General features: G+C 42.9%; 1 protein-coding gene across 3 annotated transcripts; it reads right to left on the bottom strand.

The window, feature by feature from the left end:
* Positions 1-68,009: 68,009 nt before the first annotated feature.
* Positions 68,010-238,409, bottom strand: PIP4K2A (phosphatidylinositol-5-phosphate 4-kinase type 2 alpha). 3 transcript variants are annotated; one of them, XM_021696687.2, is made up of 10 exons: positions 238,036-238,409; positions 132,574-132,671; positions 131,173-131,269; positions 115,800-115,952; positions 102,964-103,110; positions 97,315-97,353; positions 83,078-83,191; positions 74,055-74,298; positions 71,885-71,988; positions 68,010-69,339 (listed from the first exon to the last, which is right to left on the bottom strand). In XM_021696687.2, exons 1-10 carry the CDS (start codon positions 238,177-238,179, stop codon positions 69,259-69,261), a joined length of 1,221 nt encoding a protein of 406 aa, XP_021552362.1. In that variant the 5' UTR covers positions 238,180-238,409; the 3' UTR covers positions 68,010-69,258. The 3 variants fall into 3 exon arrangements, with proteins under 3 accessions (XP_021552362.1, XP_044770921.1, XP_044770922.1); XM_044914986.1 differs by having other exon boundaries at positions 131,173-131,238; positions 132,597-132,671; XM_044914987.1 differs by lacking the exon at positions 115,800-115,952.
* Positions 238,410-250,411: the final 12,002 nt, after the last annotated feature.

Genomic DNA, 250,411 nt, shown 5'->3' with positions numbered 1-250,411 from the left:
GGGGGGGGGGGGGAATGTGCTAAATGGGGGATGGGCATTAAGGAGGGCACTTGTGATGAGCACTGGGTGTTATACGTAAGTGATGAATTACTAAATTCTACTCCTGAAACTAATACTACACTATATGTTAACTAACTTGAATTTAAATAAAATCCTAGAAGAAAAAAATAATTTAAAAAATGAAAATAAATAAAATGATGAGAAAAAAATAAATAAGTGTCAGGTGGTCCAGCAAGGGTTGAGGATGGGGGAGCCTATGTGGTTAGCACAGGAATGGGGGTGGGGATTGACACCATGTCAGAGAGGGCACCCTGGGATCATCAGGAACATTGTGCCAGGAAGGCTGCCCTGGGAGCTTCTGCTTCTCTCACCCCTACCCCCTACATTTGCCTCCAGTTCTTTCTCTCCCAGGCATCTTCTCAAATTGGCAGAATCAGACTCTGCCCTTATATTAATGGGGGCAGGGGTGAAGGAGGGAGCAGGGGGAGATGAGAGAGATGAGAGGAGATGAGAACAGAGTGCTAAGGGGGCTGAGGAAATGACAAGAATAAACTTCACTCTCGTGACCCTCTTCCCAAAGGCTTCCTTAGAATACTTGTGTAAAATATCATGCCCATCACTGAACCAGCCAAAGGCCCCAGCCACAGGCCAGACTAGCTGGGCACTGCCCAGAGTTTGTCACAAGTGCTCAGATCTCCTGACCTCTTATCTCCTCTTACTCCTTCTCTGCTGCTCTTGGAACTTTCTCCATACACTGCTCCTTCTCCCCTGGGGAAAGACCATCAACTCTGTAAAAGCCACAAACTTCTCTAGACACTGAGAAGGAAGGAACTAGCAGCTGGTTTTCCTGAAGTAGAAATAGGGGAGAGTGAGTTAAAGATATTTTATGTAGTTCAGGAACACTGCCATCAGTGTTCCTACCTTGGAGGGTAGATTTTTGAGCTGTACTTATTTTCTTATACAATCTTCTGCCTTCACCTGTGCTGATCTCTTAGATTAGAAATTGCCTCTGCTTCCTCTCTTCCTATGTTCTTATCTGGAAAACTCCTACTCCTCTTTCAAAACCTAGTTCAAAAGTCACCTCCTCAGAGAAGCCTCCCTAGGTAAGCTAGTTGCTACCTCTTCGGGGCTTCTTTAGCAGCTATTTTACACTTTTTAAAAACGCTGAACACATTGATTAAAATTCTGTTTGCATGCATTTCCTTCACTCTTATCTGAATTCCTGAGGCATCTTTGTTTCCATAGCAGCCCCCAATGGCAGACACGTAGTAGGTATTCAGTAATACTTGAATGAATAAAAGGGGATGAAAGCCAAAGAAAACACTTAAAAAATTATACTTATGGATCAAGCTCCCAACTACCAATTACAGAAAACAGAGTACGAAAAAAGATGCTAAATGCCACCTGAGGATACCATCAGCAAAATCCTGAGAGAGGAAACTTTAGGACAAACGACCCAATTTTTTGAAAAATAAGTTGCAAGGGTGGGGGCGGGAAGAGAGATGGAGGAGGACCGATAATTTAAAAGAGACTTAGAAGATCTGTCAGTCAATTGCAAAGCATGGACTTTATTTGGATCTTGATTTTTTAAAATATTAAATTATGACATGTATGAGACTTTGGAAATTTGATCATTGACTAGATATTTGATGACTTTAAGGGCTGATTATTAATTGTTTTAGATGTGAGAATAGTGTTGTGTTTATTTGGAAAGAGAGTAGACTATACTTTAGAGATAAGTACTGAAATGTTTATAGGTGAGATTATATAACGTCTGGAATTGCTTCAAAATATTATAGGTGGGAGAAAGTGGATGACAGTGTGAATGGGGCAGGGCTGGCCATGGGGTTGGTGGTTGCGGAGGCTGAGCAATGGGCACAGAAAGAATCACCATATACATATTTTTATGTATGCTTGAAATTTTTATTGCATTGTTTACAAATAATAGAAAGTTTTTTATTTTTTATTTATTTATTTTTAAAGATTTTATTTATTTGACACAGAGAGAGTGACAGCGAGAGAGGGAACACAAGCAGGGGGAGTGGAAGAGGGAGAAGCAGGCTTCCTGCATAACAGGGAGCCCGACGCGGGGCTCAATCCCAGGACCCTGGGATCATGATCTGAGCCGAAGGCAGACGCTTAATGACTGAGCCACCCAGGCGCCCCTAATAGAAAGTTTTTTAAAACCTTATGTTTCACATTCACATTTTATGGTACAATAACTATTTTATTTATTTATTTATTTTAAAAGATTTTATTTATTTATTTATTTGTTTGTTTATTTAGAGAGCCAGGCGAGGGGCAGAGAGAATCTCAAGTGGACTCAGCGCTAAGCATGGAGGGAGGAGCCCCTAACCTGAGCTGAAATCAAGAGTCAGATGCTTAACCGACTGAGCCACAGAATTAAAATGATTATTTCTCATCTCTATGTGACAAGTTTTAAAATTTAATGTGTGCACATGTGTGGCTTTATTATTTATTTGTGCTAGAATATTTTCCAAAGGAACTTCTTTATTTAACAAAATATAAGGGGCACCTGGGTATCTCAGTCAGTTAAGCATCTGATCCTTGGTTTTGGCTTAGGTCCTGATCTCGTGGGTTGTAAGATTGAGCCCTACATCGGGCTCTGTGCTCAGCGGGAGTCTGCTTAAGATTCTCGCTCCCTCTTCCTCTTCCCCTTCCCTACCCCTTTCAAATAAATAAACAAATCTTTAAAAAATTAAAAAATATGTAAAACCAATTAGAAAATAGAGTCTTTATATTTAGAAATTCACTCTTCTAGCCAATTTGTAGAAACACACATTTTTTCAAAGGGCTATCTACAGTGGTAATTAGCCAAATCTATCAACTAATAAGCTAAAGTATTTTAATATTATTACCAGTTGCAGACAGTTTTTAGTTGCCAAGCAAATTTGGAAAATGTTTTCCAAGCAGAGTCACCAACAACATTAGCAATAAGTAGATTTTGAAGTTTGTTCACTTCCACAAAGTCCAAAGTTCCATGAGTTAAACAGTGAGTTTCCAAGGGTGCTTATCGCTGTGGTTAAACAAGGCGTGGTGACACTCATATGAGCAGCGCTTTTGAAAAAACATAAACTTCATTTAATCAGTTTGTACAATATTGGTTACTTAGAATATTTTATCATCTGTATCTTCAACTTAACATTGCCTTAGATTTTTTTATGATAAATATCTTCTAAAATTTATTTATTTATTTTTAAAGATTTTTTTATTTATTTGACAGAGAGACAGCGGGAGAGGGAACACAAGCAGGGGGAGTGGGAGAGGGAGAAGCAGGCTTCCTGCGGAGCAGGGAGCCCGATGCGGGGCTCGATCCCAGGGCCCTGGGATCATGACCTGAGCCGAAGGCAGACGCTTAACGACTGAGCCACCCAGGTGCCCCGATATCTTCTAAAATTTAAAGATTATGTATCAAAACTTGTATTTTCTTTTGTCAGACTTGCCCAACGTAATCTGAGGATGAGGGGTCATTGAATGTGTACATTTAATTGATAATAGCAATGTTATATATAAAAATTTAATTAAAATATTTCTGTTTAATTAAAAATATGTATCTTGAGATATTTTTAAAGGTGTGTCTGAGTATTGCTGAATAACTGGAAGTAGGGATGGAGCGTAAGAACCAACCTTTATTGAAAGTCTACTATGACAGCTAACATGCTAAGTACTTTTTTCAGATGTGGTTTCATTTACTCCTCCCAATCAACAGTCAAGAAAAATTTTACTATTTCCACTTTACAGATGAGGTAAGTAGGGCTCAGAGAAGATAAGAAACTTGTCCAAGATCACAGAACTTGTAAGCAGCGGAGCAGGGAGATGAGTATTGGTTACCCTGGTTTATATCTTTCCCCTTGTGCTCTCTTTATTTATTTTCTCCTCAAGATTGTGAGCCTCTCAAGAATAGTCTTTCATTAGTCTTTGGGGCCTTCATGATTTCTTGACCCAAGTGGATGTTTAATAAATATTTCTTAGATAATCTCAGCAAATCATTCAAGTGTCAGAGTTGTATAGCCATAACCTCCTTAGGCCCGGAGCTGAAGTTTCTTTGCCCACATTTCCCAAGCTTACCTTTGGGCTTGACTATGTACGATTATCCAATAACCACTTAAGAAAAATATTTGAGAACACAGCTGGAGGTATAAAACTACACAAAGAAAAAGTGGGGAAAGGAATGATGCCAAAGACCAAGGTCAAGCTTGAGAAAAAGTGATCTAAATTTGGAAAATGACAAACCAACCAGAAAGGTTGATGCAGCTTGGGCTTCACTATTCATTCAGTCTTGCTTCAGGACAAGTGGAGAAATTAACAACCCATGGATGAAAATTTCTGGAACACTGAGATTAAGTCAAAACACCTGAGCTTCTGGAAGACAGAATTTTCAGAGCTAAAAGTACAACCAGACCACTCCTTGAACTCCCTGCCCCCAGACCACGGCTGTCTGCCTGACTTTCTTTGGCCATAAAGGAGTATTTCCCTGATGTGGCCTCATCCATGGTATCAGTGCAACCTCATCAGAAATGAGGCATCTAATTCAAACTGCCTTATGATTTGATAAGTATGATGGTTAATTTTATGTATCAACTTGACTGGGCCATGGGGTGCCCAGATATTTGGTTAAACATTAGTTTGCGTGTGTCTATGAGGGTGTTTCTAGATTAGCATTTGAATCTGTAGACTGAGTAAAGCAAATGGCCTTCCCCAGTGTGAGTGGGCCTCATCCAATCCACTGAAGGCCTGAATAGAACAAAAAGGCAGGGGAAGAAAGAATGTATGACAGACATTGACTGACTGTCCTTGAGCTGGGACATTGGGCTTTTCCTGCCTTCAGATTTGGAATCAGACTGGAACTACACCATTGGCTCTCCTGGGCACCCTGCTTGCAGACTGCGGATCTTGGGACTTTTCAACCTTCATAATTGTGTGAGCCAATTAGTTATGACGAATCTCCATGCTCCTCCCCCCACCCCGCCATCTCTCCACCTCTGTCTCTGTCTCTCTCTCTGTATATATCCTATTGGTTCTATTTTTTGGATAACCCAGATTAATACAACAGGTGAGATGTTAAATAATAGCTAATGATATTTATCTATCACTTATTGTATGTATGTCCAATGTTTGCCAGGCCCAGGACTAAATATTTTACACAAGTTATCTAATTTAATCCTTAGAGAACCAATTGATGACACTAAAGCTCAGGGAGCTGTGATTTTGCAGATAGAAGTTTCAAAAATTTAGTCTGTTAAACTCTAAAACCCATGTTCTCATAGGTGTTATACCAGGTAAGGATGGCCAGGAGTGTCAGGAATGTAGATTTGTGTTTAATGAGTTCTTGTGGCAAAAGTCTATAAGCATTCAGAGTTACTGAGGAGCAGTACCCTAGAAATGTAGAGAAAACCATGAAGGCAACAGATAGGTCCAGCAACGTAGGGCTGGCCCAAGACCCCCAAGGAAGTCTTCAGCAGAAACTTAGTATTTAGCATTCACAATACAAAGCCAAAAAGTAAACTCACTTTAAGTGAGAGTCTGAATTTTCAAAGAAAGGAAACTCACTTTTAAGGAGGTGGAAAGTGAGTAGGTGAAACCATTGGAAAGTTCACCGCACTGTTTCTGGCACCTGCGCCTCTAGGCCTAGACACGTAGCACCGCCCTGTTTCACTTCCTCCCTGATCCAGTTGGCTGTGCCCAGCCCGGCCGGCTGCCAAAGACGCCCTTCCAAGGCATCAAGGTTACTTACTGTAAACTGTGTGAGGGCAGGTCCGGGGTTCCTGACAAGGCTCCAACATGGGAGCCGCTAAGCACGTATTTGTGAACTATTCCAGGGATTAGAGTGCATGACACCAAGGGAGCATCCTCAGTGAGAACTAGGGCCCTTCCCATAATCTTCTCTTCTTCTCATTGCCAGAGGAGCTCAGCCAGGAATGCGTGGGGCCTGTGGTGGCTACTATGCCATGCTAGTTCCTCTCTCACTTCTACTGCAGACTGACCGACCTGGCCCCGGGTGAGGAGAGGCTTAGCCCTCCCCAATGTCATCATTCATAAGATCCCTTATTTTTTCCTTTCTTAAAATGTTCAGTGGGAGAATGGCTAAAATGAGAAAGGTATATAATATCAAGAGCTGGTGAGCATGCGGAGCCGCTGGAATGACCATACTTTATACTCCTCCTCTTTATACTCTGGTAGGAGTATAAAGTAGTACAGCCACTTTGGAAAACTGGGAATACCTACTAAAGCTAAACACATATAAGCCCTATACCCTGAGGCCCAGCAATTCCACTCCTAGGCATATAGGCAACACAAAGGTGTCGGCATGTACTAGAATCCTCATAGCACTACTACTCTATTAGCTTCAAACTAGAAGTGATCACAATGTCTACCTACAGGAGAATGGCTAAGAACCCTGTGGCATATTTATACAAGGGGATACTACACAGCAACAACGGGAAACCGTAGCTGTGTGCACCAGGATACATGAATGTCGTGGCGTGGGCAAAGGAGTCGGGCAGAAGAGAAGCCACACCATAGGATTCCATTTCTATGAAAGTAGATGTTTATATTAAAATATAAGAACATTCTCTAAAGGTGAACTAGCCTGTGGTACTAAAAATCAAGATTGGAGTTATGGGGCGCCTGGGTGGCTCAGTTGGTTAAGCGACTGCCTTCGGCTCAGGTCATGATCCCAGGGTCCTGGGATTGAGTCCCGCATCGGGCTCCCTGCTCTGCGGGAAGCCTGCTTCTCCCTCTCCCACTCCCCCTGCTTGTGTTCCCTCTCTCGCTGTGTCTCTCTCTGTCAAATAAATAAATAAAATCTTTAAAAAAAAAAAAAGATTGGAGTTATGTGGGGGCCGTACTGGGCGTGGTGGAGCCCTGTGGTACTGGTAACATTCTGCTTCTCAGTAAAGCTGTTCATTACACGGGGTTGTATTCTTTGTGCAAATTCATCAGGCTGTGCATTCACAACTGGTCTGCTTTTCTGTATGTACGTTACACATGAATACAATTTACCAAAAAAATGCAGGGAGTGAAACTTCTCTATCAAAGAAAGTCTTTGAAATCATGAGTTAACTCTGACATTGTCTCTTTACCAGGAGAAGTGAACTAAATTCCGAAATCTTGTAGCACTAATACAAATATCATGATGCTTTTCTGTGTTATTAGAAATGATCAGTCTCAAAACTTTTCTGTAGAATAGTAGTTTTTGGTTTAGAGAGGAACCTATTTGCTAGCATTTTTGTAAGCAGCATTTAGTGAGAAGCATGTGAGTTTCATCAGCCTGAAACTGCTTTTACAGTTTTACTTCCTTAGAACAAAACTGATTGTCACTCTGTTAAGAAACAGTAAATAGGGGCTCCTGGGTGGCTCAGTCTTTAAGCTTCTGCCTTCGGCTCAGGTCATGATCCCAGGGTTCTGGGATCGAGCCCTGCATCGGGCTCCCTGCTCCGTGGGAAGCCTGCTTCTCCCTCTCCCACTCCCCCTGCTTGTGTTCTCTCTTTCACTGTCTCTCTCTCTGTCAAATAAATAAATAAAATCTTAAAAAAAAAAAGAAACAGTAAATAGCCGATTTCTAAAGGCAAATAACTGATAATTTTTATTCTTTCAGTTTGCTAATAAAACATGGGAAATTGAAAAATTCCTGGCATCAGAGTGAAATTATAACACACAACTTCTTAAAACCACAAGTAAACTGATACCAAAAGTGTTCCCTGACCCTGTAGGCCTCGGGAAGCAAACACACATTTTGACATTCATACCAATATAAGGTGCATCCCAGATGCTCAAAGAGATCCGTGACTGTAATGCAATAGGATCAGTAACGCTTTAAATTCAGACTCTGACCATACACTGTTGCATGCTAAGTGCAAATCAATACGCTAAGTGTTAAGTGAAAATGGCCAACTGCTCTAGTAACTGGAACACAGAGATAGCACTGAAATCCAGCCCATTTCAATGCTCTTCTTTTCCCACCCAGTTGAACAGTAAATCTGTTTTCAGAAGCTGATTTCTTTCTTCCCTACACTTAGTCTCCTCCTTGGATATTTTGTGGACTAGAGAAATCAACTTAAAACTCAAGATTCCAAGTCAGCTTTTTATTTTATTTTTTTTTAAGTTTTTTATTTATTAATTTGAGACACAGAAATACAGAAAGAGAGCGCGAACATGAGCAGGGAGAGAAGCAGAGGGAGAGGGAGAAGCAGGCTCCCTGCTGATCCAGGAGCCTGACGTGGGGCTCTTTCCCAGGACCCTGGGACCATGACCTGAGCCGAAGGCAGACGCTTAACGACCGAGTCACCCAGGCGCCCCCCAAGTCAACTTTTTAAAAGGGGTTTCCTTTTAGCTCGTTTCCAGAACCTTTAGCATGTTCCTTCTTTGGGGCCTTATAAAATAGTACTAGTAGGGATAGTAACCACCACAACAATAAAAATAACAGCTGACATTCACAGGATGTTTTTCTATGTACTTGATTAGGAAATTGGTTTAGTCAGTTTGGGCTGCTGTAACTGAATAAGTACCATAGACTGGGCAGCTTACACAGCTAACATTTAGTTCTCACAGTTCTGGAGCCTGGCAAGTCAAGATCCAGGTGCTGACAGATCTGGTATCTGGTGAGGTCCCTTCCTGGTATGTAGATGGCTGACTTCTCGTTGTATTCTCACATGACAAAGAGCAGAGAGAGAAAACAAAATCTCTATGTCTGTTTTTTATAAGGGCACTAATCCCATTCACGCGGGCTCCACACTCATGACCTAATTATCTCCCCAAAGCCCCACCTCCAAATACTATCCTATCGGAGGTTAGGATTTCAACATATGAACTTTGGGGGGATACCAACTTTCAGTCTGTAACAGAACTGTGGTAGGTAATTTCTATATAGTAAACCATTTAATCCTGCCAACAAATCAGTCAGGCAACTATTAAATTATCATCCTCATTGTTCCATTTTTTTTTAAAGATTTTATTTATTTGACAGAGAGACACAGCAAGAGAGGGAACACAAGCAGGGGGAGTGGGAGAGGGAGAAGCAGGCTTCCTGCTGAGCAGGGAGCCCAATGCTGGGCTCGATCCCAGGACCCTGGGATCATGACCTGGGCAGAAGGCAGACGCTTAACAACAGAGCCACCCAGGTGCCCCCTCATTGTTCCATTTTATAGGGGAGAAAACTGAGGCACAGATTGGTGAGAAGATTTTTCTGAGGTTATGTAGCTAGTAAGGGAGGGAGTAAGGATCCTGGCTCTGGGCAGTGATCCTCAACCTGGATTATATTTTGGATTCACCTGGAGAGCTTTTAAAACTCTGATGCTCGGTTTTCACCTGAAGTGCGCCTCACCCCACCCCTTGCCCCAATTCCAGATTCCAGTTTAATTGGTCAGAGGTTTTTTTAAATGTTCCTTGGGCAATTCTAAAGAGCTGCCAGGGTTTGGGGCCTCTGGTCTGGGGCCTAGCATCTTAGCTTCATGCTATGCAGTCCATGAGAAGTTCCTATGACTTTCCCTGCTGGGCAACAAACCGGTTAAAGGAACAGTCAGTGGACAGAGAAGTCTTGTGAATGAAATAATGACAACCCGTGGGCATTTAGCTAGCCACAGGGTTTTAGACAAATGCTTCAGGACTTAGTTTTTTCCTCTGCAAAGCAAAGGGTTTGAATTGGATGATTTCCTGGTTCCTTCCAGTGCTGTGAGTCTATGAAATCAATATATTAAACCCTTGATTATCCATGAGTGGATGATCCACAGAAAATGTTTAATCCGAGGATGAGCTTCCTCCAGTCAACCTTCTTATCAGTTGGTGTATGCCTAAGGAAAGCACATCAATTTTATTTTTGGCCCATGCAGAACATAATGAGGAAGGGAAGAATCACGTGTGTTTGCATATGTGTACATGTGAAAACCATTCAAAAGATAAATTAAATGATTTGGGGGGATTATCTGCTGTTTTGGATTATCCACATCACTGCCACCTCCAATAGCGTTGATAATTGAAAGTTGCCTGTAGTCTGATTGCTGACAGCTGAAGGATCCATGTTGCCAAGGAAGCTATGGCTGTATGCCAAGTAACGACCTGATTAATTATCCTTTTCTTTGTGTGGCCCCAGCTCTCCATACTCTTCCCTCTCCAGAGTAGTGTCCAGTTTCAGGAGCATGGAAGAGAACAAGTCCCCTAAATGAACAGTCCCTATGTCCTGAGGCAGAAAATACATTAGAGTGACTTTTCCTACCTCCTCAGGTCCTTTGCTCATGCCCCACTTGTTGATTATACCAAAGACAATAACTGAATCAAAGAGAGTTTGTCTAGTCACAATGGCTTTCCACAAGAAGGGTTTTGGCAGAAACGTTCTTACTCCTTTAATCTGATGCACTGGTGGCCCAAAAGAGCATGTCAGAGGCTCCAAGATAAGAAAAACTACCATGGCCAAGAGGCTAAACCTTATCCCCAATGGCTTTACGCTGACTGGACCTAAAGGGATCATTCTCTTCAGTGTTTTAGTTTGGAGTGCCGTATAGAGTCCTGACAGCCTTTTCTAAAGCCAGTTTTAAACAAGTGGCTTCTGCAAGGTATTAAATAGACGCTGGGCTTAGGACAGCAGGGCACACACATTGATGGTGGGGGCTGTGGCCCCTGCGTTGCACCCCCCCCCCGAAGGAATGGCAACAATGGACAAGAGCCCACTCAGATTTCTCCACATGCATTTCTCCTTGGCCTGGGCTAACCTCAGGGCTGAGGGGTACTTCGTGCTGTGGCCATTTGTGGACTCCAAAGGCTTTCCCTGTCCACGACTCAGTCAGTGCTGTCAGCAAAGAGGCCTCCCGTCCCTGAGAGGCCATGTCTGGGGTTTTCCAGGGTGTGCTGCCAGGGGCCAGCTCTGCTCTGGTCTGTTGGGGCTTTCAGGGCTGGGGCTCTAGGGCTGGCCTCTGGGGTGTGTCCACTTAACGGTGGGAAACAACCCCAGGAAGAGGGTGGTTCTACTCCCCACCAGAACCATTCTCAGCCCACAGGCTTTCCGTGGGATAGCCAGACCTCAGGCATCTGCACCATCTGAGGCCTGGCTTTGGCTCCATGGTGGTAATTAGTTCATGGAGAACCAGTCCAATTTTATATACATTTCAAACAAATCTTTTAAAAGCAGGGTCCTATCCTGGAGGCAGCTGGAGGGGGAGAAATTCCCTCTTAGAACTTGAGCTTTGAAGTGGATTCCGCCAGCTATCTTGCTCTTGAGCTTGTCATGAATACAGATGTAAACTGATTTGGGAGTTTGTCCTAATGGGCTGGAAAACACAGCTTTCCTGTGTGCGGTGGCTCGATGAAGCCACTATTTCAAAATCATTGGCTTATATGTCAGTTATGTCTCAATTTTTAAAAATGGTTAAAATAGTAAAAAATAGTAATAGCAATAATAAATAAAACCATCGGAGTTTCCCACAGAACCCCCTTCCAATGAGATCTTTGTAGACACATCCAGCGTCAAAAAAATATGTTTCTATTAATAGAAAAGGAAAGTTCTTAGATACCTGGACACTGATTTAGGCATAGATTTGTGCCTAGACCACATAAACAGATTCCTCTGGTATCTAAGTCATATGGATACTCACTTTCACTATCTGTACATGTCTACAGATAGAATTTATTAGCTTGTCTTAAAACCTTTCTTCCAAAGAAGAATTTAGCCTTTAAAAAACACACTGCTTTTTAAACAATAATATAGCTTTAAAAAGAAATTTAGCCTAGCCTAGAATTGTTTTGCTGGTCTGTGCATTCCACAGATTTACTGGGAAGTGAGATACCGAACTGATGTTCTCTTTATCTACTCAGTAAATTACTTTATGACTTTACCTATCGCTCTGAGAATACTTGTTGAAAAACACGGAGACCTATTAAGTTTCCCAAGTCATCAAAGGAATGTAAGCTGAAACTAGAAAATCGTGATTTTTCACCCATCAAGTAAATAGTCACATTAGCAAGGAAATTAATATTGCCACATACTGCTGGTGTGACTTCTAGGAACATATCCCAACACAGAATTACTTTTAAATAGGAGGAAACGCTTTATGCACAGAGTTACTCAGCACTACTCCAATTTATAATAATAAAAAAATCTTGAAAAAACTCTAACTATCTAATTACAAGGGAATGGTCGAATGGCCATCTTGCATTTTAAAATGGCTCTAATGAAAAACATTGAAAATGTTTATGATATACAGCCAAGCGAAAAAGCAGGCTATACGGAAGACCACACCTATGTTTGTTTGTTTTTGTTTTTTTAAAACAAGACAACCTAAGTATAAAATGTGTTTCTGGAGATAATCTCTACTCCCCTCCTTAGACAAAAGCCTGAAATTTAAGGCAATTCCCAGCTAGGTCCAGCGTCCCCTCCAGCCCCACACTGTTCACCATTGTCAGACCAGCCTGCTCTCCAATGCATCCTGCCTCCAGGTCTTTGCACTTTCTGCTCATTTGCCCAGAAAATGCTTCTCTCTCCCCCCATCTCGGTGCACCCCCAAGTCCTCCTTGACAAGTGTTTTCTGCACTATATAACTAATCAGTTAAGGTCTTGCATTCTGCCCTAATTTTTCGTGGTCTTTCATTTTTCTTCATACTCATCTGGGACAGAAGATGAAATCTAAGAGGCATATGATTATTTTAACATGTTTACAAAACATATTCTGAAATGGATTTCATGAACAGATCAAAGAGTTATAGGTACCCAGCTCCCTTGCCCAGGTCCCAGGGAACCTTGCAATCAGTGCTTCACGATCTGGCCAAAAGTGGAATAAAGTCGTATTCAGGGATGCCTGGGTGGCTCAGCTGGCTAAGTGACTGCCTTCAGCTCAGGTCATGATCCTGGAATCCCTGGATCGAGCCCCACATCTGGAAATGACGCAGCTGCCTCATGAGCCTGCACTTGGGACACTGCCCCTCCACCCTCCATCTCCCCAGCTTCTGCCCTGGGCTTGGTGCCCTGCGTTTATCCCCAAACTGGACCCTGGCTCACATTAAACAGACAAACCCAAGGTTGGTGGAAAACAAAGTATGGCAAGTGTCTTTCAGGCAGTCAAGATAACATACGAAAATAAAAATGCTGTCTGAATCTCCCGTGATTAGAAACATAAAGGTCAGGAGCTGGGGTAGGAGGCATGATAGTGACTACAGAATGTCCCTCAGTATTATTTCTGACAATACAAAATCAATTTACATTTAATACATTTTACAATAATCAACCCACCCATATTAGTTGATATTACTAACGAGAGCTGAAATTGAATCTTAATGTGGTTCATGAGCATATTCAGCAGAGGTTTTATTATTTCTAAAAATGCTTCGTGTAATCACAGTACTTTATCCTTAAAAATGCCAGGTTTTGTGATACAAATATATTAGATTCATAATTAATATGCTGTTGTCTATTAATGCTACCACAGCATTTTCCCCAAGCAGACGCTTAAAGAAAAAAAGCCTTTCAAGGATGAGTGAGTTCCTTTTTTAGGAGAAATTCCTCCCTACACAGGCTTTATTTATTAATATGATCAATTCAGAGAACAATAAACTATAAGAATGAGTGTTAATGAGGCCGAAGAGCACAAACTGGAAATACTCATCACCTTGCCCAAACTGCGAAATAGTCCCTGCAGGCTATCCCCTCTCTTCTGTGGGTTTAAAGTGGTATGGATTCCGAAGTCTCATTAAACGATGTGGTCAGAGTCATCACAGGAAAAATATAAAGATAGAATGAAAGTTCCTTTAAAAAGATGGTCAGAATAGCTTATTCTATGCCTTACTCTATGGTTTAGGGAGGACTGAAGAGTCTAGTCCCCACCTGGTACCCACAAGGCTCTGGGGGCAGGAGGGGATTTCCACTCATTCGCCATAACTGGCCAAGCATAGGGAAGCCTGCAGACAGGAGTGAGGCAGGAGTGGGTCTACGTAGGAAGGGCAGTGGAAAAGGGCCAGATATTCCTCCAGGTATCTCTGCCTTTTTACCTAGTAGGTGTTCATAAAATTAAAAAGTGTTTTCGGGTACAGTGCTCTTGAAAAGCAACAGTGCATTTCCCTCCTGAAGCTGAGCATGGCTGTCTATGTGCCTCCAGCCTAAAAGAAGCCAGACTTTGGGTTTCAGGGAAACCAGGCCCTTAAAGGCTCATAATATCCTTACATTCTTGTATAACCTGTTTTGCCCCCGTTTGGTTTAATTTTCATAAAAATTTTGTTTTTGGTAAAATAGAATTGACTAGGGAAGAGGCCTCCAGGCTGTTACCACCATGAACTCTTTCTATTACCCGCCATCATGGAGAAAAGAAGTTATCATTTATTGGTTTTCTGCTTTTTAAGTTCAGAGCATCCGATCAGCAGGAGGGACCCATACCGCCTCACACTGCTGACGTACTTCTTGCCCACTGCCACGGCTCACGGCATTTTGATCAGACATGGGGTTGTTTGCAGGAGGCCCATATGAGACTATTGTTAGAGTTTATGCTATATTTATTGATTTATTATTATTATTTTTTAAAGATTTTATTTACTTATTTGACAGAGAGAGAGAGTGAGAGCAGGAACACAAGCAGGGGGAGTGGGAGAGGGAGAAGCAGGCTTCCTGCTGAGCAGGGAGCCCGATGCGGGGCTCGATCCCAGGACCCTGGGATCATGACCTGAGCCAAAGGCAGACGCTTAATGACTGAGCCACCCAGGTGTTCAGGCTTTATGAAATATTTAAAATAGTCTAGGGGCACCTGGTTGGCTCAGTCGGTAGAGCATGTGACTCTTGATCTCGGGATCATGAGTTCGAGCCCCATGCTGGGTATAGCGTTTCCTTAAAACAGTCTCAGGACTCCTTCACGGTCAGGAAGACTTGACAAGCCAAGGCTTATTGTGTTGAGCAGAACAGAATCTGGGGAGGAGGAGAGTCTGGAGCAGCCGATGTCCGTGCTGTGGGGGCTGAAGACTTGACACACTTCCTGACAGTGGTGGAGCCGAAAGGTGGGGACTTCCCCAGTGCCGAGCGGGTCTGTGTCCAGGAGTGGGAGGAGTTTTCCAACAGGTGGGACGGGAAACAAGCTAGGTGCTCCAGGGGACACAAAGGTTAACAACACCAACACTAAGATATATATATTTCCAATCTCTCCAAAAAGCTCAAAAATGATAAAAAGAAAACCCCAAGGACAGAAGTGTGCCCTTCAGAGTACAAGCAACAAACATGTGCTTAAAGAAGGGAAGGACTATTTCAACAGGGGAAGGCCACATTATTGAGCAGGTGCCATGTGCCAGACATTGTGTTAGGTACTTTATGGGGCCGGATTTTCTTACCATAGCATTGTGTGGATCACGCAGATTGCTCTCTTGCCCTGTCCGCACCGACTCATGGCTGAATGCCAGCAAGAAGGGGTGGTAGGCAGAACAGCAACAGTGACAAGGTAGCAACAAGGATGGAAACACGTCACGTGTACTGAGTGCCTGACCAAGATCAGGCACCAGGATTGGCCTTTTACATGAATCAATTAGTTCAGTCTTGAGGACGCCCCCTTTACAGAGGCACTATTATGATCGTTCCCATTTTATAGCTGGGAAAACAGAGACTCAGTGACTTGCCCTAGGCTACAAAGCCAGAGAGAAGAGTATCTGAGACCCAAATCCTAAGTGGGTCTGACTTCAGAGCTCTTGCTTCTAATAATCAGACTTGGGTAAATGGGAAGGGGAAAAACGAAGAGCTGCCTTCCCTAATATTTCCACGGAACACAGAGAACGAAAAAGGCAGTCCCAGGGGCCAGGAGGTGGAGACATACTCATACTTAACATGGAGCCGTCAGCCCCGTGGGGACTGAGGCCGGTCCTGCTTCTCCCACTCTTGGCCATCCATGACAGCCTGCCGCAGGCTGGGGCAGGAGAAGAGGAATATTGCACAACAGACATGGACACCAAGCTAGACAGCTTGCGCTCTCTCCAACCATCCCTTCCTCCCCAAGTCCTGGAAGGAATCTGGGAATCTGAGGGGAGGGCTGGAGCTCCCGCCCAGTGCGGAACACCGTGTCCTGAAAAATATGAGATGGTGACTGTTGATTGGACACTGTTTTTACTCCTAAGCTGGTGGGCCTGGGACTGTGACTGACATTTACAGTATATGAATAATCTGTGTGTTTGATGGATGGGTCTTGCATCTTTTATGGAGGTATTTTCTGGGTTGGAGTTTAAGCTTCTTTTATGGGAACCCTTTACCTGTTTCTTCATGTAGGATTTTGCAACGTGTTGCATGAATCTCAACATCTGTTTTTTATGATCATGCAAATACTGCTATGAGATAGGGATCTTCTTCACAAAGCTCTGTAATTCCAAAGGAAGCTCTTCGTAACAAATCCTTGGCATATTTTTCTTAGAAATGAGGAAGGTGTTCCACTGCTATTTCTAAATCTTTGGGTTGAGTATGCTCACAGTGTGTTCGTGCCTCTGTCTAATACTGACACATCTTAGATTTAGTGGGTTTGGACCCCATCTAGACCATTCCCTGTCATTTGACTGCTTGGCCATCAAGTAGATTGCTTTATGATCTGATCTGATTGTTATAGACCAGCAGAGTAACCAGAGGAGACCACAAGCCAGATGGTTCTTAACAGGTTTCATTGTGTCACTGCTCTAGGACTTACTGTGGCTCCCCATTGCCCTTTGGGTTCACCGAGACTTTGGCCTACACTTTTATTCCTCTCCCTTATGCAGGCTCCTCCCTACGTGCGCTGCATTTCATGCCTCCAGCCCCTGTCTGCTGTGGGGCCTCCACACCGTAGGGAGCCCGTGAGGAGAAATGTGCTTCACTTCCCACAGGCAGCACGCTGTGGCAACTAAATGGAGACATGTTCAATCAATCTGTAATTAACATACCATTCAATGGCCTGACGGGCATCAGGCATTCTAAAAACCAAAGACAGGATTTGGAATGACCCATTTTCAAGGGTGAAAAAAAAAAAAAAAAAAAAAAAGCTTTAAATAAGGACTGTTTACATTTGTCAGCGTTTCTACCTGAAATAAAAAACAGAGCAGAAGCAGCCTCATGAAAAACAGCCTGTTCAAAACCACTGAGATATATTAAAATACACACCAGCACAGACGTTCTGTCACTTTAAAAATGTTTTGAATCCCTGATGCCAAGCAGGATGCTGGGGGCTTCTTGCAGCCAGCACCAAGTGTTGGGAAAACATAAAAAAACAAAAAACAAAAAAACCTCCCCGTGTTGACTCAGCCAAAATAAACATTTCATTACTCCCATAATAAAGGCAACTTCTTGTTTGAGTAGATGAAATCCCAGGTAGCTAGCTTCCCAGGTTGTACTGTGTAGGCAATTTTCAGAGACACCTCACAGTCGTGTGCATAATAAAGAATTGAATTCAATTGGCTGGAGGGAGGTTGAAGGGGAAAGATAGCACTGGGGATTAGTATAACAGGTACTCTCAGGGAATGTGATGGACAACGAAACCAAGGACGAGGGTGCAATGGACTAGGTGCTTACTGATGATGCCCAGACGCTTAAAATTAAACTAATTGCTGAAAATGTGAGAGGGCTGTGTCCAGAGGACATGCTAAAAAAATACATCTCAGGCTGGTTTGTAGAATTTTTTAAAAAGAAGAAAGGAAGGAAGGAAGGAGGGAAGGAGGAAGAGAGGAAGGGAGAGAGAGGAAAAGAGAGAAAGAAGGGGAGGAAGGAAGAGGAAAGAAGAGATGGAAGGAGGGAGGAAAACAGGGAAAAGCAAGGAGGAAAGTGGCTTTGTATTCCCTACCTTCCCCCTTCATGAGAATAGCAAGCACCCATGCATTCCTCAGATTCTATCTTGTTTCATCCTTGTCAGAACCTTCGGATCTATTTTTTTTTTTTAAGCTAGGAAATGAACACACAGAGGTCGAATGACTTGCCCAGGATGATCCAGCAAACAAGTCAAGGAGTGGGGACCACAGCCAATTCCTCTAATGATCAAAGCCAAGAGGGCCTGTTGTGTATCACGGAATGGACCCACATGCCTCTTGCCTGGGATCCCTCCCTTCTCATGTTGCTGTTCAAGTCCCCATATGGGATGTTTAGAGATCTTTCTGAAGGCAAAGGCATTGACTTAATGATGCCCAGAGATCCTTGACCACATCACGGTTTACTTATGATTCTAAAAACGCATAGTGAGCCTCCCTGGAAACAGTCACCTGTGCAGGAAGTTGGGATTGGGCTCGTTTCTTGTCCTTGACCAATTGTCATGCCCCAAAGTTGGGAAATGGCATAAAGAAAAGTAACAGATGTTCACTAATGGTCTGTCTTCCTAGGGAGATCTCACTGCTTGACAACCAGGGGCCCTTCCCCAGGCTGTGCGGACTCCACGTGAAGTGCAGTCACGGAGAGAGAGCTCTGAATGTAGGTGACTTCTTCCAGGAGTCTGTACCAGGGGCTCTCCATCCCCTAATCTTCTGGGCTCCAAACTCGGTTAGCGTCTACCCCCTTCAGTCCCTTATGGTAAGCAGGGAATGGAGGCTCTTTGAGGGTGTGGGATGGCTGGGAGGGGTCTTTGGGGTGGGTTTCTCTCTCTGATACCTCGATCATCTCCTAAAGGAAACCTGCTGCCATTTTGACTCTACAATAATTTAATGTGGTGAAGAGTTGCCGTAGCAACATGATTTCTGCATCAGGTTGACATAAATTCATGCTTGCCTGGTTTGAAAAGAAAAATTGGACATTCAATCTCCACCAGAGAATTTATACATAGGAACAGACAGTAACTATGAATCCTGACCTTACTATTATTTTCTAACTTTTTTGGTATGGGTTCGAACATACGCACAAATAAAGGCAGGTCTAACTAAGCTTCACGTGCCTGTTACCAGCTTCAGCAATAATCAACACATGGCTAATCGTGCCTTGTCTCTATACTCCTTCCTTCTCCAGCCCCCACCCACTGTATTGTTTTTACATAAATCCCAGCTACCACATAATTTCATCCACAAATATTTCAGTATGAATCTCTAAAAGATAAGGGTGCTATTTTTAACAAATTCTCACATGAATAATAAATAAAAGAACAAAGGAACATTTCAGGATATAAATTCTGCCTTTCTCCCAAACCAAATCATTTAAACTGTATCTATTCCCTTTCACTGATATCTCTACTTCAGACACTACTTATATTTTGGCTTGAAATATAATAGAACTATAGGGGTGCCTGGGTGGCTCAGTCGGTTAAGTGGTGGACTCCTGGTTTCGGCTCAGGTCATGATCTTGGGGTCCTGGGATTGAGCCCCTCATGGGGCTCCCCACTCAGTGGGGAGTCTGTTTCTCTGCCTCTCTCTCTCCCGCTATCTCTCCCTGTGCATGCTCACACTCTCTCTCTCTATATATAAAATGAATAACTACATCTTTAAAAAATATATACATATAATAGAATGATATAGCAGGCAAAATTCCAAGTACTTTACATGAATTATCTCATTTAATCCTCACAACAACCCTGAGAGGTAGATGCTAATATTATCCCATTTTATAGATGAGGAAGTTGAAGCACAGTGAAGTTAGTAACTTGGCCAATATCAAACTCTTAGAACGTGTAAATGAGCAAATACGTTGTTGTTAGTTCCTAATCAGGGCTAATCTGACCATCGAAATGATTGTGTATCAAGCTTACAATTTGCAGTTTATCAAGCAGTGCCTGCCTTCCCGAGCTTTGCATTTTTGTATCTACTCTTAAGACTGGATTTTAAGCAGAAACAGATCACTATAAGCAGCATGCTAGGTGATTTAAGACTTATCCTCAAGACTTATCCACCTATCTTTATCCCCATGAGTATATTTTCTATACATTCTGTGAAATCCGGAGCCCTCTGTTTCAATGGAAACTATCCAAGAGACAGTGCCATGAGGTATCCACTATGTTGGATGATGTCATCCAACCGCTCATTGGCTGTGTGACGGAGGGCAAGTAGCTGTCCTTCAGTTCCTGGTGTGAACTCTTGCCCCATCAAAACCTTGCCACATTGTATTGCAATTATCCCCATATTGGTCTGTTTCCTTAGAGGCTCCTTGAGGCCAGAAGCCAATTGGCCATATGTTGGCTTGGCTGTTTGTTCTTTTTCTGTATCTGAGCTTTGACATTAGTGGATAGTAAGTACTCAGTAAGTTTTTCCAGCTATTAGAATTCTCTGAGTTCTTTTTATTTTTCTTTCAGATCAAGCAAATAACGGTATCTCTGGCAGTGACTAAAAATCAGAATAAATAAAAGCAGCTCTGTAATTCAGAGAAAATACAGATTTTTAAGTCAAGGGGAAAGATGTTCTTGTTTGATTTTCTACTCCGTCTGTCCACATTGACATTATTCAATGTACCGTTTTCCGGTGCCTTTATAGACGTAGTCTTTGGAGTTTATTGTGGGGAAAACTAACAGTATATTATCTGAAGTTTAACATCTAATAATTTAATATTTAAGACTCTTAAGTTGAATTGTCATTACTAATAGTTATTCTAGGTTTGTAAGGGGTAGGCAAATATGCAGAACAAGAACTGAAAAGGTACAATGAAAAACATTAGTCGAATGTTCATGTATTTCCAAGTTATCCCAAAATATTTTCCTCACATTTAATAACACAGTAAGAAGATCATCCAAATTTTATGAGACTGTTCTGGTTTTAAATATTTGCCATATTGTTCCCACATGTATTTTCCAGATCAGTGCCAGATTTTGGTTTAGAAAATATAATTACTGTACACAATTAGCTATTAACAATATTAAACTTGTGCATTGGCTTGACACTTGTCCTTCTTACACAAGCTTGTGCTTCTTTCTGTATCTTATTCCAGGTGACAACAAATACTGGAAGTGTCTCCTATGATGTGTGCTGGAATTAGACCGAAAATGAATTTTTTAAGAACACAACCATATAGTTAATGCAGTTCAAGCTGTTTCCTGAGAAACAGAAATAATCCTAAGCAAATGCTATGTCAAAAAAATCAGGATTCTGGTAATGTGCTCTGCCCTTTTTGTTTAATATAAAAATACAGGAAACAATTTAACACAACATATATGTCACTCATCCTTATTTTCTGCGTTTTTGTCAAGGAAGGTTCTATAAATGGTATTTGTAATACTGGAAGGTGTGTGTGTGTTGGTGCAGCTCAAAATGAAGGGATCTGAAATTCTAGTTCCGCTAACTGACTTCTTTGCTGCCATTAAGAAATTATTTAATTTGGTGTGGCTCACTTTAGCCTGTCAAAAATGGGATAATATAGGAGTGTTCCTTACGGGAAAAGGTGATGAAGCATCACTTAAGTAAATGATTAGGAATACAGACATGTGTCTATGCCATGATTTGGCATTCAACAAATATTTCATAAATATTTACTCTTCTGCCTAAGAAATAGCCATGGATGTGATTCCAGGTTTTGGGGCCCTTCACTTCCTAATCCCATACCCCTTGATTCACTCTGGAGTCCTTTTTTAACTCAAGGGAAGAAACCAGGCAACTGAAAAATACTGAGTGCACAAGAAGGTTTGGGAATGGCAGAAGTCACAGTGATGGCCTCATGAGTGAATAGGAGGGGAAGCCCATCTGCTTCCCCCTCAGAGGCCTGTAGGATGTATTGATGCCAAAAAGCTGGAGAACAAAATGCAACATTCTCCCTGGACCTCCTGCACCCCCAAAGTGCTCTCCTGAGCTCTCCCCATGCTGGAGAGTTTCTGGCTCTCAATGCGGACCAGCAGCTTTCCCACAAGGCACACCTCCCACCAGCCTTTGGCCCCAGACCTCTTCTCAGCTGGATGAGGAACTGGAAGGGATGTGGGCCAAAGGTAGCTTTCTGCTCAATTCAAAGTGACCCGTTGTCAGAAACAACATTTAAACTTAGGCTCCCTCTTGCCGTGGAGTGTTCCTGTGCTAGTTTCCGAGCCCTCAGAGAAGCAGCTCTTGACGTTAGAGCAGGTCATTGACACGGGGCCGGTCTCATGTTCCGGTCTGCAGTGTTCACCCTGCAGGCCTCTTTCAGAAGCATTTGGAGAGCTGCGGAAAAACCGCAAGTCAGAAAGTGTTGCCTTCGTCAGAGAGGAAAAATGCCTTTTGTTACTCCTGCTATTATAGGTGAGGAGAAGCATAGAGGCAAATCTCAATTTTACCTAAAACTTTATGTTGGTTTTTATTGATGCAAAATTACGGTTCTTGAAATAAGGGCCATTCCTTCTGGTATCATTTATTTTAAACGCAGGCATAATTCTCTGGACAATAGCATATTCTGGGATGGCTTGTTGGAAGAACTTGACATTGAGAAGTAAAGTAACCCAAGAGAGACCAACTTATCTAAAGAAAACTTGGCCCCAAAGAATTAAGTGAGTTATCAGTAATAGCTAAATGTATTGAGACGGTTACATTGCAGGTACTATGCTAAGGACATTACATAAGTTACCTGATTGAATCTTCATAACAAGTAGGAAAAGTACTAGTGTGGTATCCAATTGGAGGTATGACCTTGCCAAGGTTAAGCAGCTAGCAAGAGGGAAAGCCTGGCAGGATTAAAATTCCCCCTGTCACCCTAATGCCCAGGCCGTGCCACACTATCTCTTGGAAGCTACGAATTAGTCTCTCCCTCAACACCCACTCCAATTAGGCCATTTGAATCAGTGCGAATGATTTCTTTGTTCATAGTATTATGTTCGTATTTTGGTTTATAGTGTGCCAAGAAGAATAAACAAAGGAATTGGCAGGAGTGAAATGTACTTATTATAATCCATTTTCACGATTCTTAAAACTCCTTGAGAAATTTTCTAATAGTTAAACATTTTAAGCTAAATAAGGGAACTAACTATAATTCTGTACATCCTCTATTTTAGGACTGGAATATGTGTTCGATTTAGTCCTAAAGTGACTTTCTACAGAGTGAATGCTATTTTCCCATTGAAAACTGTAAGTCTATTTTTCACAGGAAATTATCCCAACCTAAAAAGATTAAGATTATAGGAATGATCATAAAGAACACCCTAGAATATCTTGTAGCAGTCTTTCGTGTTTCCAAGTCAGGTATCACCTCTCCACTCCATTCTCCTATTGTTACATGTTCTCTCTTCCTAGACCATAGGGATTTCACTCAGGAGATTGGTTGACTTCTCAAATTCTTATTTTCCTTTGGATTGAACATTAATTGGACCTTGTAGAGCTGGGAATTGCATATGGTGACAGTGACACCCATTAGCCTGTCTTCTGCTCCAATCCCTTCTTTGGGTACATTGCCCCTCATTTGTAAGACCACAGGGATGCGCTCTCAGCACCCCACATATACATGTTACTGCCCCTCCCACCACCCTCCCACCTTCAGAACCTTATAACCATCTGTAGACTGGACATCTCCATTTGCATGTCCCCTGAATAGCTCAAGTTCTTGTATATGAGATCAAATTAGACATCTTCCTCTCTAAACCTGCCCTTTCTCCAGGATTCCCTCTCAGTCAATGGCGCCGCCAACCATCCAGTCCCCCAAATGGAAACCTGGGATCTTCCTTCACTCTCTCCTCTCCCTTATTCCTCATAGCCAGTTGGTAGCCAGTCTTTGCCTCTTCTTCGTCTGGAACCAAATCTCTTCTCTCCATCCACAGTCCTTTCTCAGCTTGGCTCTCACGTTCCTCACCTGGATCAACGCCACAGTTTTTCCTTGACACCCACATTAGGCATCTTCTCTGGGGGATTTTTCTTGCTTATCTGCACCCCTCAGTGTGCTAGATGTCCCATCTGTTCACACAGCATCTCCTGCATCTCTATCACAACACTTATCCTGGGAACCCTAATCTATATTTAATTTTGTATCTTGCCCAGTGCACCATAAGCATCTTGAGGGTGGGGATCGTATCTTATTTATGAATAATAGCCAGCTCCAAACAGCGTCTGGCACTTGCTTGCTACTCGCTAATGTCTGTTGGGTAAATGGAGCAGACTTTAGAGTTGGTCCAGTCTTCACTGTTCCTGGGGGAATCTTATCGGGATCTGTGTGTGATTACACAGCTTACCCACCCGGGGCTTGGATAGGCTGTCTAAGAGTTACGTTTCCTTTTCGTTTGTAACTCTTTTGTGACAATGAACAAGAACACAGCAACATCAACAGCATTTATTGGCCAGAAATAAGTGCTTCTTAAATTAAAATAGACGGGACAAAAGGGGCACAAATTTAGGGATTGTTTTTAGGCTCCATGTGGTAACACATCTGTTTACTCCATTACTGAAAACCCAGCGTATAATCTACAGTAGCTAGTCAAAACTTAGTAACAATGAAAACAATGATATTTATCATTTACCCAATGCTTCTTACATGCTTCCCATTCTAAGTGTTACGTCTCATTTAATCTTCACAACAATTTTATAAATTTAGGTATTATCCCCATTTTGCAGTTGAGGGCACAGAGTTAAGTGACATGCTTAAGGTCACCTGCAAGCCCCTGGTGGCACCAGATATGGTCCCAGCTAATTTCAGGGGCCACATTCAAGGGCCACACACGTGTGTGCCCTGAACCAAGGCAACACGGCTCTGTCAGGCTTTACTCAGCTGAGCCCTCAGCCGGTGAGTGACAACGGCTAAAATATGATGCGTAAGCACGTCGAAAAACACAGATTTTTGTTTCTGACATCCTTTTCCATAGGCATGGCGTATCTAAATTCAGGAAAATAATTTAAAATGCACACGCTAAGTTCTTTAACCATTTTGTCTTTTCTCAGCTATAATTAAAGGTAGATTTCATTAGAAAGGCATTACTCCTCAAAAAATTCATATTCTCCCCCTCAGAGTTATCTTTCTGGATGATATTTGTTCATATTATGTGGCTTGAGTAGGGATTGAGATTTTCTTAATAATGTGTGGAAAATGTATTTAAATAATTACACAGATTTTTAAATTTTCTTTTGTTGTGGTAAAAGAATGAAAATCATCTGCTTGCTGCTACCCACACTTTTTGAACAGTCTTCTACCTTCATTGGCTTGGTTTTTACTTGTGGACTGGGAAAGATAATGTGAATTGTGTTGGCACAAAATGGCCTGACCTTAAAAAGCTATGTTAGCCAAAAATTTCTTCCGAGAGGCAGGGCCTGGAATTACTGACAGAAGTGTCCTCGCACATGATCAGCTTCAACTGAATGTGGTCAGAAGTTCACTCCACTGGGCAAGTTTGTGGGTTTCTTAAAAATAGTTGTGCATGAATGGTGAATGACAAAGAGGAGAAATAGGACTTTAAATTTTACATTTTTCTCTCTGATGTCCGCTACTCTGTATTACTAACCATAAAAATGTGATCCACTGAGCCTGCTAGCATGAAACACCACAGAAATGAGGGGAAATTAGATTCTATTAATTGAGTACTTTACTCATTGATTTAAAATGTATGTGTCTGTATCAAGTTCTAGGTTATAGAATCCATGTTCACAATGTTGTAAGGCCTTTCTTTTTTCCAATTTGCTAACATCACTTAAAAATATGCCTTTGGGGGTTATATCATATGTCAAATTCTCAAGGACCTAAGAAAACGTGGAACAATTTTTTTTACAATTAGGAGAATCAGCGATCTATGACAAAATTGCTGAAAAACAACTCCCCCAAGAGCTGTGCATGAGTGAGTGCATTAATTATTGCTTTAATATTAAGAGCTTCAAAATGAAGAAACTGTTTTTAAAATTGCTAAGCCACCCCAGTAAGCTTTCCAGACTGACTCATCCCCCAATTTGTCTGATTTCTTAAGGAGCATGCCTGGACTATACTCTCCACAGAGAGAAAATGTTCTCGAGTAGGGAACAATCAGTAGCTTAAATTGTGTCCAAAAGAAGATTAGTGAGCTAAATGATCAACAACACATTAAAATAACATTAGGCTAATAGCTCTTTAACATGCTTTGGAACTGAAAATTTTAAAGTATTAAGTTAGAGATGAAAGGTTGTAGGAAAATTTTTAGTAAATTGTGTACATATGTGGGAGAAGCTACACAAATACATCTGCAATATTTGTGTGACAATATTTCCAATATAAGATTTGATGTTTTTACTATGCAAAGGTGGATTGTAATAGGTGTATGCAATTGTTGAAACACATAAAACCATAATGTGAGGTCTCTGCTTTCACTATAGGTAAATTGTACCTCAATTTCAACAAATCTTCCAACTTTCAAGGTCACCGAAACAAGTCTGAGAAACCGTCACTGCCTAAGGAGACATGAGGACTAAATGTAAAGTGATATCCTGGATGGGATCTAAGAACAGAAAAAGGAAAATTTTAAAAATGAATAAAATCCAAATGAAATATGGCATTTAGTTAATAATAATATATCAGTATTGGCTCATTAGTTGTGACAAATGTACCACACTAACGTGAGATGTTAACAATAGGAGAAACTGGGGGCCGAGTATAGGAAAACTCTGCCACTTTTCCGCAAGCCTAAAACTATTCTAAAATTTTAAAAGCATATTTTAAAAAATAGAAACAAGCAGGATAAGGAGGTGGGGAATGGATAACCTGGCAGTTACCCAAGACACTACTGGAAGTCAAGAAAAGGAAAAAGAAAATGTCCCTATACATTATCTGTTTCAAGCGATAAGTGTAAACAAGCCACAAAGAGCAAGTGTTTTATCTACTGGAAATGAGCATGGAATAGATTACCCTTCTATCAGATCGACTTTCCCCTGATAAAACTGAAGGTTGTCATCATCACCACATTGTTTTTAAAGCTGGGCTCACATTCAAAAGGGCTATACACACACATACATGGCAGTGGACTGAATAAACCATAGAGCTTTTATTTCTGAGGCAGCATATTGCTCATGGTGAATTACCTAATGCCACCGTTCCCCCCTGTTTCACTCCGCCATCCATGAATGACACCCGTTCTTTATATGGATAAATAGAAAAAATCATTTCGTGCCTGACAAAAACGTTTCCTTCTCAGGTGCGAGTGTGTGCATAGAGAGAGATGTGTACAGAGAACTCGCTTCCAATGCCAACTCTGTCTCTTTGTTAAATATGCCTTTATGCTATAATCCATAATCATCATAATTAAATCCTGTCGATACCCCTTTTCATAAGCAGGGAGTCTTCCTCGTCGTTTATTGGTGTCAGTGCTCACCAGCCCTCGGAGCGGCTCGGAGGGGCCTTGCACAACCGTGGTGCAATGTCTGGTGCCGCCACCTCTGGGCCTGGGTGCCAGAGGCAGGGTACCCACAGGATGGAGCAGGATCCTTGGGGGCGCGCAGCTCCATCGGGAACACGCCGTGCGACGACAAATTCCTCTTCCTTCAGTTAACAGTTCTGGGGCAGAGGCTGGTGGAGAGGCCCCGAGCCCACATAGACCGAGATGAAGATGAGGAAGACCAGGAGTAAGAAGAGGCTGGCTGCCGCGGCGGCCACAGCGAAAAGCTCCATTCGCAGCGCAGCCTCCCGCCGCCGGGACTCGCCGGCTGCCTCGAGGCGCCGCGTTGCCATGGGAACCGCGGCGGCGCCCCGGCCGAACCCCGCGTTTATGACGTGAGAATCGACCGGCTCCGCAGCCGCCCCTACGCCCGGGACGCGGGGGGGCGGAGGGACGCGCTTCCCCCACCCCCAGCACTCGTGCGGGAAAGCAGGACTCAGACAACGGCGTATACACGTGGCAAACCCTCGGTAAGCGATGCCGGGGGGCCGGGAGCCGGCCGCTGGGAGCCCCGAGGTCGGGTGCGCCGCCCGGGGTGGAGGCCGGTACCGGGCCGGCCCGCGCGGCCCCTTCTTCCCCGCCGCTCCCACGAGGACCCCCCGGCCGGGGACGCGACGCGGGGCGCTGAGAGGGCCTCCCGCCGGTCCCCGGCTTCGCCGACGCCCTCGGACCCAGCTGGGACCCTCGCACGCAGGAAGTTGGGAGGTCCGACGCGCGCGCTTTTGCAGAACCTCCCCGAAGCGAGGGCTCTGCTTTTAACCCCGCGCCCCTGCCCAGCAGGCTCTCAAAGGGGAGGTAGGGAGCATAAACGGCATCTACCCCGAGTCCTAATTATTGGAACATTTCCTAACACGCCGTCTGTCCTGGGAGCTCGAAACATATTGCAGGAAGGCAATATTTGGGTAATTAATAAAGAGACGATAACGGGGCTTCCGAAACGCTAGCCGCCCGGGGCCGGGCGGGCGGCCCTGAGAGGTGCTCGGCCCCGCTCAGCCGCCTTCGGGGCGCACGCACCGCGGCAGTTCCCGCAGGGCTCACCCGCGTCCCGGCCTTTCACCGCTCACGTAACTAGCAGAAACGCAAAAGGCGGACGATTCCCATTTTACCCACTAAACTTTCTCCTCTCGGGTCACTGGTGAAGCCCCAGGCTCGGAGACACCGGGGCTCCGCTCCTGGGCCTGAAAAGTCCGCCCCCAGGGAGCGAAGTCCTGTCGCTCCCAGCTATAAATATTAATAAGCTGAGAGGCTCGGCATAATTATCTCCTTTTAATTGCAACTCAACCAAAAATCCAGCCCGCTGCCACTCAGGCCCCCCTAAATCGGGATTGCTGGGTTTCGATGTCAAGAGATTCCCTTGGCTCCAAGCAATTCTTTGTATCCGCCGCCCAACATGGAAACCATATGCTGCGCCTCTCCGCGAGTTACAATCACCCTCTGAGAGATTCGAGCTGACGCCCTTCGGCTTTTCATCGGTAGCCTTTAGCCCCTGGCCGCCTCGTGTCCCCTAGGTCTCTCCCCGCCACCAGGGGACCCCGCCTCTATTCGTTCCAGACCCCCTGTTACTAAAGCAATCGTCTGAGGAGCTCGGCACAGAGGGGTGGCCCCTGGAGGGGGTGGGATTCACCCCGTCTTTGATCCGAAGGCACCTGTGGCCGCCCGGCCGGGGGTGAGGCCTCCCGGTCGCAGAAGGCTTCTTCCCCGCCGCGCCCGGGCAAGCAGCCCTAGGGGCTCCACTGCGGCCGGGGCGCTCCGGTCCGCAGGTCTGGCCTAGCCGGTGCCCCTCCATGTTGGGGTCCCTCTGCCCCACCACTCCGCCAGCCTGCTACTTCCCCGAGGGCTGCTCCCTATGTCCCCCCGCCCCTCCCCGAGCACAGAAGGACGCCAGTTCCGAGGAGACAGCTGCTCAGGACCTCGGTGCGCTCTCCCGGGATTGGAGGCTGAGGTGGGGGGTCGTGGGCGGGTGCCATTCGCTGCGCTTTCTCGCCACGCGCCCCAAAAGCTGAGAGCCGAGGGGCGGCGGGACGCCTGGGCGCCCAACACCGCGCAGGCCGCGCCCAGTGACTAGGCCTTCCTCGCCCGAGGCTCGCGGGCGGGCGGGCGCGGAGAGTCACCTGGAAAGGGCCCGGGCGCGGGCTCCGGCCTCCCGATCCGCAGGCTGCAGTAGCACAGGCCCAGACCCCCCCCCCCCCCCCCGCCCCGGGCTTTTTTCGGGGCCGAGAGGAAGTCCCCCGTCGCTCCCTGGAGGAGGCTTTGCGGAGCCCAGGCACCCGAGACGCAGGAGGAGGCTCAGCTGAGCTCATCCTGGGAAAGCAGCGGAGGCTAACAGCCCTTTAGGGAGGACACACTGCCCGTGGGCTCCTTGAGAAGGCCTTGCTTTCTGCGCGCGAATCTGGTCGCTCTTACTAAGGCAACATCGTGGGCCAAGAGGAGCTGCCGAATTATTTCTTGCCCACTTACTTCTGTTGGAGTTTTGTGCCAACAAGCAGCTGTTCCACGCAGAGAGGGGCTGGCTGTCCACTCTCCAGGGATTATGACGATCATTTAAAAATATTAATGTCCATTTACTTGATACATTTCCATTTAAAGTGCATCAGGAGGAAAATTCAAAATGCAAAATAAGGATTTATTTAAAACACCCACAGCAGTTAAATTAGTACCCATTATATTTCAGTTAAAAATACAGATCCATCAGGAAGGCCCAATTAAAAGAAACTCTGTGCTCTGGAAGCTGAAGTGTCAGTTATCAGACTATGGTGGTGAATGAGTTTGGTGAATGTTAACTGTCCATTGAAAAGACAAAAAGAAATACCACCTCTGAGTCGGATGCTTGGATTGTAGCTATGAGAATTGTAGGCAGTTCCCGCAAGTCACTCCAGAGGCAAGATCAACTCTTTTGCTGACCAAATGAGTTTCCTGTAAGATTAGCATTGGTTCCACACTCCGGCAGCAAATGGTTAAGTGGGTCTCAGAGCTGGGGCGACCCAATTTAGTGTTCAGGGCAAGAGGTCAGTGCTCCCACCATCCAGCACCCAGGTCACCTGTGTGGGAAAGCAAGCTATAGTCAGTGGCCCAGGAGGAGGGGATGGTGAAGGCATGGGCAGCAAGACGGGTGGGGGTGGCAGCAGTGGGCATTTGGACAGGTATGGGTTTTATTTGTTGCAATTCCTGCACCCAGCAGGTGTTGTGTAAATGTTAAAAGACCCAGAACTACATGAAGATGAGTGGGATCGGCCTTCTCTAAAGGGAGATTCAACTTGAGCCGCCTGGTTTGTAACCAGGCCTAGAGCCCACATGGAGTAATGTGTGCCCTATTCCCCTTTTCTTTCTGCTGTGGTGGGTGGAGGCAGGCAGTGGTGGGAATGTGGGCAGATACAAAGGCCTCCTGTCCCTTGGAGCACAGGAAGACATCTGGAAATCTGTTAGTGGGAGTATTTCTCCGATTGTCTTAGGAACTCTTTCATCTCGACCAAGAAGGGTTTCACAAGGCTGGGACAGGCATTTGGAAATTGTTCTTTGCTAGTGACAGTGTTGGGATCTCGCTCCCTCTCTCACCCACCCCCTTCACACACACACACACACACAAATCTGCCCTTTTTGTATTTTGTGTGAAGCTTTTTCGCCTGATAAAGATCAAAGCCATGTACCCACTTGTCTCTCTGAAACCCCACACATGGCTCTACGTCCTCCTGGCAGTAAAAGTCTGGAAGCTGTTTTTGGATTCTGCTCGCTCAGCCTCACCCTGCCCTGCCCCAAATGATGCAATGCTAGGACAGGACCCAGAAAGCTGCTGGGTCTGTCACTGGCCGGCTGAGGCTGGCCTCGAGGTGCCAGACCGGACCAGACAAGAGCTTTGTTGAGTGAGCTTCCCTCAAGTCCCGGAGCTCTGACAGGAATCACAACATGACGCCTTCCACTTTTGTCGGACTTTAGAGCTGACAAAATTATGGCTAGTTTCTTCCAACAACTTATTATCTGCATTTATAGATGAGGAAACTGATGTCTAGAGAGGTTAAGTGAAGGCCACAAGGAGAGAGTGGGGCACCTTGTGAGTCTTGTCCTCGGGCTCCTGCCACCACACCTGTCACTTTAAGGTCAGCAGTAGACAGGATGAGCTCTAATTGGTATTTACCCTGGAATTCACATTGCTTCTCCGCTCCATTGGGCAGGAGGTGGGTGCAACACATCTCTCAGTGGCAGACAGACGAGTGGGTGCCTAACAAGAAACCGGGGACAGTCCAGGCAACAGAGCCAAAGACACAAGTGGGAGCCAGGCCTTTCCACAGGACAAAGCCTTCCCGCTGGTGGGTGTTATGAAAGTAAGTGAAGCCTCTCTTTACAAAGATGAAGGCAGGACAAGGGATGTCCCCCCATGGTGATCAGTCCCCATGTTTCTCCTCTTCCCTCTCTTCCACTCTTGCTTGACTCACTGGCCCAGGCAGCCAGCCATGGTCTGGGACAGGTTTTTTCCCTCCTCAGAAGCTGCAGGGTGTGACTTTTATTAGCACTGGACACTCAACAGCCTCAGGCCGTCATGCCTCCTGAATTTGCTGTAGCATAGACGCCCAGACACACCCGTCACTCATGGCCATGATGACCGATCTAAGCTACACCTCTCACCTGGTGAGGTCTTGAGGAAATGAGCAAGAATTGAAGGTATTCTTTCTCTCTTTTGCTTGGATTTTCATATTTGCTACTTTGAGCTGTTTGTGTCCTCAGCCTGGTGGCCTGGAAAATGCTGGAGTGAGGTGGGAAGGAGTATCAGAGGAGAAAGGACGGCATCTTTGATGAGTTGGGCTGGGGCTAACAAGCGTTTGAGGATTTAAAGATTTTTGTAAACTGGTTATGAAAACGAGTACTCAACTACTATTCACCAAAGCGGTGAGTCTGAATGGTAATGATAGCTGAGCGTTATGAGCACTTACTGTGTATCTAGCCCTGTGCCAAGTACTTGATAAGTAGGGACTCGTTCCATCTTCGAGGCAACACTGTGGGGCAGTGCCTGTGACTATCCGCACTTTACAGGTAAGGGTGCTGAGACCTAGAGGTGTTCTGTGACAGTGCTGACCAGTAGCAGTCAGGATTCCACTAAACTGTGTTCACCTGTGACCTAGCACCAGCCAGCATCAACCCTACAGGTGAAGCTGGTTTCACCAAGGTTGTGCGCACTAATGCCAAGCGGCTTCTCTCGGAAAGTAAGTCTTCACTGTCTTGGCAAGAACACACATTTCAAGTTGTTTTCTCCTCTCCGTTTCCTTCTCCAACCACCCCCCCGCCGCCCCACCCCATGTTAGAGCTGAGATTCCTGCGGCTGAGCCTGGAGGAAGGCGGCAAGTGGTTAGAAATGGAAAGATCGTTGCCTTGAGTTCCCCCTTGTAACCTGACTGTGTCCCACAGTGCTCCGAATCTGGCTGGGTTGAAGTGTACAAAGAAAATGGCTGTTATTAGTCACTGGACATTCCACGTGGCTTACGTCAGTGACAATAGTGCTTTTTACACGGATCACACTTATTTACAGTACGAAGCATCTTCACTCATGGTGTCTCGTTTTCGACATTCCCTCTTTGCGCCTGGGGCCTTATCTCTAACTGTGGAATGAAAGGCTGGGTCCCTTGTTAAAAAGATTCCAGGCTGGGCCAGCCTGGCCTGCGTAGAACCACGTGACTCACTGTGCCCTCTGAAGGAGGAAAATGTCAGTGTGCAGCCTTCAGGATCAGAAGGAGGCGGTTTTACCCAGACATTTCAGCCTGCACCGTTGGCTCACATTTCAGCTTGGTCTGCCTCCATTGTTTCTATCCTGTCCCCCAAATCAGAGTTTGGAAACCCAACTATCCACTGGCGCAGAGCTACTTTCCAGCCTTCTCTGTCCTGACAGTTCATTGTGACATTCAGACGTGACACCCAATCCAGGATGTCGGAGTAATTTCTCCAGAAAGGCGATGTGTGTTACAGGCATTCCAGCCATCTTTATTCTCTTCCTCCTTTTTTCCCCTTTGGCAAGATAGAAAGTGGGATGGTCACACGTAAGTTTCTTCATGTAAGTAGAAGAATCAAATTAGAGTCACGTGTGCATACACCCTTTGTGGTCGCTTCCCTCCCATCATCTCTATTAGGAATACTTCTAGATGTGAGATATATATATATATAATGGAATATTACTCAGCCATCAAAAAAAAGATATCTTTCCATTTGCAACAACATGGAAGGAGCTAGAGTGTGTTATGCTTCTTTCCATTTGCAACAACATGGAAGGAGCTAGAGTGTGTTATGCTAAGTGAAAGAAGTCAGTCAGGAAAAACAAATACCACATGATCTCACTCATATGTGAAATTTAAGGCAGAAAACAGATGAACATAAGGGAAGGGGGAAAAGAAAAAGGAGAGAGGGAAACAAACCATAAGAGACTCTTAATGATCGAGAACAAACTGAGGGGTGAAGGAGGGAGATGGGTGGGGGATGGGCTAGATGGGGGATGTGTATTAAGGAGGGCACTTGGGTGTTGTATGTAAGTGATGAATCACTGAATTCTATTCCAGAAACGAATATTGCACTATATGTTAACTACCTAAAATTTAAATTAAAAAAAAAAAAGGACTCCTTCTAGCTTTGTGATCTCCTCTTTTGTACAGGGCTGGGACTAGGGTGAGGTGAATAAGGTATTTGCCTTGTGCATAAGATTAAAGAGGGTGCCAAAAAACTCAGTAATCAAGAGAAATATTTTAGTGTAATATTTTTAAAAATCAAAGTTAACACCAAAAAATTAATGATGACTACATAATCAAAATTTTAAATAAAAAACAGTATTACTGACATTTGCCTCAAGCTGCAGTATGGCTGGCTTGTCACTGCTTTCTTATTTATCTTTCTCTTAAATCGGAGGAAACGAGAGAGGCAGCAGGAATAAAGCCAACTGAAATAGATGTAATGAACCAGAGAAAGTAGACATGAACAAAATGAAACCAAAAGTAAAATCATGCGTTGAAAATATGAAAGAGAGAATGAGAGGAGTGGCTAAATTAATATCTAAATAGCTTTTTATCAATGGCAATTAGAGCTTATCATAGAGAACTGTTTGACTCTTAAGTTATTATTTTATTTTCAGTAATTATTAAAAACTTTGCTGTAGTTCAAAGTGTCTTTAGACATGTTTTTGTTTCCCCTAACACTCTGTTTTTGTTTTTGCTTTTGTAACAGTACTCTGTGTCTTTAGAGTGCTTCTTTATTTTTCAAAGCATTTTGGTGTTGCATATTTATTTCATTTATTCTTCTCACATGGAAGGAGTTAGATAGGGTATGTTAGCCTTTCTCAGAAAATGAATCGGTGGGATTGTGGAAGAAAAGGAAAAGTTATTTTCTGAGTGCCAAGCACTGAACTAAGTGCTTTGCATGTTTCATTTATTTCCCAAATAATTCTGAGTTATGGATATGATCAGCTCCTTTTTATAGGTCAGGAAACTGAAATCCAGGAGGAATGATTAGTTAGCTAGTAAAAATCTCAGAATATTTCCTTAAAAGAATTGTATCATTATTCTCATGCCTTGCGTTGTTAGTAAAACTAAGAAGGAAAAGGCCTATTAGACTAAGAAGTTATATTCTAGCTCCAAAAAATGTTTTATGCCTCCATATCTGGTCAAAGCAACTCCAAGATTTTCTCTTTGCTTTTTCTGAATAGTCTATATGTACCTATGCCAGAATGAGTCAACTTTGAAAGGGCTAGTTTGATAGAAGTGGAGTGTCTTTTAATGTAGAAATATTTTGAATTAAGTAGATGTAAATGAGGAAAGTAACTTAGTCTTTTTTCTTCACTACACAGTGCATTTATTTGGTTTTTTTAAGTACGCTGACTGCATGTTCAAGTGTGGAATCATTCTCGTGTGGCCTAATTTTAGTACGTTATTTAATTTTATAGCTAGAAGTATAAAAACATTAAAATAATGTTTAATGGACCACAATCCCCCCACCCTTGTACAACTGTTTTTATTTTTGAATAATTTTTATTTTTATTTTGAGTAATAGTTTCAGTAAAAGAAAGCATATTATTTTATACTTTACCTAACATATTATTGTATAAACATCTCATGATTTCAACAGACTTCGTACTAAGAAGATGGCTGTGCAGATTGTTTTACTGATTTACTGCAATATATTAAACCATGTATCTGAAAGTGAAAAATTAATTTGTTTCAATTTTATGTTTTGCACTGTAATTGATAATGATAATGAAGTCTCCTTATTAAGTCTGCTTATTAAGCACTTACTCTGTGCCAGGAACTACACTAGACACTTTAAAAGTGTATATGATTTCATGGAGCGCCTGGGTGGCTCAGTCGGTTAAGCGTCTGCCTTAGGCTCAGGTCATGATCCCAGAGTCCTGGGATCGAGCCCCATCGAGCCCCGTCTCTTGGGCTCTCTGCTCAGCAGGGAGTCTCCTTCTCCCTCTCCCCTCTGTGCTCTTTCGCTCTCTCTCTCAAATAAATAAATAGTCTTTTTTAAAAAAAAGTGTACATGATTTCACTTAAGCCTTATCCAGAAGCCCTAGCAGGTAGATTTTAATAATCTCATTTTACAGACTTAGAAACTGAGGCATGTCTCAGGGTGGCAGAGACAGGAAGGTGCCGGTTGCCCTCCCCCTATGTGCTTTCAGTCACTGGAACAGTGAATGCTACCATGCACCTACCTTTAGCCTTTATTATTCAATTTCCAGGGAAGAAAAAATCTTTAGGATTCTTCCTGTGCCCAGCCATATTGCTTTCTGGAGGGGTTGCAGTTGTGTCTAGTCTTTCTAGCAGTGGAGAAGAGAACCAGTCTTGTTTTCACCTTAGTAACATTGGATGTTGTTACTTTAAAGAACTGACACTTGAGCAGGTATGAAAGTGACAGCCGCGGAGGGAGTGCTCTAATGTCTATTTCTTTGATTACAAGTAAGGACAGATATATTTCTGAGATGTTTGCGAATTTGTCTTTCCTCTTACATGTGAATTGTGGTTAATATACTTTGCCCATGTATCTATTGGTGTCAACGTTTGTCTTATGAATTTGAATGATCTCTATATTTTAGACATAGAAATTCTTGTCTTTCGGGGCACCTGGGTGGCTCAGTCGTTAAGCGTCTGCCTTCGGCTCAGGTCATGATCCCAGGGTCCTGGGATCGAGCCCCACATCAGGCTCTTTGCTCAACGGGAAGCCTGCTTCTCCCTCTCCCACTCCCTCTGCTTGTGTTCCCTCTCTCGCTGTGTCTCTCTCTGTCAAATAAATAAAATCTTTAAAAAAAAAAAAAAGAAATTCTTGTCTTTCATGGCTGATTCAAATATCGTCCTGGTCTGTGGTGGACTTTGAAATGTTTTATAGGCTACATTAAAAACAAATAGTTTCACATTTTAGATGATTTTGCAGCATTGCCAGATGACTCGGTGGTAATTTGATTATACAGTATTATTTATCAAAACTAATTGAAGTTGATCATTTGACATTAATTAGGGGAGAATTTCCTCAGCTCTAACAAGGCAAGCTCAAGCCTGGGTGGAATAAGGAACATATTTCTGCCATTTTCTATCATTGAAGTCAGAGACACAAATAGAATCATGTAACTAAAGTAAGCTTATGCAGCCTTTATGTTTTTCTTGAAAAATAGTAACTTACATACATTTTAACAGAAACCGGCACAGGGAGCTCTGATTTTTTTAGGTTTTTAGCTGTAAAAACATTTTAAAGCAAAGAATAGAAACAGTATTTCATTCAGGTCAACATGAGTAACCCGGAAAGGTAGATTATGTTGTTAACTCAGACTTACTCTTCACTTTTCTCTTCCTGTACTTTCCCAAAAGGGAAAAGAAAAATTTTTTGTAATCTTCCTAGGTAGTCTGCCAGATAGCCTCTGGGGACTGTGCATGACTGTTCTCCCCGTAATTATAAGGGTTTTCTGAGGTGGAAATACCATGTACGTCTGAATTGTTTTTTCCTAACTTAAGGTGTAATCTCTGACTCTATACCTTAAAGTTACGCATTTTAGCATGTACACTACACACACACACACACACACACACGTGTTAAATCCTTCAAAACTCACTCACAGAGTTTTTTGTTTTTTGTTTTTATCTGTCCACAGCTAGTTACCAAAGCCCAGAAAACACACCCATTAGGGGGACAGAAGTGGCATGATCAGAAGGTAGTACTCTCCCCTATTAAATTTCCACTCCTTCCCTGTCCCACGTGCAATGTCCCTGTTGTGGGCAGGGCCCGCCCCTAGATTGTTCTGATTTCTCCCATGTCCCCAAGAGCAACACGGGTGGCTGGACTGTAGCCATGGCAAATCAGTGTTTTGTGTGGGGTCAGACAACGCCTCACTTTTTCCTTTTGGTTGTAGGAGAATATGTGTGTGTCTTTGTCCATCTTGAAAGTTCCTTTGCTGCAAATATGCAGGGAACAAATCTAAGTAGAAAAAGAAGTCAGGAAAAGAAAACGTTTCCAAGGCAGCTCCTCTCTGCTCTTATGAAGTGCTGGGCGCTCACGGCCTTGTGGTCCCAATGGCCGCTGTGAATGTTTGCCCGACGACTCTGCCTTTCCAGAAAAGTGGCCGGAAGCAGAGGCCTCTTGTTTCTCTTGGAGATCATCAACTTTTATCAAAGCTCTGCCACCAACAGCGGGTTAGGTAGAATTCGTCTGAAGGGCTGGCTGAGGCGAAGTTCAAAAAATACAAGTGAGTTGGAACAGGTTATAGTTTACTTCCAACCAATGCTCCAAAACTGTTCGAAGCACAGTAGCTTCAGAAAAGAGGCTATCCTTAAACCATGAAGTGAATTTGATCCAAGTGGTGTCCAGAATTCCAAGGAGTCAGTCCTGAGACAGGTTTGCTGCCAATGTTTGCGTTCCCTCTGTGTGTGTGTGTGTGTGTGTGTCTCTCTCTCATATTCTGATATGTTGCACTATATAATCTATTTATCCGTTGGCCTTACTGCTTCCTTCTTTTGACATCTTTACAGATACTTTTCTTCCCAAACTGTGCCAATGAGGGGACTGCATGCCGAGGGCTTGAAATATCTCTGTAAAACTCTCAACATTCACATAGAAAAGCAACTTTGAGAAGAGTCAGAAACTATGTCTTCTGTCGGGTGATGCATCATCCTTTTCGAGAAAGCAAATTTATTTTAAACATATTTATTGTTTACATTTTAAAAAATTCACCTGATGTTCTCCCTACACGAAGGGAGAGAGACTCACTTATTGTAAAGACCCAGAAAAACCCTACTGGAGGAAAAAAGGGAGATAACTCATAACTCTTCATGTTGGAATTCAGCAGCCACTGTTTGTTCTATCAAAATAGTTGCACTCTCTCTCTCTCTCTTTTTTTTTTTTAAATAGTTGCACTCTCTTGATTACATTTTAGCTTTCCACATTTATGGGAGAACCTTACCAGCAGTTCTTGTTAGTTTTTGTAGAAGACCAGAACTACTCACTCATCCTCTCTGAGGTCAAGTAGAAAAGAGCATTTCCTCTCACAGGTTTTCTTCAAAACAATCAAGCTTCAGTGTCACTGGAATATAAAATGAATGCCATATTGATTTAATAGTAGCTTTTAAATGAAATGGAAGGATCCTTGTTTAATTAATTCAGTCATTCATTCAGTAAACATTTATCGCATGCCCGTCGCATGCCCCCGCTGGAGAAAACCTCTGTCTGTCACTGATGTTACTGCTAAACCAGCGGACTCACACGGTGCCATCATGGCTGCCGTTTTTTGAGCAGATGTGGAGCTCTGTGCCAGGGACTCTACACATGTAATTTTACTTAATCCTCTGAGCACTCTGCCCATTACCCACATTTTAAATATCAGGACGCCGAGCCTTACATGGTTTATCACTCTCGAGCTAGTAACAGTGGAGCTGGGGTTGGCCCCCTTTGGCCTAACTCCAAGTTTGGGCCTAGAATCACTTGAGATCCCCGACAAGTTCTCCTTCAAAAGAATATTGAGAATGGAATAAAGATAAGAGGGTTGAAACTGAGGAATTCGGAGAAGGGTGAACTTAAGTCACTTTATGACCTTTACTATCAGTTTGATTTGGGCTACTAGTTTATTTTTAGATCATATGGTACCCTGTTGTTGTCTATTTACAAAGCCATCACTCCTTAATTTAAAATTGTATTGAATCTATTGTCTTAGGCCTCTAGTCGTCAGTCCCTACTGGTTTCTCATACCTCACAACTGCCCAGGACTTAAGTAAATCTGATGCACCTCCTCCAAGGAGCCCTCCCGGATCACTAAAGCCATGCTACTCTTTCTCATCTTGGGACTTCCAAGCACAACCACCTATACTTTTCACTGCATGCTGCTCCTGAACTACGTTCCTCTTTATGCCCAGGACAGGGCCTCTCTCCACACTTCTTTTGAATCCTCTCTGGTGCCTTGCTTGTGGTATGTTCCTAATAAATATTCATTAAATGTAGGAACACCACTTACTGCTTTTGAGCAATCACAGAGGTGAAAAGGCCTGGATAGTTTCATGATGTGTTAAGTTCTCTAAGAATTGCAAGACCTTGGCAGGTGGGAAAACTCTACAGAAAATCACTGTCAGTTTGTTAATCCCCCAAAGAGGCCAGCCTGAAAGAAATGAAGTCCACGGTTCATAAAGAGTAGATAAATGTTTTATATGGAAAATAAATTAGCAAATTCACTGTCAAATTCCTAATGGCATGGAAGCATGGAAAGTCACAGTTTAACTTCCTTAACAAACCTGTCACTGACAGCCAGATGACAGAGTCTGTCAAAGAAACCATATGTCACTTGGGAGACAGATTGCTGTCTGACAAACAGCGTTCATTCCTGGGCCTATCCCCATGGACTGGAAGAAGAGTGAAATCTCGTAAAAAGCATTTGCCATTTGACTGTACAGAAGTTTCCCTTCAATTCTGAGGGTATTTTGAAGCTGTGTACATTCCCACCCATGAAAGGAGTGCTTGTCATGGGAGTCTTTTATGGGAAGTAAAATAATTTTGAAAATCTACTTCAGTTACATCATGTCATATAGTTTGGGGTTTTGCTCATGGTGAACACGTTATGAGTCAGATGAGGCAGACCCAACCCATTTCTTTGTCATAAAGACTTATCAAATCTGGCCTTGGCCAAAGTGTATTACTGTTTGGTCAGTGTAATGGGGAAGTGAGAATTGCCATGCCAACATATTCCCAGAGGCTGATGGAGCAATGACAAGGGAAGGAAAGCAGGATGTTTGTGGATGGAAGTGCTGAGTGGGGTAAAGGAGCTCACGCACAACCCGTCTGTTGAACAAGCATTTATTGGGCCCCTACTGTTTGCCAGGTGCTGTGTTAGGTGTTGGAGAAGTACTGTGAGGTTGATGTAGCTGCTGTTCCCAAGGAGATTGTGGTGGAGGAGGCCACGTCCCGTGTGGTGAGGAGCCATGATGGACTCCGGTGTCCCACAGTCCTTGAAGGGTTCTGGGAGTTCACTTCTGGAAACTCATCTTTACTGATTCATGACCTCTCCCACTTAAAAAGTCACATGCTAATAGAATATCGATCCTTTTATTGCTGAAGAACCGGCTGCTGGTGTCCCCGAGCAGCCCTATTTACTAAATAGAGCCCTCCATTTTGTTTTTCTTACTCAAATGAAACACCAGGCTACCACGACTCATGGGTGAAAATTAAGTGAGACAAAACGGCCCCTCAGAAATGAAACCTTGCTAAGACAAAAAAAAAGCATGGCATCAAGAGGAACAGAGGTATTCAAGGCAGGCAGATCTAGGCTGCAACCCTTGCCTCAGCTGTGTGACGTAGGATGCATTTCTCAGCTTGGCACATAGTCATTGGTAACTAATACTATCGATGACTGTGGTATTGACAATGGAAGCCCTTAATTCATAAGAGCACCTGCCCCCGAAAGGAAGAGACTGGAACTGCTCTGACGGTGCATCTGGGAGCTCTCAGCGAAGCAGCAACACTAGAGTGATTTGCAATGAAGGATTTAGCGTAGGGATGACATGGTGGCTTACGACTGTTGCCTCTGAGCCTGGGGCCATCCTAAAGTCACTTTAGGTTGGCAGGCTGGCATTTGGGAAGAAAATCTGGATGCAAATGGGAGAGAGTGAGAACACACTGGAACCTATGGGACAAACTGGAATCTGCATTTCTCTCATGAACCCAACCTTAAGTCACGGGAGACCTTTGCCTGGGAGCTGCGTGCACACCTCGTCCCAGCCTCAGAGAAGTTGAAGCAGGAGATCCCATGGGGGCTGCCGGAGCTGCGGGCCAGGTGCTGCTCCCCTCAGACTAGGCGAGCCAGCGGATCACCGGCAGGAGCTGTGGTGGCCCCTGGTGTCCCATACTGACCTTCAGTGTGGCGTGTCTGCGGCTTTGCTTCTGCCTTCTGAACCCGGTACAGATTTCTCCCGGCCAGGTCTGACTTGGAACCATGCTGGGAAGGCAACTCTGGGGAACAGTTTTAGCTTCGCTAAGTTGACACAGAACAAACTGCCGCCGAGGAGGACCGTCCATTGCTGCAGAACAGGCTCTTCCTCCTGTCTCCAGTTTCCTGTCTCACCTCACTCTGCACTTCCCCCCTCCCCACGCCCCTTCACACTTTCACCAAATCTCTGTAGAGTACTTACTATGTTCCAGGTACTGTATTAGGTTCAGGGGGAAAAAATTGTGAGACGTGGCGCCCACCCTCATGACTCTTGCAGTCTAATGGGTGGGAGACATTAAATAACCACACACAGAGATGTAAAACTTCAACCATGGCTAGGGCCATGACGGAGAGGGTACGTGATCCCGTTGAGAGTACACAGAAAGAGGATTTCACCTAATCTAATAAAAACACCTGAAACTCAAGTATCAACTTCTCTAAAATTCCAGATTTCTCTAGCGGCACCGATGATGCTGTTTATGCTCATTGACTCCTAAGGTCAATCATTACGACAGCTATCATTATGGATATACAACCATCATAGTGGACCAGAGTAAGGAGAGGTGAAAATTAAATCAAGAACTGGAGAGACTTTTTTATAGTTGTGTTATTAACAATTCAGGGAATTAGAAATGCTGAGTTACAGACAAGGGAGACTGGAGTGGAAGGTTCAAGCAGCAGCACTCCTATTGCTTACCCAATGCCCCAATGGGACAGCCCATCAATCGAATCATTTTTCAACTGTAAGACCTGGTACAACGCAAATTACTGTATAGATGTGGCACCTCAGTCGCTAAATGGACAATTCCAATATGCGCCAATTTTTTGTAAATGATGAACTACTTTTTCCAAGGTAGCGTTCAAATCATGATAGAATGCTGCTACACGAAGGATAACAGCTAATTTTACTTGTGCCCTATCTGAAGCACCCGGCCCAATCCCTGCCATAGGTATTCAGTAAGTGTCCTGCTATAATGTAATGCCACATTACATTATATGGGTGGCTCATAAATGACAGAAATTCCTCACAATTCTAGAGGCTGGCAAGTCCAAGATCAAGGCATTGGCAGATTAAGTGTCTGGTGAGGACATAGATGCTTCTTGGTTCCTAGACGGCTGTCTCCTCGCTGCGTCCTCACATGGAGGAAAGGATGAGGGGTCCCTTGGGGGTCTCTTTGGTAAGGCTCCACCCTCATGACCTAATCACCGTCCACAGGCCTCACCTCCTAATACCATCGCATTGGGGGTTAGGTTTCAACATATGAATTTTAGGGGAACAGAAACATTCAGGCTATAGCAGTAAGCATTAGTTGAATGAATAAATCCATCCAAATGACTGGTTGGATGTCAGGATCTGTCTCCTACGGCAGGTTGCTATACTGTAGCAAATGTTCTTCTTCCAACAGCAGGAAATGATTAAGAGGTTTCACCCTTGAGTTAGGCTCTGCCCAAACCCGGGTCTTCCAGTGGGGTCTCCCATTGCCCTGACTGCGAACTTGCCTTTCACCCTCAGCTCTGTAGTGACCTCTGGGTTCTCCATACTTGGGTGGGGGCAGTTGTCCAGTGTTACCCACCCCTCAGTCACCACCTGTAACTTGTATGCCTCCAGACCCAATGTGCCTCTTTGGTTTCCCTGGACGGTCAGTTTCCAGAGATTCAGCTTTCTGTTTCTTTGCTCTTTGTTCTATCTCTGATCTTACTCCCATGGCCCACTCCCAATATGACTACAGTTGTCAAACCTCCAGCAGGTGAGGGCCAGTGTGTTAGCTGAGGGCCAGCAGGTGGAAACAACACATGGGCAAGTTACATGACGCCTACAAGGCGGTTACCAGCATCATGGGTGCTGCAGAATTGTGCCATCATAGACGTCCCAGGAGTGATTTTGTGGAGCTACATTGACTAGACAGATGCATAGTGAAGGAGCTAGTCTTGTTTCTTAAAATTCTTTTGAGATTCGATGCTCGCTTAATTTTTTAATAATACTTTTGTTTTAAAAGAAAATAACTTTTTTGATTATGAAAGTAAAACACATGCTTACTATAGATAATTTGGAAAATATAAGATGTTATAAAGAAGGCACATTATCTATGACTTACTATCCAGAGAGAATCACTGTTAACCCTTTGACCCTGTTTAGATGGCATAAGGTGGGAGACATGACTTAAGGTCTATGTGTCATATGAGCCACAGAGCCCACCATGTCTCCTTCTGACAGCCCCAGGGCTGGGCATGAAAATCCAGTTTCCCTATCCTCCCTGCTGTGGTCAGAGCATCTTCTTAGAGCACAAATCATCCTGTGAGATCCACCCTGCTTAGGCCATTTTTCCATGGACTCCCTGTGCCTTCCACATAAAGTCTATGTATGACTTTGTATGACACACAGCTTTTTTCTTTTCTTTTCTTCTTTTCCTTCCTTTCCTTTCCTTTTTGCAATCAGCGTTATTGAAGTATAATTTATGTACAATAAAATTCACTGATGTTATGCGTATAGTTCAGTGAGTTTTGATAAAACGTGTTATCCAGGGAACCACCGCCACCACTTTTAGAACATAGAACAATTTGCTTATGTCCCTTTGATATCGCCCTCCCCTTATCTCTGGAAACTATTGACTCTCTTTGTGTCACTGTAATTTTGCCTTTTTAAAGGAATTTCATATAAAAGAAATCATAGAGAATGTAGTATTTTGTACCCGGCTTCTTTTCACATAATGCTTTTTATATTTGTCCATGATGTTGTGTGTATCAGATGTTTGTTCTTTTTGATGGGTGACTAGTATTGCATTGTGTGGACATATCACAACTAGTTTGTTTATTTACAGTTGGTGGGCAACTGGGTTATTTCCAGTTCTTCACTATCCTGAGTAAATCTGTTAGGAACATTTGTGTACATGTCTTTGTGTGAGTGCGTGTTTGAATTTCTCGCAGGTAAATCCCCAGGAGTGGGATTGCTGCATTGTGTGGTAAATGTGTGTGTCACTTTTTAAGAATATCGCAATCTGGTTTCCACATGGCTGGACCAGTTGGCATGCCCTCACTAGTGTCTGAGAGTTGCAGTCATTCCAAATGCTCACCAACTCCTGGACCGTGGGATTGGCCATCTTCTTTGTGTTAGTCCTTGTAGTGGGTTAGACGAGGCTTTTTCAGCCCGCCCTCCAGGACTCCAGGCGGCCCCCTCCTGCTCCACTCACAGATTCACACTCAGTTGTGGGTGCCGCTGCTCCCCGTGCTGCTGCTGCCTCAAGTGCCCAACTTTCTGTGGGAGCCCCCTGCCCTTCTCAAGGCTGAACCAGGGTTCTTGCTCTGGCACCCACGGTATCTGGGGCACATCCAACCTTACTGGGTTTGTGGGTTTTTTCCTGCCTTGTCCTCTCAACTCAGTGTTCAGTGGCAGGAGTGAAGAGGGGGAAGAGGTTTCCACAGCTTTGCGTCCCAGTGTCTCCCCCAGAAGCAAGAATTCTGTGTTGAGTGAAAGAACGAAGAAATGAATCTTAAGACTTTAGTACATTTTCTAATTGACAGGACTTACTCCCATCAAAACATGCACTCAGACATTCTTCAAAGAATGGATTTCTGCACATCTTCTCTCCATGGGCACCTAGGAATAAAGACATTTTCAAGACAACTAGTGATGCGTCTAGCCCCAGACTATGAGATGTGAAACTGAGTGGGCCTTAGTAGGACTGGAGCTCTGACTTTGCCCACTCTGTGCCCATCAGAGCCACTCACTTCTTCAAAAGTATTTAGAACGTACTAACCATGTGCAGGTACTTCGGTTACGTTCTAAGGGCACCATAGCAGGGAAGGGGGAAACGTGTGTGGAACCATCAGGCAAAGCTGTGAAGAATAGGTATAACTGGGTAGATGGAGAGGCAAAGGAAAGTCCTTTCTGGTCACGAGTTCCTGCTCACAAAACTGAAATGTGGACCTAGGTCGAGCCTGTCCAGGTAGTTAGGCCCTGGCTAGAGCATGGTTAGAACAGAGGGTCCCTTTGAGAACTGCAGCGCATGTAATCAGAGGGGTCCATGAACAATTGGGGGAAGTTCTAGAATGCATGGAGAGGAGTGGGAGGGATTGAATTTTATCTTACAGGCAGGGGGCTGGAGGGCAGGTGGGAACAGATTTTGTTTGTTTGTAACAGGGTAGTAAAGGGATGAGGTCAGTGTTTTAGAAAAAGATTGATAAGTATATGAGGGAAAGGGCAGGGAGCTTGAGCCACCTTTGACATTTGTGCTAACCAGTGCTCATTTTCTGGGCTCCTAGGTCTCCCAGAAATCTTTGACCCCTTTAGCAGCTGACCTGGTGTCCACCCCTCAAGTCTGTTTCCTCAAGACATGCCTGATACCCTAACTTTATTTCTGAGGATATATGGTCTTGCGGGTTGGGTGCCTTTCTTTCTGTCCTGGCCCCATCACCAATGGATCCGAGCTATGGTGTAACAAGGCTAGTTTTATTTGATCATACTAGTCATCCATCAGACAAGACGAAGTAACATTGGCACAGTGATTTGGAGTTTACTGGACACCTGGACATGTGACTCCCAGTGGGCATCTTGTAGAAGTATGAGTATGGCGACCCGAGACACTTTGAGGGGCCCTTAAGGAGAGGACCTGTGCAAAGTTCTGCTCAGTGGCTCATAGACACATTGCCCTGAGAGGTGGGAGCCCCTGGGGCTAGCTACCTGGCCTGGGACGAGGGTCATTCCAACCGAGAGGAGAAGTGGTGCCCTCTGCACCATCCAAGTTTTAATCTGTCCTCAAAGGGCACAGGCTTCCTCTCCAAACCCGCCATATTCTCAGGGGATAACCATCCTCACGTATCGCACTCGGAAGCCCCCACTCGAGGGTCCCATGTGTAGAAGACCCTGCGCCCCTAAGGCCATGTGGGGGTTACTGCCGGCTCAGACAGCGGGCAACAGCACGCAGCTGGTGTGCGTGAGGGCCGCGCTGTGCTCTCTTACTTCGACTGTCTGCACCATCGCCTTCCGTATCTAAACCGTTAGAGCGAATAGCAAATGCCGTAAATTCAAATAAACTTGCGAGGATGCCTAGTCCAGGCAGGGATCCGGAGTTCCTGCACAGAACCCTGCGTCTGGAGGGGACTCACCTGACCCTTGTGGTGGAGACGGGTGAGGCCCCCAAGCGAAGTGGTGCAACCTCAGTCCTGGACCCGCGTTCCTGGCAAGTCGGTCATCTCAACGTGACTACCGTGATTTGTTTCTTTCTCTTCTGTCCTCACTCAGAATGGAAAACAGCTGGGCATCCTCCTTCCTCCTTGAAGGTGGTTGCTGAGTCCTGCCCTTGTGCATCGTCCCTCGGTAGCTGGGAGCCCTGCGTCACTCGCTGGGCGTCTCAGACACCGCATCCTCATGAAAACTCATTATGTGCCTGCCTGGTTCTGCGGCCTCAACTGCTTCTTGGAAGCAGGGCGGCCGATCCATTATGAATACATTAAAAAGGGGGGGGGGGGAAGAAGAAGAAAACCTTCCTGGTTTGTTGTTAGACCAGCTTCTTATGAGAGGCACTGTCCCCGTCCTAGTTTAGCCTAAGCCAGATGAAGCAGCTTCACGTGTGGAGTCATTCTGTCTTCAACATTTGTCAGAGGCAGCAACTGAAAACGTGTAAGTTGCCGGGTAAATGAATCAGCCAGCTAAGGGAGCTATAAATCCTGCTTAGGTGTGCATACGGAAAGGTGTTTGCTCTCCCCGGAGTGGAAAAGTCCCGGATGGTGGAGGTAGGGGTGCAGGCAGCGGCACCGAAGGGCCCCGGCCCCGCCCCGGCTCGGGCAGATGGGCCGGCAGAGGTGCGCTGATCTGGGGAGCGGGTGTGTGTGGAGCAGCGACAACTAGCCGGCTCGGGAGGGAGTTAGTGTGTGAGTGTGAACACCAACACGCTCGGGCCCGGCGCAGAGGTGTGAGGAGAGGGCTCCAGGGCGAAGCAGGAGCCTTTCCAAATGTGGTTTCCAAGTGAAAACATTCCTTTCAGTGACCTTGGATTCATTAGTATCCTTTCCCTCGGGTTCCTCCCAAGTTTGGACAGAAAGCATCGAGAATCAGAAAGGAGAAGTAAGGAGATGTGAAGAGAGAGGGATAACAGGAAGGAGTCAGCCGTTTGTTAGGGAAATGAAAATCGCTTGGTGACATGTGACCCGGGGTCCGCAAGGTCCCAGACTGCGGGAAAATGGCAGTTCGTAGCAGCCGCTTCGGTTGTTAAACCGATTGTCATTGGATAGTAAACAAAGAGCTGTTTGAATTTTGGCAGCTTGATAGACTTTTTGAAAACCTCTTTGCAAGGTTGATTTTAACATAAATCTCCAGCAAGCATGACACGTAAAACGCCACCCAGGGCCATTACAGTTATGTTATGGGTTTTATCTTCTCCTGCCAGTGGGATTCCTCTCTCCGCTGGTATTATATGTGCCTGCCAAAACCATATAAAAAACATTCATGGAGAGAAGTTTCCAATGCCAGGAGCCAATCCAGTTCTTTCCCGAATCTGAAGGCTAGAAGGCAGGGCCTGGAGACTGGCAGGGTACAGACGTCAGGTAAGATGCTGAGTGAGGCTCGCCTGCAGGCAGGACGAAGGCACTGGGTGTCCTGGGCCCCTGCGCTTCAGTTCATCACAGCTAAAGCGGGAAAGAGACAGAAGTTGGTGGTGTTTCTCAGTGACGTTGATCTTCTCATCTGTCAGTTATTTTCTGTCAACAAGGAGAAGCTGCTAAAAACCCAAACCAAACCAAACCAAACCAAACCCACGGTTCACAATAATCAATGTACAAATCAGCATTTTGTACACACACGTATGCCAACACAAGTCATCCTGTTTCCCCTCCTGCTTCTAAAACGAGGAATTACAGAGAGGGTCATGGGGGGAAAAATTATTGTGTAGAGTAATAGCCTTGATGAAACACACACGCACACACACACACACACACACCCTTCCTGTGGCATTTATAATATCCAAAACTGTCCTGAGCCGACAGTCATATTTTTATACTGTCACATGGGCCATATATTCAGGACCATCAAGATAGATAAGATTCTGAAGTCCCCTGTGATTCCACTGTGTGAGGAAGCCTTTGTTTAGCCGGCGGCAGTGTTCACAGGACAATGGACTTCGAGCGATATATGCAAATGTGTCCTTTCCCCATTACTGAAAGGGACCTTTATGATTAGATTGGAATAGCAGCATCAATCCCTGGGTTAATATGACTTATTGGCCTAAAGGGAGGGAGCATGTTCTGCTAGCAAGATTTAAAAACTAGGCATTAGACACGTCAAATTGGAACCTTCGCTGGAGCCACGGGAGCCTCGTGTAATGCTAGAGAAACCTTTCAGCCTCGCGTGTCTCCTCTGCTGTCTTTGGAAATCAGCGGAAACCACCTTTCCAGGAGTGTTAAGAGCCTCTATGAAGAGTTCACATAAAAGTCAGGAGAGACGCCTTAAATAGTAGCAAGATCTATGAGGTCCCCATCCAGGACCTCTTCAGATTATTCTAAGCCCCAGGGCCATGGGCTGATCCACGCCAGATTCAGAGACATGCATGTCAATAAAAATCACTATTAAATGGAGTTAAGAGTTATTGTTTATTGGCAAAACAGTCCCCTGGCAGCCACATACAGAAAACACACAGAAGGTGATGTTTCTGGAAGAGAGGTATGGCCTCAGCAAACTGCTCCCTCCAGCGGCCCCCACCTCAGGGGTGATGTTACTCGCTCTTTCCATACTCATCTTTGTTATTTATTTGCCCTATGATAACACTTAACATTTTTCAAATGCCTTAAAATAACTTGACCAGGATCTTGAAGTCAACATGTATTAAGAGCTGGGGGAGAAAGAGCGGCTCAAAGACACAGAGCGAACCCAGTGTGTGCCGAGGAGTGCCTTGCAGTCACTGACAAAGCGAGCGGAGATGAATGTGGATACATTTTTCAGGGAGGCCAAGGTTTCAAAGGAAAAATCGGGGTATCACTTAAAGGAAGAAAGCATCCACTGCTGTTAGAGGGACTCCACACACTTTTGGTTGATTAAAAAAAAAAAAAGTTGAGACAACCTTTGCAACCACACGAACATTTTATACGGGTTACACTTAGTGTTTGCAAATAAAGAGCCATTTTAAAACTCCATGAAAGTGTGTCTTCATCAGAAGAAGTTGACATCGCCTTGTTAAAATATTGTTCTATGTGAAAGAGGCATTTGGCTGGGTTTGCCATCTGTGCGGTTAGAATGGTTAAGTATTTAATTGCTGAGAAGGTAATCCTATTATTTCAGATTTCATGCGTAATGAATTCTTTTTCCGAATTTGAGGAACTATGAAGGGAAAGTGAGATTCTCTGGGAAGTTTATTTTTGAAAAAGCACTTGACAGACGTTGTAACATCTGAGCAGCCTCGGTCTGGGAGAGGATCTTAGCAGCAGATTGGGGAGCAGGTACCAGAGGGTGAATATGTGAAACCCACGTGACCATCAAATGAGGTGATGTCTGCCTTTGGTTCCCAGCATGAAATCACCGTAAAAACATGACTTTTTAGAAACAGGGCATAAATGAGTACTTTGTTTCATTAAAGTCCCTAACATTTCTCCTAGGCAGTTGTGCATTTGTGGAAACATCTCAGCCCCGAGCATTTAATAGTAAATTTTTGCATACCTCTGGGAAGTTTGGCGGAAACAGAGCATGCCTTTATTTCCCAATTTCTGTCACAAATGACTAGACAAGGAAGTGATTAGAAGCAGAGGGGGAGAAAAGGACAGTTGGGTCAGAGGAGGTATTCGGTGAATAGAAGAATTGCAAGCACCACAGAGCTCCCAGCACGAAACACAGGCGTCAATAAAGATCTGTTGTTTGGATGGATGACTGGATGGACCGAGTGAAAGGTTTTGTGATCACAAAAAAAGGTCAGTCAGTGCTTTTTCTTGTAGAACCCACCCACGCCCCCAAATGATTGGGAAATGGGGACTCCTGATTAAGTTGATTAATATGCCCTAAATGAACCACTTAATTTCAAAAAAGTGTTCAAAAGCCTTAATAACATTCACACTGCACAGACCAACCCCACCATGATTTATGTGATTCTCGGTGAGTCATAAAGCCCTTTAGGATATTGCCCTGCCCGGACATCATTTATCATTGTGCGGTTCAGCAAAAGCATTCTGTGAACTCTTGTTTTCAGATAACTTTGATTCTTGATAAATAGGAATGTATTTTACCTACGTTTTTATTCTTGCTTTTATTATGAAACATGCTATTATCCAATCTTTGCCTGAAATTTTGACAAGAGAACTTTACAGCAGGGGGGCCACCAGCATTGACCTTTGTTGATGGGTTTGACCTTTGCTAAGTGGGATTCTCAGTGGGCTGCTGGGGCCTCTGAGAAAGGGACCCTCTGGAAGTGAGAAGAATCGGTTGATTTAAGCCACAAGCAAAAAACCCTGAGGTTTTGGAATTTGTGTCATGGTTTCTCTTTGTGACCTGGACTATATTTACAACTTAATGGGATCGATGGATTTTTTTCCTTATGTGTTTTAAACTTTTTCATTGCTCTACAGAAGTATTTTGGAAGTTTTCATTATTATTTTTGTAATTTAGTAAAACAGCTAAGGATCACTTATTCACAACATCCAAGAATCTGGGAATTACTCTCCCTTAACCTCCAGTCCTCTTTCTGCCCCAAGACAGCACCCTTATCAACATGTTTTCCCTGAATTTCTTGCCCAGGAAAGCTTTCCCCCCCTCCCCCCGGGTTGCATCAAAGATCTGCTAAAGAATACTTCAACAGAGGGGCCTGCACACATTTTACCTGTAGAGAAAAATTAGGATGGAAGCCACCAGGCAGAGGAAGGTTTCAGGAAGATGTTGAGCAATGAACTAGATGGTAATGAGGGAGGGTAAAGGAGAAGAAAAATATCTCTAACGTGTTGTTAAGACAGCTTTAGAAAACATTCTGGTCCCAATAGGAAACCTGTCAGAGCTATGTGTCTACCAGTTACTGCAAAGCCATTTTCTGTCATTGGAGGTGAGAGTCGGCCACATCCTCTGTCTGGGAGAAAATTGTCATTGGAAGGTTGGTGTGTGGAGTGAATGGTCAGCTAGAACTCCTTACCCACCCATGTTTTCTCTCCCTTTCCTGCAGAGCCTGGGCTCCTGAGGGAGGCCCGCTGGTTCTGTGAAGTCATAACCTTCTCCTCATTGTATTTTATTCTATAACAGTCTGAAAAGACACCACCTCATCTAGTGCACAGTCTGTCCCTTCTGGTGACCCATTTGTTCCTACTACCTTGTAATCTACTTTATCATACGTACACATCAAATCCCAACCCTAAAACATTGGCCCTGCACTGACATATTAAAGCAGACATGGCTGACCTTGCTCTGAGACATCTATAAATATATAAGAAAGGGAATTTGAATGGAAGAAGGAATGAGAGGGAAGGGCAATTTTCGGACAATTTGGTTCATTAATGGAAACCATTAGGGAAGAGTGACAATATGGTTGAAGCCAGAACATTGACCTATCTCTTGCAGCTACACAGCATCTGTAATATTATACCCATCTATCATCTTAGATGGTTGCATGGAAATGGATCTAATGATTCCTTCTAATTAATAAATTAGAATATCTGATGAATACGTACAGTCCTAAGTGATCTGGGGGACTTAAGCACCTACTGTGTGCTAAGTCCTAAACTAGTGCACAATGACATGTATTATTTTAGCCGACCACTAAAACAGCCACGTGAGCTGCATCATATCTCCTTTCTATAAATGTGGCAACAGAAACTCAGATGCCTGCCTAGGGTCATCATGCTGCAGAGCTGGGATTCAACCTCAGATCTGGATGATTTTCGAGTCTCTGCTCTTCTCATGCTGGCACATGAAAGAAGACACTTGAGGCTTTCCACTCAGAAGTGCAGACTGTGCTAGGAAGACATAAAATACCCACAGTCAGCAAGTAAGCAGAGAACAGGGGCCCAGACCTGCAGCACCATGGTCCGTGGGGGAGGGGCCCCTAGTCCTCAGTGCTCCATAATGTCACAGTCGCCTTCCATGCTCGCCTGGAAGTTCCTTTAATTCACTTACGTTCACACCCTCAGCGGCTCACACAAAGCTTAACACATACTAGGAGTTCAATACAATCCGTTACGTGAGAGATTGCGATGTAAATTCTGTACAGTCGAATCCTAGAGGTCTGCCTTTTCCATTTATCTAAGGCGCTTGTTTCTTGGCAGCATTTTTTCTGTCTCAGGGCTGGTTTCACGGGTGTCTGGGACACCTACTCTTAAGAGCAGCTCTCTCCGTTCCTTTGCTCATTGTTGTGGTTGCTTCCTGTGCAAACATCAGGGCTGCTGGTGACATGCGACTCACACGTTTCAATTGTTTTTGCCCCTGTGAGAATTCTGGTTGGGGAATAATAAATAAATGAAAATGAGTGAGGAAATAAAAATGAGAAAGCGGGCGTGGGTGGGGAGTTCAACATCCTATTTTTTACAAGGAAAGTTATAAATGCTGAATCAACATTCACTCAAAGTATAACGAGGAGGTGAGTGTACATCTGGTCCCATCACTGACCCCTGTGATTCAGTTCAGCCGTAAGAAGGCCCAGCCCATCAGCACAGAGAGGTTACCAAACATACAGTCTGCACAAGCAAGCTGAGAACGTGGAGGTGAGAATTTAGCTCAAGGTGAACTTACAACTTTCTCTGTAAACGCACAGGCTTTAAAAGCTGCCATGCATTACCCTGCTGCTTAATACTTGGGTAGCAATATCTAGGGGCACAGACACCATAAGAAAGGAGAAAAGGAGAAAGACATTTCCGTTCCCACTGTTTTCTGGGAGTGCCATTTGGAGCCTAGACACCTGCCCACTTCCCCGACTCCAGAGGAGGCTCAGGGAAACCAAATCTTTAACCAGTCTAAGAACAAGTTTTCTATGCCCCCCTCAGAGGAGATTGTAGTGAATGTAGGTACAAGTGGCCAATCTAGGTAACTTCCCCACTCCCCTACCTTGGGGCCTCACTCTGCTGCTTTATTTTATTTTATTTTATTTTATTTTATTTACTTATTTTTAAAAATATTTTATTTATTTGACAGAGAAAGACAGTGAGAGAGGGAACACAAGCAGGGGGAGTGGGAGAGGTAGAAGCAGGCTTCCTGCGGAGCAGGGAGCCCGATGCGGGGCTTGATCCCGGGACCCTGAGATCATGACCTGAGCGGAAGGCGGACACTTAATGACTGAGCCATCCAGGTGCCCCTCTGCTGCTTTATTTTAATGGGAGTGAATTCCCAGAACGAGAGAGATGTAGTGAGTATGCCAAGTGATGACCAAGAAAATTCTAAGCGTCAAAAGCCTTTCCCTCAATTTCAATACCAGCACTCTTTTAAAGAGTTATAATTTAATTTGTATTTTGTATTTGCAAAAGGTAGAAAAGGGTATATCATGTAAAATAAGTATCTCTCCCATCTGTCTTGAAGTCATATATTTCCCCTTACTTCCAGGGGAAAGGCAAGACGGGGTCAATCAAGATCAGAAATAACACTAAAGTTGGATTATTGATTTCCATGTAAATCCGGAGCAGAGGACGCGGCGAGTGAGAGTGATTTCTGTTTATTTTCTGAAACTGAAACTGGTTTCTTGTGTTTTCTCCCAGAGATACTCTATGTATCTACATGCATATATATTTATTTAAAACAAATGGAATTGTCCTCTATACGCTGTTGGGTGCCATGTTTTGTTTTGTTTTGTTCATTTGTCAGTATCTCTTGGATACATCATTCCAGAATCAGCACATTTAGAGCATCCACATTCTTTTCAAGCGGTTTTCTCTTTTTTGGATAAATGTCTACGGGATATTTGTTTTCCATTTTTGCCAGTACAAACAGAGCTTCAATGTGCCGACATTATTATTTCATACATGTTTGAGTATTTCTGTAGGATAAATTCCTATCAGAGGGATTGGTGTGTCAAAGGAGTAAGTTCTAAATACCACCATTTTCATGTATATGTGTACAGTATATGCCGCCCATTCTGTCCATCCTCCTGTCTGCTCTTGGCCTCTAACTCTATCCCTAGCCACATGAAACCATTCGAAAGTGCCGTGTTGTCTCAGTCCTCTCTATCTACTGTTCACTCAGTCAAAACAGTCCCCTCTTACTCACCATCCCACCTCCTCTTTTGGCACATGATCCTTTGGGTCTCAAATTAGAAAGCACCGCTTACTCTTGGCAGCTTTCTGTCTCCTCAAGGAACGGCCTAATTATCTTTCTATGGGCCCCCACGACACCTGTGTGTAGCAGAGGACAGCACACCAGCACACGTGAAAAAATGACAGGCTGTAAGATGGATTATAACGTCAATGAACAGAGTATTATGATTAAGAGGGAATTATGGAAGAATCTTCATTTCATAGGATTTTCAGTATGAGAAGGAACAAGCCAGAGAAGGACCTTGCAGGATATGGGAAGCGTGAGCACAAAGACTTTTAAGTTGGGAAGAACTTGACTTGTTCGAGAAACAGACACAAATCAGGTATAGTTGGAGGAGCACAGGAAGTCGCCGAGAAAGGAGTAGGTAAGATCTAAGGAACAGGCAGGGGCAAGATGAACTAAAGGCTGGCAGGCCGGGTGAGGAGTGTGAGTATTCTAAGTACGATGAGAAGCCATTGAAGGGTTTCATATATGTGAGTGACGAGTGACATGTTTTGATTTACCTTTTAGGAACCGGAGAATATACCTTGTAGCAAGTGGGCACTCAGTGAGAGATGATGGTGGGTCTGGACCAGAGTGGTAGCAGTGGAAATAGGGGAAAGTTGATGGAATGGGATATTTTGAAAGAAGAGCCAGCAGGATCTGCTGACTGACTGACTGTGGTGGCGAGGGAAAGAAATGAGTAATGGAAGTTCCCAGGTTTTTTGTTTGAGTAACTGAATGGACTCTGAAAGCTTTTTCTTTTTTTTTTTTTTTTTTAAGATTTTATTTATTTATTTGAGAGAGAAAGAGGGAGCACAAGCAGTGGGGAGGGGCAGAGGGAGAGGGAGAAGAAGACTCCCCCCTGAGCAGGGAGCCCGATGTGGGGCTCGATGTGGGGCTTGACGCTGGGACCTTGGGATCGTGACCTGAGCGGAAGGCAGCCGCTTAACTGACTGAGCCACCCAGATGCCCCTGGACTCTGAAAGCTTAAACAAGGTGGTAGACATGGAGAAAAGTGGATGAATTTGAGGGATACTTGACAGGAGAATTAGGAGGATGTGATATTATTGGATATGGGGGAGAGGTGGTGGAATTGAGGGTGGAGAGAAATGACTCCCAAGATTTTGGCTTATACACCTAAATGGATGGGAGTAAGATAGAAAAACTGGAGGAGGCCTAGGTTTGGGGGGAGAGAATAGCACGAATTTAGTTTGGTATATGCAGGATCTGTGGCTTAAGGGCCTTTGAAACATCCAAGTGAAGAGGATGAATTGGTTGAAGTTTTGGATCTCAAAGGAGAGATATGAGTAGGAGATACATATGTAGTGGCTAATGATGTATCATTGATAACTGGAGTCATGAAAATCATTGAGATTGGCTAGAAACAGTTACATACAGCGAGCAGAGAACCCAGGTCCAAACCCTAAGGAACTCTGACATTTAAAGCTTGGTTGGAACTTTCAGGTTTGGAGGTCACTGGTGGCTGCCTAATTCTGAATCTTCCCTCTCACCCTCCACAAGTATCCATAAATCCAACAAGGAGAACAAATAAAGCCATGTCCCACACCTTCTGCAGTACTAAGAGACAGAATACTCAAATTATGCCGAAGTAGAAACAAACCAGAATTCAAAAGCTCCTGCCACCTACTCATCACACATGCCAGTGGGTGTGGAAAGCAGGGGAGAGGAAGCTAAAGAGACTCAATAAAAAAGAGTAGAGGGGTGCAGAAGACAAAAAAAATGTCACCTCCAGAAAAAGAAAGTCCAATACAAAATACTGAAACGCAAGTCAGGCATTGGTAACTCATAGCACTGGAGAAAGGAAAGGAGTTTGAAAGTGAGCAGAACGGAAGCACTTTGGAGAAGCATTGCTTCAGAGGATGGGGGCGACTCAGCTATTATAGGGAAAGGGAGGTACCTCTTGGAGATACGGCAGTGAAGGAAAAGAAGGAAAGAAGAGGAAAAAATTAGGGATCCTGCAGAAACAAAAAACATGCCCATGCTTCCCTCCACACTATTGTGGAAATGAATGAAAATACCACAGAGCGGACTACATCCACATAAAACTATTGTAATAATTATTCACAATAGCCAGAAGGTGGAAGCAATCCAAGTGTCCAGAATGCATAAACAAAATGTGGGATATCTGTATAATGGAGTAGTTTTTAGGCTTAAAAGGAAGGACATTCTGGCACACACTACAGTATGGATGAACCTTGAGGACATTATGCTAAGTGAAACAAGCCAGTCACAAAAGGACACATACTTTATGATTCCACTTACATGAAGAACCCAGAGTAGTCAAGTTCATAGAAAGAGAAAGTGAAATGGTGGTTGCCAGGCGTTGGGAGAGGTGGGATGGGGGTGTTGTTTTGTAGTACAGTGTTTCAGTTTTGCAGGAGGAAGAGAGTTCTGGAGATCTGTTGCACAACAATGCACGTGTACTTAACACCCCTGAATTGTACACTTAAACATGGTTAAGATAGGAAAGTTTATGTTATGTGTATTTTACCACAATTTTTTTAAAAAGGAAATGGGCACCCTCACAATGAGCCTGGGATGATCTTTGAGTTATTCTGGTATATTGTTATCTATTGTGTTATCTATTATCTGTTAGCTGCTTAAAATGGCAAACAATTCTTATCCGACAGTTTCTGTGGCTCAGGAATCCAGGAGCAGCTCAGCTTAGTGTCTCTGCCTAAAGGTCTCTTGTGAAGCTGTGGTGAAGTTCTCAGCCCTGGGTCTCACCTGAAGGCTCAGGTGAGGGAGGACCTACATGGTTTCTGGCAGGCTGAAAGAAAGTCCTCATTGGCTGCTGGGAAGCGATATCAGTTCCTTGCCAAGTGGGCCTCTGCTCACAACATGACAGCTGGATTCCATCAGAGGGTGCAAGCAGGAGAGCAAGAGAGGGTGAGGAAGATGGAAGCCAGAGTCTTTTTGTAACCTAATCTTGGAAGTGACATTTCATCATTTTTGCCATATTCTGTTAGAAGTGAGTCACTGTTCCAGCCTACACTTGAGGGGACAGGATTAAACAAAGGCATGAATACTGGGAAGAGAGGATCACTGGAAGCTGCCTTGTAGGCCCGGTAAAATGACTAGACTTCACAGGTAAAGAAGAAAATTATTCAGCCAAGCTACCCTTCAAATATCAAAGCTATCGAGAAACAGTCCTGAGTGCAAGAACTCAGGGACTACCATACACAGGTGTTTTTCCAAAGGAATTTATTAGAAGCAGGCGTATTAGGGTTCTCTAGAGAAGCAGAACCAATAGGATGGTATATACAGGAAGAGATTTATGTAAGGAATTGGTTCATACAATTATGGAGCCTGAGAAGTGCCATGATTTGCCATTTGCAAGCTGGAGACCCAGGAAAGCCAGTATGAGTTTAAAGGGCTGAGAACCACGAGTGCCTTGGGCAGGAGATTAATGTCCCAACCCAAGTGATCAGGCAGGAAGGGCTGAATTCTTCCTTCCTCTCCTGTTTTGTTTTAATCAGGCCCTCAACATAGGATGGTGCTCCCCTACATTGGGGGCTGGGGGGAGGCAAACTGCTTTCCTGAATCTACAAATTCAAGTGGTAATTTCATACAGAAACACCCTCACAGACACACCTAGAAATAATGCTTAGCTAAGTATCTGGCCATCCTGTGATCCAGTCAAATTGACATGTAAAATTAACTAACACAGCAGGGCTCAGCAAACTGGCCATCCTTTTTTTGAAAATAAAATTTTATTGGAACAGAGCCACATCCGTCCCTTTATGTATTGTCCACGGCTGCTTTTGCACTACAACAGCAGACTGAGTAATATTGACAGATTGCCACCGAGCCCAAAATATTGACTGTCAGGTTCCTCAGTCAGAAAGCTTGTCTGCTCTTGTGCTACAGGATGAACCTTACCCAGTACGAGATGACGGGAGAAACTGGCGAAAGGACTGATGGTGAACATTTCCTATAATTACAGCGCCAAGGCTAAAATAAGGGTGGAGTTATGGGTAAAAGAATAATACATAAAGATGATATGATCTGAAAAAGTAGAAAAAATGTAACTCAAAATAGTAAGAGAAAGGAGCGAGAGAGGAAAGTAGCCTAAGACCGTGTAAGTTGGGCATTCATGATGGGAGTCAGGATGCCTAGTAAGATAGTAAAAGTGCGCCTGCGCCGTGGGCCCTCGGCGCAGCAGCGCGCAGGGTCAAGGGTCAGCCACGCCAGATGGCGGCGAGGACCGGCTGCGGGCTGTTGGGTTAGAGTGACGCCGAGGCGGCTCAGTACCCCGGGCTCCCGGGTGTTTCGCGGTGTGGTATTCGTTCACCGGCGGTGAGATCACGCAGACTGGCCGGGTGTTTGATGTTAAAGACTACAGGAAAATTTCGATTTGTAGGTCATCCGAAAGAGGTGAGTGAAAACTTGGATACTGATTTGACAGCAGAGCAACCCTAGAGTGAAGTCGAGAGTCAGGTCACGGCGTGTGACTGCGGTGAGCAGGCTCTTGGCCGCCGGAAAGTGTATATGAACTTGAACAGGGAAACAGAAACTGGGGCATGCAGTTGCTGTGGAGCCCAGGCAACGCCATCACTGGGGTGAATTGTGCACCCTCAGCCTTAGGATCCTTTGGCTCAAACACAGCTCCCTGATAGTAGGGAATATACCTTCTTTTATTTTATTTTATTTTTTTAAAAAGATTTTATTTATTCATTTGACAGAGAGACAGAGAGAGAGAGGGAACACAAGCAGGGGGAGTGGGAGAGGGAGAAGCAGGCCTCCTGCTGAGCAGGGAGCCCGATGCGGGGCTCGATCCCAGGACCCCGGGATCATGACCTGAGCCGAAGGCAGATGCTTAACGACTGAGCCACCCAGGCGTCCCTGTACCTTCTTTTAAAGACCATGTGAGCATTCCGGAAAACGGGTCATATATTAGGGCACAAGGAAACCATTGACAGGTTTCATGAAAGTGAAATATTACTAAAAGTTTCCAAACACAATATAAGTTAGAAATTAAAAACAAAACTAAAAACAAAAAAGCACTTCCACCTGGAAATTTTTTAAAAATTTCTTTTAAACTCTTGGGCTAGGAGGGAAATATACACAAAAATTACAGAATCTGAAAAATGATAATGAAAAGGCTATAAATCAAGAATATATACATAAAACTTTTATATAGTTGCATATTTAAAATGTCTCTATATAAGAAGCAGTGATCATTTAAAAGCTCATAGCCCTAAACACCTGTATCAATTAAAATTAAAAACTGAAAATAAATTAATTAGATCCCCAATTCAAAAATCTAGAAAAAAGAACAATAAAACCAAAAGAAAGCACACAAAGATAATGAAGGTAAATGCAGAAATTAATGGGATTGAAAACAAAGAGTAGATGAAATCCATTAATCAAAATTCTGGTGCTTTGGAAAACATGTACAAATAGACCACTAGCTAATTTGATCAAAAAGGAGATGTGATGAGAGAAGCAGAGTTGGAGAGAGAAATTTGAAGATTCTACACTGCTGGCTTTGGTGATGAAAGAAGGTGTCACAAGCCCATAATATAGGCAGACTCTAGGTGCTGGAAAAGGCAAGAGAATGGATTCTCCCCTCGGGCTTCCAGAAGAAATGCAGCCCTTCTCTTGGGTATATACCTATGAGTGTTATTCCTGAGTCCTATGGTAACCTATGTTTAACCAGTTGAGATACTGCCAGACTGCTTTCCAAAGTGGTCGTACTTTGTGAAATGTGAAACATTTCCACCAGCATTCTGAGGGTTCCAGTTCTTTCACATCTTCACCGATACTCGCTATTGTCTGTCTGTTTGATTCTTTCTATTCTAGTGGACGTGAAGTGATTTATGGCTTTCATTTGCATTTCCCTAATAACTAATGCTGAGCATCTTTCCATGTACTTATTAACTATTGGTATGTCTTCTTTGGAGAGACATCTGTTCAAATTCTTTCATTTTAAAATTTGTCTCTTTGTGGGGGCGCCTGGGTGGCTCAGTCCTTAAGCATCTGCCTTCGGCTCAGGTCATGATCCCGCTGTCCTGGAATCGAGCCCCACATCAGGCTCCCTGCTCCGCAGGAAGCCTGCTTCTCCCTCCCCTGCTCCCCCCTGCTTGTGTTCTCTCTTTCACTATGTCTCTCTGTCAAATAAATAAATAAAATATTAAAAAAAAATTTGTCTCTTTTGTCGAGTTGTAAAAGTTCTTTGTGAATTCTGGATATAAGTCTTGTTCCTTTGTTTGGCACATCTTTTCCTGATTGTTCATCATCCTTGACTCTGTTGGTATCCATGCATTAGGAAAAGCAGGCACCTCTCCTGCTTCGTGGACTGGCTTTGTACAGAAGACCCTTGTCATTCAGTCCAGTTAGAGATTGTGGGGACCTCTACCAACTCTTTCCCTCCTCAGGGAGAAGCAGGCGGCTGTCATTTTTGTCTCCTTCTCTGTGCTGAGCAGGGGCATGGGGGGCTATGGCGTCTATCAGTTCAGTCCACCATTTCTGTTCTTCGCAAGGCAACCAGACTGTGCTGACTAGTCAAGAGATTCAGAACTGACCGTTGCTAGCTCTTTGGGCAGCCCTGGAGAAATTGGGGTGGTGGGCATAAAAATCAACTCTTTTCCTCCCTAGAGGCAGCTGACAACTGACAGGGATTTTTCATCCACTCGCTCTGTACCAGGCAGGGGGAGGATCTATGGCATCGACCGGCCCACGCTGCTGTGTCCGTTTTTCCCCAGGCGGCTAACTGTGCCAGGCCTGTCGCAGCTCCAAGACTGGCAAGATAAAAGCTAGTCTTCTGGGGAGACCTCTTGGAAAAGTTGGGGTGCTGGATGTGTAAACCAACCTCTGCCTTCCCCTGGGTTAAGCAGGGAGGTAGGAGGGCTCTTCCTGATCATGGGGTGCTCTGCCAGGTGCAGGGACTCCCGTGAGAGGCTGTCCTGGATCTGCTTACTGACTTCAGTGAGTCTGGTTTTGTGTTCTCTCGGGTGCAGGAGCCTTTCGGTTTTTGGATTTCTCAGAAAGAGACTGTCTCTGAATTGTTGCTGAATTGGTGTGTTTGTCAGGGAAAGGAGGGGCCAGGGCTTTACTCCACTATCTTGCTGACATCATGTTCATTTCAGCTTGAAGGACTTCATTCAGTGTTTATATAGGGAGGATCTGCTAGTGACAAATTTTCGGTTTTTGTGTATCTGGGAATAAGGTAAAAGATAAAACATGAAAAGCTCACTTCTTCCCAAGATCCAGTTGTTTTCTTGAATAAAAGCTCCTCAGATTGCTGCAGGTTTTTGGCTAATATCCAGAGTTCTGAAAAAGTTGATGACAATTTTTGCAAGTGTTCTGATTACTTTCATGGAGAAGCGGATTTTCAGAGGGTTTTATTCCACCATTCCCTTTCCCCTTATTGGAAAAGCTCTGGAAGATCAGTATGAGTCAGAGTTCTGCCAGAAAAACACAACCAGTCAAAGCTGTTTATTAAGTGATTTATTGCAAGGCATTGGTTTATATGATTGTGAGGGCTTATTAGGTTAAGTTGAAAAACCAGAGGGCAGGCTGTTGGTTGGGAAGGGTGGGCTGGAATTCTCAGGCATGAGCTGAGCTACTGTCCACTTGTAGAATTTCTTCTTCTTCTGAAAAACCCCAGTTCGGCTCTTAAGGCCTTATTGAATCAGGCCCACCCAGATCATCTACACTAATCTTTCTTTGTTAACGTAAATTGGTCATAGGCGTGAATCGCATCTACAAAATACCTTCCCAGCGACACCTGGACTAGTATTTGATCAAATATTTTCATGGGGTCTCTGGGGGAAACCAAGCCAACCGTGACTGTCCAAATCAGATGCAGTACAAAGTTTTAGTTGACAGTTTGACTCCACATGCATTAAATGGAAGGAAATTGAGGGCATTTAATATTTTGGGAAACTTCGTGATGTGATACAGTGCAAAGAACACTTGATTCAGTACAAGGAACACTAAGACGGCCTGGCTCAAGAGCTGGCCCTGTGACTTACTGCCTCAGAGGGTTTACCAACCTGTCTGCGCCTCAGTCTTCTCACTGTGAAAGGAGGATAAAAATAAAATTTTTTATTTAAAAATAAAACCATGTGTATGACATTTAAGTGAGAGAATGTGAAGGAAAACGCTTTAGCACAACACAGACCCCTGAGTCAATAGTTTTTTTTTTTTTGACAAATTTTAATTAGTCAAAATTAAATCTCATCACACTGATGACTTAAAAACCTTTTTATACAACAGCATTTAGAGGACCAAAAGCCAAGAGCATCTATACATCCATGGCACATGTATCCTACCCCCACCCCACATGGGAACAGTGGATGTGTGTCCAGTCAGCAAATCCCAAATGTCCCTTAGTCTATCCGGTTCCCTAGAGCTGTGATCAATACATACAGTTCATTTGTATATTTTGGCATTTTTGCTGATGCTTATTTTTGGTAAAAAGAGGCAATGCCCTATGACACTTTGTTTAATTAAAAGCTAAATTCCTAAGCCCATGTAGGACGATATTAAAAGAAAAAAATGTATGGCTTCATAGTTAAACATTCAGTGTTTGGTTTGGGGAGCCTTGTGCTTGACAATGTGAAGATTCTCTGCTTTGCACGCCCTGCAGTGCATCTGCATTCATTGCAATAACACGGTCTATTCATTCTGTGATTATTTACTTATTTTTGGAAACTTAGACCTGCTAATTTTCAGAAATCAACTTTACAATCTGGACAAAAAGTGGGAGTGGAGTGGGGTGGAAGGATGAGTTCTCAGAATTTAAATGGCAAATTCCCTCATTTTGCCTGGTCAAACTTTGGTTTGGAGATGTGTAAGTACAACCAAAGCAGGAAGAAGCTCCCTTCTGGAACTTTGGGGGAAAATATCTGAGGCCATCTAAGGCACCAAATCCACAGGCTAATAAGCTACTCATCCCCAGACTACCAGGAAGCTTGAGGGGGAAGAAAATTTTAGGTAAACACAGTCTGACCAAATTCTTATATTTTAGTACTATCATCTTTGGTAAAACTAGGTAAAAGTAGCACATATTTGTTGCCGCAGACTCCTTAACTAATACTATCTGTGACCAAAAAAAGGTTTTTTAAAGTGTATATGAATATCTTAAATTTGTTAAGAAAATGTCACATGTTGAAGAACTCAGTCATCTGTTTTTATAGGACTTTAACAAAGTGATTGAATGACTTAAAGTTATGCCCCTTTTGTAAGTGGATTTCTCAGATAGTCAATTCCACTGGTGACTGCGATCATACTTTAAGATGACCATAGCAATTTTACTCAAACAAACTCAAATGGCATTAAATAACTTCAATAAAAACTGAGGGCAGCCATGAAGTTGCAACAACTTTAGTAAAAGAATGAAAAAAATCCCAACAACTCCAGGTGGGAGGAGGAAGATCTCTGTGGATAATATAGCAATTGTAGCTGAAGTCCGTGGTTTTGCAGAAACGACTCTGTGGTACTAAAATGAGGCTCTGTTTCAGGGGTCGGCAGACTTTCTCTGCAAAGGTCTATAGTAAATGTTTTAAGCTTTTATGGGTGTCAGGTCTCAGTCACAACTCAGTCTGCCACTGTGGCTTGAAAGCAGCAATAGAAAATATGCGAATGGATGTAGCTGTTTCAGTAAAACTACAAAAATCATGTGGCGGACTGGATTTGGCACTCAGGCTGTGGTTCGCTGCTCTAATCAGTAAGAAGCTACCTTGTTTGTATATTTTAAGTATAGAAAAGGGAGGCAGGAAGAGAGAGAGAAAGGAGAGAGAGACAGAAAGAAGCATATTGCAAAAAGTATTTAAAATCAGTGATTCATTTAGTGGGAGGGATTAGCCACTTAAGACCGTATTTTCCAAACTGGCCATTCATCAGAAGTGAGACCCCTTGATTTAAATTGTCAAGTGACAGTAATAAAAAGCTGTTGGACTAAGAGAAAATGATAGAAGTGGAATAATATAGATTAACTCTCATAAAATGAACTGTGTAGAACATTTGTCATAAAATGCAGGCGACTGCAGGCCAGGGAGGGCTCTCAAAACACAGCAGAAGGGATTAGGGAAAGAGGAGTGCTCACCCAGGAAGGGTGGTGGTGAGGTCTTGGAGTCGCCAGAGGGCACGAGGTCCATCATTCAAGCCTTCAACTCTCAGTCTCGAGCTGCAGCAGAGCGCCAGCCCGGGCTTTGCTGTGAACTGTCCTGTGACCTCGGGCGAGTCACTGAGCTTCTGCGGGCCAGGCTTTCCTTATCTCTGACACCTCTTCCAGCACGAGGTGTGGGATTCTGTAACACACATCTGTCATACTGGATTCTGAGAAATCCTAACCTCTTGTCCCTTCTCTTAAGAAGTTAAACTAAACACAAGTGTTTAAGAGTGAGAGAAAATTATAGACTCTGGCATTTAACTGCCCTTTGGCAGAATTTTCACCAAATCACAAAAACAGGACTAAAACTTCTGAAGGGCATTCAGCTTAGATGAAAAGGTACCCAACTGTAGTCTTTTTTTTTTTTTTTTTTTTAAAGATTTTATTTATTTGACAGAGAGAGACACAGCGAGAGAGGGAACACAAGCAGGGGGAGTGGGAGAGGGAGAAGCAGGCTTCCCGCGGAGCAGGGAGCCCGATGCGGGGCTCGATCCCAGGACCCTGGGATCATGACCTGAGCTGAAGGCAGACGCTTAACGACTGAGCCACCCAGGCACCCCCAACTGTAGTCTTTAGGGCTGCCTTTTATGAAAGAACTTTCGGTAATTGCTCTAAGTAACTGATCAACTCTGCTCTCCCAGAGACACTTCCCTGGTCTTCGGGGCCACTTTACCAGGAGTGCCTCTTTGATAGGCCAACTGTTTAAAGACAGCAGTTCGGTCGGCATGTGAGCAGGCAGACTGCGCGCATGTCACTCCTGTGCGTGGGGATCCACAAGGCCCAGCAAGTTTCTGCCCTTTAGGGAGAGAGACTTTTGTATTTTTAACATAGCAGCTCCAGATAATGTGGCTGGAGCTGAATCAAGTGCTGTTTAAGAAGATGGGGAGGGAGGAAGAGATGGGGGTGTTATTTTGCAAACTGGAAGGCTTTTATGTGCAGTAGAGACCATGACCGCTGATTTTGTGCTAATTAAACAGTCCATGTACAGTGGTGGCTGGGGGCTTGCCGAGTCCACTGATGTTAAGAACTCCCGGGTTTAATTCCATCTTCCACCTCTTCGCCTTGCCTTCTCTTCACTACGCCACTTCATAATATACATGTATACATTATATACATTACCACTTAATTATCCACAGTTCTTAGTCCCTTTGCATTTAACCCTTAATCGCTTATTTCCACAAGCGCTGCATCAAGGATTAATGCTTCCTATCAGCTTTTGTCCTTCTATGAATTAGCAGTAACCAATTTTCTGGGACCAAGGTGAATTCAGTCCAGGAGATTAAATCATTGCTCTGTGCACAATAAAACCCACAGAGCTCATGGGAATACTGGGGTGCAGGGGCACAACACCCCAAAACGTCATCACTGATACAGTTAAAAAAAAAAGAGGAATGTAATAAAAACAGTAGTACAGTTTTCAGCATTGCTAAATGGTCAGGAAACATATAAATACCCCAATAAATGTGGCAGGTTATCTTGAAAAGGACCTGCAGGGTACCTGTGGGAGAGAGTCTCGGAAGGGCTGCATCTCTGGACTGCTGTAAAGCAGAGGTGGGAGGGACCCCAAGTCGGACCAGCGTAACTGCGCACAGGGGGAGGCACCGGGGGAGCTGGTGACGTTGGAGGGGGGCGTGTGATTTCCTGTGTTCATCTCATGTTCCTGGTGGACCGAAGTGCACACAAGTAAATGGGAAAAGCACGTTATGCTCAAATCATTCCCTCATAGATCAATTGCATTAGAACAAATAGGCATTTTCCAAACAAGTGCTTTAGCCCAACGGACTGTGTTTGCTCACCTGGCGCCAGCGACAGTGGGATGCTGTCAGACAGCCTTCCGTCCACCAGGGGCAGCCCAAGAAAATTTTGAAAAATGCTGACACAGAACTGTGGTTGGTAAAAATTACAAATAAAACAGTATGCTTTATAGGGGTATTCACTAAAGAGATTTCTTTTCTCTGCCTGTCCATCTTGCAGTAAGTCCATTTTGGTGGGGAAGTTTCTATTATTTACTAATAAAATAGTTAACAGGTTGAAGGCAAAGCTCTAAAGAGATTTGATTCAATTTCACTTTTACTTCTTCCAGGATCAGCTAAAGGTAGTCTTAGTACCGAGTACTTAAAATTTATTTGCAATAGAGAGAAACACAATCGAGAGAGAGGAACAAAGGATCCACCTTGTGAGTCATCAAAGTGCTTTATTTTGTAAAGCCTGGCTCATGACTGGAGTGTATTGTTAGCACTAGGAGATACAAGGCAAACTTCCTCACTCTGTCCAAATAGTTTATCGACAGAAATGAACGACAGAGACTGTTACAGACAAAAAATAAAGCATTTTGTGAACTTCTAAAAGCATACACAGACTGGCCACAAAGGAAATAGTTACTCAAATAATGTATGTGTACCTTATCTTTACTTCAGGGTCTCACTTTTGTAGTCTTGGGTCAAAGAAACCACCGTAGAACTTCAGAACACTGAAAGGGACTCGATGCCAGGATGAATGGTGGGGGAGTGGGGGCCCAGATCACAGTCTCAACTAATTTGAATGCATGAAATACAGATTTGGATGACCATGGCCCAGTGGTGATAGCATTATCCACCGTGGCTAACAAACCTGGGTGAAGTCAGTAACTAGTCATAGAATGGCGTTGCTGCTGGCTTCCAGAGATCCTGATTTGCTATTACTGTGTTCTCCGAAGTAAACCCACACCCAGTGGGCACAGTCGCAGTCTTGATAAGCCCTGAAGTAAAGTTCCTGGAAGAGGCAGTATGGCAGGGGCGGTTTGCGGAGTTATAACTAATCACTGAAAGGTGGATTTTTTTTTTTTTCTTTTCTGAAACTGCCTACAAAAATCATCTCATGTTTTAAAAACAAAGAATTTCAAAGGCACAGCTTTAGCACAGTGTATAAGTTGATAACCTACTCTAAGCAAGTCTAATATTTTAGCTTGACGCCTTTCAGAAAATGCCAGAAAGTTGGTAAATACATGATCGATGTTGGAAATTTATAAACTGATTAAAACACAGCACAGTTTAGGGCAATGAACTTACATAACCAGATTTGGGTTAAACATTTAGAAGAAAATCATCAGGTTGATAAATGTACATCTGGAGGAAACAAAACCACCCTTTTCCTTTTATTGTATAAGACTGCCTACCATGTACTTGAATAAATCATTCACCCAAAAACATGACTGCAGGATACGTTTCAAAATATGACAAACATTATTTCACCTACACTGTAAAATGACTTTACATGTAAACTTCAAAAAATCACATGCTGTACATTAAATTTTTAGATTCAAAAATATCCCTGTTTTCCTAATAATGTAAACAGTAAAATTGAGGGTTTCAGTTAAAGGGATAATTGATAACAAAATACCACTGTTTAACCAATGGTGAAACATAAACATCTTAGAATTCAGATTTGCCTTCGTTAACAGAATTCAGAGTTCTAATGCTCTGCTCACCTTCCCACTGTAGGAGATGTAGATACCATTGCCCAAAACTATGCACTTTGCAGGGAAGCTTTATTTTTATTTTGTAGCATTATTTCCTATATTGCAACATAAGAGTGTAAGAGTGAAGAAGCTCCAGGCAAGAAAAGAGAAGTAAGCAGTTTTCCTGGACATACTTACTGAGGTGAAAATGTACAGACAAGAGTCACTAGGGGCATCAGCTTCTTGCTAGAGGAGGGGCCTTTGTCCCTGGACGCCAGGAGCCCCGACACTGTGGAGGCAGAACCCTGAGCCAGGGCGTGCTGGAGATGCCAGCGACCCCCCGCCCAGCGCCAGGGGCTTGGGGGGCAACTATTAAGGAGTGTCCGCGTGCGTGGTAGAAATGTAACATTCGCAGTAAGTTTTTTTCTTTTAATCACCATCATTATTATCATTATTATTATCTTCATTATTATGAATACTGTCACATCTTTCAACTCCAAAAAATAAACTGATCCACAGTTTATCGCGTGATGCCAACATGGTTGGTCTGACATGCATTTCCTTCGCCCCCTCCCCCCACATGTGCTCATCCATCCATCCATCCATCCACAGCTGGAATCAGAGGGTTGTTGCCCAAATGCACTCTGACTGAAGCTGACTGGTTTGCATTAATTAATTAATTAATTATTTTTTTAAGATACACGCATACACACGCGCACAGGCACACACACACGCACGCACGCACACGTGTCAGAAATAGCTAGAACGATGCTGGGAAATATCAGGTAGCTGTTAAAGCGAGTAGCCTCCAAATCAGTCATCTTGGCCTGAAGATGTAAACGAGGAGGTGTGCTTCACTGAGTTTGGTTTTCATTTTTCCTACACCGAAGCCACCTCTTTCCTTCCCGTGCTCATGTCCGTCCAAGGCCATGTGGGAGGTTACGTCAAGATGTGGCCAATAAAGTCCAAAAAGCGCTTTGAATACTGTTCTGGGTTCACGGTCGAGATCTCTGCACCAGCCTAGGCAGTTGTAAAGGAGAAGAATATCCATATAATTACTACTTAGTCTCTATAGCAATTTCCAATTGCAGCTAAATACAAAGCTAATATTTTTCCAATCTCAGCCTCTGTTCTTAAAACATAGAATATCTTGGATATGGTGTCTGAATAATCAACGTTCTTAGGAATCTGTGAAAGTGAGGCGAAGAGTCAGAGTAACAACAGATGCTGTTACCACATTGTGACTGTGGCAACTTACAAAAAAAATCGAACTAGCCATGTTGGGGATGTTCCTGTCACATGGTGGAGTCTGTGTGGCCTACGTAACAATCTTGCTGTTTTTCAGGAGAGCAGGTTGGAGATCCCTTGAGAATGACACCAACAGCAACATCTGGCTAAAGGGAAACAACAGGGACATAGGATCGGGTTTCTTTTTCAGGACCCAGGTAAGTGGCGGCACGCTCAAAAGAGGGGTGACAGCCACAGCAGTGGGATCCATGTCAGCTGGACCCACAGCTGGGCGAGACATCAGGCTGCTGACGGCGCCTCCGCCCGAGGGGCCGGGGCGGGCTTCCCTCAGCGCTGGGCACAGGGGTGCCAGTGTTCCCCTTCACAGAGACCTGTGTGGGGCAAGGAAGTGGGGGCCCCTCACGCAGGCTTGGCGGGGGATCGCCCCTTATGGGAGGCAGTGCTGGTGACCAGACTCAACGTCTGTGGTTACCGGCCAGTTTCCTGAGCTGCAGAGGGCAAGACCAGCTTTACGAAGTCACCACGTGCTCTTTTTGGACACCCATACTCTCCGGGGAACCTGTAATTTCCTAGCCTGGCCCGGGCCACGGGGATCTCCATGGAGGAGCCCAGGCCTTGAAGGCAGAGAAGAGTGCCCAGAGCATTCCTTTGCCAAGAGTAATTTCTTGCTCCTGCAAACTGTGCAGTCTTAGGCCATGTGGTGTCTCGTGAAACTTAGTTGGGGTTGCATAGTGGAGACTAAGATGGAGCCATGCTTGGTCTGGTCGATTTCCAGTTCCACATGGTGTGTGATACAGCGCCATGTGTGAGGAGGGGTGGGCACAGACACATGGCACCTGCTCACCTCGGGTGTCCTCCACTAAACCCCGTCAGCAAGGGGTTAGGACTCCTTTGTTGTTGGGGCCCTTAAGCTCCAAAGCGTTTTCTCAAGGTTATACAACTGGGAAAGCTAAAATAGGGATTACAGTTCCGTCTCTGCAGTATACCCGTGGTTCTCGATCAGAGGTGAGCATCGGAATTACCACAGAGCCTTTTCAAGACCTCCCCCACCCTCATGGACTGGACTCAGAATCCGGGAAGGGGGATGGTGCCTCGGGCACATGCGTAGTTCACAAACACTACTCTGAAGGTGGAGATGCCAGCCGCCGGGGACCCTCCTTTCCGACCGACCCGGGGTTTCGGACACTGGCAGTGAGCTGGGTGAGGGCTCAGGCCCTGCTTTGCACACAGTAGGAAGCCATAAATAGTTGCTGATGATGTAACTAAAATGTTTCTTTGGCAAATAGAGTATGGCTTTAGGCTGGTTCCCTTGCTGGGAGGACAGCCTGTTTGATTTTAAAATACAGAAAAAGAGCCTTTAATCGAGGCTGATGTTCTGGTGTTCCTCAGTTGGCTGTACACACTACTGGGGAGGCGCCTCTCCTTCCCACGTGAACAAGCCAAGGCACAAGTTCATATCTATGGGATGGGGTCTCTGGCTTTTTTAACAATGCCTGGAAAGCCAAAACGAATCTCTGCAATACGAGCATAATGGGTATTTACTTGTGAAGTTCAACCAGGCAGGTGCGATTTGCTGGTAGGGCAGGGGGATGGGACTAGCATAGAGCAGGGGGCTGGGCTAGGTTCTGGGAGCAGTCCCATTTCTACCACTTTCTAGTGCCGTGGTCCTGACAAGCTTAGGCTTTCTTCCTCAGTTTCTTCAACTGATAAGCAGGGCTACACTAGTGTCCGCCATAGGCTTGTCATAGGGAATTCAACAGGTCACCATATGTGTAGAATGGTGATAATTTAGAGCAAGCACAATAACAGTGAAGAATTCATGTTATTAAACTTGGATCTGGCACCCAAAAGATTTCCGTAGTAGAAAAAATACAGTTCACTGTACAAAAAGAAAGATAATACTGCATGTTCGGGAAGTGTCTGAGGCACAGAATAGTGCTTCAGGTCTGACGGGTCAGTTTTGAGGATTCATGTGAAAACATGAATAGCTGTCTTCACTTTTATCTTTGAAGCATTTGCCCAACAAAACCGAATTTGTACAGTATTCTAGAGATGCACGTGTCTGTGAATATCCCCAGCATGTAAAAAGGCTAGCCGCTGAGTTTAAGTGACTTGCCCCGAGCGTGAGCTGTTGGCACTTGCCGCCTCTAATCTCGCACTCTGACCATGACTGAACATGACCCCCCCCCCAGACAACAAGAACCACCGAGGGGCTCCGGCCAGCTTGGTGGCAAGGGGACAGCCAGAGCCGGTGCCCGCGCCACAGACCGCAGCAAGGGCCCCGGAGCAGAGAAGGAAACAAAGTGGAGATACTTACGCCATGCTTAACAGTTTTTGCGGCGTGGGCAGCTTTCTTTTTTGCATCATAATGAGTCAAAATGTCAATAATTGCCATAAAGTACACCTCTTTCCTGGGCGAGTCTGTAAAGGGACGAGAGCAATGATTGTGGGACCAATGACGCGGCTGGGAAGAGCCCCGCTGGAGGGTCAGGGATTCGGGACGGGGACCGCGGGCTCTGACAACGGAGGCGGGGTACACTGTGGTGCAAAACACGTTTGTTCTAAAAACAACCACTAGTTTTTACTCCCTCCTCTGTGTTTTGTGGGGTGGAGAGAGAGGCAAAATGGGGGAGGGGGTTGGGGGCCACAGGCTTCCAGTCACAGAAGGAAGAGGTCGGGGGGGAGTGAGGACAAAGGCACAGCGAAAGGAATACAAGCAGTGAGCCGGTAACGGTGTCGTGTGGTGACAGACGGTAGCCGCGCTGCGGTGAGCACCGCATCACGGATGGGCTTGTCCCATCCCTGTGGTGGACCTGGAACTAACGTAACGTGGTGAGTCAGCTCTCCTCAAATACAAAAAAAAAGAAAGTGATAAAAAAATAAAATAGTAATTTGGAAAAAAAAAAGTCCATGTAACTCCTGCATATCCCTGTTAAATAGCTTAACTCTGTCCCCAATTCTCTTCTCAATTTAAAAAGTAAAAGAAGTATAACCCCAGAATATTACCAGTAGAGGTCCAAGGGCAAGACTGTTTTCATTTTTTTGTTAATCTGCATTTTCCTTAATCATTATGTATTGCCTTGGTGTAAAGAAAAGTGCTATTTTTAAAATGCAACCAGTAGAGGTAATTTTGCTCCTTAATCCTCTTCTACCATCACAGTCTTACTGCTTCGCAGACGCTGCCTCCTTTACCCACAGCCCTGCGTCCAGCGAGTCTGTCAGCACCATTTTTCCAAAAGCACTTGCTCACCTCACATTCTGGTAATCCTAGCAATATTTTAAACTTCGTCATTATTATATTTTTATGATCAGTGATTACAACTCACTGAAAGCTCAGATGATGGTTAGTATATTTCAGCAATAAAGTATTTTATAAAAAAGCTATGTATGTTGTTTTTTTACAGACACAGTGCTAATGCACACGTGACAGACTGCAGTATAGCGTAGACATAACTTTTATATGCACTGGGAAATCAGCAAAGTCATGTGACTCGCCTTATTGTGGTGCTCTAGAACCCACTTAGAGGCACGCCTGTTCATGATTCTCACTGAGTCTAGCATCAGAACTGGATAAAGGCACATATCATCTGTAAGATCGGTCTTCTGCATATTTCCACAAATATAATGCTGTCTTAATTGTAAACAATAAGAAAAGTACATTTGACTACATCTGATTTTCTGTGTTGAAGAAAATTTTGGTGAGCAAAATAAAAAACACAAACTCATTTGGCTGATATGCCTCATGAGATTTTTTTTTTAAATAATGATGAACCATCATTTTTATTACTCAAAAAATAAGAGGCCAGCATTTATCATCTCTCTAAATTATTTTGGTTTTCTCATGTGTAAGTAGCTAAGGTAGAAGGTAATACTCCTTCAAATACTCAGTCATACAGATTTTGAGGATTAAGATTACGCTCACTCTAGATAAGAGATCCACAGACCCTTTAATGGGGGTGGAGTGGGGGGGTGACTCAGCAGAGGACAGACACGACAGCAAATCAGACATTGTCATCCCACATCCTGGGCCAGCTTGAGCGCTCCTAAACAGGAAAGGGCTGGTAGTGAGTGTGCCCTTCAGGGTATCCGAGCGAGGTTCAGAGGGGACCGCATGTGTACCTAGTGCTGGAGAGATTCCTGACCCTTTAGAGCCACAGAAGAGATAGCTAAGAAAAAAACATTTACAAACATTTCTTCTATATGTTAGCTACCTTTACATGTGTGTGCACATGTGTGTTGTATACATAAAATAGTTTGTGGCTCACTATTCCCTCAACATCAAAAACCTCAAGGACCTTATCACATTATGTTTCAAAACCAGAGATTACAGTTCCTCTTAACATACTCTTGTCCCTGAATCAATTACTGGGACTCTGGAGAATAAGTCTTGGAGGGCAGCATACTTTTAACTGGGATTACAGTTACTGGTAGGAAACAAGGCAAAAATCAAACCATTTCGTAGATAAAAAGGGTTGATAATAGCTTACTTTCATGGCATTTAATTCCATAAACATCAATGTTTGGATCAAACTCCCCTGGAGCCAAGGGCGGTGAGCTGTTCAGTGTATTTCCAGGACTGTCCGGAGGGGTCCCGACAGGGTGGGTACCATCGCTCTCCCCATCCTCTTCCCCGTCATTCTCTTCACACTCCACCTCTTCCTGTTCGGCTCTTTCCACATCATGGATTCCCACCAGGAGGCTGTAGTCCATGAGCTTTAACTGGGCAAGAAACTGAGGGTGGGAGGCAACAGGGTCAGTCATGGCCTTAAACAAAACCCCATATTTGAAGGAAACGAACTCAGGAAAACGCCTGTGGGGGAACGCTGTCAGGGAAGGGGCAGCAGAAACGAGGAGAGGGTCTCCCTAAGAGGCGGCCAGCCAGGAGCCTCCATTATGATGCTCTCACAGTCCCAGGCAGCTCCTCTGGCCAAAAATGTAGCCCCACACTTGGGGCTGGCTCAGCGCTAGTATTATTTTCCCTGAAACGCAAAGCTGGATGCTGAGAGGCATGCATTTATCACATGGAGGTTGGGTTACACCAAAGAGCAGAGAGCATGACTGGCAAGAAGGAGGGAAGAGAGCTGTTCTCCCGACAATTAAGACTGGCTGATGGGAAAAACCAGGGACCTCCCAAGTAGCTTCCAGCAGAGTCTCTTGTGAAAGCACTTTGAAATTCAGCACACTGGGCTGAGAGGAGATTATTATGCTGTCCATCACGAAGAAGTAAAAGCCCAAATGTCCCAATCAACCAGCAAATGCGTGTGTCAGTACTCTGGTGAATAACACAGTCCTTCTGTCCTGCTCAGGTTTCCTTATGATGGAAGCGAGGGCACGGAGAAGCTGAAGGTGGCTCACTTCCCGTGCAGCAGCTCGGGCCCGGGATTCCTGTTCTCCCTCCTCCTGTAACGTGCGGCCGACCTCGCTCTGCGGCTCAGTCTACCCCTGCCTGCCAAGTTCTCGTTTTGACTTTGCAGGTCATTTTTCTTTTCTTCTTAGTAGATGTACCCAGACACATGATCGGAAGCACATGGTTCTACTAATCGATCAAATAAAACGTGGCTTGTATTATGGAGGACAAAATGGGGTGGCCCGTCTGCTGGCTAACACCAAACAGCTCCCTGACTCCCCAGCTGGCTGGCTCGGCACAGGGTCCACGAATGCTCTGACCCTGGGCTTGTGGCCCAAGAAGACGACGCATGACCCCGACTCTTGGAGGACTTGGTGCCACCCCCACTCAGTGATGCGGAGCTGCTGACGGGCCTCGGGCGACTTGGACAGAATTTAGGAAATGAACTTCCTTACGCAAAGGGTAAGCATATGAAATTATAGGTCCTGCGGTTCTGGCAGAAAATGAAATGAAATCAATTTGTGGAGACCCGCTGGGCCATTTTCCTCCCGAGCCTGTTGGGAAGCAGCCCGGTCTCCGAGCTGAAGAGAAAGCCATGCTCCCTTAAAGACAAGGAGAGGACCTGCCCCTGCTGTTCCCTGATGCCTTCAATTCCTCACCGGCCCAGGCCTCCTCCTGTCTGCTCTCCTCTTCCTTAGCTCCCATTTCCTTGTCTTCCCACCATGAATCCCCTCGGGCCACGCTGACTCTTCCTCATTTAAGCTCAGGGGAAAAGAAAATCACACAAATCTTTATTTAGATATGTAAGCAAGGTAAGAGAAACCTAATACTTAAAAGTTGATACATGCAGACCCTTTGGCAAAAAAGAGTGTTGAATGGCCAACAGGTACACAGAGAGATGCTCCACATCACTCATCAGCAGGGAAATGCATATCAGAACCTCAGTGAGCTATCCCCTCACACCTGTCAGGATGGCTAGTACCAAAAAGACGAGAGGACAAGTGTTGGCGAGGATGTGGAGAAAAGAGAACCTTGTGCACTCTTGGTGGGAATGCAAACTGGTGCAGCCGCTGTGGAAAACAGTATGAAAATTCCTCAAGGAAATAAAAATAGAACTACCATACGATCCAGCAATCCCAGTTCTGGTTATAGCTCCAAAGGAAACAAAATCATTATCTCGAAAAGATCTCTGTACTCCCATGTTCACGGCAGCATTATTCATAATAGCCAGGGTAGGGAAACAAGCTAAGTGTCTGTCAATGGATGACTGGATCAAGAAAATGTGATATATATATATATACAGTGGAATGTTGTTTAGCCTTAAGAAAGAAAGAAATTCTGTCATTTGTGACAACGTGGATGAACCTGGAGGGCATTATGCTAAGTGAGGTAAGCCAGACAGGGAAAGACAAATACTGTATGATGTCGTGTGTGTGTGTGTGTGTGTGATTTGAACTCCTAGAAACAGCAGAAAAGCAGTTGCCAGGGGCTGAAGGGGCTGGAAAAATAGGGAGAGTTGGTAAAAGGGTACAAAGCTCCAGCTATCAGATGAATAGGGTCTGAGGATCTAATGTATAACATGGTGACTAGAGTTGGTAACGCTGTATTGTATCACTGAAATTTGCTAAGAGAGTAGAACTGAAATGTTCTCACCAAAAGAAAAACAAAAAAGGTCAATATGTGAGGTGATGGTTGTGTTCATAACTTGATGGGGAAATCCTTTCACAATGGATACATACTCAATCATCACCATGTATACATTAAATATCTTATAATACTGTGTGTCAGCTATACCTCAATAAAGCTGGGTAAAGAAAGATGTTACTTAGTCTAGTAAAAAAAAAAAAGCCAACAACAAACAAAACAGAGTGCTGGTTCTCTCATGCCTTCGATCAGTTTACAGAGGAAGCTGTTGTTCCTCCCATGGGCTTTCCCAAACTCCCCTTTTCAAGTCCTCACAGAACAACTTTCCACCTCCCTCAGCCAGTGGCCAGAGACTGCTCGTCCTGCCATATCCTCCTGGCAACTGCTGGGTGTCAGGGTGCATCTGGCCAGATGGCTGGGCAGCCTTCCCCGTCTTGAGGGAGTAACAACTCCATGAAGTGCTTGACTCTTTTACCCAGAGCCAGCCACCCGGCCACGTAGCCTGACCTCGGGTACATGGTGTGCTCCCCACAAGCGCACGGATGTGGAAGAGAGCTGGGCACTGCGGGGTACAGAGATGGCTGGCCTCGCCTGAGATAGGCATTCGGATCCCCATGCAAGACAGCAAACAGGCTCAGAGAGATTAAAAGAGTTTGCCCAAGGAATCAAAGCTAAGGAGGAGTGAATTCAGGATCCTATGCTCAAAGCTCTTGTTCTTTATACTGCATTAGGCTGCTTCTGGAAACTGCATTAAGGCAGCTTTTCCCAAGTCCTGTTCTTTGCAACACTAGTAGGGGAAAGAATGAGTCAATCAAATCAAATGGTTTCTGAGGAGGACGGCCTCCCACCGTTACTAAGGACTGTGAGTCTCTGCGAGGGGTATCCGCCAGCAGCAGGCCTCACACTGACGGCATCACCAAGCCTGCTTTTTGCCCCCCTTCAGAATGCCCCGGGGGCCTAGTGATTTGGAAACAGAAGACATTCGGGAAACACTGCATCAGAAATCCCGTCATACCCTCTGCCCACCCCCCACCCCCCCAAGCAGGTATGACAGGCAGGGTGCTCACTGGTGGCCCTGGGTCCCAGAGAGCTGTGCTTGGGACTGAGCTCAGCCTCTGAGCTCCCAGAGAACGGGGTCAGCGCCTCCTTTGTCCCCTCCCACACCTAGCACAGCGCCGGCCCCGACCCCTCTGTCTATCTGGCCTGCCCCCTCTGCCCACCCCGGACACCCTCCAGAGGTCTGGGTACCGCTGCAGACACGGGTTACCAGCACCTGCCCGCAGAGAGAGAGAGAGAGTGTGTGTGTATGCATGATCGCGCGCACTGGGTGCAGGGTTAGGTGGGGCTTGGCTGGGGCAGGACAAAGGCCCCCTTCTCTCTGTCCCTGCTCTTCCCGGGCCCTTGGAAGCTCCCTGGGAAGTGGTAAAAATCGATGCTGTGCGAACTGACCCCCTCTGGGAAGGGAAGATCTTTTCCAAATGCAAATTTGATCTTGCCCAGTCCCTGCCTAAGGCCTTCCCGTGGTATCCCACATCCTGCCGGGCAGAAGCAAGCTCTAACATGGCCCAGTGGGCCAGGATAGTCTGGCGCCAGTACCTCTTGGGCCACTTTGAACCCTGTTCTGGCCCACCCTCTGGCCCTCTTACCAGCACCCAGTTCCCTGCCACCTGACTGCAGATCTCAGCTGCAGAGACACTTGCTTATGGGAAGCCTTTCCCGATTCCTGCCTAGGCCACGTCCCCAAAGCGCGGGCACGGGTGGACCAGTGCACTTTGCCCTAATGACGCTTGGCTCGGTTGCACGTGTATCTTGTCGGATTATGTGAGTCGAGCATAATCTTCCCCGAACGTGGCAGCCCCGAGAGGGCAGGAGCTCGCCGTTTCTGCCCTCACCGCGTTCCTGACCGCCGGGAAGTGCTGGTAGCTCTTGGTATTTACTGAACAAGTGAATGAGACGCCTGCTGCTTAACTCACCCTAATTTCCCTAACCCCTGTCTCAAAGAAATAATCACCCCAGCCAAGTGAAAACATAGAACAAAGCAACAAAGAAACCTCTGCCCGAGGCACAATGAGACCATTTACCACGCGTCTGCGCTCTGCGGTACGGAGTAGGTCTGTAACGGGTAAGTCCACCGTTCCACCTTCACGTGGCCGGCTTTCAAGTGTGCTTTATTACAAAAGCAAGGGGGCTGCCCGTAATGAACTTGCAAAGGTCAGCTGGGCATGGATGACAGCCGGGGCTGGACCGCCTCACTGAGAGAGAGAGAGAGAGAGAGAGAGAGAGAGAGAGAGAGAGAGAGTGTGTGTGTGTGTGTGTGTGCGCGCGTCTCAAGGCCCGAGTGTCCCCTCTTGCATCAGTGCTGCTCACAATGGCCGGCCCCTTCCCAGGCCTGAGCTCTGCAGTCAGACCACTGCCCAGGCTCCTTCCCAGTAAGGCAGATCTGCATCCCAAACCTCACCATCGGTGACATGTAAAATGCATCTCTAGGTAAGCAGCTGCTCTGACCCACCCAAGATCAAGGACCCTGACTGTGGTCCCAAGTGGGTGCTACGTGCGTTTTCAGATCGAGGACACAGAGAGGGAAACGGAAGACCAAGGACAGCAGAGTGGGGAAGAGCATAGGTTTTGCTGATAAGGGTGACCCCTTTATTCTTTAATTAAAGTACCAGATAATCTTTAAAAGAAAAAGAGTATAGGTTTGGGAGTCAGACGGGAGACTAAATCTTATTTCTCTCACTAGCTTTGAGCCTCAGTTATTCTAACTATAAAATGGGATAATACCACTCAGCTCATGGGGGAGGGGAGAGAGGAGAGGGAGAGAGGAGAGGGAGAGAGAATGTAGCTTAGGCAATGAAAACAGTGCCTTGCAGGTAACAATGGAGGCTGTGACCTAATTGCCCATGTTGTTGCTACGGTAGAAGGCCTTTTTCATCAAATACGCACTTGAAGCCCGGAGACGGGCTCAAGTGAGGTGGGCCAAGAGGAGAAACGTGGAAAAGCCCAGAGATTCACTAGCTCTTATCTTCACAAACTTAATTTTAAATCTCTTCGGAAGTAGAGCGGAATGAAATGTGGCAATAAACTGAGATTCTTGTTAGAGAAAATTCCTGCTGGGTATCACAAAACGACCGAGGCCTGGAAGACTCCACGTTGAGGGGGGAAGGAAAGGAGGGAAGGGGTTAAGGGCTGCACTGCTGGGGTTTGCCTCCAGCTGACATTAAGGAACTTAATACATATTTGCTCTGTTTTCTGTTCATTCCTTTAAGCTTCTGACTCAAATTTATTGATTTTTTTTAAGTACATAAGATTTCAAAGCATGACAATTTTTAAATCTTTATAATCTTTAGGTCCCTCGCCTTTCCTCCTTTCCAACTTCTTAATAATTATCTGCCAGACCTTTGGTCGGCTTCTTTTTTCCTCAGAATATCCCACCTAATCTGATTCCTTCATAATTAATTCCTCTTTATGCCAAATCTTTGAGCTAGAATCTTCTTCAAGATCTTTAATGAGCCCTGTCACAAACCCTTCTAGAAGACTATGTGGTAAGAGAGCCATTAATAAACTCTCCTTCACAACATTTAAATTCGTTTTATTTGCTAACTTTATTAACACATTTGTTCTACTGAATTACCACCTCCTAACACACCTGCAATGCAGAATTAAAATTCCAACCAGCCCTATTTAACAGTTATCCCGTATCACTTGTTAAAAGTTATAATGATCCTCCTTTGGGGCGTTGTCAGGGAACAAAGTCTCAACTGTGTTCTCACAAACATTTTTAATTTGCGTTTTAGAGCAGAGCAGTTTAGGAGGGTGGCCTCTGACAGCCTCAAATCCCATTCTGAATTTAGTAGCTGTGCGTCTTTGAGCAAATCACATAGAGTCTCTGGGCTCAGTTTCCTCATCCATAGACTGGGATAATGTCAGCACTCATCCTCCGGAGTTGTTATGAATGAAAGAGAGAATGACTGCCTGGGACGGAGTTTAGGCTCTACCAGTGGGTCCGTCAATGTTGGTGGCCCACCATCCCCGCCCCCACCTCCACCCTCCCACCCATTTCCAAGGTTGTGGGCCCATAAACATGACAGCTGAGATGCCCTGTGGTAGGGGCTCCCCGACACCCCCAGGCTTCCAGCATGAGCCAATGAGAGGAGATGGGTGCCAACTCTCCACCATCCACCGTCTACCGTCATGATTGGAGCTGACAACATGCAGCCCAGAAGGCCAAAGTGATTTTCACTCTCCACAGAGCACTGTCTTTTGGAGAAAAGGGCTCACCAATACATAGTTATGTGCAAAGCTTTCTGAATTGAAATATTTTCAGGGTATATGAACAGAGCAGGATTTCGGTTGCAAAAAGAAAAAAAAAGCAGCTAGATTCTCATGACAATTCTTTTCTTTTTGCTACAAAAATACATTACTTCTTGAGCTATAATAAACTCATCTTTTACCTTAAGCATTAAGTAAAAAACAAAGAGTCATCCCCACCCCCCACCAAAAAACTACTCAAACAGGCCAGTCAGCTAAATAAGAAAGCACAGTGTTAATGAAAAAACAAAACTAAATTCTAGTCTCATTTATCAAGATCAGATGTCAAGCCACTTCACCATAATTACCTGCTTAAAAATTTAATGATGCTTCTGCATGAATTTCAAAACTAAAGATACTTGTATCAGCCATTGAGAATTTTTTTTTTTTAATGAAAAGAATGCTTTATGCCCTGCTTCAATTTCAACAAAACAGCTAAGTGCAAGAGCCCTGCATGGGATTAAACTATCCAAATCCTCTAATCAATGACATTATTAGAGACAACAAAAGGGCTAAGAGGATCCTTATGTAATTCAACTGTAAATTTGAACTGCTTCAGTTACATTATATCTGGAGTCTAAATATCCTAGTGGTACACAGCCAACAGAAAAAGGGATGGAAACAAAATTTTTTTTTTTTTTTTGGCAGATTGCACATAACCCTAAAGGATATTTACCATAATTGCTCAATTGGTATTATTCTCAAAATTAAAGATTTGCTGATTGATCAATAAAAACCCAAAAGTGAGTAGGTCTACCTAGAGTACTTAGTTATCAGATCAAGTTGACACCAAAGTATGGGAAATGTTTAATGTTTAACTAATACGTACTGTAACAATAATCACTGGCAACATTGGAAAAAAATGCTTGTTAATGAAAGACTGGAGAAAAAAATGTTACATGATAAAAGCAAACACTTTCTTCTACTTTTCTTTTTAAGTAGACACTTGTATCCTTCAGAAATAAACACTACTTAGGTTCTAATTGAAGTATATACCCAGGTAGGTTTAAAAAAAAAGTAAACATTTTTTTATGAAAATGATTCATGACCTAAAAATAGTTATGAACTCACTCGGTCAATCTGGGTGTCTTACAATGAAAGAGACGTCAGAACAGGAAAAAGGAAACAAACTGCTCTGCCCTCACGGGGGATACATTCAAATGCAAGACACTCATTCTTTGGCTCGAACCATTCTAATTATTTTTATTTAATGACATGAAAAGGAAAACTTTCCCCTAAAGCCTGTAAGTAGCAGAGCTGTACTGGTGTGGGGGGAACTGTATTTCAAAGTAAAAAACTTTTTAAAAAGTATACCATACTCACACATACAGATGAAGGAAAGTAACAGCTCAGAAAAACTTTGTTCAGTAACTGTCTACATTAGAATTCTCTTTGCAGGGTCTTGTAAACCTAACGAATCTCAAGAAAATCTTTTTTTCCCCCCGAATTAATTTCCAAAGGACTCACAAAAGGAAGTCCAACAAGGCTGCGATGCCTTTAAAATCAACAAAAGGAAAGGGAAGAGTATATTTTTAATTCTTAAAAGAACAGTTAAGCAAAACAGCCTCCCTCACGAGAGACGAAAAGCCCACTGTCACACAGTATTTTGTGTCACAAATCTTTAGGTCCCCATGATGCTGGGGTGGCGACCAGCCTTGGTGCTGCCCCCACCACGCGTAAGGCTTGGTGGCCTGATGACACCACTTTCACAGAGGCTGGTGGAAATGTTAAAGCACCAGGTGACCGGGGCTCTGTTTACTAACACCGAGATGTGGTTTAGATGAAGAAAACCCCAAATTCAGATAGTTACTAAACATTTGTTTTTGAAACGCTTTGCTGTGTGACAGAATGTCATCGCTCGGCGTCACCCTCCGTCTGGTTGCTGCGGGCAGTCCGTGAGCAGGTTGCCACCGCACAGGCTCCCCACCGACCAAGAACGTGGCAAGCCGAGGGTGGGGACGCCCCGCAGATGACATCAGGTGCTTTCCTTGGTCTGTCATCTAGAGGAAGGAGCTGCCTGCCGAAGCAGCACACTTCTTTCCTAAACCAGGTCACACAGGAGATGCACCTGTTTAGATGTGATTTTCATAAGGTACAATACGTATTTTTGCCTTGGTTGCAGATTTAAATGGACCGTTGAAGAAGCTTCTAAAAATCAAGAGTGGTGACATTTCTACGATGGGGCTGTCCTTGATGTTGATTTTTTCTTACCTCAACATCCTTTTTCAGTTTTTCCAGGAACACCTTTTTGTTGTTGTCATCAATATAAATCTTTTGGCCCTCATTGATGAAATCATTATCCTTTAAAGTCGGCAGTTCTTTGGCCTAAAGCAGACGACAAAGGGAATGAAAGAAGTTTGAATAAAATCTAAGAAATACATGCCTTCCAACCCCGGAGGTTAAGTTTCCACCCCCGGAAATGGAGTGTGCCTCCCTCACCGCAGGCTTCTTACCCGAGGCAACAAAATGTGAGGTGGCTTGAATACCGCAAGGGGGCACCAGTGAGCTACGACCACTAGGAAGCATTCGCACCAGGAATGGAGGGTCACCCGTACTCCATATTTATGCAGTTTTGTAACAGATTTCATGGCGTAAACCTGACTGCTTTCTGAGATCCACTCTCTTACAAGAAGTCTTCTAAGTATAGAATTTGTATTCTTGGAATTCTTTGTCAGGAACCTTCAATTTTCTTACTGGTACAACCCAACTCCACACCCCTGGCACTTTTTGGATAGCCTTTGCTGGCTTCATGTTACAAATAACAAGGTCAGCTTGCCTCAGAAAAGCACCATCCATAATCCTATCTAATTTCTCAGTCAGGGAGAATATGCAGCCAGAGGTTGGCCATCTGTCCCTTCTAAGCCTTCCTGGTCACCACCCCACCAAGAAGAAAATTCTGTTGGCATTTGGACCAGGCCAAAGGAAAATGTCTTAACATAAAACATATTAAGATGAACAGTTCTATCCTTTACAAATAAACAAGAAGGTGGTGAGCTGGCAACTACACTGTCCTTACGGTGACCGTCACAATGCAAAGTCATGCGTGATGATCGAAACATGGGTCACAAGTAGTAAAAAACTTGAGCTTATGCTATAAGATAATATGGGCATATAATTTTGAAAGTGTGCATTATTCTATTTAACTTCGTGCAACCTGCATTCTGGGAGAGTTCAAGACTAATCAAAACTCCTCCCCACTCCTGTCAGCTAATCACAGCTTATTTCTTCCAGCTGAAAGGAATTCAACATAAGACACCATCTTAGTACACCAATGAATGTCTGAATAGCTCTTTCCCATAAGTATGAGCTAAATGAAAAAAAAAGAAAATCCAAGGAAGACATATTCTCCTTACTGCTCTCCACACTACCCCCCCCCTCCCGTTACTCAGAGCAATAAAAGAAAACCCACTGCATAGATCTACTGAACCACCTTTCAGATGCTTGAACTGCTCACTTTTTCTTCTACGTGAACTATTCACATCTGTCTGTACACACACGTATATGCACATATATTACGCAATTCCAAATTTGTAGCTCTGCCACTCATTTTAACTTTGCAAAAATTTGAAGTCTTACAATTTTTAAAAAAGATTTTATTTGAGAGAGAGAGAGAGTGCACACACAAATGGGGGGAGAGGGAGAAGCAGACTCCCGCGGAGCAGGGAGCCCCACGCGAGGCTCGATCCCAGGACCCTGGGATCGTGACCTGAGCCAAAGGCAGACACTTAACTGACTAAGCCACCCAGGTGCCCCAGGAGTTTTGCAATTTTTAATTTGATAAAACTACTGCCAAAATAATTATCTTTACATAGCAGTTATAGCAAAGATCAGAAATCCAAAGATTTGATTCAATTAGCAGTTACCGAATGACAGTCATGTACAGAAATGCAGAAATGAATAGGTCAACATTTCTATTCTAAAGGAGTCTGTGATCTAGCTTGAAAGACAGGAGAGCAAGTAGGTAAAAAAAAAAAAAAAACAAGGCAGCATGAGAATGCAAAACAGACGGATAAATAATACCATTCTTGGGGGAGACTGATCTACTTTCAAATACTTTCATGCTGAGTCAAGAGTTTTGAGGAAATAAAAACACAATGCCGTTCTTCACAAAAACTATGGAGGCGCCTGGTAGACTGACTCCCTCAATTTGTCATTAATAATTTAAAAATGTCATAAACGTGACATAAAAACCCGTACGTGTGAAGATAGCACATTAACGTGAAATGTTTGAGTCAACCACACTCAACCCTCAGGTCCGCTTCCAGCACAATTATAAACGTAATGCAGTTTCACAGCGAATGAAATGCAAGGATCTGAAGTTTCACAAACCCAGAAGGCAGTGAGAAACACCACCCAAAATACAAAATTGGAAGTGCCTTAGAAGAAAGGGTTGAAGCCAGATCTCCCCCCTCCCACACACACACACGGAGAAGGAGGGGATTCTCCAAGGGGACACCCTGGCTGTTGGTGTCTAACTGTGTGTGGGGGGTGACGGCGGCATGTGTGGGTGGCGGTGGTAGGGATTAAGGTATTGGCCTCAACTCCACAACTCGCTTCATACGTGTAAGAGAAGAAGGGCAGAGGGATTTGGGGTTCTGTGGGAGCAAGGGAAACCTGAAGCTGGGGCTGTCAGAGCAGAGCCAAGGCAGTAAATGACACAGTGGAGAGGCACTTGTAATTCCAGGCACATTCACGAAGACGCACGCCACTTCGGGTTCACCCCAGCAGGATTACCGCATGTGACAGGGAAAACTTAATCCTCGCTCATAAACCTCTGGGCACCTTCTACTCTATTACTGAGCTCACTTGTGAATTTCACAGGCACTAGGGACGCATTTAGATTGGATCAAGTTTTAAAAGGGGCAACCAGATTGGTTAAAAGACCTAAGGGCTTACCGAAAGGCTCAAGAGGCAAAGGCAGATCCTTAGCAGGGCAGCTGCTGTAGGAATCCAACACTGGTCTACGCATACCCACCGCCCAGTGTCTATGGTGGGGCAGAGCGCGTGGGAGCACCACCAGGGTGTTGGAGACGCGAATCCCGACGTTCCAGAGCCTGGCTCCGTGCCCTACTTGCCAGGGCCCAGGCGAGGCTTCTGGACCTCTCCGGGCGGGGGCCTCAAGCGCCGGACGGGAACACGCCCCGCAGCACCAGCAGCTGTAGGTACTGTGCTAATAGGCATTTCACCTGCATCCATTCATTTAAGTGCCTCGTCCCGGTTATTCTTCACAACAATCTTAACTATTACCCTTAGAGGCCACGCAAACTGAGCTCAGAGAGATTATGCCGGTTAACTAAGGTCTCACACCCTGGCAAGCTAGGTGGCCAGTTCTCACGTGGAGACGGGAACCCGGGCCGCCTGATGCTTGTCATTCGGCTGCGGTGGGTTGTTCCGAGAACTCCGCCGACACCCGTGTGACACGCTTGGCTAGCGAGCGCCGCTTGTTGTCATTGCCACCGTCGATGTGAACTTTCAACGAATTGTATGGATTTAAAATATAGGTTGAGAGACTGCATACAAAACCTTTTCTTAAAAAAAAGAACTTTGTTCTTTTCTACCAAGAGCTACGTGACACCGATAAAATCACGTGACAGTGATTCACGCTCAAGAAAACCTTATTGCTTAGCTTTTTAAAAAAATTTTTTTAATTTTAATTTCCAGTACAGTCAACAGAGTGTCATCTTAGTTTCAGGTGTACGATAGAGTGATCCAACAATTCTAGACGTCACTCAGTGCTCATCACGGTAGATGTATGCTTTCTCCCCATCACCTGTTTCCCCCATCCCCCCACCCGCCTCCCCTCCGCTAACCATCTGTTTGTTCTCTATAGTTGAGAGTCTCTTGGTGTGTCTTTTTTCTTTTTTATTGCTTAGCTTTTACAACAATTTCTATACATCCCTCTGATAATGAGAAGTATTTATATTTAACCACTTTTTTTTTTAAGTGGAGAAAACTACTAGGCTGTGAATTAATGAACTTATGCACTCTCAGGGTACACGGCCCACAAAGGTGAGGTCTGCAGAGCAGCATGGAAATAACTGTGGGTAGCAATGGAGTCCACCCTTTGCTTTGCAACACTGGATTATTTGCACTTAGGAGAGCTTTGAAAGCCTCGAAGTCACTGGTCTGGTTCTTTAATGGGTGTCTTTCATACCCTTTCTAGTTCAATGCAGAACCAGCCAGAGGGCGGAGGAAACCACCAGAGCTAAAGACATCAGCTCAGAATCGCTTCTTAACTGCGGACTCTCCAAGGCTGGCTCCCAGCCAGCGGTCAGCAACCTTTCTGAAGTGGTAGTAGGTTAAGTCTTTATTTATTCCCTCTGAATTAAGTTCTCCTGGCCAGTTTTGTGGAGACTGGGAGCCTCCGAGTGTGACGGGGGAATTGCAGTACCACACAAGGTGCTCCAAGAAAGACGAGCTCCATCACCCTCCCCCATCCCCCCTGCCCTGGGCCAGGACCCCTGCCTGGGGGCCTCTGGAGCTGCTCCCAGGCCCTAGCCAGCCGAGGGAGGCTGCGTACAACCAAACTCAGAGGAGAGTCCAGGCAAAGTTACTTTCCCTTTGGAATGAGGTAACTCTATCGGGGTGGATTGGACGCAAGATGACATTCACCTCTACTAATGCGACATATAAGTGCACCAAGGTAGCCAAAGGCACAAGCAGACACCATTCCCCTTGCAACCTACCCATCGTGTGGATAAAATTAGCAGGATGCATGTCCCTCACACTTTCCTGCGGGGTGATGCCAGACCCCAGGCCCATTCGGCAGGGCCCAGCACGGGACACAGACTCAAGTGTCAGGTTCTGAGCACAAACTGGATCCAAGCTGCCGGGGTTATAGCTCAACTCCTCCGATTATTAGCTGTGCGGCTTTGAGCCAGTCACTTGACCTCTCTGTGACTTGGTTTCCTCCTCTTTAAATGGGGATTAGCAAACAGCACCGCTGTGAGCATTACTTGAGTTCATACGCCTATAAAGCTTAGGGCAGTGCTTGCCATGTGGAGTTATATACAAACATCATCGTCAGTGTTATTTGTTGGTCATGTTCTCAAGTATGGCTTGTGTAGCCAGAGGAAAAACTCATTGCTGATAAATCCAGAGCAAGATTTTTAAAAAAGTTTGGCATATGTAACATTTTTATACTAGCTGTGATGTTCTGAACCAGCTGTTTAATCTGTCCCTCACGAGTCTATACCCTTCATTAGTAAGAAACATACTATGTAACAATATTGGTCATGGTCAGAAATGGTTTATGTGTAACTCAACACAAATGAACATGACCCTGAGAGTCAGGATATACACCCAACTGTGTCAGAGCTTGAAGACAGCCAACACATGGATATTTCACATGTATAAATGCTTCTGAATATAAGTAATTACTTATTATTTCCTCAGGTTCAATAAAAGACATAAGTGATCTCTAAGGACAGACTTGGCCAGGGCTTTGAGATTAAAAAAAAGGAAAAAGTACACAGAACTAACAATGGCGAAGTTTAGAGCTCTCAGTTTTAGAAATGAACCTGTGCTTCTGTGGCCAGAAAGTCTGGATCCCGGGAGGAACTAGGAGGCAAAGGGTAGAAAGGGGCTTAACAAAACAAAACAAGGCATTAGAACTGCCCTTCTAATATAAAAATAGTTAGCACTTTTAATAAAAACGTTAAGATTCCAAATTAGTAAAAATTTTGCAGATTCTCTGAAAACAAATCCAAAAATAAATGTTTAGCAAAAGAACTTACATCTTGTTTCAGATGGAAGTTAACCTGTTGGTTATATATATTTACCTACTTCACTAAGGGCTCTGTGATGTGATATATGACTGCTGTCATGTGCGTGGAGTTCAGTAATACTGCCTATGTTAAGGGCTCGTAAAGCCAGAGAAATGATATAGAAGTCTTATTTTATGAGAATAGAAAATCAAATTATCTCTTAGAGGATTCAGAAAGAATTTTTAAAAAAAATCACAAATATTTGAAATCTGTATTCACAGTCAAAAACGTACCTTCATATATACAGAATTCAAACGAAAATGATACTGGGTTTTATCATTGTGCTACAATTATATTAAATTATACTAACAGTCTATGGTATTTTATATTGCCACTACCAATAGGAAAGTAAAAAATACATGTATACTCAAAATGCACAGAGCCAAAACTTATATAACACAGAGCCACGTTTTATTTTCGCCTGGACGGAAACCCTAACAGGAAAATGGAACGTACTCCTGTCACACTTGTGTGTTTAATGCAAACAGGATTTTGGCACCAGAAGGTTTCAATGCAAAGGATAATGCATAGCATAGTTCTCTGTGATTAAAGGACTTGTATATACTTCAGAAAGAAATGAATTTGTGTTCGACGTGCTCATTTGGCAACCCATTTTTAAAGTCTAATTGTAAGCTTTGAAGTCAAAGATTGCCGCCTGGTGTCCCTTTGATGGGCTGTATTGTCACACTTGGAGCTGAATACACAACATAAAAAAATACGTACTAATTACTGTCTCATGTTAGGGACTGCTTATTTTCCTGATTTATTTGTTATTCCAAACTCACCTAAATGAAAATTAAAAGAAAGAATAAAACCCCCTTCAGCAGACTTTCCAAAACACCTCATAAAAATCAGTCTGTGGGGCTGAAAATACACTCTCCAGAAATATTTCTGTGAGGGAGAGAATTATAGGTAATCCTTGCTTTGGAGCTAGGATAAAGATAATCTGATTGAATAACATCATATATGTGGTATCAATTTTAGGGTAATAAGAGATGTTAGAGATTTATAATAAAATCAGTTCTGCTTCTCAAAACATCCAAGCCACAAATTTGATACACGAAAAGGCAAGTTAGTGAATATGGGTAGAGTTCATACAGAAGTAGCAAAGATAACAGGTGCTTTCTCACAAAAAGTGCATGTAACAACCTTCTTTAACTAAGTGGAATGTCTATGCAAGTTCATGGCTTGGAAATTGATCCAACAGCTCATTACTACCTTGTAATTTCCACAATGAGAGTGGATACATTTGTGACCAGCATCTGCATGTGAAAGGTTCATTTTTACTTTGAACTTGTCTATGTGTAAATGTAGAAAGAGAATATACTTCAACACACTTGTGAAACCAGGCTGCAATTAAGTCGCACAAAACCGGGGAAGCCCCAGTATGATTTTGCCGCTTAGAACTCTCCTGGGGCGGGCAGTGCCCAGCTGTTGGGTATTTATTTTCCCTAAGATTTTCAAGCTAATATTTAAAATGTGAAATATATTGCTTTTCAAATATTGTCATACTTTCCAAAACGTAATGGCCCTTTAACTGTAAGTGGGCAGTATCAATGGGGACAGTTTGGTTTTCCTCCACGGGCTGTGACGTCAGTTACCCTGCATGCGGGACCCACAAAATAGGTTGTTACGATCTGACTGGACGATTCTGTTGCACGGATGTTGGTGTTGATAAGAAATCTCAAGAGTGTGAAAACTTAGGACAAGTACTCTATGGTTTCTGGTTTAATACTAACCTAGTGAACATCACTATTTTATTATTTTATTTTAGTCTTACTTCTTTTAGAAAGGGGTTGGGGTGGAGAGAGAGAATCTTTAGCAGACTTCATGCCCAGCGCAGAGCCTGATGTGGGGCTCGATCTCCCCACCCTGAGATCACGACCTGAGCTGAAATCAAGAGTCGGATGTTTAACTGACTGAGCCACCCAGGCGCCCCCACAATTTTATTATTTTAAAAAACATGCATCTGCAGCATCTTGGCTTAAATTCAGGCCCCATTCTAAATTTTGAAGTTTTCTTTCCACCACGACTCTTTCTGGAACCAACTAAATAAGAGTTGTCAGCTTAAAAAAAAAAAAAATCCCCATATCCAACAGCACTGCTCCTTGTGTGCTTGGGGTGGATACCCGGGGTTGAATTTATCCCAGACACATAAAAATGAACTGAAGGCAACTGAGGGTTTCCACGCCACTGGAAGCCACACGGGCCAAGGACTTTAATGCTGTCGCCTGGGAGGTGCTCCCAAGAGCCACTACATGTTACCCCCTCTTTTTCATGTGCCACTCTTAGCAAATTCCAAATGAGTTGAATCTTAAAAAACTCCACTTCCCAGACTAACCCCTATGGTTTACATTATAGGGTTCTTAAGGCTTGCCCCGACATCCGTTGATATGATATGACAGTTCCAAACATTCTTCCCATGAATCTTCGCAATCACCTTCACCCATACTTGGAACAGACAGGATTTGAGTGACTGTCAAGTCCAGGACTTCTCAAAGTCCAGTCCCCTGCTGATCTGCACCTCTGCAGGAGGGGAGAGCTTCGTTTGAAATAAGAGATTCTGACGCTAAAGCAGGAGAACCAGTGATACAATCATATCTTTTCATCTTACGAATGATGACAAAGTGAAATGATTTATCCCCAACCCCCGAACTTCCATTGATGCCAGAGCAGGGGCTGGGACTCTGATCCACGACTGCTGTTTGGGACCCCTCCCCGAGAAGCCCCTTTTATAAAACATCTCTGGGCCACCAGGCAGATGTTACCCGCGTTGCCTTTAACTTAAGGTCTGAGGAACAGGCCCTGCTTCTGCCCAAATGGGAAGCTATTCCTTCCCCTTTGGGGGCTGGAATTGGCGTTTCTAGCACTGGCTGGCAAAGGGAAATGATTCGCTTCCATCTGGGGAGAAAAGGGATTTTACAGAAGGTTCGAGCATGAGCTGAGTTTGGCGCGTAAAAGCTGCGATCACCTCGTTTTTAACCGATCATCAGCTGACAGCGGGAAGATTCCGGGGGGGGGGGGGACAGGACATGCCGCTGTGTTTGTGTCCCTTATTGTCCCAGCAGCTTTGTCACCTTGCCTTTAACTGCATCCCAAAGAGCCCGAGAGAGGGCGTCATTAGTTGTAATTTGTTACCATTTAAACATCACAAAAGAAATGCTGAACACTGGTTTGGGAAAGCACTTCTCGATGTAAGGGTATTAATGATCAATTCTCCCGAACCTTCACTCAGTAATAGGTAAAATGTCCGAGATGGTGACAGTCACTTAATTGCTAGTGCAATTCACAATGCCTAAGAATGGACAAGGCGGCTTTCTGCAGCTCACTAGCCACGCGTCAACAACGATCATCGCAGAGTCACACAAACGCCGATCCCGCGGCAGCTCTTTCCTGTCACGTGGCTCCCACGCGTCAACAACGATCATCGCCGACAAAGTCACACAAACGCCGATCCCGCGGCAGCTGTTTCCTGTCACGTGGCTCCCACGCGTCAACAACGATCATCGCCGCCCACAGTCACACAAACGCGGATCCCACCGCAGCTGTTTCCTGTCACGTGGCTCCCACGTGTCAACGATTATCGCCGACAGTCACACAAACGCCGATGACATGGCAGCTGTTTCCTGTCACGTGGCTCCCACACCTCAACAACGATCATCGCCGACACAGTCACACAAACGCTGATGCCGCGGCAGCTGTTTCCTGTCACGTGGCTCCCAGGGAGCAGCTTAGATGTTAAAAGGAATCTTCGTCTAGTGACCCAGTGAGTCCATTACACAGGCTCTGCTTTACCTCATAAAATCAGACACGAGTTTTGAGGAGAAGTGTGCTGAACGATGAACAAAATGCATATTTGTGTAAATCCCCAGGACTGTTTCTCTCAAGAACCTGGGCTCTTTAAAGAGTCAGGTCAAATCCCCCAGAAATCAAGTGAGTCCGGTTTGTTTTCTTTTACTTCCCCGGGCTCCCTGCTGCGTCGCTTGCTTGCTGGCGGCTTGCTAAGACCGTCCTTTGTAAAAAGCAGCCTGCTCAGCTATAATTACTAATTTGATGTCACAGTGGAATCGCCGCGCAGCTGTGGAAAGATCGACCACCAGGGAGATTCGCGTTTCTCTGTCTCATTTAGAGGTGGCTAAACTGCTAGAGCCATGAATGGAAGATGCCCTTCCATTAAAAAGGAAAGAATTAAAGAATAAAACAAGTCATAGCAGCTGTCAGAATTTGACAACGGTTTAAAAATGGAAAAAAAAAAGCACTGTTCTGCTTTTTTTAAAAAAAAATTCAAGACATCTGTACATGCGTGTTCTGGTACTTGTTGCCATGAAAGTGATGCCACTATTGTTGCGACATAACTTCTTTATTATGCTAATGCAAATCACACTAATTACGTGTCAAGCTGAAATCGAAGGGGACGGGACTCGTGTGCACCTATATAAGCACTAAATATTTGAAATGACGGTTTCAAAACTTGTCATGAACAAGTTGAAAGTATGGGAAATTAAAACAGTTGTAATGACTCAGATGAAAGGAAGACTCACAATTGAGATGACTAATTAAGCCATGTCAGTGGAGATTCTTTATGAAAATTATCCTTTGCACCATGACAATCATTTCTTAGAGAACACAGTTGCACAGGGATAGCAATGAAAAGATTCTTGGCAGATCGTGGGATTTCATTCATAAAAGGCGAAAACGTAGAAAATAAGTATTTTTAGCCTTAAGAGTGATTGTTTTGATAACATTTATGGTTTTATTTGTGAAGACAAAGAATAGCATGCTTTCTTGGAAGAGGAAAAATGTTAACTGCTCATGGAAAGAAAATCTGAAAATTGACAGAAAGAGAAAGGCAAAGATATTTTTTGGAACTTAAAAAAACCCAATGTTTTTAAGAGTTCAGCACCATTATATACATTTCATTTATTTTTACGTATTACAGTTTAGTGACTGTTACCTCAGTTGTGGCCAGATTACAAACAACCTACCTATCAGAGCCATGATGCCCTCCTACCCACACAGGCAGGCAGAGTCTCCATCGATTACACATTCTAATGACTTTTACTTCCTCATCTATAAGGTATTTCCTCTTGGCCCTGCCCCGTGAGCGCCTGTAAACTAGAAGGGCAGGTGGGTGGCCTTTTGGAGCTGCTCCTTCTGGAAGCAGAGCTATCACGAACCCTGAGCTCCGAAGGAAGCAGAGAGCACTGGATTCTTCCTTAGGGCAATGGCGTAGACGACTTTAATGTTTACCCGGTGTGAGATACAGTGACGTCGACTGTAGTTACAAACATGCCTAGTTACAAACATGCCGAAAGCCTCAAATGGAGGAAATGTGAATTGGTTGTTTTGCCAACACAGTAGGAAAAGAAACGATTTATTTCACGACTTTTGAATATTTTTAAATTAAGACTCAAAATGAACGGCTCTCGTACCATATTTAACTCCAAAACATTGTTTTTGTCAGTGCAGGGAATGCTTCATGATTCACGGTATTGCTATGAATTTTTGGTAATAGGCCCTTTAAAAAAAGGAGACTGAGAAGTGCCAGTCATTCAGAGGGTAACAGCACCGTGGTCAGAAACGTGAGCCCTGGGCTGGAAGCCTGACTCCACCACGTCCTAAGTGGGGGGTTCTGGACAGGTCACCGAACCTGTCTGTGAAGTAACCTCATTTACTCAAAAGAAGTAATAATGACTCCAACCTCGTAAGATGGTTGGAAGGATGACATGACTTGATTCACGTAAAATGTAAAACACTGGCACGTAGTATACACTCAACTAATGTCAGGTATTACTACTGACCTTTCTAAATCCCAAGACATCACAGTTAACAGTAAAAAAAAAGATAACCCCCAGATGAAGGTAAGGTTTCACCTCTGCCACTGACTATGTGAAAGAGCCCGGGAACTGAAGCTCACGGGTCTCCCATCTGTCGCGATGTGAGGTGGGGAAGGTCCTTCCATTGCTGACTTCTCTAAGCCCACCTCCAGGGGAGATATTTTGAGGAACAATTCAGTACAGGATAAAAGCATCCTCAGTAGCCTCCTCAGAAAAGTGGGTTTCTATTAGACAAATTCCGTAATTTCATTCTTTGCACAGAAACCTATACCCACAAAGGGCTCAGCACTTTAGGTGAGGCGGGCAGTGGAAATGGGGTGGATGCCATGGATTTCTGGAAAGTGTGTGGTCCTACAGGCAGAGCAGTGGAGGGAGGGATAGGCAACTGGATGGTCTGCTTCTGATGAAATAGTAAGCCTCAAGGATGTCAAATATTTGTGGTTTTCCTTCATACATGGACTCACTTTATGATTTTGGCTTCAGCAGCAACCACCCCACGGCCTCTAACTGTCTTTCTTGGCACTGTTTATTGGCAGAGTGGACCATGCCCCGGGTGATCAAACCTGAAATAATGAAAATGAACAGAGTGGGGGGGAAAAGGGTGGGGTCTGCCAGCAATAGTCTCGAGGGACTTGGGAACAAAGTAAACATAGAGCCACCAGCGTGGAGTGGTGAATGTCATCACCACCATAGTTCTCACTCAGGGGCTGGCTTCTTGTTATGATGCCGAAAAGTCTGTGTGGCTCTTCAAACAATCCAGGTATTTTCTCCTAGGAGAAAATCCCAATCCTACTAAACCTCTGAGTTTCTCATGGACTAAAACCTAAATACCCGCTAGGGTCTTGGGCACTTGGACGAAACGTTTAGTCATAGCAACATGGAAGCCAGCAGTCCATTGTTCCTGCTTTTGGCCAAAGCTGGTGCCTTCAGGGTGATTTATGTGGAGATCAGAAGTGGAAAAATATATTCACTAGTGCATAGTAAAAATACAAACGGTCAGAGAAGAATCTGCCATTTCCTTTTCCATTCCTCACTTCATCACCCACCGTGACCCGGCTTCTGCCATGGACAAGGTCACCAGAGAGTTCCCTGGTGGTAAGTCCAATGGATAATTCTCAGTCCTCATCCTACCTGGCCTTGCAAAAGTATCTGATTCTGGGACAGTTCTCTTTCTCTGGTTTCTAGGATACAACTAGAGGGCAAGTCTCCCAAGACCAGGGGCATTATTCAAGGCAGTATTTCTCACAATGCTTGGAGAAACGCTTGCTCACAAAAGATACTCCGTAAATGTCTGAACAGACCCAAACTTTCCTGGCTCGTCTGCTCATCTCCTGTCTCTTTGGCTGATCCTCTGCAGGACTCTCTCCTTTCACCCACTCCTTAAATGATGAAGTTCTTCTGGGCTGGTTCTAGACATACTTCTATTCCATACACTCATCCTGGGTGGCCTCAGCTACTTCCCTGTCTTGGCTGATCACCCTTCCTGTGAGGTCTTCCAAGCCTTTTTTTACTGACTATCTCGGTTCTAGTGCCTCCTTCCACTCTGCTCTCTCTTTCAGTGGGACCAACACACTCCCACTGTCCAAACCAGACCCATGGGAGTCCTTCTGAACCCCACCCTCCCTCCACACACACTCCCTGGCACTGTTCGCCTCCCACATCAAATCTCCGGCTTCTGTGGCTTCTTCCTAAATCTCCCTATAACCTATCCTCTTCCACCATCCCAGTTCAGGCCACCACTCTATCCGAGTTATTCCAACAGCCTTTCCAAGTGGTGCAGCTTATGTCACCCTCCAGCTAAAGCGCCAGATGCCCCTCTCTGTCCCCCTGCCCCCACCGAGTCAGGTGCTACATGCTCCCTATTAAACTGCTTATCACATGATAACTGTCATTTCCTATTTTAATGTCTGTGTCGCCTGCTAGATGTCTGTGTGGTTCCTTATTTGAGCCCCTGAAGCTAGGATGCTAGCCATGAAAAAATTCACAAATACTTCCGAATGAGTAAAGAAAAGTAGATTCCCGAAATGTAAAATTCAAATCAAGACAGGATGAGAACATTCTAAAATCGTAATTTAAAATCCTGAGCCCCGCTTTCAACGGTTTGGTCAAAAAAACTTCGCCAGGTGACAAGGAGGGGGAGTAACTGAGAGTATCGAGGTACCTTTCGTATAAGCAAATGCCGATTTGGGTCAGTTTCAGTCGCCACACAGAAAGCTACTTCCCAAACTCTTAATCAAACTGATTCAAGTTGAATCTGTCTATACTCTTGCATAATAAACCAAACATAGTTCAAATATTACCTGCTGTCCAGTGACTCAGGAAAATATAAGATATAATCTCCACATCCCTAATTCTTTAAGTCAAAAGCACTCTAATCCTATCTTAGAGCTGGAAAGGAGTCTGAAGCTCATCCGAGCCAATCTTTTCCAGGTGAAACTGAAGCTCAACACGCTCATTTTACAGGTGACCAACCAGGGCTCAGAGAGGCGTGGAAAGGACTGGAGTCCCAGCCACCAGTTAGGGAAAGAGCGGGGTTAGGACCCTGGCTACTGGGCTGTAGCTGCGTCTGGATCCTAAGTAACCACACAGATGGCTGTGCTTTCAGGACCATGTTGCATATGAACCGTTTCTTTCAACCACACTTAAAACTAACAGAACTACTATTGCCCAACAAAGAGTGTGGGGCAGCTAATCTGAGGAAGAGAGCGGAGGCAGGAGACTTCTCAGGTCAGTGACGTGCTTCTCACTGGCGTGGCAGAGGGGAGACAGAAGAATCGCAGTGGAAGGCAGGAGAGAAAGAGTGGACGTAAGGAGGGGGCCGCAGTGGGAATGTCAGGGTACTCACCTTTTCCTTGTCGCTGGCTTCTCTAGCCACGGTAGAGCCCTGAAACACAAAGACCGTCATGAAAACACGCACATGGGAGGCATCGGGCTTCACACATGTAAGCTATGCAAGTGTGCCCGGCCAGAGCGCAGAAATAAAGGAGCACCCACTTCGCTCTGGAGCCGTGCCCTGAGTGAGCTCTGTCCCCTCCCTGGCCACAACTCTGCCCCGTGGGCACTCCCCGCTCTGCAGACATTCCTGCCGGCTGGTCTCCAACCCTCTCCCTAGCTTGTCACCTGAGCTGGATTCTCCCTGGTTCTTGTCCCCCTGCTGGAGATCAGAAAACCTGACAATCACTTGAACAGTAACTTTTTTTTTTTAATGATTTTTTTTTTTTTTTTTAAAGAGAGAGAACATGAATGGGGCGGGGGAAGGGCAGAGGGAGACGGAGAGAGAGAGAGAGAATCTTAAGCAGGCTCCATGCCCAGCACAGAGCCTGAAGCAGGGGCTTGATCTCACGACCCTGAGATCACCACCTGAGCTGAAATCAAGAGTCAGATGCTTAACCGACTGAGCCACCCAGGCGCCCTTTGAATGATAACTTATTAACACCAGATCAAAACCATGCTCTGCTTCTTGCCTCGATTGCCAGAAATGGTTGGTCTTATATCTTCAAAGGTTATGTGGGCCACTCGTGGCTGCAGTAGCCACTGGGGCATTAAATGCCTCCTTCCCCACATTACGTCTTCCAGATGTGGGCCCGTCCTAGCCCTCTGCCTGCCCTTCTCCCCTGTTTCAGAGTTACTGATGGACATGTTGTCCTCACTACTCTGAGTAAGACCCTGTGGGTCCTTCCTGTCCCCCTTCACTCTGGGAATCCCTTCATACATATTTACTTGCACCCCCTTTGTGCCAGGCCCTAGGCTGAGCACAAAGGTATCAAGGGGAAGAAAAGACAGTTCTTGATCTCTGCAATTCTACTCTGCTGCACTGGTTGGCAAAGCCACGCCTCAGAGCTCTGGGGTTGTCCGAGAAGACCCAAGCCCACCCAGATGCCAAGGGGGGCGTGCGGTAGAGCTCAAGAAGAGAAACTTCCCCTTGTTTGTGGAAGATGCTAATGCAAAAGAAAAGTTGGCTTGCAGATGGCCAGTGAATTCCTAGCGATGTCAATACAACAAGAACAATTTCTTCTTCGTGCTCCTCAGGGACCGCTGCAGTATCTCACACAGCAATGCCTGGCATTCCCCGAATAAATGGTTGGAGAAGGATCACGACCACTTCACCGCTCTCCCTTCCCCCGTGGCGCTGGCCACCCAGGCAAGCCCAGGTCAGCAGTGACGCGCTTCTCCGACCACCTCTCCTATCGGCGTTTATTGGCCTGGAAGCAGCCGTGCATTAGTGGATTGTGGAGAGTCCCCCTCCCCCGCCCTGGATCAAAGCTCCATCCCCCTGGTGGTCAGCATTCCCAGGTAGGCGGACGTCAGAGAAGCTGCTATTAGCCCAGGGGAAATGCTCCGGGTTTCTGGGGGAGCATCGGAGGAGCACAAAGCTGACCCATGAAACGATGAGGGACAGTGTGAATTGTTCGTGAAGGAAAACGTGTGGTCCCGCTGCACAAACCCAGCAGCTGCCACTTGTAATGGTCCGTTTTCCTGGTTGGTTTTTTTTTTTTTTTTAGGGATTCTTGAATACAGACCACAAAGAGCTTCCTTTACACACTGATTTCTAACAAAGAATGTTCCCAAATTAAAAAAAAAAAAAAAAAAGACGGGATATTTGCAATATTTGAGCACTGTCTATGCTCCTGGTCAGAGGAGGAAACTTATTCCTCTTTGTATCTTTAGCCAAGTTTCTGGTCTCTGTGTGTGTGTGTATGTGTGTGTGTGTGTGTGTGTTTTCCCTCCTGCAGTAAAATTTACCCTGCTTCTGATTCTTGGTGAAGCTTCATCTCTATGTAAATGCAGATCATTAGCCTGGGGGAGGGGGGGGAACTCACCCAAATTTAAATGAATTCAAAATAAAAACTCAAACAGAAGTAGAAAATAAGGTTAGTAAGTCAAGGCCAAGAGTTTGAGCCATGAAATGACGCCAGATGTCCAGGTTCCATCACAACCGAAAGTACTGGCAGGAAGAGAATTTATTCTACAAGCTAAAAAAGGGAGATGAAATTAAGGAAGTCTGAGGCAAATTAAAACTATAATATCCAGTCTAGAAGTATAATTTACATCAAGATATGTTTACTAGATGCTTCCTTGAACGAGGCACTATCTTAGGGGAACAGAAAAATAAAAAGGACCAAAAATTTGCCTTTAAGGCACTTACTAGTAGGATGGATGAGTCATGACCACAATTCACTGGCCAATTTCCATATGCTACACATTATGCCAGACGTGACAGATGTGTGTGTGTGTGTGCGTGCACGCACGCACGTGTAATCGAATCCTCATAACAACCCAGCAAAGGTAGGTATAGTTATCACTGTTTTACAGATGAAGAAACGGAGGTTCAATAAAAGTTCAGCAACCCACCCACAGCTAACAAATGATAAAACCAGGACAGGAGGCTTCAGAGGTCACTCTGGCTTATTCTATAGGGGAGTCAGACCCGTGAACAAAGTCCCGTAATGCTCCACAGCGTCCATCCTCTAGGCAGCACTGCAAAGGTTGCTGAGTGAGAGAGATGATCCAAGAGCCCTGGAGAGTGGCTGGGATTTCCACCAGGGTGATTCCAGGCGACAAAATTGCCTCAACTTGAGGCAGAACAGAGCAAGGCTGTATTTGGGAAGCTTATACAGTTTATCTGAACTCCAGAGGGGAGAAGATAAGCCTAAACCATCTTCCCTCCCTTAGACTAGCATTTCTCAAAGTGTGCTCAGCATCCTGGGGTCCCAAAACCCTTGCAGGGCTCTGCAAAGTCAAAACCATCTTTCTAATAATATTGAGACATGATCGGCCTTTTTCACTGTCTTGATATTTGCATGGATGTTACAAAAACAATCGTGGGCAAAACTGTTGGCAGCTTAGCACAAATCCAGTGGCACCAAATGCTACTAATAGAGTTTGTCATAAAATATATACAAAATATACATTATATATATGTCTAAAAATGTCCTTGATGAAGCATTGAAATTAGTAAATCTTGACCACAGAGTACACATTTCTTCCATATTCTTTGTGGGAATATGTATAAAACACTTCTGTTTGTGAAGAAGGAATGTTTTAAGAACAGTCATTTTTGTGATGATTTGAGTTACGAGCTCAACTAGCCACTTTTTTCATTAAAACATTTTTACCTGAAAGAACAACTGGCAATCTCTTTACTCAGATCTGGGCGTTTGGTAGTTATCTGCTCAAAGAATAAGGCTGTGGGGCTCAGCTGTGTGCTGGGGAGCTGTGTGCTGGCGTTTCACCAAAAACAATGCACAAGGCTTGTTGGCAATGGTAAAATTTGAGCTTTCAAGTGGAAATCAGAGTTTTAAAAAACTTGTATCCACCACCGTGAGCATGACAGCTTCTCAATACTTAAAGACTTCTCTTATGAGACTTGTGATATTAATGTGACTTCTCGATATTGCATAATGAGTCAATATTTGGAAGACCCCATAACTCAGTGACTGCATCTGTTTCAAATGATCAAAGCATGCAAACAGACCAATGGGTTTTAATGAAATAAATATAGAAAGTTCACTGATGTGATTTCTGATCCCACATCGTAACTAAGCTTTGAGAAATTACCTTTTGTCAGGTTTTGGTAGAATATCAAAGAACAGTATCCACAAACTTCTGAAAAAGTTATTAAAACACCCACCCTCCCATTTTCCAACTATGTATCTGTGTTAAGGTCTAACTTTCTTCATACACGTCAATCAAGTAACATCGCAACAGACAGCACAACCAGATAGGACATTCCAACTATCTCATATTAAGTCAGATATTAGGGAGATTTGCAAAAATGTAAAGGAAAAAAAAAAAGGTCACCTGTCTCAATTTTTTGATTTGCAAGATACAGCTATTTTTCATAAAAATATGCTAACATGTAATGGTTTTTTAAATTATAAATAAAGTAAGCATTTAAAATTTCTTATTTTAATTTCTAACACTGTAAATAGCAGTATATACAACCCAAAAGCTTTTGACAGTCCTCTTTTTAAAAAATTTTAATTTCATTATAATCAGCATACAATGTCATATTAGTTTCAGGTGTACAATATAATGATTCAACAATTCTATACATTACTTAGTGCTCATCATAAGTGTACTCCTAATCCCCATCACCTATTTCAGCCATCCCCCTCCCTCCTCCCCTCTGATAACCGTCAGTTTGTCTCTACACTTAAGAGTCTGGGGTTTTTTGGGTCTCTTTTTAAATTTGTTCATTTGTTTTGTTTTTTAAATTCCACATGAGTGAAATGATACGGTATTTGTCTTTCTCTGACTGACTTACTTCACCTAGCTACCCTCTAAATCCATCCATGGCAAGATTCCGTTCCTTTTAATGGCTGCGTAATATTCCATTGTATATGTATACCACATCTTCTTTACCCATTCATCTATCAAAGGACACTTGGGTTGCTTCCATAATTTGGCTATTGTAAATAACGCTGCAATAAACATAGGGGTGCATATGTCTTTTCAAATTAGTGTCTTTGTATTCTTTGGGTAAATACCCAGTAGTGGGATTACTAGATCATATGGCAATTCTACTTTTATTTTTTGAGGAACATCCATACTGTTTTCCACAGTGGCTGTACCGGGGGTCCTCTTTGAAGAGTGAAGGAGTCTGAGATCAAAAAATTTGAGATCTACTGGCAAAGACCAAAGGGTGGCAATCTTTTTCTGAATGGGTCAGCTGGTAGATGTTTTAGGTTTTGTGGTTCCGAACAGTCTCTGTGGTACTATTCAACTCTGCCATTATAGTACAAAAGCAACCACACGTGATGCAGAAACACTGGCCACGGCAGTGTTCCAATAAAACTTTATTTACAAAAATGGCCAAGCTGGATTTGCCATGCAGGCAGGTCACAAATTGCCAGCTCCCAACTTGGACATCCTCCCCCAAAGTCAGTGATCCAAAGAGTCAGCTCACTTCACTCCCCTCAGAATTCCCGTGGTGTGCCTCTCACCCAGGGTCTTTGTAATAGCCGGTCTCGGGGCCTGTGTCTTCTGCCAGGAAGGCCCTTCCCTCAGCTCATGCCCTCTTCCTTTGGGTCTGCTGCAGTGTCATCTTTCCAGTGAAAGTTTCCCCGACACCCTGTTTAAGGGTTGTCCCCCATTCTTCCCCATCTTCACTTCTATCCATAGCACTTACCACTTCTTACTATGCTATAGGATTTACTCACTACTTTTACTTATTGTCTGTCTGCACCCACCACAATGTCAGTTCCTTGAGCGCAGGTCTGGTCCATTTTGTTCATCGCACTATTCCCAGCACCAAAACACTGCCTGGTACGTAGCTGGTGTTCAGTAAATAACTCCTTGAAAATCAGACGTGATACCTCCTAACATGTGCAAAAGTCTGGTAAAGCCAGCAAGCGATCCTTGCTTCACTTGCAGGTGAGCACTGCTAGTTTAGTTGCCTGGTGGCTTTAAGCTCTGAGCACCTCCTAAGTGTTTAGCATGATCAATTACAACATTTGTTTAATTACTTAATAAACATGAACAAAAATCTCACCTTTAAGTCGTATTTCCTATATACAGATAAACGGTGGCTGAACACATTTCTTGTAACAATCACATAGATTTCAACTCCATCAACATTAAGCCGGTACATGCCCAAGAACTGGGGAAGAAGGGTGATCCCATGACATTCTACTATATACTGCACAGGAGAGAGGAAAAGGAACACATTATGTAATCAAAACGTGCTCATTCAGATGTAAAATATAACTCTTCTGCCTTTGTGTTTAGACAACGTGAAACCCTCCAACTACTAAGGTCCTATTTACAGAAAATGACCGTGTTTATACTGCCTGACCAGGATCTGAGATCACCACGTATACATAGATAAGAAAACTCAACTTATTCTCCAAAGAGATATTTTTCCCTAACATCCCAAACTAATTTGTAAAGTCAAAAGTTGGATATAACAGTGTTAGACAAGACAGCAAGTGATTGGTCCATTTGCTAATTCCTCTAAAGGGAAATCACACCCTACCGAGGACCTCCCCCTTCCTTCCCAGAAGCCTGGGTGATGACTCTGTGAGGTTGAGGGAGAGTCACTTGGCCACTAAGATCAGCTCTTTTAACAGTGTTATGAAAGTATAGCACTGAAGCTGTGATTAAAGAGGAAACTGTGGAGAGAGCTGAGTGTTAGAAGCTGGGACAGTCATCTCTAGTCCTAGCTTTTGTTTCTCACCCATCACACTAATGCGCGGAGCTACTGCCTACCAGAGCAGCAGCGTGAAGGGAAGGTGCCACGCTACCCCAGAGTACTTGCTCCTGCTCTCCGGACAGACGGAGGTGCTCTCCGGACAGACGGAGGTACTCTGGCCCCCATGTTGGATTTCATCAAGGCCACTGGACAAGTTCCAGCTTTGACACCATTTTTTTAAAAAAGATTTTATTTATTTATTTGAGAGAGAGAGAATGAGATAGAGAGAGCATGAAAGGGGGGAGGGTCAGAGGGAGAAGCAGACTCCCCGCTGAGCAGGGAGCCCGATGCGGGACTCAATCCCGGGACTCCCGCCGAAGGCAGTCGCTTAACCAACTGAGCCACCCAGGTGCCCCTTGACACCATTTCTGATTACAGTTGCAAAAACACAACATGAGTCTCGAGGTATTGATGACCATCCTCTAAAGGGTCACAAGGGGGAGACACATCTCCTTTGAAAGCTGATCTTTATAAAATGGGTCCCACTGCACTCTCCAAAGGAAAGTTGGGTTTTCCTTTCTTTAAAATGAAAGGGGAGAGAATATTTCAAAAGAGCTCTTTTTTGTCCTTGACAGGTGTGTGAAACCTCTAGGATAATGAATAGCATGAGCAGCATGATTCCAAAATTGTAAAAATTGTTGAAATCATATACGTTGTGCATATTTATAGGGAGAGGCCTGGAAGAACGGTCACCAAGTGGTAATGGTAGAATTTGGTGTAACTTTGCTTTCTCCCCCCTTTTTTGTAAAATTATGCTGCTTGAATTTTTCCATTTTACAATGAGCATTTTATAAAAATAAAATGCCCTTTCAAACTTTTTAGTGGCAAGCACTGTCAATAATCAACTCTGATAATATTTAACCATCTTAAAGGTCAAAAAAAGCTTTTAGTTTTTGTCATTAAAGATGAAAAGCATCAGTACATGAGTTTGATATTTGTCACCCAGAGTGTTGGCAAGTTTTAAAGATGCTCTTGCTCTTTTCTATCATACTGACCATAACTGAGCTACACATTTTAAACTGATATATTTCCTGAGTAGAGTTTCACCTCAATTTGTTCTTCCTTTGAAGTCAGATCAGTGGAACATTTTCTATTTCTCTCCTTCCAAAAAACAGTAAATGAACATGAGGTTTGCAAATACAAAATGGGCAGTGAAGAGGCGTTGGTTGAAAACAAAACTTCTCACATCTGATCTAAAGAAATAAAAAGGGCTGTTGTCCCTCACCTCTGAAGAAAGATGGTTGGGTGAACCTTAAAAACATGGAGACTACAGGGGTCTACACTGTGTGAGCACGGTAGAAGGAATGTAGGTTTGTGAGTTGGAAAGAATGCATATGCATCCTGGTGCCTCCATTTACCAGCTGTGGGATCTTGGGCAAGTTACTAGATCACTCTTCATTTTAGTTTCATTTTCTGAAAAATGAGCACCATAATTCCTACCAGCAAGGAAAGTTGTTGTGAGGATTAGTATGTCAAAATACTTCACGCCATGCCTGTGTGCTGTACTACATTCTTCCTCCCTCTGCAGAGGACAGTGGTAATAGTTAACAATTATTTTCATTCAAAACTCTCATAAGAAACTTCAATGGTACGTGCATCTGCTTGGTCCTCTGAACTCAGGAACGCGGACTGGCGTCCACTCTGAGGCAGGCTCTGTGTAGGTATTTTGGAGGCTCACAGGGCATGCATATCTGTCCCCTGCCCCGGGGGTGGGGGTACACCGCTGCTCAACCCCTCTTTGTGCTCAGATTAGTCTCATCTTGGCCTATCTTTTACAAGTCCTGGCAACAGAGTAAGTCTTTTTGATCAAAATCTCTGTACCAAGCCACAAACGCCTTGGAACAGAGTAGATACTATTATTCAGGTAATGAAAATGATAAAGAAACTTTCTGCACACTGTACAGGAAATCATCGACAAGGTTTTTTCTCTCCCCACAGAAAAACACCCACGTGGATTACATTCTACAACTCCTCTATCTTTAAGACTAAATAAATGACTGCATATAAAAATGAGATCAATTTAATCTGCATCTCCAAGTTTCTACATGCGCTGCTTCTCAAAGGCCTGGCTCACTGATGAGGCTCTTAGACGAACACCTTGAAAAATACAGACTTAATAGACTTAAGCTCCTGCGTTTATAAATATGGACCAGACCACAACCTATATTCAAGCCTATCCTATTAAGATTCCAGGACTGGTGAGCAACACAGCTGGTGCTAACGGTTTAGAAAGCATTGATGGGGAAAATCCCACCCACTGACGAAATTTCTGGGCAGGGCTCCGGGAAAAGATGAGACGGTTTCATTACAGGAGAGGGACATTCCAGGGGCTCTGGCAACGCCAAGCTGGGGGACCGCTGTTCTAGCGTGGCGTGTAACTGCCTGGGGAGCTGGCACAGAGGCCCGGATGTTCATCCTCTTGGGTTCTTCACCAGCTGACCCCGGAAATGCTGCACACAAACTCTGACCCCAGTGGTCACATCTGCAAACCACACACGAACTACCAGGGTAATCCCACATCCAGGGCGACTGTAAATTCATGGCCAGAGCTTTAGCTGGGCCCTTTGCACAACTCAGCCACATCACGCAGCTAGGAGCCCTATTGGTCCAGCTCCACATTCACGAGCTGTGTATCCCTCTGCCAATTATTCAACTTCTCTGTGCCTCTGCATTTGAAGAAGAGGGGTAATGATAGTAATGAGGGCATAGGGTTTCTGTGAAGAATGTGAAGACCTGGGGAAAAAAGGACTGCAGGGGGCTGACTGCCCATGACCTGAGCTGGAACAAGATGAAACCAAGACCCTGGGCGAGGGGTGGAAAAGGAAGCGGGGAGGGAGGGAGGGAGACTTCCTAGAGCACCTGAGGTATCCCTAAAATGCTGAGAAATGAATTTTATTTTAAATGCATGATGGGAACTCTCAATTTCAATGAACCTCCACAAAGACTTTCCAAAAATGAATAGTTTTGTGAATGTATGTATCTGCTGATAAAGTGAGGTAATGTTCTTGTAAATATGAAAGAAACACTAAAAAAATTGTATTTCTCTCTCATGTTATTTTAGGATCAGAACTCTGAGCACTTTCAAGAATTTAAACATCACTGACAAATTTACAAAACAACTTGTACATAAATGCTTCCAAAATAAGAAGAAAGGGGTGTATTGCGGGCACTACAATATCATGCCATTCTTTTTTTTTAAAGATTTTTATTTATTTATTTGAGAGAGAGAATGAGATAGAGAGAGAGAGCATGAGAAGGGGGAGGGTCAGAGGGAGAAGCAGACTCCCTGCTGAGCAGGAAGCCCAATGCAGGACTCGATCCCAGGACTCCAGGATCATGACCTGAGCTGAAGGCAGTCGCTTAACCGACTGAGCCACCCAGGCGCCCCATATCATGCCATTCTTCAATAACCAATCATTTGGCAGGAGCACCCTCTTTTTTTTTGAATATTGAAAAACATCCTCAGCATCTCTTAATTTCTTTTTTAACATTGTTGATTTGATCACAAGATAATCTAAGGAATCTTTGCTTCCTCCCTTCTACATGCTTAATTTCCAGACTACAAGAATGAAGAAATAACAATTTAATCCTGAGGATAACTCCTTAAGAAAGGTCTGAGTATTTCTTTCACTTTCAACCACTGTCTTGATGTGGCTACAAGGCAGGCCTTCCCTACTGGCAAAGGACAGAGACACATGGGTGTTCCCCACCCGCTATATTAATATCTCAGTCTCCAGACTCAGCAGGTGCAGTGCCTACAAGTAGCCTGGTGGACTCCTTTCTAGAAGTCAGATGAGTTTGCAACTTCTGTCCTCTGCCACTCTGAGGTCCCAACGGAGATAAGGCCACAATTGGACCAAACACTTGGCAATGCTGAACATCCATGTGTGGCTCAGAAATTAAGAGCACACATCAGGCAAGAGAGAGGATTCTTTTATGAGAGCATGGGCTGCATATGTACAATCCTGGAGAGTGTGCCTTTCAGTGGCTTCTCGAATGTGGCATTTTCCCGACACATTCCTACCTGTGGCATAACGCCGGCTCTCTATGTCACCTGCAGCCAAGCTTTTCTCTCACACCAAAGAGAAGCTTGGTCTGGCACCTGGACTGGTGGCTTTCAAATGCTTGCAAATCCACGATGACACTGAGTTTTCATCTGAATAGGTACTGAGTATTTACTCCCCAATTTTAAAAGAGTGAACTTGATTATCATCAATTCTTATTATGCTTGTTATATGAAGCTAAAACACTCAGTTATTCTTGGGGTCAGCTTTCAGTGTTAAACTCACTGCATTACCTACATTTAAATGCATTTTTAAATATTGTTTTTATTATTTTTCACTTTTGTACTTTCTTGGCTGGATACCTCAAGTCACCTGTTACTAATCATGGAGTGGCTTCTGTTTTTTTCAAGAGTACTATCAGAAACTTTTATTTGCTTGCAATGTTTCTGTCTGAAACCTATGCTTCCAACACCAACAGTTTTTACTTCCTTCTGTCTTCTTTAAAAAAAGGTACTTGTAAACGATTCCATGGTACAATCAATAAAACCAAATTTTATCTCTTCGTAAGTCTTCCTTAGAACTTTTTCCTACATAGCCATGGGTTTGTTAGAACTATCATACCACGATAAATTAACACGGTGAAATCAGAATTTTTAAAACATATACAATGAAACAGCCATAAGATCTGTTTCCTTCGCTCTTAGGCGCTCAACAAGAATAACAAGTATTATGAATCCCCGCTTTGTTGCTCTTCTCATGCAAAATGAAATGCCATTAAAAGATTCACAGCTGACTGAAGGGTTCAGCAGAGAGGATTATAAGTGATGTACTGCAACGGATAAATATTTATATCTCCGCGTGAGAGTGTGAGCCTGGGCTCTGGCTTTTGGAAATTGCTGTTATTATCATGTTTCACTCATTTTTTTAGAGGCTTGAAGTGACAATTTAATATAGCATCAAATTAATACTTCAATGTAAAGTCTTGTTTCATTTAATGTTTTTGAAAGGTTAAATTATCTGTAATCCTTATTGTGCCTCTGGCTATGTTTATAGATCACTGACAACATGAAAGAAAAGAAAAGAAAAGAAAGAAAGACAGCCTGAAATTAAGGATTGCTTTGTTTTAGAATGACCAAACAAATAAATAAATCCAAACTTAGCTTGAATTAATGTTTTGGGAAAATGGTCTTTAAGTATCAGTTAATAGAGTTTATTTTGGTTTCAAACAGTTTTGAGGTGAAAAAAGAATGTAAGGATGACTACATTTAAGCTAATATAGACACAAAACTACGGCTTTTCTTAAAATTGATAAAATCAGATTTGAAAGGAACATTCCTCCGTAGTGTTTACAAACACTCTTAGTACTGAGATAATGCAGAAAATACAGAATATACCTGAAGGAAAACACTGATGCTCTTCTTGTTTGTTACACATAATTAAGACCCAGAAACACCATGGTTATTAAAGATGAAATGACTTTGTAAGAACTACTCTATCGTAAGTGCAGATAACATTTATTCATTGACCACAGCGAAAATGCAGAATTGCTGCTCCAACATCACCCTAAGGAGATCTGAGAGGCCTGTGGCCTCCACTAGATCTGCACCCGATGGGAGGCTTTACCTGGTCAAAGAAGGTGGGTTCCAGAACCAGCCCCTTGCCCTCCAGTCAGAAGCTGCGCCCCCTGTGGCCCGTGCCTGGGGTCGGGAGCCAAAGGTTTAAGCAGGTGTGCCAGCGAGCCAGGACAGGGGGAGGAGCTGGGGCCAGAGAAGCTGGGCTGGGTGGCAGGAGAGGCAGGGAGCTGGGAGGTGCTAGATTCTGACAGAAACACGTTGTGCTCTCCATTCATTTTCTTCAGCACAGATAAAGCTCTCGGGACAACACCTTTCCTAAAGTCAGCTTGAGGCCCGCTGGAGATGAGGCGATGAGCTCAACAAGACCATCAAACACAAGAAGGCAAGTATGGCTGCCTTTGGAGAAGACCTTCCCGCCCAGCTGTGGAGTGCAGTCCACAGCCTTGCTGGCAGCTTCTTTCAGGTCTGCCTCCCGGGCACTCTGGCCAAACGTGGGAGCTTCTGGGGTGGGTGGTGGGGAGGACTCAAGAGCACCCCACCAGTTGGCTGCAGCTTGGCTGGCCTGCATTGTGATCTGACTTCCCCTTCTGCCCAATCCTACCCTCCGTAGATAGATTTGATCCCTAGTCAACGTCTTGACCCCAGACTGTGGGGGCTTCTGCTTGGGAAGGTCACTCTGATGGAGAGGCAGCAGGCCCATGAGACAACAAATTCAGGTTCCCAGAAATTGCAGAGGTTAGGACCATGAGAAATAGAGTTTGAACAGTCATGCATAAAACATTTAAAAAATAAAGGATGCAATTTCAGAGATAAACTTAACACAAGAAACTATCAGGAATGAACTGGCAGATTTTTAAAAATGGAACTTCTACAAGGAAAAATGTAATTATTGAAATAAAAACCCACTGGACAGGTGAGACAACAGAATAGGACAGTGGAAGAGAGAACCGGGACTGGCAGAGCTGAGGAATTTCCCCAGAATCTCGCAAGCAGGGATGTCTGGAGATGGAAAATGGGAAAGAGGAGTGAAGAGCCGTGAAGACCAGAATGAGAACATTCTAGCTGTTGGAGAGATGAGAGGAGACAGACGGTGTATAAAGAGAGAAGGATGACAGAATTTCCAGAAACTGGAGGAAATCTGCTGTGGGCAGCGGGTGTTGGTGAACGGGCTGGGCAGCTCCCCAGAAGCCTGAGGATGAATGGGTAGGACGATGGGAACTGAGGGCTCCGATCACCCCATTAGCAAGTGGCCACTCCCTGCCTGCAAAGTGGAGCTCAGCAGGGCGCTCCCTGGGGACCCGAGAGATGGTAAAGGCCTTCCTGATGTTTCTACGAAGAGACGAAGAGATGCCAAGAAATGTGTCTGCAGCTTCTGAGGGCAGAGGCCCTGTTGGGAGCTCAGCTGTAGGAGCAGAGTTCCAGGGTACTCCTGGACTTGAAACTTTAACCTACTTTGCAAATCTTAATTGACCTCTACTCCAGATAGGGGATCAAAAACCCAAGAGCCGACTCAGAGTGTTTCTCTAGCTCTAGAAAGTAGATAGTGCCCTGCCATCTAACAAGCTTCATCAGTGTCACCTGGGAGCAGGTTAGAGACGCAGCATCTTGGGCCACCCCAGACCTACTGAGTGAGAATCGCGTGTTTCTGCATGGGGCTTGGGTGTTGTCTCTACAATTGAAGTATGAGAAGCACTGATGCAGTATGTAACTTTTTCTCATTCTGCACAACACCCAACTGTTTTAAGCTATTGCAGTGCCTATTTTTTGAGCTTTCTTCTACTGTGGCTCATTCTTTGAATGATGACACCAACACCACTGTCCCTCATGGGAGGATTAAAAAAATGTACTCCAAGGAGGGTCCAAAAAAGTCAAACATTCACTCTAACATCCTCTACTGAGCTGTGAGGTACTAGCTAGCTTATTTAACAAGGAATTCAGATGTTCAGGCATGACATCCAGATTTGGTTCAAGTTACTAGTTGTTTCCCAATGCAAAGGATAAAAAAGGATTTTGGGGTTACTTTATCAACCTTATCGATTTATCATTTCAGCCATTTTGAAATAAGAAAGAAGTAAATTTAAACGCTGTATTTCAAAACCTTAAAAGATATTCTTAATGATACATTCTTAGGCCTTTCTTAACGATGTATACAGTAACTTGTTCCCTCTCCTAAAACTTACAAAGTTTTACTAACACTGACCCTGAATTTCAGTTAAAGCTGAAGCTACATGATGTCAGAACTCCCAATGATTTCAGGCCAATGGGAAAAAAAAATCGGTCATTTTAAGAGAAGTAAGACATTCCAGCAGGCTCTTGACTATTGTTTCCTTTTCAAATGCTCTTCTGACACTGGTTGATAATCATCATTTACAAGACCCAAGTTTGTTCCAGCCTAACAGAAATTTAAAGAAAATGGTATTGACACCAAAACTTTAGGTTATTTTCCCAAACATAACAAAGAGAAAACCAAATAAAGTAAAAGAGACTTATAAATGTTTGCTTTGCTTAATAGAAATTCTCCATTGGTCTGAGAGATGATGCTGAGTGGAAATTAGGGCAGGATTTGGGCTGCAAGTAAAGACTAAGGCAAGACGCGGGGGCTTGGGGAAAATTCTAACTCCTCATGGTTTGAATCTTCATAATTCTGTAACAGTGCCACACGATACTAGAAACTGGGCCCCCTAGTGGATTGACAGGGTTAATGATTTCAACACTGGGAGGTAGGAAACTAAGTAGAAGAATGGGCTTTATCTTATTCAATCATTGATAGAGCACTTACCATACACCAAGCTGGGCAGGTTGTAAATATGAATTCACCTAATTAGCACAATACCCAACGAAGGAGGTACTATTATCCAAATTTTATAGACAGAGAAGCAGGCGTAGAGTGGTTAGGTAACTTGCCCAAGGTCACATAGCTGGTCAGGGGCGAACTGCAGCAGACAGCTCGAGTATGAGGTCTGAATCACCTACCACACCATGTCGCTGGTGAGATTGGCTCATCAGAATCTTAGTCCCAGAAGAATTTATTTAAACATCTAGCAATGTTCCACTTCTCCAGAGACTGGCCTCATGGTGATTTTAACCTTCCAGACTATAGCTGCAGCTCTGGATATAGTCCATCAAAACAGAAAACAATGAAAGCAAAGAGAACGGAAAAGGGAACCCAAAGGGCCACGGGATAACACAGCTGTCGGCAAGTCCAGCCATTTGCTCCTCGGGAGACACCCTCTCTGAGAGCCAGTCCCATCCACTGACAGGCAGTTGGACCAAGTCTCTCTGCTTGTCCAGACCAGGCAGTTCAGAAGCACAGCACATCAGAAGGTAAAAGCAACAAAAAGCAAGATGAAATAGAAGAACTGATAGTTGCCGCTGAAGCAGAAGACAAAAATTTGTAAGACTCCACATAAATCCTCGAATTGGCCCAGGCCTATGTAAAGTTGGAAGAAAGGCCTGATATGCATCGCAAATGCCCGTGAGCACCACTGACTAGACCAGAGAACCACAAAGCCTGGAGAGATCTCTTCTGGATCACAGATGATGAGGCCTGTGTCCAATCGCGTGCAACAGCTACACCTGGGGATGGACAAGGCTGAGCTCGCCACCATGTCACATCACCAGCACCCTGTGTGAAGGTGGCCTGTGAAAGGAGTGGCGAGAAGAACATTCAAATCCTGCCTGGAGGAAGCCAGGCTGGCAGAGGGTCAGGAAGCCCGGGCAAACTGCATCCTCCCTTGCACAACCATGGTGGCTAAGTGTAATTGTGTGTCAGTGTGGTTTCAGCAGCCTGCACTGATGAGTTTCAAGTTCTGTGAAATTCTGTGTTGCATGGGCGTTTGCAAGGATGAGACCAAGTCTTGGTCCTTAGACCAAGACAACTCTGTCTGATCTTAGGACTAAGAACAGTTCCAGTCCTCCCGATCAACCGATTCATCGGTATCTTCAGGCACAGCAGCTGTGTAATGGACTTGCTCAGGTTTCTCTTTCAACTTTGGTTCCTAGGAAACTCAAACTCCCGGCCCTCGTGCAAGCAGGCATGCTGGCATCCTGGCATGACGTTTTCAGCTCATCCCAGGCTCCATTTTGTGTCTTCACCCTCTCCTTCCCTCTCTTCCCATTTATTCTGTCTTGTGTTTCAAACTTCTTTGAAGGCCACCTGATATCCTTTCTGGAATTAGGTCAGGGTAAATCCCTGAATGAATGAATGAATGAATGAATGAATGAATGAATGAATGAAACATCGATGGGGAAACTGAGCTTCGAGATCACCTAAGCAGCCATTTCTTAAAAAGCCAGGATCTAGGTCTCCTGGCTTTCAACTTAATGCCCTTGAAATAAATTGTATTAATAGTGGCAATTCTCAATCATTAAGACACTTTAGATTAGATTTAAAATACTATTTTTAAGAAGAAAGAAAAAGCTAGATGTTGGATAACAGACTTTTCTGGGTAAAGAACATACCAAGAAAAGTAATTGTTTTCGAGCAGTGGAACGAAAGGCAATCTTTAGCACTGGGAAAGCCCCGGAAGCACGTCAATAGATTTATTTTGATCCCCAGTGTATTTCATGGAATACTGATGACATGTCAAATCTGCATGCGAGGTTACAGTGACTACCCCAGAGAAACATTTCAAACAGTGATTTCTGGGAAGTCAAAAAAATTCTGAACTCAAAGTTGTCATCAGGAAGTTGATGTTTGAATTGCATGTCACATTTTATTAGAACGGTATTGTAGCCACGTATCAGAATAATATGTTTTCATCAGTCACTGAGGTATCTTTGCTTTGAATGTTCTGAGGTACTTTAAAGAAAGAATAAAAAGAATGTCTAAGTATGACATTAAGTTCCAGAGGGGGGAGAAATGAAACAGTAGACAGTTTAAAAGGTGAATAGTTAAAAGTCCCATTTTGTAATTCGATTCATTCAGAAGACTGTGCCTTGGTGTTTTCACCCTTACCCATACTATCCTGGCATCTTAAAATGTCCTTTGTATTAGGCAACAACGTTAAGTGCTACAGAACAAATTTCAAAAGGAAGAGATGTTACAAAAGACTTTTTAGATAGTCAATAAATTGAGAGGCTGACGAATGTTTTTAGAGAATAAATTAGGAAAAGTTCCCAGTTTCCAGAAACAGAATAGAGCTCAAAGATTTTTAATAAATTTCACTGCAAGCAAAATACAATCGATCGTATTTGCAGAGACGGGAAGAAAAAGCAACTGCCAAGAAATAATCCATGATGTCAGAGCATCATGCGTGACCATAAAGTAGGGAAGCTGACTTTTAAACAGACATCTCAGAGCTCACAAATCCAAACGAGCACTGCCTGCAAAGTAGTCACTTTGAGAGGCTGAGACTTAATGTTTCAGAATCCTTCGGTTCGTACAAGTGGGGCCCTCAGCACTTTATTCTGAATATCCTCTGTGACAGCCAATCTTTACCTGTGAGGAGGATTTGGAGCTATATAGGTCAAAAAACGCAGCAGGAGTCTAAAAGCAAATGTGTGTGTGTGTGTGTATGTGTGTGTGTGTGTTGGCATGTAGCCAGACACCAGTTCTGAAGATGACTGCCATGATGTTGCAAGCAATGGCCATATTCATGCCAAAGACCACAATTTCTCAGGACACCGGGTAACCCAACGATGACAGTTGGCGTATACCGAGCCGCCAGGGCGTGGCAGACTCTGCGCTGAGCACCTGCTGTGCTCTCTCCCGCTTAACCTTCAGAACTCAGAGTCAGGTGTTGTTATTACCTCCATTGTCTAAATGAAGAAACAGAGGCTCCGAAGTCCAGAAGTCACATGGTTAGAAGGTGACAAGGGCTGGGATTTGAACCCAGGAATGTCTGACACCGGACTTCATGCTCTCACGTCACAGTAGGTAAGGCCTCTTACAGCTCCAGCTGGGACCTGGGTGCATGCGCTCTACCAGGCACACTTGGGTTGGAATTTATTGAGATTGAGAGAGAGAGAGGGAAAGGGAGAGGGAGACAGGAAGGGAGGGAAAGAGAGAGAGATCACTGCTCCCAACAGTAGTTTCATTTTATTCCCAGGGGATTATGAAAGGAGAACACTGAGGGGCGAAAAGGAGGCAGGAAGTAGACAAACCAATTTTCTAAAATTGACTAATTTTCTCAGAGTAGGGTGGATCTCTCTGGGGCCAGGACAGGATGAGACAGAGAAAGCAGGATAGGATTTGGAGGTGTAAATGGATAAATACCCAAGAGGTCAACACCTAACTTCTGGCATGGTTGAAACACTTCTGAAACATTGCTAAATCTTCAACTGAGTGACTTAAAATTCAGAATGGTAATCATCAAAATTATTATGCATAAGAGTATTTACATGAAAAGTGTTATATAAATAACTACTGACCTTCATAGTACAAGAATTCCTAAATGTTAACTATCAGTAATCTGGCCACAGGAATGTTAATAAACCCAGCTAGAGGAGATTTTTCTGTCAAACGTGTTCTCGTCATTTTCTAACTCTATCTTTGGCCTTGGTCATAATTCATAGTGAATGTTAACCTTCTCAAGAGTTTCAAATAGAGAAAAATTACCTGGTGGTATTTCTTCAGGATGTTGTGCATTTCGGCCACATCTTCACTCGTGATGGTCTTGATGATGTATCTTTTGTCGTAGGAAGTGTGGAATCGAGCCCCACTGCGCGCCTGGGAATCGTTGGGAAGGGGTGCACTCCTGGTCAAGGAATTCTTCCGGTCGGGATAAGGTGGGGGGAGGAGGGAAAAGACCGGTTAGAGTCACGGCCTTCTGATTTCCAGATCATGTGTTGTCCTCACAAGTTTTCCAAACACATTTACGTTTGGAACAAACTGGTATAAGTAGGATGACAACATTATATATTCGTCATAACTCAAATTGCTAGTCCTTCAAATGAAATGAAAACAGACTGGATATATACTATGCTTCTAATGTCCTCAGAGTAGGCTAATGCCTAGAATTACAATCAAAGTTATTTTGTTCACCTTTTTCTTTTATGAGCTAGACAAGAGCTCAAAGTTTCTTCTGAATCAAATCAATTTTTTTTACATTCCCCGAGTGGTTTCCCTATAGGACAGGTATTCTGCCAAACAGCAAGCAGGAAAGATTTCTCCTAATTCTGATACCACCCCCATGAAGTGGTTACTATTAGTATCATCATAGTTTTACAGATGAGGAGATGGGGACGAGAGAGAGTTGATCACTGGGCAAAGGTCCCACGACTAGTAAGGGGAAGCTTTGGAGTCACATCTCCGGTGTGACTGGCTCAGAGCCCCAGTTATCAACTAGTAAACCGCTCAAAACTACACTGTCCGCCGCATGCCTTGAGAGGGGCCTGAGCAGCTGTATTCTAAACTAGCTCCTCACAAGACTCGGATTTGGTCCATCCTCCACCCCCCTTCAGCCATTTTTGAGAACAACTTAGCTCCTGGAGGGTGGACGAGGAGGGGCTCTGAGCAGGGGCTCTGGTAGCATCATTTCATTTCTAGTATCTGGCTCCCGCTATCGACACTCCAGGTAGGTAAGTCCACCCTAACATCTACCCTTTTCTCATTTGTGACTCCCCTGTTTGAATCTCTCATTTTCTTAGCCTCCAAGAAACCTCTCCCCCTTCCTCCCACCTTCTTACTCTGGTCACTCAGACTACTAGGATAACCTCCAGCATCTCAGAAGTCTGGACCTCACCCCTGATGCCTCTGTTCCTCAGTACTGCCCTACCTGCCCTGCCTGGCCCCAGTGGGTTGTGTAGGAGGGATTCAAAGGCAAAGACACCTTCCCTCTCCAACTTCCTCTCTAAATGTGGGACTGGGTTGGACAAGAGCTTAAATTTTCTTCTGAATCAAATTACGTTCGAAAGCCCCACTGAATGTCCACTAAAGGGGACACAGATGTCTTCAGAGAGGCAGGTGATTATCCCTGCATCATGGATTTTCAATGAAAGAGTTCCTTTCTGTCTGGTATAGTCAAGTCTCTTTATCCTTTCCTTCCTTTCTAGATGAAATCCGACAGGAAAAGCCCTATGAAGTACAACTATGTTGCAGGGGCAGTAACTCAGGGAGGTCCTTCTGGTGCTGAGGGAGGGGCCGGCGAGCGCATTCTTAGCTCCCAGGATGCACCCCGGCACGGCTATCGCCCCCCGCCGCATCCCGCGACAGCACATCTTGATCAGAGTGCTGCCAGGCGCACCTGTCAAGTGCAGGGCCAAAGCTGCCAGTGAACTGAATTTGCTTTCCTTAGGTTATTAGGAAACTGGAGAGAAGAAAAAAAATCGATGTAACTTCCAATGAGGTTAAAGAGCAGGAACTGGCAGTGTTAAATTATTCTTGAGACAACTGAAATCCATTAGATAGACTGAGAAGGATGAAAATAATTTTCAGGACAGAAATGGCCATATTCGTGAGAGTCTAATTCTCCATGACATTGGTTTTTTTTTTTTCCCCCTCAAAAAAATTCTCCTTTGCACTACTTCCTACTAAGAAGAAAAAGGAAGAAAATCAAAGTGAATTTCCCCTCTTGGGGTTTTAAACACTAGACAAAAACAAACAAACAAACAAACAAAAACAATCATTGCCATGGGCTAATGGTCTTACATTTCCCTCCCACACATTAACCTGCAAAAAATTATTCCAAATAACTTCTTTTTGGAAGGGGGCGGGGCAGGTAATAAAGGATACCTGTGTTCAGCAAAGGACAGAATGACAGCAACATATTCATTAATATCAGATATTAAAGTCTAACATTCGATCACAGACCAACGGGAGAGAATAAAATTGAAAGCTTCACAGTAAGTGCTTCTCAAACTTTAATGAGCCACCAAACCACCCTGGGGGATGACGCTGAAATGCAGATTCTGACCCCGCAGGTGTGGGCGGGGGCATCTGAAGAAGCAGATGCTGCTGATAGAGTCACGGTGGGTCTGTCTCCCAGGTGAGAATCAAGGGTCTGCTGAACTGTGGCTATGATGTGCTTTGTCTGTGCAGTGTGTCAAGTCCAGTGCATTAAGTATGTCATAATTACACACTTACCTGCATGAACACCTTTCCCACTATATTCTGTCCAGTTCTGGTTTGGTTAAAATGGGAAACTTTATTTTATTTTTTTTAAGGATTTTATTTATTTATTTATTTGAGAGAGCGATATAGAGAGGGAAGAGCAGAGGGAGAAAGATTCCGTGCTCAGCACAGAGACCTCGAGATCATGACCCAAACAGAAACCAAGAGTTGGATGCTCAACTGACTGAGCCACACAGGTACCCCAAAATGGGAAGCTTTATAGGGAAAAAGAAGACTTTGTTGCATTCACTGTATTAATTCACTAGAGAAATGTTTAATAATGATAGGTACACGGCAATGTATGGGTTTCCAAAGGGCTAGAAATGACTCATCAAATAAGTAGTGGCTCTTTAGCTCAGATGCTACATCCTTTCAAATTCTTTGTCTTCCCCTTTAGTTTCAAATATATTGATAATCATTTATTCTAGACTCTGCATTAGCATATTGTCCGTGTCTTAATCCTGGTTATAACACTTTACAAATTCTAATCTTGGTTCTGCCTCAACTCAGTTTTTCAATAATCACATGAGTAGACCCAACAAACAGTGTCTATCTCCAGCGTGGGTAAGGATTTTTTTTAAGGCTCTTAGTTTTCAAATAATCGTGAAGTTTTGTGAAAATTAAGAAAGTTCCTTTATCACTATGAACATTAAAAGATATGAATCAAATTTACTGAAAGCCTTAGACAAGCAGAAGATCAGAAGAGTAAACGCTATTTTACACAAAATGCACAATCCTTGGAATGACCCTAAGGCCTGGAAAAATCCAACTCATTATTTCGTCTTTATTTTCACAAAATTCCTCTGAGATAGGAAAGGCCAGGTGCATTTTCCCACTTGAAGATAACCAAACTGTGGAGTACAATGGAGTCAAGTAATATGCAGGCTCCTGCCTAAAGCTTCCTCTGAGGAAACCAAAAAGGGCAGTTTTCGAAAACTTAACTTTTGCCATTACTTAACATCACAATCATAGACTTTCTGTGGTCTTTGAAATAAGGTAGAAGTGTGTGTGTGTGTGTGTGTGTAGGCAGTACTGTGTGGCAGCAGGGCACATGGTCTGCCACTCTTCAACCCTTGGATTTAGCCTCTCTGAGCCTCAGTTTCTGTGTCTGTAAAGTGATGGCGAATAAACCAGGGGAGAGGGTGAGCTGAATGAGAGCTCTACCACAGACCTTTTATAACTCGAAGAACGTGTTTGCTCGAAGGCACAGCGCACGGCTCCAGGAACTGCAGATTCACCTCAGTCTGCTTCCCGACAGAAGTTCAGTCAGAAAGATACGACCATCACCTCAGCAGAGGCATCATGATGGTTTAGGATATCTGGGCCATGGTTAAAAAGAAGATGGCAATAGTTCTTAGGGCAGCATGAAAATAACACTTTATAGATTCCAGATATTCTCAGGACAATTTCGGCAGGACAGAGAAAATGAGCTGAGGGAAGGATGTCGGGGCCATGTATTGAAAGGAGTTACCAAGTGGCCTCCATACAGTCTGCTATGTAGCAAAACTGAATACTGAAATTCTTCAGTGTGCTCTGCTCTGTCACAAAGGAAAAATGAACCATAGTATCATACAGGACAGTTGGCGAGTTTCGGAGGTCAGGAGGAGGAGGGCTTGAGAAAAGCAGAGCTTGGGAGGGATCTTCAGGAGCCCCAAAAGGGTCCCTCTATGTGTAAATAATGCTCATAATCCAAGACCATGACAGTTGAAAGCAACCTTGGAGATTATTCCAAACCATTCAATTTAAAGGTAATAAAACAGAATCCCAGAGAATGGAAATGACTTGCTTGCCTCAGTGCTTGAACACCGGGGTGGGACAATGTTCGTGGAGGGCCTTGCAGGGGTGTCACCCAGAGCAGGCAGCCTCCATCCTTCCCGCCATTCCTGCCTCCCTCCTGGGCTCAAGAGTCTGGTGGGCATTAGCGATGGGACAGCTGATACAGTCTTCTGTGGTGACAAACACCTTCTAATCACAATTTAGAGCCTGAGTGAACTTGGCACAAAACCAAAACTGTCTTTATGTTTTCACTCTTGCCAAGTAAAAATAAATCATCAGTAACAGTTTCAATGTTAATGCAGCCCAAAGTCCTCTTTTTTTTTACACTTTTAATAACATGTGTACAAATCCATTCTGACTCATTCTCGGACTGCTCATTACTTGACTTGAGGCAGGTAGGATTAGGAGCTGTCTTCTCTCAAGGCCAGAGCTGAGACTGATGTATGTTTGTGGAACAAGGCTTCAGGACAGGGAAAGTATGTGTGGTTGAGGGCTGGGCTTAGAGTCAGACAATCTGTCTGGCACAGACAGGGCTGAAAGCTGCCTAGCACTTCATTCTTCTGACAGTCCTGTGCACAGGGGTGATGGTGTCAATCCTAAGAATTCTTCACATTTCTGACCATGTGGCATAGTACGTTGTGTCCGTTTTAATTAGTTCACATGACCTGAGAATTGCTGGAGGTTTTCATTCTCTTTTGGTGACTGGCTTCTATCTTTAAAGACTGTCCTATCCTCTGTTTTTCCCTGCTTAAAACTGTAAGGGTTTTCTTGGCAAAGAAGGCCAAGGCTGAAACAAGTAATCCTTTACTCTGGGAATGTGAAATGCTGGGTTACTCTCCACAATGCTAAACTGGCAAGAGAGGAAGAAAGGAAAGAAAGGAAAGAAAGAGAAAAAGAAGTTAAGACAAAATCTGCAAGTTAGGACAAGATCTGCATGGAAGAAAGAAGGTCCAGCTGAAGGCACCATTTAAAAAAAAAATTCCTTCTCATCTTAACCATCTGATTTAAAAGACCCAGTCTGAGATGAAAATCTGATCTAACCAAAGGCCTAAAAAGCACTGCTTATAGGGACGGTTTAGTCATCTTCAAGGTGATTCCCATTTCCAAAGTAAAATATTTACTCTCAGGAATGTTCACCATTACCTACCTGTCTGTGTGTATGAGAAAGCTGCCAGGTAAAATTACCCAATGAAATCTACCTGGAGTGTGGAGCTCTACTCTCATTCCCTCATTAGAAAACAGATTCCTGAAAGAAAGAAAAGAAAAGAAAAGAAAAAAGAGAAGAGAAAAGAAAAGAAAACAGATTCTTTGTCATGGACAAAGCTATATATTCTGAAATAAGTTGCCATTTTAAAAATTCAAAATCTGGGATTCCGAACCTCTCAGTTCAAAAGTGTGAACGTGCAAAACAAAGTGCTCTCTGGATATCTGGGGTCAAAGTCACAACACAATTTAAAGGCAATCCAGGGCATTCAATATATGAAATGTCCATTGGCCTTCTGAAATGTCCTCATACATCTTCCCAAGTCTAGAAGCCATCAGAAGAGAACACACTCACAAACCCACTAAGTACACGCTCATTAGAATGTTCTGGACATCGAAACCATCTCTCTATGTTTAGACTGTTCATACTTCTATTTAGTTTACTCATATTTTCTCAGGTTCATATTGCCATAAGCAGAGGCCTGATGACCTCTCACGTTCCAAACAGGGAAGATGGTGAAGCTGGGGGACAGCATAACAGGGCATCGGACACAGGAACTTTAAAAATCAAGACTATGAATTTGGGCAAGTTAATTTAAGCTCTTTGTGCTTCAGTTTCCCTATCTATAGAAATAGTGACGAGGATAATAATAATACTAGTCAAAAGTTTGGGAGTTAAATTAGAGGAATATAAAGTTTTAAAATAGTGCCTGGAATACAGTAATACTCAATAAATGATAGCTGTTATTATAAATAGCGAATTTCAACTCGGAAGAGATTTAGAAGTGCAGATCAATATTGACAGATGATTCTGCAGGCCAGGAAGTTAAAAATGAAGAAGGACTTACAGAATAAGCTTCTTCCGGTTTGCTCTTGATTCCTCTCGTCCCCCACCCTGGCCAAGCCTCTGGTTTGTATCCACTGAAAATCGAGAGCCACACACTGTCCATTTACCTTTGCAGGTTATTTCCTATAGCCCTCCTTAACAACCACTTATATTTTTACAAAAGAACTTAAAACATTTTATAAAGAACTTTCAAGTCAAAAATTCCTAACCCACAAGGTCTTCCTTCTGTCCTTGGCCTCCCGCTTACCTCCATCAAAGGGGAAAGGCGGTGGGACAAGTCTCTAAAGAAATAAAAAGCACAGGGGAAGGCAGCTGGGAGAGATGGGTGACTCCTTTCTGAGGAGGAGGAGGATGGGGAGGAAAGTAGGCTGGATGAAGACGCCGACGAATTTGAAGGCACAGGGGAGGGAAAGTCAGGGGAGCTCAATGTGCGGGCCTCTGTTACCTCGAGGGAGAAGCAAGAATAAGGGAGGGTGAGTGGGTGCCGCCTAAAGATGAGGGCCTGAGGAGAGGGATGGACATTTGGAAAAGCAACCCTTGAACTGACGGTCTGGGAAGTCATCTGTGTAACACACTGACTGAGTTACCGTGATATCCACAATCCCATTCGATGCAGTGCTCTAAAAGACTCAATTCAACATTTAAAATATGGATGAATAGACACTGACACAGTGTCTTGCTACCTCCACTGCCCAGAAAAGTCTCTCACAGGCTCTAGGTCCCAGCATGTATGGCAGAAACAGAGCGAGTTAGAAGTTAAGGGCCCCCCCCCCACCCTGTTACCTGAGTATCTGCAAAGAAAGTTGGACTTCACGTCTCTAGGTTTCCTTCTTGCTCTACTAATTAATACTCAGTAATAGTTACTGCTGTTAGTTTGTAGAGACACAGGAAATGGACAATGATTCGCTCTTAGTTTAGGGGGAAAAAATCTAATCACAAATGTAGACTAACTGCAAAATACATGCTGTATTCATTGGCCATTCATTCATTTCGTATTATAAACTATGTAATTCCTCAAATTCATTTGTTCTAAATGGGAATACTGTTATCATACCACCCTACCCTCAAGAAAAAGGCAGCCAAAATCAATAGTGGAGGAAAATTAAAATCACATATTGAATAAAAACTAAGCTTAAACCGCATTCTTCTTCCTTAATAGCTTTACTGAGCTATAACTCACATACCATACAATTCACCTCTTTAAAGTGTGCAGTTCAATGGTTTTTAGTATATATACAGAGTTAACCATCCCCACAATGAATTTTAGAACATTTTCATCACCTCAAAAAGAAACCCGTACCCATTAGCAGTCTCTTCCATTCCGACCCCTACCCTCCAAGCAGGAAACCACTATCCACTGTCTTACAGATTTGCCTATTCTGGACATTTCTTATAAACACACTCCTACAGTACACAGGCATGTGTGACAGGACCAAACTTTCCTCTTGGAGGTCCCTAAGGCGACCAACTGTGCTAGCTGTAGACCCTGGGCTGTCTCTGGGCAAGTGAAGGGACATTATAGGCATGCTCTGCTCGGTCCAGTGCAGTGGACACCTTACAGCCAGCAAATGTTGCTTCTTAGGATGCTCCTAAGCTTGCTGGGGAGTTGGGGAAAAAAATGAACTCTCTGACAAAACCTGAAGCTCTAGGGCAAGATGGAGGACAGGTAACAGTATGACAATTTAGTCCATTTTTGCTTGGCTCTCTTGGCTCTTGGTGAGGGAACTTATTTTTACTATTTCCATTCTGCACAGCCAAATACGTGGCTGATCTTACAACACCCTGTCCTCAAACTCAACAGCAGTGTTTGCAGCTCTGGTGCCAAGTCAGCCCTCCGCAGGAATAAAGGAAGATCATGAGAGATGAAGCTCACTCTTCAGTGGCCTTCTTACGCTTCTAATTGGAAATTTATTGTCATTTCCCTTAAGAAAGGGATTAATGGTGCCATCCTTCCTCCCCACTCGTCTGAAAGTCTACACTGAAGATGCTTATTTCCGCAGCGGGAGGTCCGGGATTAGTGGGGCCTCCAGAATGGTGGAGGAAATGTAAAGGTCAATTTAATTAGCTCATTCTTGCCACCCATCCTCTAGGTCTCTCCTGAAAATGTCATGATTTAGTAACCATTACGGTCCCCTGTGCATTTTTTTTAAATACCCAAGCATTCTGAACACTTCTCAGAGTCTTATGTGTTTGGGGATTTTTTCCATCTTGATACGGGTTTGTAGTCCTGTTAAAAACCATGTATGAAAACTTGTTTTTAATCAACAGAAAGCCACTTAAGATCAATTCCGCCATACTCCAATGTATGAAAGCCGCCACCTTGCAAAGGGAACATGTCAATATTGTATACAAGAACCTCAGTGACTGTCATCTACTCGAGATGACTTAATAACAGATTCAGAGAGTTGACAGCTGGGAGGGCCTCAGCGAACATCACGTCCTTCTCCTTCATTTCACAGGTGAGAAAACGGAGACCCACCAGGAATAAGCGACTGGAGGGAGCCACAGCATCAGTCACTGAACATCCAAGACTCAGACCAGCCTCCTTGCTCCCAGGAGATGTTCTTTTCCCTAACCCACACTACCTGTATCATGGACTTGAAACCTGGAAGCCGATCGCTCCCTGCTGACAGCTCAAGATTATGATTACATGCCTCAAATCACAAGGCCGGGAGCCAGGAGCAATGGCCCGGCCGAGGCTGCTTTCTGGGTTTGCATCTGACATATCTGAGAGAGCCCAGATGGTCCTCTGACCTCGTCAGAGAGGTAAAGACCAACACGCTAACTTGAACAACATCATCAAGGATTTACTAAATGCCCACTGTGTTCAAAGCCATATGTTAAGCTCTTCAGGAATTTCAAAGAAAGTCTGAGCTGTGATCCCAGGTGTAGAGTGGCTTTCATTAAAAAGGGGAGCAAGACACACTGCAATTTAACACTTATCAATAATGAAACAACTGAGAAAAGAAGAACACAAAAATGAATGGTGATGACCAGCAGAGAAAGAAGCAGAGTTGTAGGAACTTCACAGAGCACCATGAGATCTCCTTCACAAATCTCAGGTTGGCACTTGACTGACATTAAAATACCAGAGACCTGTGCCTGGGGATCATAATAAGCAGACACCACATCTAACCTGGACAGGAGCTCCCTGTGGCAGGGATGACTGTCAGCCCTTGGTCGGAAATCACGGGTCATAACCCCACGTGGGCTCAGTGGGGAGAAAGAGAGGCCAGCAGGAAGCCTGAGTTCTTAGGTGGGGGCAGTCCGTGATGGGGACAGCCACTGGTTCAGCTCGTAAGAAGGAGCAGAGAAAGCACAAGGAAAAATCTGATGACGCTGATAGGTTGTGAGGGAGTTTTCCCAAAAGTCTGTCAGGAGATTGTCCAATGTGAGAAGAGCGCCTTTGGTTTTCGGCCCAGGAGGAGTTTCTGTCCCATAGGCACTGTGAGGCCCACGGAGGCTCAGCAGTGAGGCCAACAAGTGTGAGGAGAAGCTGTGAGCAAGCGGGCTCAAGAGACACAACAGTTACCGAGGAAAGAAAGAGCTTATGTGGTTCAAGGAGCAAGTAAATTCCAGATGGTGACAGTACAACTAGGTCCGTCGAGAGACAAGCACTCACAAGCCAATCCCTTCCCCCGAGCACCACCCAGGCCATCCCACTACACAACGACTAGCAGATCACCTCTACGTTCAAAAGCCTAAAAACGCAACTGCATCTTCTGCTCTCTCCTCACCCTTTCCCCTGCCAGTGACTGGCAGCCCTGCTCTCCCAGCCCCTCAGGCTCCAACAACTCCACTCCTGTCAGGTTTCTCTTCCCCCCACCTTGGGGAGCTCTCTGCTTAACCCTGTCAGTGCCGAGGGCTTTGGTGTCCCTGGGATAGTTCATAGCCTCCTAGCTGCATTATCTCTTTTATGCATTCTGTACATAACCACCTCAGTTATCTTTAGAAAATCCACATGTCATCACATCATTCCCCTGTGCAAATCCACAGGGCTGCTCTGGGGCTGAATAATCTGAGGGAAGTCTGCAAGCCGGTTTCTCATCTTTACCTCCACAGTCCCACCACCATCCAGTTGCTTCGCATTTCCTGAGCTCGAAGGCCACCATGCTTTGGCCTAGAAGGTTTGCTTCCCTGGATTGACCTCCCCCCCCCCCCCAAGCCCTCCCTCCTTTTCTGCCACAGATATTTCCTAAGTGCCTGCCCTGAGCCAGGCTGATGCTAAACTCTGGGCCTGCACCCCTAGACACATGACACTCAGTCCTTGCCCTCAGACAGTTTAAATGGTTTTTGGGAAATCTACACTTGAAAACACGGTGATAGGCTCTGTATTCTACAGATACCGGCAGATTTTTTCCCCCAAAGTTCCGTATACTCTCAAGGTCTTAACACTTTAACATTTAATTTTTAAACTTGAAACTAGAACATCAAAAGTTTAAAATGTTAGCTTTTAAATTTAATTATTTTAAAACTAGAATTCTCCATTACAAATACAAAGAAGAAGATGCATCAAATGCAAATAATGAGGGATTCTAATTCAGGAGACACGGTAGGGGAAAAGTAAACCTGGTATTATCCTCTAGGAAGAACAAGAGGGCTCAGTTTCAATTATGTTGTGGGTTGAGGCTTAACTGCATCATCTCCATCTCGTAGAACTTTTTGGTTTCTGGTGGGCAATCCTCTCCTGCAGCTCAGAAACTTTAAGTGACGCCTCCCTTTGACTTGCCAAGCCTGTTGTAAGAGGTTCTGATACTCTGAGAGACTGGAAAGAGGGATGCAGATTTTCTTGGAGTATGGTAAAAATCAAGATGTCTGGGTTTCTGTAAATCTCATTAGCATCTTATACAGAATCTGATATAGGATAGTTAAAACAAACAAAAACGAATTCCTTCGCCCTTTCTTCCTTTCTGCACCCCCTACAATGTCTTGCACAGAGCCTGACATGCAGTAGGTACAAATAAACAAATGCCAAGTGGTAACTGTGCATGAAATCCTCCACCGAAGGGGCACCAGCGCTTCAGGGGGCAGCGGAGGCAGAAATGGTGTCAGGAATAGTGGGGACCTCCATGGGTGCATTCATCTTAAAAGATGCCTTATCTTAAAAGTATGGTAATGCTGAGTCCCACTGGCCCGACAATGATCAGAAGAACATCAACACTGAGCCTCTTATAAACCAGTGAAGTAATTTTAAGACACACTAATAAACTGGAGAAAGTTCTGAATCTGAAAGCACTGGACATACCTACACAGAGGTTTATATGTACATATGTTAAGTGATACTATTATTAATGCTGAATATTCTAGAACCACTGCTTGCATTTGTCTTTAACAGCAAGAAAAAGAAGTTTTATTTTTAAAGGACATTCAAGAAACCAAAACCAGGGGAAAGATACAAATGTTTACAGTAGGAATGCTCTTCAATTCTTTTCAAGAAGTTGAAGTTTGCTGATAGAGGTCAATGAGGTGGGCTAATTACCATGTTCCACTTGTATCAGATTCATCAATACTTTTTTCAGATGCAGCAAAAGGACATCACACACACAAGGCAGGTAGACAGCCTTTATCCCTTTGATTCAATATGAAGGTCTGAATACGAAATGAACCAGACAGCGGAGCTCCTTATCGCCACATTGATTTAATGCTGCTCATCCAATAAGCAGGCACTTCAGACCAATCAACACATCAAGGCAAAGCAAAGCAGTGTGAGACCTGGTCCCCTCTAACAATCCGGTGCCATCAAAAGATGATCAGACCCCAGGTTACTGATCTCACTTTTCAAATCAGATGGAGAAAGAGTATTTAATTTGATACTACGTATGTCAACTGATACACGTTGCTTGTTCTGGCCATGATCAGTGCAATGTCTGGGCAGTGGTGAGTTGATGTGCCCAGCAGCTGGGATAACAGCCCCCCTAGCTCTGGCCTATGCCCACGGCGGGGCTTCCCAGGACCTTCTGAGGACCACAGCACCTCCACCTTCAGCCCCGCAATGCCCAGCGGCCCTCAAGGTATGAACTCAGAGAAAGAGCCGGCACAATTCTTCCATTTTTCCAAACCAAGTGGCCAACCAAGTGGGGAGTGGAGCCCAAGATCACATCTATGATCTGGGCTTCAGCTTAAACTCCAGGGCCTACCCCTACTGAAAATTTTCTAAAAGGTAGAGACCTTGGGAAAGGAACATGGGGCTGGGGAGGGAAACCAGCATATATCTCTGGTTTACTAAAGTTACTAAACACCCACCTGTTTTTTTTTTTTTTTGAATAGAAATACAGTTGCCAAAGAGAAAGCAGCAATTTAAATGCCAAAAGCACTGGGCGTAGCTGAGGAGAGGAGTGGTGTTCAAATGATTAATTATACTCACAACCAGCTCTCTACACTGATCTCTCCTGCTAAGAGCTTCAGACACTTGCCAATTAGTTACGTGAATCATCCTCTACTTACCTGATTTGCCTTTAAAGTTGGTACAAAGCAATTTGCACTTACTTAAATATCAAGTTACATGGTTTTGCTTTTAGGGGGGGAAAAGGTGAAGGAAAACTGGCTCGTATCTTGGTATTTCTGCAACTAAACTGGTCATTTTAGGAAATTTTAAAAATGACTTTCATCTGCTGCAGTACAGATTTCAGGCTGTAAAGTGTCCATTTCAAATCTCACTTAACCAGGCTGATTATGGGAAGAAATTTAAGAATTTCATTTTGGTAATGAATTGAGGAACCTAACAAGATCCTGTAGCATAGGCCCTCAAAAGCCAGTTTCTGTGAAATGCCCGTGTAGCCAATTTAAAAAAAAAAAAAACAGGAGAGGGACAGAGGGAAGAACACACGAGTTTAACATGGGAATCAGAGGCAGAGGAGATTTTCTTAGGACATCAAAGTTGTCAGCTATTCATTCCTTTAAAGCACTGTTTATTTTCATATGGCCTCTTTAAATGAATTAAACAGTTCTTAAATAATGTAGAATCATTTCTGTTTATTTTATACAACCTTTTTTACTATTCCAAAATTTGTTCTTTAAAAGTGACTTTTTGCGAGGGGCGCCTGGGTGGCTCAGTTGGTTAAGCGACTGCCTTCAGCTCAGGTCATGATCATGGAGTCCTGGGATCAAGTCCCGCATCGGGCTCCCTGCTCAGCAGGGAGTCTGCTTTTCCCTCTGACCCTTCCCCCTCTCATGTGCTCTCTTTTTCTCTCTCATTCTCTCTCTCTCAAATAAATAAATAAAATCTTAAAAAAAAAAAAAAGTGACGTATTGTGGCGCCTGGGTGGCTCAGTTGGTTAAGCATCTGCCTTCAGCTCAGGTCGTGATCCCCGGGTCCTGGGATTGAGTCCCAAGTTGAGCTCCCTGCTTAGCGGGGAGTCTGCTTCTCCCTCCCTCTGCTCTTGTGCGTGCTCTCTCTCTCTCTCTCCCTCTCAAATAAATAAAAATCTTAAAATAAATAAATAAAAGTGACTTATTTTTTTAAATTCCAAGTCTAGATTTGACTGAAATTCTTTCTCTTACACTTGAGGCCCAAATCTGAGTGCTGGCTCCACCAGTTTTTTAAAAGCAAAGCGAGCACCCACTCTACCCTGTCCCACTTCTCCTCAGCCCTCTCTGGGGTGCACCCAAGCCTCTGCTCAGAACCCACCTCTGTGGAAACCTCAGCCCTGGTCCACAGAAGAGGGAATGTCACTGGCAGCCTGGCTAGCAACACTTATTCGAAACCTGGCAGCTTGGAAGCTTCTTGTAAACCTTAGTGAGCATGCGAGAAATTCTTGGAAACTCAAGAATGGGGTGGGGCCGGGCAGGGTGGGGAGGCCCACACATCTTTAGGGAAGTGTACCAAACTAAGCTCAATTTGCCTTAGGGACCCTATTCTTTAAGGGAAAATACAGGGTAAGCTGTGTCGATGTTCACCTTGTAAGGTCACTCCAGGTGGCAATATGGCACTTAATGCCGGATAAATGAGGATTTCAGATTTGGGGTAAATGAAAGAAAGTGTTTACTAGATTTGAAGAGGTTTAAAATAAGTCAGTGCTTTCACAGTAAAATGAATAGACTGTCCTAAAAGACCAGAAAGTAGCCCTTGCATCTCTTAACTCAGATTTTCTACTCTTAAAAAAAAAATCCTTGAGGCGGGGCAGAGCCTGGGCGGTTCAGTTAGTTGAGCATCTGCCTTCAGCTCAGGTCATGATCTCAGGGTCCTGGGATCGAGCCCCGCATCAGGCTCCCTGCTCAGCAGGGAGTCTGCTTGTTCCGCTCCCTCTGCTCCTCCTCCCCACTCGTGTTCTCTCTCTCTCAAATAAATAAATAAAATCTTAAAAAAAAAAAATCCTTGGTTTTTACAAATCTGACTGGCTAACTGATGTCAGGTCCTTTCTTAGGAGAAATGACCATGGATGAGCACTTACTGAAGCACCGTGATCTCAATTTTAAAAGTCGAATTTGAGAACCAGGCATGCATAGGAAGAAAAGCAAAAGTGCACATTTTCCTGTGGTGGGCACGAGGAGCAGACGCGAGCGCTCCCCAGGCCATTCCCGGGACTGGGCTTCTGCTGGTGACAGTAGCTCTGCGGTCACTAGACCAGGACGCATCACAGCGCACCAGGTGTGGCCTCTGACAAAATGCTGCGAGCAGGAGTCGGGTTCCGCCAGTTTGAAAAGCAGCAGATCAATCAGAACAAAAATAAAATTCCTACGGTTGCTAAGTGGCCTCTGCAAATACAGGAATTGGGAATTCAAGACTCACATACACAGTAGCACAGGCCGTCGACGCATCTGATGGCAGAAATCAAAAGGAGGTCTGCTAGCAGGACACTTCCACTGGGAAATGAGAGTATCATCTAGAACTCTCACATGTGTTCTCTTCCCAAAGAATAATCTTTCCTACTGACTGCTAAAATCATTCTGTACAGGGGTTCCTAAGTGAAAGAACCCTTTACTTCAGAAAGAACACTGAAACATTCTTATATAAAATGAAATTACTATTATATAATCACTTGTAATAAAAAAAAAAAGTAAGTCCTGTTTTACAGAGCAAAACCCATTTGAGCAAAGGTTACAAAAGCAACTCACCTGGAAATCCTGATCATCGATGCCAAACCTCTCCCGCAGGTTACGGAAAACCATCGGGCAGTATTCCTTAAACTTGAAGTGGCTCGGCATATTTTCTCTGAAATAGTCATATTGTGGAATAAAGTTTAGCTGCACAAAATGTTAACCAGACCTGAATCTGCCACCATCTAGTTCCACATGTAGCCAAGTGCCTGGAGTTCCCCACCCCCAGAAGGCACGGGTATGCTTCATAGGATCGACTATGACCCATAGTAAATCCAGAGGACACAGGGACAGACTGGGCACATTTATCTCCTTGCACCATCTAGGGGCCCTGGGACTAGATGACTGTTCTAATCCCGACCACTCCTTACAGCTGCTTCCCCAAGGATGAAGAAGTGGAAAGAGAAGGGGCCACACACACAGAAGGAAACGGTGAAGGGACAGCAAAGAACTTGGGGGACTGGGGACGGGTCACAGACGTGCTCCCCACACTCCTCCAGGGACTTGCTGATTAAAGCTTGCAAAACAACACTATCTCTCACTCCTTGAATGACCTATTTTATGCTATATATAAATACCACATTCTAAATTCACATAGGAAAAATCCCTCCAAAAGGTCAACCTCTAAAGAGTAGTAAGAGAATTAACGCATCCACTTCACATCAGAACAATGGTCACACTAAGAAATTTCATAATTGATCCTCATGTGGGAGGTATTTCTTGGAGGCTCATCCCACTCATTCAGAATTGCTTCCTCCTTTGTGTACATGTACACGTACACACACACACACACACACCCCTCTAGTGTCATACTTTGTACACCGGATTATAGTAATGTGTATATGTGTCAGGTTCCAACCACCTGCCTGTGAGCCCCGTGAGGGTAGGGCCATTTCTTATACTTCCTTGTCCCTCCTGCTCTCAGGGGACAGCTAATATATAAGGTGCTCCATAATATCTAAAATGACATTCAAATGAAGGAGAAATAATCTCAATGCCCAACATGGCCTCCAATAATGTTTTATAAAAATGTACCTTAACTCTTTATTGTTCTATGAAGGAGTCATTCCTGTTCATGAAATAGGCATTATTAGAGTTTTGTATAAGATAGCTGAGGTCCATAGCTGCTAAAAATTCCAAGCAATTTACAGCTTCAAACATTTAAATTGTAATGAGAATATCACTTTTAACATATAAGATATTCATAGAGAACAATATGCCATATGGCAAAAGGATATTACCCAAGAGGGCTTGCTGCTGCTTTTCTGAAAATGACAGATGGTTATGTTTATCACAGGATTAACTTCATCAGCAAAACTTTACTCCCACCCATTGAAAAATAATGTGATTGTAGAAATTCACAAAAATCATGCTCCTGGCAGCCATGTCAGTCCTATAAAAGACCATACTTGTACTTACTTGTTAAAAAGGTGATTGTCCACCTTTATCTTTGAATAGGCTTTGAAGTCATCCGGCATCAACATAACAGGGATTTGAACATGGCTCAGTTCATTGATCTAGAAAAATACAAAATAAATGGCACAGGTTATTACTATCGACATGGAAAGTGCTTGACTTGAACAAGGGGCTCAGGAAGAAAACCCGGTAGACACAAGAACCTCCCGCCCACCTTCCTTCTGCTCCTATCCCAATCCATCTTTCTTGCTGCCCTCCTCACTCCCCCTTCAGGCTTTGCCACTGCCTCCAACTCACATTCAGCTCCAACTCCCACTGCTCATCTGGGTCCGCCGCTGGGCCTGCGGGGGGCCTCTGGGGGGCAGTGGCAAGGGAGGAATCCTGGAGGGTGAACCCTCATGGCCAGCCATCCCTGCTTCTCCCATTTAACTTCCCACTTCCCCTCCAGAGCCTCAGCCCAGAGCTCCTTTGACCACATGTCCAGGACAACTACCCCTGTAAAGAAAATACCATCTGAGAAAGAGGGCTTTTCAACTTCTGACATAAATATTTGTTGAATTAATGAATGTGACCATTTCTTTAAATGTTCGGGTACTCAAAAAGCAACACTGTCATTCATATGATCTTTACCTTTCTTACAGGAACTAAATTTAAAAATAAGTTTTGGGGCGGGGCATAAATTTACCAAAAGAGCAGCCTTCATGAAGGAAGGGAAGGAGACATACGGCCCTGGGACTAAGTAAGAGGGAGATGGGCTTGAGAGGGGTCAAGACCAGAAGTAAAGATGTGGTTGCAGAAAACAAAGGGTTGGACCCGGGCGCGTGGGTGGCTCAGTTGGATGAGCATCTGACTCTTGGTTTCGGCTCAAGTCATGATTTCAGGGTCATGAGACAGAGCCCCATGTCAGGTTCCATGCTGGGCATGGAGCCTGCATAGGATTCTCTCTCTCCCTCTGCCCTTTCCCATTCTCACTCTCTCTCTTTCTAAAATAAATAAATAAATAAATAAAATCTTAAAAAAAAAGAAAACAAAAGGTTGGACCAAGTTCTGTCTGAGTTTCAGTGAATGGCAGGAACAGCTTTTGACACACAACTTTGAAAAGGTTGAACTTTCTCTTAGTTAATTATTTTTTCTGTCTTGGCTCCCAAGCTATACCTCCCTCGTTGCTACTAATAAAAACCACTTTAAAGATTTATACTTCCAGTAAATTCCAGAAGATTCTCAGAAGGGTTCTCAGTTACAAAAACAAAGAAAAAAATGGGTTCTTTGATAAAGCAGAGTGGTTAACACATTGCTGGGTTCCTAGAATGTAGAGAAAATCTTCAAGATGCCTTCCTTCTCCTAAAAAGAGTTTAATCCACAGGGAATGCGATGACTATCAAGCAAGCATGAACAGAGCAGTTTCTCTGAAAATAAATACCAATTTCGACATTTAGTTGGGTCAAAGGAAAGCTGGGGAGCTCAACCAAACACTTCAAACCTTAAATGAGGACACCTGAAGGAAGTAAAAGGAGTCCCAACAGGTGGTGGAAGTAAATGCAAATGGTGTCTGGGGAAAAGCATCCTCAGTGCAGGCCTCCAGGAGTCCCACAGATTTAGTTTAACCAAACGTGAGTGCACAAAGATAATGAGAGTGGGATTCAGCAGAAACAAAAATTATTTTCATGACTTCAGCTATTAGAATGATCAGATACAGGGCGCCCAGGTGGCTCAGTCGGTTAAGCATCTGCCTTTGGCTCAGGTCATGATTCTGGGGTCCTGCATTTGAGCCCCACGTTGGGCTCCCTGCTTAGTGGGGAGTCTGCTTCTCCCTCTCCCGCTCCCTCTTCTTGCGCCCCCTCGCCGCCAAATAAATAAATAAAATCTTAAAAAAAAAAAAGAATGATCAGATACAGAAAAGAAAAAAAACCCATGTGTAAAATGTATGAAGAAGTAAAAAATGGACTGGTAAAAATGAGTAAACTATGAGACTTTCCAAATGACCAGTCAGGTTGAAAGAGAATCCAATAAAGCTTTTACAAAATGAAAACTATAAGGTGAACAGAAACTAAAACAAAAACAGCCCCTCATCTAGGGCTTCAGCAGGAGACTGGATAACTGGTATACTGGAGGGGAAATCTGAGGAAGTTACCCAGAATCCACAAAGAATGAAAATGTAATATATAAAAGAATGATTAAGGAAGGGGAAAAAAAAGAAGAAGAATGGATACAACAGGGGGTTTGGAGTGAGTTTACATGAAATCTTAGAGGAAGGGGATAGAGTAGGGGGAAAAGACAATATTTGAAATATAATGGCTGAGTATTTCCCACCACTGATGGAAGTTATAAATCTATGGATACATTAATATGCAATGTACACAAAATAGTCTAAGAAGAAATCCACACCTAGATACACTGTAATTAGACTGAAGATACCAAAATCAAAGAGAAAAGTGGCCAGAGGGAAAAGACAGAACACAAAGATGGAATGACAACCAGATGGACAGCCAACTTTTCAACAGCAAAACTGGCAGCCCAAAGACAGTGGTAGATCTTCAAAGTGAAAAAGGACTGTTTACATAAAACTGTATACTGTGGTATATTTTTGGTCCATTATCCAGGTTCCTGGCACAAATCTAAAACCCTTGGAATTTCCAGAGTGACAGGAAGTATCTTCTGCTGTTCATAAGAGGCCCTTTCTGAACACCCCTGAATTTATGCTAATGAGGTGACTCAGGGTAGGGCTGGTCACCAGAATGACCAAGTAAGTACGACTTTGGCACGTTCAGCCCTGCTCACTGATCTCAGGGAAGGGGAAGGAGGTTGCCAGAGATTAAGTTCCATAAAAACTCCTGAAGACGTGGTGAGCTTCTGGGTTGGTGAACATATCCACATGCAAGGAGAAGGCACACCCCAGTTCCATGGGGACAGATGCTCCTGTGCTCGGGACCCTTTTAGGCCTCGGACTATGTACCTCTTCACCTGGCTGTTCATCCAGATCTCTTATAATATCCTCTACAGTAAAGTGGTAAATGTGCATAAAGGTTTTCTCTGAGTTCTGTGAGCCACTCTAGCAAATTAATCAAACCTGAGGAGGAGGTCATGGAACCTCCGATTTAGAGCCAGTAGGTGAGCAGCGCAGGTGACAGCCTGGGCTTGTAGTTGGTGTCTGAAGGGAGGGCAGTCTGTGAGACAGAGCCCTTATTAACCCATGGGGTCTGGTGCTGTCTCCAGGAAGGCAGTGTCAAAATTCACGGCTTTGTGGTACTGGAAAAAACACACGTGGGGTAGAGCCACTGAAACTATCTTCCAAAAAATGAGAGCAAAATAAAGGCTTTTTCATAGAAACAAAAACCGAGAACTTACCGACAAAGGACCTCACTAAGGAAATGGATAAGCTTTAGTAGCATATTATTTAGACTGCAAGGATATAATTCAGAAAGTAAATGTTATGCATGGAAGGTCTGAGATACAAAAAGAATTAGTAAGCAAATAAATTGGTAAATATGAGGATAAATAAAGTAAACATCACCTATATAAAGTAATAATGCTTAATTCATGGGATGAAAATGTACAGAAATAAACACTGAATAACAACAGAGTTTAAGTTGGGAAGCAGACGAAGTTACATGCCCTTGTATTATTCAGGAGGAGAGTAAGATATAACTTTAAGTATCATGATAACATTTAAAAGGCAAACATTAAAAGAACAGAAACAGAGTATCTAGCTTCCAAACTAGCAGAAGGGGAAAAACAGAATAAGAAAACAAATAAAACTCATTATTTTAAAAAAGAGAGCAAAGAAGAAAACATAAACACTGCAAAAATGGGACAAATAGAAAGTAAACGGTAGAAATTCATCTGGATATATACATAATCCCAATAAGCATACATACACTAGCAGTTAAAAATAGACTGTCAAAATGAGTGAAAAACTATGAGCTATATGCAAGAGAAACACCTAAAACATAACTCAAAAAGGTGGAAAGGAGCAGAAAAAACATATTAAATAGTACCAAAAATTATTGGGAAGCTAGTTGACCTTTACTAACATCAGATAAACTAATAACTTTAAGACAAAAGTATTATTAAGGATAAAGAAGGCCTGTACATAATGATAAAAGGTTCAGTTAGCCAGGAAGATAGGATTCATATTTTAAGTACCAAATTAGCCTGGAAGTACACAGCAAAAACCGTTAGGACCTCAGGGGAAAAGAGGCAACCCATTACTATAGAGGAAGATTTGAATATGCCTTCTGGATAGTTCAAACAGCCAAAAAATTAAGAAAGGTAAAGATTTTTAAACAGTACATTGAACATCATTCAATCAATATATGCTGTACACCTATGACTGACAAGTAGTCTTCCAGATGCTTGGGATATGTGATTGAAAACAGATTAAGATGCCTGCCCTCCTGAAGCTTACATGTGAGTGGGAAGAGTCAACAAATAAAAGATACACTTAATAAATTACTTTGTTAGACATAAATTATCTACTATGTTAGCATACTATGAAAAAAAATAAAGAGCAGGATAAATGGGTAGAAAATGCCCATCACTGCATGGGTGAGGGTCATTGAAGTATTTTAAATGGGGAGGGCTGGAGTAAGCCAAGGTTTGGAAGAGAAGAGAGGTTTAAACCCCAGTGCAAAGGCCCTGGGGCAGGGTGTGCCTGGTACACTTGGGACATGGAGACCCCTGTGGCCGGAGCAGATTACCTGAGAGAGAAAGAATAACAGAGTTGAGATCACTGGAAAGACTGGCTTTTATTCCAAATGATATGGGAGCTGTTGCAAGGTTCTGGGTGGTGGAGTGATGACATCACTTAACTTAGGGTTTTAAAAAGATTACTGGAGGGGTGGGGGTGGCCACAATTATAGAAGCACGGAGCAGTGACAGCAGTGTAGGTAGGAAAAGGGGTATTTTTTGAAAGTGGAGCCAAGAAGATTTCCTGAAATTCTGGATGTGGGGTGTGAGAAAGACAGAAGCCAAGACCAAGTCCGAGGCAATTGCCTGAGCAATTAGGGGGACAGGGCTGCCATCATCCAAGGTGGGGGAGAATTCCTTCTTATGCCTTTCTGAATCATGTTAAAACCGAGTGCTTTAATAATATTTTAAAAATGACAAAATGGAAAACATATATGCAAACTATCAGGCTATTTATAACATACATATTATACATATACATATACATATATATATATAATGCTTGGCGCCGCAGATTCTCGAACCTTATGATCAGATTAGATACTGCCACCCGTGTTTCCTCACCCACTTTGATTTTCATGTGGCACTTGATTTTTTTTTTTATACAACTGCTCAGCACCCAGCTTCCCAAAGATACCATGTCCTTGAAATGAATGCAGTACAATCTAAGTCGAATTGTGAACTCCCTCAAGTTAGTCGTTTGCATGCTATCTTACAGATGCTGAGCATCGCTGCATTTCTCTTGAAATTCGAAAATATCCTCTGGCACTCCTGGTAAATGTGCTGCAATGCCCTCCAGCATCTTGGCAGAGTTTGGAAAGCACAGAGATAAACAGCAGATGTTTAAAACAGCAAATGATATAATCTAATTATAGAATAAAATCATCAGAATAATCCCTTAAAATTTGTGGCAATGAATCCATAACCTATAAGCACTTTGGATTCATCCCAAACAAGCTTAGTTACAACCAGCAGTTAATCCTTAACCTGTATAAACTGATGATCTCTACAAGCAGTTTTATTGTAGTAACTCCGTATCAACTGCGTTTGTGCAAGGCCAAATTACAATTCTGTTCCTTTCAAATTATTTCAATAACTTAAACAGGCATCCCTTTTAGTCTCCTCTATACTATATTATTAAAATCTCCTTCATGTTATGATCCATAAAAATGTAGGAAACTGCCACTTAACAAAAACACAAGGCTAATTTAAAATCATATATTCTCTTCTATTCATTTTACCCAAGTATCTTTTTTTTTTTTTAAGATTTTATTTATTTGACAGAGAGAGCACAAGCAGAGGGAGAGAGAGGGAGAAGCAGGCTCCCTGCTGAGCAAGGAACCTGATGTGGGACTTGATCCCAGGACCCCGGGATCATGACCTGAGCTGAAGGCAGACACTTAACAACTAAGCCACCCAAGCGTCCCATCATTTTACCCAAGTATCTTAAATATTAAATCATTCTCAGTATATCTGTGAAAAATCAGAAAATACATATCTTTATACCAACACCGAATATCCAAGTTTGAAGACAAGAGAATAAGAACTGAAAATCAAGCTTTGTGACAAGCACAATTAGAACAAAGCTGGATGACTGATCAGTTTTTCTATATCTTGTGCAAACAAGAGTGTAAATAAAAACAGAGGACGTTTACAGGGTGGCAAGGGGAAGCCGAGGAGCGATCACTTCATATCACTTTCCCCAAATTATACAGAAAAAAGTCAGAGAGAACATAATAAATTTTCCTATCACAACGTAGGCTCGGAGTGACTACCAAGAAAGCAAAACTCAATCTGAAGTAGGAGCAACCAAATCCCTGAATTGCTACAGCTCGTGCTGTTGGGATCTGGATTGGCAACATTATCCTCTTTAGAAAGAAAGCAAGAAAAGAAACTTTTTTTTTTTTTAAAGATTTTATTTATTTATTTGACAGAGAGAGACAGCGAGAGAGGGAACACCAGCAGGGGGAGTGGGAGAGGGAGAAGCAGGCTTCTCGCCGAGCAGGGAGCCCGATGCGGGGCTCGATCCCAGGACCCTGGGATCATGACCTGAGCCGAAGGCAGCCGCTTAACCGACTGAGCCACCAGGCGCCCCAAAAAGAAACTTTTTGAATCCTTTCTGCCTTATAGAGTTCCTGCTCTGGAAAAAGTTTTGTGGAAAAAAAATGTGAAAACCTTTCAGCCAAAATGGAACATGTGATCTGAGAATTCGCCGATATTCACTCACCATCCATTCTTTCACCAGTGCAACACGTGAGTGTCCGCTCTGGGTTGGGCACTGCACGAACACCAGTGTTCACCCTCACGGTACTTATAGTCCAGAGGGCCATGCACATTAATTGAAGAAGTGCTCAAATGTAAAATTCCAACAGTGACAAGTGTCGGGAGAGAGAAGGACATCAGGCTAGGAGCAAGCATGACGGAGCTTAGACAAGGGCAGGAATGAGTAAAGGAGGAGCAAGACTTGAGCAGAAGGCAGGTGGGGAGGAGTCCAGGAAGTAGGGTCACAGGTGCAAAGGCCCTGTGGCAGGAGGGGGCACAGTTAACTAGAAAAATAAAAGGTTAACATGTTAGGAATGCAAAAAATCAAGAGGGCACGTGCCAGGATGGGGCTGAACAGCATGCCTCTGAGGACCATAAGAGACTACTGTGGAACTCCAGGAGAGGCTAGAAGCCTGGCACAGCGTGGAGACAGCAGAAACAAAGAAAGTAGATTCCAGTGATGCTGAGGTGGTAAAAACATGGACTTGAGTGACAGGACAGACCATGATTCCATTTACTGAGTCAGAGCACTTTAAGGGAAGAGTTCAGTTTTGAACTTGTTAAATTTGATGTGCTCTTTTGACATCTTAAATGTTGATGTCAGGTAGGCAGGTGGACATGTGGATCTTTAGTTCCCAGGGGAGGCTGGGGCAGGACATAAAAATATGCATTATCCACATATAAGACAGTAGTTCTTCCTCAGGAGTAAATGAAGTAAGCTGGAGAGTGGGGGGGGGGTGGCAAAAGCAGTCTTAAGGAACATTAATGGTTAATAGCATGGAGAGAAGAATGAGCCCTCAAAGGAGAAAGGGAGGCACTGTATCCCCTCAAGGACACGAGGGAGGGAGGGAGTCAAGAACAAAATAGGACAAGAACAGTGTTGACGGCTTCGAAGAAGTGGGAAGTCTAGCTGGACTGAGCACCATGGGGTCTTTGGCAACCTGAGCATGAAGGGTTCTGATGGAGGCTAGCGATGGAAACCAGAGTGGAGAAGCTGAGGGGAGCAGGCGAGGGGAGAGAACGCAGATGCTGAATCTGGCTGGTTTCTAAGTCTAGAAGAGAAGGAGGGAGAGAGGCAGAGGGATGAGGGATGGAGGAGACCCCTGAGAGAAGGGAAGTTGCTTCCACAGCCCTTCTAATGGCGGGAGCGGGTGGGATCCTGTAAACGAATGGGCTGTGGGGAGGCAGCTCCTCTAGCAAAAGAGGGAAAGCGACGGGGTTGTGTGGAAGCAGCCGAATCTGACTGAGGGAGGTTGGCCATTCCGTCTACTGGCAACTATCCTCTCTGGGAAGGAGGAGTTATGGGCATCCGTGGAGAGTGAGAGGCAGGTTGGGGGCTGGGGGGGGGGGGTTGCTCAGAGGCTTGGAGAGAACACAGAGAACTTGAAAGAATGACCACAGAATGTGGGAGAACAAGTTTGAAGAGGGAAATACAGCTGGGCTTTGGGGCTGAGCGGGGTCCATCTGTAGTCTGTGACAGTACATTTACAGGGAACCAAACGGACCCGTGGAGTGACATCCCGGGCAAAGCTCGGCCTCAGGGTGCGGGTGCAGAAGCAGAGGGTGGCTGGGGTCCCCTTCAGGTGCAAGGTTTTTGAGAGTCGAGTGTGACATAACGAGCAATGGAGTTCCAGGGTAATCACTTGGAAATGGAAAGTCCGCACCAAACACTCCCCTGTCATTGACGGGGGCAGCACCTACACACCGGGTGAGGTACAAAGCCGAGAGAGAAGAAATGCTGGTGTCTAGACAGTAAGTGCCACAGGAACCATGAGCAGGGAGGCGCTGTGGTAGGTGTGACGGCTCCTGGGAGGGAATGAAGCCCAATGTGGTTCTCGACAGACGGAGAGATGTGACTAGTGTTTCATTTAAATGTCTGGAAAATGCATACTTTTAGTTACTGTGACAAATCCCAGCTTCACAAATCAGAACACCCCAGGACGTGGGGAATGTTTCGCCCTCATTATTAGAGAAGAAAAAAGAAATGGAATGTGATTATACTCACTCCTTGGTTTACACAGACTCATAAGATGATGACATTAAAAGAGAATCTTAGAGATCCTAGCCTAGTCTCTCATTTTGCAGATTACGATGTGTCCTGGTATATCTACCCCTTTATAATCGAGTCGCAGCTCCATTCTAAGTTATATCAGACGGCTACTTCTTGGGCATCTTATCTTTCTTTCATTCATGATGGCTTCACATTTCCTTTGGGTTTCTGTTTTCCCCAGAAATTCTCCCCCCAAACCACTGGGTCAGGTTACGAGTAGCTAGATCTCATCATCTGTGAACAAATACTTCACAAACCAGAGGATCTACCATTTAAAAGCTTTTAATTAGTAAACACTATTTTTCAATAGTGTGCCCATGAGCCCCTATATTATCTTCTTCTATAAGTTCACCTGTACACAATATTCATTGGTTTCACCAAAATGTATTAATTATATGGCTGCCCAATAACTGAAAGGCTATTTAACTTTCTGGATAATCTCTCCTTTAGTCTGACATTACACAAATCAAAATATATCCTTGTTTCTAGTTCACATTCTTGAGCTCATGGTAATGACAATGAGTTACCATCTTGAATAAGGTTAAGTTAATCCTATCTGTTAATTTCTATTTTCCACACACAGCTTTGGGTTGTGAACACTATTTCAGGACAAAATTCTTGGGTTTCAAAGTCTTCAGGGTGAGAAAACTTTAATAGTTTGACATTCTATCTAGCCCAACCATTCCATATGGCCCACCCCAAAATTGGTAGCAAAACTCATAGTTTTATCATCAATAGTTTACATTTGCAATTATTAGTACTTAACAAAGCATTAGCACTTTTTTCTTTCTTTATAGCTACTTACATAGGGAACACACATACACAGTTATATTGATACATGCTACATAATATCCATGAAAGGAAATAAAACAATTGTGTCCACCATTACTACTCGGAAGGAAGGAATGACACACACCTCCCATAAAAGTAAGCATACATTATGAAATACAAGTAGTTTTAAATTTATGGAGAAAAAAGTTGTTTTGGAGTTTATTCAAATTTTATTAGGTTAACTATACACTGAAAGCACTAGTTATATTATTAAGGCCACATTTAAGGTTCTTCAGGTTGCAAGTAATTGACTCTCATAACAGAAGTGCAATACCACTTTATACTTATGAGTACTTCAAAGTTGTCAAAACATTTTGGCAAATATTTTTTCATTTTGTATATTCATGGCCCTATAAAGCTCAAGGGCATAAAAGTATTGTAAATACCCCCATGCAGACAGGCTGTAGGATGTGTCTCCCAGGACCCTGGGAAGAGCCTCACTTCCGTTCATGCCATGCCAGTCACCCCCAAAACAGACAGGTGTGGACCAGCTCTGCTTTTCTGCCTAGCCACTGGGCATCAATATGGACAATGCTGGGGCCCAACTTAAGACATCGAATAAAGAAGCTTTGTTGTCAGTCTCAATAGAAACCAGGGCAAAGGGGTGCAAGGAGGGTTAGTACCAAGGTTTAGTACAAAGTGGCCATATATAAATCAAGAGTGGGGGAGAGCAGAGAGAATGTGTGTAGAGGGGAGAATACTGATGGGCATGGGGTGGTGAAGGAGGAGGACGGGAGAGGTTCTGAGGTCTCTGCTCAGCTTTGCCTAACTCACTTTAACACTTGGCATTAACCTTGCTGCTAATACTTAGTGGACACCTGCCAAGCATCACATTAAGCACTTCAGGTACAGTACCTTATCTGATCTTGACAAGAGAATGAAGTAGATACTATTATTATCCCCATTTTCCAGATAAGGAAATTGAGGCTTAGTGAGATTAGGTAAACTAACCAAGCCTGTCTTGCTCAGGCAATTCACTTGAGTTACTTCAAATATAAAATTGAGACAGTGGGATTGGCTGACCCTAAGATCCTTTGGAGCATCTGACAGACTATAAGGTAAGATTCACAGCAACTTCATAAGATGTCCACCTGAGGTTCGTGAGTTCAAGCCCCACACTGGGCACAGAGCTTACTTAAAAAAAAAAAAAATCCACCTGAAATTTTAAGTCTTCCATTGTGCCAAAAATTTCTGAAAGATTCCTTATCTTTTTTAAAAGGGGAATAATTAAATAGATGTTCAGAATACATTATTAAACACATTTAACTGAATTTGCACCATGGTCTGTTACAATTACATCAGCTATGATTTCAATAAGTGCAATCTAAATTTGGAAAGACCTGTTAGCACTGAAAAGTTATCATTCTTCTGACATTCCTTGTCATTTCAAAAAAGGGAAAATAACTATTCCTCAAAGCTCCATTAAATCACAATGAATCATAAACAGTATCCTTGAAGGATACAAAATTGATTTACAAAGCAATTATTTATTAAAGGAAATTTTCTAAGTTTTCCTTTATGAAAAATTTGATTAACATATAGTAAAATTTATATGGACTAAAATATGGACCTACTCAGAAAAGGTATCTCGATTCCTCTCCTCAGAAAAACATTCAAAGGTAGTATCCCATTCAAGACACCTCCTACGCTGTAAAACATAGGTTTGCTTTTTGGGGGTCAGATCTGCCGACCGCAGTCGTTATCCCTCCTGCAGATATAACACTGAATTCATACTGGCAAGAAAATAGAGTTTGCAATTAAGCTACAAAAAAGTGGGCATAATAAATAGCTACTGGACAAGGAATAAATAAGACCCAGCTGGTAATGATTCTGAAATTAAGACATACAGAGGTGTTCCCACTAAGCCATTTCACACTGCAGTATTTAAAAAATAAACTTCACTACTTTATATGATTTGTAAATCAAGCAAAGACTATGCTCATAAATAGTGAGGCTTATTAATGACAATTAATTCAGATATATTCAGCCTAAATACTATGTTCCCAGACTAATACATAATTAGTAATTTGTTTTCATTCAGTCAAGAATAAACAAAAAAGAACCACCCCCACCCCCCGCGCCAAGAGAAAATCAAAAAAAGAAAACTTCTTCCATGGAGACACTGAGATATTTATTCTGATTATGATAGACAATTCACTACAAATTATGCCATACTGATGTAATAGGAGGCACCCAGCACGTGAACCCACAGGCTACACTGCTGGGCATAAGGGTGGCGGGTGGGACCTGTTTTCAGGGCAGCATGTCCATCTAAGGCTGGGACAAGACAGATGGCGAGAGTGAGAATGATCTCGAAAGGCCAATTATCCAGGGGCACCTGGGAGCTGAGGTGGATAAGCATGAGACTCTTGATTTCAGCTAAGGTCATGATCTCCAGTGGTGAGATCCAGCCCCCAGTCTCGGAGGAGCCTGCTTAAGATTCCCTCTCCCTTTGCCCCCCACCTCCCCGCCCCCTCCCCGTTCACGCTCTCTCCAAAAAGAAAAAAAGGCAATTTATTCCTCTTCAAAAATCTCAAAACACAGATTGAGGCGGGGTTACTTTACCTTCTTTTACCTACTTTACCTTCCTACCATTTAAATGAGTGCATATTTTAAAATATAATTTGATAATAAAAACAAAGTAGGTAAACTGCAGAGTGATAAACCTGAGCAAGCGAAACCCAGAGGACTCAAGAGCAGTAAGGACCCAACGGGAAAAAGGACCCGATGCATAACTTGACATGACTATTGTTTTGGATACTCTTTTAATTAATTTCTTAGGGAAATCAAATAATAAATATGTCAAATCAGATTCCCTAGACTTTACAAATTTCACACTTGCCTCTGGTCTACAAAAGGATCCTGACTTCACAATTACAAAAGTGGTACAAGTTCACTACTAACGTTAAAAATGTCTTCTTCTGGGGCGCCTGGGTGGCTCAGTTGGTTAAGCGTCTGCCTTTGGCTCAGGCCATGATCCCAGGGTCTTGGGGTAGAGTTCTGCATCGGGCTCCCTGCTCAGCGGGAAGCCTGCTTCTCCCTCTCCCCTACCTGTGCTCCCTTTCTCACTCTCCCTCAAATAGATAAAATCTTTAAAAAAAAAAAAAGTCTTCTTACCCCTCCATATACCCCTTCATATCAGTGTCCAAAGACAGATACTTACCACTTACTGGACACATCCTAAAAAAACAAAATTCCTTTGTGACTCTATGGTTTATAAGCAAAGAAGGATCCCACCCATCCACCAAATAAGTTTCTTTGGACATTTCTGCCCTAGGGTTCATTGACTTTCGGAAGTGAACAGGTAGAAAACTAAAATTACTACTTCTGTGACGTAACGGTGTTCCCAGCACTATGGGAACAAATCACAGCTCAAAGTTCTAATGCCTTCTGTCTGGATTCCACAAACACCAGGGTCATTTAAATGTGAACCAGAACTTTCCCTGGTTCTCCCCAAAGATATATAAAATGACCTCGGGTGCATTTTCCAGAGTGTGACCTAGGAAAGGTCATCAAGATTGTACGTGTCTCTCCCCATGCTCTTCTGCAGAGCCCTGTGCACTCACTGCTTGTGGGGAGGGTGTGGAGCAGGGGCTTGACAAGGAGCTGGGAAGCAGAGAGACCTAACTTCGAGGGTTGTTAACAATAAATTTTAACAAATTAGGCAGACCTGCCTGGTTTCGAGAGAATTGCCCAATTAGGTGCAATACCTATTACCACCCCTTCCAAATGCCTGAGAAGTGGCTCCTAAAAACTTGTTACATTTAATAGTTTGTAAAATGGGGCTCTCATCAGCAACTTATATACCGAAGCTCATATTTTGTGATTGAGATAGCAATCATAATGTCCTTAGATAAAAAACATCATAAAGGCACCATTTTCCCTTTCTTTTACTAATTTTCTTAATGAGTTGGGGGGATTACCTAAGATTTTTTTTAATCTGACTTTTTACTGTCTTTTTGATACCTAACTTGTAATTTCTTATTCCCTATTAGAAAAATACCCATTCATTTGAGCATCAGCTCCCAGTTGGAAATAATTTTATAATCTTGTAATGAAGATAGCTTGAAATAATAAAGAATTTAAACAACTGAAGTCTCAATATGACTCAAGCACGTAGCCTGCACTTGGAATGGTGTGGCTCTCATTATAACTTAGACTGCAAATTGAAAAGCAATTTCAAAGTTCTGAGGTTTCAGAGGGGCAGGCAGAGCAAATTAGAGTCAATTACAGAGGTAGAAAAAAACAGGCAGCTGAAAACGTTTGTGAAGTGTATTTTTATTTGTCTTGAGGCAAGAGGTCAATTTTCTACAGCTGCTCCATCACTATTCATTAAAACTGTTTTAAAAGTTAGTATCTTCGTATTTGCAGATAAGGCAAAATAAAAAAAAAGCAAGTGTATTTTAATTAAAGCCTTCTTGTGAAATGTGAGCTACCTTCAAATGTCTAGAAAATAAATGCTTTATTTTGATGAGCCAAATAAAACTGTTCTGATAGCAAAGCTGAGTAGAGATGCAAATCAAAGCACAAAGGTCTGTCATTCCAACATCTATAAACTCAAAAGCCCAAATTAATACACTTACGGGGATTTTTCTGTTGAACAAGGATCATTAAGTCAATCTTTTGATAAATGGCTACTTGACTAAAATTAAAATGTCATCAGAAATATTTAAACTCTTGCTTAGAATCTTAATTTATAACATAGACACACACTCTACTATACACCATCTGTCAGCTTGGTATCTGCAATCTCAATCAGATTTCTGATGGATGTTCCCCATTGGCTGGCCCAATGCCAACTTCATCCAAAAGAATGAAATCATGTTAAAATTTTACCTCCCATGAACCAAAGAACCTGACGTGAAACTGTTGAATTAAGGCCAAAAATTTACAGGCTTTTACAGAAGTAATACTGGCTTTAAAAATTTCAAGAAAAATGCTGCCAATGAAAACAAGATCTTGCCGTGTGAATGTGGTCTTGGGAGTCGGGAGATCTGGGATAGAGCCCTCATGCCACTTCATCACTGCCTAACCTTAAGCAAATTGCTCCAGCTCTCCAGACCTTGCGTTATGCTTTAAAAAATGAGTTCGAGGGCGCCTGGGTGGCTCAGATGGTTGGGTGTCTGCCTTCGGCTCGGGTCATGATCCCCGGGTCCTGGGGTTGAGTCCCACATCGGGCTCCCTGCTCTTTGGGAGCCTGCTTCTCCCTCTGCCTCTCTCTCTCTCTCATGAATAAATAAATAAAATCTTAAAAAAAAAAATGAGTTCGAGAAGACAAGAGATTGTAAATGATGTGTTGTTTGGCCCAGACAGTGATTTAGAAAATGCTTGAATTAATTACCAAATTTTTTCAGACTTGAGAAAATTTACATCCAGATTTGGATTTCTGGCTTCTTTGGAAAACAGGAAGATCTGGCATCTTGCCTGGCATCATCTGGTGCTGAGTACCAGTGGGGATGCACCCACTAGCTGGGCACAGGGCCCACCACTCTCTATAGTCATCAGCCTGGATGACCTCACTCACTCTAGGGTTTCAGCCACCACTGGGCTCCACTGCCTGCATGGGAGGCAGTCCCACAAATAAAAGGGAATCGTAAAACAACTTTCCACAGAGATTCTCTTAATTCCTGGAAGAAACAGATGATCTCATGAAGTGTTTTGCTTATATGGGTGTCGGAGGACAGGGACAAAGGTAGGAAGAGAAAGCCCACAGCTCCAATATTATAATCGACGGCACTGAATGATCTTGGTCCCTCACTGAAATGGACATAAAGACTCGAAAGGGATGCTAACCTGAGGCAGGTCCCCCCGCGGCTGGCTGGAACCATGCCTTCAGCCTCTCTCCAGAAGGGTACCGCAGTTGACACACAGGCAAGGTGCGATCAGAGACACAAGAACCACGTGGAGAGGACATCCTTTGAATTCCTGGACCCGGTGGATCTTAAGGCCAGCCTACCCCTGCCATCCATCCCAGATCCCCAAACCAACCAACTCTTTAAGTCAGGGCAAGTGAGGTTTCTGCCACTGTGATTGAAGACATTCAAATACAACACTCATATGCTTAGTCAAGGTCAAATGAATACAAACCGCACTCGTCTGAGGACATGAATACCAGCAATGACGCAGCACTCCAAGAAACTGACCTTCAAAGTTTCCAGTGAACAAATTTTACTTTTAATGGTCAGCTATCTAATATGCCAAAATAATTTCATGCTTCCTGATGTCTTTTTGTATAGTCATCCTGCAACGAGGACATCCTAAGCATACAGTGCCCTCGGTGGACTGTGAAGAAGCAGCTTCCATAAGGCACCGGCAGATCCGATGCTGACGCGATGCTGGCAGAAGGCCTACCTCGCACACCCCTCTGGGAGTGGGGCCTGCGGACTACGCTGAAGATGGGAGGAGTTTGGTGTGTCCCACTGGCATGCCCCAGGAGGACCAATCTGCTGGAAAGAGTAAGGAAGGAGAGACAGCCACGCATTGAGAAAACCACTCATTCATGCACAGGATCAATAAAACCCACCAGATGATGGGGAAGGGGACAGGCATGTATAGCTCAGCCTTTTTTTTTTTTTTAAAGAAAGGATTCCTTCAGCAAACTTCCTAGTTGGGAACGAACCTATATTAAGATTCCAGAAGGGAAGCATTGAATTCCTGATTCTGTCGGGGTTGGACTTTTGTTTTTCTTTCCATGAACAGAACAGAGGGTCAGCTTGTTTTATTGCACAAGAAAGAACAATATGAGGAAGGTTACCATTATGCAGTTTTTATAGCTTTCCTGGATTCCTGTTTTAAGTGATGAATTGACCATGCATTTTTATCTCCTTCCCTTCCAGAAACCCTGCTAAAATGACAATAAAGTTAGAGATGGAAAAAACAACCCTGGCCAAAAGAAAAAAAAAAGAAAGAAAGAAAGAAAAGAAAAACTTGGAGAGCAGACCACAGTAGAGGAGAAAATTTCAAATACTTTTAAAAGACAGCAGATAGAGCCCTGTTAACTGATGGCAGAGGAAAGTCCCACCTCAATGTCACTGGTCACTTTGCTCTCATAGATGCAGAGGCCCTGGCGCCTGGAGTTTGGGTGGCAGAAAGTGTGTCCCCGTTGCCAACCACTGTCGCTCCCCATGGGAGACAGGGGATTGCTTCCTTAGAGAACTGAACCCAAGGGGCTTCAGAGTAGGGAACGCTAGGCACAGAGAGGGGTGGGCTGGGGCACAGGACCAGTGGAAATCTCCACTCTCATCCCTGGGACCTCAGCCCCCACACTCTGCTCTGCTGCGATCACACCTGGCCACTCCCCGAGGGGACACTGGAGGCTTCCCCTCTGGAGAAAGTCCCCAGAGAAAACTCCATTAGTGGGCAACGACGGGAAGGCTAGACCCTCCCCAGCCACCCACCCAAGAGCCCACCAGCTAGCAAGTGCTGCCCCTCCACAGAGCAAGAACCTGCAATCTGCTTCCTCATCTTGTCCCGAAATCTGAATGGATAGCCATGAACCACCAGACACGTGAGGAAAGCCTCTAACATGAAAGAGGCACTTAAACAAATCTCTAACTTTTTCAATGATATTTTACCCCATGCAATGCTAAATTATGACATTCAGCATTTTACTAACTACTCAAAATAACTGAGACATAGAAAGTAGATGCTATCACTTTAACCAAAAGCTGTGTATTATTTTAACCAAAAAGAGGGGTGAGAGCGGAAAAGAAATAGGCCTACGAGGGCGACAGCATCATCTCTCATGGCAGAAAGTCAACAGATAATGTTTACCATTGACAAACGCACAGACAAATACAGAAATTACCTAGAAATATAGAGGTACATACCAGGGTTAATTATTATTAAGCATACCTGTGTGCTAGTATGGAAAGTTCTCTAAGAAATAGTATGACATGAAAAAAGCAAGATGTGTTTACTGTGCTCCCATTTCAGTTTCTGAGAAAGGTTATACATGTACATATTTGTATATGAAACTTACAGGAAGCACATAAAAGCCGGAGGAGTGGGTTTGGGGATAGGGAGTGGGGGTGAAGTTTCTCACATGTTGTTCTCATCATAATGATGGAGGGAAAACCAAAGCGCTCCCGAAGCATCTAACCCAGAGGCGTATCCTATAACTACAAGGCAACGTTCCCCAACAAAGAGTGCGGGTGTGCTCCCAGCAAGAGGAGGGAGAATTCTATTTATTTTGTAACAAAGAAAACTGGCCTCTGTAAATGCATTATACCTCATCAGTGCACATGTCAGTCCTGAGCTGTATACTGTAAGGGAGATAGCTGGAAGAAATAGTCAGAGCCCCTAGCTTGGAGGGGCCGTTGTCCACATCCAGTGCATCACAGCTAACCGTAGCTTGCACGTGCCCAGCTGAGCGCACTTACAGAACACATGTCTGGTTTTAACTAAGCTAAATTAACCCTCCCAAAACAGACATGTGCTGAAAAAGATGCCTGAGAAGAACCTCCTGAAGCTAACACTGAAAACCCAAGCACCAGTTAATCAGAACATGGCAGAACTGGCAGAAATCTGAGCTGCTAAGTGCATTTTCTCCATTGACCAAATCATGAGGTCAAGCATTGATGATTTAATCGGGTATGACAAGAGTAGTTCAAAATCAATTGGCATCATTGAGAGGGCTATTTAAAATGTGGGCTCCCATCCGTTCTGGTTAACTGATATCAACACACTATCCCTAAGATACCTTGAGATATTAGCTGGTGATAGCATGGTGCTATTGAAATCGGCAAGTCATTTCAAAACGAAGCACTCAACCTGAACACAAACATCTATGGTTATTTTAATGAAGCTTAACATCATGTAATATGATAAAGTAGCAAATTTAGCACTCTTCGAAATTTTACTCATTTACTGATTAGTGTACAGAAGCTCCTTTCTAGGTTCCTTGAGTGGCAAAAGACTAGGCACCACGTATGGCTCTTTATTCCTGCCAAGGGAAAAATGGCCCAACGTGCATGAAAACCAATATGGCACCAAATTCAAATGCACTCCTTTTCAGCAAACAATGTTAGCAAATAGATAGAAGATACTGGGCAATACATGAGGATTAGAACAAATTGCACAGCCTGAAAAGTTTGCTTCATAGTTGCATCGAAGTGAAGATGAGTCTACCACGTTTCTGCTTCCGTGTTTGGTAAATTACTCCATATACTCAACTACTCTGTGTGTTTGAGAGGGAAGCAAAGCCCAAGTAATTTAAGAAGTGAGATGAGTCAGATGCTTTTCCTTTACAAAATGTCAAGTGTTCCAAATTCGTGGGCCTTTGCAGGGGTCAGGGGTGCCTGTCAGTGATGTGCTACCTAGCAGCAAAGAAATAAACACACTTTAAGCATCCTTTCAAAGTAAAGATGAGACTCAACATCCAGGGGGAAAATAACTCCTTTTCAAGAGAAACTAAGGCTTTGAAAATAGACCATTCTAAAAACAGATGTTTGGAAATGTTTCCACTGTTTTGTGATCTTGTTGCCAAAAACAATGTAACTGTGTCACCTATGAAAACTCTTGTATCAGCACACTCAAAAACTTGGAAAGAGAATATTCTAGCCTATTAGAAATCTTGCCAGAGAGTTTCATGCTCCTTTGTTAAAACTCTAAACCATAATACCTCTCGATGAGTTTTGAAGTGTTCAGGGAAAATGAAATTTAACACCTGAAAGTCGACTAATACCTTTGTCAAGTCAATTAAAACTGGTAGGTTGGGCTGAGGCAATGGGGTGTGGGGATTTCGCAGAAAGGAAATGGCCAGTGATATGCATCTTCTGTTGGTATTTACAAATCTTTGTGCGTGTATTTTTCAGCAAAAGCCATTAAAACCAAGAATCCAAATATACAGAATAAACCTCAGAGACAGGCTTAGAAGGAAGCAGTGTTAAAACAGAATTTTCAAAATACACAAATTAATTGCGCTGCTCACTTAAAAAGTAATCCTTTTTAATGAGGGCAAAAGGTTTTTTATAGTGTTAAAATTATTTTAAAATATTTAATCTTACCTTTTTTGGGTTTTAGAGATGCTGTAAAATACGTGAGCTTACTACTTGCCTCTGAATATAATGTATAAATAACGCACATGGCAGCATGCTTAGATTTCACACATAATGATGTGTGATCAAAAATATCCGGAATTTATTGTTCTAGGGGAGATTTTTCAAAATACACGTAACTTTACCCATCTACAAGCTCTGTGGGAGGAAACAGGGTATGCAGCTGTGTGTTTTGGACAATAAAAACTTCCCAGATATTTTTGACACAATCCTCCCCTCCTTTGCTCTCCCCCGTGGAGCCACCAGGGCCTCGCATGCTCAGGGCACTTAGTCGGAACTACTGAGAAAGAAACGCGATCCTGTCACGTCCTTGCTGACTGACCAGCGGTAGGCATACTACCTGGCATTCGCACCTAACCATAGCAACATCACATTTTAAAAACTGTCAAAAAGCACTTTCACGTATACCTGATCTTTCCTTCCTAACAATGAGTCACATTTACCTGGTTTATCCTTCCTAACAATGAAGCAGAATTATTTTCATTGCACAGATGAGAAATAAAGTTTAAGGACTCAACAGAGAGGGTAAATGGCTTCCTTTAGATCATCGGTAGAAAAGGTAAAATTAGACTCCTTTCCGCTAAGCCCGATGTTTGTGCCACCCCCGCAAGCACTGGACCCTGAACCCCGGAGTTCTAAAGGAAGTGCGCCTGGAAAGAGATGGCAGAGATGTGGTCCAGTATTTAATGAGAAAACAGGGGTTTAGCAAGGTCCCCTTCCGGAGGATGCTTCTGGTAATCACAGGGAGGAGGTAGCATGTGAGAAGTTTATAAAACTTGAGTGAAGTTAGGAATATAAATTTGTATCAAATGATTGTATGAGATTAACCACCTTCGGTATCTCAATCTCAGTCTTCATGGTGCATTTCTCCTCTTCACCACTTCGAAAACACATTCTGTTCCAAAACTTTAGAATAACTTGCCTCTAAGCTCAGAGTTTTTGTATCCGATATGCTGAATTAGTCATGTTTTCCTGGTGAGTTACATTCTTTAGCCGAAAAGACTATTTCCAGCATGTATAAATGCATTTTTATAAAAAATGAAAGCCAACAAACAACTCGAGTTCTGTCTAAAAAAGAAATAATTGTTTAGCAAACAATAGTCTAAAGCTATTTTATTCAGAACAAGAGGATATTTTTTTCAAAGACATACCAGACCACATTGCTTACATAATTTTCTTTTGTCCCTGAAAATGTTTCTGAAAATTGAGGATAAGCTCAACCCAGGCTTCAGTTTAGGGTTTATAGGGCGTCCTTAGGCTTCCAGCACCCCGAACTGCAGAAGGTCACTTGCTTCCTACAGACACAAATTTACTTTATATTTTGCTGTGAAGCCTGGGGGTGTGGTTTAAAAAAAAAAGTATCATTAGCTCAGCCAATTTCTTTTTCATTGCTGAAAACATAATATTTTTAACCCTTTACTTAGATCCATGTACACTCACAAATCAATGTACTGAAGTGTTTTACAAATAAGAAAAATAACAAATACTTTTTTTTTGCCTGGTTAAAAAACTGTCACCTTTTCATAATTCATTAATTTTCCAAAACATGCCATACCAATTAATATGTATCTCTTACCCACAAATACTCCTAATTCACAAACTGTCAGAACAAAAAAGCTGCTGTTTGTTTTCATTATTTTAGGAAAAAGAGCACTTGCCATCACATGAGTTTTGCATAAATAATTCTATTCTCTCCTTTCCCCACCTCCTCCCACTCCATTCTATGTATTCTACCGACTATAAAAATAGATAAGCAAAAAAATACCCCAGAGAAATTAGATGACAGAGAATCTTAATTCCTAATTAGATCAACTGACATTAATTTCTCATTCTCCATATGCTATGAACATGAATTAAGGATGCAACACACCAGATTGAATCCAGGCAGTTCTTACTGGATTTTAAACCTGGAAACTTCTAAAAAGGTTGGACAGGGGACTGACAGTACCCTTACCCGTTACAAAAGGTTCCATTTTTTTTCCTGTTGCCATTATATTTCAATAACCTTTTTTTTCTGAATTATTTGAGGTTAATATTAATAGTTTTCACCAAGAAAGAGCAACTGCAGGTGGGCATTTAACCTATATTCACTGCCCAACATTACGAACACATTCCCAGGAATGACATAGGACTGCTCTAAATGGTCTCTCCAAGATAAGGTAAGAGGAATTAGAATGCAGATCTTAGTATGAGATTGCAGATCTCATATAGTGCATTTGTTTCTTTAGTATTTTCTCATGAATGTCTTTTTTTTACATTAACTCCAGGAGTCAACCTTTGCATTCAGATGTGTTTTCCTCTTCGAGATCAAAAGCTAAAGTTTCAGAGACCGGAGCATCGTTGCCTTTTGAATACATGATTTAAATACGATTTAAAGTTTATCGATCAACTTGCAGTGAGAAGACATACTTAAGAGAGAGAAATGTGATTTAGAGAACTCCAAAGGCATGTTTTGTCAACTCTGAATAAGTTCATTCGTGGTCATTTATTTTCTTCCTCTAAACCTGAATAGTCAAGGTAAAATCAAGGGAATGCTGTATGAAATTCCATGGGAATCATCCATTTTTTTTTTCAGTCTTAGCAGAGGAAAATCAAAATTTTGCCTATTTCTCTGTTAATTATGATTTTTTTTTTCTCATGCTCTTTCCCCCCTTTTGTCACAGGTTACCACATGTATCTCAGGAAAGGCCAAAGGACTTGAATTTCAAAGATGTGCTTCTTGATGTCATCACTGAACATTTCACTCAGGGAGTGATGCTTTGACTATGACCAAAAGTCTTTCCTACTACTATACAGGGACCCTGAAGGACTCCTACCTTACCTTGTAGTTCAGACCCTGAAATAATCAGTAATGAATGACATCAAGAAGCACTTACATCTTTGAAAGTGAAGAATGAGAGCTTTTACAGATGCTCACTGGTACCAATTTAGGATAAAAACAAAAACACAACTTTGCGTAGTAGAACATGAATAGGAAGGCAACCCGAAGCTACTGCATTGCTGGTTCCTGCTCATCAAGGATGTGAAATTTAAGAAATATGGGAAATAAACCTGCATTTGTTAAGCCACAATCTAATGGTAAGACAAACAAGGAAAGCCACTGAAAATCTTGCTGTGATACACGACAAATTATGCTTTCCATAGATGCCATCTACTGTGGCTACAAGAGCTTTGCCCTTGCACAAGGCCTTTTATTGTTGAACTTAAGAATCTCCACATGATATACTCAGTGATAGCAATTATTTGAGGGCCTTACTGATTCCTTATCTAAAGACAATCTAAGCATTTGCTGGGTATGACAAAATTTCTTATAATGCAAAAAAAGTTGGCCTATAGTCATCTTTTTTCCCTACTAGATTATAAGTACTTCAAGGGTGGGAACTAGATTTTATTCATCATCGCACATTCCTGTCCACCCCAGGGACCAATTATAAGAAACAGTTGTTAAACAAATTTTTAAACTAAATCCTTCCTTCGCTTATAAACTTTGCAAGTGACTTTACTATTATATCTAGCAAAGACAAATCCTGATATTCATATTGATCTCTCAGAAAACCAAAAGCTACGACACTGATTATAAATTCCTATTTACCAGTTGCCAAAGTTTGGACTGATAATATGCAAGATGACTTACTGAAAGATTATTTTACTGGCATAAAATAAATGAAATAAAATATTCTCCAAACACTAATTCTACCAACTGAGCAATTCTTGAGGAAGATGTTTGTTTTTGTCCATTGACATAGCATTTTAAATTCATGAAAAATGTTCATATCCATTATTTAAGTCATCTTTATAATATATGAACCTCTGTTGTCATCCAAAGCCCCAAAACACAGAAAAACGGTACCCTAAATGCTTTAAAGTATCACTTATTATCTACTAAGGAAACAGCAATTCTTCATACTAAAAAAAAAAAAAAAAATACACAATAAACAACGTTCACTCCCATTCAACTTGGTGACAGCCAAACAAACAGAAGAGAACATTTATCAGAGACTCAGGTCAACAGTGCTTAAGGATGTATTCAATTTTAATACACAAGCATCCTTAAATTCACAGTCTAAATACACACTGTTGAAAGCCTGAAAAATGAAAGAAAAAAGAAACCAGCTACTACAAGCATGCTTTATTTAATACTTTTTAAAAAATTATTTACTTATTTGAGGGAGAGAGAGAGAGACAGCGTGAGCAGGGGGAGGGGGAGAGGGAGAGAGAGAATCTCCAGTAGACTCCTCACTGAATGTGGAGCCCAACGCAGGGGTCAATCTCATACCCTGAGATCATGACCTGAGCGGAAATCAGGAGTGGGATGCTTAATGGACTGAGCCACCCAGGGGCCCTGCTTTACTTAATACTTTACCTCCATGTGGTTAAATGTTTACCTACCTGCAATCTTAAAAAATGTGGGTGCATAAAGAGCTCCTTAGATCCATGACTACTCTAAGACAAGGGCAGTAATATCTCAACTGGCATAGTCTGCTAGAGGGAGATGACAATTTTTATTTCAAAGATAGCAACCTACCGAGTTAAATATAAAACAAGCTGTCCTTTAAAAAAGAATCTACATTATATTTTAAAAAGCAAGAGTGACTTTTTGATAATATATAAACAACACTAAAGATAAATTTAAGATACAAACAATAACGTACCCAAATGGGAAAATTCAGGTGCTTTACCATTTTCACTGATGATAGAGGCCTAACCTCACCAGAGCTTTAGGAATTGTCATTTTCCCAATGTGCTGATTTGTTAACTCAATCTCACAAAATTTCTCCTGTTTTTTTTAATACTCTAGAGGGGATATACTTCCTATATAAAGGATTTCTTCACAACAAAGACAACAGAGCCTATATTTACTGATGGCAATAAATGCCTTCAGTTCTTCCTTCCTAAAAGATTTCTTTCAAAATGGAATTAAGAAAAAAAAGATGGTTGTGGCAGCTGGCTGGCCTAGTAGGTAGAGCATGCAACTCTTGATCTCAAGGTCATGAGTTCAAGCCCTACACTGGGTACAGAGATTAACTAAAAAAATTTTTCTTTAACTATTAAAAAAAAAAAGAAAAAAGATGGTTTACTTTCACTAAATGATGGAAAGAGGAAGGGGTATTAGATGTTGCTATGGTCTGAATGTTTGTGTCTCTCCAAAATTCATATGTTGAAATCTTAACACCCAAAGATGATGGTATTAGATGGGGGGAGGTGCCTAAGGCTTTGGGAGGCACTTAAATCATGAAGGTGGAGCCTCATGAATAGGACCCCATTGCTTTATTAGAGACCCATAGAGATACCTAGGCCCAAGTGAGGACACAGAAAGAAGGCACCAGCTATGAACCAGGAAGAGGTCCCTCACCAAAATGTGACCATGGTGGTGCCTTGACCTTGAACTTGCCAGCTCCCAGAACAGTGAGAGATAAATTTCTGTTGTTTATAAGCTACCCAGTCAGTGGTATTTTGACATAGCAGCCTGTATAGACTAAGAGGGATGTTCTCCCCCCAAGTCTGACTCTTCGGTTGACTGGACCCTATCTATACATGATGCTCTGTACTTGGTAGGCAGGTTCCACCTGACTAAAATACCTTGCCCCCTACGGTAGGTTTCCAACCACAGACCACAGCATGAATCGAGTATATAGGACAGACAGCTTTCTTGTTTGATACAAAGCTGTTAATGATATCATGCCATTTCCTGTACCCAATTTCTAATTTTAATGATGAGTTACACTGCTCCAATTATTATTAACAGTTTAATTATGTGATTTATACTCTCTTCTCTAACCCTGTGATATAGAGCACTAAAATTGAGAGTCCTGCCCAATTTTTTATTTATTTATTTATTTATTATTTTTTTTTAAGATTTTATTTATTTATTTGAGAGAGAGAGACTGAGAGAGAGAGAGCACATGAGAGGGGGGAGGGTCAGAGGGAGAAGCAGACTCCCCGCCGAGCAGGGAGCCCGATGCGGGACTCGATCCAGGGACTCCAGGATCATGACCTGAGCCGAAGGCAGTCGCTTAACCAACTGAGCCACCCAGGCGCCCCTGCCCAATTTTTTAAAGATTTTATTTATTTATGTGTCTGTGTATGTGTGAGAGAGAGGGAGAGCAAGCGTGCGCATGCACACACTGGGTGGGGGAGGAAGGGCAGAGGGAGAAGCAGGCTCCCTGCTGAGCAGGGAGGCCCACGCGGGCCTCGATCCCAGGATCCTGAGATCATGACCTGAGCCAAAGGCAGCTGCTTAACCGACTGAGCCACCCAGGCGCCCTATGTCCCTGTTTATTATACACTGTGATGTTAACAATTGTTTCAAATCAAAGCTACTTTGTAGATATTCAGAATATATTACTTGTAACCACTTAGATATTAAAATACAGAATTCCTAAATGACTATTAAAATGTAAGTGGGTAAAAATGATCTCTAGAACACACAAAATGGAGATGTGGCAGGGAAAACTGCTTTCCCTCACAAATGTGAATCCACCAAGTCCACAGCTGCTAAAACTACCACATTTATTCACTTTAGAGCAATGACCTTAGTGTCTGTTTTTAGACGTTAGCGACTGCATGAATATCAGCAAAACGTAAGAATGAGCCACAGAGCATAGCACAAAACTCCTGTTCTTCAACTCTTGGTTTCAGGAACCACAACACCACCTAAAGCTCAGACAGGATGTGCAAATTTGAGGTCTGACTCACCACCTACAGTTACTGCAATGTCCTCACGCACCTTCCTTTGTCGTCCCTCTAGATTCAGCCAGCAAACCCCGGTCAAGTTTGACACACCAATGCTCTTTTTTTTTTTTTTTTTTAATGTAAGGGTAAAAATACAAACGGACAGTAAGATGGAAACAGGGGTGAGGGGTATAGGCAAGAAGTAAGATGACTTCTCACGGATCAAAACAAAAGGAAAAATAGTACCTTTACAGGAGAGAAAGCTGATACACTCTAACCATCATTGGTAATGGGATAAATGGACATGATGTGTCTTCTGATATAATGCACCGAGATGGACACAGCATCAACAATCTGGTTCCAATGAAAAATGCATAATCTGAATCTGATCATTAGGAAGCAAACACTAATGGAGAGCCATTCTACAAAATAACTAGACAGTATTCTTCATCAAAAGTGTGAAGATGCAGGGTGCTTGGGTGGCTCTGTTGGTTAAGTGTCTGCCTTCGGCTCAGATCATGATCCCAGGGTCCTGGGATCGAGTCCCACATTGGGCTCCCTGCTCAGAGGGGAGCCTGCTTCTCCCTCTGCCCCTCATCCCGCCCTCATGCTCTCTCTCACATAAAAAAAAAAAAAAGTGTGAAGATCCAGAGAGACATAAAAAGATGGAGAAACTGTTCCAGATTAAAGGAGACTAAGGAGATATGAAAATCAAACACAACATGGGATCCTGGACCAGAAAGGAAACAAAACTGGGACAACTAGAGAGATGTGAATGGGATCTACAGATTACCTAATAATACTGTATCACTGTTAATTTTCTGAACTTGATAACCGTACTGTTGGTTATGTAGGATGTTAACATCTGGATGCAGGGTCTATGAGAATTCTCTTTAGTGACATTTTTATATGTCTGAAATTATTTCAAAATGAAGAGTTAAAAAAATCAAAATTGTGTTTTTAGGATGGCACATCTCTCCTAATAACCTGCACCCTGCTTACTGAAGTTAACAACTTGGTTCTTCTTCAATTTGCACTTCTTAAGCCACATATATGTATCTTACATGTATTAACTGGAATATTTCTCTTGTATCCCACTGGGATAAGCAGTATCATCTTATCTGTTCTAATCTGTGAGCAAGAAGAATGTTCATCTTATCTGTTCTAATCTGTGAGCCAGAAGAATGTACGTCACGGGTAAGATATGCACTTACATCCCCAGCACCTAGCTCAGTGCCTGGCTCAGTGCTGAATGAATGAATCCCTAAATTTTATTTTAAAATAAAAATTATGGGGGGAAAAAGCAAAGGGAATAGGACATGAAATAGTCTTGACTCCGTTACATTACCAAATGTTATGAACAATTCCCAGTCAAGAGAAAAAAAAAAGCCTTACTTTGAGAAAATACGTGAATTGTATTTTTTGCTTTGTATTCTTTGGTTTTCTATTTGTACAGCACCTGTACATCCCCAGCACTCATCATTTCTAAAAATTAACAGCAACAACACATCCTCAATGCTAACATTTATTTAGGGCTTACTAATGTGAGGTATCTGCTAATTGCTTTACAGTCTTTCTTATGTAATCATCTTAATGACCCTATGAAATGGACAGGACTCCCCTCCCCTTTACAGAAAAGGAAACAGGCTAAAAGCGCCTAAGTGACTGACTGGCTCAAGGTCATGAAGACCTCTACGCAGGGCAGTCTGACTATTCACCTGGCCAGTGCTGCGGCAGAACCTAGGCTCTCAGCCATGGCACTCAACTGCCTCTTGTCTTCTATACACATAAATAAGTAAGAAGGATATAAATTTTAAGAAGAGGAAAAAAAAACAACAAAACACCTGTTCAATTACTTAGAGTAACCAAAGGAAAAGTCCTTAAAGGGCAGATGGCAGCTAGGCAGAAGAAACACAAAGCCTCTATGGAGAATACCTTATCCACTTTCTTTAGTGTGTGCAACTTTGTGCCCTTTTTATTTTACCCACCCAGAGTAAAAATTCCTCATGCTAAAAATCCCAGCTTGTGTCATCTGCTAGTAAATCGAGGGAAAAAAAATAACGTGATCCTCACATTCAGCACAGGCTGGGGCTTCCGGGTGCTCCTAGGAGCCTGCAGCAAAAGATGCCGGGAGAAGGTACAAGTAGGTGGGTCGGGGGAGGGGAACACGGGCTGAGAACCCGAAGCGGGAAGGTGTCAGAGACACGGTGGGTGCCGCCTCCTCAACGAGGCTGTCGTTCCTTGATGCCACACCCCAAAGCTGTTCAAAATTTCACGCTCTAAAAGCACTTTATAAAGCCGGTAACCAAAGAAACAAGACAACAAATAATAAACACATGAGTGTAGTTTTGTTTCCACATCCTCGCCCCAAAATGGGGGCCACGAGGGAAAGGAAATGAGTCTACATGTAGGCAAAGGCATCTCTGATACAGTGTTAGGAGCGCAGATTTTGAGCGCGGGGGCCTGGGGTCGCTGAGAGCGGCACCTGGTACGTGGTGTGCTCACCTGACCGTCACTGTTGTCAGGAGCCCCCGGAGTGCCGCTCCAGAGCAGCCCCTTAGTAAATCTGCTGGCTTTCCTTTCAAACGTCGTGAATACAAAACCTGATCATTTGGCTTAGAGTCATGATGAGCCCGCGGTGCTGCTGACCTTGCACAGAGCAGGTGCGTTGCCACTGGAGGGGCAAGCAACCCCAGCACCGTATAGCGTGTCTGTTCACAGAGCCGAGCACAGACCAAAGAACAGTCAGAGGGGGTGGGGAGAAGCAGGCGGGACCAAACAGGATTTTGTTCCAGGAGAGGCATGGCCTGTTTCCCTTTGTTGTCCTTAGCAAATCTAAGACAACTTACATCACACCTTTTGTTAGGAGAAACTGTAATGTCTTTCTCTGGTCTATCCCCTTCCTTTCCCATAGTACTTAGTTACTGTTCACGTTCACCTCCTTAGTGGTTGCAGATCTGGGGAACACGGAGGCACTTGCTGGCAATGCTGTTTAATGCTATTAGAATTCTATACCTTTTTGTTTAGCTCTTTGAAGTAGTATCATATTCTGTATACATTACTGACTTCCTTGTTTATTATACTTAAATAGCATCTTTTATTTTATTTATTTATTTATTTATTTATTTGACAGAGAGAGACACAGCGAGAGAGGGAACACAATCAGGGGGTGTAGGAGAGGGAGAAGCAGGCTTCCCGCAGAGCAGGGAGCCCGATGCAGGGCTCGATCCCAGGACCCGGGGATCATAACCTGAGCCGAAGGCAGATGCTTAACGACTGAGCCACCCAGGTGCCCCTAAATAGCATCTTTTAAAAGTCCGAATTTAGAAAACAAATTAAGAGGTCATTATTCACATTATAAAATGAGATTTGCTTTGAAGAAGGACTCACTGAAGTGTTCTTTTTCAAGGCCCAGTTCTGTCTCTGTCTCTCAATGTAGCAGAGTGCAAAGTGTTTCAGGAAGCAGGGATTTTTTAATCAACAGAAAAAACATTTAGGAAGGAGCACACATAACTCTAACAGAAATAAAAATCATCTCTAATTTCCCCAAATGCTTATCAGCCTGTACTAAGCTGAAGAATGTCTCCCTTAACTGTCAAGTTTCATTGTTCTTTTCCAAAAGCAACCTCTGGGGCACCTGGGTGGCTCAGTCAGTTGAGGGTCTGCCTTCAGCTCAGGTCATGATCTCAGGGTCCTGGGATCCAGCCCTGCATGGGGCTCCCTGCTCAGCGGGGAGTCTGCCTCTCCCTCTGCCTCTCTGCTTGTGTTCTCTCTCACTCTCTTGCTCACTCTCTCTCAAATAAATAAATAAATCTTTAAAAAAAAAAAAGCAACCTCTAATCTCAGTGGCATGTGTCTCCCCCACCCCCATTCCCACTTTGTATAAAATCTGGGCTTTTCATAAGGAGATAATTACTGCTCTTTCACTGAGATTTTAAAGATGTAATCTATGTATCCATATTTTTTAGAGACTTATGTAGTGAAGGGAGACAAAGACCATGTAGGTTCAAAGCCAAGTGACAGAAACAGACGTAAGTTCAAAGCCCTACCAGTTTGGGAGGAGGGCGGGACGAGTAAGTGTAGCAGGAAGGATTTTCAGGGCAGTGAGAATACTCCATCAGATACTATAATGGTGGATATAGGTCATCTGCATTTGTCAAAGCCCATGAAAGGTACGACATGGAGTGAACCCTGATGTATCTCTAGCCTTTGGTTGGTAATGAGGTGTCAATGCTGGTTCATACGGTAACAAATGTACCACCCAGTACAGGATGTTGATGGTTGGGGAGGCTGGGGGCAGGGGAGGGCATGTGGGAACTCTGTATTTTTCCCTCAATTTTGTTCTGAACCTAAAACTCCTCTAAAATATAGTCCATTAATTTAAAAAAAAAAAAAGCACTAATAACATGAAATGCATTGTGACAGCATTGAGAAGGGAGACACTGCTATCCACTGAGTTTGTCTGAGGAGATCCTGGAGCCAGAACTCAGAGGAGGGAAGGGACTTGCGTTTGCATCAGAGAACATGTCACTAGCATGGGCCAAGACAAAAAGGACTCCAGGGGATCAAACTGACAGGGCAGGCTGAGAAGGCTGGTTTCTGTTCTGTGGGCAGAAAGGAGTCACGGAAGGTTCTGAGCCAGGCGGTTATAAGATGAGGACCAAGTAAGGAATTCGCTCCTACTATGGGGAATAGAATTTGGAGCAAGGATGGAGCCCAGAGGCCAGGCATTGCGGTGTGGGCCTGAGGCAGGAGCTGGGGCACAGGATGTGGGGGTTGGGACACAGGAGGGAAAGGGAAAGGGAGAGCCCAAGATGGTTAAGAGGTTTTGAGCCTCTGAAACTGAGAACAGTGAAGCCATTACCAGAAATAGGAAATACAGAAGGAGAAGCAGATTTAGGGTATGTAGAAGATGAATTATTTTGGGTGTACAGACTATTCATGTGGAGAGGTCTAATATGCACTTACAAATGTGATTCTGAGGTCAAAAATGTTTAGAAGCAATCTGTAAAGAGATATTAATTAAAGCTTTCAGAAAAGCTGCAGCTATAGGAATTGTCACTGTTGCAAAGGGATTTGTTCAGGGTGAAAAAACAAAATGGCCAGAATCTTAGGAAGATGACTCAGCAAAGGAGTCTGAAAGGAATATTTATTTTTATTTATTCATTTTTTAAAAGATTTTATTTTTAAGTAATCTCTACACCCAACCTGGGGCTTGAACCCGCAACCCTGAGACAGAGTCACCTGCTCCACCGACTGAGCCAACCAGGCACCCCATGAATAGCAATATTTCAAGATAGAAGAACCAGAAGGGAATAGGCAGTGCTCCCTCCTGGACACTTAGGGAGTACAGACACCTACTTCTACTATCACAAATAATCATTACACCCCCTCCCATTTTCATTGCAGGACAGAGGTGCGTTAAGTGAAAGCTACACCTGTTACTTTGTGAAAGCTGACAATCTAGGGTAGGGGATACAGGTATATGTACTTTAAATTTGAAATGCAGACTTCCAAAACACAAATTCAGGTATAAATATATGGGAGATTGCATATTAATGGTCCTCAGTGAATCGCATCTCCCTTTATCACACCCTAATGAAGCCCCCTCCTACACTGACTCTGGTCTTGGCCATGAGGCTTGTTGTGATCAGTGGGACATCAGCACAAGGCTGAGAAGTGCTGTGCCCTGGGCTTGTCCCTCTAAGAGCTGTGACAGCCTCAGCTGACCACCGGACATGCGACATGGGCCAGTCAGCCCCAGTGGAGTCCCCAGGTGGCTGTAGCCACGTGAATGAGACCAGAGCTGCCCAGCAGAGCCTAGCTCAAATTGCAGAATCACGAGCAAATAGTTACTGTTGTTAAGCCACTAAATTTTGGAGTATTTTATTATACACCAAGGCATAACTGCTTGGGTTGTACATTGTAAATTTGGAGGCAAGGCACATTTATGTGGGGAGACAAGGAAGAGCAAATGTGGACGAAGCTGTCGGTTCAGAATGGAAGGGACATCTATCTATCTCTCTATCAATCTATCTACCCACCCACAGAAGGCTGAAAATGGTTGCATGATTTGAAACCCGGGTTGGTTTCAGAATTGAAGAGCAGAAAGGTCCCAAAGATGACCAAAGGATGAGGAAATTAAAACCAAATAAGTGACTTATTCCTAAAACACCACAAACTGTTTTTAGTGTCAAAACCAGAATCTGGAGCTGCTACCACTCAGCCCAATGTGCTCTGGGCTATGCAAACCTGCCCAGTCACATGCCCGCACACTCTCCTAATTTAGGCTTTATGGCCTCAAGAGATACAGCCTTTCTCAGGCCCCAGGGTGCATGGGGCATGTAGTCTTTTCTTCCTTGTGCAGTCAGGCTCAATGGTTGGATGGAATCATCCAGGTGGTGCTCAAAGAAGCAACATGGAAACAAAGTGCAAGAAGCATGAAGTGCACTTGGGCTGAAAGGTCACATGAGAGCAAGGCTCTGAGACAAGGCCAGAACTCAGGCCGTCACCACCAGGGCAACTGCAGGAACCAAGCGTGCGTCACCATAAAGCCCCACCAATCACGTTTATTCCACATTTGGCCTTGATGCACAGCAAGTCTCCGGATGGACAGTGCTCGCTGACTAAGACAGTCTTACAAATATACTTGGAAACTGACATTTCTGATTCACAGAATGATGCAAATGGATAATTTGAAAATAGGTATGAAGACAGTTCTGTAATGTATCTATAAATGAACACCATCTCTCGAAAATTTGACCTTTGGAGATCTCGTGCCTCGCCATCTGGCTGGCTTATTCTCTCATGACCTCTTCCTGAACAGCTCCTTTGACCAAGGCCTGTAGTGGAATTTATACTAATGATCCCCAGTGGGGCTCCAGGAGGGCCCATTCTGGAAGGCCCATCTGCATCTTGAAGCAGCTTTCATCTTCCTGGTTGACTCAACTTGCTAAGAATAAATTAATATAATTCAAATAAAAACCATTAGGTTTTGATTTAAAACACCCCTATATGATCTAAAATTAGGGCTGGGACTTCAGAAGCACATCATATTAAATGAACTCCCATTTGTCTCTACCATCCTATCTTTTTTTCTGTGAATAATCTCTTCTTTGTATCTTCTCATTAAGATTCTACATATGTAAGACCATGTTCTTTGGTTAATTTGACTTAAACTTATAGCCCCTCTCAAAAACTCCTCTCTGCCTCTCTCCACAGAAAAAGTTTCTTTCTGATGTCCTGCCTTCAATTATCCTTAAGGTATGTCTTATTAAAAGTATTCCATATTTTTTTCAAAGATTTTAAGTAATCTCTACACCTGACATGGAGCTCAAACTCACATCCCTGAGATCAAGAGTCGTGTGCTCTACCGACTAAGCCAGCAAGGTGCCCCCAAAGTATTCCATACTTAAGCATAAAACCAGAAGGATGGGGCAGGGAGTGTCCAACAACCGCTCATGTTCTTCCTTCCCTTTTCTTCTTTTCTGCTTTCTCTCGATCCCATCTAAACATTTTCCAAAATAAGTAGAAACAGTCTATTACCATTCATTCCCCCAGGGGCCAAGGATCAATTTTTAAAGGGAAAGGGAAAAAATGACTCTTCTACTGTTATTCTAAGTCCAATCACAAGGAATTCTCTGACACACTTTTTTGGTTTTTGTTTTAGAGGAATTCTGTAGGACCTTGAAGTTCAGTGAAGAAGGTCTTCACCTCTCCCAAGGTGCCTCGGCATATCTATTACTGTTTTTCTAAAGGATTCGAAGTAGTACACCCAAGTAAGAATCTTTCTTGTAACTATCCACATTTTAAAGTCACAGATCTCCAGCATTTGTTTAAAAATAAATAAAAGCTGGGGCGCCAGGGTGGCTCAGTCGGTTGAGCTCCTGACTCTTGATTTCGGCTCAGGTCATGACCTCAGGTTTGTGAGATTGAGCCCTGATGGGGCTCTGCACTCAGCATAGAGTCTGCCTGAGAGTCTCTCTCTCTCTTTCTCTCCCCACTACCCCTCCCCCACTCATGCAGGCTTGCTCATGAATTAATGAATGATTGAATGAATGAATGATTGAATGAATGAATGAATGAATGAATGCTGCAGCTAACAGGATAGTTAAGCTGGGAGGTATATTCTCGAGGCCAAAGCCAAAACCACTAGCTCATACTGTCAACTGATGGCAGCAAAACCAAACTGATTATACTGATAGGAAAAATAATTAGTCATGGTCAAACCTGTGGTCAGGAGAGGGGGAAAATACTCAGTACAGGGCACTCGCCAAATCAAAGACATCAGAGAAAAAATGTAGAGCATGTAAATTAGTCGATAACAGATAATCCACCGAGGCCAAGAAGGAATACCTGAGTCACATTTAGGTGATTGTTGACTGTTAAAAAGCAAGCAAACCAAAAAGAGAAACCACAGCTCAGCTTACCAAAAACACCCTCCGTGACTCTTGTTTACTTTACACTTGAGAGAAATCAAAGGAAGTTTAAAAAGAATTAACATTTTAATTAATTGAGAGATACAAAATAAATGTATTTCTCTTAAATTTCTCCATTCCAGAGTCAGATTTAAGAGCTTTCTAAAACAAACAAGCCAAAAAAAGGTATGTATATCCCCAGTTGTTTTTCAGGTCAAACTGACTTGGGAATATGCAGCAGGAAAAAAGTGGATAATAGACCCAAGAATATAAATGGGCAAGAACACAGAGTGTGCACCATCACAGGAGAATACCCAACCCTAAAATTTCTTTAAAATTAAGAGTACAATTTTTCGCATCCCCAATTTTCCTAAGTAAGATCCCTGGACAGACTGTTTGCTATAGCTAATAAGAAGTAGCCATAGCTTAAAATTGAACATCTTTTCAGTGATCTCGTCCCTTCAATAAGCATAAAAGGATTTTCATGAACACCAATAAAACTAAAAAGTTGTATTTAATTCATCGAAGCAGAAACGATTAGTCGTGTAATGTCTTCACCTGCACAAATACACAGTGCCTTCTTCAGAACACGCAGAACACGTGAAGGAAATCACTACACTGAATTTCATCCAATTTACAGCTGTATTTCAATTTTCGAACTTAATTAAAACTGGCAGTTTCACCAAGAAGATTCAAATTTCAATCAAATGGGTGTATTGTCTTTTTTTTTTAAGAAAAAGCAAAAGAAAAAGCAGGCTGTCCCAAGCAAAGGATTAACAGAGCTTTGATTAGAATTGAAAGCCATGAGTTAAACAGGTGTTTTGAATTACCACTTTTATTAAAACACAATCCTTTACATGAAGCTCACTAGATTTCTTATTAGTTCTAGAATATTGAAAGAAAGTGTTTGGCTTAACACAACGGGGACTCATAAATTACGGAATGATGATGACAGTATTGCATCGGGGAAATTCATTCCTCACTGTCTCCCTTGGTAGCACCAGGTATTTTAGAACCAAAAGAAATCTTGTCAACAAGCAAGTGCTCTTTCTACACACACAGGAGCACTCCCAGTGATGGGGTAGGGCAAGGCGAAATGAGAGATGAGATCCATCCTATAGAAGTGTCATCTTGTTTACCGACGTGAAGTCTTTTTCCCGGGATTGACATGACAGTGTTTAAGGAACAGCAGAATCTGCTCGAAGGAGAGCAACTGTGGCAGGAAGACAGGCTAGCAGAGACCCACTGCCCCACAAAGGACCCGCGAGCGGATTATGCTGATGCTGTGTATGTAATAAGGCAGTGCTCCCAGCGACCTGGGCACCTCCTCGGGGATTTGCCTGCCCCCTTCATGGGGTTTTGCTGAAAAAGACAATTATGGGCACATCCTAATATTCAGGCTTCTTGGTAGATCCAATTTATTCACCTTCTTCTCATCCTGTGGGATAATGGAATCTAGACTCCAGTGATTGACACTAAGTTGCTTAAACATGGCTCCGTTTTGTATGCCCTAATGCAAAGTGGAAATAGAGCAGTTATAGTTAGATGAAAGAGGACAATATCGAATGTTCTATATAAACATATAGCAAGGATGTGGAGCCTAATGAGATCCAAGGGAAAATTATCAAGCAAAAAAGCAATACACAGTTCTAAAAACCAGAAAGAAGATTTGGGGGGGAAAAAAAAATATATATATATATAATTTTATTCATATTCTATTTTGAAAACATCTTAATGACTCTATCTTATATAATCGAGTCTTATCAAATAAAGGAATGCAATATATGCTGAAAGCAGCAGTGTTTTTAAAATTTATCATCATTAATCTTATGGTAAATTTATTATATGCTCTGACAAATGATGCTGCAGACAGCAGTTTTAGACTTGGAGGGCACTCTGCAGACCACCTTATCTAGCCCCTTCATTTTATAAAAAGAAGAAACTGAGGCCCAAGGGCATTCATGGAGAAGGTGGGCGAAACCCCAGAGTTCTGACTACCCAGCAGAGGTCACTGCATTTACCCATAGCCCATGGGAAATGATCCTGAGCCTCCCAAGGCCACACTCTTCACTACAAATCTATAGACCACAGTCTGTCTCAAAAAATGGATCCTCAGTAGATCACATTAAGGTGCTGACTTTGACATGAGAAGTGAATTTTGGTTTTCAAGAAACCTCACATTTACTCATCTAATACATACTCAACGCTCTCTTTTGAATGCCCAGCTCACCACCCACATCACACCCCCCCATACCTTTTAGCATAGGAGTAAGGACTCTATCAACTGTGACCCTGTTCTCTGGCCATCAGAGGGCCCTACTCCTCACCATAACTGCCGACCGCAGCCCTAAGCACGGACAGAGTCTTCTTTCCAGGGCTGGACTTGGGGCCTTCACGCTGGCCACTCCATATGGCTCAATGGTGAGATATAAAGAAGGGAGGCAGTCAGATCCTCCCGATTTGGCCACAAGGAGGGAGAGGTGCTGACAGCAGCACAGATGAGAAACAGAGAGGTCCTGGCAGCGTCCCGAGCCCTGGCTCCCGCCACACTGTAGGGTTTGGCCTGCAGAAAGCACCTTAGTGTCCTGAAAACAAAGAGCCTCTTTCCACTCACCTGAAATGGGGTATAATACTTAATAACATAATTAACCCAAGTAAAACACTTTTCATGATCAGCTTCCCTGGGAAAACCAATAATCCTGGCAGTGCACAACACATCAACAAATAGAACTACCTTTGATGGCCAATTTTCTGGTAGGTATAAGAAAGAAAAAACTACTCTGTTTTCTGCAGGCTGGCTCTTTGGTCAAGAAGGACCCACCTCTGGGGATGTGATGTACTTGTCCCCAAATGCAGCTGTAGAAAGAGCCAAGGAGAGGGAAGAATAAAATTTTCTTGGACTTTTGACTCTATGCTTACTCTGAAAATAATTCAGATAGCCTGACACTGAGTTTTTATTCTTCCACCCCACACAAAACAACTCAAAAGAGTGTTAACAACTCGCATTTTGCTTGAGTTTTGCTTCTAGGTATCTTGTAGTCATCTTATAGATGGGGGGTTTAGGTACACCTATTTTTCTTCCAGAGGGTCTTGGGCTCTGAGACACAGGAGGCAGATCCATTTGGATGTAAACAAATCAAGACCACCCTTACTTCTGCTGAGAGTAATTGTTTGGAATGCCATCTGTTTATCAGAGAGTAAAAGCTACACAATACACACTGAATTTCTAACTTAGGAGGGGCACTGTTTCTTCTCTTTTTGAACCCAAGCAGGGGTCAGTAGCCACGGTGGGGCTCCTAGAATCTCCAGGGAGGAAGAAGCACGTTCTCTTCATTCCCACCTGCAGATGCGAGTTAGCACTGAAGTAAAATGTTAAACACACTTAGTCAAGAAAGTCGAAGATTATCTAGTTAGATCATTCTCAAGGTAAGTCAGCTGATACAATCTTTTCTCTAATTACTGCCTTCTATGTACTTAGAATGAGAAGAGCTCCCACTCCTCTTACAGAAAAGGATCAGCAGGAAGAAAGGAAGGTAGGAAAGAAGGAAGGAGGGAAGGAAGGAAGGAAGGAAGGAAGGAAGGAAGGAAGGAAGGAAGAAAAGAAAAACAGGATGAAAGCTGACTAGCCTATCAACTCAGCTGACCCACAGATGTTTTCTCTCCCTAAAATAAACCATATTGTTTACTTACACTACAAAGTTTTTTCACACAAGGATTGAAACCCGCTTTCTGAAAGAGGCTTTAATGCTCTCAGGCGAAAGCAAAATAGGAAAAATGAGACCTCGTAACTCCTATTATCACTACTCCTGTCATTGTTCCTGAGCTACTGTAAGAAGCCTATTAAGAGGGTGCGTGTTTGCCCACATGCCATTCAGTAGCATGCCACAGAGAAGGAAAATCACCTTCTAAGTCTTTCCAGATAACTCGGTATCTAAAAACTGTGTGTTGTGTGTGTGTGTGTGTGTGTGTGCTCGCGCATGCATGCGTGTTGTTCCTGCTTTGTCTTCAAGTAGATGTGTCATTATTTTGTGAAAGGGTTCTGGGATGAGGGAGACGCAGAGACACAGATAAGAAAATGTAAGAAGCACCAGGATGCATGAGCTAGAGATGAACACACGCTCCTGGGATTCAGTGGTGGCAGCGCCCCACCTCCAACCCCATCTGAGACCCAACTTGTCTGCCCAATGGGAAAGATACCAACATATCGAAAACTGACAATAATCCCTTCAACCATGTGCCTTCAACTGCACGGAAGGAAACAAGTGGCTGGTGCGATGTTTGGCCAGGAACACTTCTCCCCACAACTAGCCGTGTCATCTTTGCTCCAAGTAACAGGGGAACTGCCCCTGAGAGGTCGCAGAGGACAAGACTGTGGAGACTTTGTGCACACTGGGGCCACTGAGGAAGCTGACAAATGAAGCCACAGTAAGCGACCCAATGAAAATATACTACTGACAACAAGTAGATGCAAAGTGACCCTCTGGGATTCCATGCAGTAAAATCTCCAGTGAGGTGGGAGAATTCGGCCTCAGCCTGGAAGCAGAGGGCTGAGAACAACAAAACAAAAACAATGCCTGAGAAGAGAGAAGAACTATGTTTCGAGAAAAGCATTTAGAAGATAAACATAAAATACTGAGGAGAACACCTCAAGCCATATCTTTCCTCACTGTGAGCCTCCTTATCGAAAAACCCTCCTGAGTCCTGTCGGACGTCGACCCATCCCTCAAGGCTGTTCAGATGGGATCTCTTCCCTCCTCCGAGCCCTCCTGGGTTATTCGGGTTATTCCAGGCCTGACTGATCTTCCTTCCAGTCTCTGGGCTTCTCCTGGATGACATTTAACAGATCATTCAGTGTGTTCATATGTCTAGTTTTCTCTTTCTTCCTGCAAGGTTGTATCTTAAAATACACTAAATAAAAAAAGGTACTAAATGAGTTATTATGTATAGAAAATATTCAGACAAAAAAAACTAGCACTCCTTTAAAATGAGGGACAAAGCTGCATAACACATTCTGTTAATGCTCGGTTAGCCGGCATTCCCTGGCCCTCAGGTTATTACTGTATCAAAGAAGAGGAAAAATAATGTCAAGGAAATTTCTTCCCTGGAACAGCTTCTTTTCATTATTCCACTTATTCAAATTTTTATGAATGTCTTTGAAAATCTTGAACCACTTGTTCCAGACAATGAGCTTTCTGCCTCTTCTAAGTATTTTCCCTCAGACTGAAAAACATTCATTAATATTTGACTCTGTCCTGTAATTTCCAACATCCCTGACTCTTCTAGGACGGGACCCTGAAACACTTTTTTTTTATGTAGCTTATCTCCAGGAAGAACAGGAAACTGATTTACCACAATCAAATATTAAAAAAAGAAAAAAATCCCCTTGCTCTTGTGGTCTCAAACAAGCATATTTTCTTCACATGCTTCAAGGCAACAAATATAATTGAATGTAACTATTTAAAACATATCCCAAGCCTAACAAGCAAGAAGCGGCTTTGCCAGACCACAATGTCTTTGGGGGATCAATTTGCCCAATAAAGGCTGGAGACTACACATTCCTGAAATTAAAAAGCACAGAGATGTTTGTGATCCTCAGAACATAGCCCAAAGACACTTGCTTGGGAGCAGTAAGCACATTCTGGAGACCAATATCTGGCCGTGAAGAATTATCATCTAACTTCCCTCAAAATCTCATTGTTATAAGTCAGAAGGCCCCTATAAAAATAAGTCACTGTTCTAGGCATTGCAATATATTTCCATTCATAGTTCTAATAGGAGTTTAGCTATATGTCACTCAATTTTTCAGAATAAGAATTTCTCCAGAAATTCTTGCAGATGTACGACTGGGCATGCATTTGTTTAATGGAGTCTCTGGAAGGCGTTGCCAAATTTTAAACGTCCCATCATGCATTTATTCACCAGCTATCAAGCAACTTATGAATAATTTAACATTTTCCCGTATCTCACTGTCAGATGGGTCTATAATAATGTCTCTTAAGTTTCTTCCTCCTTGGGCTATAATCGTTTTATTTTTAAAAAAACGTTTCTTTATGAAGTTCCCATTTCTAAAACATTAAGTTGGCTATCAAATGAATCATCATCCACATAAGGGCAGAATGACAGGAGTCCCTGTTGAATGGTAAGAGCACACCCTGAGCCAAAACACACACCCAACTGACATTTCTTTTCTACCCAAGTGCCGTGTTGCGTCTGGTACGGGGCACTGTGCCTGGCCACCGCATTAGAAGGAAACCCACCCCATTGTCCTCCAGGAGTTGGTAACATGGCTTGGAAGGTGACGCAGCACACAGTCTGGAAGCGTGGGAATGGGACATAAAGAATGTACGTGGGGGCCAAGGCTTAACCTGAGCACACTGACCTGCTCACCTCCGGCGTGTGAACATGTACCCGAGCGTCACACCAGGGACAGGGTCCACCGCTACACAACAGAACAAATTAACCAGGTAGGAGGAACAAAACGTGACCACCACAGACCCCTTGGCCACTGACACAGTGCAGGAAGGAAGACTGGCCCTAGACAAACACGCTGAAGTAGACTGATTTCTCCAGCAAATCACCACCAGCCTTAGGTCTTTTCTCTTTCCTTAATGCTACCACCATTCATAACGCCCTCCTCTCCCACCTGGTCATACAAGGTCCCCCGTATCTGCTGCAGCCCAGCAGGGGTGCCTGCAGCCTGGTTATCTGTCATCTGTTCCTTTTCATCCCCCAGACTCATTTGTCTTTAAACTCCGTGGGGACGGACACAGGCTCATTTTTCACCCCAGGATCCATCCGTGGGATTTGGCTTAATAAACATTTGTCAACTAACATGCTATCACACTGGGCCCCAAACATTTTCCCCCATCCAAAGTGGTCTGCCCTATGCCCCACTCCCTCGGGGACTTCTCAGATGACAAATGATCTGAAGAACCATCAGAGGGATTTATTCGTGGGTGGAACTGTTCTGCTGCCGGGTCACTTACTCTTTTTTAGCCTCAGTTTCCCCAACTACAACAGAAATTGGAACTTGTGCCCTGCATACCTCACTGTGAAATATCGATGCACCACTGTAGGGGAGGAAAACTTTCCCCTCTCCCCTCTAGGTTCTTTGGCTGCCTAATAATTAAATTGACATAAGAGAGATTAACAGGAGAAAAACAAATGTAATTTCGTACATATGGGAGCTCACAGAAATATGAGACTCAAAGGAGGGATCAAAGCAGGCAGCTTTTACACGTTTTAGACAGAGAATTATTTGTGAAGATTTGGCAAAGGGTCTTGGTCTTGGGATAACAAATTAATGAAGAAGTAACAGAGTTTGCTTATACAGCCTTCTCAGCCCTGAATTCCCCATCTCTAGCCATAAGGATGCCTTCTCCTTTTACCCTCCAGGTATAGGAAGGATACCCTTCCCATGGGGAATTCATTTTCTGCTTTCAGAGGAGCAGAGTGCCCTTCTTGCAGGGGCCGTCTCTTAAGTAATTTTGATTCAAAATCAGATGCAAAAGTGGCATAGTTTGGAGTGGCCTGTCCATCACTATATAAATGTGAGGTCATATTTTAGCTAGATTTTGTTAATAATCTGGATTTCTGATCTCAAAAGTATAGTATCTCATGTAGGTATCATTCATGGTATGTCATGGTATGTCAGTTAATACAACAGTAATAAATTCATTCTTTATTTTAAATAAACTTTTCCAGGCATCGTCTAGCTGTTAGCAGAACTGGACACATGAACCAATCTCTACAGTTTTTAGAAGTGGTCTATTTTCGAAAATAAAAATATTCCCTGTTGAACTTGATGGTGAGCTTCCTCTTTTGGGAAATACACAGATTTTACTTGAATTTGTTTTTCTACCCTTTCCTGGCTTCTCCTGCGCTAGAGACATCTACATGTCGGTGGTGGAGGGCTCGGGCCCTCTCACCCCATGTCCTTTCCCACATCACATGGCTCCACGGCCCAACTCACGCCTTCCCTCTGAGCTCCAAACCTCTGTTCCCCGTGGCTTTCTTGACATCTCCACGTAGGTGGCTCAGAAGCACTCACTGCCCAGTTAATTATGCCCGAAACCTGGGAATTTTATTCTTTCACTCCCTCCCCACACCCAGTCACTCCCTGAGTCCCGGAGTCTACGTCCTAGATCTGCGGCCAGGCCTCTGGTTTCTCCCACTGGTACCACGTGCATGTGCATGCGGGTTCCCCCAAACCCCTACCATGTCTCCCACACTGGCTCTTAACTGGTCTCCTGGCTTTCGCTCCTTCCCTCCTCCAAGCCACTCTCCCAACTGTGGCTGCTGGGATCGTGTGAAAACACTCATCCACTAATCACTCTCAATCTCTAAAGGATCGCTTCTGATTCCTTTTAGGAAAAAAATCCTTTACTTCACAGCCCTGCCTGACCAGGCCCTGCCTGACCAGACCCTACCCGACCAGACCCTACCCAACGCACCTCTCACTCCCTCACACCCGCCTTCTCTCCTTGTTCCAATGAGCTTCAGGCCTCACTCAGACTTCCTCCGCCTGGGGTTCGCTTTCCCACTCCACTTCCTGCTGCCCCGGCAAACTCACCTCTGCCCGTGGCCTAAATGCTTTTTCCTGAAAGGCCTTTCTAGCACCCACCCCCATCTCCAGTTTGGATTAAGTCCCCTTGTTGTTGGCCTCTACGCGCCGTGTACCTGTCCTTTCCAGCCTCATCACGATGGGCAGCAGGGCTACCTGCGCCCCGGCTTTAGTGCCGCTCCCCCTCCACAGGCCACGGGAGCAGTCACCCTGGGGGGGCCTGTACACGCACAGCGGAGCACGTGCCCTGGCGAGCGCCCATTCCCCGTCTGCGCCTCCCTCCTGTGGGGTCCTGTACTGGTGAGGTTGGAGGCGAAAGACCACGTTTCTCATACAGAGATTAGTATGCCCCCCCCCCCCCCCCCCGCCGCGCAGGGATGACACGCAAATTCGTGAAGCATTCCATATTCATGAATGAATGAATTAAAATAAATTAAAATAAATTAAAATAAAATAAAAATTACGTTTCTCAAACTTCCTTGCCAGTAGCCACCAAGAGGTAAAAATCAGTCCTACCATAAGGCTGCCTCTTCAGCATTCCGGAAAGATTCTTTGAGTCACTATGAACACCTACTAATACATTTAATTCCTTATTATCTGTACGAGCTTCAGGAGCTTCTGTGTTCTGTAATTGAACCCTGACTCAGTGCTCCGTATGGGTTGAGTGACCACTTAATATTCATAAACAAGTTTCTAAACTACACACATGACCATTTTTAACCATGCACTTTAGTCTTACAGACCACTGAACTGGGATATTTTGTGGGGTGATTCCTTTTGCAAAGCAATGTCTTCAGAGTTATCAACACTGTGGTTATATTTTATGTTAGAAAGAATTCAAATCAGCTTAAATATCTATGGTGAAAGTCATCAAGCATATTATTTTGAGTTGAAGGTTACATTTGCTTTCGAGATCATCAAATATGCATTAAAACTAAAAAGACTTCTTCAGTCTTCCACTGTGTGATAAATTCAGTTTCATAACTCAGGTTGTACTTAGTATATGCAACACAGAGAATGGAAAATGATATTTGTTCCACAAACAACATACAAATAATTCTTGATTAAAAATGCTACTCCTTGTTCTACATCAATACTGAGGGTCTTTGAAATGTTTATGAGAAAGGGCCATTCCTAAGGGTAGGAACCAGTCAGTTAAGTTCAGGGCCACTCCAAGGACAGCTCTGAGAAGGAAAATACAATTGTAAAGAACAGATAAGGAAGAACGAATGGAAAAGGAGGAAAGGCCTCCCCTCTTGCCTGAGATATGGGGGGGGGGGTGGTGTGGGAGAAAAGGAAATGAAGGCAGGCAGATTATGTTCTGCAAAGCAGAGCTACTTCCTACCCTGTTCTCCCCACCCCAGCACACTGAGGGATCCCCTGAGACTCTGAGCCATGCTGATGCAAAAATTCACTCTCAAACTTCTAATTCCTTTTGTCTCCTCTGCACAGGCCAGTTTCACTGGGGAAGTGAACAGTAGAGCTTGCGCAGGCTAACAGGTTCCATCCACTCATCTTCATCTGTCTCTCACCGCCTCGATTCAGCAGACACACGGCATACTGGCCGTGAGACAAACAAAAGAGGAAGACAGTTCCTGCCCATAAGCTGCTTAGAACCTGGCGGTTAAAGAGCTGCTGGGGGTAAATCTGCACAGCACGGTGGACACGGGCTTGAAGAATCGTGCTGAGACTTCCTTATTTGCTCTATCAATCCGACACCCTGGAAGTTAGTGGAGGCTCTGGTAAAGGTCTGCGATCTGAATAACGGACAATCTGTAGGTCAGTATTAATGCCAAGACGAAACAGCTGTACCCTCTGCAGTGACCACAGATTTTCTAAAGGGTGGGTTCTGGGTGAGCGCAGCAACGTCTTTGCTTGCTACAGGGCATGGGTTTAATAAGGCAGAAGAAAGGAAACCCCAGCGAGGGATTCCGGATGGTAAATGACTTTCTGCTGGGTACAGATGCCCAAGGCCATTCAGATTTCCAATTTCATTTTGGAAAACAGATGTTTCAGTATATTTTTCAGGAAAATTTAATATCATAATTATTTCCAGAAATGCTATGAAAACGGTCCTGAAGGATGAATTATTTTATTTCCTCAAGGTCAGTCAGTCGGTTGGTCACTCAGCACTTATTGAACTTCTCCTAGGATAAAAATCAATTACTAAGAAAATGGAAACACAGTTCTTACTTTCCCAAAACTTACAGTGTACGGGGGGGGGGGGGTAGACACAGAAATATTTAATAGTGGACAAGTGATTCAAATCAAAGGATGAAAAATTACAAACTGGAGGATCCCATTAACAACCCTACCTGTGAAAGGTGTTCCAGACATGGGCTAGTGATTTCAGAATTTAAAGAAGGTGGTGGAAGGGTAGGTGGTTAACTAGATGGAACGGTACTAGTTTAGTTGTCTCTGAGATGCAGAGTCTTCAAAGAAAGGTCAGTTTTAAAGAGATGCAAGGATGGTCAACCATGTAATTCCCAACAGAGGGTCTGGTCCTACTGCTGGGGAGGTCAACACTCCTAAAAGTTTGCAGCAAGAGGCACCATAGGGAGGGACCTGATCTGGAGCCACGAAACCTGGTTATGTAATTCCAGGCAGGTTAAACCCTCTGAGCCTCTTGTCACACTTTGAAACAGGGATTTTAATACCATTCGGGTATAGCACAAGGTATCAAATGGGATATGTAGAGTGCTTTGAAAACTATGAAAGGTTTGCCTTTGAAATTTCAAGTTAAAGGCAAAGAGGAAGGCAATGGCAAGTGTGGGCTTGGAGCTCTGCCCAAGGAAATGCAGGAGAAAGAAATGCATGGACCAAGGAAATAGTACCTCACAGGAGGTGGCGGGAGATGGGGTGCTCATAGGATAGGCTGATGGAGGTCCTGGAGTAATGGCAAAATACGATTTGGCCTAACACCAAGGAGGGAGGGTTCTGTAGATGTTTAAGGAAAGATAAGTTTTTAAACCAATGGGCAGCACTACTGGGTATTTACCCAAAGAATATGAAAACACTAATTTGAAGGGATATGTGCACGCTCTGTTTGTTGCAGCATTATTTGTAATAGCCAAATTAAGGAAGCTACCTAAGTATCCACCAATAGACGAATGGATAAAGAAGACATGATGTGTATATATATACAATGGAATATTATTCAGTTATGAAAAAGAATGAAATCTTGCCCTTTGCAATGGCATGGATGGAGCTAGAGAGTAATATGCAAAGTGAAATAAGCCAGTCAGAGAAAGACAAATACCATACGATTTCACTCATATGTGGAATTTAAGAAACAAAACAAACAAGCAAAGGAGAAAAAGAGACAAACCGAAGAACAGACTCTTAACTATAGAGAATAAACAGATGGTTGCCAGAAGGGAGGTGGGGGGGGGGGGGGGATGGGTGAAACAGGTGAACAGGATTAAGGGTACACTTCTCTTGATGAGCACAGAATATTTGGAAGTGAATCACTATATCGTACACCTGAAACGAATTTAGCACTGGCATTAGACTAGAATTAAAAATAAGGGTGCAGGCGGTACAAAGTTCTGTTATCACTGTTCCTGTGCCTATAGACGTGGGCGGTGTCTTCTGGGCTGTAGTCGTTGGAAGGGCTGAGCCCACTGTCCGCCTCTTCTGACTCTCAGAACTGTGGTAACTCGTGTTCTGCCTCTGCAGAAGCCTGATGCCTCATGTTTCAAACACTGTCTCTTGACTGAGCTGGTTCACAGCTGTGTGGTCTTTTTTGTTTTGAAAATAAAGGTAAGCCTAGAGAACAGAGGCAACCACGTATCATTTTGATGTATTTCTTTCTAGGCTTTTAGGTTCCAAGTAGTTTGCAGATGGCTGAGCTCATACAGTAAACCATACTGCAGTCTAGTTTTTCTCATTTAAGAATTCTTCAAAATATTTTCGTGAGGAGGTGCTCAATAACTATTGAACTGCAAACATGATTACATGGCTAGAAAATACTCTAACATGTGTCTCTACCGTGATTCGTCTTTTTTTTTTTTTTAATGTTTTTGAACCACTCCCCAGTGTTTCATTACCTCCATGATTGGTTCAGGTACAAAGTTTAATTTTTTGATTCCCATATCAGGCTAAGGGCTACATCTCTTATGTAGTGTTGGATCCTTCTTCCATGAGAGACTAACAAAGGAATGGACACCATCAATTCAGACAACATTAGCATCACTGCCATCAGCCTCATTAGCATCTTGGGAGAATCAAACCAAGAATCATACTCATCCTGAAGGGCCAAGTTCACATCCTTCTGCTCTAGGAAGCTTTAATGCCCCAACCACTCCAGCCCTCACTTAGGTCCTCTCGACTCCAACGGCTCATTCAATGAAATAATTATATAATCACCAATCATTTAATGGCGATTTTTTTTTTCTCTTGGATTGGTCCTGTCTTCCTGTAATGGACACACCCGTTGCTCTTGCTGCTTGGCTTCTATTCAGCTCCTTCTGGTAACAGTGTCCTGTGTTTCTACCTGGGAAACCAGTCCCTCTCTGATTCTGAGCCCAGCTCCAGACATGGAACATGTCAACTGTGCCTTTCTTAAGAAATAAGCACTTTCCATTGCTTTAGGAACAAACACATGACCCAATATGGTCCAAGACTTTTATTCAAACCATTAGAGGAAGAGACATTGTCCTGCTGGACTCAATGATGAAAGCAGAGCTGGGGCGGTGGGGCCATCTTGCTGCCATATGGATGAAGATAAATCCAACACAAAGTAGAGCCAAGATAAATAGAAAGAACCAGGTAGCGGTAAACTTATCTGTGAGTCTCTAGACGGAACTACGTCTGAATTTTTGGATACATGGGTCAGTAAGTTCTGTTCTTGATTAACCCAGCCCGAGTTTATTTTCTGTCACTTGAAAAACAATCTAAAAAATAGGGCCCTGAATGATTTGCCAATTAGATTTTAAACTCCCTGAGCCTGACTAAGTATCCTTTGGTTCCCAATTGTACCAAGAACAGTGTTCAATGATTAATGTACACCTTGGGTCCAGGGCCATGGTTTATTTTGCTTTGTATCTGTCCCAACACCTAAGCCTGTGATGGACACGTCAAACATGTTTGTTGCTTGAAGTTAGGTCCTCAGACGGAATAAGACACTCTCACAAGCATCAGCCCCATCACAGCCTATTTATTGGTGGAGACAAGGCTGTTGGCAAAGCAGTGCTTCCTGCCCTCTGAATATCCCTTCAACAGCCAAGTAGAATTGCTGGGAATAATCCCAAATCACTTAGGGAAATGAGTGATTCTTATGAACAAAGAGCCAGTCTTCTGTCAATACCTCCAAATTTCAAGAGACTTAATATTTGCCTTTTCAAGGAACGTAAGTTTTATTTTATTTTTTCCTTGTGTGGGTTTATAACAACTCCAAGAGCAATTTCAGATTTTTCTCTTCACCTGAGGATCTCCAAGAGGATGCCTTTAATCTCCACACTCCAAAACAAAGGAAAGGACTTGTGTGGTTGAATGAAAGACTATTTTGACCCCCCAAAAAAGCAAAAAATAAAAACAAACTCCAAAAAGCAAACCTAAAATGAATTTAGATTCCACGGTGGTAAATGTTAAAAGGGTCTTTGATCTTTTTCTTTTTTAAATTGTGGTATGAACTACTTAACACGAAAGCTATCCACAACACATTTTTAAATGTACAACATGGTATTGTTAATACGGGCACAATGTTGCACAGCAGGTCTCTAGAACGGAATCATCCTTGCTCTTATTCTTCACATAAGTGTCATCGAAAAGAATGTGCCCACCAAAGAAAACAAAAGACCTGATGACACAGCCTCAATTTGGGGAATGTGTTCTCTATCACATGTGACTCTTTGAAAGGCAGGTTAGCATAACTGGCCTGTGCATCTGAAAAGCTTAAAGCCCAGGCATGGGATGAGAGAGAATAAGTGGGAATATTGTTAGTAATGTGACTTTTAAAATGGGTGCAATCATGTGAAATTTCAAATCCCGTATGGACTTCCTAATGGGATCTACCTAGTTTTTTGGGGCTACAACCCTAGTGAGGTCACCACTACAGAAGTATGTGGTGCCAGAAATCAGGAAGAGAAAAGTGTAATTCTTTTCTAAGCAATCGGCAATGACTAAAATGCAAAAATGCTTTCCTCACCACAGAGGGAAATGGTTTTCCATACCCTTCTTTTGTTGATCTTTTCAAAATTAGACTTTCAAGGGTTTGCTCTACTTTAGGGGGAAGCAAAATGTCATGCCACAATATAAATCATTTTAGAAAAATATTACCAATTAGAAAATGTAACAGTTATTAAAAAACAAAACAAAACAAAACAAAAAAACAACTCAAAGTGTTGAATGTGACATAAACTGCAATAGAAGAGATTTATTCCTGGAAAGAATTGCAACACTTTGCAACATAATACTAACTTTAACGCTTGAACCAAATGCACTGGTGGAGAAATGGACCACAGTATATTAATGTTTCATATACATATTAATGTTTCATACATATATATATGAATCTGAGAACTTTTAAAAAAATACATGTTAAAGTGACACAAATACGATAAAAAGAAACGTAGGGAGGATAATTGGTTTAAACTACCGAAAGGTCAAACTATAGTGACACAGTGGAAAATAACTCAAATTCAAGAACCACAACCAGAAGAAATTCCATACCTGTTTTAAAACAACAACAAAACTTAAACAAGAAGCTTCTTCGACTAGATTTTCACCAAATCTCCTCTATCTCATCAACCCACTGGGATTATATAGTTGATACATGGCAAAAGATCCCACAGGAATGAGAATGAGGACGTCCTCCTTTTTCATTAACTCTAAACTGCTATCCTAAACCCTGTAATATCCCAGGCATTTTACATACATTATCTCATAAAGTCTGCAGAACAAGTCCATTCGATAGGAATTTTTTATACCCATTTCAAAGAAGAGAAAACTGAGTTTAGAAAAGTTGAATCACCCCCACCAGATTATAGTTAATCCCACAACAAAATCCACAGCTTTTCCTGTCCTCCTGGGAAGAGCTCCATAATGCCTCTTAGCAGATTTCCAGGCCCCTACAAGTTGCCTGGGGTCACTCAGCACTGTGGATTGTGCACCAACTGGAAGCCGGGAGATCTGCAGTCGGCCTGCTGGCCAAACTACCGTCCTGTGGCTTCAGCTCAGGAGCTGCTTAGATTGTGTGGGTCCTGGCTCCTTCTGGTTCTAACAGCTGAAGTTGATTTGAAAAATACAGCTTTAATCGGGCTTCAGGGATTGTCTTTTTCTATTCCTAAGCATACAGTGATCAATATATCATAATACCTGTTACAAACGATTCAATTACCATGAGGACCAGCTGGACAAGAGGCCTTCGTTTAACAGCCATAAAGGATGGATCTATTGGGGATCTCTTTTAGAGGCTGTCTTCGGGGTGATAAGACTGTGGTAGAGTTTGGTTATCTTTAGTGTGGCTTAATGTCACAAGTCTTAGGAAGCTTTCCCTACCCGCCCACACACCCCCACCCACAGCAACACTCTGTCCCTCCCAGCTGCAAAGTACAGACATTGTGTCCTTCACGCACCACACAAGCTTTGATGATTGTTTCCATGACTTTCTGCTTCGCTGGACACGAGTTCCTTGAGGCATGAACACCATCCTAACTTACCCCTATATCCCCAGCACTTACTGCTTGCTACAATGCTGGGCACATGATCAGAGTTTAACACATGTTTATCTGAATACTGAATTCTCTTTCTTTTAAAAGGCAAGTAGGAAGGCAGACAAGAGAAAAGAATCCAGGTGATCTATGTACTTTATGACTCACAGGATCCCATTAAACACATACCAAGTTCACGCCTATCTCATTTTGCACAAAGGACCTGTTCCTAAAAGATAAGGAGAATTAGAAATTGATTCGTTTTGCTAATAATTTCTAAGAATCTTAATCTCAATTTCAAATGAGGCAATTCTTTACATTTTGCTTTAATAATCTGTACATCTGCCATCGCCTGACAACAACCAATACTTAAATACACTAGAGAGCCTCTATAACCCAAGAATATTTGCAAGATGTTTTTAAAGGAAAAAATGTAAAGGGGGGGCAAAAAATTGTAAAAAATATAAGAGAAAAATATGTCCTGGAACCTGAACACCACCCCAGTCTACACTGTTAAAGACTTGAGTGTTTTGACTTAGACCATTTTTTTTTATCCTTCTAGTTGCAAAACACATGACAAAATCATTTATCTGCAAGCAACTGAAATTAATCAGATGGAGCTTTCCTGTGAAAGATACATATTTATCCTCCAATTCATCTGTTTTGCTGGTTTGTTTTGTTTTGTTTTGTTTTTTAAGGAGCACCTGGGTGGCTCAGTTGGTTTTGGCTCAGGTAGTGACCTCAGGGTCTCATGAGATCCAGCCGCTTCCTGCGCTGTGCTGAGCGGGAAGTCTGCTTCCCCTCTCTCTTCTCCCTCTGTCCCTCACCCCTCTCATGCACTCCCTCTCTCTCCCTCTCAAAAAAATAAATCTTTAAAAAAAAAAATAAAAATACAGTAGGCTCCATGCCCAACATGGGGCTTGAGCCCCCAACCCGAGATCAAGAGTCGCATGCTCTAATGATTGAGCCAGCCTGGTGCCCCTCATCTTATTTTTAGTTCAGACCTGTGTCTATTAGGCTATACTGAAATGTATGAATGCTTTTAATATGTGAGAACGAAGACAGGAAACATCACGTGTCCTGAAATCAGGCCACAAGGCCCTGTCCCCAAGGTGGGGCCGGTCAAGAAGGCTTCAAGAAGGGGGCCATTTTAAACTGAGTTCCGAACGAAAGAGGGAGCAGACTATGGGGGCAGCATTTCCTACAAATGCAAGAGCAAGGCTGACAACACAGAGGAAGAGGCAGAAAAGCGGTGTGCCTGGACAGCAAAGGGATTCCCTGCCAGACACCGGAAATCCTACCGTCAGGATAATGAGGTCACCATCGGACAGAAGCTCAAGGCTCCAGAAAGCCCTCAAGCCCCTGAGTCCTTCCCTCTCCCAGCTGCTCCCTTCAGGTTTGCAAGGGGTCAGCCCACTGCCCCTCACGTTCTACAGCACCTTCCCACCTTGTTCCAACTGTGCGGTTTAGGTACATGCGTGCCTTTAAGTTAAACCATAAGCTCTTCCCGGGCAAGAACCTTGCCTGACGTTCTTGCCCTTCCCTGACACCTGGTAAACGTCGTAGGTACCCAATAAATGCTGAGTGAATCAATCAATCAATAAGTGAACATATTATTTCCAGTGGCGCCTGGGTGGCTCAGTCGGTTAAGCCGCCGACTCTTGATTTCTATCAGGTCATGGTCTCAGGGTCCTGGGATCCAGCCCCACATCCAGCTCCATCCTCTGCAGGGAGTCTGCGTGAGGATTCTCTCTCTCCCTCGCCCTCTGCCCCTTCCCCCACATGCACGCAAGCTCTGTCTAAAATAAATAAATAAATCTTTAAAAAATAAAAAATAAAGTGGAATATATTATTTTCAGTGTTTCAGAGCAGGGGGTTACAGATACTGGACACAGATCCTAGGGCTGAGGACCAGACAGAAGAGGCTGGAAATGAGAAAACCACCCACAGGAGGAAAAACATAGGCAAACACCAGAGGAAATTAGTAAAGAGAATGGGATGTGGAAAGAACCCGGTGACATTCAGGGGCCAAAATGGCTCTCCCAGCTTGTGAGAATAAAAACTCCTTAACCAGTAGAAATGGCCACTTTGACAGTTTACAATGATTCCAACTCTGGAAAGCTGGGTGCAAGGACAACTCAAGTAAGGACCCACCACTCACACTGGGGGAAGCAGAGAAGAGAAGCTCTCTATCTAGTCTCCACCCTCAATGTTGGGTTTTGCACGCTCCTTCTCTCCTACACTCTCCTCTCTGCTATTCCACTGCATTTTCATTTTTAAAAACAGATTATAATCGTTTAATCCAGGTATCTGCATTTTCTTATCAGACTGCATTTGTCCAGCAGTTCTCTCTCCTGTCTTTCCACGCTCCAAAATCCTTTCCTTATCCCCTTTCCTAAGTATAATTCAAAAACCAAGAGCCTTTTGTAAGATCAGAAGAGTTTTTCCCTCTGGTTTCAGTCGACCATTTCAGTGAGATTCTGCTGAACACTGAAGAGGATTTCTGAAATGTTATGCTGTGAGGTTTCCAGAAGGCAACCTCGATTTGATACTGGTGAGCATGCCAGGAGATGCGACTGAAAACATTCTGCACATAATTAAGGACTCTTGCGTTCGGTGTTCAGCTTTGTCCTTTCATATGCAGGGCACATCGCGGTTCATCTGCGGGAAGTACACTCCTGAGTTAGATTAAAAGCTCATTTGACAAGATGTGAAGTCATGTAAAAGGATCCTTTAGCCTGATGACTGCTCAAATGGCTTAGAAATGCACAGGCCCTGGCCAGGAAATGGAGAAATTACATTAACAGAGTGTATCTGGACACAGGGAGGTGGAGAAATGGCTAAAAGCCAATGGTGAGAACATCTAAATACAAACTGTCCCCATTAAATCTAACCACCTGACCAAAATAGGAATCTGTAAGCCTGGGCTTAGAGCGGAGGCGCACATCTAGGTGGGTCTGGGACAGGCCGTGCAGCCCACGTGCAATTCTGCAACATCCAGAATATGTTGGCCCAGAATAAGGAGAAAGGGGAAGCAGTAGGTAACCCCCCAAATTCTGGGATCAGCCTGGAATTAGGATGTATATTCTCCTCATCCTACCAACAATGTGGTGACCACTGGCAGATCAACTCTTGGAGCTTCGTGTCAGTGGTACCTTGAGGGGATCCTGGCAATTCTCACTGGATTTAAATCCTTGGCTTTCTAATTAACCTCTGTCATCTCAAACCTTTCTAAGGCTATATTCTTTTCAAAAAAACGTCTGTTTCTTGTGACTAGAACACAACAGTAGGTGTTTAATACCGATTTGCTAAATTAGTAAATAAAGGAATACTTAACTGAAAAAACATGCAAAGAGCTGGCACACAAATGGTGCTTAATACATGTTCACTACTTTGAACTTGCTCTTCCCTTTTCACTTTGAAGAAATGCTTTGTGTGTATTTTCCATGTGGTTTTCTGTTTCACTTTTTTTTTTTAATGTACCAAATGAGCAAAGTCATTTTTTCCTAATTATAAAAAATACATGTTCATTGTAGAAAGTGAACATATTGCATATTAGATTTGTAAACGAGAAATGTGTTGGTATGTAGGTGCCATATTTCATTAAAGGTTTGAGGTTTTTATCAGAATGCTAACAAAAAAAAAAGCAAAGAGAAGAAAATAAAAATCACTCACTCCATCACCCAGGGATATTACTATGTTCTGATAATATTCCTCCAGACTTTTTCCCATGCAATGCTCTATAAATATCTTTTGCAAGAATGGCAAACATATGTATACTATTTTGCAAATAAATTCTTAACCCTTTTCCCATATAAATACAGGTACATCATGATTATTGTTAACAGGACTCAACTATATAGCCATGCCATAATTTAACTATCCTCTTATTGTTACGCATTTTTAATTTTCCTCTTATTTCTGGCCACCATAAACAAAGCTGCATGATAAACATCACTGTACATACATTTTTTTGAAGATGTTTCTAGCTAAGTCATGATAAATTCCTAGGAGTGGAGTTACTGGGTGAGAGGTATGCATATTTGTTGTTCACAGAGACCTTACTATATTCTTTTTTTTTTTTTTTAAAGATTTTATTTATTTATTCATGAGAGACAGAGAGAGAGAGAGAGGCAGAGGGAGAAGCAGGCTCCCAAGGAGCAGGAAGCCCGATGCGGGACTCAATCCCAGGACCCTGAGATCATGACCTGAGCCGAAGGCAGACACTCAACCATCTGAGCCATCCAGGCGCCCGAGACCTTACTATATTCTTATCAGCAATGTATAACTGCTGTTTTAATTTACACTAATTACCACTGTAGTTGAACATTTTCATGTTTGTGGCTATTTACATTTCTATATCTGTGGTGTTTCCTGCTCATTTTTTTAAATCATCTCCTCCTGAAGTTTTTCTTTATTTTGGTTCTTTTTTGTTGTTGTTTTGTTTTGTTTTATTGTTTTCCTCTTGGTCATACACGTATGTACAAAATAGTATGCCTTTGTGGTTGCCAATTTTCCCCCACTTTTTCTTTTGATTTTGGTTATGGCAAGTATTGATGATAAAAGAGTTCTCATTTTCATGTGCTTGAATCTGTCAATCTTTCCCTTTGCTTTCAGTTTGTCCACATGTTTTTAAACAAAAATTCCACAATTCTGAAATGTTTTACTTTTTACTTAATACTAATAAATGTGTCAAAGATGTAACACAAAAGAAACACCTTTATGATATTAATACAAATTCCTATCCCAGAGCCACAGGATTTTCATTTGTAAACTAAGAGATGTATTTGTGTGTAGGTAGCACATTGCATGAAAGGTTTGGGGCTTACAAAAGAATGCTAAAAGCATGAAATCAAATATTAGAAATCATTTTTCTTTTGTTCCCCATTTCATGAAGTTTTATTTTTATTAATATTATATAGACATGGGGTTCTTGGGGGAAAAAACCTCAAACAGAGAAAAATCAGGAAAAGTATAAAAATCATCATTATAATACCAGTAACTAAGATAACCACCATTAATATTTTGAACATTTTTATATACATATTTTATGTGTAATTTCAATGCACTCATATGGAGACACATATACATACATGCATATACTTTTACATAAACAACTGGCCCTTATATCCACCTCATCTCTGCACTTTTTTTCCTTTAAACTTCTGCCACTCCCAAACCTCTCAGCCAATGTAATAGCCAAAGGTATTATTTTAATAGCTACTTAATATCCCAGAGTATGAATGTGCTACAATTTATTTGGCCATTCCACTACTGAAGGTCATTCCATTTGGTTTCCAATGTTTTGACGCTATTGAATATGATGCAAGAAATGCACTTGTGTATATATAACCTTCCTAACCAGTGCTTCTATTTCTACAAGATAGATTATCAGGGGGGGGACTGTGGCATTAAAGGCTGTATATATTTTTACCTTTGATAGATATTTCCAGATGGCTCTCCAGAAAGACTATAAACATATAAGACTCCCTACAGTGTTTGAGATAGGTTTCTAATAAACTTGACCAAGGAGAGGGTGACTTATCCCCTATATCTTGAGGAGAAAATTACTCACTGAACACATTTTAATTATTCTCCTAAAATTCCAGTGATATGATTCGTGCTTTTATTACCCTTTGTTTCACTTTTATCTAATTATTAATACTACATGAGAAAACACAGAAAAATATATTATACAAATCTTTTCCACCATGAATTTCAAAATAAACACCGGCAAAATGTTGAGACCATGACTTTAAAATATATTGCATTATTTCCTGATTATCAACCACAGTTTTTATGTTGGCCACCCAAACGGGGGGGGGGGAAGGGGGGGTGGGGTGGCGTGCGACATATTACAAAAGTCACAAGAGAAAACCTGGACCTTTCAAGACCTCCTTCCCAATTTATCAAAGAACAGCTTTTCATGCAGCAGGAAGGCATTAATTTAGGAAGTCTGTTTTGAAAATTTATCAATCCAAAAAGATATAATCAAATACTTAGGGAGAACCAAGGAGCAGCTCTGAAGTTCTACCCAGAAGACAACCCCAAGGCCAAAGGCGAGCATGGCCATTCTGCAACATCTTGCCACTGCCTTATCAACAAAGGCTTGCTTCAGCCTGCACAAACCCCACCTGCGGTGCTTCCTACCTAAGCACTGCCTGGACTGTTTCCGGGCACCTACTACTCTGCAGGCCCCAGCGGAAACACGGCTTTTCAAGCAGTCACTTGCATTCGATAAACCCTACTCTTCTGTTTCCCAAATACACATTTCTCCATTACATTTGTAAAAAGTTTTAATAGTTCTAATAGTCCTACACTGATAAGAGTAATAAGCCAGCATAGCATCAGAATAACCAACATTCACACCTCTGCAAGAAAGTAAATCGTTAGTTGCTGCCATTCTATGGGCCATGAGTAAAAAGGGCAGGTGAAGCCACTCACTACTTGCTTTAGTAAAACTTACTTTTAAGCAAAATACATTGACTATATTAATAATTATAGCAAATAAAATGAAAAAAAAACCCCACAAAACCTCATGTTTCTAACCCATAGGCTGTAACTTTGTAAAAATAATAATGTATTGACTGGAACAGGTATCTTTCCTCAGATTAAGAATAATATTTTCCATATCATGTAAAACACCTTCTTTTACCATATAAGAGTTACTAATGGGTTTTATATAATGCTTAAAAGAGCAAGATTTTGATCAGGTAGCAAGGAAGTTAAAGTGACTCGGGTTCAACTACATTCCATTAAATAATAGCCTTAAATTAATTTAATTTCTCATATAGGAAAAAAGCAGCAAATTTTGATGTGTGTATTCACATACAGCATTCTAGTCTTGAAATACTGCATGACTAATTCATAGACTACCAAATTACAATTATGGTAGCAAATACCTTACGATGCCACTATAAACTCCTTGGCTTTAAATGTATTGGCTTTCATACAAAAATTTAAAGTGGAAAAATCACATCTATGTGGTTTTAATCATTCTTCAACAAACAAAGGATCATTTATAAAACTATTGGTCATAAAAACAATTAACACTTAACAAATGAAATCTTTCTCGTATTACATTCCATGGACACACGTTTTCACACACCGAAACATTAACGTGGGAGGTTATAAAATTGAAATTCTCTTGGAAAGTGAATCCTTTACTTGTACTTCCTAACTAGAAAATGTGTCTTTCAGACTGCTTCCCCCACTGACTAATACCTGTAAAAAGAGCATTAGGGAAAAAAACAAAACAAAACAAAAACCTTTGAATACCAGTTTTAAAAACCCTGAAATATTTTAGTAGTAGGTCATGCTTTCATGATTGATATGAGTCTTAGCCATGGAAAATCCTAAAGTTTTCAGTGGACTTATGAGTAATATTTTTTAACTGGATTTTAAAAACACCTGCATTAAAATTTTAAAAGATTCTCCATTTTAAAATTTTACATCACCGACTGTCACTAACTAAAAAACAACAGGTTGAATTCAAAGCAAAACTAGGGCCTTTCCTAGTTAACTGGCAAAATGCTTTTTTCCTTTCATTATGCTAAATGAGCTAGATGCTTCTGATCACATTTCAATATGGTTCCAAGTTAAAGTCCTTTGTTGGCTTACAAATGAGGCAGCTTCCAACTCAGAATTCATTTTCCCCAATATTCAATGTTATAAACAGAAGTTGGTTTTCTAAACTAGTCCACAAAATTCTATATGACCCATATGTAAATGAAATACTATTACATATGTTTCAACACAGAGAATAATCTCTTTTGCAATACCTAGTCTATCATCAATACTAGACATTAAACAAAAACAAAACACTAACGGAAATTATGTAAGACATATTTACTTCTCTTGAAGCCTGGTGCTTGAGGCAAAACATAGTTTGGGCTGTTTTTGTTAAAACAAACACATGAAATGTAATAGCAACCTTTGGGAATGTATCTTCATGTCTGGCTTCTGTTAACTCTATTACCTATTTAATGTTTCTTTTTAATAAAACACTCCTGGTTTCAATACCCATTCTTTTGCTGCTAGGTAATAATACACTGTTACTACATAGAAAGCTATCAGTTTACATTTGTTTAGGGAAAGCATGTGTAACTAAAGAGAAAGACCATTTAACATTTCCATGGAGCTTGCAAGAGCTCTGGAGCCTAAGGACACTTTATCTAAAGCCTTACTTTACTTCAAAACTTATAGTTCCGAAATTCTTTGATAGTTAAGAGTCACAAATGTTAACTATATGTTTTTCAACCATAACCAGGGGAGATTTTTTGATATACAAAGAGAAAGCATAAAGAGGAAAACAGGAGAGGTTGAAGATCAAAAAAGAGGGAAGGAAAGATATGTATGTATCAATTAATAAAACCCCACCAGTCTGAAATGGAAACAAAGCTAGGAAAGAAAGAATGGGGAGGAGGAAGGACAAGTCTGGCTACAGAATTATCTCTGTTCGAGTTCAGAGCAAGGCTTGTGGTAGAAAGAGACCAAAAATTCTCACCAGGGATGGTATCAGAATTCTAACTGCTAATTAAAAAAAAAAAAAAAAGGCAAAGCAGTTAATTTGTTTTGCTTCTAATATAAGTGTGACACTGGAAACTAACTGCTATTTGATATTAAGTATAGTGATAGCTGCAGTGAGCACAAAGTTCCTGAAATCAATGGACTCCAGGGAAGAGAAAGCAGAGAGGGAAGCATCAGACCAGGGTCACCATAAGGGCCAACCAGCAGCAACTGTTCCGGGACTGCCTTTCCCTTTAGTGAGTACCCACCAGACCCAGTGATGACTACCAGGATTTCCAGTAATTTCTTAGAGAAGAGTTGGGGAAAACATTTTATATATATATATATGTACGTGTATAGAATACATGTATGTGTGTGTGTATATATATATATATATATATACACACACAAAATAAAAATATATTCATCTGGGGGCACCTGGCTGACTCAGCTGGTAGAGCATGCAATCTTGATCTCGAGGCTGTGAGTTGGAGCCCCATGTTGGGTGTAGCCCCACATTGGGTATAGAGATTACTTAAAATAAACTCTTTAAAAAGATATATATTCGTCTAAAGTACTGTCAAAATAGCAAATTCAATACTATTTATTTAATGTCCTTGGCAATAAACAATTCACAGAAAGAAATATGAGTAAATAAAAATGCAAAGAAAGAAGGGGGGGAGAAAGATCCAATGAACCTTAACTACTGGTTTCCTCTGGATGGAGACAACACATTGATTAACTTTTGCTAAGAGCTGCTATTGCTTGATGACTTACTATGGTCAGCCACTGTTGTAAGGCTTTTTACCTAAGCCATCTTCCTTAATTTCACGACCACATGATTGGGGCATGTGGCTGGGAGGCAGCAGTCTAAGCGCTGACGCTGCTTGAGGCACAGCAGTAAACAAGACCACCGAGGTCCAGCCAGACGGAGCTTGGACGCTGGGTGAATATTCACGGCGATGTACATAGTTACCCAGGGTGCGGGGGTCGGGGGCAAATGGATTCAACTGGAACCAAGGGGCCAACGCAGGGCTCCTTGAGGAAATGTCATTTAAGTTGAGGCTTGAAAAAAGGTTACTGAGACAGTTCTCACTTTTAATTGCCTTAATTTTCAGATTTTGTTAGAATCTACTACACATCTACAGGCGCATGCAAATTGGCAGCCTAGACCTCCCTCCAAGAATATGTTTCTAGCTAAATGTAAAGAAGCTGTTGTTTTTTCATGAAGTAGGCGGGCCCATTACCTCTAAGAAACATAAAAATGTTTGGACAAGCACCCACTGGGAAGAATGAAGTATCAAAAATAACTAATAACATGTTAATATATGAAATAATTTCTTTTGGCAACCAAGGTTTCACTGAAAGTCAAAATTTACTATAAAAAATAGGCAGCTATGTTTTGCATATACTCTCTAACAACAAAAATCATATAAAGTGGATCTCAACTAAAAGCAAAGGTTCTTCCTCCAAAAAGACTCCTTGTCATGCTTTTTCTCTTAAGGATAAAGATCAATCAACAATATGTAGTAATTATTCAAAAAGAAAAAAGGAACCTAGCCAGCTAACACCTTGAATTTCAGTACACCGTGAATAATCCATCAACAAGAGCACTGGGAGACAAAGGTCCTGCTGGCTGTCCCAAGAGCTCTGAAGGGAGGGATCGGGCTGAAACCACAGAATCCAATATGGTGAATCTATCCACACAGTAAATCTGTTTACACCTCCACACTGCTTCCAGGGAATTAGAAAAATGAAGAGATTCTTTATCCAAGTGGTTTAACCTTAAGAACGTGTTCACATCAGCTTCTTATATATGTATATTTTACACTAACACAAATGTTTGAAAATACCAGGCATGCCTGTCACAGGTGCACCTGAGATGGTCACGGACAAATCCGGCCAAGTGTGTGGGAACTGGGGAAGGGCCAGAGAAAACGGAAATGAACACTTGTCCAGAGGCGATGGATCCAGAGATAAATTTCAGATGGACAGATTAAGAAGGGGCAGAGAGAGAGAGGCCTGCACAAGGCAGACACAGAGATAAAGCCCAACTGATAAAGAGAAACAGAAGGCAGAGTCTGATAACTCAATCATGAGTCGGGCGCCTGGGTGGCTCAGTTGGTTAAGCGACTGCCTTCGGCTCAGGTCATGATCCTGGAGTCCCGGGATCGAGTCCCACATCAGGCTCCCTGCTAAGCAGGGAGTCTGCTTCTCCCTCTGACCCTCTTCCCTCTCGTGCTCTCTCTCTCAAATAAATAAATAAAATCTAAAAAAAAAACAAAAAAACCTCAATCATGAGTCATACCGACCTTGAATTAGAACATCTGCCTCAAAATGCTGTCAAACTCCAGACACTAAATACTCAGACCTCAACACCCTACAGAGGTGGGCTGGCAGGTTAGTATATTATTGACCAAGAAGCAGCAAAGAGATCAGGAGGCCCGCCCCCAAATATACCACTTTGGTGTAAGCATTCTTCTAAGCTGAAGGCATCTGAGTTCCTGAAATCCCCACAACTGCCTAAAAGCAAAGCCTCCCAAAATAACTCAATTGCCATAAACCTGTCCCCAGGAGCAACTCCAACCACCTTCTCCTCTTGGAGAGAAGTGGGTACCACACTCAGACAGACTTTGGCACAAACTATCACATCTCCCACTGATTCTCCTAAGGGCCCAATGATCTTCCAAAATGTCATGTACTTTTCCAAAAGTAACCTCTCCCCCTCCCCTTCTTCTACTAAATTAGCTATATAGACCCCAAATTCCAACCTTTCCTTGGTTACTCATCACTGGATACTCCGTGTCTGGTGAATGTGACTGTAAGCTTAACTGTAACTGCATGTTAATCAGCTTGTGTTTGTTCTTCGCCTGTTAATCTGTCTTTTGTCAGTCTAATTTTGTAGGGCGCCAGCCAATGAACCCAAGATGGGTGAAGGAAAATGAAAGTTCAGTTTTTCGTCCACTATAGCAGCAATGTGAAAGTTTTGGAGAAAACGAGTGAGTTCCTTGAGAGTCTTGCAGTGTTAGCACAGCCTTGTTTTCAGGGGCAGACACGGAGATCCAGGGAGCTCATTCTTGCAGGGTCATCTCCTGCCTCCCTGTTCAGAGCCTCCTCGTGGACCGGTGACTCCTCTGAACACACCTGAGCACTATGACTTATGGTATTATGACTTATACCTCTGGCCTGAAGGCCCAAAGAGCCCCAGAGCCCCCAGGGTGGCTACTCCCCACTGTGCCCCACCAAGGATGGCTTGGGTGCCTTCCCTGAAGCCACAAAATAGTCCATACACATTACCATTATGCTTACATGGATGATCCTCCATCTACACCGATTCCTTTAAAGGCAGGAACTGCGTTTTACTCCTTTTTGTTTGTTCGGAACTTAATGCAGGAAAATGCAATCAATGTTTTTCAATTAATTAAAACAACCACAGCAGTCAAAGGTAGACCTTGGACCAGAACCCACGTGTCCTAACTTGGCTCCACGCATCTAGTATCGAGACAAAATGGTATGCAATATCCAGAAAGGAATTTTAAAAGGTATAAAAATTATTCTAACAGCATTTTAACTATACCAAACACAATTCCCAAACAACCATAACTGCCTTTTCTGTTACTGCAGCACCTCACAGCCGACCCTTCTGAGAAAACGGGCGAAAAAAATCCCACTATTCATCTAACTGTGGACCATTATGTAACAGGGAGATAGAAAGCACTGTTCCCAACCCAGCCAATAACAAACTAGACCCTTAAGCAGGATGATTGACAGTCCTTGTAATTTTATCCCAGAGAGAACAATAACAGACACTATTTTTATTCATACCGGTATTTAATCCTTTTTCCTCAGTAATATACTAGATGGCACTAATTTCTATGGGTTAATTACATATTCCCTCAAACAGAAGAGGTTTTTCTTTAGCTTTGTTTTATTGAATTCACAAAGCCCTCCCAGAGGAATATTACAGCCAAATGAAAAGTCATTTCACCAACTGAAAGACCGACTTATTTTCTGCAGGAATGTGCTGGGCAAGCAAGGTTTCTTTTACCCCACACAGAACCTTTGCTTTTTTTCTGTTTCTTCCTGTATCTAATATGGTGTCACATCCAGCTCGTGCATGCTGACAGCCAAACATTTAACCACAGGGACACAGACTTTCACTTTCTTTAGTTTCTTAGACTTGGAGCAACTAGCAGACCCTGGCTGCTAACTTGCATGTGGCAGGTATTTACAAAACATTAACTAGCCTTGACATCTGTTTCAACACTATTTTCAAACAATCCCTTTCATCTTAGATCACTTTCTTTCGGTGAACCCTCCCTTCCAAAGCACTGTTTCTATGCTTCTCAGATATCTCTCAGAATCATGTCACAGTAATCTGGGAGAAGGAGGCAGGAAGAGACTTAGGAGCAAAAAAGGAGAGACTATTTGCTTTCACTGCTCAAAGTTCGTTCCTTCCACCGCCCAGTTAGGCACTCAACAAATATTTATTGTGCGTGCACTTGGGGCCAGTCCCCAAGCGAGGTGCAGTTCTTTACTCTGAGCCTCAGCTGAAAATAGATGGAAATATTTTCTGGACATGGAATTTTATAATTATAGATTCCTTATAGCATTAAAAACATTAATTTGGGCTACCGGGCTACTAACCAGGGTTGTTTTATTATGAAATTTCCAACTACACTTTTCCTGGGCAGTTAGAAGGTAGCCAAGGTAACCATTAATCAAAGAGAACTTAATGGCCTTAAGGGAACATAGCTCAGGGCGCTCATCACGGGTAGGGGACATCTTTCTGTTCCCTCATTCTTACCATTTACATTGCTTGTTATTCATTTAATGTTGATTGGTACACTGATTGAGTACTGGAAAACAACATTTGTATTAATGCAACAGCGGAGAAAGTAGCAAGCAAGTGGAATTCTTCTATCATAGCCACCATTACAAAGAAGTATTACCTGACACCTTTGCTGTAACTCTCAGAACACTGTTGAGAAAAAAAACAGTAAATAAGGCCAATAAACAAGGCATTACAAGGAAAAGAATCTCCTGAACAAGCAGGATGGTTCCCTTAAATGATCTCTGTAGCACATTTCTTATGACACGGGAACTACAGTTCCCCAAATGGGCTGTCATGCCTACTCTACAGAGTGTTCGGGGGAGGGAAACAAGACCAGGAAGTGCTCATGCCTCATTAAACCTTGGTCATCATCCTTGAGTGCTATTTCTTCTACATTTCCCAACTTGGAAAAAAAGGAAACTGATTTCCACTTTGGTAAAATAACAGAATTTGCTGTAGATGATTTATGACTTCAATATTGGGATGCTGGTTAGTATCTCCCGGGTACCAGTCACAGGAAATTGAACAAACTACAGCCACCGCTCCATCTCAATGCCCTATAATGGCAGCTGGCGATTCCACTCCTTCATCTTGACTTCATCTTGACTCTCCTCTTTGGGTCTCTTCTTAATGTTCACTGTAGAGGACTTTTCAAACACATTCCACTGACAGCATAGGCTCACTGATTATGGCCCAGATAACATGTGCTTTCATGTCACATAAGTTTCTTCTACTTGATAAACCTCTACCAAGTTGCATTAAATTGCAAATAAAGACTGCATCCCTTCTTTTAGGAACTGGCACCAACAGAACTTTCCATTACTGATGCCTTGCTACCAACAGGTAATGGGACCACCCAGAAGACATCAAGTCCTCAACCCTCCTGAGTCAAAATTTATAGTTCAACCTTCAACCTGATCACCTCTCAGCTAGCTGCCACAGATCACAAGGGGTACCCTAAAAATCTGAATGTGACATGAGAAAGATACAGGTGGTGAGTCTCCTCAGCTTGTACACAATGTCTCTCTATAAGCAACTGCCCAATATGGCAGAACAAGGGTAAGAGACTAACTAGAGGGAATGTCTGGTCTCAATGATGGGCTGATGAGGGAGACTTTTTTGGACAGTTGCTCAAAGTCTAGCTATTCATAGGCCCTTCTTGCTGAAGAATCACTGTGCAAGAGAGAGCAAGAAGGATTCATTTTTTCACTAAAAGTTTCCTGAACACCTACTACATTGCAGACTCTGTTCTAGGTACTGAGGATACAGTGGTAAACTCAAGAGAAGAATCCCTTGCCCTCATGGAGCTTCTCACTGGGCGGAAACAGGTAAAACAAACAAAAAAACACCCCTGACACAGAAAATGTCAGGTGGTACTCAGTGCTATGGGGGGAAAGGCTGAGTTAAGAGAGGTGGGAAGTGCTGGATGAGGGACTGGCTGCTGTGTGTAAGGGACAGGCCTCTCTGGTAATTCTTTAGCAGAGACCTGAAAGTAACCGAGGGACCAAGCCGTGCAGAACTGTTATTGCTGTCTGTGTGTGTTATAAAGACATTACCCAGAGTTTAAGCCTGTATCTGGCCGAGGGTTAGTTTGATACAAACCACACTGCTAATACTAGAAATGGGAGAAAACAAAAAACAGGTTATTTTATTACAAATTCCTTATATTTCTCTTCGGTGTTATAGTTAGAGCATTATATTCATTTTTTAAAATTCTATGTATAAATAATTTCTATAATCTCTGAGTGTCACATCAAGATGTTTTGTGAGGGCGCCTGGGTGGCTCAGTCGTTAAGCGTCTGCCTTCAGCTCAGGTCATGATCCCAGGGTCCTGGGATGGAGCTCCGCATCGGGCTCCCTGCTCCGCGGGGAGCCTGCTTCTCTCTCTCCCACTCCCCCTGCTTGTGTTCCCTCTCTCACTGTGTCTCTCTTTGTCAAATAAATAAATAAAAATGTAAAAAAAAAAAAAAAAGATGTTTTGTGAAAGAAGGGTTGGGTTGGCCTGGATTGAGCATTCCTGCCATGGTGTGTGCTCACTGACGAGTCACAAATTCTACCCAGGGCCCTGCTCCTCCTGGAGGTTACGTTACTGTAGGGAGTCAGACTGAAACTTACCAGGCAAGTCAAATAATTCAATAACTACAAGTTGTAAAAGTGTTATAAAGGAAACAAACAAGGAGCTTACAGAGAAAAGGATTGGGGGGAAGGTTTGTTTACATGAGAGGGTCAGGGAAGAAGTCTTTGAAGAGCTCCCCATAGGGAGAGCAGAACTTCCCAAAACAGGCGGGGAGGGAGCATTTCACACCTCAATTAGGAGTATCCACAGGTGGCTGGTGGCTGCCATATGGCCAATGCAGAACAATGAGACAGAATTGGCTCTGAGATAATAAATGTTGGAAGATGAGTCACAGGTTTATGGGGGTTCAGTACACTATTCTCTCTACTTTTGAAATATTTTAAAGTTTCCATTAATAACAAGTCAAAAGAAAAGCAAAAGCCCTCAAAAGCACCTCTAGCTGTCAGTTTCCTACATGTTCTTTGCTTAGTTTAACTCCTACCAAGCAATAACAGAGCCTAAAACCATCAGACAAATTTTTTAAATAAAACTAAGATATAACTTAGCATCTTCATTGGCCACCAAGACACTAAAGTAGTTCCCAACCGAAGTCGAAATGATGGCAACAATTCGAAGAGGCCATATGTGTTCCAATGAAGAGTCAATATGAAGGCCACTGGGGCTCTAAAGAGAAAGAATCTAAAAATACTAAACCACTCTGGTTCTTCTAAGTGAAAAGCTGACCATTTGATTACATTAGGGGCCGGCACATCAGGTAAAGTTCCTATAATATGTTTCTCATTCCTTTTGGACCAATATGAATAAAGCATAAAAATGATATTCACTTTTAATTGCTGGACTTTTATTTTTTAAATGTCCTTATTCTGTCACAATTGCCTGAAAAATATCAGATGGATGAGTTTTAGCCCTGCCAACCCCCTTTTCAACAATACACAAGAAATTAAATATCGGTTATGGGACCTCAGCAAAGAGCCAGCACAGGCTCTCCAGAGGAATCCCATCAGTTTACACACCAACATACCCTGGGGGGGGGGGGGGGGTGTCTTTATGTGGTCCCTAAATTCCGTTTCGGCAGTATGTGGCAAAAACCCACAAACAATAAATCCAAATGGAAGGCAGGGCGCCCTGGCATGCTTTTTTTAGTGGCTATGTCCAAACCTTTCTGTATTTGTCATTCTGTTGCTGTATGGAAAACAGTCTTCTCCCACCGTCAACAAGGTAAAGAAAACAAGCTTTTATTTTATTTTTTTTTAAAGATTTTATTTATTTATTTGACAGAGAGAGACACAACGAGAGAGGGAACACACGGAAGGGGAGTGGGAGACAGAGAAGCAGGCTTCCCGCTGAGCAGGGAGCCCGATGCGGGGCTTGATCCCAGGACCCCGGGATCGTGACATGAGCCGAAGGCAGGCGCTTAACAACTGAGCCACCCAGGCGCCCCAAGAAAACAAGCTTTTAAAAGAGCAAATAATCATGAGGGCAACCCTGCTCTCTGAAATGAATTTGCTGCAACGAAAAGCTCTCTTATAGTAGATTCATAATATTTTTTCCTAATTGGCTGACTAGAGTATTCATGTTTCAATACAAAACACATCTTAGCCACTTAGACTCTGAAGGAAGCTTTCCATTCCATCTTAGATAATGTACCCTGCAGGAACAAAGGCACCAGAACAAAATAAGAAATGTACAAGGACTTTTGCATTCTTGTTTGTGGCAAATCCCAAAAAACTCGAAATAAGACCTTATGCCCATCAATAGATAATGGTTGAATACATTAAGGTATATTTATACCATAGAATATTATGCAGCTATTAAAAAAAACGTGCTCTATACATATTGTCCCAGAAGGGTCTGCACTATAAAACAAACAAAAAACCTAGCAGTACTAGCTACAGAGTAAAATAACATTTAAAAATTCTCTAAAAGCTTTGTGACCTTGGTTTAGGCAATCGTTTCTTACATATGACACCAAAGGAAGAAGCAAGAACAACAACAACAAAGACAAACTGGCAGACTACATCAAAACTGAAAATGTTAATGCTTCAAACAATGCTATCAAGAAGGGAAAGAAACACACAAAAAGGGAGAAGAGAATGGCAAATTACATCTCTCATAAGGGTCTTGTATCTGGAAGAATTCTTATAACTCAATAATAAAGACAAACAACCTAATTAAAAATGGGCAAAATATGTATGTGAATAGATATTTCTTCAAAAAAGATGCGGCCGATAAGCACACGAAGAGATGCTCAATATCATTAGCCATGAGGGAAAGGAGAATCAAAAACCACAATGAGACACCACTGCATACCACTAGGATAGCTGTATATCAACAAGACATTAGAAGAACAGAGTGAAATCAGAAACCTCATACATTGTGGTAATAAGACAAAGTGATACAAATGCTTTGGGAAAATGTCTGGCAATTCTTTGGAAAGTTAGACACAGAGTTACCATATGACCCAAGAATTTCACTCCTAGGTATATACCCAAGAAAAATGAAAACATAGGTCCACACAGAGCATTATTCATAATAACCAAAAAGTGGAAACAACCCAAGTATCTACCAATTGATGAATGGACAAAGACAGTGCCGTCTATCTACAGAAAAGAATACTATTTGACAATAAAAAGGAACAAGGTGCTGCCATATGCTACAACATTGATAAACCTTGAAAACATTATGCTAAGTGAAAGAAGCCAGTCACAAAAGGCCACATATAAATCTACAGAGGCAGGAAGTAGATTTGTGGTTGCCTTGGGCAGGGAGTAGGGGTTGGAAGGGAGAAGAGGTCTGGCTTCTTTTAGAGGGGATGAAGTGTTCTAAAATTAGATTGTGATAATGGTTATAGAAGCCTGTGAAAATACTAAAAAAACACCGAATTGTATACTTTAAAAGATGTACTTTTACATCAGACATTTGTATGGCATGTGAATTACAGCTCAATAAAGCTGTTTTTAAAAAGTTTGCTTTCAAAAAAATTCCCTAACTAGCAAACCTAAAAATAGAAAACGAAGACCATGTATTTGAATTTGGATTATGTGAATTTTTTGTAGTCCACTTAAATAAGCTGCTGTGGTCATTAAAAATAACGTTTTTGAGATACATTTAATGATGGTATAATATTACAAAAATAAAGCAGAGTACAAAACTATATATTTTTATAATTTTACAAAATAAGACTATGCTTATAAAGAAAAGGCTGGAACTAAGAATGATCCTCTAGTCTAGATGGCAGAATTATGAGTAATTTATTTATTTATTTATTTTTAATAAAGATTTTTTTTTTAATTTATTTATTTGACAGAGAGACACAGCGAGAGAGGGAGCACAAGCAGGAGGAGTGGGAGAGGGAGAAGCAGGCTTCCCGCTGAGCAGGGAGCCCGATGCGGGGCTCAATCCCAGGACCCTGAGATCATGACCTCAGCCGAAGGCAGACGCTTAACGACTGAGCCACCCAGGCGCCCCAAATTATGAGTAATTTAAATTCTGTGCTTTAGAATTTTCTTTTTCTAAATTTTCTCCAATAACCATATATAACTTTTTTTTTTTTTAAAGTAAGCTCTACATCCAATGCGGGGCTTGAACTCACAACCCTGAGATCAAGAGTATCATGTGCTACTGACTGAGCCAGCCAGGCGCCCCAAGCATGTATTACTCCTTTAATCATAAAAATAACTATTTAATTTTTCAGAGGAACCACATGCACCAAGAACTCAAGCATGCAACAGGCAGTTTATTAATATCTTATATTAGAGAATGTTTTTCTTTTCATTTTTCATAGTAAAAAGTCACATATAACCCCAAACTGTTTCAGTTAGATAATACTGTGTAACAAAGTACTCCAAAACTCAGTGGCTTCAAACCACCCCCATTTTACTGGCTCACAATTACAAGGGTCAAGAATTTGAATAGCGCTCAGGCATGAAGTGTTCCCGGATACTCTCAGCCATCCAAGATGACCCACTGCTACTTCTGGGTCTCCAGGACAGCTATCAGCTGGAGTGGGTCCTTCCTTCTCCACCACATCTTTTCTCCTAGTCCAGCTCAAGCCTCTTTTACTTGGTAGCTGGCTGTCAAGAGGGCAAAAGAGAAGCTGCAAGGCTTCTAAAGGCCTGTATCTGGAAGTCACACGGCATCACAATCACCATATTCTGTTGGTCAAAGTGAGGGCCAGCCCAGATCCCAGGGGAGGAGGAAAATCTCTTAGGCATAAAAGAATAGGAGGAGGGGTGCCTGGGTGGCTCAGATGGTTAAGCCTCTGCCTTCAGCTCGGGTCATGATCACGGAGTCCTGGGATCGGAGCCTGCTTCTCCCTCTCCTTCTGCTGCTCCCCCTGCTTGTGCTCTCTCACTCTCTCGGTCAAATAAATAAGTAAAAATCTTAAAAAAAAAAAAAAAAAAGAATGGGAAGAACTATTGGTGAACCTATCTGCAGACCATCTGTAGGCATGCCCAGAGGAAAACACTATCCAAAAGAGTGAGCCTTGGCTATTGAGATGGATACTTAATAGGAACACTTGGTATTTGGTAAAAGGCTGCGGCTATATGGGCCCTGTTTTCTGCGGTCTTATAAAATAAAGACATTCACTCTCCTGAAAAAATGTTGGCCCTTTCATTTAATAAAAATAACATTCTGTTTGCTAAAACATTACTATTTTCAAAAAAAGCACAGAAGAAAGGGGAAGAACGCTAATTTCAGATATTAATATTATTCCACCATAGCAGGGCTATACAGTAAAACTTCTAGGCTTTGTGGGCCATACGGTCTCTGTCACAACTAGTCAATTCTTCTTGATAGTAGCACAAAAGGACCTATAGGCAATATGCAAACAAATGAAGATGGCTGGGTTCCAATAAAACATTTATGGACACTGAAATTTGAATTTTATGTAATTTTCACAAATCATGAAATATTCTCCTTTTAAAACATTTTTTTAACCATTCCTATGCATGTATGCAGAAGCCATTCTTAGCTCAAGGGCCATATAAAAACAGGCAGTGGGCCAGACTGAGCCCATAGGCCATAGTTTGTTAATCCCTGTGCTATAGTTAATTCAAAAGATATAATAAAAATGCCAAAAGAGTAAATACTCTGCTGAGTACCTTATACAAACATCCACATATATTTCCTGTGTAAAATACTCAACCTTGGGACACCTGGCTGGCTCAGTCAGTGGAGCATGCAACTCTTGATCTCAGAGTCGTGAGTTCAAGTCCCAAGCTGGGCCTAGAGCTTACTTACCAAAAAAATAAATAAATAAATGAAAAAATAAAATAAAATACTCAACCTTTAGCTACTAAATTTTCACTGTCCTCACACTGCTCTACTTAAGAGGCCATTTCACCTTTCATTAAACTTTTCTTATAACTTCAACTATTAGCTTCTTTTAACTTATTTCGTTACTGATAACTCGAAGGCCTGTTCACTTCCTTTGCCAGGAGGCAACACTAGCCTTCAAACCCCAAATATGCACATTTGGCCTCCACTTACTAGAAAATGCCAGCAACCTAAAAATTAGGGAATGACCCTGTTCTGATCATTTTATTCCTAATGTAGTGTTTTATTTAACTGATAAAACAAATTATTGGTTATCGTATCAACAACGTCCACAAATCCAAAAAAAGGTGCTGACAAGTAGAGACTTGTCAGTTTAGCTGAACACGTACAAAAGGAACAAACAACAGTGTCAGTGGTGGTGGGTGGGGCAGGAACAAGCTGATAAACATAGATATTACCACAGGCCTCTAAAATACTCAGAGTATCTGTTCTCACATTAAACCTGCCTAATTTGTGAATTCCTCCAGATTTGAGTACAGCTCCTAGAGTCTCTATGTAGGGCAGAGAACCATAATCTGAGAGTTAGCTGGGGTTAGCCTACCACACTGACCCTTGTTAGAACACGTGGGATTCTCACCAGGTATCTGAAAAGACACAGATGGTCTGATAATCATTAAATATGCATCATTTGTGTCTGAAAATTCTGGCACTGACCCAGGAAATGAACAATGTGCAATCACCTACCACGTTACCTGCAGTCCTTTTTTCACACAAGGCTGATCTTTTGGATCCTTCTGCTTTCTGCCTAATAGAGGCCATCTCTCTCTCTCTCTCTCTCTCTCTCTCTCACACACACACACACACACAAAGGCAAAAGCTTATTTACATTATAGCACAGTACAAATGAAAATGAGGAAACTTTATATCTGATCAAGTCAACAAACTTATACTATTCCACCCTCAGCCTCTAACAAAGGGAGCTATGAGATGACAGATTACTCCCTATGATCTCAACTCTTCAAAGTTATGCTAATACCACAGAGTCAAGGCTTTCCTTTAAGATCTTAACAGTACTCACATTTTCATTCTTACTTTATTACCTGTACTTTGCCATTACACGGTAAGTCACCACAGAGACAGACATCATGCACAAGAACCTACTGATGCTCCTGAGTTTTCTAAATACCCAGCAGGGACAAGAACCCAGGACTTCAGTCAGAAGTGGGTTTGCTCCTGACCCCATCCCTTAGAGTGTCAGCCTAACCAAGTCACTTTCTCACTCACAGCTGTTTTCTCATGGGTCAACTGTGAATATCAACATCCGCCCTCTCTCCTCTTGGAGTTGTGTTAGGGTCAAGTGAATAACGAAGGTGCAACTGCTTTGTAAACATTAAACTGAATTTACTTTCTTTTATCATAAACATTCCTCTCAAGCATTAATAGGCATCTTTTGCTCAGTTCTGCAGGGTCTGATAAAGAAGTCTAAATAGGGGTGACTGGCTGGCTCAGTCAGTAGAGCATGCGACTCTTGATCTCGGGGTCATGAGTTCAAGCCCCACGTTGAGTGTAGGACTTACTTAAAAATAAAATAAAATTATTAAAAAAAAGAAGTCTAAACAGTTAGCTTATGTTTTGTCTTGTTTTTTAATCACAGTCTTCATCTTTCAAGGCTGAAGAGCCTTGTTTGATTTTAATTTCTCCTCATGGTTTGGTATCTAATTATCCTTCTCTTACCCTTCCCAGCTCTCTTACGGCCCTCCTACCAAAGAGCAAATGAACACACGTGCACGCATGCACACAAACACATGATTCATAGTGTGAGATCTTCACAATAGACCAGATGGACTTAACAGATATATACAGAACATTCCATCCCCAAACAGCAAAATACACGTTCTTTTCCAGTACCCATGGGACATTCTCCAGAACATGTCACATGTTAGGCCACAAAACAAGTCTCAATAAACTGAAGACTGAAATTGTATCAAGCATCTTTTCTGACCACAACAGTATGAAACTAGAAATTAGTTACAAGAAGAAAAACTAGAAAAAATAATAGGAGGCTAAACGATATACTACTACACAACCAATGAGTCAACCAAGAAATCAAAAAGAAAGTCAAAAAATACCTGGAGACAATCAAAATGGAAACACAGCAGTTCAAAATCTTTGGGACACAGCAAAAGAAGTTCTAAAACGAAGGTTTCTAGCAATACAGGCCTATGTCAAGAAACAAGATTAATCTCAAATAAACAGCCAAACTTATACCCAAAGGAACTAGAAAAAGAAGAACAAGCCCCAAAATTAGTAGAAGGAAGGAAATAATAAAGATCAGAGAAGAAATAAATTAAAGAGACTTAAAAAAAAAAAAAGATCAGTGAAATTAAGAGCTGATTCTTTGAAGAGAGAAACTAAACTTTATGATAAACCTTCACCAGATTCATCAAGAAAAAGAGAGAACTCACTTAAAATCAGAAATAAGAGAGAAGTTACAACTGACACCACTGAAATACAAAGGATTATGAGACTACCACAAAAAATTACATACCAACAAACTGGACAACCTAGAAGAAATGGATAAATTCCTAGAACTATACAATCTTCCAAAACTAAAACAGGAAGAGATAGAAAATCTGAATTCCCAACAAACAAACAAAAGTCAAAGACCAGATGGCTTCACTGGTGAATTCTACCAAACATTTAAAGAGTTAATACCTATCCTTCTCAAACTGTTCCCAAAAATTAAAGAGAAAAGAATGCTTCCAAATTCATTCTGAGATCAGCATCACCCTGGTACCAAAACCAGCAAGACACTACAAAAAGGAAAATTACAGGCCAATATCCTTAATGAACATAGATGCAAAAATCATCAACAAAATATGAGCAAACCAAATTCAACAATATATTAAAAAGATATTCACCATGATCAAGTAAAATTTATTCCAGGGATGCAAAGATGGATCAATAGTCACAATTCAGTGTGATATGCCACATTTACAAAATGAATGATAAAAATCATATGATCATCTCAATAGATGCAGGAAAAAATGACAAAATCCAACATCCACTCATGATAAAAACTCTCAAAAAAGTGGGTATAGAGGATAGAGGAATCACATCTCAACATAATAAAGGCCATATAAGACAAACCCAGAGCTAACATTACACTCAATGGTAAAAAGCTGAAAACTTTCCCCCTAAGATCAAGAACAAGACAAGGATGTAGTGTCTTACTCTCACCACTTTATTTAACACAATACTGGAAGTCCTCGCCACAGCACTCAAGACAAGAAAAAGAAATAAAAGACATCCAAAATGGTAAGGAAGAAGTAAGACAGTCATTTTTTGTGGATGACGTAATACCATATATAAAACCTAAAGACTCCACCAAAAAACTATTAGAAATAATACGTGAATTCAGGGGCGCCTGGGTGGTTCAGTTGGTAAAGCATCCGACTCTTGGCTTCAGCTCAGGTGATGACCTTAGGGTCATGAGATCGAGCCCTGCATCCGGCTCCACACTTAGCATGGAATCTGCTTGAGATTCTCTCTCTTGTCACACTCCCCTTCCCTCTGCCCTGCATGCTCTCTCTCTAAAATTAAAAAAAGAAAGAAAGAATAAGCCAATTCAGTAAGATGCAGGATACAAAATTAACATAGAGACATCTGTTGCATTTCTATACACTAATAATGAACTAGCAGAGAGAGAGATCAAGAAAACAATCCCATTTACAGTTTTGTCAAAAATAATAAAATACCTAAAAATAAATTTAACCAAGGAAGTGAAAGACTCATACCCTGAAAACCATAAGACATTGATGAAAGAAATTTAAGATGACACAAATAAATGGAAAGATGTACCATGCTCAAAGATGGGAAGAATTAATACTGTTATAATGTCCATATTATCCAAAGCAATCTATAGATTCAATGCAACCCCTATCAAAATACCAAAAGCATTTCTCATAGAACTGGAACAAACAATCCTAAAATTTGTATGGAACCACAAAAGACCCCAAATAGCCAAAACAGTCTTGAGAAAGAAGAACAAAGCTGTAGGATTCCTATAACCCCAAATTTCAAACTATACTACAGTAAGCTACAGTAATCAAAACAGTGTGGTACTGGCACCAAAAAAGATACATAGATCAACAGAACAGGATTGAGAACCCAAAAATAAACCCATGCTTATATGGTTAATTAATCTACAACAAAGGAGGCAAGAATATAGAATAAGGAAATGACTCTCTTTTATGGGAAAACTGGAGAGCTACATGCAAAAGAATGAAATTGGACCACTATCTTATACCATATACAAAAATAAACTCAAAATGGATTAAAGACCTAAATGTAAGACCTGAAACCATAAAGCTTCTAAAAGAAAACACAGGCAGTAATCTCTTACACATTAGTCTTAACAATATTTTTTGGATCTGTCCCCTCAGACAAGGTCAACAAAAGCAAAAACAAACTTATTGGGATTATACCAAAATAAAAGGCTTTTGCACAGTGTAGGAAATGAACAGGCAACCTATGGAATGGGAGAAGAGATTTGTAAATGATACATCCAATAAGGGATTAATATCCAAAATATACAAATAACGCATATAAATTAACACCAAAAAAAAGATCTTATTAAAAAATGGGAAGAGGACCCGAACAGACATTTTTCCAAAGAGGACAATGGCCAATGGACAGACACATAAAAAGATGCTCAACGTCACTAATCATCAGGGAAATGCAAATCAAAACCACAATGAAATGCCATCTCATACCAGTCAGAACGGCTATCATTAAAAATGCAAGAAATAACAAGTGTTGGCAAAGATGTGGAGAAAAGGGAACCCTTGTGTACTGTTGGTGGAAATGTAAATTGGTGTAGCCACTGTGGAAAACAGTATGGACATGCCTCAAAAATTAAAAATAGTAATACCATACGATGTAGCAACTTCAGTTCTGGGTGTTTACCCGAAGAAAATGAAAACACAAATTCAAAAAGATACATGCACCTCTATGTTTACTGCAGCATAATTTACAATAGCCAAGATATGGAAGCAACCTAAATGTCCATAGACAGGTGAATCAATAAAGAAGATGTGGTATATTAGCCAACCATATCGGTATATTAGCCAACCATAAACAAAGAACGAAGCCTTGCCATTTTCTGACAACATGGATGGACCTTGAGGGCATTATGCTAAGTGAAATAAGTCAGACAGAGAAAGACAAATACTGTATGATTTCACTTATATGTGGAATCTAAAAAAACAAAACATATGAACAAACAAAAACCAGAAAAAGACTCCAATACAGAGAACAATCTGATGGTTGCCAGAAGGGAGGAGGGTGTGGAGTTGGGCAAAATAGGTGAAGGGGATTAAGAGGTACAATCTCCCAGTTATAAAATATTTAAGTCATGAGGATGAAAAGTACAGCATAGAGGATACAGTCAATAATACCGTAATAATGTCGTATGGTGACCAATGGTAACTCTATTTACTGTGGTGAGCATAGTGTAATGTACAGAATTGTCAAATCACTGTTATGCACCTGAAACTAATACGACATTGCAGGTATCTATACTTCAATATCAAAGTTAAAAAAATTTAGAGTCGCTTGGGTGGCTCAGTCGGTTAAGCAACTGACTCTTGGTTTCAGCTCAGGTCATGATCTCAGGGTCGTGAGATTGAGCCCCAAGTTGGGCTCCACACTCAGCAGCTTGAGGGTCTTTCCCTCTGCCCCTCCCCCCACTCACTTGCACATGTGCGTGCATGCCCACTCTCTAATAAATTTTTTTTAAAAAAATTAAAAATTGTTGGGGCGCCTGGCTGGTTCAGTCAGTTAAGCGTCTGCCTTTGGCTCAGGTCATGAACCTAGGGTCTTGGGATCGAGTCCCATATCGGGCTCCCTGCTCAGCGGGAAGCCTGCTTTCTCTCTCCCTCTGCCTGCTGCTCTGCCTACTTGTGATCTCTCTCTCTCAAGTAAATAAATATAATCTTAAAAAAAAAAAAAGTTTTCAAAAGTGTAAGATCTTGAAATATTTTCTTTATACCTGTCCTGAGCTGCCCAGCATTTCCTTGCCCTCATTAGCTACAACTGGCAGCGCGTCAGCACAATACCCATTAGAAATTGTCTGATCCTATTCTGAAATACTAACAAGAAGTTTGGAGCCCTGGGGTGCCTGGGTAGCTCAGTCGGTGAAGCGACCAACTGTTGACTGCAGTTCAGGTGGTGATCTCAGGGTCATGAGATCGAGCCCTGAGTCCAGCCCCACATCAGGCTCTGCACTTAGCTGGGAGTCTCCTTGGACTCCCTCTCCCTCTCCCTCTGCCCCTCCCTCCTGCTTTCTCTCTCAAATAAATAAATAAATCTTCAAGACAAGCAAAGTTTGGAGTCCAATATTTTTTACATGTAACATAGACTCTTTTTGTTGTTGTTTTCCTAAATGTTTCTAATGTTTTTCTAATGTTCCAAATGCATTACCTTATATTCTTCTGTATATATCTGAGTATGCCAACTCCCGGACTCCTGCAGTTTCAGATCTGTGGCAAACCGTCCTTCAGTTTATTTTCCCCATTGGTTTGCTGTTTTAGTATCTATGAATGCTTACTATCAAAATGTAAACTTAGCCAATCTCGAAGATATTACTGTTTTTTTTAAAGATTTTTTCCATTTATTTGACAGAGAGAGAGACAGCGAGAGAGGCAACACAAGCAAGGGGAGTGTGAGAGGGAGAAGCAGGCTTCCCGCGGAGCGAGGAGCCCGACGCGGGGCTCGATCCCAGGACCCTGAGATCATGACCCGAGCCGAAGGCAGACGTTTAACAACTGAGCCACCCAGGCGCCCCTCTCGAAGATACTGCTGACTGGGTCATTATAAATTAAAAACCAGCATCAAACTCTATGGTATTAACAGTCCATAGACAACAAATATCCTTTGCTCCATTCCTTGTTTTTCTTGTAGCCAGTCCTTCTACTTCTTTTGCCAAAGGAAACTGTCAAAACCTTTTAAAGCTTCTCTTTCTCTGGGCCCTCCCCAAAAGCTTACATCCAGCACGTTTCACCATTACTCTTTGAACTGTACTTGTTTGTGTCATTACACTCTCTGGCTACATGTCACAGTCATAATAAAAAATTATACCCACTGGCTCTCCTTGTCCTCAGACTACCTCAAAAAAACCACATTATATTAATGAAACATGATTTATATTTATCAGAAAACCTGATGTTCCCTCCCAATAGACCGTCTCAGCTCCAGCTCCCTGTTATCAAAAGGATCCTTGGTCTCTAGGACACCAGAGCCTCCTCGGGCATCATCCTTGTAAGCAGAGTCACCTGCTAGAAACTGTCACGACGTCTCACGCATATGGCAAAGTGACCATTTGTGAAGTACTGCTGGGTTCTTTGAAAACTTCTGGGAAAATGCCCAGTCTATTACGGCTGCTTCCTAGCATGTCACTGTCCTGCCAAATCATTTCAAGTTGTGCTCTGGTGTGTCCTTATAGCACTTCCTATGCCCATCTTGCTTGCAGCTGTCCCACTTCAGCTCACCATGCACAGCTGCTTTGCTTCTTATATTGTCAGCTATTCCGGCAAGTGTCCAGCCCTAGTAAAACAGTGGGTTCGTAAGGATTATTCTCATGCTTGTGGGACAGATGCAAAGAGAAAAACCTCATTACTGGTGACAATCTTGTCATTTAATGTCAACGAGGGCAGAGAGGCCGTGTATGTATTTTTAAGAATTCTCTAAGGCTTACATTTGCAAAAGGATTTTGATTCTTAAGATGGTTCTGCTTTAATTTGATTGTTTAAAAGTAGGGAATGAAATGATAATGTATAATTGCATAGCCTAAGAGATCCTATGCGTATCATTTTTAAGAGCAGTTATTAACAAAGTACGTGTGCAACTGATTTTTTTTTAACCCAATGTTTTTGATATTTAGTATAAGATCAAGCACTTACTGCTAAATAGGCAGAAGGGGCTAGCACATAAGAAAGTCTCTATGTCTCTGAACCAGAGTAATAAATTTCAGAAGAAAAGTGGATCATTAAAAACAAAACTCTCGGGATGCCTGGGTGGCTCAGTCAGTTAATTGTCTGTCTTCAGCTCAGGTCATGATCCCAGGGTCCTGGGATCGAGCCCCACATCGGGCTCCCTGCTCAGCGGGAAGCCTGCTTCTCCCCCTGCCTGCCACTCTCCCTGCTTGTGCTTTGTCTCTCTCTCTGACAAATAAATAAATTAAAAAAAAAAAAGATTTTAAAAACGAAATTCTCCTCTTGTGCCCAGGATCCATAAAAAAGAAAAAGAAAGAGAGAGAGAGAGAGAGAGAGAGAGAAGGAGGAAGGAAGGAAAGAAGGAGAGAAAAGAAAAGAAAATGAAAAAAAAAGAAAATTCTCCTCAAGAAGTTTTGGTCACGGCACAGAATCAAAGCGTCAGGACCAAACAACGTAGAAGCTGCCTAACCCTGTCACCCACCTGGGGACGGCGCCGCCAGCCAAAGCAGGCCTTGGGGCCGGTAGTTGTCAACTTCAGTCACACACACTGGTAACTGAGAATTCCTCAGTTATCAACCGTGTTCTTGGTCGTTCGATACCAATAGTAATTAAAGTTTTTTTTCTAAGAACGTACTTTTTATATGTGAGCACAAGTAAATTCGCGGCCACAGTGTCCCTTTCATTCTTGAGTGGGGGTGGGGTGGGGTGGGCTTATAGTTGGCGTGTCAAGAATGCTGCCCAAACCTAACTCTGCCCATGGGAGTGTGCTCTGATTGTGAATGTTTATCCATCTTGTCTACCACTGTGGAAAAAAGACTTTGAAACACGCTGACCCAGCACATACTCAGATAATTTCAGGAACAGGAAATGCATTACTCCCAAAGGCAGCTGACCATCCTTAAACAACTGGAACTCCTAGACAGTTGTTCTTATCTCCTGAAGGAAATGTCATCTCCCAATCGCTTACACATACTACATCCGACTTAAACCTCACCAATGAATCAAGGGAGAGGACTCTGAACCCCTGGATTCCTTTCAGAGACCTGAAAAGTGGTATCAGTAGGTGTCAAAAAGACTATTTTCTCCCTGTCAGTTATTCTACATTGAGGGGCCAATTAGTCATTGAAGAAAGGAAGCTCTTCTTTCTGTTGTAATCTACGAATAAAAGACAGTGTGGTAACAAAGTAGATTAGTAACATTTCAATATTTTCAATTTGAAAATGAATATAGTTCACATTTTATTAGCGCTGAATAAAGGGGCCACCAAAATGAAAATAATTAGAAACATTAAAAACAAGAAAATTTCCTGAATCCATTAAAAAAGTAGTATGAATAGAAAAATTTGAAATTGATCACACAAAATCATTAAAATAGAGTATCAATAGAGAACAGGATTCTATACAGACTTAAGATGAAGGACTGTATCTGATAAACCTGTACACAGTCTCAGGCACAAAGCGAAGAACCACCTTACAGAAATCACTTAACGTTCTTCTTCAGCAGCACTGACAGCACACAATGGGGAAACTGCAGGTCTCTACAAGCAGGAAATGTTTTCCTCACAAAAGCTGAAGCTTTCCTATTCCCATTAACGTCCTTACATATATGCATACCCAGAACCAAGAGCAAAAGTTCTGGGCTGATCGCACATCTCAAAATAATCGACTATAATGAAGAATTAGATTCATAAAAAGAATAAATTAGAGATTCATTTGTCCGTCTGTAACTCTAAAGACACCAACCTATCCTTTTATTCTCTTTTTGGCACATGGTTCTTCCAGGAGGTTTCACAAAACCCGGCTTGCTTGGTTTTCAGGGGCGGCCGGGGCGCCAGGGCCAGGGCCCAGCCTTGGAGCTCTCTGTGCTTCCTTCCCTTTCCGCCGCCTCCTCTCTCGCCAGGCCGCTGGACCCACAGCAAGTCCCCTTCACAGGCTCACGTAACACATAGTGAGCCGACACCTGAGCACTCAGTTAACAAAACCTCCTACATCTAAAAATGTTGACAAACTGCTTGGCAATGTCCTAATTCCTTAGATGAGACGTGCATTTCTCCGTAAACAACAATAAAGGAATGTACGGCTTCGATTTAGAAATGTCAACAATGCATCAAGGTGCACTGCCGTGTACCGAGTGCGACAATGCACTCGGAGAAAGTGGAACCACAGGAGAGCCACCGAATGCAGCGCAACCACTGAAAACCGACCGTGTTGCCACGACACCCTGCTGCCTCTCTGCTACCTGCGTCCAGCCTTTCTTTAGCAACACTTTCACATTAAGTGAATAACAAAGGCTCAACTGACTGAGCTACCCAGGCATCCCCGAATTGAAATATTTTAAAACAAAATTTTGGAAGATTTTCATTTCTCCCTTTGTGCAAGAGAGTGATACAAGACTGAAGGATTTCCTTTCAAGAGAACTTTTCTTCAAAGAGCACAACTACAGAAAAAAGGAGAGAAAACCTAACATTTGCTGAAGGCACTACAAATACTATGACTGCCAGATGCTTTTACGTACCTTACCTCGTTCTGTCCTCATAACAACATGGCAAGAAACATCAACCCCATGTTACAGATGACAAAACTGAGCTTGGAAGGAGTAACTTGTCCAAGGCAAAGGAAAGGTTAAAATTTGAAACAGCCGGGGTCCAACGCTAACCTGAGTACCGAGCTCTTCCCCCCAGCCGCCTTTCCCGAAGCCTGGCTGGATCACACTCCTGTCTGCCTTTGTCCTTGTCGCCTTACCTCCCGAATACCAGAACGGTCTCCTAGGACCTCACAGGTAATAAACCTGGAGTGCCTTTCCAGATACCACCGCTTTTTTCTTCTCTTCGAAATACGAAAAGCCCCAGATTTCTTCTTATTCCCTCATTCCTTCTCCTCCTCTCAGGATTACTGATTTCCGTTCCGGCATCATGTGTTTCGTTATATATGGATCCTTGTACAAGAAGAGTGGGGGCGGTTTTCCCCCCAGTTTTTATAAAACCTCTTGTTACTGAATGTTTAAAATTTTACTCCCTTTTTTTCCTCATAAAACCTAAGTCTTTAAGTATCACTTGTGTAAAAGAGAAATACTGTAATACTTAAAATCGGTCATTACTTATAGATGCCCTACCTGATTCCACAAATGCTGAGGTGGCTCATCCGTTACATTTCCAATGTTTTCAGTTGGGAGCTCCTGATAGAAAGGGAAACCTGCTCTCAGCAAATGTTGGACCGACAGGGCTTCAGTAAGTGACTCTCAAGAACACACTTCAGGGCAGAGCAACTTCTCAAATATGAGCTTTCTTAACAACATTTCTAATAATTAGCGAACAGGAAGAGTTGCAGAAAGCATCTTTGGACTAGAGTCAAGACTACATTCCTTGTCACTGCCAATCTGGACCACGTATCAGAACCCTGTCAGTGTCTTGGACAATAGAAAATAGTCCAAAATCTATACCTGATTCTTTGAGGAAAAGTGTAGGTAGAATATGCTTCTAAATAAACATATTATGGAAGCTGTTTTTAGATTCTCCTATCATGAGGGTAGCTGCTTGTTATCTCTTACCCTAAACATTATCTTCCCTGCTCTATAGCTCAGAATCTGGGGACTTTGACTGAATATTACAGTAGAATGCTTCTGAGAAACACCCGGGTCCTGCCTATGACCGTCCCCTTGACAGGGGTGGCCCTTTTTTATAAAGTCAGATTCTCCTTTTACTTACTAAAACATGGTGTTCACTACCTACATACCAAGGTACTAATTCTACAGCATGTGAATCTTTGTTCAGTCAACAATGCAAAAAACACATCCTTTAGGCAATCAATAATCACCTCGATTCATCACCAAGCCAGACTGGAAAAATTGATTCTTGAAGTAATCATTTATTCAAGGTATATCTTGGAAAACACCAGATTAGGTGAAGGCCATATACCAGGGCTGTATCATTCTGAGTCCCCAACCCTGGGTCGCATTTTTGCCCGTGACTTTCAGGGAATTCAGTAATAGTTATGCATATCCAATCATTTTAATCCTCTCTTACTCTGTTGGGGCCATTCATTTTGTTGTTTATTGCCCTCTACAGCAAATTTCCCTCAGAACCAGGGAGTGAAAATGAAACCAGTGTTTGTCCTCCCATGAGACAAAGATAGTTCTGTCACAGCTTTGTCACGGCTACTAAAAAAATTCAAGTTCAAATGTCAACGTCCTTAACCAGGACCGTGTACAATGTTATGGTAAATATATATTTCCAACTTCTTCTTTACAATTTGATTTTTTACCTTGTTTGTTGTTTTATTTAATGTATGCTTTCCTGGTTAAGTCTCAAAGACTTTTGGAGAGTAGATGGGTTATGAGGATTTCATCTTCATCACTAAAAAGAGAGAGATTCTGTATTGCATCTTGATTCACTTAGAAGGCTACTTCTCAGGAAATGAGGCTCTACTTATGAGTATTCTTCACATTTCAGTAATATCTAAATGAAGCATGTGTCTATGATAAAAAGGAAGAAAAAAGAAAAAGAAAGATGATTCCAAGGCCATATGGTTGGGAAGCAAAAGAACAGAACAGAGAGATTTGAGAAGGAAATACGTCTTTATGAAGTCAGTTATCAACAGATCTCCACTAGTCTGTCTGGGTAGCTGTGGGTCATCCACACACTATCCAGAGATAAAGTGAATTGAACAGACGAGCCTGGTGCTGGGTAGGGAAATGTGATTCTAGTCCTAACTGAAGATGATCTCTTTCTCTATGTCTGTTTTCTCATGAATAACATGAAGGAAGTGGGGTTGCGAGGGTGGGGATCAAAAGTAGCATCTGGCTCTACCCAGATTTTATGATTTTTTGAGATGGAATCTAAGAAATGAAGAGAACCTGATGAAAAGGTGCAAATCTGGAGTCACTCCATCACATGCATACTGCTTGTAGAATCTCCTAAGGGGAGAGAGGAAGAGTGAGCAAGACAATCTGCTGGGTTTAGGAAGAAACTCTCAGAATGTCTATTTATAGTTATTTTTATCTTTGAAGGAAACGAATGCAGCTATATCAACACCAGCACCCTCGTCTGGATTCTCGTCTGGATTCACATGTCAGATGGTCCCCTGTCATCCATTCCATTTATTTATGGTAGGATGTCATCTATGTGGTATAAAAAACAAAACCTGTAAGTAATGAGGAGGAAGTGACCACAAAAATATTTTGCACCGATACAGAGGTGTTCTAGTTATCTCATGGCAAAATACATAAAAAGAACTGTCTTAAGGATGATTACATATTCTTCTTTTATGTAAATATAATCTGTTCTAAATTTACTGACCTATTCCACGATCACTAGTAGCTGCCAGTTATGCGCTACCTTGCAGGCTTTTTTATTTATTTATTTTTTATTTTTTTATTTTTTTAAGATTTTATTTATTTATTCATGAGAGAGAGAGAGAGAGAGAGGCAGAGGCAGAGGGAGAAGCAGGCTCCCCGCGGAGCAGGGAGCCCGATGCGGGACTCGATCCCAGGACCCTGGGGTCATGACCTGAGCTGAAGGCAGACGCTTAACCGACTGAGTCACCCAGGCGTCCCTCTTGCAGGTTTTTTTAAATGAACTTTACTTAGTTCCTTCAAGATAAAGATGAGGTTCTAAAATGTTCAAAAAATAACTGCTTTTTGGAAAGAAACTCATACTATGGAGACAGAAATTTAAGAAGAGGGGTGCTTTTGTATTTACAGAGAACTTAGAAATAGTTTTATAATCTATTTTAAAATTCTTGATGAATGTAAAAAGTTTACTTCAACCCTCCACCATCCCTACTAATATAAACTGAAACATGTTTTTTGAGAACTTAATGATATCAGGGAAAAAAGGAAATTTACCAGACAAATTTTAACCAAAAGTTCTGTATTCGTTTGAAAACGAGATTTGCTAGTCAATAAACTTAGCCAAAAATGCACTTCATCCATTTGGATCAATATATCTTTGTGAGGTAACTTTTTTTTTTTCTTTAGCTATTATAAGTTTTCAAACCAAATAACAAAATGAGTTGAATGTAGAACCAGACTTGCAAATCACCAAGTGTTCACAAAGATTTTTAAAAACTATGACACAAATTCATCCACACAGCCTTCATTTAAAAACACACGTTCGATATATTAATAACATTCTTAACAAGAGCAAGATTTTAGCTGTTAATATTTACTTTATCTTTAATGCAGCTTTAAAACTTCTTTATATTCTAGGGGCGCATGGGTGGTTCAGTCGGTTAAGTGTCCAACTCTTGATTTCGGCTCAGGTCCTGATCTCAGGGTCATGGGATCAAGCCCTGTGTGGGGCTCTGCGCTGGGAGTGGGGCCTGCTTAAGATTCTCTCTCTCTCTCCCTCTCTCTCTCTCTCTCTCTCTGCCCCTTCCCATAGCACTCTGTCTTAAAAAAAAGAAAAAAGTCTTTGTACTCTAAAACAAACAAAATAATGTAGTAGTACAACATGAAATGTGTTAAGGATTTATATATTGAGGAAATATGCTCAAATTTTTTCACTAACGGGATGCACAATAAAAACTTGGATACCTGTAGGAAAATTAGTGGTAATCTCTCCAGTTTATCTCTGTTTTTCTCAAGCTCATAAAAAGTAACAACTTTCAGAATCATTTGACACTTAATAGTTTCTCCCAATACAATCGATAATGCTTTATAATCAAAGGACTTCCTGGGACAGCTACCCAAAGAAAAAAAAATCCATTATATCAAGCAAATATATCTACTTCACAAGAATGTACAAGTTTTTTCCGCCTATCCAAATTCAATATGTAAGAGATTTTTTCCCACCCACCACACCTGAGAACATGTCTTGTTCTAATTGTAAAAGTACTGTATGCTCAATATTTTTTAAAAATCAAACTATAAAAAGGTGTAAGTAAAATGTAAAAAATCACCTATCATTCCCTCCCCTCCTCCTCCCCTTTTATTACATTAAGACATGTAATATTTTAAAATACTGGCTATGTCCTCATTCAACCTATCAGTTGCCCACAGCAATTACACTGACCTCCATAAACCTGTTTAATAGCTACAATGTATTTCAATATACAGATACATCATATTTCATTTAACCCAAACATCACACTACTAGATACTTATATTATTTCCAATTTATTATAAGAAAACATCCATGTTTTGGTTTTGCTTTTTAAGGCAACAGGATAAAAGGGTCTCTCCTCAGTTGGTGTACCCAATAGTTATAAGTGAATGTTTCTAGCTCAACTAGGACTATTCCACATGCCATCAGAACAGTCTTTTCTTCTTAAAATAACCAAACTGAAATGAATTCTTAAATGGTTTCTTGTTTTAGAGGTTCAGAAGTGGGAATACGTTTGTTGTGAAATAGTATTTGGCCACTCTGGTTAAGTGGAAAACAACTAATTCCATTCCAAATATTACTCTGTACTGAAGCTTTTTTGAACTCTTGCAGAAATTTCTCACATAAGGAAACAAAGTACTTTCTTAAAGAAAGAAAGCATAAAAGATTTATATTCGTAATTCTAAAAAGTTCTTATTTTGAAATTAATGAAAAAGTACATTTAGTTTATTAATACTGAAAAGTCATACTGGCTACGTTCTGACTCAACACCCTTCCCAAAGCCTATTCAGAATGGTCTGTGACTTTTAAACAGGAATTAAGGAGACTTCTTTAACAAGATGCAATATTTTCTGCTTTTCGTGTCAGTTAATATTTTAAAATAATAATAGAATAGGAATAATTCTCTATTAAGTAATCATCCAAGTTAAATATATATTACCATCTTTTTTATAAAAGGCCCTTAATTTTCTACTTAATTCAAGCTTTAAAAAATAAAAATCAATTAAGGTTCAATTTTAAAAGAAATGTATTATCTAGGGGCTAATTTTAAAGCCTGCATCCATCTGAAATAGTCAGTAATTTAGGCCTCCTGAAAATTGGCAACTGTAGTTACCACTGTCACAATAAAATACATCCACATAAAGTGGAAATAACAGTTTATCTGGATGACTATGGTTTATAAGCATGACCTTTCCTTTCTTTCTAAGAGAGCTCTGCATTTGTCCCTTCAATTTTCTTCAGTGTTCTCAAGAATTCTTTCTCTTCAGCAAAAAAGATGTTACTTTTTAGATTATGGAAAGAGTTAAATGTTAAAATAGGTAATTTTATTCTTCTTCTTCCTTTTTTTTTTTTTTTTAAAGTTATCTCTACCCCCATTGTGGGGCTCAAACTCAGGACCCTGAAATCAAGAGTGGCATGCTCTTCCAACTGAGCCAGCCAGGTGCCCCACGAATTTTATTCATGAAAATACACAATATACTTGTTCACTTCTGTTCAAAGGAAAAATTACATTGCTTTCTCCTTTTGGAATATGAGTTATCTAAGAAAGGAGCTGGGCACTCATAGTTACCTGGCGAAGCTTCAACCTCCCCTACCTGGCCTTGCCAGGCTGCAAGATGTTTGTAAAGTCAGCAGAGGTGACTGACATATTTACATCAGATAATGCTGAGCAGAGGGGACAGCACGCAGAATGGAGCTCCAAGCCATGGACAGGACTACCAAGGGGTGAGAACACTCAGCCTTTATAAAACAAACACATACATGCTAATTATGGACTCCAGTGGGTATGTTGCATTACATCCTCGGAACAGTGTTATCTGAATCATCCACTGGTCAAGTCTCCTGTTGTAACCAACTACAGATTCCTAGTATTCTATTTGAAGACTTTTACCTGCCCATAAATGCTATCGGGTTGGGAATAATAAAAGCTAAGTAGAGTATGGCCAGTTGAGTTGAGTCGAACACAAACAGCTTCTGGGATCCAAGTACTCTGCCTGAAAAGTCACCAGCTTCCAACTGACCACCTCCTGTCCTACTATTATCTCGACCCCCAATTTCCAGACCCTGTACTTATAGGAAAGCACATAGTTGGTCTTGCGATTTTTGTTTTTAAAAAAGGGAATTACCAAGGCTTCTGTTTCAGAGAACCTGAGGATTCTAAACCTGAATGAAGAACAAGATTGTGATGAATGACTCAGTGAAAACAGCTCTCCATAGAGGACAGACAGCACGCGTGACGGCCGCTCCTCCATCCCCCAATATGGACGCCCCCACACTGCACATATGTTCAACAGCCTAAAATGCCTATAAACAGAGCTTTAAATGGGGTAAAAGCATCCTTTAAAAATATATTAAAAAAGCATATCTTTTTATTCCCATCTTTGCTGTACAATTTAGGAATACTCAAACAGGAGATGTGATAAAGAAGCTCTCACCCACATTGCTGGGATTACAAACTAGTGTGGCCCTTTCTGAAAGCAGTTTGGCAACATGTACCAAGAGCCTTAACATATTCATACCCTCTGACCAAGTAATTCCTCAAAAGGTGAATTTGTTCTAAGGAAACCAACCAAAAAAGGAAAACGTTTTATATGAGATGTTGACTACAGCATTATTTATGGTAGCAAAAAAAATGGAACCAATGTATAGACTATTAAAACTTTATTAGATTATTAGGCAGTCATTAAAAATTATCATTGTGAGGAATACATAATGATATGAGGAAATATATAGACAGTATAATCTCAATGAGATTTAAAAAAAGATTGAAGGGGCGCCTGGGTGGCTCAGTCGGTTAAATGTCTGCCTTCAGCTCAGGTCATGATCTCAGGGTCCTGGGATCGAGCCCCGCATTGGGCTCCCTGCTCAGCAGGAAGCCTGACTCTCCCTCTCCCACTCTGCCTGCTTGTGTTCCCTCTCTCGCTGTCAAATAAATAAATAAAATCTTTAAAAAGTAAATAAATAAAAAAATTTTAAAAGACTGAAAAATACACATCAAAATATTGACACTGATTGCCTCTGAATAGAATGATTAGGGTAACTCTTTACTATATTTATCTCTATTTTTCAAGTTTTCCATACACAGTACATACTATATATATATTATTATATAAAATAAGTATAGGGGGAGAAAGATAGATCTCCCTCTGTACTTATTAGAACTTAAATTCCACTGACATCATGAATGTCTCTAGTTCACCTAAATAAACATAAGAAAGAAGTTTCATATAACACAAAATAAAAATGTTCACTATTGGCTGTTACTGGACAAATCTTCATTGGCATGTTTTAAATATATAAGTATCTGATGGCAAAACTGCAAGAGAAAAGTGAGGGAGACAAAAGGATACACTAGCTTCTCTTAACCTATTTTTTTTTTTTCCACTTAAACTTAAATTTGTTCCTGTCCTCCTACTTTGGCTCCATGTGCCAAAAAAAGTAAGTGCCTTATGGGTTTATCATAATTGTTTCTGAACAGTTCTTTCTATGCCAAAGCATTTGAACTTTTCATCTGTGTGCAGACAAAATCTAATTTATGAATGGGTTGTGTTCCAAACATTCATTTGTAAGTTGGCTGTTTGTTTCTATGAGGAAACTTTTCCAAGTCCTCATGTTATAGTAAAAGCCTGAGGTCTTGGTTCTACGAGGGAGGGGTCCATTGAAAAGAAAGTTTCTTCTCAGGTTTGTGGGCAGAGAAGAGAGCTAGAGCAAATTTTCAAAAAGGTAAAGTTGATCAGCAGCACACTGAGACAGGCAATCTTGGACCATGGAAGCTCAAGGAGTTAGGGCAGACTCATGAAAGACATACAAACACACGAGATGCCTGGGAGTGGGAGAGACTGGGGCACAGCAACATGGCCAGGTAGGAGGATCACTAAGGAAATCTAAGAGGACCATAAAGAAATTAAGTTTCTGCTGATTTAGATGTGTCTTCAAACTTTTTAAGACTATAGATGACTCAGTCAGCGAGGCTTCTATCACATTTATGCCTGGTTATCCCCGGAAGCAGAACAACACAATGACAATGACAGTGTGTGTATTTGGGAACAGGGGAATTCCAGCCTGGGCATATAGCTATGGTCAATACAAATGTTTCTATTATAATGTGATAGGTGTTTCTGAGAAACTAAGTTCTGTATACACACCAAAAACACATTGTAGGCAGACCACTCAAAACCTACAGAATTCTGTCACCAGAACACTTAAAAAATAAAATGCTGGGGCGCCTGCGTGGCTCAGTCGGTTAAGCGTCTGCCTTCGGCTCAGGTCATGATCCCAGGGTCCTGGGATTGAGCCCCGTGTCAGGCTCCCTGCTCAGCCAGGAGTCTGTTTCTCCCTCTCCTTCTGACCTTCCCCACTCGTGCTCTCTCTCACTTGTTCTCTCTCAAATAAATAAAATCTTTAAAAAAATAAATAAATAAAATGCTAAAAATAGACGTGAGTCTTCAAAATTGTTTCATTCCAATTAAATACAGAATGGACTTTATCTTTAAAAATACAATCGTGAAGCTCGCCGATGGAAAGAATATAAGGAACGACTGGGCTTCCAAGTTATAAAGATCAGGAAAAAAATGCACACAGATTGGAGAGAACCACAAAATCATGACTTCTAAGACTGAGGTACCTGGCCCCCTGAGTCCAGAGGAAGAACAAGGATGAAATGAGCAAGGTGCCCAGTCCTGCTGTGTCCTACCTGGACAGCTACCTCTGGCTGTTTGTTAGCGGACTCTGAATCTAGCTGCTGTTCCCAGACTGCAGCGATGCTCAAGGAAAATTGTGTATGTACCAATGTCCACGTCATATGCCATCATTCCCTATTTATTCATTTTGTGTCAACTACTTCACATTATAGAAACACGCATGTCGCAGAAAAGACAGTGTGATTATGCATCTTCCAAAGCAGATTCAAATCCGTAAGGGAACTTAATAAATCCCATTTTCTTCTCTTTTGTCCAGCCTAAACACCACCTGAACGCTTCCTCAAGGATGCCAACATGTAGGAATTTGACATGAGAAATTCTGGATGCATGACCCGAGAAAAGCAGGGCAAAACAGGGCAGCTGCTAGCACCCCAGGGCCCCTCTGTGCCCATCACAAAATGAGCTTCCTCCGTGCAGGCAAATCACAGAAAGGGTGCATGTCTCTGGCTAGTGCAGCCCCCCCGCCACGATGTGCAGGCCACGATGTGATTTCAACCCACACGTGCCCCAGGCATCCAGGCGCTTCGGGGAAGGCTGCGTGGTACGCCACGCCCCAGGGGTCATTGGCGGGTTGTAACACAGATTACCTTCCTCAAAGTGCAGGCTGAGGAAACATAAAGCATGTTTATTACAACTACAAATAACACTAAGCTCTAGACTTCAGGGTGCCGAGCTACTTGCAGATACGATTCTAATCCTCAATAACCAAGCCTAAAGAAATTAATCCGAACAGAAATAATGTCAATAGAATTATGTGCAAAAGAATGGGAAACGAATAAAACCAGAAAAACAGAAGATGGGAAGTATAATAGCACCTGAAAAAAAAAGGTTCAGCAGTTCCCTAAAACTGACACAGACCCTTTCTGCTTTTGCATATGCTACTCAACAACCCTGCCTAGAACCTATTTCCTCCAGTCTCTTCACCAGATTAACTACAATTCATTCTTCAAGATCCAGTCCAAACAACATGAACTCCCCCTGGGGCAGTTTATCACTCCTTTATTGTGTGTATGTCTGTGCTTATAAAAGTTGGGAGGAGGGGTGCTACTCAAGAGGATTCCAAGGGTTGACACCTGTCACTGACCCTCCGCTCAAGTGCCACGGGCAACCAAGCCCACATGGCAGGAGGCCCTGCTCCTGTGGCCACAGCCGGCTGGATCTGATGGCCACCAACTCTCTTTTGTCTCTCCTCCTTTCTATCACTCTTAAGAAATCTGAAATGAGGATGCAGAGTGGCTAATTGCCACCATCATGGTCCTGGATCTGGGGGCAAGTAAGCTTAGAAGCTGTGTGGGGTCTACTTGCACAAAGCAGCCAAGAAAAGCCAACACGCCCAGAGAAAAGATTCGTGAAAAGTGATGCAAAGATCAGAAAGACAGTGAGGAAAGAGCCACTCTGGGTCCGAGGCTATGTGAGGCTCAGGTGAGGGTCCTGCCTTTCTGCTCCAAGGGTGACCCAATAACCCTCCCTGTTTTTCCTTCAGCTGATCAGACTTCCATGACTGTCATTTACCACCAAATAAACCTTGAATGAGGCACCAATTTACCACCTTGTTTACATAATTACATGCCTATCTTCCCTGGAAGACTATGAACTCCCTATAAGCAAAAACTGTCTTTTTCATACATCTTTCTCTAAGGCCTTATTAGAGAAAATACCAAAATATGCACACCAATGACAGGCTTGGTAGTAGAACTTTATTAGATATGAAAATGACATTTTATTACAAAATAAAGTACTAGTTAAAGCCGGACCAAAAGCCACATCTCAAGATTCTAGTCACATTCGGGACATCGAATGCTGAGTTATCGATCAAATGCTGGATTGGCCTATAAATTGAAACATTTGTGAAAACTTCAAAATTGGGGGGCACCTGGGTGGCTCAGTCGTTAAGCATCTGCCGTCGGCTCAGGTCATGATCCCAGGGTCCTGGGATCGAGCCCCACATCAGGCTCCCTGCTCCGCGGGGGACCTGCTTCTCCCTCTCCCACTCCCCCTGCTTGTGTTCCCTCTCTCGCTGTGTCTCTCTCTGTCAAATAAATAAATAAAATCTTTAAAAAAAAAAAGAAAGAAAACTTCAAAACTGGAAATATCATTTCCATTTATTAGTTACACAAGTGCAGCTAATACAGACTCTTTTTGGCTAACAGCCCAAAAAATAATAACGTAACGGAGCAGGAATGGTTAAGAACTATTTAGGCAACCAAGCCAGAAAACCCGGAGCTGTCCTCCACTACCCAATCCCTTGAGTGGCCACAAAATCCAGCTGATTTTACTTCCAGAACATCCCTTGGGCACACCCTTTGTCTTTACTGCCACTCCCTGAGGACGGCCATGTCTCCGGGACAGTCTTTCCTCTGATGGCACCAAGTCCCTGACTGAGTGATCCAGCTCCAGGACCACCACAGGCTCCACCCTGTCGCTCCCTCACTTACAGCCTGCCATCCCATCTCTTGGGAAACTCTGATGCTGATCTCCATTTACACTGAGTATAACTAGGTTACGTAGACCAACTCTGCGGCTGGAAACAACTAAACATCCTGAATAAAATATTCTGTAAACATCTTCTTAAAGGCATCAAAGCACCGAGGAGGCAATAGTTAGAGTGCCAAAGGCGAAGTGAGAGCTGGATGCAGGAGTAGTTAGCTTAGTCCGAGAAGCCACTTTGGCCCTCAGGGCTCTGACGGTTTCAAGGGTTGAGACCAACAGAAGTCAGAGGCTAGAGCTGACCCAAGGTGGGGGGTCTAATAGGAAACCCTTTCTCCGTGAGCTTAGAATCCAAAAGGGTCACACCCTCAGAGTAAGTACAAGCCAAAAATAAACCCATTCCATCCCCCCACCAGGGGACTGCAGTCCAAATTTATATCACTAAGAGATTCAAAAAATTCCAGGCTATGAGTTTAGTTCAAAATGGCCTTGGTCTGTAGCACCCCTAGCCACCCCTTTGCCAGATGACAAAGACAAACAATCCTCTCTAGAGGGACACACTTTCGCCCTAAGACTCAGAGATTCCTCCCCCAAGTAGTTGTCCAAGGGAAAGAAGCAGCTCATAGTCAACAATAACCAAGCAAATATGGGAAGGAGGCACCATGACTACTAACCAGCAGAAATATAACACAGTGGAACAATACGCACAGAGATTCAGGATGTTGGCATTAGCATCATTTTTACGTCAGTTACAGATTCTTAAATTTAATTTATGGCAAACTTCTGACACTAGAATTCTTCGAGGCATACCCGAAGTCATTAAAAGACCAAAGTACAGGGAATAAACCAGAAATAACACTGCAGTGCACTCTTCTTCAATAATGTCTCAGACAGTTTAGAAATGCATTCATAGTCTTCACACAATTCACTCGGTGGCCCTTCAACACTGTGACAGTCTACCTAAGAAGGGGTTTACTTGCTGAACCTCCTCTGCGCTGTGCCCAAGGCAAAGTTCTTGCATGCTGCTGTAAACAAAGCCCTTTCTCTGGCATCAGCTTGCGGTTACCCCACACCTCTTATCACCGACGTGCAGCAAGTTCCCCCACTCTCTAACGCACTGCCCAACCCGCTCAGCAAAATGCTCTAAATTCCGTGCTCAATCATAGCAAAAATGAATTTTACACATATGTGGATGAAAATTTAATGTGGAAAGACTCACAGTACACCAGCTGAGCACTAATGGCCTACAGTTTACAGACTCCAGCTTCAGCCAGTCCTTTGATAATATTTATTGGGCGCCTACTACATACCAGCACTGCTCTAGGTGCGGGGACACAGCTATAAAGAAGACAGTCTCAGCTGCTGTTGAATTTAACATCCTAGTCAGGGGAAATAAATAATAAACATGTAGACAACTCAGTTTCTGATGGTGTGAAGTGTCACAGAGGAAACAAGAGTAACATGAGTGGAGGGTGACTTAAGAGGCAGTCAGAGAGACCATCCGAGAAGACAACCCTTTAGCTGAGAGACTAAAATGACAGCCATCCAAAGACCTGAAGGAAGAACATTCCAAAGAGGAAAGTAAATGGAGCAGCTCTGTAGCGGTCCGGAGCTTGGCTTGTTTAAGGAACAGAGAAAGCCCAGTGTGGCCGGAACGAAGAAGTCATGAAAACAGTGGGAAAGGATGAAGGCAATGAAGGAAGCAGGGGCCAGGCCAGGAAGACCTTGCAAGCCACAGAGAAGAGCCTGGGGTTTGTTCACAATGCAACAGGAAGCCTCTGGAAGGTTTTCACCGAAGACGTGATGTGACAGGAAGATCATTCTGGTACCACTGTAGAGAATTTGGATGGAACCAGGGCAAGGGTGAATACAGGCAGACCTGCAGACTACGACAGTGTTCTGGAGAAAGGGAATTTATATTGGAAAGAGAGAAATATGCAGAAATATGCAGGACTCAGAAAAGGTAGTAGTGATAATGAGAGAGGAAGCAAGGCTGGCGCCAAGGTTTTTGGCTTGAGCAGTCGGGAGATGGTATTCCATTTACGGATGGGGAAGAAACTGGCCTAGGGCCTGCAGCAGGTGGGGTAGCGGGGCAGGAGGAGATGGAGAGCCCTGTTTGGGTCACGTCTGAGATGCCTATTCGGTTTGCGAGGGAAGAGATCTGATAGGAAACTGAATACGGAGCCCAGCAGGGAACTCAGAGCTGAAGATAAAAATTTCTCAGTCATCAGCATGAAATGAAAGATCGTGTAGATAAAATATGCCTAGTTATGTAAGAAGACCCCGGAAAGAGTCCTGGGGCATTCTAACTTTTAGAGACTGGGTAAAGGAGGAAGAACCTCGTAAGGTCCCTATGAAGGAATAGCAGGTGAGGCAGAAGGAAAACAAGAGAAGACATGAAAAAGGGGACCCCTGGATTCAAAAACATGAGCGTCGCTCGTGCTGTGTGCCCAGAGCAGGCAGGATGAAAGCTAGGCTGCCGCTGGTTCGGGGAGAGTGGCAGGGGAGGGAGCCAGCAGCTGCAGACGGACAGCAGGAGGCGGGTGCAGTAGACAAGGCTTTTCAGCTTCTGCTATAAAAAGGAACGGAGAAGCAGAGTGGACACTAAAGTGAGGATGTAACGTCAAAGGAGACTTTGGTTATTGCGGCTGTTTATTTTGTTTTTAAGGTGGGAGGTCCCGGCGCAGGGAGCGCTGTCCAGTAGACAGTGCTGCAGGGATGGCAACGTCTACACCTGCGCTGTCCAGCTCAGGAGCTACTACCCACGGGTGGCTTTTGGGCACTCGATATGAGAAACGGAACCTTACGATTTAGTTTTAATTCAAGGAAGTGTCAATAGCCACATGTGACTGGTGGCTTCCAAACTGGACAGTGCGGCCCTCCAGCATGTCTGTGGGCTCATGGATTCAGCTGTCCAAAATTTAGCAGCCTGCGTGGTGGGAAGAATGGAAGTTAGTGGCTTCTGTTTTCTAAAGCATTAAAGGTTGCCAGCTGGAAGAGGGCAAAGGGAGAAAACACTAGAGGGAGGTTTAAGGAGAAAGAAAAGGTAAGAAATGGTTTCAAAGAGCATATAATATGATTTATGGTAAATTTTAAAGTGGCCCTCACCGGAACTGTTGTTAAGTTTTTCACTGGCAAACATCAGCTACTGGGCCTTTTAAAATCTGACCTCCAACCACCTCTTCTACCATCTCCTAAACATTTCCCATCATCTACCTCTGTGGTTTTCAATCTTCTTGGTAGCAGAAACTTTGCCCCTTGTACATATTTGCCCTTGTCTTTACACAGTATGTATTCAGTGCCCTCAATCAAAAAATTTTAAAAAGATGACAAGGAGGACAAAAACAAGCTGTTCTGGATGAAGCTGAGGTCGGGGCTCAGCCCCCTCCCACCAGCTCAGCCCCCCTTTACCAGCCCGAGGCACCTCCAAGGAACCCCAGGGTTTGAAACGAAGGATTTACCCTAGCCAGTGCTTCTCAAACTGGCATGAGCTCACAAACCACCTGTCTTACTACAGTGCACATTCTGTCCCAGAGGGTCTGCAGAGAGAGGCCCACGATTCTGCATTTCTCACAGGCACCTGGCTGATGGCTAAGACCACTATTCTGTAGATTACACTCTCGATGAGTGGCAAGGCCCTAGGCCACAGTCATAATACCAGACCACTCACCATGGCTCCGCTCCATCTGCTTTCTTTTATCAGTTTGTTCCCTTGGCCACATATACTTTTCCCTGCCTTCTCCAGAGGGGAGATTCTACCCCATCTTCAAGGCCCTCTCAAATGTCAGCTCCTCTTGAACTCTTCTCCAAGAGTTCTGGGCACAAGTAATCATGATACAGTCCCTGCCCCCATCTCCTATCACTTTCCCCTTTCCCACACTGCTCCAGCCACACAGTCTTCCCCACAGTTTCCTAAACATGCCGAGCCACCACCAGCTCAGGGCCTTTGCACTAGCTATTCCTTCTACCTAAAATGCCCTCCCCCCAGATATCCTCATGCCCTTCATCTCTTTCATCCTTCTCCCAGATATTCCAACCCTTCATCTCCTTCATCCTTCAGGTTTATACACTGACCACCCTGTGTAATACCCTCCACCCCAGCATTCCTGACACCATTATTTATACATAATGTCTGCGTCTATGTCTGTCTCCCCTGCAGTTATGAGCAATTTGAGGGCAGGGTCCACAATATATTCATTTTGCATCCCAAAAGTCTTGTACAGTGCCTCTGAAAGAAAGAAAGAAAGAAAGAAAGAAAGAAAGAAAGAAAGAAAGAAAGAAAGAAAGAAAAAAGAAAGAAAGAGTAAAATAAGCAATCAATAATCAATAGCTAACATAATGTACAACAAATGAATCTGAATCAAATTTTTGACACCTCAAACAACCCGATCTGTAGTGGAAGCACTAAAGATACAAGAAAGGACATTATAACGAAATAGATATAGAAATTAAAGCAAGGGCACAAAGATAATTCTAAAAGGATTAATTCACAACTCCAAGATGCACAAGGATGCAACTGCAGTGGTGACTTTATATCTATGAACAATGTTAATGTAACAATTAATTTAACATGCACTCTAATAATTGTTCATGTTTTCTCATTTAAAACATTTTTTTAAAACGTACTAATGACTGCTAACATTTACTAAGAACTTATCATGTGCCATCAACTCTTTAGGTATCTTACAAGTACCAACTCATTTAATCCACATAGCAAACCTCTGTACTAGGTACTATTATTATTTCTTTTTATAAAGAAGGAACTGAGAGAGTGCTCAAATGACTGTCAAAGTCACACAGCCAACCAAACAGTGTGGCACCAGAGTCCAAGCTCTTAACCATGGCCGAGAGGTGAAAAACTATGAAGACTTACTTTGAATGTAAAGGCTTATCTTTAGGTAGGTTACTGTCTTCAAACTCCCTACAACATTTTTCATTAATAAATTATATATATGTGCTCTCTTCCTACATGCTTTGAATATATGCAATGATTTTCTTTCTATAAAGGAAAAACTGCTTTAAACACATATAAATAGCTAATACTCCATACTAATAGCTTATACTATGTCAAAGTATAGCTTTTAAGACTAAGGAAAGGAAAGGGAAGAATAGACTAAGGAAAGAACAGAAATGAATAACTCCGAGGCTGGCCCAGGCAGCCGAGTTCAATGGTTGAGGGTACAGGTCTGAGTCCCACCACCTACTAGCACTGTGTGCTCAACAGTATTACATTCATCTATGCACATTCCTACTATGTATCATTCTTCCTGGCTATTGCGTGCTCTCCCCCATTTCTCACCCCACACCACTCCCACCTTATTCTTTCAAGAGTTCTCAATTAGGTTCCACACCTCCCAAGTGGTCCATGGACAGAATTCAGGGGATCCATGAACTTGGTAGGATGCAGCTTTATGTATTTTCATTTATTCATTCAAAAGCATTATTCTAAGAAGGGGACCACAGCCTTCACTGGACTGCCATTGGGGTACATGGCACAAAAAGGAAATGTGGATAAAAGTAGATACAGGGAAATAAGCTAGGAGGTATTTTTAACATTTCAAGAAAGGTAACAAATCTGGTTAGGTGGGTAGAGGTTAGAATGGAAAGTGATGGCGGTGAGGAAAATACCTTGGTATCCGTAAATAAAATGGCATGTTCCACCTTCCTTCTTCTTCTAACCTTCTCGAAAGAGATACTGCCTCTACCTCCATTCATTTGTCCGTTAAATCTTTAAGCTTGCACACACACGTGTGTGTGCACACATACTAATCAGCCACTGTCTCCAACAGTACATCCCTGAACGTCATGATCTCTGAAGCATTAATCTGCTGGCCTTCTTGCAGAGTTCTGTCTTGCTTCCCGTTTCTTCTTCTTCCATCCTTCCCTCAAAGCCAATTGTTCCCCTCAGAGACCTACTTTACTTACCCCCTTGGTTTCCACTGCCAACCCATTCTCCATCTCAGTCCTAACCTTGCTCCTGAGCTGTAATTCCACCTTCCAATACCCCCCTGGCCCCCAGGCACTGTCCCTAGAATATCCATTCACCATCACCTGCAGTTCAACACTTAATGTATTTAAGTAAACTCCACGCCCAATGTGGGGCTTGAACTCACGACCCTGAGATTAAGAGTCGCATGCTCTACCGACTGAGCCAGCCAGAAAAATTTTTTTAACCTTTTTCAATACACAATTCTTTCTCCTAATTCTACCATGGAGTCACCATTCTCCCAAGGAGATTCATCACATGCAGTCAGGGGACAAATCCTAAATATTTCTCTTTATTTTTAGCACTATAGCCTTGCTACTCAACATGTATCCCAAGGACCAGCCGTGTCATCACCTACGAGCACAAAAAATGCAGTCTTGGGCACCAACCCCCACAGACCTGCTAAGTCAGAATCTGCATTTTTTGAAGTGTTCCCAAGTGATTCATACACACATTAAATTTTGAGAAGCACTTCTCTGGTGCTTATGAATATGCTAACAGCCTAACTGCATCTGAATTTGAACATTTTTTGGTATCAATTACTAACTCCCTATTATGTGCTAATTACAGTTCTAGACTTTAAATACATTATCTTACTTAACCCTCAGAATAATCCTGTGACAGAATCATCATTGTTTCTATTTTAAGAATGAGTAAATTGAGGCTCAAGTGGATAAATCATCTGTTCAACGAGTCCATAACTGATGGAGGCAGGATTTGAACCTAATCTGTCTGACCACAAACCTTTTTGCCAAATTGCACTAATTCCCTTAAATTCCAAAATTTGTATTTCAAAGGGTATGTTGGCCAAATTAATTACTCTGCTTGAGTGCATTTTCTACTCAACTTAAGGTAGATTTTGTTTATTACAATTCCTGCTGAAAATCTTTCTAAAGGCAGAGCAGACGATCCTGGTTTAGAAAGAGAAATCAGTGCCTCGCCACGGGCATCATTCTCAACACTCAAGTTCAGTCTAAGGTATTTGCGAAATGGAGAAGAAAATGTATTCTTTTCTCAGGATCTAATCCCAAGTTTGAAGGGGCATAAAACTGTTTCCTCAATAATAGACGTTGTGTGTCTGCCTGGCATTCTTCTTTGCTCTAAAGGGAAGAAATAAAAATAGTGTGAGACTGAGGAGCCTGGGTGTCTAAAAGTCAGTTAAACATCCAATTCTTGATTTTGGCTCAGGTCTTGATCTCAGGGTCATTAGTTCAAGCCCTGCGCTGGAGCCTACTTAAAAACAAAAACAGTGCGAGACTGGTTCTTGAATGAATGGTTATTTGGGCTCCATTCCATAAGTTTCATCTAATGTCTAGCTAATTACTATTTTAATTTAATTGCCTCATTATATCCTATTCAGTCAATATTTCATAGTCACTCATTTCATTTTTTCCTTCTTTCACTTTTTTCAATGCCCAAATAAATATAAACCCACAAACCTAAAAGACGTCACTATTTCTCCGATATAGTATTTACCTACTTCAGGTGTCAGGCCTTGTGGAGAATATAACAAAAGCTACGGATGCTCTCCCCAGAAAACCGCATATTTGCCCAAACACACAAACATGGCACCCAGACACCAAGATAAACACCCCAGCTCTACCACGAGGACAGATACCTGCCTGATACGGCCTGTTCAGGCCCTCTCCATTTTTAGGGGAACTGTTCCAAAAGACAAGAGCAGCTTCCACCTTTTCCTAACTGCTTAGCCTAGGGGGATGCCAGGCCAGTCAGAATCCCTCCATGGGATTTTTATAACTGAACCGGAAACAGAAAGTCCCTTTGGGGGGGCGAGGGGCAGAAGTTACAAAGTGTGAAACTCAGGAACCATTAGTTCCCTGCCCTGTGGAGGAAACCAGTCAGCTATGAGTACGAATAAAGCCAAAATGGACAGAAAAGTCCCAACAGCACCCAAGCACCTGGTTCCAATTATTGCTGAACCCAACCCTATTCCTGTTCTCTTGGTTTAGTTACTAATCGGTCCTTGCACTGGGACAGACCTCCAAAACCCTCCTAACATGTAAAGTTTTTGGCTAAGCTCATGCACATTTCTATAGCTTGCCACAAAAGGACTTTAACATTAATACTGACTCCTTCTAAATACTGTATTTGTTTTCAACAAGTTTTATATCCTTTAAATTTTTTCTATGCAGAGGAATTCCTTTAGATATTTAATTAGGTCTTTAAATACTAATTTTCAAAAGGCTCACATTTCACTCTCCATAAAAATCTTTTAGGATATCGCTTTAAAACAAGTCTTGGCTTCTCTACATGTTCCACACACTATTAAAATATAATTTTAGGGAGCTAACTGCCTGATCATTTTTAGTTTAATTCCAAATGCAACAAGACAAAATTGCCTCCTTAAGTCGTCTTTTTTCCTTTATGTATTCAATTATATTCCCTGCTTAAAATACTTAAAATAAAAATTGGCAGGGATCCATTCACTGATGGGTATTTTAAATTAGAAAGCAGTAACATATCAAATTCACCACACAAAGTCAGGCTTATTCTTGTCATTGAGAATTACCACCACAATGGACTTGGAATTTTCCACCTTAATTGCAAATTTTTACATTTCAATCAAATAGACTTTGACTTCATAGACCGCAGTGCAGTCCAACTCCAATCAATCCAACAAACTCTCAGTTCACACCTCTCTTAACAATCACCACACATTTCTTCCCTCTAGCCACAGCCTTGAAAATTCCCTGTTGCTGCATTTTCAAAGTTACAACAGTAATGCCACTTTTGTTCTATACTATTAACTACTGCTAGTCTACAGATCCTAACATAATGCTATGAACCCAGGAGACTGTAAAAATAGTTGAGTCTTGAAGCTAGAAAAATACTTGGAAATCATCCAGTACAGTCACCTTACTTTCACAGATGCAAACATCGATGCAAAAACTCATCAGTTATCATGCCCAAGGTCAGCAGAATTAGAGAAAAAATTGGAACACGTGTACAATGAGCATTTTACCAGAGTATGTAGGTTCCCAATCCCCATATAAGATGCCTCCATGATAAAATAAATATGAAGTTTCCCTTTAGTACTACAAATGTATAGTTATTGCTAAATATCCGTAAGACAAATTCAAATGAATTACAAAAGCATGAAATTGCTATATTCATCATAAATCTTTTCCCATTAATCCTGGTGACATTAAAAACATAGGAGAAAGACTGATTTAAATGATCTGCTCCTTCTCTGCTATGCTTTCTCAAATGTCCCTATCATATACAACAGTAAGTTGCTCTTTCTTAATAATGCTGACGTAGTTTATTCTCATATTATACTGTAGACTTTGGTCATATTTAGTCAAGTTCATATAAAAATGTTTATCTAGCATTAGACTTTGTTAACTTAAATGAAATCAACCAGAAATACATAGCATCTTGGTGCTTAGATTTCATAGTTATATACACTTTTTTCCCAGAAATAAAGAAAACAGACATTTTGAGAAAGAACACTGTGAAATAGACCATTCTTATGTCAATTAAGCCCTCAAAATAAAGATATTTGGACGAAAATATGGGCATTTTTAGTCATCTTTTGCACAGTGACTGGTACTATGTGCCTACTACATACTAGTTGAAAGAATAACATGGTTACATTACATACTATGATAACTTGACTCCTCCGGATGACTATACTTAGAATTGCTAACTTTTCTTGAAAGCAAAAGAAAATAACATAAAATGTACCATCTACAAATCATACATCACTTTTATAAGCCTTAAGTAGTTTTGAAAGTTCCAATTAGCAAGAAACGCTAAAACAAATGTAGCAATTCCTAAATATAAGGTAACAACATAAGTGGTTACAATAAAATATGCATAATTACAAGATTTTGTAAAGTAAACTGGAATTCAGACTAATTCCCAGAAAGCACATTCTTTTTCAGCAGCATATTGTTGGCACTAATACTTTACTACATTAAACCCTCATACACAAACTCACCTGACCAAAACACCAGAGCTCCAAAGAAGATAAAAGCACCAATAAATACAGAACAATATTAATATTTTTTAAAAAGCAACTAACATAAATAGTTCAAAAAGCTTAATAGGATTAGATGTAACTCTAAATTGTAGATTTATAATACAGGAAAAATTCCATTTTACTCACTACAATGAAACTTTGGAGACTTTCGGTGCATTAACATATGCGGTTGTAAAAGCTCACACTCACAATTGCTAAAGAAGTTATCAGGAAGTTAAAATGAACTTCAATGGATTGGGCATTCATTTTCTTAAACACAACTCATTTTCTTAACTCTCTTAAACTTCATGCAAACACAATCAATCCTGATATGCTGCTTCACTTTTTCCCCAGCTCAGCCTGGGAAAGGAAAATACAAATACGATGCTTTTGAGCCATTTTAAACAACTTCCTTAAATTGAGAATGGTTTTCTGTCATTTCTCTTATGCTGAAAAGGGCACACAGACATCCACAGAAATCAAAAGTACGGAAAGCAAGCTTACACTTTCCCTCACATGCTAACTGACTGCAGTGGGTAAGAATATGGTCAAAATTCACAGGCTCATTTAAACTTTTATGGCTCAGCCAACAGCTCCTATCATGTTTCCTGATCCTAAGGAGATTAAAACTGCAGGAGTTTCTCGCAGGAAGATCAGCAGGAGGCTATTTCAGACCCTCAAACCGCAGTCCGCATAGCCCGCAGCGGCGCATCTTCCACCACCTCTGGCTGTGTGTTAAGCTAACCTTTCCGAGCGTTCTCCTCCAGCCTTTTAAACAAACCCCCAAAACGGGTGCGGCCAACTCGAGACGGCTTTCTGTCCGCGCCCGCCGAGACCCCCTCCTGCTGTCATCCCCAGGCCGCCTTTCCGCAGTCGGCGACTTCGGCCTGGCTCCCCAAGGTGGGGGAGGAGGTGTAGGGAGGAAGACTCCCCGCCAAGCAGCTCTTCAGCCCGCACAGCGGCAGGGCAATGCGGGAGAGGAGCAGAGGCAGATGCTAAACACCAGTGCCATATTTACACGAGCTTTTTCTTTGCCAAAAAGATTCCTTGTGTCCAATAATATCGCCTTTAAAGGAAAAAAATGGACCGAAGCACTGACCGCTGACCACATCTCCGGATCTCCAGTATTCTCACCCCTCTTCCCCCGAAGGGAGGCTCCAGACGCTCCTAGCCTCGCACAGGTACACCTGCCAGCCAGCGGAGGACCCGACCGCCCCCGCCACCCCCTGCCATAAGGGAGCGATCTCCAAGACTCAGACCCCAGCAGCCCCCCGCCTGGGATGACAGCCCAGGCGGAGCCGTGCCCCGCACAAACTTCCCACTTGCCCGGCTGCGAGGACCGGCCGGCCGACGGACGAATTGGGGGACGGGGGACGACACTGGTCCCTGCCGCAGGGCTCAACTGCAGATGGGACCCCTCGTCCTGCATCCGGCCCTACGTCCAAAGAGGGTCCAAGTAGCGCCCGGGGGACCCGGAGAGGCGGGCGCGCGCCGCGGGGATGGGGGCACCGAGGCGCCGCCGGGGGCGGACAACCCCGGAGAGCGAGCAGCCGGAGGGTCGGGCTCCCCGCCCCGCAGCAGCTGCAGCAGAAGGAGGAGGGGAGCGAGGAGGAAGAGGAGGAGGAGGAGGAAAGGGACTGAGCGCCGCAGCCCGAGCCCTTACCGAGTGGTTTACCCCCCACATCAGGACGCTGAGCAGCGGATCGCTGGCCCGAAAGAGCTTCACTTTCTGCGCTACGAAATGCTTCTTCTTGGTCTTGGTCTTGCTCGCCAAGACGGAGGACCCCAGGTTGCCGGGGGTCGCCATGGCCGCCGCCTCTGTCCCCTCCACCGCCGCGCTCCCGAGGCCAGGGACCCGCCCTCTCTACACGCCGGCCGGGGGAGGCAGCCGCATCCCCCCGGCGGCGGCCCCGGCGCGCCGTGCCCGCTCCGCCCGCTTTGCCCGCTCGGCCCAGCAGAGGTGGGAGGCTGCGCTCGGCTCGCGCCCCGGCCCGGATCCCGCGCCCGCCGCGGCTCCGCGCTCAGCCCGCGGCTGGACCAGGCGCGCCGCTAGCGGCTTCCGCGTTGGGCGCCGGCGTCATGACGCAGGGGGCGGGCGGGTAGCAGTTGCGGCGCCGCCAGGCGGGGCGCGGCCGCGGGACCGTTAAGCTGTAGCCTCGCGCTCGGGCTCCGGCTCCCGCTCCGCGGTGGTCCGGCCGCGCTCAGTGTGCGGGCGAACACAAGGCGCCCGCTCCCGGCCCGCTGAAGAGGCCGCGGGGAGCGGGAGGACTCCCGCAGGTCAACCCCTTCTGCTCCCCAGGAGAAAGGGAGGGGGCAGGACAGAAGAGTGGGGAGATCTGAGAAAAGGAGCCCCCAGAGGCGGCGGTCGGGCGAAGGAATGAGGCTCACGGAACCGCCACTTAGCGTTGCCAGGAGTCAGAAGAGCTGGCGAGACTTGAAATGCTGCATGGAGACCAGGGCTTCCCTAGCACCGGCGAGGGGACCTGGGCACATCGTTGGCCACCTCCCAGAGTAGCACTGAAATGAAGTTATAATCCTGTTGTGCCTTTAACTATCGGGCCTTTCATACACTGGACTTCAGACTTGCTGCACTCTCTGAGTCGTGCAGAAGGGAGACTCCCACCTACCACATCGGCTGTCTTTCCTACCCCCTCCTCCCGGCAGGACCCTGGATTCCTCATTCACAGCCCTTGGTTTCGCCTAAAGAATTGAGGCCCCAAACTGCACCTTCTACGTCAAATCCTCTGCAACGTTGCTTACATTTCTTCCTTTTATTCATTCCACTCACCTTCCACGGAAATCTGTTCATCGTCTTCATCCATGTACACCTTAATGCTGAGAAGAACTGACCCACCTCAGGAAGCTGTCGTTACAAGTGTGTCTAAAAACAGTGCTGTCCCCACACCTGCCCCTGACTCAGTCCACAGGGCAAACATGTTATCTATTGTCATTATTACTCCACTCAAACATAGTGGATGCCCACTGTGTGCTTGGTGATCTGCTTGGTTCTGTCAAGGAGACAAAGGATGGCAGACCCTTATCCCTTAAAGAGCTCAAGTCTCACGGGGGTGGGGAGTGACAGGTCGTGTGGGTCACGTTCATTTGCTCCTCTTTTTTTCTTTGTTCTTTAAACACAGGGGTAGCACCAAAGTCCTCTTGTTCTTTCCCTCTTGTTTCTCGTTCTTTGTGTTAACAAAAGATAATCAGACACATGTCACTTCAGGGACTACTCTGGGCCTGGTAGTTATGGTTCTGCCCTACCTACTTTAGAGGATGTTTATTAGAATCAAAATCAACAGCAGACAATGGCTATGAAAAGCCCTTGGTAAACTATACAGCATTATATACATACTAGATAAAGTGTAGAGTACTTGCAGATAACCCATATATTCTCCACTGACCTCAGAGAGTAAGTGCCTAGGTGAATATCTCTACATCAGTTGTCCACAAGCGCCTTTAGAAAGTGTCTACAATGCATTTTTAAGAAAAAAGTGTCTAAAATGGGGGCACCTGGGTGGCTCAGTTGGTTGAGTGCCTGCCTTCAGCTCAGGTCCTGGGATCCAGCCCCGCGGTGGGCTCCCTGCTCAGTGGGGAGCCTTCTTCTCCCTCTCCCTCTGCCTTTTCCCCCTGCTTGTGTGTGCACACACACACACAAAAAAAGTCTAAAACCAAGTTCAGCATCTCCCCCCAATCCACATGTTGTTTCATTTTTATATTCCATTGGAAATGGCATTCCTATCACTCAATTACCCCAGCTAGAAGTTCATTTGTTTAACAAATTTTCATTGATCCAGGCTTGAAAGCTTAGAATCATCATTGATTACTGCCTTTCATCATTACTCCACATAAACCCCCTTTACCAGGTCCTGGCCTTGAAAACAGTTGTGCTCAAATATTATGTCTTCTCTGGTGCTTTCATGGTCCTCCTGATCAAAATCAATCTTCACCTCAGTGCTTCTGTAACACTTGATTTGTTCCATAAGAGTTTCATTGTACTTAATTGTATATCGTTAATGTAAGACAATGGGCGTACTGTAAATGCTAAAAAAAACTGGATTTAGTGATGACAACATGTTGAAGGAACCTACAGGAAGGGGAGATGGACACCTGTGGGAACTGTCAGATGTAGGAGTCAGGAAGTTATGGATGGGCGCGAAAGGCGTCATCCCCGTTAGGGGCAATCAGGAGCATAGGCAACAGAGATGAACATCCATGTGCTATTTTTAGATAGTAATGAGGAGAGTTGTATCCTTTAAAGGACAGATTTTTTTTTTCTAGCTTTATTGAGTTACAATTGACATACCACATTGGGTAAGTTTAAGGTGTACGGCCTGATGATTTGATATGTATATGTGGTGAGATGATTAGTACAATAAGGTTAACATCTCCATCACACGTAATTTGCTGTGTGTGCTCACGTGTGTGATGAGAAATTTAAGATCTACTCTCTTAGTAACTTTCAAGTATATGATACAGTATTGTTAAGGGATAGAATTTTGGGTGATTTAACTTGCTTTGAATGGCACTACATTAAAAGCCATTTGTGAATAGGTCATTAAATGATTTTGCCAATGACCTTTTGCATTAACTTTGTACTTTGCAGAGGGTGTGTGTGATGCAGAAATTCTGGAGTCACAGAAATGACCACAGGAAATACCTAATCCAGTTCTCAAATTATATACATCAGACAACTGAGATCTAGATTTAAGAGATTTCCTGATTTGTTGGTAAACAATAAACTCTTGAAGGCAGGGTCTATGTGGTAGTCACTCTGTATTCTCCTGATGAACCTAACATACTCCCTTTCTGGTAGCACCTACAGCAAAGTTTTGGTGAACAAATGGAAAGGAAATTTTCATCTCCCACAACAAAATTACACATAAAGTTTCCATGCCCAGGATATGTTTGTGCCAGGTTCCATTCAGAATAGTTTATTGGGAGATTAGGTTAGGTGAGGCATAATATTTAAAGTTGAGGGTTAGGGACGTCTAGGTGGCTCAGTTGGTTAAGAGTCAGACTTGGTTTTGGCTCCGGTCATGATGTCATAGATAGTGAGTTTGAGCCCCAGCGTGGGGCACGAATCTGCCTGAAGACTCTCCCCCTCTGCCCCTTCCCCCACTTGCACACACTATCTCTGTCTCTAAAATAAATAAATAAGTTTTTAAATTAATTAATTTAAAAAATAAGGTTGAGGGTTAGATACTACGTGGATTTTACAACTTAGCAATTTGATCACTATTTTCCTTGGAGTTTGTGCAATAATGAAACAATGCATATGACCTTGGTTCAGCCCCTCATTCGGGCAGCTTGTGTCTGTTGGGGCAGAGTGGCAGCACCCCAACCACCAGCATGTCACAATGGTCTTGGCCAGAGGCATGGCTAGAGAAAGAAGAGCAAGGAAATTTGATCTCAGGATGCATGTGGTTATGTTGGTCAAGGGGGATGCTGCTCCCATTTGTTTGCATTTCGCCTCTTGGGCTGTTCATCCAAGTGCCAAGGCCATCACAGCTGCAAGAAATGCTCTAGCAGCCAAATTTACTGCAAAGAAGGAAGGAAATGTCGGGAAGATCGAAAGGCAGATTCTCGCTTGTTTCTGCTTGTTGTTACTGTTGTCCTTGTTTTTCTGTCTCTTAACGTAACCAATTCTATTCACTAGCCTCGAAAAGTATGGTGAAAGTGTGATGTTAACTAAGGTATACAACACCAAAAATGAAGATTGAAATAAGTGGATGCTTTGCTTTTATATTTTATTACCCTTTTCATTAAAAAAAAAAAAAAACTTCCTCAGTTGAATAATTCCAATTAGAATTCTTCATTGAGTCATTCAGTAATGCTGTTTGGAAGCTTTTATGCCTTTCATTGCTCCATAAGGAAATCAAGGCAAGATGCGGGACCATTCCATTTCATCTAATGTGGTGTCAGCCGGAGCCTTGCCATTCAAAATGGTATTATTTTGGAAGACCGTTATTAAGTACATACAGTTGAACCCAAACAAAATGTAATAAATGGGATCCAAGACTTCAAATGCGACATAAGAATTATTTTTTCTTTCGTGGGAGGGTTGACAGGAGGCAGGCCAGCTTGCCATCTGGGAGTTCTGAGGGTCTAGCTGTGCTGTCCAAACCCCTCCTGGGCTGGCTGTGGTTTGGCGGGAGCTGGTAGGGTTGTCCACCCAGCTGAAATATTGATAGTGATCCTTCTGGCTTCTGCAACTGGCTGGGACTTCCAGGACAGTGGAGTAATCCCAGGAATCTACCACTTAGTTGGCAGCTCTTCTGTTGGCCTGACTTAGGGAGATTGGATGGGGAGAAGACTGGACATAAAGGAGCCAACATAGAGGGTGACCACGTCCCCAGCCTGCCTCACTTTCTCCTCCACTCCCCAAGCCAGAGGGTGAGAACTTTAGCAGCCCCTGTGAAACCTCTGTGGAGGACAGGAGTCAATCTCAGATGGCATTGTATTTTTATTATGCACACCTTTATAGTAGAAATAGAAATTTCCAACACTGCGAGAGCAATTAAGTGAATTACAGTAGATACAAATAGCAGACTATAATGCAAATAATAAAAGTGGTATTTTCAGAGAATATAATGATATAACATAATCAGATGCTAATATAAGTGGAAAAAAATGAGATACAAAATTGTATATAAGATATATTTTAATATCATAAAATGTGTGTATATGTGTGTGTATACATGTAAAAGACCAAAAGAAAATACATCATACTGTTGAGTGATATATATCAGGGGTGCAGTTTGGATGATGGATGGTTTTAAAAATATATTTCTGTGTTTTCTAAATGTTCTAAAATTCATTTGTGTTATGTTTATAGTAATTTTTTTAAAAATGCAACCATCTTCCCTGGTTAAATAAACAACACGGTAATAGCATTTAACACACTGGCCCATTCCTATAAGAGAACAGCCTTTTAAGTTATTCCTTGCTATTTATTATAGTTATGGTGTAATTTTGGCAGTGTTGAACTAAGTTTGTACTGGAACAGGCCATTTTCTGATATGTAGGGGGAAGAGAAGCCCACAGAGTCCCTAAGAAAAATGAAGGCTACAAATATGAGGAAAATAGAAGTAATGTTTTTTCATCAATTAGGCATCATCATCCCGATGCTTAGGGCCTATGGCTTTTTCTTTTCTTTTCTTTTTTTAGAAAAAGTTTGAGATCAGATTAAAAAAAAAAAAACAACTGAATCCAGGGGCACCTGGCTGGCTCAGTCGGTAGAGCATGCAATGCTTGATCTTGGGGTTATGAGTTCGAGCCCCATGTTGGGTGCAGAGATTACTTAAAAAGAAAACCTTAAAAAAAAACTGAATCAGAAAGAAAACTATAAAATTAATATCAATGATAAACATTTTATTAACTGCCTGCAAAACATAACATAGTATGGTCAAGTTTATTCAATTTAGTCAAAAATGCCACTACATTTACAAGTAATTTGTAAATTAGAGTTTATTTTACAAGTATACGTAATGATTGACTTAAAAAGGTAATAAATAGCCAATCAAAAATTAAATGTGAGTCATAGTCAAAAATTCTAAGAGGAAAATTATAAAAATCTTTTCCAAAATATTTTACAGCAAGAGTATTGTATTAAATGTGAGTTATGCATTCCTTTTAATATGTTTGATACAATGAAGGGGCGGACTCCTAAAAACAAGAATGCCCAGCACTTAAGAGAGCTTTTCAAATGCTCTGAGAGGGAGGGTCTACTCTTTGTTGATCAACAATGTCGATACAAATCTGTGTGACCTTCAGAAGCCAAGGCTGACTGAAAAGCCTGGAGTATCAGATTTTAGCCTGAGCCCTTTTCCTGATTAAGAAAAAAAGTCCACAATGTCAAGAAGCAGGAAGCAAGGGGACTCCAGCTGTGTGGAGGCTGCTGAGGACCCTAAATGGGGAGACAGAAAGCCCTGCAAGGTGTTTGTGAATTTGCCCCAGTCCCTTATGGCTGTGGCATGAGTTAAGATTGACTATCTTTGAGGCTGTTGGGATTTTCCTCAGTTATTTATTTTTCCATTAACACTTCAGAAAAATGCATTTATGCAACTACTCTTTATTGATTGCACCTACTGTGTGTCAGATGATGTGCTAGGTACCGCATATGATTTCTTCCCTCATAGAGTTTATGGTCTGAGAGGATACAGAGTAGAAGTAAAGGGATAATCCTGTAATTACAGATTGTGACGAGGGTTCTGAAGGTAATAAACCTGGTTGGTGCGGGAATAGAAAATAGGCAGAATGTCAGAGAAAATCTCTCCAAGGAAGAGATATATAAGCCTGGAAGATAAGAAGAAGTAAGCCATGTAAAGAAAGGGGTGGGGCGCCTGGGTGGCTCAGTCGTTAAGCGTCTGCCTTCAGCTCAGGTCATGATCCCAGGGTCCTGGGATCGAGTCCCACATCGGGCTCCCTCCTCGGGGGGAAGCCTGCTTCTCCCTCTCCCACTCCCGCTGCTTGTGTTCCTGCTCTCGCTATCTCTGTCTCTGTCAAATAAATAAATAAAATCTTAAAAAAAAAAAAAAAGAATGGGGTGAAAAGTGGCTTGGAAAGAGGGGCCATCTGTGTGAGGACTTCTGTTCTAGAAGCCAGAGGAAGCCTGTGTTGACAAAGAAGGCAAGGGTCAGGTCACTGAGACCCTGGCAAGAATCTGAATTTTATTCTAAGCGCAGTAGGAGCCCTTGGGAAGCTAATAATTTGTTTGTAAAAAGATCTCAGTGGCATCTATGAGAACAGAATGAAGACACATGAATGCCAAAATAGGGAGACAAATAAGAAAACTTTACAGGAAACCAGGTAAGAAATGATGGTGGCTTGGACTAAAGTCCTGACAATAAAGATAAAGAGAAAAATGGACAAATTCATCTACGAGGGGCGGTAGTGTCTTAAGGTGGATGGTATGAGTAGAGAAAGCACAAACTTGGCCTTGCTGCCCAAAGGAGTGCCTAGCGGAACATCTCAGTCACTCCTGCATCTGTGTTTTTAACATTCCTGCGATCAAGGGGCACTCTGGCTTAAGCCCCTGTTGCTCTTAATGAGAAGGCACCTAAAGAGCAATCTCACCCAAAGTCTGCTTTAATGGTGGTATTTTTAATTCTGAAACACACTATGTTCCATACTGAGGTTACACCAAGGAAAACCTAGAGAAATAATCGATGTGTATATTTGAAATACATCCAAAGGAATAGAGCCTGAGATCAGCATAAGGAAAAAGATCACGGCAGTCTTCTGCTGCTGTATCCAATAGTCAGAGATGGGCTGCTTCCCGTGGTCTTTGCCACCCTTGAGAGCCAACTGGAAGATACCAAACAAAAGCCTTCCTATGCTCATAGCACCGAGTGTCCGAGTTGGTTAACCCGGTGCAGGTCCAGTCCATCCACCCAGGGGGAAGAACTGAAGTGGGAAAGAGGAACAAGGGGTCCCGGTGAGATTCCCTTTCCCATGCAGGCTCTTTCCACTACCTGCTCACTGCTCTCGGTTCCTGAAATGAGCTGTTTCCACCTCCCGCGGAAGCAGAAGTAGACCCAGAGCAATCAGTCAGGAGACGCCCTATCATGGCATCCCTCTGACCCAGCTGTGTTCTTCACACCCCTTCTCCCAAACCTGGGGAGCCCCGTTTCCACATCCCATTTTGACCCCAGAGAGCGATCTCGAAGTCTGCAAATCCACTGACCTTTCTCTGTCACCTGTACAGAGACTCTGGAATCCTATGTCTGAGTTTTTTCAGTCTTGAGTTTGGGTGCTTAGTATGTCAAGTTCTGGTTACTTTCAGTCATAATAATTTGATGTCTATTTGCCACCTTATCGAGATCTGTCTTAGTCACTTTGTCAGGTCTCTTGAAGTCTTGAAAGGAGGGGAGTTGGACTTCATGGGTTGCTTAGACTCAGAGGAGTTCCTTTGAATTTCCCTTATGTATTTTTCGTGCCTGCTAACGTCCAAATGTTATACTGAAAGGAAGCTATAGATGCAATCATTGTTACATAAATTCTAGGCCTGAATTTTAAAGATAGGAGACTGTTGATCATTCATAATACTTATGCCCTGTGTTGGTGCTTTCATCTTAAATATGGCATGGTTCTAGAGAGTTGTCAGAAAACTCACTTTCAATAAGGAACTCTGCTTTGCCTTTATTAATTTGGGCTTTTTCGGTTTTAGGTTTCATACTCAAATTTTAAGTAGGTCATAATAGTGATATTTTAAAACGTGATAAAATAGAACTCAGGGACTAATCTGAAGTCAGAAATAGCTTTATTATCATTTTTTTTCCTCACTCATTCATCACATATGTGTGGAAATCCTAGAAGATTCTGGGCACAAAGATGAATAAGACACATTCCTTGCCCTTGAGGAACCCATAGTTTAGTGGAGAAGATAAACCCATGAGCCGATCATTTTCTTTTCTTTTTTTTTTTTAAAGATTTTATTTATTTATTTGAGAGAGAGCACATGAGAGGGGGGAGGGTCAGAGGGAGAAGCAGACTCCCTGCCGAGCAGGGAGCCCGATGCGGGACTCGATCCCCGGACTCCAGGATCATGACCTGAGCCGAAGGTAGTCGCTTAACCAACTGAACCACCCAGGCGCCCGAGCCGATCATTTTCAATACTACGTGGTATATATGCTGTGGCAAGAGCGTCTGGGGAGCTGCAAGACCACTCTATCACCTGTGGGGGTGGAGGAGGGAAGGGAAAGGAGGTGGTCCTGAAATGATGGTGCTTGAGTTTAAAAAAGGGTTTATGCAGCATTTTTAAATTTCACTGTTGTATTTGTACAAAAGTAGCTAAATACCAAAAGTTCAAACCAGAAGAAGGCCATGGACTAAAAAGGGAAAGTCCTGCCCTCCCACTTCCCTTCTACTCTCATTTGCATAAATGGGAATGTACTTTACATAGTGTTTTATGGCTTGCTTCCTTTCCACTTAACACTATGCCTTGGAGATCTTTCCACATTGGAGCAACAGGGACTGGTCTCATTATCACCAATCTCATGCACACAAACCTTGTCATTTTCTTAACCCATCTTGCACTTCATTTCGCTCTTAGCTCAGTTCTTAGGTGACTACCAGAGAACTTAATCACACACTCAGTGAAGGTAGATTTTCCCTCTTCCTAGGAGTAAGTAGGATGGGGGCAGGTGGCTTCTGTGTTATGGCTTAGGGGTGAAGACCATTGAAGATTGTGGGTATCCTCATCTCCTGGGTTCCACCCAGATGACCTCATCACACTGTGGTCTCTTGTACTCAGGCCTCATGCTCTGGAAACTTCTCAGCCAGATTCCAGTTCCCTTCGGGTCTGTCCTTCCCCGCCCAGCTGCCTCTGCCTCACTAACAGGATCCCAGGGACTTTGGGCTGCCCTGGCCCTTCCGCCTGGAACCTCAGGCAGTCCGTGCTACTCCATGTCCTGGTCCTGCCCTGGTTCTTGGAGATGCAGCTTCCAGCCTCCTGGAACACACCAGATAATCCAGGCCTCGATCTTTCTGATCTGGAACACCTCCAGACCCACACCAGGGGTCCATTCTGCTGCTCTCTTACCTGTTTAAAGATTTTTTTAAAGCAATTTCTACACCCAACATGGGCCTCGAACTTACAACTCTGAGATCAAGAGCTGCATGCTCCACCAACTAAGCTGCTAGGCACCCCAAAGCCAAGAGTGTTTTTTCCCATCTCCTTCTAAAAGGCATGTGTTCATCACAAACTATTATTTAAGGATAAACTTTATACTCTAATCCTTTGGATACTTGGCCTTTGGCTACACAAAAACATTCTTACATTTTTTTTTTTAATTTTTAAAAGTTCAGCTCTTGCAAGCAAATGCCTTGGCTTTCAACACTATTACCTTCACTGTGGGTTTTGAGGAACTATTTTGGAAGGAAAAGCCAAGGATTTTAACTTTACAGGTGTTGCTTTTTGGCCTTTCTCTGCGGCAATTAGGTATGTGCATTGTCACTGCCCAGATACATATCAGATAGACATAGTAGTGGTACCGATTGCGAATGGTTGTTGTGAGGATTAATATAAATTAAACCACATGTTAATGTATTGTATAATAATATATAATTAATATAAATTAAATGTAAGTGTGTATTTATATGAAATACTTTATTTTTTTCTTTTTTTTAAGAGTTTATTTATTTATTTGAGAGAGAGAGAGACAGAAATAGTGACAGCATGAGTGGGGAGGAGAGGGAGAAGCGGGCTCCCCGCTGAGCAGGGAGCCAGATGTGGGGCTCGATCCCAGGACCCCGGGATCATGATCTGAGCTGAAGGCAGACGCTCAACCAACTGAGCCACCCAGATGCCCCTATATGAAATACTTTAATATAAATTAAATAAACACAAAGCGCTTTTTACGGTGCCCAGCACGTAGTAAGTACTAGGTAGATATTACCATTATTATTCTTCATTTAACAAGTATTTACTGAGCATCTATTATGTGCCAGAGCCTGTATGAAGTACTGGAATAGAGAATAACACCAATTAACATACCTGTCCTCATGGAGCTTGCAGAGTAGGGAAATACAGAATATGTTAAATGGGAAAATAACCAAGGAGAAGCATAAAGAACATGGTTGGGGAAAAGCTCCCTGAGACATTTGAGAAGCAACCTGAGGAGGAAGGGAGCAAGCCAGGCACGTACCTGAAAGAAGAGTATGCAGAATGCCTGCAGGTGCTAAGGCTCTCACGCAGAAAGTTAAAAGAAATTACTGAGAATGAAAAGCCATGGGGTTATGTTCCAAAATATTATCCTACTACATGAGTATCTACAGAAGAACAGAAGAACTTTTTTAACTACTTGGTGGTTCCATGGTGAGGCAGGGGTTGGCCAACTCTTTCCTGAGGGCCAATTCTGGCTGCCACCTATTTCTGTAAATAAAGTTTTATGGCAACACAGCCATACCCATCGTTTATGCATCATCTCTAGCTGCTTCAGCCCACAACGGGGTTGTATTCAGAGTTGAATAGCTGTGATGCAGACCATATGACCTGCAAAGCCTAAAATGAAATAATTACCACCTGGCTGAAAAAAGTTTGCCAACTCTTGTTTTTTCTTTTTTAAGATTTTATTTATTTGAGAGAGGGACATAGAGAGCACGAGCAGAGGGTGGGGAGGTCAAGGCTGGGGGAGGGGGCAGACGGAGAGGGAGAAGGACAAGAGGGACAAGCAGACTCCCACTGAGCGCAGAGCTGGTCACAGGGCTTGACATAGGTCTCGATCCCAGGACCCTGAGATCATGACCCAGGTGGAAGTCAGACACTTAACCGGCTGAGCCACCCAGGCGCCCCAAGTTTGCCGACTCTTGGTATGCAGGTACTGTCACCTATTTTATTATTATTATTATTTTAGTATGCTCTATGCTCAATGCCGCGTGTGAATTCACAGCCCCGAGATTAAGAGTCTCATGCTCTACCCAGCATTGTCACTTGCTTAACATGTTCCCTACTGCTCAACAAGTTATGTAAATACTCTTTTGGTTGCAAGATTTACAAACTTGTTTTAAATTAGTTTTAGCAAAGTTAGGGAAATTACTGGTTTATTGAAATGGAAGATTCAGGCATAGCTGGAACTAGAAACGGAATGATTGTTTCAGACATCAATGTTTCCATCTCTTGATGAGCCTCTGTGTGTGTGTGTGTGTGTGTGTGTGTGTGTGTGTGTGTGTGTGTTGGTTTCATCCTGACATGTGCCAGAGAAGATGGCCCCTGACAGCCCGTACTTTGACAGCTACCCTGCCAAGATAGCTTCTTTGTACCAGTGTCCATCTATCAGTTTTAGAGCAAGTCTCAGATTGGCCCTGTTGGACTCAGTACCCACTTCTAGATCTATCACTGGGTCCAAGTGCCTGGCCAAATGGTGTGGTTGGCCAGGCCTCAGCCCTGTGCTCACCATTGTGCCCAGATAGAGGAAGGAGCCTGTATTAATCAGGGTTCTCCGGGGAAACAGAGCCAATAGGAGACAGATATAAAGATAGACATAGATAGGTAGATAGAGATAGAGATAGAGATAGAGATAGAGATAGAGATAGAGATA

The sequence above is a fragment of the Neomonachus schauinslandi genome, chromosome 5, assembly GCF_002201575.2.
Source record: "Neomonachus schauinslandi chromosome 5, ASM220157v2, whole genome shotgun sequence".
Lineage (NCBI taxonomy): Eukaryota > Metazoa > Chordata > Mammalia > Carnivora > Phocidae > Neomonachus > Neomonachus schauinslandi.
Note: the sequence above shows the minus strand (reverse complement) of the source record. Positions and strands in the feature narration are given on the sequence as shown.

Bases quoted from the DNA above. Each gene is read 5' to 3' on its own strand.
- PIP4K2A (XM_021696687.2), bottom strand. From the start codon at position 238,179: ATGGCGACCCCCGGCAACCTGGGGTCCTCCGTCTTGGCGAGCAAGACC. The intron at 131,270-132,573 runs GTAAGTACAAGT...TGACTATTTCAG, and splicing joins GACAATCACCTTTTTAACAA to AGAAAATATGCCGAGCCACT. The intron at 83,192-97,314 runs GTGAGTACCCTG...CGTCTGCTTTAG, and splicing joins AAGCCAGCGACAAGGAAAAG to GCCAAAGAACTGCCGACTTT.